Genomic DNA, 228711 nt, shown 5'->3' on the forward strand with positions numbered 1-228711 from the left:
AATCCTTTCTCTTCTACCTGCCCCTCGTACATTGGCTCTCTTCCCACAATGGTCCAGTCTCCTGCTCAGTCCTTTCTCTGTTTGAATTTATCCAATAGCTCTGGTTCTGTCTGCCTCACTCCACAGGTATCTCAGGATTGTGGATTGTGCTGCTGTTCTATGTCTCCTGCTGACAAAGCGCTTTCCACACCGGTGCTTTTGTCAGTGTAAGTTATGTCAGTCAGGCGTGTGGTTTTTTCCACACCCCTGAGAGACATAAGTTTTACCAACAAAAGTGCTAATGTAGACATAGTCCTAGTGTCTAGCACAGAGGTGAGTAAACTTTTTTTGGCCCAAGGGCCACATTGGGCGTTGTGAAACTATATGGTGGCCCGGGTAGGGAAGACTGTGCCCCCCCCCAAACAGCCTGGCCCCCACCCCCTATCCTCCCCCTATCTGCCCCCTGACTGCCCCCCTCAGAACCCCCGACCCATCCAACCCCCCCTGCTCCTTGTCCCCTAACTACCCCCTTCTGGGACCCCCAACCCTAACCACACTCTCAAGACCCCACCACCATCCAACCCCCCCTGCTCCCTGTCCGCTGATTGCCCCGACCCCTATGCACACCCCTGCCCCCTGACAGGCCTCGTTCCCCCCCCCCCCCCCCCGGGCTTCCACGCCTATCCAATCGCTCCCTGTTGCTTGACTGCCCCCCAGGGCCTCCTGCCCCTTATCCAACCCCCCCACCCTTACCATGCCGCTCAGAGCGGCAGGAGCCCGCAGCCGCGTGGCCCAGCCAGAGCCAGCCATGCCAGCCAGAGCACTGGCGGCGCGGTGAGGTGAGGTGAGGCTGCGGGGGGAGGCGGTGGGAGCTAGCCTCCCCGGCCGGGAGCTCAGGGGCTGGGCAGGATGATCCCACAGGCTGGATGTGGCCCGTGGGCTGTAGTTTGCCCACCTCTGGTCTAGCACAATAGAGCCCCATTCTTGGTTTGCCATAAGCACTACCATAATAAATAATGAATGCTCCCCAATTGTTTTTGGATAGAGAAGAGAGAAAGGAGGAAGTCTTGATTATTCCTCAGGAGTTGCTAAGGGAGGGAAGAACGGAAGGGGAAATATTGATCTCTGCCTGTAGCCCTGGAATTAAAGATACTTCATTTGGCCTGAGTGAGCATGATAGCAGAGCCAAATGTGTGGCTGTCACTCCAGATGAGTGACACTTGGCAGGGGTGCAGACGGTGAAAACTGAAAGTTAAAGGACACGTCTGCATTGGGAATTTTCAGCACTTTTCATCCCACTGGTCTAGCTTTGCCGATGGTGGCAACGGGGAAGTGCTAGTATAGACAAAGATACAGTTTAGGGTATAGTTGTTAAAATACCTGTACCCTGCCTACACTAGCACTCCCCCTCACTACCACCAATAGAACTGCACTTGTGCTAGGTAGTGGTTTTCAATCTGTGGTCCAACCCGCGCGGATCTGCAGATTACGTCTAAGATTTCCAAAGGGGTCTGCACCTCCATTTGAAATTTTTTAGGGGTCTGCAATTTCAAGTGAAAGAAGTTGAAACCCACTGTGCTAGACTAACGGTGGGGAAATTGTTAGTGTAGACAAGAACAAGGGCCAGACTTATAAAATTATATGCGGAGACGCCTAAAAATGCAGCTAGGCACCTAGTGGGATTTACAAATCCGAAAGCAGGTTAGGAACCTAACGACCATTAAAGTCTAAATGCCTTTATAAATATGGCCCATGGAAACTTTTCAGAAGAAACTATACTCATGGTATGTCTACACCACAGTCACAGATGTGACTGTAGCTGAGGTACGCATACCGGTGCTAGCTTTAATCTAGCTAGTGCTACTAAAAATAGCACTGAAGATGCGTGCCGTGGCTCCCGTGGGGGAACGTACAAATCTGATCAGAATCCTAGGAATGTACTTGTGTTGCTCGTCTGTGCTGGGGCCATTGCTGCCACATCTTCACTGCTATTTTAACTGTGCTAGGTAGATTAAAGCTAGCGCAGATATGCGTATCTGAACTGCAATCACATTTCCAACTTCAGTGTAAACATACCCTTAGAGGCCCAACTTATTCCCATGGGAGAGAGAACACCTCAAGTCATGATGGGGCTCTAGAAGAAATTTCTGTGAGGACTCGCTTGAGGAAAACCTCCCTGCATCATCCTCTTTGCTCCTCATAGCAAAGCCTATCAAGCCTGCTGTTTTCCAAACCTGGCAGATCCCCAGGGATCTGTGTGGGCCTCCAGAAGCTATAACCATCCATCTAGTGGCTCTGGCAGGCCTCTTACCCTCACACTTTCAGGGACTTCTCTGACTATAGCCCCCAGGAACCCTGGCGTGGACAGGGCTGGATTAACCTTTTTTGGGCCCAGTGCCAAACATATTTATGGGCCCCCACAAGGGCAATGGGGCATGGCGCGGGGGTCAGGAGCGGTCAGTCCCTGGAGCGAGGCACCAGTCAGGGGAAGTGAGACATAGCACGACGGGGATGGCACTGCTCTGCCCAGCCCAGAGTGAGGGCACACTTTAGAAACCAGCAGCCGCCAGACATACACTGCATCACTCATAGACTCATAGATATTAAGGTCAGAAGGGACCATTATGATCATCTAGTCTGACCTCTTCCACAATGCAGGCCACAGAATCTCACCCACCCACTCCTGCAATAAACATCTCACCTATGTCTGAGCTATTGAAGTCCTCAAATCATGGCTTAAAGACTTCAAGGTACAGAGAATCCTCCAGCAAGTGACCCGTGCCCCATGCTACAGAGGAAGGCGAAAAACCCCCAGGGCCTCTGCCAATCTGCCCTGGAGGAAAATTCCTTCCCAACCCCAAATATGGCGATCAGCTGAACCCTGAGCATATGGGCAAGATTCACCAGCAAGATACCCAGGAAAGAATTCTCTGTAGTAACTCAGATCCCACTCTATTTAACATCCCATCACAGGCCATTGGGCCTATTTACCATGAATATTTAAAGATCAATTAATTGCCAAAATCATGTTATCCCATCATACCATCTCCTCCATAAACTTATCGGGTTTAATCTTGAAACCAGATAGGTCTTTTGCCCCCCCTGCTTCCCTTGGAAGGCTATTCCAGAACTTCACTCCTCTGATGGTTAGAAACCTTCATCTAATTTCAAGTCTAAACTTCCCGATGGCCAGTTTATATCCATTTGTTCTTGTGTCCACATTGGTACTGAGCTTAAATAATTCCTCTCCCTCTCTGGTATTTATTCGTCTGATATATTTATAGAGAGCAATCATATCTCCCCTCAACCTTCTTTTGGTTAGGCTAAACAAGCCAAGCTTCTTGAGTCTCCTTTCATAAAACAGATTTTCCATTCCTCAGATCATCCTAGTAGCCCTTCTCTGTACCTGATCCAGTTTGAATTCATCCTTCTTAAACATGGGAGACCAGAACTGCACACAGTATTCCATATGAGGTCTCACTAGTACCATTATACAGGGCACTGACGCCTCCATATCTCTGTTGGAAGTACCTCTCCTGATGCATCCCAAGACTGCATTAGCTTTTTTTACGGCCATATCACATTGGCGGCTCATAGTCATCCTATGATCAACCAATACTCCAAGGTCCTTCTCCGTTACTTCAAATTGATGCATCCCCAGCTTATAACTAAAATTCTTGTTATTAATCCCTAAATGCATGACCGTACACTTCTCACTATTAAATTTCATCCTATTAAAACTCCAGTTTACAAGGTCATCCAGATCCTCCTGTATGATATCCTGGTCCTTCTCTAAATTGGCAATACCTCCCAGCTTTGTATCATCCACAAACTTTATTAGAACACTCCCACTTTTTGTGCCGAGGTCAGTAATAAAAAGATTAAATAAGATTGGTCCCAAAACCGATCCCTGAGGAACTCCACTGGCAACCTCAAGCCTGACAGTTTACCTTTCAGTATGACCTGCTGTAGTCTCCCTTTTAACCAATTCCTTATCCACCTTTCAATTTTCATAGTGATCCCCATCTTTTCCAATTTAACTAATAATTCCCCATGTGGCACCATATCAAATGCCTTACTGAAATCTAGGTAAATTAGATCCACTGCATTTCCTTTGTCTAAAAAATCTGTTACTTTCTCAAAGAAGGAGATCAGGTTGGTGGCATGATCTACCTTTTGTAAAACTATGTTGTATTTTGTCCCATTTACCATTGACCTCAATGTCCTTAACTACTTTCTCCTTCAAAATTTTTTCCAAGCCCTTGCATACTACAGATGTCAAACTAACAGGCCTGTAGTTACCTGGATCACTTTTTGCCCCTTTCTTAAAAATAGGAACTGTGTTAGCAATTCTCCAGTCATACAGTACAACCCCTGAGTTTACAGATTCATTAAAAAGTCTTGCTAATGGGCTTGCAATTTCATGTGCCAATTCCTTTAATATTCTTGGATGAAGATTATCCAGGCCCACAGATTTAGTCCCATTAAGCTGTTCGAGTTTCACTTCTACCTCAGATATGGTAATATCTACCTCCATATCCTCATTCCCATTTGTCATGTTACCATTATCCCTAAGATCCTCATTAAAGACTGAGGCAAAGTATTTGTTTAGATATTAGGCCATGCCTAGATTATCCTTAACCTCCACTCCATCTTTAGTGTTTAACGGTCCCACTTCTTCTTTCTTTGTTTTCTTCTTATTTATATGGCTATAGAACCTTTTACTATTGGTTTTAATTCCCTTTGCAAGGTCCAGCTCTACTTGACTTTTAGCCTTTCTCACTTTATCCCTGCATGTTCTGACCTCAATAAGGTAGCTTTCCTTGCTGATCCCTCCCATCTTCCACTCCCTGTGTGCTTTCTGCTTTTTCTTAATCACCTCTCTGAGATGCTTGCTCGTCCAGCTTGGTCTACAACTCCTGCCAATGAATTTTTTCCCCTTTCTTGGGTTGCAGGCTTCTGATAGCTTCTGCAGCTTGACTTGAAGTAATCCTGGGCCTCCTCTGCCTCTAGATCCTTAAATTCTTCAATCCAGTCCACTTCCCTAACTAATTTCCTTAATTTTTGAAAGTCAGCCCTTCTGAAATCAAAAACCCTAGTCGCAGATTTATTTTTGTTTATCCTTCTGTTCAGTTTGAACTGAATTAGCTCATGATCACTTGAACCCAGGTTGTCCCATACAGCTATTTCTTCTATGAGGTCCTCACTACTCACCAAATCAAATCTAAAATGGCATCCCCTCTTGTCGGTTCAGCAACTTCTTGATGAAGGAATCCATTAGCTATCGCATCTAGGAAAATCTGGGCCCTATTATTATTACTAGCACTTGTTCTCCAGTGTATATCTGGAAAGTTAGTCTCCCATGATCACACAGTTTCCATCAGTATTTACTTTATTAAAAACATTAAGAGGGCTCTATCCATATCCAAATTAGATGCCGGCGGTCTATAGCACACCCCAAGCACTATCACAGGGGAGACTCTAGTAGTTTTCTTCCCCAATGTGATTTTTGCCCAGACGGACTCTGTCTTATCCATTCCATTGCTTCTTATTTCTTTACATTCTACCTCATCATTGATATACAGTACTACTCCACCACCTTTTACCTTTATTTCTGTCTTTCCTAAACAGCACATACCCTTCAATACCTGTAGTCCAGTCATGACTACTATTCCACCATGTTTGTTATCCCTATAATATCTGGTTTCACTTCCTGCACCAGTAGCTCCATTTCGTTACCTAGGCTCCTCGCATTGGTGTGCAAAAATAATGCATCGGGGGAGGTCAGGGAGAATAAAATGTATTTCCGATGTTTCAGTTTTTAATGAATGATTAATAGAATTGGTAGAGATGCTCAGTTGACCACCAGAGGGAGATTATTCAACTCAACAAATAAAAACACTGAAATTGACAAAATCTGGATGAATACATGCCATATTTGACTTTTTAATTTAAAAAAATTATTGTGACTTCATAAAAAAAAAAGTTAAAAAAATCATGGTGTTTATTACCAATAGAATTACTTCATGCAAATGAAGTTGGATTTAGGCATGGGAAGTTGACTGGTTGATATACCAGAGATATTGCAATTCCCCCCTCCCAGTAATGGCCAGGTCTCACAACTCTGTGCAGGTGTACCCCTCTGTTGAATCCCCTTGACTTCAGAATGGTTCTGTACAGGTGCAGTGGTCCACCTAATCAGAACAAGTAGAGCCAATGACAGGGGAGTAAAAGGAGAAGAACAGAGCAGAGCAGTACCTATCCTACCAGACTTGGGGCTGGTTATCAGGTAGGTGTTGTGATAACTAGACATAGATGAGTAGATGAATATTTTATATTTCTTCTCATAGGTATCATATTGTGGATCCATTGGGTATCTGGGTCTGCCATTTATAATGATGTCACTACAGACAATACTGGTCCTCTTTGCTGTTTCTGGCCATGCCATCACCACCACACCTGTTACTCAGCATTGTATGAATCTGTAATGTTTCTCTCAGGCGTATGTCTTTTTAAGAGATTTATGTGCTTCCATTGGATTTAGAATGGTGATAAAGAATTAAAAGATTGATCAAGTTAGTCACTCTACTAGAGTTTAAATAGAGAAAGCTCCTCTCAAACTGCAAAGGGAATTTTAATGTCTGACTGCATGTCTTGTGAAGCAATATTAACCTATTTTTTGTAATAGAGATCACATATTTTTCATCCGTGATTTCTAATGCTGTTGATTTGTGATAAGATTTGACGTAATGGACCAAACCGTTGATCCATCAAGTTTCATATCCTTGTGGTCTGCTAATGCCCGATCATTATTAATCAACTATGCCATAGTGTTTTCATGGAAGGGGAAAAGTTTCTTCCTGTTCCATGTTGCAGTGTATGTATGCCCTGGCATACGATATTGGATATTCTCATTTCAGAATTCATGACTAAAATGTTGATTTGTCTTAATGTTACCCAGCCAGTAGCAATAAGTAGCTTAACTTCATGCATGAAATTGCATCCTATTTCCCATGTAAAAAAGAGGTTTAATATTTTCCATTTCTGAACACAGTTCATGTATCTGACCCCTTTCCACAAACAAATTTATTTTTGAATGATTGGCTCTCTATACCATGAATAGATAGTTTTAAAGCAGTCTTTTTCACCTCATAAAATGAAGTCTAAATACAGGTTGGAGATGTGGGAAAATGGTTGCAGTTGGATAAAACTAGATTGTTTTCTTCTTAGCAGGTTTCAGAGTCTGTATTCCCCCCCAAAAAAAAGAGTACTAGTGGCACCTTAGAGACTAACCAATTTATTTGAGCATAAGCTTTCATGAGCTACAGCATCCATTGAAGTGAGCTGTAGCTCACGAAAGCTTATGCTCAAATAAATTGGTTAGTCTCTAAGGTGCCACTAGTACTCCTTTTCTTTCTTCTTAGCAGTCACCCAAAAAGCAATCCACACCAGTCTTCCAGCTGACTGAAACAAAAGGCAGCCCTTGAGGGGCCCAGTTATGACTCATGCCTTTCCTTTTCTGAATGTGTTTACCCTTGACAATAACAATGCCTTTCAGACAAGATTGACTCCTCTTAGCACCCTGTGGATATAGTCTGTCTCATTCAAATTTAATTTTTGTAGGCAGCATTAACTGTCTGCTAACTACTTCGTTACTATCTCATATGCAATAGCCTGTAAAGTTAACAATGCTGTGGAAAATGTAACAAACAAGTAACTGTGAATGTTCCACAGTAGTTGACACTTCCACCCTCCATATAAATAGTTGAATGCTGTACATAATTGGATAATCATGAAGCCGTATCTAGTTAGCTAGTGTATAGTTGATTTTAAACAAAAGTTTTAGAAGTGATCAGCCTCATATAATTATAATTTAATGTTAGGTGCTTTACTACTGGAGAATATGCATCTATGCCAAGCTTTAGGAGAAAGGAGTGCATGTCTGATTAATGTTGTGACCTGTCCAAAACTAGACATCTCTATAAAAATGCTACATAGTTTCATTCAGAACAAGAGGCATTTATGCCTTTGACCTAGAGATAAAGTACTAATAAATTATCTTTGATAATTATTTCCCTAGGAAAGCAAAGAACAGTTAGGAATAGGAAAAAGGAAATATGACCTAGGTGTTCACGGTTAAATTCACAGTTCTGTAGAGGAAACTGCCTGTCAGCCTTTGAAGTCAAATGTGGGAGGGAAGGCGCAAAAGCCAGTTTATTTCAAGCTGGAGGAAAGGCTACACCTTTTAAAAATGCAGAGTGAAGTAAAAGCGACAGCTATGTTAGTGGTTCCTCCCTTTTTGAATATTTATTGTCAAAGATGGAATCAACATTGGCTGCTAGCCAAGCATGTCTGCATGACAAACACTATTGTCTGACCAAGGCTAAATCTTTTCTAAATAGACTCTACACCTAAAGCCATAAGCCTCTGGTATCTCTGCCCTCTAATAAATACTAAATTTTTCCTCATCTGTACTTGGCACTGGAGAGAGAGAAACTATTCGAGTTTTACCACTGAGCTATTCATTTCACCAAACTGTTTACAGCAACATGTTTGTGTATTTTTAAATGTTAAGCTTTACGATAGGGCCTTTTCTGTTCAGTTGGGTGCAGAACCATATGTGCAACTAATCTCCTTAACTATGCCCTGTGAGAGAGAAATTGTTCTTGGATAACATTTTTTTTTTTTTAAAAAATTGCTGTTTGTCCAGCAGCACTTTATAAATGCAGAGACTTCATATGACTCAGATATTACAGCAACTATAAATACTGCATGTATGTATAGATTTGTATTCTGATAGTGTTACCTTTGTATGTAAAGCAGTATTTACAGTCTACTATTGGCCATAGTCCCTAGGTACTGATATCTAATGTGTATAAAATAAATTATTTTAGATTATATACTGTAGCTATTAAAGAGTTCTTAATTTATTTTTGTAATTATGCAAATATATACAATATCCAGATTCATTATGATGCCATAGTACACCTTTCAGTCTTGCACATGAAAACATTGACTCTACTACTCTGAAATTCTTTCCTCTTGCTTCAAACGGTTTAGTGGTGTATTTAATGAAGGGATTTTTTTGTATTAAATCCTATATAAAATATTTGTCACATTTGTATAATACTATTCATGGGGCTGCTTTGAATTTTGCTAGTGTATTACTACTAATTGTCAGGTTTCAGAGTAGCAGCCCTGTTAGTCTATATTCGCAAAAAGAAAAGGAGTACTTGTGGCACCTTAGAGACTAAATTTGTTAGTCTCTAAGGTGCCACAAGTACTCCTTTTCTTACTACTAATTGTAGCTCACTTTTGACACCTTCCACTATCCTGTTTGATTTAAGTACACAGACTTTTACCTGGCATTGTTCCTTTCTCTGTCTCATGGAGTGACACAAAATAGCTCTCTTCATCAGGCTTATCTGACTTTATTTATGTTAAGGGCCTCTTCAAAATGGTCAGAAACTTATTAAATTCTGGCCCAGTGGGCTGACTTCATTGTTACGGGCAAGTTTTCAGATGATTGTTAAGGAAGGCGGCCTCCCATATTCCGAGAGTGGTGTGCTGGAATGAAAAGGGAAGTTTACACAGGCGTTTTAAAATGTTTGCTTCAGTGCTTGTAGAACTGATTGGGCTCCCTGGAGCTCATGAAATGGAAGATAAGGGATTTCTCAAGTAACACTTGTAGTTTGTAGTAACTTGTAGTTTATATAGGATCACAGATGACTGACAGTTCCTGGAAGTGGACAGTCTAACGATTAATGTTGGAGGAATTATAGACTGAACAGAGGTCAGATCTTAGTACACTCTAATGTATAGGCAGGAAGGCTTTCCACACAATGGGGGGTGTGGTGGGAGATCTATTACAAGCACAAATAGCATTAGGGAAGCAAAGGGGGGGGGGGATAATATATGTACTCAGTACTGTGACTTAAGCTTTTATTACTTCTAAAAATATTCAGTCCCTGGAGTAGATAGTTGGCTGAGGGAACCTTTTTGCCTTGTACAGGTTCCTTCCCAAAATGAACGTGCATCTTCTTAGCCAGCGGTAGGAATGAAAGGGAAGGATGATTCTGAGCACTGCCTGCCAAAAAAAGAAGAGGCCCTTGTTCTGGTGCCTTCTGCCTCCTCCAACAGCTGTAGGCTTGATGCTGTATTGGTAAGGGCTGGTTCCTCCTCCCGATGCGCTGTGCACCACTGAAGTGGGGGGTTAATGAGAACATCTCTGTGTGCGGGGAGGGGGTATGCGGTCTAGGGGGACTGCTGACGGGAGCTAGTGTTTATGTTGGAGGATGTTGTAAACAGCCTCCGGGAGGAGTAAGGAGCTTCTTGAGGTGGGTGTGTTGGGGAGGCGGGCGGTTAGGGGCTGTGTGTGTGTGTGTTGGGCGGGGGGGTGGCTGGTGGACTGTAAGGAAGCCGGGGGTCTTTGAGGAGGCTGGGGGGCTCTGTGTGTTGGGGGAGACTGGGCTGTGTGGCTGCCTGTGGGGGGGGAGTGGGGGCTCTGAGGAAGCTGCCTGAGGAGGAGGCTGAGGGCTCCAGGGAGCTGGGGGGAGGCGGACTCGGGGGGCTCTGAGGAAGCTGCCTGAGGGCTGGGGGCTCCAGGGAGCTGGGGGGAGGCTGACTTGAGGGATGTGCGGGGAGGCTGGGGGGAGGCTGACTGAGGGCTGTGTTTAAGAACTACCAGCGCATTTGGGGAGGGGCAGGGCTTGTGCTCGGGAGGCTGCTCTGTCCTGTCTCTGCAACCTGGCGGGAGGGGAGGGGAGGGGAGGGGGTGCCCGCCCGGCCGCCCGTGTCGCCTCAGGCGGAGGGAGGCGCAGGTAGTGTGCGGGCGGCGCTGCCGGGCACTGCAGGCCTGCTGAGGTGGGGAAAGCAGCAGCGCGAGGCTGGGGGACGCTGTCCGGGCTGCACTGGCCGCTGTCCCAGCCCTGCCCGTAGAGCCCGGGGCCGCCCGCCGGGTGGGAGTCGAAGGTAAGGAGCCTGCAGGTCGGCGCGGCGGCTTCTCCGCCCGGCTGCGGGGATGCTCTGGCAGCCGCGGGACGCGCAGCCCCTGGGGCGGGGGCGATTCTCCCGAGGGACCCCCCAGTTTCCATTGCCCCGCGATGGGACAAGGGAGCCGCTCTCCCCGGGGACAGCAGGGCACCGCGCTCCGTCTCCCCAGGGCCCGACGGCGCGGGAGCCCCCAAGAGCCTGCTTCTGGCTCACAAGCCCGGCTGGGAGCCGCGACCCCAGCGCCCGTCCCCGGGCTGCAGTCCCCAGCACCTCGCTCCCCGGCACGCTAGGGCTGGGCGCTCGCTCTGCCCTGGCCGGCGGCACGGGAGCTGGCGGCCCCAGCCTGGGGGAGGGATAGCTCAGTGGTTTGAGCATTGGCCTCTAAACCCAGGGTTGTGAGTTCAATCCTTGAGGGGGCCATTTAGGGACCTGGGGCAAAAATTGGGGATTGGTCCTGCTTTGAGCAGGGGGTTGGACTAGATGACCTCCTGAGGTCCCTTCCAACCCGATAGTCTATGATTCGATGGGCCGTCGCGGCTGCCGTTTGCGATCTGCCGGCTACTGTGTCCTGTTTCTTGGCGTTTGAAGCAGTGGAGGGTGGGAGTGGCGGAAGGGGACTTAGTTTAAAATAGCAATTGCAAGTGGCCAGGGGAAGCAGCGAGCGCCGAGTCTGCAGGGGTCGGAGCTGGGGAGCTTCGCCTCCCGCTGCAGCTTGCGCCAGGGCTCCCCTTTTAAAATAGGTAACGTGCCGCTTGTTGTAGCCACTTAACCGTTAGGGCTTGGCTGCAAGGGAGGTTAATTGGATGTTGATACCTTATTACTGCTGCTGTGAGCTAAGAAAGCCAGGTCTGTTTGAGCTGCGTTTGCTCTAACTGTTCACAGACGTCTCCTGTGCTACTTGACATACGAGATGGCATCACATTTGATCCTATTCACTCAACAAACCTCCCACTGGTGAGTAGTTACATGTGCACTTTTGTTGTCAGCTGGCCCTGGGACACAAGGCCTGCCTGAAATGCAGGTGGTCTCTCTAAGATTAAAATGATCGTTTTAAACTAGTCTCCACAATGACTTGGCCTTGAAATAATAGGTTTAAGAGAGGATTTCTTTTGGCAGTGTGTCTGGTATTTAGAGTTGAGTATTGAGAGGGGTCTTGCCTCTTGTTTGCTATACATGCTTGTTGCCATGAAATGCAAGTACACTCATGGTTTTAGCCTGCAATTGTTAATCCCCTTTTTCGTTTTTAAAAAACATGATAATGTGCAGGAACAATCAATGTCAGTTCTTCAGAATTCTTCTTCAGCTGATTTCTTCTTCAGAACACTTGACAGATAAGATGACTTTTTAAAAATGTGCATGTATGTATATTTAAATTTTCCTCATTAATCTGTGTCAGAATAAACTGGGCTATGTGTGGAATTTTGTTTTTACAACTTGTGACTTCTTGAACACTTTCTTGAAGTATTTTCTCTGGAAACTTGTTTCCAATGAGTGCTGTAAGCTTTAACAAAGAACAGTGTTGTTCAGGAGCCAACAGGTGATGGGGTGAAACCTGAGTATATGTGTACATTGGAGTAAAGTCTGGCTGCTGTTTCCTACAGTCGTTTAAAATAGAAATTTTAAAAAAAATCAATAGACTGTAAAGGGCTAGATTTCTTTCTCTCACTTTTAAAATTTATGTACCCCATTATGGAAAATAAAGATCTTATTAGAACAGTGCTTCCTAAACTATTGATTCTTGTATAACCACAGCATGCAGTTTGTTTTTATATGGAGCCAAATAAAATAACCCAAATCAGACATTTTGGCAAGGACAATGCTTTATAGTGTTTCCTCCTTTTGTTAAATTTAAGCAGTCTGTCTTTGCAATTTCAGAAGGCATTATTTATGAAAATAAAACAGTCTGAAATCATGAAAGAAAGTAATGCCAAATTTCCAGTGTGAAAAATTCTTTATTTTGGCATGTGTGTCAGTATGTGTGTGTGGTAATTACTCAACTCTGCTGTTGGTTGGTGTACATACTTAGATTAGGCATTATTTAGAAAATGTAGAAAACACATCAGCTTGATTTACTCTAAGGCCAATCAATATGTAATTAGCAATAAATACACTGTAGCAGTCTTTGAATTTTGCTGTATATCTTTAATAAAGTACAGTACTGTTTCTTTGATAGTTCACTAGATATTCTGTATATGTAAGTAAGTTAAACCTCTGAAGCAGCTGCGGCTAAGTCCTGATAACGCCTAACACTTAAGTTGTAATATTTGGAACTGGGTCCAAATTTCTTTTACTGGGTGCCAAATCTGGTATCAAACATTTTGCTAGATTTCAAAAATTAAGTTATTTTTAATGGGGAAGCAGGAAAACAAATTACTCTAGTTGCAGCAGTAAAGTGGGTTTTTCTGGTAATGCTTATACCGTTATTGGAATGTTTTTTGGTTGTATTTCTACTACAGACTCTGCTCCTCTTTAGGGTGAATTATCATATGAGGTAGAAAGAAAAGGAGTACCAGTGGCACCATAGAGACCAACCAATTTATTTGAGCATAAGTTTTCGTGAGCTACAGCTCACTTCATCGGATGCATAAAGTACAGTACATAATCCCATTCACTTGCTTATTTAACGCCTAGTCTTAACCCTTTGGGCTGCAATTGCAGTATATTGTGAATGGATGCATGTGATATGCATCTTGTGTTCCCTATAGCCTTGTTAACAAGCAGTTTAACAAAAAAGTTGTTAAACAATTTGCCCTGCAGGACAGAGTTAAACAGCAGGGGTTGGGAAAGGAAATATGTGTCTTACTGGGCTCACAAATCATGACCTCTTCTATCTGATCAGCGGTGACCATAGAACTTACTCAGTGAGCTGGAAATCCTAACATAAGGATTAGTTTCACACTTGGATTTAACAATTCTCTAATATCCTTTCTCTAGGATGTGAATTTTAATATTTTATGTAACAATGGATTTATAATTAGGATATGGACTCTTCACTCCTAAGAACTCTTCCTATTATTAAGTGACCGTAGATGACAATAAGTTTCACTAGTGTATATCTGTCTAACTTTTTTAATCACATTTTTCTTTTACATGGCTAAGAATTATGAAGCCACTAGTGAAAGATTTTTCTCTTTGTAGATTGTGAAGCTTTATTAATGAGGGAGTGCTTGTAAATCTTAAAAACAAACTTGCTTTATTCTGTAGATGTCATGTAGTATCCTTTCTCAAAGTTTCAACAAGCTCATCTTAAGATATGTAACCATTTTGAAGCCTGTTACTTTAAAGAATGAGTACAACTGCAAAAATGTTTTAGCTCTAATCTGTTGCAGTTTTAATTCGCAAACCAATTTACGGACTCTTAGGAGGGTTGGGAAAATAATAATTTATAAACACATAATAGCTAAAATAGTTCTACAAGTACTGATTGTATTTTTAGTTTTCAGATACTTCAGTTTAACATCAAACATTCAGAAACATAATGGTCACAATCTGGTTCAATTTATGAATAATGTTTTTGGTATCTGGAATGCATCTCCTCCATGTTAATTATCCCAACCTTCCAATGAATGTAGGTTTAAATGGTAATTTATATCTATGTGGGCATGTGAGGTTTGTGGTGCTTCTTCCTTGCCCTTCCTAAAACTAACATACTGATAGCAACCCTGCCCTTTTCTTTTAGTTTTTCAGTTTCAATTTGCCAGCTAAGGGAAGAACCTCTCTTTCCTTCACTCTCTCCCAAGAGCTGTTTCAACCTACTTCTTACCCATAAAGGAACTGGAGGTAGAGGGTGTAAGCTTTGAAGTGAATGTATTAGTTTTTTTAAAAAATTCCAATGCATAGAAAAATGAGTAGAACTGGAGCTGTTCCCCCAAGTACTTTGGTCTGAAAGGAAAACAAGGCTCTGCTACTTTCCTCCCCCCCTAAAGCCTTGTCCTCTTTTTGGAATTATATAACTCTGGCATTTATTGGTGCACTTTGTAAGTCTTAACGTTATCAAGGACAGCAGTTACCTACATAGAAATAGCACTTGACACTTATAATGCTATCTGCAAAGGGCTTTGTAAAATTAACTAGTCCACATAACCTTGTGAAATGAGTGAGTTTATCTTCTGCATTTTGCGGATGGAACAACTAAGCAAGAGAGGTTGACTTTTTCTGAGGCCACAGGGTATCAGTGTGGTCTTGACTTTCCCAGATAAATAGTTCAAAATGGAGTTTAAACAACTAGTACATGATCAGTTCAGTATCATTCAGGAAGTCATGGGTATATGGTATTGGGCACAAAGTTTCTTATTACTGACAGTGCTGAACACAACCTCGTCCTTGTCTACAGTGGCCAGTTGTGTGAAACAGTGCTGACCACAAGTAATGGGATTGTGAATTCATATTTTAACATGACTTATCTTCACTATCATCAGTCACACTTCAAATGTGATTTCTCTTTCTGGTGGTCTGGCATTCTTTCTCCAGGCTTAATTTATATTCCAAGATGACTTGTGAGGATAGCATAAAATAAGAGGATGTTAAGGATTTTCTGAATTTATTTTGTGATTTTTTTTTTAAACATTGATTTTTATTAAGAAACAATGCAAAGTACAAAACCATGACCGACTGACTTACAGCTTGTATATCTTTCCAAACAGAGACGATTTTCCATACTGACAGTAGAAGACATAAAATGTCCTACAGGGTTATTTGGAGTGGCCTTCTAGAGGAATCATTGATGAGCATTAGGCAGAGCTCATCTGCGGCACAAAGCAATCATTTCACCCTTTAGAAAACTGACAACCAGTCTAAGAAAATCTACATGGTAGAGTAGATATGTACATTTATCTGTATATCTGATCATTGTATGAGAGCCACTAATATTTTGAGCAGCTATTCATCTTCCCTGGTATATTTCTGAATCAACAGGATTAGTTACAAAGCTGAATATATCCAATTATTGTTCTGGCTTAAGAGTGTGAAGGCTAGACCAAAGATACTGTCTGAACTCTTCAGTATACTTGCTGATGTAGTTACTTCTTTCATATGAAACTTACTTTAGGCTTGCTATTCCATGATGGAGTCCACCATTATCTGCTTAATTAAACTTTTTTTTTTAAAAGGTAGACTCCTTTATTCATGGGGTCACTAAGCAGAATTCAGTTTTGAAAGGTGACAGTTTGACAAACACATTAATGTACATAATAGAGTAACAAGTGAGAAGTAGAAAATTTTAGGTGAGACTTCAAGTAGTTAGTGACACTTTAAAAATATGATCTATGTCATTTCAAATAAACATCTCATTTAATTTCATTAATTCTACAGAAGAATATTCTAAAGTAGTGTATATCTAGTACTTGGATCACCTTCCAAAATGACTTGGACTTTAAGTGTGACTCATAAACATGATACATTGATCTCACAGCTGAGAATTATTTGGACACACGTATAATTGTGGTAGGGGTCAAGATACTCATCACAGTCCTACTACAACCATAATTAACAATAGCATCTTTTAGTAGCTACCAGAACATTGAGTTCCCAGCTTTATCCTAGTCCCTCTTGCCTGTTGCTATATGGGAATAGGAAGAGATCTTGGCTATGTCTACACTACATGATTTACAGTGGCGCAGCTGAACTGTTGTAGTGCTTCTGGTGAAGATACTCTAACATAGGGGTTCTCAAACTGGGGGTCAGGACCCCTTGGGGTCATGAGGTTATGTGTGGGGTCACAAGCTGTCAGCCTCCACCTCAAACCCCACTTTGCCTTCAGTATTTATAATGGTGTTAAATATATTAAAAAGTGGTTTAATTTATAATGGGGGGAGTCGCAGTCAGAGACTTGCTGTGTGAAAGGGGTCACCAGTACAAAAGTTTGAGAATCACTGCTCTAAGACGACAGGACTGTTAGCTTAATAAATTCTGCCTCTGCAAGAGGTGGTAGCTATGTTGGTAGGAGAAGCTCTCCCACCAACATAGCACCATCTACACCAGTGCTTAGGTCAGTATAACCTATGTCCCTCAGGGGTGTGGATTATTCACATCCCCGAGTGACATAAATTATACTGAAGTAATTTATAGTATTGACATAGCCTTAGATCTAAAATGAGATTATTGCTCTTGTTGTACTGGATGATTTTATTTCCACTAACATGATGAGAAAGGAATTTCCTTTGTATCAACAAATTATCTCCTCTGTATCTGCTTTCAAAGGAAATTAGTTTATAGATGTTTATCTATGTATTCTAGATATCCAAAGTGAACTTTAAGAGACCTACCTACTGATCATATTTATAAATTACTTATTGAATAGATGATCACTTCTTTTAGCAACAGTAATATTCAAGACGATATAATATCCACACTAAATTGCTTCAGACTTTCATTAACCCTTCCTAGTAATTGAGGATGGAATGAATGCACTGATGTTCATAAAGCTTTTTTACATAGAAGACATGAATGATCTGCACCTGTTTTAAAATGATGACTTGTTTGGAAGGTCACAAACTCTGAACAGTAGAAGAGGAAATGAGGTCATCTTTACTTTTGTTAAGGGTGAAGTAAAGTCAAATTTATTGGTTGGTTGTGCTAATCTCTGCCTTCTGGCATGCATGCAGTTTAAAATACTGCACAAAATAGCAAATGTAGAGGTTTTCCTTCATGTTAACACTTACCTTTCTTTATAATATGCACTGATAAACTTAATTTTAGTTTTAATTTATTCAGGTTTACTAAGTTTACCACTTCAACAAAAACTGAAATAAAATTTTAGGGATTTATTTAACATCAAACATGCTTTGTGAAAATGTGCAGTTCTTACAGTGGCTTGGATAGGAGATCTACTGTTGTACTTAGAATAATGAGTTATGATGTAAGCAATCTTTAAGAGATGCCAACAGACTATTATTATAGTGCACTGTAATAATGTTTTTTTTTCAGGGTTTATAACTTTATTATTCTAACTAGCAGTGGGCTAAAATTAGTGGATAAATTCTCAAGGCATGTATAAACTTCATTATTCATGATTTTTGTTTTGGAAGCTTTTAGTATTGTAGCAATAGCAAAATGGAATAGTCAGTTTCATCTTTTTTTGTGAGGGTAGGAAGGTATGGACTAGCTCAACAATGGCTTAGGGTAAATGTGTATCTTAAAAAAAGATACATAGTGATTAAATGTTGTCTACTGCCATTTACGTTGAACGTTTGAAGGAGGAAAACTGACATACTGTACCTAAGGCATTGTCTACCTTGAGAAATTTAAGTCTTTCTTCCACCACTGATTTAGCACTGGTACATCTTCATTGATATTGGCAATAGTGGGACTGGCAATGTGTCCAGCCACAGGTATTATACTGCTGTGATGTTTAGACCTGATTTGACAGGGGTTACGTACCATGCTGATAAAATTTTCTATGGATGATCTAGCATCAGTAGAGTTGCATCAGCACTTATGCCAATGATAAGAGAGGTTTCAGAGTAACAGCTGTGTTAGTCTGTATTCGCAAAAAGAAAAGGAGTACTTGTGGCACCTTATACTAACCAATTTATTTGAGCATAAGCTTTCGTGAGCTACAGCTTATGCTCAAATAAATTGGTTAGTCTCTAAGGTGCCACAAGTACTTCTTTTCTTAATGATAAGAGAGCTGCCTAAAATTCTGAATGTAAATGCAGTTTAATCATGCAATGCTATATACTGTTGGAGGAAATGTCTTCTTAATCCCAGGTGGTCAGGATGATTGTCCTGCCAAGACACTAATTAATTTTACTAAAGATCAGTATTTCATGCTATGCATATAATTCAAACCCCAGTGACGTATCAATAAAAGCATGTACCCTTCATGATGTATTTTATAGCAGTCACTTTACCACAATAGTATTTCAAATATTTAACTAGGTTGATGCCCTTCTACGTCCACCCCAAGATCACTTCCATGAGGCTTTTCCTGTTTTGTTAACTCTTTTGTAATCTCATCTTTTCAGAACAGTTTCTTGATGAACTGCAACTGAATAGCTGACACTGCACACTACACTATGCCTTTGGAGATGGAGCCAAAAGTTAACAATCTTACCTTTGGGTGTCAACGAAGCTCAACATCCGATGACGACTCTGGCTGTGCCTTGGAAGAATATACCTGGGTCCCGCCAGGTCTTAGACCAGAACAGGTAGGAACTGAGACTCTTATTTTTAAAATTAATCAAAATAGCCATAATTTCTTACTAAATATCACGTGTTGCCACTGATAAAAGACTTGTTGTTTCGCTTCCTAATAAGACGTAAATTAAGTGTGCTTTAGCAGATTTTTTTTTTTCCCCTAATGACCTATCTTAATGGAGAGAGAGGTTAAACAGCTTTGGTTATTGGGGAGGTTATATTAAAAGAAAATCATCACTGGACACTTTTATAATAGAAATAATAATATACTTTCCAATTATTTATTTTTCTAAATAAGTAAACATTTGACATGTGTGTGAAATGGGATGTTTCTTTAAATAGGATGTATTTAAACTAAACTATTTCTGGCACTGCTTTAAAATTGTTTAACTGAACATATTGCCACTTATTCATGCAGTGATTTCCCTCTTGCATGCTGTCTGGGGTCAACTTTTACTGTTGGAGGGGAGAAGAGTTTAGGACTGTTCCATTTTTTGTTTTGCACGGTTGTTTTTCCTCAACTAAACGGCCTAAAACTGAAAATGAAACCTTTCTAAGTATAATAATGGTAATGGAAATAGGACAGTGACACTACTTGCTGAGGGAGCAAGTTGCTACATTGATCAAATGTTCAAAAATAGGTTCTTAAATAAAATTCTAGTTAAAAAAGATCCAGCAACAGTACTGCAGGATTTGGTATAGATGATTCATAAGGTGTTTGACCAGCACTGAGTTCTGTTACTCCTGTGTACATGGGTAAGGAGACTGTGTAACATGTCAAGGGAGCTGAGCATCTCTAGTTCAGGTGGCCTGCTGATGTATGCAGGAGCAAAAGATCTACTTTTTGTTTTCCAGAGACTTTCTCTTCATGATTAAATTAAGAATAACAAGCCAACAAGAGCCATACATATGATGCACCATCTTTAAGGAAGATCCTTTTATCATACACTAGAGTTAAACAACCTTGAGGGACATGGGGAAGGGGGAACAACTAGCTAACAGCTACTTTAAACTCTTAAGGGAAATGCAGCAGAAATCACTCATTCTAGGTACCATCAGCTTAAAGATATTTTCACACAGATGACAACATCAGTGGCATTTTGATTAGTATTATGAGAAACATGGGCATAGAGCAAACTAACACTAGAAGTTTCCTTCTTACTGCATGTTCTGCTTTGTTCTCTGTAAATAAACTCTGTTGGTTAGTGGACTTAAAAGTAGACTTAATTGAAACTCATTGATGTTCAGTTCTGTGTCAAAACCTTAACAGTGATTTGTACTACTTTTTCCACTTAACTTGATTGAGGAAGTAGTGATTCTTTTTTCATTTGTCTTAACTAAAATACTTAGTCCAAGTGATTGACCAAAGCATCATTTAAATACAGATAGCAGGTAACAGATTGTCTGCAACAATCAGCTCTTATTTACAGCCTCAGGCCTTGTGACAAGCTGGAAACTGCACAGGAAAAATAATAAATCTGTAGCTGCTCCACAAAAATATTTTTTGCCATTGGGCTTTGTCATAGCATTCTTTACAGTTTTCCTGTCCTAAGTTTCTTCTGATAAGATGAAATAAAGACAAGCCTGAGAAGACTTTCAAGAAGGCATAGTGTGTTTTGCTTTCCTGGTCAAACGCAAAAACCCTATGAAAATTTCAAAGTGAACTTGCATCTGGTTGAAATGTGGCTGGATCCAACCTCTTCCTCCCAATAGAGAGATTATTTTAGCTTCTTACCAAAAGCTCACATGGTAGCAATGAAAGCTGATGCTTGTGAAGAACTTGATCAGCAGGAGATTACAAAACAGGTTTTGTCTCAGCAATGTGTAAAATGCACAGAGCAAATTCAATTTGTTTATGTAGTAGTTGTTTTTAGTACAGCTTCACACATTGTGTGGTAAATTGCAGAGGGAAATTTGGAATTTCAACAGGCTTGCTGACCAACCCTAAAGGGGGTGGAAATAATGATAGCATTAAATGTGCATAATTTATGATACCCGTAATTGTCACTGCAAATTGCATTCCAGAAAAGCAATTCAGCAGCTGGGCATTAGTTGTAGCAGAGACAATCCAGTTCTGCTGCGTTAGCTCATCTGGTCCTCATCTTACCTAGAGGAATGCAAATGCTAATGTAGCATATCTTAGTTCCTTTGTAAATGAGACTTAAGATAAGGCACTGGTTGAAAGACATTTACAATGTTTGGGTCATGTGTACCCCTCTGGTCTTAATTCTTAATACCTCCTATTCAGGTACAACTATACTTTGCCTGTTTGCCGGAGGAGAAAGTCCCTTACATTAACAGCCCTGGAGAAAAACATAGAATTAAACAGCTTCTGTACCAGTTGCCACCCCATGATAATGAGGTAACTATGTGGCCATGTATCTATTAACTATATGCTGCTTTTTTAAGGAAGAATTATCTTCTGTGGACATATTACAAGTCTAAAATGTCACATGCAATGGCGTCTAACCCATAAAGATAGCATAGTGTGTACATTGTCAAATCCATTGTTTAGCTGTCCATTTCAGTTGTATTCAGATAACAGCTGGCTAGGAGGTCATTGCTTTCTCTTGTTAAGAAGGTGGGCAGTCAAGTGCAATAAACTGAACACAAGTTGGTTTTATAGTGTTTGCAACCACCCACCAATTACCAGGAACCTACACATTTCTGAGATTTCATTGTAATAGAAAGGATGCTTTGTGGCAGTAAAAGGTTTGAAGCTTAGACGTGAATCTGTGTATTGTAGGATAGAAGTGGAAGTAACAAACACTTTTGTAAAAAGGAGTCAGTGCTTAAGTTCTTGTGTATACTGCAATATACATTGTTTGGTTATGGTCTGTAAATCCAAAAACCATACATCCAAACACATTAACAAATTTCATTTGGCAGCAATTCTATTTTTAGATAGCAATAGTTTAGCACACTATTGATTTGCTTATAATACTTTTACAAAGAATTCACATAAACTTTCTTTTCACGTATCTGGTGTTGTAACATGTGGAGGAGTTACAATATATATTGTAGGAAATATAAAGCATGTGGGAAATCTTAGGAAGGAATTGAACCGGGATGTTGATATTTTATAACATATATTTTAGTTACTACCGAGAAGTAAATAACCAGTAGCTTGGTGTCTAAAGCATGTACTGTCTCTTCTGCTGAAGGTGAGATATTGTCAATCTTTAAGTGAAGAAGAGAAGAAGGAACTACAGATGTTTAGCGCTCAGCGTAAGAAGGAGGCATTGGGACGAGGAACTATTAAACTGCTCTCAAGAGCAGTAATGCATGCAGTTTGTGAACAGGTAACCTTGTGGCAATAGCAATGAAACTAGCTGCACCAACACTGTAGACCTTACATGTTTGTTGATGCTACATATAGGCTCTTGTCTGTCTGCATTTGTACTCAGTAATACTGATAAAATTCCACATCGGAAGAGAGAAGATAATGGTTTATTTTTTAAAAAGTTAGATTTAATTCTTTGGTGTGGATATACCAAACAATTTTCAGAGTAGGCAATAAGTCAAATTGTAGCCAGCTGGCTGTTGTACTAAATCCATACCTATTTAATACACAGAAGATTAAAGTGTTGTAAAAACACCAAGTAAGTGTATATGAGTAAAATTTAGTTCTGCATCAGAATTGTGTACAATCCAGAATTATTCGAATTGCCCCTTTTGCTATATACAATGGAATGAAAACTTTAATACTGTATTGGGCTTGGTGTTTTGGTTTAACTAAAGTAACAACAAAGGCTGGTATTTTTTGCAATGGAAGCGTATTAACTTTTTTTGGTTGTTTCTAGTGTGGTGCAAAGGTAAATGGAGGTGAAATTGCAGTGTTTGCTTCAAGAGCTGGACCTGGAGTGTGCTGGCATCCATCATGTTTTGTGTGCTCTACATGTAATGAGCTTCTTGTTGACCTAATCTACTTCTACCAAGATGGAAAAATTCACTGTGGTAGACACCATGCTGAACTACTCAAACCCCGTTGCTCAGCATGTGATGAGGTAAACAACACTTTTCTACTAAACCCATGCTGCCACAGAACCCACCATTAATAGGATAAAATTGTCATGTCACTTGCTCAATTAAACAAACAACTTTTGAATACTAATATGTCCCCTTTGGCAACAAAGACTGTATCCTAGTATCACATATGTAGATGTGAACAACTTCTCCATTCTCCAAACACATCTTGTAAAATCAGATACTGGACAAGTGTGATGTAGCTGCTTTTACAAGATACACATCTGTGTATCTGAGATTAGAATTGAAACCTAAAGACCGAGTTACAAGAAAAACTTTTACACATTCCAGAATAATGGTTTTCTTATTGCTGACCTTATTAGTCATACCTCAGATACTTGGAAACATCTGTCTTATGCTCTAATTTTAGTTACTTTTATGACAACTGACCTACTTTTTAAAAATGTGTATCCATTTTACTTAGCAAATGTGACAGCCTTCTGTATTAGCTATGCTGCTACAGGTAATCTTGTATTTTTAACTATTGAAACTGATCAGTTAATACTTCAGATTCACAGTACTGCTGAATTAATATGTAGTTCTTTAAATGTAATTGGTGGTCTGTTAACTGTACCCAGGGAATAAGTTCCTTTTTCACGTGCAGTTTTCGTGAATCTAACAAGCATTATTAATGGTTGTCGACAAATTTACTTTTATTTTTTAAGATTATCTTTGCTGATGAGTGCACAGAAGCTGAGGGTCGCCATTGGCATATGAAGCATTTTTGTTGCCTTGAGTGTGAAACTATCCTTGGTGGACAGAGATACATTATGAAGGATGGGCGTCCATTCTGCTGTGGGTGTTTTGAATCTCTCTATGCTGAGTACTGTGAGACCTGTGGGGAACACATAGGTAAATATACCTTCTTAAGTATTAACATTTTACAAAGGTGGTGAGTATTTTATTGAATAAACACGATAATTCACAAGCCAAAAAAGCTTCAGGTTTTGCGTGTGTAACTTTTAACAATTTTAGCCATAAACTAAACAGTCCCTCTTTGACTCTTTACTAGGTGTTGACCATGCTCAGATGACCTATGATGGACAGCACTGGCATGCTACGGAGACTTGCTTTTCTTGTGCTCAGTGCAAAGCCTCTCTGCTGGGTTGTCCTTTTCTTCCCAAGCAAGGACAGATTTACTGTTCAAAAACTTGTAGTTTGGGAGAAGACGTTCATGCCTCTGACTCATCTGATTCTGCATTTCAGTCTGCACGATCAAGAGACTCCAGAAGAAGTGTTCGTATGGGAAAAAGCAGCCGGTCAGCTGACCAGTGCAGACAGTCTCTCCTACTGTCACCAGCACTGAATTACAAATTCCCTGGGCTTTCTAGCAATGCTGATGATACTCTTTCTCGCAAGATGGATGACTTAAGCCTTTCAAGGCAAGGAGCAAGCTTTGCGAATGAAGATTTTTGGAAGGGAAGAGTAGAGCAGGAAATGCCCGAAGACCCTGAAGAGTGGGCTGAGCATGAAGACTACATGACTCAACTCCTCCTAAAATTTGGTGATAAAGGCCTCTTTCAGCAGCCCACTGAAGTAGATGTTACATCAAATGAACACTGGATTTCTGATAATATTATTAAAAGCAAGTCGGATTTGAAAAAAAATAATCAAAGCCTGGCAAGTAAAAAATATCAGGCAGACATGTATTGGGCCCAGTCACAAGATGGTTTAGGTGATTCTGCATATGGCAGCCATCCAGGCCCTGCCAGCAGTAGAAAAATCCAAGAGTTAGATATGGAACATGTGGCTTCCGGATACAAACATGACCAAACACAATGGTATGAAAGTTCATTGGAATGTCTGTCTGATCTGAAACAACAAGAGCAAAGTGTTCGAGATTCAATGGATTCCTTGGCTTTGTCTAACATCACAGGTAATTGATTACAGGGAAAAGTAAGCAATTTCTTAGAAAAACTTTTTTTTTAAAATCCCAAATTAGTAATAATGTATGTGAAGACTTCAGGGAAGAATCTGACCCTTAACTATCTTTTTTTAATTGAAATACACACTTCCAACCTCCCCTGAAGAAAGAGTGCCACATAGGTATCTAAGGGCAGAATCTGGCTATTCTATTTCCTCCTTTATTTACAAGAGAAACACAGAAACCCATACCACTTGAGGTGTTAGAGCTTTCATCAACTTTTGCTGGAGGAACTGTTTTGCACTCTCTACTTAGTAGGTACACAACCTGCCAATTCAAATAATTTTTGTATCAATATTTAACAAATTCATACACTAAAGAAAAATTAAAAAAACTTAACACTTTTCAGTCTATAATGATATATTAAAGGTTAACTGCAAATAATATTTTTAAATTGGATTTATTTCATGTTTTACTTTTATATGTATTTAGAATGGATGGATGGTGGCCTTTTAAAAAAAATGACATTTCTGAATGTTAGTTTTACACTGTAAACACAAGGCCATTCTGCCCCCTCCTCATACCCTGTTTTACCTTAGAAATATCCAGATTGTTACATCTGGTATTCCCTGACTTTGTTGGAGGAATTCCTGGAAACATGGAATGTGTATTGTCAACCCTGAGCAGGTGGTGTGGGATGTTGAATCTTTTAACAGACTTTTTTTTTTTTAAGTGTTTTCTAGGCATTGGAGCTCAATAGATGTTTTGAACAGCCTAATTAAAAATTCCTTTCACTCTTGATATCCTAATGTCGCTAGTTTTCTACTAACCATAGTTAAGACCTGAATTGTTAATGTAAATATACATAAAGGACTTTTCAGGCTGCCTTTATACATCTCAAACAAACAAATGGCACAAGAACATTTTTTTTTACTTTAAAGTTCACCTTTAAGGCAAAGTCACAAGGAATCAGTGATAAGCTATGTTTAGTCCATAAATCTTTATTAGAAGTTTAATACTTTGAGTCAACACGCTTCATTACAACTTCACAGATTACCTTAACCGATTTTTTTTTCCTCCTTAGGGGCCTCAGTGGATGGAGAAAGCAAATCAAGACCATCTTTTTATTCTTTGCAAACTTTCCAGGAGCTGGAGGCAGAGGACTGTGAGAAAATGAGCAATATGGGAACTCTAAATTCTTCAATGCTCCACAGGAGTGCAGAGTCTTTAAAAAGTTTAAGTTCAGAGTTGTGTCAAGAAAAGGTGTTGCCAGAAGAAAAGCCAGCACACATGCCTGTACTTAGAAGATCCAAATCCCAGTCTAGACCACAACAAGTAAAGTTTTCAGATGATGTTATTGACAATGGGGATTATGAGTGTATTGAAATTCGCCAACCTCCAATGAGTGAAAGGACTCGTAGGCGTGTGTTTCATTTTGAAGAACGTGGGAATCGGCACCAGCATCGTCGCAGGAGAAGTAGGAAGTCTCGGTCAGACAATACACTTCATTTAACTACAGAAAGAAGATGTTCTCCAAAAGAGAGACTTCACTTTTACTCGCCTCAGGATTATGGCAAATTTATCCAAAATAAAAGCCCTCATGAGGTTCAAGCATACATTCAAAACACAGAACTCTATGGACAGTATGCCCATGCTACATCTGATTATGCACTGCAGAACCAGGCAGTTGATAAATTTTTTGGACTGTATGGTGAGGAAGAAGACTCATGGTGTTCAACTTCATCATCATCGTCTGATTCTGAAGAGGAAGGATATTTTCTTGGACAGCCAATTCCACAGCCACGATCACTGAGATATCCATACTACACAGATGACCTTTCCAGTCCAAGCACTGCACTGGCCAGTTCTCAGTTTGGGCAAAGGACAACCAAATCAAAGAAGAAAAAAGGACACAAAGGCAAAAACTGTATAATTTCTTAACCCATTAAGTCTAACAGCTGTGAAGACACATTCATATAAACTTTGTAGTTATAGTCTGTAAATGAAAACCCTACTGATGTTTACAGTGTAAAACTAACATTCAGAAATGTCATTTCTCCCAATTATCAGATATTGCCAGGTTTTCATAATATATGTTGTGGTTATCAATATATTGTAGTTTTACTTCCTTACTACAGTTTACAGTCTTTCATACAGACTTTGTGTAGAAATTAACATTCTTTTGGATTTTCATCCCTGTTTAAACATATGAGAGAGGGTGCAATAATAGTGAACTGAAAATAAAAAAATGCTTGTCCTTCACTGTTGCTTTACATAATCGGATAGCCGCAATATCTTTGTTTTTACCTTTAGAAAGGAAAAGGGAGGGTTCTGAGGTGTGTTCCTTCCTTGCAACCTCCCATTTTCATTAGAACAATCACAGCCTGGGTTGCCTTTTTTTACACATCAAACTGGAGTTTTAATCTATAGCTTTTATTTTATTTGAACCCTGATCTGCAGCTTTCACATTCTTCATTTGTGTGTGCCAGCCCTCCAAAGCAACCTCCAGTAAAAAGAGGCAAATCAGAAAATGACATTTCAAATATCTGCAGCCATCATCATATCGTACCGAAGCAGTAAATGGCCAAGACTTCTTTAAAAGATTAAGAATTCCAGGCACCCTTTCAATGCAACATTTTATTAACTAAGGTAATCAAGGTCCAGCTGGTTTAGAACTTGACTGGCATTGTTTCACTGTGGGACATACACATAGCTATAACTGGCATTTTAATACAGAGTATGGTTTTCCTTAAAAAAAAAAAAAAAAAAAGGGGGGGTGGGGGGTGGGGGGCAGAGAATGGTATCCTAACACTGGAAGCCCTTACACATGCAAGTAACTTCTTTTTAGTCAAACTACTTTTTGTAAAGAATACTTGCAAAAGGGTTGAAAGGATTAGGTCCATATTTGTATCTTTTGGAACTCATTAGTCCAGATTTTAAATGTATTATTAGCTGCAATTATAAATTGAAAACACATTGATATTTATAATGTAGTATTCCATAGACTAAAATGTATTCATAATTTAACAGTGAAAATATTAATGTACATATTGTACAGTTAAGATTTAAAAACTGATTATTTTTATATCCCTGAATTCCAAAAAGTTCATTATAATACAAAACTAGATTTATTAGGTGTTTAACAGCAGCATTATGGATGAAAAGATTGTTTGTATTTTAGTCAAAGGTTTACATTTAGAAACATTCAAAATTTTATTACTTAGTGAGCCAAAGCTTAATTTTCTCTTCTAGATATTAAAAGCTCTGTATGCATGGCAGGGCTGTGTAAATGCTCTCTGAACTATGGCCCTTGTAATCTTACAAATGTTTATTTATGGGTCAAGCAAAATGTAAACTGTATAAATGTAAAAAACCACACAAACCTGGAATATATTAGTACAACAAATATGCAACTTCTGTGGATGATTTTTTTATAAGCTTTGTTATTGCCCTACATTAGAGAACAGTTAATATTGGGGTTGTGTATGGAACAGGAATGGCACAAAACTTTAAACAGCTGCTTCTTTCCATCAGTGAATTTTAAATGTACTGTATGTAGGAAGTCTCAATTTCTGCCCTTCAGCTAGCGTGTATATCAAGAGGAATTTTGATTTAGTTATAATAAACATATATACCTCTTACACTGTTGCATGCCTTAACCACAAGTGGAAGTTTTTGTTGTTATATGAGACATAAAGGGTAACAAGAAAACATTCTACAAATACATTAAAAGCAAGACGAAGACCAAGGACAGGGTAGGCCCGTTACTCAATGGGGTGGGGGGAATAACAACAGAAAATGTGGAAATGGCAGAGGTGCTTAATGACTTTTTTGTTTCAGTTTTCACCGAGAAGATCAGTGCTAAATGGACGTCTAACGTAGTGAATGCAAGTGAAAATGAGACAGGATTAGAAGAGGCTAAAATAGGGAAAGAACAAGTTAAAAATTACTTTGACAAGTTAGATGTCTTCAAGGTACCAGGGCCTGATGAAATGCATCCTAGAATACTCAAGGAGCTGACTGAGGAGATATCTGAGCCATTAGCGATTATCTTTGAAAAGTCATAGAAGACGGGAGACATTCCAGAAGACTGGAAAAGGACAAATAGAGTGACAATCTATAAAAAGGGAAATCAGGACAACCTGGGGAATTACAGAAGTCATCTTAACTTCTGTACCCAAAAAGATAATGGAGCAAATAATTAAGCAATCAGTTTGCAAATATCTAGAAGATAGTAAGGTGATAAGTAACAGCATGGATTTGTCAAAAACAAATGGTGTCAAACCAACCTGAGAGCTTTCTTTGAAATGGTAACAACTGGATGTGGGGAAAGCGGTAGACGTGGTATATCTTGATTTTTAGAAAAGCTTTTGGTACTGTTCCACATGACCTTCTCAAACAAACTAGGGAAATGCAACTTAGATGGAGCTACTATAAGGTGGGTGCAAAAATAGTTTGAAAACTGTTTCCATAGTGTCATTATCAGTGGTTCAGAGTCATGCTGGAAGGGGATAACGAGTGGGGTACCACAGGGATCAGTTCTGGGTCCGGTGCTGTTCAGTATCTTCATCGATGATTTAGATAAAGGCATAGAGAGTACAGTTCTAAAGTCTGTGGATGATACCAAGCTGGGAGGGGTTGCTAGGGCTTTGGAGGATAGGATTAAAATTTAAAATGATCTGGACAAACTGGAGAAATGGTCTGAAGTAAATAGGATGAAATGCAATAAGGACAAATGCAAAGTGTTCCTTCCGAAGTGGAGTAATCAGTTGCACACGTACAAGATGAGAAATGACTGCCAAGGACTACTGTGGAAAGGGATTCTAGGGGTCATAGTGGACCACAAGATAAATATGAGTCAACAGTGTAATGCTGTTGCAAAAAAAAAAAAGCAAACCATTCTGGGATATATTAACAGGAGTGTTGTAAGCAAGACAGGGGAAGCAATTCTTCTGCTCTACTCCAGTCTGATTAGGCCTCAACTGGAGTATTGTGTCCAGTTCTGGACACCACATTTCAGGAAGGATGTGGACATATTGGAGAGACTCTAGAGAAGAGCAACAAAAACGATTAAAGGTCTAGAAAACATGACCTATGAGGGAAGATAGAAAAAACTGGGTTTGTTTAGTCTGGAAAAGAGAACACAGAGGGGACAAAACAGTTTTCAAGTATGTAAAAGGTACTTACAAGGAAGAGGAAGAAAAATTGTTTTTCTTAACCTCTGAGGGAAAGACGACAAACAATGGGCTTAAATTTCAGCAAGGGTGGTTTAGGTTGGACATTAGGAAAAACTTCCTGTCAAGGGGGTTAAGCACTGGAATAAATTGCCTAGGGAGGTTGTGGAATCTCCATCATTGGAGTTTTTTCAGAGCAGGTTAGACAAACGCCTATCAGGAATGGTCTAGATAATTAGTCCTGCCACAAGTGGAGGGGACTGGACTACATGACCTCTCAAGGTCCCTTCCAGTTCTATGATTCAATGTGTGAATACTGAAATTTGCTAGCAAAAAAATATAATTAAAAAACATTATACATAAAATGCCAATGCCTGTGGGTTTGACTACCTGACCAAACTTAATTAAATAATAAAATAGGGCAGGTGCTCCTTATACAATATCCCTAAAAATGTGGCATATTGAAAACTAGAACCAGTCTTGCACTTTTTCTGAGGATATGGAAGAACATTGATTTTCAAAAAAGAGTTAAGCAAATTATTTGACGATTAGGAGTACAATGGGGTGGTCATCTAGGCAACCATTTGTGCTGCATGAGTCTGAGACTACCATACTGCAAGCAAATGCATTGCTACTTTAATCAAACAGCTAGAGTCCAAGCAGTGAACATTTTTGGTTTACATCTTTTGCAGACTGAAACAAAAAGACACCTAACAGAGCTACACAATTCATAGGAATGACAGAGTAGGTCACGCTGGTGGGGGAAGTGGCATTATATGTGGAAAAATATAGTTCAATATAGTAAAATTCTTAAATGACTCAAACTACCGTAGAATCTCTATGAAGAGAAACTCCATGCTTTAATATTTAAGAGTATAGCTGTAGGAATGTACTGGCAATTACAGGACAGTAAGCCTAAATTCAGTACTAAGCAAATTTGTTGAAACTACTGTAAAGAACTCTTGTAAAGGGAAATCATGCCTAATCTACTAGAATTCTCTGAACGTGTCAACAAGTGTGTGTACAAGGGTGATCCAGTGGATATAGTGAACCTGGACTTTCAAAAAGCTTTTGCCTTCCTCTCATGGATCAGGAAAAGTAGGAATAAATTATCAGTTTTCACAATGGAATGTGGTAAACAGCAAGGTCCTGCAAGGAGCTGTGCTGTTAATGTTCATAAATGATCTGGAAAGACAGATAAACAGTAAGATAGCAAAGTTTGCAGATGATACTAAATTACTCAATACAGCTGAGTCCAAAGCTAACTGAAGAGTTACAAAGGGATGTCACTAGGTGACAAAAGGGCAGATGAAATTTAATGTTAAGTGCAAAGTAATGCATATTAGAAAACATAATCCCAACTATACATGCTGTTACCAAGTAAGCAATCTTGAAGTCAATAGGCAGCAGTCAAAAAAACCTAACAGAATGTTAGGAACCATTAGGAAAGGGATAGATAAGACAGAAAATATCATAATGCCACTATATAAATTCATGGTATGCCCACACCTTGAATACTGTGTGCAATTCTGGTCACCCAGTCTCAAAAAGCATATATTGGAAAAGGCACAGAGAAGGGCAACAAAAATGCTTAGGAGGGGTATGGAACACCTTCCATTTGAGGAGACATTAAAAAGATGGACTGTTCATCTTAGAGAAGATGACTAATGGGGGGGAGATATGATAGCAGTCTATAAAATCATGAAGGGCATGGAGAAAGTGAATAAGGAATTATTTACCCTTGCCCAAAGTAAGAACAAGGGGTCATCCAATTAAATTAATAGGCATCAGGTTTAAAACAAATGTAAGTACTTCATACAACACCCAGTCAACATGTGAAACTTGTTGCCAAAGGGATGTTGTGAAGGCCAAAACCATAACTGGGTTAAAAAAAGAATTAGATAAGTTCATGAAGGATGGGTCTGTCAATCACAATTAGTCAAAATGGTGAGGGTTGCAATCCCATGCTCTAGGTATCCCTAAACCTCTGACTGCCAGAAGCTAGGACTGGATGACAAGGGATGGCTCACTCAATAATTGCCATGTTCAGGCACTGGCCACTTTTGGAAAACAACTGATGTTATGATATGATAACATACACCATTCAAAGGCTAATTGAGACTATTTTCTAGTCAGTTTGGAAATACTTCAAGGGCAACATGGCTGTTGCAGTGTCACAAGTATTAACAGTTCAGTGTCTGGAGTGCTGTGTTCAAGATAGGTCTTAAATTTTTGCATTTAAACGACTTTTTGCAAAAAAACGACTTTTTGTTCCAGGGCGTAAAATCTTTGTAATATCAGCATTTCTTCTTTCAGGAGTGAAATTGTACTTAGGGCTTGTCATGCTGACAGTGTCCTCTTTGAACAAGTGACTACATAAAAAAAAAATGGAAAGTACATTTTAAAATCTCTGCAATCAGGTTGCTTAGAAAATGGTGTAGACCAAAACTGAGAGAACAATTTTATTTGGTGCAGTATCACTGTGTGCACATATACTTCTCCTGGGGGAATTCTGTGCCACCGCACAATGCAGAATTTGCAAAAAAATTAATGTTCTGTGCAGAATTCCCCCCCTCCCCCCAAAATGGGCTGCAGAGCTGCTGTCCACCACGAGGGGATGCTGGGCCCAGCTCACAAATAGAAGACACTGCCGGGCAGAGGGGGGAAGAAACTGGAGGGTTCTGGGCAGCTGCAGTTCCCAGCATGCCCTGAAGGAAGGAGGCATCATGCAGGAAACTCCACACAAGCCCAGGACCCATTATCAGGCTGTTTCTCCCTCTGGATCCCTAGGCTCTGGAAGGGTAGGGGTTGCGAGTGTCTGAGCTGGGGGTGCCCTGCAGCTGGGCTTTGGGGGTAGTGAGTGGGGGTGTCTGGCTGGGTTTTGGGGGGGATGGAGAAGAGAAACAGGAATTGGGTTGTCAGGAGTTCCTTCAACACTCCTGGAGGAATTTTTTTTTTTTTTTTTACACAGTTACAGATAGATATTTTGATATAAATTACCAAAATAATTGAAACTGGCATGATTATATAGTGTTATTTTGACAAATAAAATATGCAGAATTTTAACATAGTGTACAGAATTTTTAATTTTTTGGCACAAAATTCCCCCAGTAGTAATATACTAATGTAAGACTTCCTAGAGGTCCAAAGCAATATTTGGAGCATAAAGGGATAAAGCCTGTGGAGGATGTTGCAGAAGTTTGCCAAAACTCTCTTCCTCTGTTTTTCAGTAAAGCTAGGGTTTAATTTCTGGAGATTTTGGAGTACTTTCTACTAAATACTATATGTGCTGAGGTCAGCCACTCCATCTGGACAATGACTAAGATCTCTACGTACTCCTACATGGAGACAAGGCCCCAGATCCACAAAGAAACTTGGCATTGCAGCACCTAACTTTTAGGAGCTAGAAAATCACTGGAACAACAATGGCATCCATAAAGCACATGGGAAGAAAAGGTACATACGAATGCAGTCCACAAAAGCACAGTCCACAAAAGTCCCCTCTTCCCTGAGTTAGGTACCTAAGCATGGGCTGCAGAGAGGTGTCTAGCTCTACTTGAGATCCACATCCAGGAACTCCTCTCCTGGAGTCAAGTGGCTTAGTTGTTTCTTGTGAGGATGAGTCACTGATCTCACTCCACACAAAATGGCCAGGATGGGTAGAGAACTCACTTGGGATGTAGGAGTCCTGGCTTCAATTTCCCCCTCTGATGGGGAGGAAAAGGTTGAATAGGGGTCTCCCACCTCTGATTGTTCCAAAGCAAGGCTTCTCAGCCTGAGGGTCAGGACCCAAAATTGGTTCACCAGAATGTTTCAAAGGGTCACGGGGCAGCTCCTTTGGTTCCTGTCCCATGGGACTGCCTGGTCTTGCTTCCCTGCTCCAGGCACTTCAACCTCTTGAGTCCCAGCACCACTCAGGTTTGGCCCAGCTGTCATAATGACAGGAGCTTAGGTAGGCCCAGGAGCTAAGTCACACTCCACTCACAAATCTGGTCCAGTCGGAGGGGGTGGGGCCAAACCCAAGCAGTGCTGCAACCCTGGAGGTTGCAACACCTGGAGTAGAAAGCCAAGCCCAGTCAGCCCCACAGCACAGGAACTGCAGGAGCCGCCACTGTGGGGTGAGTGCCAGGCAGGACCCAACAACCCCTGGAGGCTGGCTCTGGCCGAAACCACCCAGCATCTCCACCCTTAGACTATGACAGGCCCTTAACATTTAAAATGGGTCTTGAGTCCAAAAAGGTTGAGAACCACTGCCCTAAAGGAAAGTTATTTACCTTTAGTAATTGGAGTTCTCGGAGATGTGGTGTTTGCATGTATTCCACTTCTGGCATGCATGCACCGGAGACTGGAATGCTTCACCCAGCAGTATCCATTGGTTGAATCTGCTGCCCTGCTGATCCTGAGCCACAGCCCCCTTGTGCGTGTAAAGGAGGGGGCGGAGCAACCAGCCAACCCTAAATTCCAATACCACTATCAAGGCGAGGCTATTAGACTCAACAGACAGGGGAAAAGAGGGTGGGTCCTAGAATACGTGTAAACAGCACATCTCGAATAACTCCATTTACTAAAGGTAAGCAACTTTCCTTTCTTCAAGTGCTTGTTTACACGTGTTTCACTTCTGGTGAGTCTCAAGTAGTATGTCATGGATGGGGGTTGGTACTGCGAGCCTAATTAAATGAGTGGAACACAACCCTCCCAAACTTGGCACCTGAATGAGATGCCTGAACTAAAGAGTAATGGCTAATGAAAGTATGTATACTAGTCCAAGTAGCGGTCCCACATCTATCAGCTATGGGTATTCCCCTAAGACAGGGGTAGGCAAACTTTTTGGCCTGGGGGCCGCATCTGGGTATAGCAATTGTATGGCGGGCCATGAATGCTCACAAAATTAGGGGTTAGGATTCAGGGGGGCGAGGGCTCCAGCTGGGGAGCGGGCTCTGGGGTGGGACTGGGGATGAGGAGTTTGGGGTACAGGAGCATGCTCCGGGCTGGGTTCGGAGGCCAAGAGGGGGATCAGGGCTGGGGCTGAGGACTCCGGCTGGGGGTGCAGGCTCTGGGGTGGGGTTAGGGATGAAGGGTTTGGAGTGCAGGAGGGTGCTCCAGGTTGGGAGGGGGAACAGGGCTAGGGCAGGAGATTGAGGCGCAGGGGGGTGGGGAAGGCTCAGGGGTGCAGGCTCTGGGCAGCGCTTACCTCAAGCAGCTCCTAGAAGCATCGGCATATCCTTTCTCCAGCTCCTCCGCGGAGGCGCAGCCAGGCGGCTCTGCACACTGCCCCATCTGCAGGTGCTGCCCCCACAGCTCCCGGAAGCAGCAGCATGCCCCTCTCCAGTTCCTACACGGAGGCATGGTGCCGGCCAGGTGGCTCTGCGCACTCCCCCTTGCAAGGGCAGCACCCTTGCAACTCCCATTGGCCACAGTTCCCGGCCAATGGGAGCTGCGGGGGAGATGCTGGGGGGGCAGCATGCGGAGCCCCCTGCCTGTCCCTAGGCATAGGAACCGGAGGAGGCACATGCTGCCACTTCTGGGAGCTGTGCAGAAAGCCCCTGACCCTGCTCCCAAGCGGGAGCTCAAGGGCCAGATTAAATTTCTGATGGGCTGAACGTGGCTCACAGGCCGTAGTCTGCTCACCCCTGCCCAAACAGATACTGCAGAAGTAACCTGTACTCTGGTAGAATTTGATGTGGGAGTTAAATCATAGAGTATTTTTTGAAGAAACTTAGGGTATGGCTAGAGCAAAACTTTATCCCTGTGAAAATCGTACATGGGGGTTTCACCATTGAACCTTCAATTCACAGACCCTGTATGTAACTAGGAATACCATCTTCATAGAGAAATGGAGTAATGAGCATGAGGCTAATGGCTCAAACGGAGGTCCCATCAGACTGATAAGGACCACATTAATATTCCAAGATGGAGGGAGTTGTTTTAGCAAAGGAAAATATCTCGGAAGACTTTTTACAAACTTTTTAACTGAAGGATGAGGAAAAATCTGGATGATCTTGAATTGGTGGATGATGTGCAGAGATAGCAGCCAAATAAACACATTATGAACACAACAACAAACCAACCTTTTAAGGATAAATACTCAAGGATATGAGGAGTGGACTTCTCTTGTGGGAAAAGATTATGTTGGTAAACCCAGGATGAAAAACACTCCATTCTGCATTATACGTTGTCTTTGTGGACGGCAGTCTGCTCTGAATCAATATGCTTTGTACATCAACAGGACAATTCTTCTACAAGTCTGTTAGCCAGCCAGTTTCCAAGCCATGAGATGTAATGGGACTCTGGATGAAATTTTGTTCCATTGTTCTAGGTAATTAAGTCTGGTAGGAAAAGTAGAGATATTGGAACTGTCACTAGAATGACAGGTTTCAGAGTAACAGCCGTGTGTGTGTGGGGGGGTGGAGGGTGAGAAAACCTGGATTTGTGCTGGAAATGGCCTAACCTGACGATTACTTTAGATAAGCTATTACCAGCAGGACAGTGGGGTGGGAGGAGGTATTGTTTCATATTCTCTGTGTATATATAAAGTCTGCTGCAGTTTCCACGGTATGTATCTGATGAAGTGAGCTGTAGCTCACGAAAGCTCATGCTCAAATAAATTGGTTAGTCTCTAAGGTGCCACAAAAACTCCTTTTCTTTTTGTCACTAGAATATTTCTGATTTCTGTATTGCTTGGACCAGTGACTGAGGCTTTGTCCTTTTTGACCTTCCTTAACACACTGGAGATCAGAGGAATGGGAGGACAAGCATGAGTCCAGGGAATTAATATGGCATCTCTGAGAACCTGGTCTTTGTCCTCCCATGAAACAAAATGCTTTGCATTTCTTGATCTGTTGGGTTGCAAACAAATCTATATGGCAAGAAACCCACAGACTGAAAATGAACTGGATCAGCAAATCCTTTAAGGACCATTCGTGATTCTGAGAAAAATGCCTGCTTAGATGGTCTCCCAGCGTGTTGTTTATGCTTGGAAGGTGAACTACAGTTGGTGTATCCAGCACAACATAACACTAATTCCATGGAATTATTGCTTTCGTGCACAAGATCGTTGGCCAGGAGGTCTAAATTGGCCACCTCAAAATGTAACTTTATGCAACGCGACATCCAATTAGAGATTCTTGCTTGACCCTCGGGTCTTGGCAATTGAAATAAATAGCCTAAGGCACTGCCAGGATGGTTTTGCTCTAGATAAGTAAATCACTGAGCTTGGAGAACATGTAAAGTATGTAAGGCAGCTTCACTCTCGGTTGAATGAGGCTTTGGGGAAAAGAAGGTGAGTGGACTGACTTAAATTAAAATCAGAGATTACTTTACCTATACTATAAAGTTGCTGTGATGGGCTCCCCACCCCAATATTGAAGTATTGGTCACTGCTGACCTTGTGGAAAGTGCTAGGAAGAACAGAACTCCCTTGCAGACCTAATGTGGATCTTTTCACCAGTTGAGGGAGTTCAAAACTTCTTGAGGTATGGTATCCGCATGTCTGTCTTGAAAACAGCAGGGTGATATACCATCCGTAAGCACCCCTGAAGACAATGAAGATCCAGTCTGTTAAACAGATCATCAGAGTACATGAACTATGTGACCTAAAACCAGAGACATATCCTTGCTGTAGTACATGGAGTGTTTTGCAGCTGATTGATCAACTCTAATATATTGCCAAATCTGGTCTGCAGCAGATATCTTGAGCCATCATTGAATCAAGTAGATCCCCAACACATGCTATCTTTTTTTGTTGGGTTTAAATGATTTTTTCACGTTTCACACTCAGTCCCAGTCTGGAGAACAGATGTATGAGGTACTGAACACTGTTTAGCACCTGCTCTGGGGACTGTCCTCTTATCAACCAATTGTCAAGATATGGGTAAACTCAAACATTTCTTTCTGAGATGTGCCATTACCACAGCCAGACCTTTTGTGAAAGTCCTTGAAGCCATCAACAATCTAAAAGTCAGCACCCTGTAGTGGTGCATCGCCCTTTACAGAAGACAGATATTTTTCTGCTTGATGGATGGAAATATGCATCTTGTAGATTGAGAGTTGCAAATTAGTCTAGGGGATCTAGGGAAGGAAGCGTGGAGAACAGGGTTACTATTTGAAATCTGAACTCTCAGATCCAATACTAGACACCAGCCTCCCAATTTTTGGGGGACTAGACTATATCGGGAACAGATCCCTTTCAGTGATATTGGGGAGGGAACCTCCTGCATAGCACCAAGAGCCAACAGACCCACAACATCATGTGTGAAGGCGTCTTATGAGAGAGGTCCCTGAAACGGAAGGTAGGAATGTCTTGGAATTGAACAGAATAACTTTATGAATTAGAGTACTTGTGGCACCTTAGAGACTAACAAATTTATTACAGCATAAGTTTTCGTGGGCTACAGCCCATTTCATCGGATGCATAGTACTTATCCACTGCTGCTGACACTACTCCATCACTTCCTGGAAATAATGCAAATGGTCCCCAAAAGGGGTAAGGTAGGAAAAAAGACCCTCCGAGATTGGTTAACAGTCCTCTGTATACACATCAAACAACTTTTTAAAGCCAGTCTTAGCAGCAGACAAAGTTGATGTTGATGAAGGTCTTCCATGAATACATTGTTTCTTCTTTAAAAAAATCCATTGTTCTCTGATAAGGATGATTAAAAGGAGTAGTGACAGGCTGTTTCATGAGAGTATGCTTCTTTTTATATTTTGCAGTGATATTGTAGCTATCTCGTTCCCAGGATATGAGAGAGACAAGGTGGGTAAGATATCTTTTATTGGACTAACTTCCAAATCTTCTCTCTTCCATCAACAGTTGGTCCAATAAAAGATCTCATCCACCTTATCTCTCTTTTTGCATTGGCAGTGTAGATGCCCAATGATATAATATAGTACGAGTGCCTTTCAGTGTAGGTAATGACTCAGTTTTAGAACTGAACTAGATGATTCCCTTCAAAAGGAAGATCTTCCCACATAGTTTGAAACATTAGTCCTTTAGTACTAATCAGAGGAGAAGGAACCAAAAAAGATTTAACTTAAAAAGGGTAGACCAGATAGTTATTACCTTATGTGGGGCAAAGTTACTGAGTATTTTGATAAAGATTTAAATTCCTCTTAAGTCTGACTGAAGTTCATCTATGAATGGTCAGTTAATAGCTAAAACCTTCCTACAAGACACCATTATGCTGCTGAAACTGTAATGAAACTGATTGGAGGCAAAAAGTACTATGCAACGTGCGTGATGGTTCTGGTCTTCTGGAGGTTCAATTTCTCTCGTGTGCTGCTGTTGCTACTGAGGACCCTGGAGAAGGAAGTGTGTAGAAATATTAGAAGCCTGTTGAAAGGACTTGATACCAGTTTTCAACTTTCTTTGCAGTGGGTGGTATAGATGCTGGAGTCTACCATAAAAGCAGGGCTGGCTCTAACAAGCCCTCATTTAAAGGTAGGGCAAGCCTCTCTGGTAGAAATGGATGCAAAATGTCTAGTAACTTATGTCCTTTTTCTTGAGCAGTCTGAACACGGATCTCCAAAGCTTCTGCCATTCAGTGGACCAAGTCTCAAAATGACTTCTTATCTAATAACGATACCTGAGGAGGAGCCATAGCCTCATTCTGTGAAGAAGAGGATGGAATATGCTCTGAAATATATATCAGCAGCAAGTTTCTGAAACTATGTTCACCCAGAGACAGATGTGGAGAAGAGTCTGTATACATTGCTGTGAATACTTTTCCATAATAGGTGCATCCTGGGCTGAAGATGATCTAACCCTGGAAACCAAAGCTGAGAAATGTTTTGATTTAGGATGTGGTCATAGGGCCTGGAAGCCAAGCATTTTGTCTATATGGATAAAATTAATGAGGCCAGGCTCAGTGGTACCAATTAGGGGCTTTTGAACTAACATGCCTATATTTACCCCGTATGTCTGACTTGACTTCCAAATATATACAGGTTATAAAAAATACCCCCAAAGGGTAAGCAGGTGAAACATTCCAACTATCAGAAGAGGATGAAGAATGACACTCATCCTCCTCTTTGGTGGGGGAGGGGGAAGAGAGAGACTGCTTGTGAGGGGGTATGAGAATTACCCACTGAAAGGGGCTTACCACACTAGCCCTATTTGATTGACAAATAAATGATGTTTTGCATGCCTTGCTGAGGGTGGCCAATGCATCATGGTTATTTTAATTTAAAAATTGGTTCGGTTATCTTCCCTCACCCCAACAACAAAAATACTTAGTATCTAATCACTTGTATTTACAGGTCAAGCAAATGGGGACAGTATTCCCTCTTAATATAAACAAGGCTTAAGTAAACTTGTATTGGAGAAAGCGATATTCCTTTAGTTACAACTGGTGCAGACCACCTAATGCAGATAGGCTGCACTGCCACAAAGTGGAGCGTGTACCCTCATCCTAGAGGAGGCGTGGACGTTGAGTCTCCGATAGCGAATGGGATACGTGGTAGGTGCATTCTCTGAGGAAAAATAAGATTAGGCTTGGACAGCAGAGAGAAGGGGCCATATCTTTAAACTGTACACTCTCTGGTGCATTCCATTTCACTGCAGAGGCCATAGATCCATACAAAGAACGAAAATAATCTGCAGTGACATGTTTAATCGTTTAAATTGTAACTCAAAGTTAAAGCTGACCACCCATTGAGATTAACAGGTCAGTTCCTACCCTTTCAAACCTATTGTTTCAGGCTGTCCACACCTTCAGACAGACAGCACTGCATTTACACTGTGCGCCCATATTTTAAGGATATATGCACATTCATGAATGCTAGTAACAAGTTTTGCTTTAACTAGCTCACCTGTTCATGTGCTATGGGGGAAGCCAGAGCAGATCTACACCTTCTCCAGGGCAGATTCCGTCCACTTCCACCAATAATCTCCTTGCCCCGACACCATCTCCCAATTAGTCCCCACCCACCTGTGTCTACAATGCAGATTTCTCAGTGCGGAAGACAACCCTACTGTATTTTCACTATACAAAACTTAAAACAAGTGCGCACACTCCTGTGTATATTTATATCCATAGCAGAAGAAGCCATTTTCTTGCTTTAAATTTACTGGATTTGCGGGGACATTAATTTCTCACTTACATCAACACTGTGAATAGCTAAAGCACACAAAGGGTTTTACACATTAAGACTTGAAACAAGCACAAAACCAGGGGGAAGGGGAGGAAGCAACCTAACATTCAATGTGAAGTTCAGGTTAGCAAACTTTCTAGTAATACCCAATTCTAGAAAAAACACATTAAGTTGTACAATAGGAGCCCTTGTTGCTATCACAGATTTAATCTGATTTGAGAAACAGCTGATTTATGTAAAACAGATTTTCATAAAATAAAGCATGTGCTCACAATATTCTCCACTTTTTAGAGATTATTTGTTGCAAATTAAGCATTAGGAACATATTCCTTAATGAATACTGAAATTAAAGTACAGTAATAACGGACATTCTTGAGAAGAACAGTAAGCATTCCTCATAATTATTAGCAAGATGTATTATTATTCAACACATATTCCTAAATTTTGTTCAGTGCTTATAACCTTAAGAGTTCTAACCATGAGTACAAACTTATGTTTAACACTGATGTTGCTACGAGACTACTCGTAGCTAACAATGACAAAATTTTTCAAAGGCTGAAAACATAGTAGACGTAGGTGCCAACTTTCTCCGGCGCCGGTGGGTGCTTGTGCCCCCCCAAGCCTCTGGCCCCACCCCAACTCCACCCTTTCCCTGCCCCGCCCCCATTCCAACCTCTTCCCCGCAAAGTCCCCACCCCAACTCCACCCCCTCCCTGCCCCTATTGGACCCCTCCCCAAATCCACGCCCTGACCCCGCCTCTTTCCCGAGCGTGCTGCGTTCCCCCTCCTCCCTCCCTGCCGTGCGAAACAGCTGTTTTGCGGTACAAGCACCAGGAGCTGGGGGAAAAAGCAGGCACGCGGCACACTTGGGGAGGAGGCAGAGCGTTGGTGAGCTGGAGCGAGGAGGAGGGGGGCAGGGAGCACCCACGGATTCGGCGCCTATGATAGTAGGTGAGGAAAGACTCAGCCATTTTTCAAAAAGTTTCAGTTTTTGTATGAATAGTGAAGTGCATTGGATAAATTCGTTATCACAGAAGAGTCAGTCTAAAGCAAAGGCACTGACACTAAAACAAACCAGACCCATAGCATGAGTCTGATGTAGACATATTTATTGAATTCCTTTACCAGAAAGGTGCAACCCAGTATGGGAAACCCATTGTGAAGAACGGTAATGGTGTGTATGAGTAGACACCAACTTCTACATACAAAATGATTACCATGCATTTGTTTACTCCCTTGTAAGTAGTCCCAATGAAGTTAATGATAGTACACATGACTATCTGCAGACTGAGGCTCACAGTGTTTCTGTTCGGTGAAGCAGCCTACATGTCATAGAAGTGGTCTGTTTTAAAGTCATTAGCTCTTTTCATTTAGTTTCAAACATGTTATATAATACAGATAGATACAAGGAGCTTAACTCTGCTTCTCCTAACCTCTGTGTAGTATGTCTTAGAAATTTTGTAACTGTCTAAGGTGGAATGTTTCTAATATGTCAATCTCTTTTTAAAAATGAAGATGCAGACTCTTAATTTTAACAAGGTACCACAAACTGATCTTAATCACTTTTCAGAAATTTCACTTATGTCAGAGCTAGCACTCTGTTGCCCAGTGGACCTGCTTTTCTTCCGTCACAATTATTTTTTTCACTTTAAAAAAAACCCTCTAGTTAGCCCTGTACTGCTCTAAGTATCAAACAGAATTGTTAACTAAGTTTGAACCACAGGGAAAATTCTGCCCTCAGTTGCACAGATGTAACTGAAAGCAGAATTCAGCCTACCAAACCAGTTTTATACTGATGATACATGAGACAAAAACAACCCAGCTTGTCTTTAGGATATTAAGTGGAGTTTGCAGGGCTAAAATTAGAAAAAAGACATCACTTCCCTTGTCAAGTGAGTAATTGTTCTGGCAGTCACTGACAAACAAGGAATCCACAGATGTCATTTTTCAGAATGGACCTGAACTTTAAAATCACATGGCAAAAATAAATGATAAACGTTTATGATAACGGTCATAAACAACCTTGCAAGTTTTTCTATAGCATATATAAACAAGAGAACATCCATGTTTTTGAATATAAGCTGAGGAATGAAGAACTGCTTTGTGTTATTTTAATAAAAATACAGTGCTTACTCACACTTCTAAACATTGAAACAAAAGTATACATACATCGAACAAATCTTTTTTTCTAGGTAATTGTGTAAAGGATTTCAAAAATAGTTTATCACTTTACATCATTATTGAAACATGTATCCTTTTCAAAGGAATAAATGTCACAAAACAAATACACATTAGAAGAACACAATTAAATGACCTGGACAATGAACAATCTATAGTCAGCTACTATGAAAGAACATGGGCCTTGGATTCAAATCTCCAGAAAGTATTCCCCTTCTCCACAAAAAGCATATTTATATATTAACGGCATATACAATATGGAAAATCTAAAAGCATATTTTTTTGTTCTTAATATGCACCCTCTTTAAAGGACTCTGCTAACTCTTGATTGGCAGCATCATACTCAGCAATGAAATGTTTAAGTTCTTCAATGCATCGCTCACCTATCTCATGCAAATTTTGTCTCAGGGCAAACTGAATGGACTTTTCTAATGAAGGATCTTTATCGATCAGCATCTTCACTACCATGCCAAAGGTTTCACAGTCTTGTCTGTAAACCTAGAAGCAATACATTTGAGAAACTGATTAAATGCAAGAATATTTACATAAGCAGCAGCATCTCCCCCACCCCACATAAGGTTAAAGTAACATTACACCACCAAAAACAAGCGATGAACAATGAATGATAGATTCAACATACATTTTGTTATGCCTGTTATAAATGTTTACTCCCCTGCAGGCCTGCTGTAAGGTCACAAGGGCAAAGGTAGCTAGTTCAGTACTACTTTAACACAAAAAATAATTCTTAATGAAGGAAATTTCTGAAAAATAGAACTTGGGGAGGAAAATAATTTCTCTTGTGATACAGCAACACCCACCTGGAATAAAATATCTGAATAAAGAGAGATGAGCAAACATTAAATACATTTAGCACTTTTGCTTATAATAAAATCTGGGTTTTACCTCGTCACCTGTGCCCATCTCATTCATTTTTATTTAAAGGTAATGATTAGTTGATCTTCTGATAACACTTTGAAGATGAAACATACTAAATATTGGAGATTTAAAATCACCCATAATGGCAAAGCCAGGTCAATTTCCTGTATAGAGCTTCAAAGGAGCTCTATAGGTTTGATGCTATTGGTAGCTCAACCCAGTACAATGTAACTTCATAAGGGAGAGCTCAGTTTAGAATTGACATCACCCAGAGGTTGCACCTCAGAGGATGCAAAGTAACTGAACCCAAGTGGGAGTGGGGGAAGGGTAAGAAAGAAGAAAATGTTACAACAACGGCTGCAAAGAGCTTAAAGTGGAAATGTGCAGGGCTTCTACATGCAGGAAAAGGGAAACTGTCTGACCGCCTGAAATAACTGATATTTTAACCCCCTTTCTGCTCCCATTCTTTTCACTTGTACTTGCAGCTTCATCTGCTGATTTTTTTTATATTTGAAATCTTATTAAGCCCCTATTATGTATTATTTGCAATGTACCTTGGTACTTAGAACTTTGCCTAGATGCTCAGGTTGAAAAGGGACAACGATATTAATCTCATGCACCCTACCCAAACAGGAATGTGGCAGAGATTCTTCCTCTATCAAGTGGTTAACACTGGTCATTTTCACACACCACTGGCCAATTTCCTTTTATAAAAATGTACTGGGCTTTTATGTGATGAGAGCCTAGTTTTATTTCTCTGCACATTCTTTAGAAGAAAAACAAAACACACACAAGCAATCAGAAGTTGTGATCTTTGTCCAAGGATGATATTTTAAGGCATGAAACCACACCCGTGGTCAGATTTAGTTCTTACTGACATATATACACATTCTTCCTAAATCTGTCTATAAATTGTATACACAATTAACAAAATAAAATAATCCTATACTAGGAAGCACCCATTTTACTGACACCTGGACTACACTTAAAAGTTAGGGTGACATGGTTACAATGCTTCCAGGTGTGAGAAATTGACACCAATGAGCATCACAGTTAGGTCGACTTAACACCTGGTGTAGATGTGGTGAGGCAATGAAAGACTTCTTATGTCAGCGTAGCTACCACAACTCAAGGAGGTGGATTACTTACACTGATGGGGCAAAAATACCCTTCTGTAGTTGTAGAAAGCGTCTACACTAGGACGCTACAGCAGCAATGTAGCTGGGCCGCTTTAGTTCCCATAGTGTAGACATGACCTAGGACAAGTCAAAATGCAGCAAGGAGGACAAAGTCATAACAGCTGTGTCAGAGGTGAGAAAGAAGATCTTTGGGCATTTTGCAAGCCCAGCTGAGGTTCAGAAGTAATATCAGTGATTATAGTACTTTATATAAAGCCAGACAACACAAGAAATATTTTTGATGGTACATTTTAGAATATGCAAAAATGAGATCACCATTTGGGACACTCTTCCTGCAAGAAATGATTCTTTACTTTTATTTTCTCAGAAGATTAACACAGACCTAAACAAAAGAAGACAATGTAGCCCAATCATTTCAAGCAAAATCTCTTTAAAAAAAAATCAGGAAAACAGTGTGCACATGATATTTTCTCAGATAAGGTATAAGTATTTTTTCAGAATACTGCTTTGGGTATTTAAGATGTTCATTGCTCTACAACAGCAGAAGAGTTTAACACTCTCACATTCAGATGATTTTCACAGCCCTAGGATTCTGGGTCTGGCTAAGAGAACTTCAAAGCAGAGCTAACTTTGGCGACTATTTCCTGACAGATTCTTTTCCAAGAAAAGAACCGTTCAGAAAAATAACCCTGTATCTGATTAACCATATGATAGACAGATGGTATTTGGCTTTGGATAACTCCTGCTTTTCAAGTGCTTTCAGGCGGCTTCTATCACTTTTACAGGAACTTTTTTTTCCCCTCCAGTCATTAGGTACTGGGGGAAAATAGCTTCAAACAATTTTTCTTAATCACACTTTTATTTATTCTGTTCCATCATGTTTGAAGTACTCAGACTGGGGATGTGTGAATGAACAGGTAAAATAACCTGGTAATTGATAGTCTTCACAAAGCCTTTTATAACATTGTAGATGTGATTATGTCAGCCAAAGAACTGATGTTAACCACACTAGTAAAGAATACAAAGACATGTTCTTCTGAAAGGCCTTTTGTACTGGACAGCACCAAAAAGAAATATGTGAAACAAAGTAGGTCTAATCTATATGTAATTGGTCTTCCAGAGAACTTCACATTACAGACTTGCAATACCATTTCATTCTAAACCTTATTTTTCCACACACCAAAAAACAAAAACAAACAAACAAAGAAAAACAACAAAAACAAACAAACAAAAAACAAAAAAAAAAGTTTGGGCAGATTTTTGTCATGATAAGAGTCATATTTTCCTTACAAGGCTTCAAGGGAAAAAAATTAAAATGAAACATCAGAATCATTTTTATCACCACCAAGCCTGGAATCTCAGATGTTGCATCACTGACACCATAATCAATAGGATAAATAGGCTCATAGTAGAGATGCATGCTTTTTGGGATATTTACTGTGGCAAACTATTTCAAAAACCATAAACTGTATTAGAACAAACACCAGGTTACTCTACGAACAGAAAACAGTGATGTGGGGAGGGGGTGCAGGCTGGTGCCAACAGGCTGTGAGAACAGAGAGGCACAGTTAAAGCAACTTAAACACAACATTTTGCTCTCAACGAACGGATGAAAAAAAAGAACCCAATCTATTCCTCTTTAGAAAGGTATGCAGAGACCAGACACAGACGAGTTCTGGAGCTCTGCACAGCAACAGACTGCAGTGGTGCTGGCCTGCCTCTCTGAAATTCTTGCAGAAAGACTCAGAGCTCTTTAAAAGACATGATGCTGGCCCTGAATACGAAGACTGACTCTTCAAAAATTCATCTCAGCAGAGAAGAAAGTCAGTTTCTGGGAAATGAGAAGAGAATAGGCCATGTGGAGTCTGAACAAAGGAACTTCAGAAGAGATTCCAAACATGGAAAATCACTTATGAAAAACCATTCTTTGCTGGAGGGAAAATTGGAAGCACTTGAGACCCAACGCAGAGTTAGAAATATCTATATCCTTGGAATTCTGGTTTATATTCATTCTGAGACGAGACCACTGAAAAGATCATCCCTAAACATCTGGAAGTGAACTTTAAAAATGATTCCATATGTGGGGAAAGAAGTTATAGAATCCCTATATTCAAAAACAAGAAAGAATCATAGCAGCAGCAGCATTATACTGTTTGATATACATATCAAGGAATCCTGAAAACAGGTAACGCCACAGGGCGATTATTTACCCAGGCCATAACATATTCTTATTCTCTGATCTGACTATATCACTGGCATAATGAAAAGAATTTGTAGTGTTTTAACAAACATATGAAGGAGGAGTGGAAACAGCTGTACAATTCCTAACAAAATTCTGGGTTATCTAGGAAGAAAGTCTTCTCTTCTCTTCTGGGACACGAATTCAAGTCCTGTTTGAAAAGATCCTTAAAGCCAACACAATCTGCACCCCATGAGTTTTCATAGACCAACTAATACGTTTAATTTTTAATTATTCTCCTCCTTTAGACAATTTAACTCCTTTTCTTATCTTACAGTAAGGTAAGAGGCCCCAACTGTGATTCCCGCCCCTCCCCGACACAAATTGTGTGGTAGGCACTTTTCAAACACTTCAGCCATGTCTAGACTAGGGTTTAAAGATGTAATGTTGGAAGTTGTTAGCTAACACCTTCAGAGCTTGTCTATACACAAAAATTACACTGTTTAATCATACTGGTATTTGAAGTGATACAACCCACTAATTTGGATGCAGTTATATCAGCATAAAGGTGTTTTAATACCAGTCTAGCTATTCCCATACAGGAATGGGAATAATAACCTATACCAGTATAAGGCACCTTTATACTAGTATAACTGAGTCCACACTGGTTGTATTGATATATCTATTTTGATAAAAACTTCACAATTCCAACCAATAGCTATACCTGTATAAACTCTCTGTGTAGACCAGGTTTTAGTGTAGGCAAGACATGCTGCCTTTTAACACGTTTACGTGGTTAAGCTAAAGCCAAGCACAGAGCCTAGGCTTGACCAGCTGAGTATATGTTAAAGTATACACTGCCTTTTCCATACTAGACTTCTCAAACGTGCTACTTAGAATCTGTTAACTAACATGATCTAACATCAAACCTTTAAGTAGTATGTGATCATGCAACTAAAGAATATATCATAATGCATACACACAAGGTGGCCAAATGAATAATGCAGGCAAACATTATTCAGCTATTTCTCAACTTTTGAGAACTTAACTTTGTAGTTGTAATATTCTTTTACTGAAATGTTTTGGGATGTAAGGCAATACATATCGTGCCTACTCTGGCCAGTGTGTAGAAGGTGATTGGGGTATACAGGCAAGTCAAGGTTAGCATCAGAACAAGAAAAAGTTACTCTAAAAAGTTAAAAGGGAAGTAAGGAGAACATAAGGTTCTTATTCAGCCTTTTATGAAATGATAAGAAAGTAACAAGTGTCTACAAGTTTAAAGGAGAAGAATGGGCAAAGCCACTAATAACTAGAGATAGGGACTTGGCCAGAGGGTGGATACAACTCAGTGGGTACTGAAGAGCTGATAGTGGATGGAGCTGTGAACTATTATACGAGTTCAGTTTTCTAGAATCCAGTAACTTCTGGAAGGTGGGCAGGGCATCTGATAATGTGATTCTATATTAAATGTCCCAAAACTTCATTAACACAGAGTTAAGGTTGCCCAGTGGTGCCTCATGCCCTTCCAGAATGCGGAGAGCAGCTCACAATCTAAACTCAGCCCACTATAGCTGACAATAGCCGCTTGGAATGGTTCTGTAAGGAGGGTGCCATAATGAGTAGCCATGAGGAAGAATGTGCCATTGGTTTGCACTGTGCTACACAGATATGAATTTCAGCATTTATCAGCATCTGCTCCAGCTGTGTCGAAGGTAGAGCAATTAGTTTGAGCAGCTTGGCAGAGCTGTTACTGTGATAAGACAAAAGGTGCCCACGTACTTTCAAGGATCAAATATGCCTCATTTCAGTGCTGAGCTCAGTAGGTTGTGTGAGCAGTGGTGCACAGAGATCGTCTTGTCACGTGGATTTTCAGCAGTATGGTCACATATATGACAGCGGTCTCTGGAGCTTGGAGTGAGGGCTTGTCTTCATGTATAGTGCTGCAGTGCTTTAGTGAAGACGCTCCTATGCCAGTGGGAGAGCTTCTCCAATCGGTGTGGTTAATCTACCTCCCCGAGAGGCAGGCGTTATGTCAACAGGAGAAGCTCTCCCATTGACATAGTTATACCTGCCTAACCCCCGTGTAGACAGCACTATGTCACTCGGGGTATGGATTTTTCACACCCCGAAGCAACACACTTAAACAGATATAGGTCTGCAATGTAGACCTGGCCTCAGTGAAAGCAATGTCACAGAAGGACTCCCCAGGGCAAGGGTGAAGGGGAAGTAACATTTAGCAAATGTGAGGTGGTCTGTGTAGACTGAGCCCTGGTCTACACTGAAAATATAGAATGATCTAGCTACATTGTTCAGGCGTATGAGAAAATTCACACCACTGAGCACCGTAGTTAAGCTAATGTAACCCATGGTACTGATGCAGCTAACTACTGTTGCTTGGGGAAGTGGAGTTCCCACATCCATGGAAAAAACCCTTCCCCATTGCTGTAGTTGCAATTCTATAGCTGTGCCACTGTAGGGCCCATAATGTAAACATGTCCTCACAGTTTAAAAGCTTGCCTCTCTCACCAACAGAAGTTGGTCCAATATAAGCTATAAGCTACTTGTTTCTCTAATATCCTGGGATCAACACAGCTACAACTACACTGTGTACAGTATGTGTAATTGTCATGATGAGGCATCATTTCAAGAAGGCAGAGATAAGGTTATTAAGAAGGGGTGGCGTTTACTTTAATTTTGTATTTCCCGGTTTTCAGAGGTTTAAATTAGCTACTCTCCACATTCTGGAAGAACCTGGGGCACCACTAGGCAACCTTAATTCAGAGTTAAAGTGTTTGGGCATTTAATTTCCTTAGCTTAAAAAAAACAACAACAAAAAAACTTATCACCCCGATGTACCACAGCCCAGCTCTCCCTCTCCACTGCCTTTGGCTCCTTGGCAATGATTCCTCCAGCCACAGAATGCACTGGGTGCATGTTGGTACCTTCACTGCCTCTGCATCTCTTGTCTCTGTTTGTCCACCACAGCCTGGTTCTACCTCCTCAATCCTCCTTCCCACAGAGAGACAAGTACTGGCAGGAGACCTGTGGGCTAAGGAGCTGAGGAAAGAATGAACGATCAGTGTGGGGACCAGCCTGGACTCAGTAAGGATAATTTTTGAAGAGAGTGACAGATGTGGGGGGAAGAGGGGAGTACGATGAAAGGTTGATGCAGTGGTTAGGACATGGAACTTGGGAGACCTGGGTTCAGTTCCCTGCCCCACCACAAAGTACCTGCGTGATCCTGGACAAGTTCCTCAGTCACTATGTTCCCCACCTATAGAAAGTGGATAGTATTTCCCTACCTCACAGGGCTGTTGTGAGGATAAACACAATACTTTCTGCGAGGCACTCCAATACTACAATGATAGGTGGCAGATAAGTACCGATCATTCACTGACTGATGGATGAGGGGCTTTTGGAAGACAGAACTGAAGTTCCCCAACATCCCCCCTGAACAGCTCTGACCTCCTCCTTTCCACACCATTCTTCCCTGCACAGTTCTAACAGAAGCCTGCATTGCGCCAAACCTCTGATATTCTCCCCAATCACTCATTTCCTCCTTCCACTGCTCTAATTCCTCCAACAAGCCCATTGCTCGAAACACCCCGTGCCTCACTGGTTCCACCCTCCTCCTTGCCACTCCATGCCCCTAGGAAGTTTGGAGGGCCATGGGGAGGTGGAAAGGTGGCGAGCTATGAGGAGTGCAAGTACAAGCTGGAGGCAGGAAGTGGCAGGAAAGTGGAGATGCAGAGTCCCTACCTTAGTGGGTGGTGAAGGGATTCTACACATTCATCTGCAGTATGGGAGGCTCAGAGAGGTATGAAGTCTCAGCTAATGACAACACCCCATGGAGATGAATACAGCCTAAAATAATAGTGCTAAGATATGAGAACTGCTCCATTCATCTCCATGGGTGTTTTCATTCCCTCTCCCCAGTGTCGGTCTTTGTGAGCCTGTGCCATGCACCAAGCATGTCTGCTCTCAGCTGTCCACCCACAGGGGATTCCAGCTCACAAGTCAAAGGCCGTGTTTGTGTGTGTGTATACTTTCAAACCCCCCCAGACCCCCAGGGTCAAGGACCTCCCACCTCTCCCCAATCCTGGCTCACACAGAAGTTGCAAGATACCCAGAAATCATTTCCACAAACGTGCATACAGTATGTATCCAGTGTTGTTGTAACCATGTTGGTCCCCAGGATATGAGAGATACAAGGAGGGTCTGGTAATATTTTTTATTGGATCAATTTCTGTTGGTGAGAGAGACAAGCTTTCAAGCTACACCAAGCTCTTCTTCAGGTCTGGGAATGGTACTAAGAGTGTCTCAGCTAAATACAAAATTGAACAGATAGTTTGGCATAACTGGTTAGCACATTCTAACTTGAATGGTCCCTTTATGGGCTAACTCCTTATGTTGGTCCAATAAAAGGTATCACCTCAGCCACCTAGTCTCATACAGTATGTGTAATTTTATTACCCTTGAGAAAATAGCCAGAGCCCCTTCTAAAGTAGCTGTACTACTCAGGGCACATTTACCAAAAGTATAAAAGGATCGATGAATGAGGTTTGTTTTTAAAAGAGTGGTATCTCCTAAAGGGGAACCCCTTCCACAAATGGTCCCAAATTTGGACCACTAACACTACTTAGCACCCCCTCCCCTACGAAGCACAGCAAATCTCAAGACTATCTGAGCATGCAGATTTTAGAGCACTTAGGACACATCTACACTGCAATTTAAGTTTAGTTGTAGTGTGGGTAAGCATACCCATGCTAGCTTTAATCTAGCTAGCACCAATGATAACAGCAGTGGACATGGTAGCATGGGCTTCAGTGCAGGTTAGCTGCCCAAGTACAAGTCCACTGGGGACTTTTGGTACATACTCAGGTGGCTAGCCCACGTGGGGTCCATGTCGCCATGTCCTCATTGGTACTGTTACTCACACTAGCTAGATTTAAGCTAGCGTGGGTATGGCTTCCTGCGCTACTGTCACACCTTAAACGTACCCTTACAGTCAACTGTTAAACCCAACGCAGTGCTCAACCTTAACTATAATAGAGTGGATGCTCTGCCAGAATAAAGCTGACCAGCTCATTTTATGTTTCACTGTGAGACGGACACCTAGAAAAAAAGTGACCAGATTTTCAGAGACCAGATTTTCCACAACTCTCTACAAACCAGACAGCTGGTTTTGGTATCTAACTTTAGGTACTCACATCTGAAAATGTTAACCTTTATTCACAGTCCTGACTCCTACTTTATAATTGCAAATTTAAATGCTAACAAAACAGGCAACTATTTATTCATTTACATTAAAATACAATGTTTTTAGTACCAAACAGTTTTTCAATGTGATGTTCATGTAAATACCTCAGTGATATAGAAATTCAAAATGTGTATCAAACCATCCTTCCAATCCACATTTCCGCCCCTGATCCTCCCCCAGACTTTTCACAGCCCTGCAAAACACAACATTAACCTAATTTAAATTGACCCAGATAGCTCACCTGGAATGGACTACTTAGTATATTCCTTCTTGCAAGAGAAAAAAACATAGAAATTCCCATTAGAACAGATGCCATTTAATTATCATTTCACCCACAGAAACTGTATTTTCATGTTCATGTGTAAAATATTTAATTTAGAGATCCACACTGGAAAAAGAACAAGCAATATGTTTAGAATTACCATAATACTATATGCATGCAATTCAAATGATCAACTACACTTTGACATTGTTTTTCTACCTAAAATGAATTCCTTTTCCTGGTTCTAAAAAGCTAGATTAATAAACACACAACACTTGTGCACTATACCATCTACAAAATTTTAAATTAAACAATAACCACATACTATATTCCCTTTCTTTAATATGTACTAACAATTTTGCTTTGGATCTGTATGGTAATTTTCATACCCATTAATCAATGTGTTTATAGAGCAATTACACATTCATTGAAATGCAAACAGAGAAACAAATGATCTAATCTGCTGTATAATATCTAATTATTTAATGTTTCAGAGTAGCAGCCGTGTTACTCATATCCGCAAAAAGAAAAGGAGTACTTGTGGCACCTTAGAGACTAACAAATTTATTTGAGCATAAGTTTTTGTGAGCTACAGCTCACTTCATTGGATGCATGCAGTGGAAAATACAGTGGGGAGATTTTATATACACAGAGAACATGAAACAATGGGTGTTATCATATACACGGTAACAAGAGTGATCAGGTAAGGTGAGCTATTACCAGCAGGAGAAAAAAAAACCTTTTATAGTGATAATCAAGGTGGGCCATTTCCAGCAGTTGACAAGAACGTGTAAGGAGCAGTGTGTGTGTGTGTGTGGCAAACACCTACAAGATATCTATCAAGCGTTCTTACAATTACAGTACCCACCTGCTGAAGTGAAGAAACAGATTGATAGAGCCAGAGGAGTACCCAGAAGTCACCTACTACAGGACAGGCCCAGCAAAGAAAATAACGCCACTAACCGTCACCTTCAGTCCCCAACTAAAACCTGTCCATCGCATCATCAAGGATATACAACCTATCCTGAAGGACGACGCATCATTCTCTCAGATCTTGGGAGACAGGCCAGTCCTTGCTTACAGACAGCCCCCCAACCTGAAGCAAATACTCACCAGCAACCACACACCACACAACAAAAACACTAACCCAGGAAACTATCCCTGCAACAAAGCCCATTGCCAACTGTGTCCACATATCTATTCAGGGGACACCATCATGGGGCCTAATCACATCAGCCACACTATCAGAGGCTCGTTCACCTGCACATCTACCAATGTGATATATGCCATCGTGTGCCAGCAATGCCCCTCTGCCATATACAGTGGCCAAATCGGACAGTCTCTACATACAAGAATAAATGGACACAAATCAGAGGTCAAGAATTATAACATTCAAAAACCAGTTGGAGAACACTTCAATCTCTCTGGTCACTCGATTACAGACCTAAAAGTCGCAATTCTCCAACAAAAAAACTTCAAAAAACAGACTCCAATGAAAGACTGCTGAATTGGAATTAATTTGCAAACTGGACACCATTAAATTAGGCTTGAATAAAGACTGGGAGTGGATGTGTCATTACACAAAGTAAAACTATTTCCCCATGTTTATTCCCCCCCCCACACACACACACACACACACACACTGTTCCTTACACGTTCTTGTCAACTGCTGGAAATGGCCCACCTTGATTATCACTATAAAAGGTTTTTTTTTTTCTCCTGCTGGTAATAGCTCACCTTACCTGATCACTCTTGTTACCGTGTGTATGATAACACCCATTGTTTCATGTTCTCTGTGTATATAAAATCTCCCCACTGTATTTTCCACTGCATGCATCCGACAAAGTGAGCTGTAGTTAACAAAAGCTCATGCTCAAATAAATTTGTTAGTCTCCAAGGTGCCACAAGTACTTCTTTTAATTATTTTATGTTAATCTCTGCTTTTCTTATTGAAGAAATGTAAAAGAAGAATGTTAGTTGCACGCAATTACAATTCTAGTCCCCTTTTATTTAATTTAATGAAACATTTGTAGATATCTGGTGTTAGAGATTTTCTAAAATGTAATAATTATTTTTAAAAATGTATAATGCTTGGCATTTAGATACTCAAGGTGACAACACTTTAGAAATTGCTTAGAGTCAGTTGTTTTGCTTGGAATATACTCCATGATAAAAATAAAAATAAAAATGTTAATTACAGTCCCAAACCGTGCCTTCATCTGCCAGACCCTGTTTAATAAGTATGGTTCTACTCTGAAAAGTGACTCTCTAAAAGTGTCACGTTTGGGTTTCCATGCTTATTGTCTCTCAGTGATTTCGGTGCTCAGTTTACAGGTTTGTTTATTTACACATATATACACACACATATATAATTTTAAACTGGAAGACCTGCACACTCAGCATGGACCGTGAGAGTCAAGCTGGATTCTTTCTTTTTTTGTGTACCATCATCAGTAAGAAAGGATATGCAGATCAAACCATGCATTCAGTTGCAGTCATGCAACACCATTATATTCAGATTAGGCTCTCAATTGCATCTGGACAGTATGTTTTAAAATTATGTTTTGGTGGCACCCTGTGCAGTTCTAGTGAATTCACTGGGTTTGCATAAGTGGAGCTGATCAGAAGCCAGGACCAGATTATGACTCACTCTCGTAACTGTGCACTGGTGGATGGGAGCCCACAGTAAGCCTCCTCACCTTTGCAAACCATGCAAAGGCTGTCACAGTGATAGTCCCTGTTCTGGGAGTAGCACAGACTTGTTCCTGCATGGTCTAACATAGTGAATGCCAGTGAAAATGAGGTACGATTAGAGTGTAAAATAGGGAAAGAACAAGTCAAAAATTACTTAGATGTCTCCAAATCACCAGGGTCTTATGAAATGCATCCTAGAATACTCAAGGAGCTGACTGAGGAAATATCTGAGCCATTAGCAGTTATCTTTGAAAAGTCATGGAAGACGGGAGACATTCCAGAAGACTGGAAAAGGACAAATAGAGTGCCAATCTATAAAAAGGGAAATAAGGACAACCCGGGGAATTACAAACTAGTCAGCTTAACTTCTGTACCCGGAAAGATAATGGAGCAAATAATTAAGAAATTAATTTGCAAACACCTAGAAGATAATGAGGTGATAAGTAACAGTCAGCATGGATTTGTGAAGAACAAATTGTGTCAAACCAGTCTGAGAGCTTTCTTTGACAGGGTAACAAGCCTTGTGGATATTGGGGGGGGCGGGGGAAGTGGTAGATATGGTATATCTTTGACTTTAGTAAGGCTTTTGATACTGTGTTGCATGACCTTCTCATAAACAAATTAGGGAAATACAACCTAGACGGAGCTACTATAATGTAGGTGCATAACTGGCTGGAAAATGGTTCCTACAGAATACTTATCAGTGGTTCAGAGTCATGCTGGAAGGGGAGGGGTCTCACAGTGATCGGTTCTAGGTCCTGTTCTTTTCAATATCTTCATCAATGATTTAGATAATGGCATACAGAGTATACTTATAAAGTTTGCGGACGATATCAAGCTTGGAGGGGTTGCAAGTGCTTTGGAGCATAGGATTAAAATTTAAAATGATCTGAATAACCTGGAGAAATGGTCTGAAGGAAATAGGATGAAATGCAATAAGGACAAATGCAAAGTACTCCACTTAGGAAGGAACAATCAGTTGCACACATCCTAAATGAGAAATGACTGCCCAGGAAGGAGTACTGTGGAAAGGACTCTGGGGGGTCATAATGGATCAGAAACTAAATATGAGTCAACAGTGGAACACTGTTGCAAAAAAAGCAAACATCATTCTGGAATGTATTAGCAGGAGTATTGTAAGCAAGACACGATAAGTAATTCTTCCACTCTACTCCATGCAGATTTTTAGGCCTCAACTGGAGTACTGTGTCCAGTTCTGGTTGCCTCATTTTCAGGAAAAATGTGGGCAAATTGGAGAAAGTCCAGAGAAGAGCAACAAAAATGATTAAAGGTCTAGAAAACATGACCTATGAGGGAAGATTGAAAAAAATGGGTTTGTTTAGTCTGGAGAACAGAAGACTCAGAGAGGACATGATAACAGTGTTCAAGTACATAAAAGGTTGTTACAAGGAGAAGGGAGAAAAATTGTTCTTTTTAACCTCCAAGGATGGGACTTTTAGGTTGGCCATTAGGAAAAACCTCCTGTCAGAGTGGTTAAGCACTGGAATAAATTGCCCAGGGAGGCTGTGGAATCTCCATCATTAAGGATTTTTAAGAGCAGGTTGGATAAACACCTGTCAGGGATGGTACAGATAATATTTAATCCTGCCTTGAGTGCAGGGGACTGGACTAGATGACCTCTCGAGGTCCCTTCCAGTTCTATGAGTCTATTATCTCTGGGGCCACATATTGCCCAAAGAAGGTGGGGAGGAGGTAGGGTCTTGTTCGATATAACCTTTTATAGCCGCCCATGGAGCAGGCCCGTCACACTGCAGGAGAAGGCAGTACCTCCAAAGATGACTCTACAGCTCTCTCAGCTTTAGGGAAAGATTAAGAATGAGCTCTCAAAAATGGATACTCTCATAAAAAACCAACCTTCCACACAAACTTCCTCGTGGCTGGATTTTACTGAAACTAGACAAGCCATTTACAACGCACACTTTGCTTCTCTACAAAAGAAAAAGGACACTAAACTTTCTAAACTACTACATGCTACAAGGGGCCACAGCAATGGTTCCCTCAACCCACCTAGCAATATTGTTAACCTATCCAACTATACTCTCAGCCCAGCAGAAGCAGCTGTTCTATCTCGGAGCCTCTCCTTCTGCCCCTCCACCCCCACGAACATGATACAGTTCTGTGGTGATCTAGAATCCTATTTTCGACGTCTCCGACTCAAGGAATATTTCCAAAATACCTCTGAACAACATACTAATCCACAGAGGTCTCCCTACCAACACTACAGAAAGAAGGATTCTAGGTGGACTCCTCCTGAAGGTCGAAACAGCAGACTGGACTTCTACATAGAGTGCTTCCGCCGACGTGCACGGGCTGAAATTGTGGAAAAGCAGCATCACTTGCCCCATAACCTCAGCCATGCGGAACGCAATGCCATCCACAGCCTCAGAAACAACTCTGACATCATAATCAAAAAGGCTGACAAAGGAGGTGCTGTTGTCATCATGAATAGGTCGGAATATGAACAAGAGGCTGCTCGGCAGCTCTCCAACACGAGTTTCTACAAGCCATTACCCTATGATCCCACTGAGAGTTACCAAAAGCAACTACAGCATTTGCTCAAGAAACTTCCTGAAAAAGCACAAGATCAAATCCGCACAGACACACCCCTGGAACCCCGACCTGGGATATTCTATCTACTACCCAAGATCCATAAACCTGGAAATCCTGGGCGCCCCATCATCTCAGGCATTGGCACCCTGACAGCAGGATTGTCTGGCTATGTAGACTCCCTCCTCAGGCCCTACGCTACCAGCACTCCCAGCTACCTTCGAGACACCACTGACTTCCTGAGGAAACTTCAATCCATCGGTGATCTTCCTGATAACACCATCCTGGCCACTATGGATGTAGAAGCCCTCTACACCAACATTCCACACAAAGATGGACTACAAGCCGTCAGGAACACTATCCCCGATAATGTCACGGCTAACCTGGTGGCTGAACTTTGTGACTTTGTCCTTACCCATAACTATTTCACATTTGGGGACAATGTATACCTTCAGATCAGCGGCACTGCTATGGGTACCCGCATGGCCCCACAGTATGCCAACATTTTTATGGCTGATTTAGAACAACGCTTCCTCAGCTCTCGTCCCCTAAAGCCCCTACTCTACTTGCGCTATATTGATGACATCTTCATCATCTGGACCCATGGAAAAGAAGCCCTTGAGGAATTCCACCATGATTTCAACAATTTCCATCCCACCACCAACCTCAGCCTGGTCCAGTCCACACAAGAGATCCACTTCCTGGACACTACAGTGCTAATAAACAATGGTCACATAAACACCACCCTATACCGGAAACCTACTGACCGCTATTCCTACCTGCATGCCTCCAGCTTTCACCCTGACCACACCACATGATCCATCGTCTACAGCCAAGCTCTGCGATACAACCGCATTTGCTCCAACCCCTCAGACAGAGACAAACACCTACAAGATCTCTGTCAAGCTTTCTTACAACTACAATACCCACCTGCGGAAGTAAAGAAACAGATTGATAGAGCCAGAAGAGTTCCCAGAAGTTACCTACTACAGGACAGGCCTAACAAAGAAAATAACAGAACGCCACTAGCCGTCACCTTCAGCCCCCAACTAAAACCCCTCCAACGCATTATTAAGGATCTACAACCTATCCTAAAGGATGACCCAACACTCTCACAAATCTTGGGAGACAGGCCAGTCCTTGCCTACAGACAGCCCCGCAACCTGAAGCAAATACTCACCAACAACCACATACCACACAACAGAACCACTAACCCAGGAACTTATCCTTGCAACAAAGCCCGTTGCCAATTGTGCCCACATATCTATTCAGGGGACACCATCACAGGGCCTAATAACATCAGCCACACTATCAGAGGCTCGTTCACCTGCACATCCACCAATGTGATTTATGCCATCATGTGCCAGCAATGCCCCTCTGCCATGTACATTGGTCAAACTGGACAGTCTCTACGTAAAAGAATAAATGGACACAAATCAGATGTCAAGAATTATAACATTCATAAACCAGTCGGAGAACACTTCAATCTCTCTGGTCACGTAATCACAGACATGAAGGTCACTATCTTAAAACAAAAAAACTTCAAATCCAGACTCCAGCGAGAAACTGCTGAATTGGAATTCATTTGCAAATTGGATACTATTAATTTAGGCTTAAATAGAGACTGGGAGTGGCTAAGTCATTATGCAAGGTAGCCTATTTCCTCTTGTTTTTTCCTACCGCCCCCCCTCAGATGTTCTGGTTTAACTTGGATTTAAACTTGGAGAGTGGTCAGTTTGGATGAGCTATTACCAGCAGGAGAGTTTGTGTGTGTATGGGGGTGGGTTTTTGGAGGGGGGTGAGGGAGTGAGAGAACCTGGATTTGTGCAGGAAATGGCCCAACTTGATTATCATGCACATTGTGTAAAGAGTTGTCACTTTGGATGGGCTATCACCAGCAGGAGAGTGAATTTGTGTGGGGGGGTGGAGGGTGAGAAAACCTGGATTTGTGCTGGAAATGGCCTAACCTGATGATCACTTTAGATAAGCTATTACCAGCAGGACAGTGGGGTGGGAGGAGGTATTGTTTCATATTCTCTGTGTATATATAAAGTCTGCTGCAGTTTCCACGGTATGCATCCGATGAAGTGAGCTGTAGCTCACGAAAGCTCATGCTCAAATAAATTGGTTAGTCTCTAAGGTGCCACAAGTACTCCTTTTCTTTTAGCTTTAGCTGTGTTGGTTCTACAGGGCCAACAGCAATAAAAAGCAGCAAAACCAATCCTCAGTTTTGTCACTGAAATAAGCAGTTATGACTCTGGACAGATCAGGGGCAGATCTGTTGAGTAAGGTAATGTTATTTTTAACAGTCACTTTTCAGAATAGAATTGCCCTTTATTTATGTGATTTTATGTGAACTGTAAGCTCCCTCAACTCTCACTGAAGTCAATGGGAGTCGGGAAAGCACAGCACCATTCTGGAAGTAGCCAGCATATTGAAGGATATAGGCATATTACTAAGGATCTAATTTGCCTTGCACTGCTACAGAATAATTCTGAATACTTAGAAAGCCCAACAACAAAATCCTACTCAGGGAACCTTGTGTTCCATTTTCTGAATACCTCTCTGTAAAAATCATAATAAAACTAGTTTCCATTAACAGTGATAGAACATACTTAATTAAAATGTATTGCTAGGATATCAGTGTAATTTATTTTTTAGACATTCATCAGCTGAACAGTTTAAGTTGCTGTTTAAATGAACAAGAGTTGATATCTAACACTAATAAACCAATTTTCTGACAGCATACAATTCACACAATGTTACTTTTTGGCAACACAATAAACTTCATTATTACTTCTTTAAGAAACATCTTACTCAAGTCAAGCAAAAGTAGTCCCCATGTGGGAGAGTGAGGACTATTATGTTACAAGGTTTTACTGGAGATAATTCCTTACTAAACCAATCAGACCACATAACAGCATTCTAACACCAACTACAGGCCCTTGGAGACCAGTTTGTGTGTGGCCTAAATTTCATAGGCTTCTTTACAACAGATGTGTTGGATGAGGGTAATGTTACTTCATATATTAACCTGTGTGTTCCCTAATCTAATACTGCTGTTTTACCTACATTCTACCTCTTTCTATATCCTTCTGACAGAAATCATGTTTTTGTTTTTGTTTTGAATCTAAAATAAATCTGAACTAAAATGACATGTTTTACAACAGAAGATTATCACATGTTAGTTTTTTTATTCTGATATTTGTTTTATATTCTGATTTTTTTTTATTCTGATATTTTAAGTGAAATCACTTAACCAGGAATTTTTGCAATGCATGAAAAACAAACTTCTTTTATTATACCTTTTTAACCAATGAGACAATTTATATTCAAATCTAAACAAATGCTTTACTGTATCATTTCAAAAGGTAGCAATTTAAATATTCATTCGTCTCTATTTTGTCTACAGTAATTTTCTGATTAACCTTTGTATAGTCCATGAAACTGATTTTTACATGATTTCAAGGCAGACAGAACTACTGAAGAGTTCAACAAAACAAAAACTCTAAACTACAGTTTAATATTGAAAAAAGCTTCTTAAAATGCGCTAGTTCAGGATTAAACAGGAAATAATCAGCTTTATGCTAAAGGAAGGACCTCGCCCAGCAACATTTTATTTATAAAGTACAGAACTGATGGAGAGCTATTTCCTAAATCTGTTCCACAGTAAACTTATTGCTCCATCCAAAACAGGAAGGGTGCAGTTTATCTACAAAAGATTGTTTGCTTATGTTAATTCTCTAGCTAGAAATGCATTAATAATGTTCAGATTTTAATGTTTCTAGGACACACAGGAAGGAATTTTTCATTTATGCTGTACCAGAACAGGGGCGTGTGTGAGAGAGAGAGAGGGATTTAATTGGCATAGAAATGCAAAAACCAAACCACCACCCCATGTTTTAGTAGGGGACAAAGTCTGTAAATTGCTATTTAAAATCCCGGCATTAATTCCACAGAGAGCTGTTTGTTGGTGAGCTAGGTTCTACCAATAAGGTGCTGTAATAAATACAGGTAAGTAATAACAAATGCAGTGCTGTTTCTCTCAGGACCTGATGATGAGCACCCACAACTCTCTTAGGATCATGCCCTAAATGGATATCTAGCAAAAGATTAAAAAAAAAAAGTGTTTTCCTCCTCCAGCTAACAATAGCTAGTCTGTAAAGATATAAAGGGCTTACTTTTCTCCTCAATACACTGCCAAGTACACTGATAATTTAACTAAAAACTACTGGATCTTTGAGTCTGAGAACCACCCTTTTTATGAGAATGCTCATTCACATCAGTGGCTAAAGAGGAACTCCAAACTTTCTATAAGGAAAAGCTCAAATATGTTTTAATTTGCATGCCACAGGATTTGAGTGTTTTTTGTTTTGTTTTTTTACAGTTATACATGTAGCATAAGGAAAATACTACACACCTAATAAATATTAAGTACTGAACTGTATGTAACAGATAGCTTTTTAAAGTCCATAAAGTAAAACTAACAGCTGCAAGTAGAGAAAGTCATTACTTAGATTATCCCTTTTTATTACTTAGTTGATGTTAAATCTTAGAGTTTTTAAAAGTTTAAAATTACTTAATGTATGATAGTAGCCTCACAAATCAGTTACTAGAGGCCCATTTCTGAATCAAAGATTTTTGTATGTCTAAATTGTCACTCTCAACCCTATCCTCTACGATTGTTAAAACACTCACAATACTGAATTCCATTACTCAAATTAAACATAGAGCTAAAAAATGCAAACTAAGTGTCTGAGTGCAAAAAGCTTTAGTGAAGTGAGAGAACTACTTACTAATGCAAGGTAATCCCCTGAAGTCATTTTGAACTATTCGTGGAAGTACTTTCACATGAACAAAAGTGTGCGGGATCACAGCCAAATAAACTGTATTCAATTTTCTTTACAAATGTATGTCTTCAGTTCAGCCAGATGTGCAAAAGTATTAAGAGAAGTACCACATAAAGCTCTTGTATTTAGTAATAGCTTGAAATTGAAATATTGTGGTCTAATATAAAAGGGATTTTTAATATATGATATGGCATTATATTCCACTTCTCCATAACACAGTGTAACCCAGTTTGTGGTGGTAGTGGGAGTTCAGGGGTAAAGTAGAACAGTGGAGTTTAAGACATATGACCCTGGATTTAATATCCTTGCTCCTTATTGCAAATATTTTCCTGCTGCTGTTGCTAAAGCAGTTAGTGGCTCACTGGAAGCCACCTCCCCTCCATACTTGCTCCCACAAATCTTGCTGCTTCCATGCAAACTAACAGGGTAAATGTGTTCCATGGGTAGCAAACTGGAAGATAAACCCCACACAAAGGAAAGGATCGGCCTTCTGAAGTCACTCAGTAAATTCACTTGCCTTAAGGGACTGTTAACATTTCTCATAGTCAAATATGATGGTTATCTATTTTTCCATTTTTAGATATGCCTGTATTTTGCATCTATGAAGGTTTTTGAGTTGTAGGATATTCACCTTCCACTTTTTTCTGTCATAGCAGTAACTGATAATGAGACAGGTTGAGCGACATTGAAGCATTTCAGCACAAGAACTGTTACCTATCAAACTCATTAAAGGAATTTCTGTGTGGCTCAATCCAGTGTCACTGAACATTTACCAGGAGTTGTCTGGGAGGGTGAGCTGACAGAACAGATTTGGAATGAACATGGAAAGATATGTGACAACACCCATGACTTTTTGAGATCCGCGCTTGTCTTCAGATTCTAGCAATTACTAAACTGCTTTGATTCTAAGTCTGGTTCGTGTCTGTCCTTACTGAGAGTAATATAACATATATAAGATATTAAAATCATTAACATGTTTCTTTGTTTACTTTCTAGATTTATTTCTATGTTCTTCAGAATGCTTATAGCAGCCTCTTGTGCTGTTTGACTCCATAAACCATTTTGAGAACCTCATGATGCAAACAACTAATCAAGGGCTAGTCTACACTAGTGGCGCAGCTGCATCAGTGCATCACTCGCGCATCTGGTGAAGACGCTCTACGCTGACAGAAGAGAGCTCTCCCGTCAGCTTAATAAAACCACTTCTGCAAGAGGCACTTGCTGTGGTCAGCAGGAAAAGCTCTTCTGCAGACACCGGCACTTAGGGGGGTGTAACTTATGTCGCCTCAAGAGGGTGGTTTATTCAAACCCCAGAGAAACACAAGTTATACCAACATAAACGGTAGTGTAGACAAGCCCCAAGTTGATAAAACCAGGTCTACACTACAGACCTATATTGTCATAGCTATGTCTCTCAGGGGTGTGAAAAATCCACACCCCGAACGACGTAGTTATACCAACCTAAGCCCCCGTGTTGATGGTGCTAGGTTGACGGGAGAGCTTCTCCTGCCTACATAGATACCACCTCTCAGGGAGGTGGATTAACAAAGCTGACAGGAGCAGGACTCCCACTGGAGTAGGAGTATCTATCCGTACAGCACTGTAGCTACGTCACTGTAGCACTGTACGTGAAAACAAACCCTAAATATGTGAGATATTTTCCTCTAATATTTGGGAGACAGCATTCACACAGAAGTGGCGACATTAGGGACCTGGATTCTCTTCCCAGCTCTGTCAGAACTAGATTCATACAACCTTGCACTTACTCCTTCTGTAACATGGAGAGACTGATACTTGCTCTCCTTCATGAGGCCTTGCTCTACATTAAGGGTTGTAAAGTACATGGGATTATTAACACTAGACTAGTCAGTAGAAGAAGTTAGTAGAGAAATAATGGTCTCCTGGCCCCTAACACAGTGCAATTTCCTCTAAACCAATGAATAATTTGTTGGGTGGTGTCAGCCAGAAGCATTCTTTTTGTCTGTGTCCCATTACAACTTCTGGTCTGTGTGACCACTTCAGAATGATGCAGTAGGCTCAGTGAGTCTGTGCAATATTCTGTGGTTTATAACTTGGTCAAATCTGAATAATCTATACATAAAGACAGCAAAAGCTATCATTTTTGACCCCACAACTATCTAGTTTTGGGAAATAGTAAACTCGCTGAAAAAAATGCAGTTTTGGGGCAACCAAAACTATTTGTAAATTCAGGCAGAAGTTGGCTAACAGTTTCAACCAAATAAAACATGAGGAAACATTTTTCAAAAAACCTGAAATGTTTTCTTTTGAATATATCCATTAGAATCAATCTGTTTCATTTAGAAAATGTCAATTTGAATGAACATTTCCTTTCAAAATGCCATTAAGTTCTACGCAAACGCTTTTTTTTTTTTTTTCCCTTCCAGTTTTTCATTTCAGTGAGAAAAAAATCTGGTCTGGTTCAAAACTAATCCCCAACCTCCCACTTCTGTTCAGACACTGAACCAAATAAATAAACAAACAAATAAAAATGCTCAGCTCTACAACTAATCCCTTGCCAAAAGCCACATTCCCAGAGATGACTGCACCATTTTTGCTGAAACTTTTCAAAATAATTCAACTTGACACAGAGACAAAGCACCGAAAATTTCAACCCAAACAGTTAAAGTTTGGCAAACGTATAAGCATTTGAAAGCAACGGGCAATAATGAAAAGTGTTAGGCAACATTTATGTAGCGGTTGCTACCAACTCCTCCATAATATAATTAAACACATGAGGAATCCTATGACATTGGTATTTAATATTTCTCTTTGCAACAAAGAAAATAGTTTGGTGGTAGCAGAAGTATGAGATGTAATATACCAAACTAATTCATATGAATTGGCCAGTACAAAGAAAGTTTTGCTGGAGAATTTCTGGAAATATAACTATTCCATTAACTCAGATGAAAAATGTAACCTTATTTCAAAAATTAAATTAGATTAGATAATTGATATAGTTTAGATCTTTGAGATGAAATCAAACCTTTTCTGTTTCTCAACCTTCTTAATCAGTATAACAATTTTAAACATCTATATAAGCCCAGAATCCTTCCGTTTTGACCAACAACTAAGAATAGTAGGACTTTTTTTTTATTTTTTTGGTGGTGGTGGTGCAATACGGAAATGCTCATTGTACTGAGTAGTAGTAGTATGAAAGGAAGGAAGCGGCATGTCTAAAAGGCATAGACTGGATAATGAGACAAATTGCTGGAAAGCATGGAATTGCATATGAAAGCATTTACTGGATAAAAAGGCTTACTTTTGTAGTTTAAATACTAGTTTTTAAAAGTTGTACTTATTTTACACTTATAACTTTCTTGCTGGTTAACTCCACTGATGCTAGAATGATACAGTATATTTTGAATAAGAGCAGCATGGAAAGAAAGCAATGAAATCCTCTTTTGATAAGCAGAACTAAACAGGTTACTGCCTACGATAAAAATAGGTTTCAAAAGGTCAAGCACTTTATTGCAACAGCCAAAAGAAACAGTAGCATGCAATTTACCTTTTAACCTTACTTCATACAAGATTACCATGTGCTCTCAAAGATACAGAGTAGATAGAGGTTATTCCTGCAAACATATCCTGAAAAATAAAATAAAGCATTCCTCCCGTCGTGCTAGCTTCCAGCATTTTATTACAAAAACAAGCAGTGTCAGTCAAGATCTGCCTGCAATATGTTGGTTGGAAACAGACTACTAATGAGGAAGAAAAAGAGTAATAATTTAGAATAAAGCAAGTCAAGTTCATACATGAACAAAAGACATGAATAGGGATGACACTTGCCCAAATTTGACTCAGATTTAAGAATTCAGATGTTTAGATAAGTATGAAAAATTTGTACATATATTTTAAATTTCTTACTTGGTGAGGGACACTTCCCCAACTGAAGGAATACCGTAGCTATAGAATGAATTTACTTTCTAACCAAAGGACAATTTATTCTATTTTCTTTAACGTAGTCCATTAGAAACATACCATTAGGTGTGTAATATTACAATAGTAATTATTTCTTCAAAAAAATAATAGCAATACAGAACATGCTGCCTTCCATAGTTTAAGGTGGAGTGGATTAAAAAAAAAAGATTTAATTAAAAAAATAAAAAAAAATGGATTTTATAAAATCTTTTCATTTTAATTAAATACAAGTTTATTTTTTAAAATAAATTTGAAATTAATTTATGTTATGGCCTCAGTTTATTATAATCTATTACGGTCAGTTAATTCAAACAAAAAAATCATATTAAGCAGTTCATTTTTTCTGCCAAGTTTTAAAGAAAGACAAACCACTAACCGGTGGAAATTACTGGCTAAGCACCTGGAACCAGAGTCTGCTGAGGACCTACTTCTGCAGGTTCAGAGAGAATATTTTCTTTATTTCAGTTTATTCAACTAATTCAGTTCAATGACTGACTAGAAACCAATAAAGTTGAAAAAGCAGGAAAGCTTTTTTTCCCTCTTCCAATCTATGAATAAACACTAAATGTGAGGATAAGATTTACTAGTTCTAAAATCTTGAAGTACATTGTGACCAGAAACAACCAGTTCAATTCATTAACTACAGATAATACACCCTTTGTTTAATAAATCAGTTTTAAATGCAAGAATATGTTTTGACAAACTTTTTGAGAAACGTTTTTCCCTGATGTTTCCATAACATTTAATGTTTTATTTAATTGAAATGCTTTTTTGATGTGTGTTTTAATTGAATTGGATTTTTTAATCCAAGTAGACACAAATCAAGTTGAAAAACAAACAAAATATGTGCCATTCACCATTTTCTAACACAACAAACAATGTTAAAATTAAGAATCTGAACAAATCATAAGAAAAGCTATATTATTGCTTATATAAATAAGTATAGATATAGTATATCCTCCTTTTTAGACGAAGCATAAATTCAGCGCAAATACTATGTTAACATTTACTGTAGCACTACAGTTAATGTTAATTTAGTTGTAAATCAACATGTTTTAGTGGTTAGCAACCAATCAGAACAACCTTTCTTTAGGAAAATAGCTAAAACGTATCAACGCAAAACACAATTAAAACTGATTATTTAAATCAAGGTTTCCTGATTGCTGATTTAAATCATGACTAAAATTTGCAATTGAATTCACTTTGATTTAAATCAATTGACTCTGGCCTAAGGTGGCCTGAAGTGCTGCAGGCAAGTTATTCTCTCATTCCAGCAAGTGAGACAATTATCTACTATCACATTCACTGGCTTCCAATGCACCTGAAACCACTTCTTGTAACAGTTGTCTAGTTTTAAAATATTCCATGGTCTCACTCTGTCTCATCTTAGACTCCATACTCGCCTCTTCCTCAACTATTCACGTTATTCCTCCTCCTCCCCACTCACTTTTTCTTATTTCTACAGTGCCCACAATTAAACTAGGCATATAGTAGAATCTCAGAGTTACAAACTGACCAGTCAATCACACACCTCATTTGGAACCAGATGTACGCAATCAGGCAGCAGCAGAGACCAAGATGGTTAAAAGCAGCATTTTTTTCCTGCATAGTAAAGTTTCAAAGCTGTATTAAGTCAATGTTCAGTTGTAAACTTTTGAAAGAACAATCATAACGTTTTATTCAGCATTACGAACAACCTCAATTCCTGAAGTGTTCATAACTCTTGAAATTCTACTTATGTTATAGACAAATCAAAAACTGTCTCTTCTCCAAAGACCTTGCACCTAGCTACACGTAGATATGATGAAACAAGAATAATGGCTCTCATCCACTTCTGCCATCAGGCTTCACATCACATCATCTGGACCTATTCCCCGCTAAGCCACTTCTCAAAATCTCACTTTAAAACCTTTGTTTTCTCTTTAACTTATGACTGATTTCCTGAAACTATTTATTTATATATATAATGTTCATTACTATATCTGAACATCTTTGCAGTAACTTGTAGCATATGATGCAAAAAGCTGAAGATGTAATTCCAATTATTTGTTCTGCCCCGAAAAGCAAAATAAAATTAATCATTTTCTGACCTTGTAATATTAGACAAAAGTGGAATATTACATATTTCTTTATTAAGCACCTGACAAGCTTTCCATAACCAACTGGGCACCATGTTATTTCAAGTACAAAAATGAAGTATGCCATTAACACTGCATACTATTCATACAGGAAATATGATCCATATAGTGTAAATGTTTACTTCATTTCAGGTGTTTTCATTTTAAATCAAACAAAAACCAATGAAAAAAGACACCTTAACGTTAATCATACATTCTGACCGATTCATATTGAAATGGAGTCCAAATTATTTTTTTCTTTGGGCCTGGCTAATTTTAGGTCAATATACTTTTGAAATCTTGTAATCTTATACTTGCAAAACCTTGTTCAAGTCATAAGATGCTCTGAGTAATCAGAATCAGTTAAGCTGTTATGATTTAGAAGTATCACCCACCTTTAAAATTTCAGATGATTCACAACACAGATGTAGACAATCTCAGCACTTGATCCCTAACAAACCTTCTCCATATCAAGTTATCAACTTATGGCTGACGAAATATATTATATATAAGTTTGAGATATGTCTTTAAGTCATATGTTGCTAAATTTATCTTTCAACTATTGATATGCTGTCAATATAGAAAACTTTCAGTTAATTTAAAACAGAAGCAAGTGGAAGAGCAATTGAAAGGTTACGAAATAAAATTTTTGATAAAGAAATTGAGCCCTGGATTCTGTTATTGTAAAGCAAAATAAACTTCTGCTAAGGCATTAGGTTTCCAGAAGTACTTGCCTGAGTAGTAGTACAGTTTTTGAAAGAACTGTGAAAGGGTCAGAAGTGATCAAAGTGTATCTTATAGAAGATAGAAAAGACCGTTTTCATGAGAGTTGCCAAGGATTAGAGATGAACAAACTGATCTATACCCAGGAGAAAGATAACACTGAGAAATAGGAAAGAGTTGCAAACCAGAAAGTCAGAAGACAGTGTTAAATTTTTGCAAGTCCAAAAACAATAGCTATGAACTTCAGATAACCTGAAGAACTGGTACCTCCTAGGAAAAATCATAAAGAGTTATCCAGCATTTTCACTGGACTCTTGCTTTAAAAAACAAAACAAACACATGACAAAACAAGAACACGACAAAAATTTTGCTTTCTATATTGATTCAGAAAGGATTTTTTATGGGTGGATAACACAAGTGGGGCATACTCTTTAATTCTGAATAAAAGTCCCTCTCTGGCCCTAAATCTTTGCCTGCTTTCCTTAAGCTGAAAAACACCTGGACAGATCAAGAGAATATGGAGCCATCGCACTGGAATGAAATCCTCCTCTATTGATAGCAATAAAACCTGTTGAAAAACAATAACATCCTTCAACTGTCTCTCCTTCAGTCAACGAAGGCAGAAGTCCCATCTGGGTTACCAGAAAAGATTATAATCAGGATGCCATCTTAAAATGAATGAAAATTTTACTTATTTCTCAAGACCCCCAAATAGAAACTGCCAACAGAAGTGGAGAAGTCATATGTTGCTGAAGAATGCATACCTAACAGTGGTTTTAATTTGATATGTGCCAAAACCTTCATCTATATACTGTTAGCCAAGTGATAAACCAGTAATTTTAAACTATTCAGAAAGAACACCTGAGCTACAGAAAGTATGTAAATGACTTAATGCCACACCATTTAACTGTATGTTTATTTGCATTAAAATAATAGGTATCACATTAGGAATAAAGAAATAATTTTCAATCCTTAAATAATTTTTAAGAGTACCCAAGACCTTAAGCTTGTTACATGCAGTGTTAAACACTTCTCATACTAATTAAGCACAGTTCATTGATTATTGGTTAAAAAGGAAGCTGTAAGTTACATCCAAAGTAACAGCTAAGGAGTACAAGGCAACACACAGCTCAAAGAGTTAAACATTTAAGTGATCTGATACCATCAGAAGCTATCAGAAGCTCAAAAGAAAGAGAAGCAATAACTTGACTTAATGATTTAAGGATTAGACTCTTAAAGAGTTACCTTTGTTACTGGCATTGGGTAAACTATACAAGCATTGTAAAGTGGAATGAAAAGGTTAATTAACGTTATCTGTGGATATATACCGAATACCAAATTTCAGAAAAAAGGAGAAAGCAATTTAAAAATGATTCTGGGCATATACCTGGATTTTACAATTTCATATCTAAATCCATGCATAAATATGCAAAAATTTGCTTTAAACTATCATTTAAATAAAATAATTGTTCACATAATTTGAAATTTTAACTGAAGAATTAATTTTTTTTATATCTGTCACTAACAATCATAACTACTGAATGGCATAATCTTGACTGACCTTAGAAAGTATCTTGTGCTGTCTTCCCCAAAGAGAAGAACAGTTACCTAAGATCACTATTTTGCAGTACCAGTTAGATTTATATGCATTACACATTTGTATATTGTTCTGGACACCTCAATATTCAGAAGCAGGAGACACATTTGAGCAATTTCAGAAAAAAATAGTAACAGTTATTAAAGAACGAAAAAGGATTAAAATAATTCATTTCTATTTTCAAAACTATCTTTATTGTAGATGTTCCTTGCCACAAAAAAAGATAGTATAAAAATCAGATTCCCAATTGTTTGTTAAAGAAAAGCTTAGGTCAGTAAAAAAAACAAAAACAACCCCAAAAAGCACACCAACGTTTTTTGTTTAAATTGCACATCTAGATAGAGATTACTTAGGTAACCTAGACTAAAAATGGAATACTATAAATGCCTACAAGCATATGAAGGGTGGTGACTTGTCTGGCGGGATGGGGGGAAAGGATGTCATGGAGCTGAATGTAAGGCCTTTCTTCACTCAGGCTTGGTCTACACTTGACAGTTAAGTTGGCATAGCTACTTTGGTCAGAAGTGTGAAAAACACCACACCCCCTGACCAACACAGCTCTATCAACAAAACCCCCAGTGTAGACACAGCCGTGTCAACAGAAGAGAGCTTCTGTCAATGTAGCTAATGTTGTTCAGGGGGGGAGACGGTATAATTCCTACACCAATGGAAAAATGTCTTCTTTTGGTGTAACTTGAAGGCTCATCTACATTGAAAAGTTGCATCAGCATAGTTACATCTCTCAGGATGTGAAAAATCCACACTACTGAGGGCAAGCCTACACTTAAAATGCTGCATCGACGCAGCTGCACTGACGCAGCTGTGCTGCTGTTGTACTTTAATGAAGACACGCTACACTGATGGGAGAGGGCTCTTCTGTTGGCATAGTTAATCCACCTCCCCAAGAGGCGGTAACTATGTTGCCACGAGAAGCTCTCCCGCTGACATTTCGCTGTCTACCGATGGGTTTGGTCAGTATAACTATGTCAGTCGGGGTGTGGATTTTTCACACCCTGAGCAACGTAGCTATACCAATATAGGTCTCAAGTGTAGATCAGACCTGAGAGATGTAATTAAGATGACCTAAACCCCAGCGTAGACAGTGCTAGGTCGACAGAAGAACTCTTCCATCAACCTAACTACCACCTCTTGGGGAGGTGGACAGACTACAGCAATGGGATAATCCCTACTGATGCTATAATGACTGCCTATACGAAAGCATTACAGCACTGCACCTGTGCCACTGCAGCATTTTAAGTGCAGATATGGCCTCAATCTACCCTAGGGGGCCAGACCACCCTTACTCAACTATGGGACCTGAAAATCAGTATCCGAAGTTTTAGTCATCCACCCTCTCCTCTGCCATCAGAACAATCCAGTAGTAACCAGAACACACTGTCAAAATCATCTCAGTCCACCATCTTCCTACAGTTTTTAGAGTAACAGCTGTGTTAGTCTGTATTCGCAAAAAGAAAAGGAGTACTTGTGGCACCTTAGAGACTAACAGAATCATAGAGACTAATAAGTTTATCTGGGCATAAGCTTCCGTGGGCTAAAACCCATTTCATCAGATACATCTGATGAAGTGGGTTTAAGCCCACAAAAGCTTATGTCCAAATGAATTTGTTAGTCTCTAAGGTGCCACAAGTACTCCTCTGTTTTTTTGCTGATACAGACTAACACGGTTACCACTCTGAAACCATAGAATCATAGACATGTAGGGCTGGAAGGGACCTCAAGAAGTCATGAAGTCCAGGCACTGCTCTGAGGCAGGACCAAGTAAATCTTAACCTTGCTTGACAGGTGATTGTCTAACCTGTTCTTAGAATCATAGAAGATTAGTGTTTGAAGAGACCTCAGGAGGTCATCTAGTCCAACCCCCTGGTCAAAGCAGGACCAACACCAACTAAAGCATCCCAGCTGGGGTTTTGTCAAGCCAGGCCTTAAAAACCTCTAAGGATGGAGATTCCATCACCTCCTTAGGAATCCCATTCCAGTGCTTCACCACCCTTCCAGTGAAATAGTTTTTCCTAATATCCAACCTCTACCTCCCCCACTGCAACTTGAGACCATTGCTCCTTGTTCTGTCATCTGCTACCGCTGAGAACAGCCAAGTTCCACCTGCTTTAGGAAATCCCTCCCCCCACTCTTCTCTTCTGCAGACTAAATAAGCCCAGTTCCCTCAGCCTTTCTTCATAAGTCATGTGCCTCAGCCCCCTAATAATTTTTGTTGCCCTCTGCTGGACTCTCTCCAATTTGTCCATATCCTTTCTGTCGTGGGGGCCCCAAAACTGGACGCAATACTCCAGATGTGGCCTCACCAGTGCCGAATAGAGGAGAATAATCAATTCCCTTGATCTGCTGGCAATGCTCCTACTAATGCAGCCCAATATGCCATTAGCGTTCCTGGCAACAAGGGCACAATGTTGACTCATATCCAGCTTCTCGTCCACTGTAATCCCCAGGTCCTTTTCTGCAGAACTGCCGCTTAGCCAGCCTGTAGCAGTGCATGGGATTCTTCCATCCATACTTCTTTAACTTGCTGGCAAGAATACTGTGGGAGACTGTATCAAAAGCTTTGCTAAAGTCAAGGTATATCACGTCCATGTAAACTTTGCACTTGTCTTTATTGAATTTCATCTTGGTGATATCAGACAAATACCTCATTTTGTCAAGGTCACTTTGAATCCTAATTCTGTCCTCCAAAGTGCTTGCAACTCTTTCCAGCGTGGTGCCATCCACAAATGTTATAAAGCACTCTCTCCACTCCATTATCCTTGTCATTAATGAAATTCTTGAACAGTGTCAGACCCAGGACTCACCCCCTATGGAACCCTGCTAGATACATCCTCACAGCTTGACAGTGAACCACTGATAACTACTCAGAGTGCAGTATTTCAACCAGTTGCACACTCACCGTATAGTAATTTCATCTGGACCACATTTTGTTAGTTTGCTTATGAGAATGTGGGAGTGTAAAAACCCTTACTAAAACATCAACACATATCATGTCTACTGTTTCCCCGAACCATCCACTAGGCAAATAACCCTGTCAAAGAAGGAAATTAGGTTGGTTTGGCATGGTTTGTTATTAAGAAATACATGATAGGCATTCCTTACAATGCTATTATTCTCTAGGTGCTTAGAAACTGATAGTTTGATACCTGGAAAGATACCTGGGACAAATTATTAAAGTTAGGCTGACTGGTCTATAATTCCCTGGGTCATCTTTGTTCCCATTTTTTAAACATAGGTACTATGTCTGCCCGTCTCCAGTCCTCTGGGACCACATTCATCCTCAATGAGTTTTCAAAGATAATGGTTCCAAACAGAGGCGCCAGCTTCATCAGTTCCTGGGGGGAGCTCAACTCCCGCTCTGTCCCAGGCCTTGCCCCAACTCTACCCCACCCTCAAGCCCCCAGCTCGCCTCTTCGAGCCCTCGCCCCGCCCCTGCTTCTTACTGCCCCTGCTCCCCCTCTCCCGCAGTTCTTCCTGCACACCATTGAACAGCTGATTGCAGTGGGTGGGAAGTGCTGGGAGGGAGGGGGAAGAGCTGATTGGTGGGGCCCACTGGCAGGCGGGAGGGCGAGGGGCTGCCAGTGGATGCTGAGCACCCACTACTTTTTTTCTGTGGGTGCTCCAGCCTCGGAGCACCCATGGAGTCGGCGCTTATGTTCCAAGGTTGCTTCCGCTAGTTCCTTAGGTACCCAAGGATGAATGTATTCATACATCTTCTACACACATTCATACATCTAAGTTACCTAAATATTCTTTGACCTCTTCTTTCCTTATTTTGGCTTGCATTCCTTTTCTCTCATTATTAATATTAATTGTGTTGAGTCTCTGGCCACACTATTAGACTATTGTCCTTAAAGTTTACCCTCATCCTCCAGTTAAACTATCCTTCTTATTGTCCAATCCAGTCACCTCCTCATTCTTCCATCTCCTTCTTCTATCCTCTAACTTGAATTTAAATGTATTAAAAAATAGTGCATATAACTTGTTTACAATATTTCTCAAAACTGTTCATTTTCTTTTTTCCTTCTAGCTTTCAGATTGGGAATTTCAATGTATATTTTGCTGACGCCTCCAAACAACCTGGCCTCTACATTTTTTTTTTAAAAAAAATATAATCTCTGTCATAATCAATTCCAATACACTTCAGGGCTCCCAAATCTTTGACTTAATCATATTAATCTCTTCTCTTCCTCATGCCATCTCCAACCCTGCCTATAGTCATTATCCCTTCAAATTAGACTTTGCTCTTCCCATACTAATCCATTTTAGTTAGTAAGCAATTTTCCCTCGTATTGTAATTCATATGGATATCTTATTCTGCAATAATTTCTTTATAAGCAAAATGATCATTGCCAGGAGCAGATGCAGAAATACAATTTTAATGAATAAGCCCTTAGATTTTCAAATACATCTCACTTTTAGTCATAGCAAGAAGCGGTTCTTATCTTTCAGACTTTGGAGCAGATAACCTGCAACAAAACTACTTATTTTAGTCCACATAGCAGTCAAACAGCGTTTTCTTCAAATAATAGACTATATCCATTCTTTCAGGAATATATACTTTCCCAGAAAATTATTGACAAATTGTAATCTAAGAAAACAATTCATTATCACTGGCTGAAGACCTGGGAATTCTGAACACAGCTACCTGACCTGAAACAATATTCCAACAACATCAAAAAGCAAATTAGCGACCAGAAGCACAACCAAGTAGTCCCCAGGATCCGGTAATTTCATCTAGGTAGTGTTCACCATCTATTTACATGACTGCTGTCAAACCTGAAGGAAAGGTTTAACTCCTCATGATGGGGCAGATAACCCCCTTGTTGCCAAGCGTGGGGCCTAAGGAGGCAAACAGGCTCCACACTGACAATGAGAAGAACCTGTGGACCTAGTCGACCCTGCCGTGCCACACCAGCAGTCAGTATCAGGAACAGAGAGGGGAGTTAAAAGAAGGAGACCTATCCCAGTTCGCTTTTTAGACTGCCACTGTACACTGAGTGGATGTTTTCAGAGAACAATCCACAATGACTCCAAGATCTCTTTCTTGAGTGGCAACAGCTAATTTACACCCCATCATTTTATATGTACAATCGGAATTATGTTTTCCAATGTGCATTACTTTGCATTTATCAACACTGAATTTCATCTGCCATTTTGTTGCCCAGTCACCCAGTTTTGAGAGATCCTTTTGTAGCTCTTTGCAATCTGCCTGGGACTTAACTATCTTGAGTAGTTTTGTATCATGTGCAAATTTTGCCACCTCACTGTTTATCACTTTTTCCAGATCATTTATGAATATGTTGAATAAGACTGGTCCCAGTACAGATCCTGTGGGACACCACTATTTACCTCTCTCCATTCTGAAAACTCACCATTTATTCCTACCCTTTGTTTCCGATCTTTTAACCAGTTACCTGGTTTTAACCAGTTACCTTCCCTCTTATCCCATGACAGCCTACTTTGATTAAAAACCTTTGGTGAGGGACCTTGTCAAAGGCTTTCTGAAAATTTAAGTATACTATATCCCCTGGATCCCCCTTGTCCACATGCGTGTTGACCCCCTCAAAGAATTCTAGGAGATTGGTGAGGCATGATTTCCCTTTGCAAAACCCATGTTGACTCTTCCCCAACAAATTATGTTCATCTGTGTGTCTGGCAATTTTGTTCTTTCCATCAGTTTGCCCGGTACCGAAGTCAAGCTTACTGGCCTGTAATTGCCGATGTCACCTCTGGAGCTCTTTTTAAAAATTTTAAAAATTCACAGTGGGGTGAATCTTGCTCTAATGGACCACAAAGAGGCTCCACTTGAACAATCCAGTTACACTCCTTCATGAAAAACACACAACTTAATAAAAAAAATACTTTACAATATCTGAAAGGGAGCAGCTTCATTCTTGTCAACTGATTTTGGAGCTGAGCATTAGGAGATATGAGTCTATTCCCAACCCTTACGCGGACTCAAAGCGTGTTCATTAGCAAATCATTCAAGCTGCAATTCATGCAAGGTATTATAGGGATCAATTTAAACTGTTGTCGGTGCACATGCAAATTGCTGGTGTAAGTTCTGCTAAAGTACTGATCTGGAAGTTTGTTCTTTCTCTTTCTCTCTATTTCAGAACATGAAAAGTATTTAAAAATCACTATTCACCTGTAAACAATAAAATGTATGAGCATCAATTTTTAAGAAAATAATCTGTGCTATCCCACTGATCTCATCTGGGTCCACAGCATTTCCTCCCGAGTATCTAAATAGTTGAGGTACTTTGCTTCAATTCAGTTATATGAACCACACAAAGTATTTTGGTAAGCTGGGCATGAAGTTGTTTATTACGAAGTGTGTGTGTGTGTATGTGTGTGTGTGTGTATCTACATAAGATATATATAAAGTTATGGACATGATCTGCCATTAAGCATGTTAGACAGAGTGTGTGTGTACAACCGTATATATCTGAAAGTCATGGTCATGATCTGCCGTTAAGTGTGCTAGGCAGGATGATACAAAAGGATCAAAATGCTTAAATATTTGGAAAGTTGGTGTGGGTGGGAGAAAAAAGCAATACAAAAATAACGGGACAGTCTTTCAACTGCACAGCAAGTATACTAACACAGTGAAAAATAGAGCAAAGGAGGACTGGAGAAGCAATACATAAGTAAGACAAGGTAGCTGGAGTGCAAGCAGCAGCTACAGTTAAGGTAGTTGAAACATTTTATAAACCCCAGTTTTCGGTCGCTCATAACATTCTAAATTTTTCATCTCTTAAACTAAAATGTTTATGATCTGGTGTCCACCTAAATTTATACCTATATATAAAACTGAACAAAAATTATTCAGTAATTTTTAATTAAGAGTAGAATGAAAAAAATACTTTCCCTATTATACAAAATAATAATTGCAATCTTTTTTCAACAGCTCTGCAGCTAAAAAAATCTGGCAGTAAAAAGATGAAATGCAGCAGGGAAACATATCTAAAATACTTTTCAATAATGCTAAGTGAAAACTAGCTGAGTTATGAGCATTTTGCATAGGGAGAGGGAGATTAAATCATGTTGTAAGCATGTTGTGAACACTACAGTGTATTCTTAATAATCCACCAGTGTCCAGGAGGAGGGTAGAGTGTACTGCGCATGAGGGCATGGCTAACTCAGCCACAAAGCTAAATGAGGCAGAGTTCCATACTCTAACTTCTAAACCATGCTAGGTCACTTTTAAAAGAAGGAAAGAGGTTAAAGCCTTCCATATCCCATTGTCAATTTCCTGAACCATCCTCCAGTCCCCTGCCTTATTAAATCTCTACATTTCACGTAGATAATCTTAGAGGCTCTGAGGATACTATTCAAAAGTATTTACAGTAAAAAAAAGGAGCATAAACAAGAAGGGGAAATGCAGATTTCTGATATACACCACCTCTGAATTTCTGAATAATCTACACCCCTAAACAACAAATGTTATACCGACCTCAGCACTGGTGTGCACAGCACTATGTCAGCGGGAGAGCTTCTCCTGCCGACATAGCTACTGCCTCCCGTGAGGCAGGAGTTATTAAGCCGACGAGAGAGCTCTCTCCCAGTGGCTTAGAGCATCTTCAGCAGAAGCACTGTAGAAGTTGCTGTAGTAGTAGTCTAAAAAGGTTCAAAAAATTTGCAAAAGTCAAAATCAACAAGGAAGAAAGGAAGGATTGCCCAAGATCTAATACAAGCCATAAAATCATTTGTCTGATCTGTGAGGAAGGAGGCAATGATATGAGAAGCTATTTAACTACAAAAGGAGGAAACAAAAACACATGAAGAGAATATAACTGCAAAACAGAGGAATTATTTTCACTATTCCTGGGAAGCCCCAAAGTAAGATACCAGATATTGAAATAATGTTTCCAGGTTAGACTAATGGAAGCCTAGAGGCAATAAAAAAAAATCACACCAAAACACACCTTAAAAATATCTTTTTAAAAAAAAAGCCTCAGAGGAAGCATATCATACACCTGAGAATATTAAAAGAGACAGATGGTGAGCTGTAATTAACAAAATTGGTTTAAACCAATAATTATATGAAATAAAGTTTATCTGACAGATGCTACAATGATGCCAAAGAAATGTGTGTCACTGTAATTTATAATAACTCAAGTAGGTATTATCAAAACAGAAAAGGAATTACAAGTAGGGTTCAAAGATAATCAGTTTTCTAAAAAACATTTACTGTACTTGAGATTTGATACTTTACACTTATGTAATAATAATACTTAGCTAACAATGTCTTTCTTTGAGATAAAGAGATCAAAAGTGAGTAGGCATGATTTCAGTTTTAGACATGGTGAATTAAGGAGGAAAAAGTACTTGGCCAAGGTACGACTGCAAGTTCCTGAGGTGGAACTAGAACTCAAGGCTCATGATACTCAGCTCCCTAGTCCAATTACTGAAAACCATACTGCTTCCCAATTAAAATCTCATGGGGGGGGGGGGGGAGGGGAAGCAGCGGGTAGGAGGAGAGAAGCAATTCAGTACATCAATACAAACTAAGCAAAATTTAGCATAACAATTTACTCTTTAATAAATGGAAAACTTACAAGACCATCATCATATAATGACATATGCTGATCTGCACTGACTAAATATTGATTTACTGATTGAATTTAAGGTCCTTGTCTTGATCTATACAGCCCTAAAATGAATTGGGACTTGAGACCCACCTCTCTCCTCACACCCACGCTGCCATTTTGATCAGCAGAGGCACTCAAAGCTGGATGTCCCTCAATTTAAAAGGAGGAGGAGCAGCTCTGGGGTAGGGTATTCTTTGTGAGGGGCCCTTAGCTCTTGTACAGGCTTCCTCTTGCAGGTATGAAATAGCTCCGTCTACTGACATTCAGGCTACACTACAAGATGCTTCTACTTACTGGGAGATGGGCCTCAGAGAAATCATACATGGGGGAGATAGAAGTTTGGCTCTCTACAAGTGATCTGACTTTGTTTTTGTAGTTTACATCGGGGCACCTAGAGTATTAGATAAATGAGTTGGGGTTGTTGTTTTTTGTATAAATCTAATAATAAAATAATAATAATAATGCTTTTTTCCTTACTCCTTCCTAAAACATTCCCCAATCAAGCTGACTTTTTGAAAGGAAAGATCAAAAGATCTGACATGAGCTCTCTTCCCTCCTTCTAATACCCTCTTTATTTTCTCATGACTGACAGAGATTTCTTGTTTGTCCTTTACTCTAACCCCTTCAGCTGCCCCTCAATGCTACTAGTCTCCATCATCATCTCAACTTTTCACTCTCTTCTGGCATATTCCCTTTGGGATATAAGCACGCCTTTTTTATATAATAAAAAAAACATTACTTTTGACTTCAACCTGCCACTCCAACTACTGCTCTAGTTCCTCTCCCATCTTCATTCCTTCTCCCTAACTTCATCCCAAATCCTCTTCAGTTTGATTTTTACTCTCTTTACTGCACCAGAACTGCTCTCAAAGGTTTTAAATTGACTTCTTCCTGGCCAAAAGCTAGAAGCTCCACTCACATCTTTAACCTCTTCAGTCCCTCCACTATTACTAATACTGTCAATCACACTCCTTCAATTCTTTTCCTCTCATGTCTTTTGTAACTTCAACCTCTCATACCTCTCTGATCAACCATTTGTATGTCTACTAGCAGTTGGTCCTCCTCTCTTTTCTCATTACTGAAGGATGTCTACAGTGCTAAATCCTTGGCCTCTCTCTGTGTGATGTCATCAGCCCAACTTGTCTCATCAACAACACAGGTTATTGAGAGTACATCATCTCCTTGGTGCTCTGCTCTCTCCATCAACTCCTCTTGCACGACATTTATCCTAAGGCCTTATTTTTTTGAAGTACTACACATCCTGGGATCACAAAAACCACTTCACCTCACTGCCATCCTGGGTCCTCAACTGTCCTTGACACTCCACTCCTCAGGAATAATGGAATGGTTGACCACAAAGAACTCATTGCACCAAATGATGTACAAACACAAAGGAAGAGACAGTTCCTAGAGTATTCACAATTTAAGGGTCCAGTCGTACAAACACTGACTTTAAAGGGACAACTCAGTCTATAAGAATTTGCAGGACTCCAGCCTAAGGTGACAAAAAACAAGGGAGTAAGATAAAAATGTGCAAGCAAAATGGACAGGGTGAAGGTAACCATTTCTTGCTCCATTTTTTCCTTAAATTGGTGACATACAAAGAGTGAGGGAGAGGGATAACAAAATATGCTTCTGTAATACTATATATATTCTAATGATCTTTAAAGCTAACAGCCCATCATTATCAACTGGCCAATGCTAACAGGCATCACAGATGAAGTCAGTCTTCGGGAGGAATTTGAAGGGTAGGACTTTGCACACTGGTTTAGGAAATGCATTCCATGCATAAGGAGAAAAACGTAAAAAAATGTGCATGGATTGTAGGAAGAAGCAGCAAGTGGGCAGACAAGGATAGCATCTTTGGTACAGAAGGTTGAAGAATGTTATAAATGACAAGAGCAGATAAGCAGGATGGGGCAGAGCCAGGAGCAACAGAAGGTCCCTGAAAGTGTGGGTGGGGGCCCCACCAGCACCCAAACCGATGTTTCTTTCCCCCTCCCCGAGACCCCACCCTCGCGCCTCCCATTCCCCTCAGGCCCTGCCCCCAAACCACCCCTTCCTCCCCAAGACCCTGCCCTCTGCTCGCTCTCCTCCACCGCTGTCGCTTCAAGATGCTTGAACTGAAGAATACCATTTTAACAGATGCATCTAAACAGGCTGATTTACTACACAAAAAACTAGATACAGCAGTCGGTTCATTACTCTTCTGGTTTTATATTAAATAAGGCCAGTCCTTTTCCACATGATTTTCTTAGTCAAACACTAGGAGCTGAAAGTTTCATTCTATTGAACAGAACGCTGTCAATATTTCAAATTACATTACAATAGCCCCTAGTTGCCCCAACTGTGTCCGTACAGCACTTTAGCACATAGAAGACAGACCCTGCCCTGAAGATCGTAACATGAAAACAGACAAGTGTCAAAAAAAGGAAGTGCATGTTGTAGATGGAGATCTGAGGAACACAAAGATTAAGTGACTTGACAAGGTGACACAGGAAATCTATGGCAGAGCTGGAAATAGAAATCTGATATCCTGAGTGCCAGCCTAGTGTCAAACACATAACCATCCTACCTATTCTACATATAATATACCACATCTGTGAAATTTCAAATATAAGCGTTTGAGAACCTATGAATTTCAAAAGGTTGCAATATAAAGAAAACTAAGTTTAACAATAAGTTTACTGTTGGGTTTTTAAAAACTAAATTAATTTAGATAGTCAATTAAATGAATCCCTGTATACATTTAAAAAAAAAAACAAAACCCAAACTTATTTTGCTGAAAACGTTCAGTCCATAGTAAATTGCTTGAACTAGTGGTAAGCAGAAATTCCATTCAAACTAATACATTAACTGTTATGCTTCCTTCTTGGATGCCAGAGAGATTTCTGCAGTAACAGAAGGACTAAGGTCTGACTGTCAAGTCTTATTCGGAAACTTAAAATTTTGCCAAAGTAAATGCAGGTACTTGGCTCATTTGGCACCATTTGTTTACAGAGATAACTGTGGGTAGGTATTTTATTAAAATTGTACATGTAAAGTTTAGGGAACTGACTCATAACAATGGACTAGTTAGTACAGTGGCACAGACCTGATGTCTAGACAAGATAAAATAGTAGAACTGCACTTATAAAAACAAAAACAAAATAACTTATGTAAGACTGGCAGTGAAATGCTCCGATCATGAACATAACACTATGCAGATATATATCATCAGTTTGGAAAACAATCACTTCAGTGTAATACATTATGTGCTAAAAGCAGAAAGTTGATCCTTTTTTACCATATTCTTATATATATATATATACACACATATATATATATATATATACACATATATATATATATACACACATATATATATATATACACACATATATATATATATACACACACACACACACCATATTCTTATATATATAACCCATATCAGCAATCTGCAAACATTTATAAAGTGCCATGTCAGTACAGGATTGTCTGCTACAGTGTATTTTCTAGTGCCTTAACTAGTCTAATTTTAAATGCCAAGTCATGACCGCCTCTATTACCTCACTATGGAATGTAGCTCAGGGCTGGAAATTTCAACTATGTTACAGGGAGAGATTTTCAAAACCATAAAGATCAGCTAGATGCCCAACTTCCATTGAAATTCAATGGAAGTTGAGTTCTTAACTTCCATATGTGTCTGTGAAAATCACCCTCCGTACTTTTTGTATCACAGTAGTACCTCAAACCCTCGATCCAAGATCTGGACCCTACTGTGCTCATCACATAGTAAGAGACAATCCCTGCTCTCCAGAGTTTACAAAGAAAGACAGGGGTGGGAGAAAAGAAAGATTTATCTCCATTTTACAGATGGGATCTGAGGCACAGTGAGATTGAGGCCCTGATTCAGCAAGGTTCTTAAGCACAAGTAACTTTAAGCATATGGATAGTCCCACTGAAGTCAACGGGACCCCACCCGCGCATGCTTAAAGTTAAGCATGTGCTTTAAAGCTTTGCTGGATTGGGGCCTGAAGGGTCTTGCCAAAAGTAATGTAGAAAGTCTGTGGCAGAGCCTGGAATAGAATCCACGTCTCCTGAGTCCTGGTCAAATTATTATTACATTTTTTGCCCCTAATATTTCACCTAAATTTACCTTTTCTAAGCACTGAGACCCTCAGATGGAAGATGCTACAAAAGTGCAAAGTGTTATTCCATATCATTACTTATTTAACACTTTGTCCCACCATAAACAATAACACTAGTTACCTTTTGATAGCTACATTTTTTCTTCAGGTCATGAATTAAATGCCTGCAGTAAATCTCTCCATCACACAAATACACTGTGATACACAAACATTTTGCTGATGAGTGATAATGATGATTTATTGTGATTTAAATAGTTCAATTCCATTTTCAACATTTGAAATTCTGTGATTGCTCAATTATAAATGTTCTCGGCCGTGATGATGGGAAAACATGTTTTTAAAATGACTAAAATATTGGCAGACACATACACTGGTTGAATTACTTAAACAAAATACCTGTAAGAATATTTCATTTGACTACTTAACTTTCTTTTTTTTTTATTTTATTTTAAGAAATAATGGTTTTAGTGTTTACCACTATGCTCGCTTGTGGGCACCAGGTTGCCTGTTGCCCTGCTGTGTAGTACTGAATTTACTCACTGCCATACATAGTGCAAGCTGTCACTCAATACAGTTCTGCACTGGGTCTGGCCAAAACAGCACCATGCAAAGAATTAAAAATAAATATTTTGAAAATTCTGCTCTTTTTCTTGGTTGCAGCCTGTGAGGTAAGTGAGAAGGGATTTGTCAGTACTTTGGTAGATGAAGAAGAGGGAAAGTTGGGGAATGGGAATGATTTTAGAGAGCGGGGACTTGGACTGGATCTGGGCTTCCAGGAGAAATAAGTCAAGGGAACAAGAGTTTAGGGGTAAGCAGCAGAAAGGCCAGGAAGATCAAGTCTTCTGATCAGATATCACTCTGTCAGGAGCAAAGAGAAATACCTCAAGCATAATGGCACATCACACTAATCCTACTCTGCAAATCAGATTCAGTTTACATTTCCATGATTGTCCATGGTTATTCATCTTCAAAATTAACACTTTATGAGTACCCCTTTGCAGAAGAATTAAAGTTTTTTTCCATAAATTTTGTGGCACTGTGCTCTCCAATGACTGCTGTACTGTAATAATCCCTGCCTAGTAAGACACACTGTAATAAAATGTCAAGTATTCCAGATATAATTCACTAAAATGTGGTATTCAAATTATTTTCATACTAGATTAAGAAGACATGTTTTATGTAACTGTGAAGACTGTCAAATCCATGGATTAATAAGCAACTCCTTTTTAAGTCAATATTCACCATAACAAATGAAATATTTTAACTGCTATTCATGTTAGAGACTGAACTAACCCAAAACAAAACATATGTAACCCAATAGCTTTTAAAAGCTTCCTGATAAATACCCAATGTAACCTGATTAGCAAATCAATTTTTCCTTTTCCTAAAGTGTACTTCATTTCAATGCTTTACTTTTAAAATGTAAATATTTTAGCTAAATAGAATCAATTTTGCGTAAATAGGTACATTAAAACTGCCCATTAAGGAATATATTTTTATTCTGCAAAAACAAAGATATGCATTTAGTTCAACAGTAATGTCAGCAGAGTATAATTTATAATAAGGAATGTACCCAAAGTAAACTATTAACAAGTAGTTCAACACAGAGATTGAAAAATTTAGTTTTTATAGCCCGGAGCGGGGTGGGGAAGGATGTCAGTATTTATGCAGACATTAAATAGAAAGAGCAAGGTTTGAAAATCAATTTTTTTAGATAACTGAAGTCTAGAAATCAATGAACCAGTGTTTATATAAATATATATTTTGAAATATTGATAATTTTAATCTCCAGTCCATAATATCCACAAATATAATTAAGTAAAATGTAAGCACATCATAGAATTTAATTTTTTTGAATTAAAAAGTATTTGAAGTAGCTACTAATCAGACTTAACTCCCTCATCTGAATTATGGCTGAAATTCTCTTCAGGTCATTTTACAACATACATTTTTACACAGAACATGCATGTTTATGATTCAAACTTAATTAAATTAAGCCATATTTTGCTAACTCTAAACTCTTTCACAGTACCTAATTTAAAAACCACCAATAAAGATTTTATTCAATAGAATAAAAACATATCCCACCTATAAAACAATATTTTAGTAGAATACTAAAACTATCTTAAATGAGATTTATTTCTAAGAAATTGGACAGCTCTAAGATCCAAAGCAATTTAAAAAGAAATGATTTTTTTCCCCAGTCAAAAAGTCTAAGCTATTCTCAGACCACTCTGAACTAAGATCCTGAAAATAATTTAATTTATTTAAATACAGTGAGAGCAACATTAGATTTTACTGAACATAGCATAAGTTTTTAGGCCCAAAATTTTTATCAACCTTGATAATCGTATTTATAAAGTCAAGAGGCAGATAGATCCTCAGCTGGGGGGGAGGGATAGCTCAGTGGTTTGAGCATTGGCCTGCTAAACCCAGGGTTGTGAGTTCAATCCCTCAGGGGGCCATTTAGGGATCTGGGGCAAAAATTGGGGATTGGTCCTGCTTTGAGCAGGGGGTTGGACTAGATGACCTCCTGAGGTCCCTTCCAACCCTAACCTTCTATGATTCTTCTATGATTCTATGGTGTAAATTGTCAAAGATCCACTGACTTGAGTGCAGCTGTGACTGCCATGTACTTCTTTGTACACGGTAGGTTGCAGGAGTGCTGCCCAGGCTTCTGCACCAGATATGGACCGGCCATAGAGCTTACTTTTCAGAAAGATACACACCATATGTGTTCACTGTAATATCCTTCAATGCTCTGCCAGGTGTGGCTGAGGTTAGCTTAAACAAAGTATGTTACACATAGTGCCACCTACTGGCTGAACAGTATAATACAATTTTACATCTCCCCTTTCAGTTTTACATTTCTAACATTTGCAAAATGTACACTATTCATACTATCTTTGAAGTACCAGTCTAAGTGTCTCTGAATTGTATTGGCTTTTCTAATTACACAACCTGAACAGGTAAACAAATTGGTATGCTGTCTGTCCATTAGATGCAAACACTGGCTGCAGTCACTTTGGAATTCTTGAGTTATCATCTTCTTGTTCTGCATGCGCCATCTGTAGAGTTTGCTCTGTTGATTGTTCTTTCTGAAGAACAAAGAGCAGATGCTGACGGTTTCTACTGAATTCTTCACGGACAGTCTCAATCACATATGATCTAGGTGCGGAATTTTTTTTTTCTTTTTTTTTTTTTTTTACAACAGCTATAAGTTGTCCATAGTTTTTCTCTATCCAGTTTGACACAAACACAGTCACCAGGTTCTAGATCTGGCAGTTTTCTGAGTGACACCTGATGTAAAAGTGTTCTTAAGCTATTTTCGTCTTTTTATCTGATTAGGCTACCCTCTTTATGTCTGGCCACGCTGGAGATCGGTGTTTTCCCAAAGCTAGAAAAATAGTTCTGAGTTGCTGTCCCCTCAGAAGTTGTGTTGTCTATTTCCAGTATCTGCTAAGTATCTGTAGCTCAGAAGAGCAAGAATTGAATCATTCTGCTGCAGGATTTTCTTGGCACTCTGTCCAGCTCTCACAGCCTCTCTACTCGCTTGTGGGTAATGTGGGCTGCTAGTAATATGATCAAAATCATATTTGGTTTGGAATGACAAATTCTGCTGCAGTGAACTGGGGGTCTTTGTCCATCGTGAGTTGTTCTGGAATACGGAAATGAGCAAAAGTGCACTTCAGTTTCTTGATAACACTGCACCATGTAATTATTATTTTATATATAACAGTTTCTATATACCTGGAAAAACAGTCCTCTGCAACCAGGTACTGATGTCCTCTGAATTTGCATAAATCTGCAGCTAGTCTCTTCCAAGGTCTGTCTGGTAGAGATGATGTTATTAAGCATTCTTTGTGTTGCATTAGTCTGTTAGTTCTTCAACGTTCACATGTAGATACTTCATTGTTTATGTCCTTGCTGATGCTTGACCACCACAGTAACTGGTGGCTTGTCCACAGCATTTTGTTAATCCTTGATGAACTTCATAGATGAGGTTTAGGATTCCTCCTCTCATTTCATCTGGAATTACAATGTGGATAAATTGGAGAGAGTCCAGCGAAGGGCAACAAAAATGATTAGGGGTCTGGAACACACGACTTATGAGGAGAGGCTGAGGGAACTGGGATTGTTTAGTCTGCAGAAGAGAAGAATGAGGGGGGATTTGATAGCTGCTTTCAACTACCTGAGAGGTGGTTCCAGAGAGGATGGTTCTAGACTATTCTCAGTGGTAGAAGAGGACAGGACAAGGAGTAATAGTCTCAAGTTGCAGTGGGGGAGGTTTAGGTTGGATATTAGGAAAAACTTTTTCACTAGGAGGGTGGTGAAACACTGGAATGCGTTACCTAGGGAGGTGGTAGAATCTCCTTCCTTAGAAGTTTTTAAGGTCAGGCTTGACAAAGCCCTGGCTGGGATGATTTAATTAGGGATTGGTCCTGCTTTGAGCAGGGGGTTGGACTAGATGACCTCCTGAGGTCCCTTCCAACCCTGATATTTTATGATTCTATGATACAATGCAATTGCCTTTAATCATGAGTCTATTAGACTCGCTTACTTGTCCATGTACCACAGAGAAGCCTTTTATCACTTCCTTAAGGTATGTCTACACAGCAATTAAACATCCATGGCTGGCCAGGGTCAGCTGACGCAGGCTTGCGGGGCTGTAAAATTGCTGTGTAGACATTTGGGCTCAGGCTGAAGCCTGAGCTGTGGGATCCGGCAATGGGGGAGGGTCCCAGAGCCACCCATATGTCTACACAGCAATTTTACAGCCCCGCAGCCCAAGGCCCACAATCCTGAGTCAGATGACCAGGGCTAGCCACAACCATGCGTGAATCTTTTATTCCAGTATAGACATTCCCTTAGTGTCCTTCAGATACTTGGGCCAGACTGCCCTAATGCAACTTAGAACTTCTCGAAGTTGCATGTCTATCCAGATTGCTTTTTGTAACAAGTGTAGTCTTTTTTCACTTTGGGGAGTAAGTCATCCAATGCTGGGATGATGTATTTTTCTCTCACAACTACTTCATTAAGTTTTTTAAGATTTAGCACTTTTCCACTGTTCTTTATAATCAGCACTATTGGGGCCCACTAGCTGTTGGCTCAGAGATTTTCTCTATTATGCCAACCTGTTTCATTCTCTAACTCAGTTTCCACTTTATGAAGTAATGGTATAGGAATCCTGCGAGGTGTATGAACGCTGTCTGGTTCAGCATTGTGTCTATAGCCCATCAAGTTCTTCCATCATTCTCGCTAGGCCCATCATGGCTGCCACGTTGCAGCTGAGAAGGCTATTGGTCTGTGGTCCTTTGATCACATACTAAGACAAAAGCTATACATTTAGAGTACAAGTTGTTTCTCTGGTGAACTGGCCCATGCAGTTCAGAGTACCTCCAGGGCTAGTCAGAGCTGTCTCAGATGAGTTCATCCCTGGAAGGGGCTGAAGGTTATCCTTAGTCCCTTCTGAGATGACTGTGACGAGTGTTCCTGAGTCCATTTTAAACTCAGTAGTCTTGCCATGAATATTCAGTTTCACTCTGTAGGTAGGTTCTGTGTCATCACAGCCATGAACAATGGCTCTTGATTTGTCTCTAATATTAGTCAATTCACTGACTGCTTTGCTGTGGCAAACAGCTGCAGAATGTCCACATTTTGTGCATTTATTACACCTTGAACCTTTGGCAAAACACACAGCTGGTGGGCCATAAAATTTTCCACATCTTGTGCACGTAGGCTGAAAGGTTTTGGTGGAATTTGTACCTATTAGCCTGGGAGCTCCCTCCTTACCTCAGGGGTTTTATAATGATGACTTTTAGCCTTCATGCTGTTTGCAGCTTCTAAGCTAGTTTCAGGTTTTTCATGTTGCTCCTGCTTCTGCTGCTGTTTGACTAATTCTGACTGCTTTTCTACCTGAATAGTTGTGGGTAGGGTTAAGATGGTTTTTAATTGTAGCTGCTGTGAAAGATATTTTAATCTATTAAACCAGTAACCAGCTGGTCTCTGATATTTTCATATTTTACAGTTCCAAAAATCAGAGTTTTCAGCCAATGCAATCAAAAAGCTCTTATAAAACATTCAACACTTTCCCCTGATCCTTGAATTCTCAGGCGAAAAAATGCTCTTTCATAAACCATATTTTTCTAAGGTATAAAGAATCCATGAAACATAGCCAGAACCCTTTCATATTCATCTTTATGATTGTCTTCAGTGAAGTCAAAGGATTTAAAGCTATGCTCTGCCTGCTTCCACATAGCATAAATTAAAGAGCATACCTATAGATCATCAATTTTCTTCTAGAGTTTTGTAGCAATTTGATACCCTGCAAAACACTGCTTGTAGTCTGTCCACTGTGAAGGTCTGCCAAAGCTGAAGTTCTCTGAGGCGTTCAGAAGTACCACATTGATGAGATATTGCAACCTTTGTTGCTCTCATCCTTCTACTTCTGTTCTCCTCTGGAACTAGGTTACTTCTGACACCATGTCATGTACTTCTTGTAAATGGTAACTTGCAGAGCTGCTACTAGCCGGTCAGTCTTCTGACCAGATATGGACTGGCTACAGAGCTTACTTCTCAGAGAGATACATGCCAGATGTGTTCGCTGTAAGATCCTTTAATGCTCTGCCAAGTATGACTGAGGTTAGTTTAAATAAGGTCTGACTTAGTGGCTGAACAGAATAATACAGTTTTACATTACAACTGCTTACACAAAAAACGGTTACTTACCTTCTCGTAACTTGTTCTTCGAGAGGTGTTGTTCACGTCCATTCCACATTAGGTGTGTGCGTGCCGCGTGCACAAGCGTCAGAAACTTTTTCCCTTAGTGACTCCCATTGGGCTGGCGGGGAGCTCCCTGAGTGGTGCCACTGCGCCGTGCATATATACCCCTTCCACCCGATCCCCTCTAGGTCCTTTTTGCCAGCGACTCCGACAGAGGGGTAGGAGGGTGGGTGGTGGAATGGACGTGAACAACACATCTCGAAGAACAACAGTTACGAGAAGGTAAGTAACCATTTTTCCTTCTTCGAGTGCTTATTCACCTCCATTCCACATTAGGTGAAACACAAGCTTACTTGACTTATGAGGAGAGGCTGAGGGAACTGGGATTGTTTAGTCTGCGGAAGAGAAGAATGAGGGGGGATTTGATAGCTGCTTTCAACTACCTGAGAGGTGGTTCCAGAGAGGATGGTTCTAGACTATTCTCAGTGGTGGAAGAGGACAGGACAAGGAGTAATGGTCTCAAGTTGCAGTGGGGGAGGTTTAGGTTGGATATTAGAAAAAACCTTTTTCACTAGGAGGGTGGTGAAACACTGGAATGCGTTGCCTAGGGAGGTGGTGGAATCTCCTTCCTTAGAAGTTTTTAAGGTCAGGCTTGACAAAGCCCTGGCTGGGATGATTTAGTTGGGGATGGGTCCTGCTTTTGAGCAGGGGGTTGGACTAGATGACCTCCTGAGGTCCCTTCCAACCCTGATATTCTATGATTCTATGACCTCTGGAGGAGGGTAGGAGTCACGGAACAACTGATTGGAGGACCGCTCTGCCAACTGCCACATCCTCTCTGGCCTGCTGGTTGACCACTTAGTGGGTCATCAAGGTGTGCACTGAGGACCAGGTGGCTGCTCTGCAGATCTCCTGGATTGGGACCTGTGCCAGAAAAGCTGTGGAAGTCTCTTGCGTTCTGGTCGAGTGGGCAGTGACCACCAAGGCCGGAACACCTGGGAGCTCATAGCATGCCTGGATGCATCTTGTAATCCAAGACGAGATCCGCTGTGCCGAGATCCGGGAGGCCTTTCATCCTCTCGGCTACGGCCACGAACAGCTGCGCAGATTTACGGAAGGGCTTGGTGCGCTCCACATAGAATGCCAGCGCTCGACGGACGTAGGCTGCGGTGACTCAGGTCCATATGGGGTTTTGGAAAAAACACCAGCAGACAAATGTCCTGGCCCAAATGGAATTGCGAGATCACCTTAGGGAGGAACTTGGGGTGCTGTCGGAGCTGCACCTTATCCTTGCACTGTATACGGTGGCTCAGAGGTGAGAGCCCTCGGCTCAGACACCGTTCTGGCCGAGGTAATGGCCACCAGAAATGCCACCTTCCAGGAAAGGTGGAGGAGGGAGCAGGTAGCGAGGGGCTCGAAAGCGGGTCCCATCAGCTCAGAGAGGACCAAGTTAAGGTTCCAAGGAGGGCCTGGGGGGCATGAGTACGGAAACATCCTCTCCAATCTTTTAAGGAACCATCCCACCACTTGGTAGGAAAACACCAAGCGCCCCGAAAACCCTGGATGGAAGGCGGAGATGGCCGCCAGGTGCACTCTGAATGAGGACGGGGCTGGCCCCTGCTGCTTGAGGTGTAGGAGGTACTCTAGGATGGCTTGCACCGGGTCCTGGCATGGCTGCACCTGTCGGGGCTCACACCAACACGAGAATCTTTCCTACTTGGCCATATAGGTAGCCCTGGTAGAGGGCTTCCTACTGCCAAGAAGAATCTGCTGCACAGGAAGGGAGCACTGGCTCTCCAAGGCGTTTAGCCACAGAGCTTCCACACCCTCAGGTGTAGTAATTGCAGGTCGGGGTGAGGAAGCCGCCCACCGTCCTGTGTGATGAGGTCCCAGTCCAGGGACAGGACTACCGGGGCGTCCACCGACAGCTCTAGGAGCGTTGTGTACCAGTGCTGGTGGGGCCACGCTGGGGCGATGAGGACCACTGCCGCCCTGTCCCTGCGTACCTTGAACAGGACCTTGTGTACCAAGGGGAGCGGGAGAAAGACATACATTAAGCCCCCTCCCCACGGGATCACAACTGAGCCCAGGCTGTGGCCCTGGAACAAGCAGAACCGCGGGCACTGGGAGTTAACCCTGGTGGCAAACAGGTCTACCTGGGGAAACCCCTACCAGCGGAAGAGCAAAAGTATGACGTCCGCTCTGAGCGTCCACTTGTGCATGCGATACGACCTGCTGAGGTAATCCGCCAGCTCGTTTCACACCCCCGGGAGATGCGACGCCTTGAGGTGAATAGCGTGGGCTATATAAAAGTCCCAGAGGAGAAGAGCTTCGTGACAGAGCAGCGAGGAACAGGCCCCGGCCTGGTTGTTTATATAAAACATGGCAGTAGTGTTGTCTGTCAGAACTGTCAGGCTGTGACCACTCAGAGTGGCGTGAAAGGTCTGGCAGGCTAGACGAACCGCCCTGAGCTCCTTCACATTGATATGGAGTGACCGCTCTACTCCGGACCACAAGCCCTTAGGTCCCCCAGGTGCCCCCATCTGCAGTCTGACATGTCCGTCACCAGTGTCAGGTCCGGTTGTGGGGCGGCAAAGGGGATGCCTTCGCAAACCACAGGCTGGGACTGCCACCACAGCAGAGAGTCCAGCACGTCCCTTAGGGCTGTCACTACCAAGTCCAGGGGGTCCCTGCCTGGGCAGTACACCCGAGCGAGCCACGCCTGCAGAGTCCTGAGTCTCAGTCTGGCATGCCTGACCATGTTGCCATGTGACCCAGCAGCCGCAGGCAGCACCTGGCCGTTGTTGTTGGAAACTGGCGCAGGGAGGCCACCGCTTGCTGGATAGCCCTGAATCGGGATACTGGAAGGCTTCCCCTGGCCTACACCATGTCCAGGACAACCCCTATGAATTCCACTCCCTGCGTGGGCATGAGAGTGGACTTGGGGACGTTGACCAGGAGCCCCAGCTCGCAGAACAATCTCAGGGCCACCTCCACATGGCACCACACTTCCATTTTGGATCCACCCATCAGGAGCCAGTCGTCGATGTACGGGTAAACCCAGATCCTCTGCCTCCATAAGAAGGCCACCACCACCACCATGCATTTCATGAACACCCGTGGGGCTGCGGCTAGACCGAACGGGAGAACCGCAAACTGGTAATGTTCTTGGCCCATAGTGAAATGCAGGAACCGCCGATGTGCTGGGTGGATGGTGATATGAAAGTACGTGTCCTTCATGTCGAGGGCAGCCTACCAGCCCCCCGGATCCGGGGAAGGGATGATGGTGCCCAGAGAGACCATGCGGAACCGGGCCATGACCATGAACTTGTTGAGCCCATGCAGGTCTAAAATGGGATGAAGGCCCCCTTTGGCCTTGGGGATGAGGAAGTACCGGGAGTAGAAACCTTTCCCCTTTAGGCCGTGCGGCACCACCTATACCACCCCCGCCTCTAGCAGCGAGCGAAGCTCCTTTTCTAGGAGATGCTCATGAGACGGGTCCCTGAAGAAAGATGGGGAAAGGGGGTGGGAGGGAAGAATCACAGAATATCAGGGTTGGAAGGGACCTCAGGAGGTCATCTAGTCCAACCCCCTGCTCAAAGCAGGACCAATCCCCAACTAAAGCATCCCAGCCAGGGCTTTGTCAAGCCTGACCTTAAAAACTTCTAAGGAAGGAGATTCCACCACCTCCCTAGGTAACACATTCCAGTGCTTCACCACCCTCCTACTGAAAAAGTTTTTCCTAATATCCAACCTAAACCTCCCCCACTGCAACTTGAGACCATTACTCCTTGTTCTGTCATCTGCTACCACTGAGAACAGTTTAGATCCATCCTCTTTGGAACCCCCTTTCAGGTAGTTGAAAGCAGCTATCAAATACCCCCTCATTCTTCTCTTCTGCAGACTAAACAATCCCAGTTCCCTCAGCCTCTCCTCTTAAGTTGTGTGTTCCAGTCCCCTAATCATTTTTGTTGCCCTCCGCGGGACTCTTTCCAATTTCTCCACATCCTTCTTGCAGTGTGGGGCCCAAAACTCGACACAGTACTCCAGATGAGGCCTCACCAATTTCAAATAGAGGGGAGTGATCATGTCCCTCGATCTGCTGGCAATGCCCCTACTTATACAGCCCAAAATGCCATTGGCCTTCTTGGCAACAATGGCACACTGTTGACTCATATCCAACTTCTTGTCCACTGTAAGGTCCCCTAGGTCCTTTTCTGCAGAACTGCTGCCTAGCCATTCGGTCCCTAGTCTGTAGCGGTGCATGGGATTCTTCCGTCCTAAGTGCAGGACTCTGCACTTGTCCTTGTTGAACCTCATCAGATTTCTTTTGGCCCAATCCTCTAATTTGTCTAGGGCTCTCTGTATCCTATCCCTATCCTCCAGCGTATCTACCTCTCCTCCCAGTTTAGTGCCATCTGCAAACTTGTTGAGGGTGCAATCCATACCATCCTCTAGATCGTTAATGAAGATATTGAACAAAACTGGCCCCAGAACCAACCCCTGGGGCACTCCACTTGATACTGGCTGCCAACTAGACATGGAGCCATTGATCACTACCCGTTGAGCCCAACAATCTAGCCAGCTTTCTGTCCACCTTATCGTCCATTCATCCAGCCCATACTTCTTTAACTTGCTGGCAAGAATACTGTGGGAGGCTGTGTCGAAAGCTTTGCTAAAGTCAAGGAATAGCACGTCCACTGCTTTCCCCTCATCCACAGAGCCAGTTATCTCGTCATAGAAGGCAATTAGATTAGTCAGGCATGACTTCCCCTTGGTGAATCCATGCTGACTGTTCCTGATCACTTTCCTCTCCTCTAAGTGCTTCAGAATTGACTTCTTGACTCCATGATTTTTCCAGGGACTGAGGTGAGGCTGACTGGCCTGTACTTCCCCAGATCCTCTTCCTTCCCTTTTTTAAAGATGGGCACTACATTAACCTTTTTCCAGTAGTCCGGGACCTCCCCCGATCGCCATGAGTTTTCAAAGATAATGGCCAATGGCTCTGCAATTACATTCGCCAACTCCTTTAGCACTCTCGGATGCAGCGCATCTGGCCCCATAGACTTGTGCTCGTCCAGCTTTTCTAAATAGTCCCGAACCACTTCTTTCTTCACAGAGGGCTGGTCACCTCCTCCCCATGCTGTGCTGCCCAGTGCAGCAGTCTGGGAGCTGACCTTGTTCCTGAAGACAGAGGCAAAAAAAGCATTGAGTACATTAGCTTTTTCCACATCCTCTGTCACTAGGTTGCCTCCCTCATTCAGTAAGGGGCCCACACTTTCCTTGACTTTCTTCTTGTTGGGAACATACCTGAAGAAACCCTTCGTTACTCTTAACATCGCTTGCTAACTGCAACTCCAGGTGTGATTTGGCCTTCCTGATTTCACTCCTGCATGCACGAGCAATGTTTTTATACTCTTCCCTGGTCATTTGTCCAATCTTCCATTTCTTGTAAGCTTCTTTTTTGTGTTTAAGATCAGCAAGGATTTCACTGTTAAGCCAAGCTGGTCGCCTGCCATATTTACTATTCTTTCTACACATCGGGGTGGTTTGTTCCTGTAACCTAAATAAGGATTCTTTAAAATACAGCCAGCTCTCCTGGACTCCTTTCCTCCTCATGTTATTCTCCCAGGGGATCCTACCCATCAGTTCCCTGAGGTTGTCAAAATCTGCTTTTCTGAAGTCCAGGGTCCATATTCCGCTGCTCTCCTTTCTTCCCTGTGTCAGGATCCTGAACTCTACCATCTTATGGTTACTGCCTCCCAGGTTCCCATCCACTTTTGCTTTCCCTGCTAATTCTTCCCGGTTTGTGAGCAGCAGGTCAAGAAGAGCTCTGCCCCTAGTTGGTTCCTCCAGCATTTGCACCAGGAAATTGTCCCCTATACTTTCCAGAAACTTCCTGGATTGTCTGTGCACCACTGTATTGCTCTCCCAGCAGGTTTTTCTACAGTTTCATACTGGAGCTCTGAGCAGTCCTACTGCTCTCTTACATACAATGCAACTCCCCCACCTTTTCTGCCCTGCCTGTCCTTCCTGAACAGTTTATATCTATCCATGACAGTACTCCAGTCATGTGAGTTATCTATCCCACCAAGTCTCTCTTATTCCTATCACATCATAATTCCTTGACTGTGCCAGGACTTCCAGTTCTCCCTGCTTGTTTCCAAGGCTTCTTGCATCTGTGTATAGGCACTTGAGATAACTTGCTGTTTGTCCTGCTTTCTTAGTATGAGGCAGGAGCCCTCCCCTTTCGCGTTCTCCTGCTCATGCTTCCTCCCGGTATCCCACGTCCCCACTTACCTCAGGGCTTTGGTCTCCTTCCCCCAGTGAACCTATTTTAAAGCCCTCCTCACTAGATTAGCCAGCCTACTTCCAAAGATGCTCTTCCCTCTCTTCGTTAGGTGGAGCCCGTCTCTGCCTAGCACTCCTCCTTCTTGGAACATCATCCCATGGTCAAAAAATCCAAAGCCTTCTCTCCAACACCACCTGCGTAGCCATTCATTGACTTCCACAATTTGACGGTCTCTACCCAGGCCTTTTCCTTCTACGGGGAGGATGGACGAAAACACCACTTGCGCCTCAAACTCCTTTATCCTTCTTCCCAGAGCCACATAGTCCGCAGTGATCAGCTCAAGGTCATTCTTGGCAGTATCATTGGTGCCCACGTGGAGAAGCAGGAAGGGGTAGCGATCCGAGGGCTTGATAAGTCTCGGCAGTCTCTCCGTCACATTGTGAATCCTAGCTCCTGGCAAGCAGCAGACTTCTCGGTTTTCCCGGTCAGGGTGGCAGATAGATGACTCAGTGCCCCTGAGGAGAGAGTCCCCGACCACCACCACCCACCTCCTCCTCTTAGGGATGGGGGTTCCACGACCACCACTCCAAGGACAGTACATCTCATGCCTTCCAATCGGCAGAGTCTCCTTCTGTTCCCTTCCCTCAGATGTATCATCTAGTCCACTCTCCCTTAGTACATGTGGAGAGAATATGAAAACGGTTGCTTACCTGTATCTGCGCTGCTGGTACATGGACACTCCCCTTTCTTCTACTGGAGGTCACATGCTGCCAAATTTCTTCACCGTCCCCCTGTTCCTGCTGCGCAGCCTGCTCTGAATCTTCAGAACATTGTGCCCGTAGAAGCATATCCTGATGTCTGTCCAGGAAATCTTCAGTTTCTCTTATGCAACGCAGGGTCGATATTTGTTTCTCCAGACCTTGAACCTTCTCTTCCAATATGGAGACCAGCTTGCACTTTGTACCAACAAAGAGAATTGCAGCGAGTACCCGTTCCATAACGTGCATAAGACCCAACGGTCCGACGTAAAGCTGGACCATGCACGGGAGAAATGGGACAGGTGGTTCAGGAAACAAAGGGACGGACCCGGTGACTGGTCAGGTACGCTGTCCCCGAGCACAAGTTCAAAGCATGGCATAGTGCCCGGCTGGGATTTGTGCTGACCTTGGATCTGACCTGGCAGATTATTGCTATTATTGCACTTTCGCCTGTTATTCCTGCCTCGCCTACTGTAAGGCTCATGCCTATGACGAGGCTGGTACTGGTGCTGAGGGGGAGGCTGCGGCTTAAAGGGCTTCCTCTGCGTCACCGGGTTTGCATACCCAGCCACTTAAGTATAGCCCTTGAGTCTATGCAATCTCGCATCTGTCTGGTCCGAAAAGAGCCTGGACCCTTCAAAGGGGAGGTCCTGAATTGTATTCTGGATCTCAGGCGGCAGGCCTGACTCCTGAAGCCATGCTGAGTGCCTCATGACCACCCCGATGCGATTGTTCTGGCCACCGCATCTGCTGAATCCAGGGAAGCCTAGAGAGCTACTGCCTTGCCCTCGTCCACCAGGGCCGTAAACTCCTGTTGGGAACCTTGCGGGAGGTTGTCCTTAAACTTCCCCACCGCTGCTCAGGAGTTAAAATTATGCCAGTTGAGGATGGCATGCTGGTTTGCAATCCTCAACTGAAGGCCCCCTGATGAGTACACTTTTCTGCCAAAAAGATCCAGGCGTTTTGCCTCCTTGGCCTTAGGGGCCGGGGCCTGTTGTCCATGGCGCTCCCTTTCGTTCACCGCCGAGACCACCAGGGAGCATGGACTTGGGTGGCAGAACAAGAATTCGTAGCCCTTTGATGGGGCAAAGTATTTGCGCTCCAGACCTTTGGCCGTTGGAGTGCTGGAGGCCAGGGTCTGCTGGATAGTCTTATAATTCGATTGGACGGTCTTAATGAGCGGGAGCGCTATTCTAGATGGACCTTCAGGGCTCAAAATGTCCACCATGGGGTCCTCCTGTTCAACCATCTCCTCGGCCTGCAACCCCAAGTTCCCGGTGACCCTACGCAGTAGCTCCTGGTGGGCTCTGTGGTCTATGGGTGGAGGGCTGTACCTGCCACCGCCTCATCCGGGGATGAGGAGGAGGTTAGCAGCTGCTCAACCCCTTTTGGCTGGTCCTCCTGCTCCCCTTCTTCTATGGGAGGGGCCTCTGGCTCAGGCCAGGCCGGGAGACCTTGGGGCAGCACCGGACTTGGTGCTGGTCTCTCCGGTTTATCCTAGGGGGGATGCTGGAGGCTTGGATACTGTAGCTTCCGGTGCCGTTGGGCATTGGTGCGGGGACCGGGACTGCTGCACCAAGTAGCTCACCCTGGACGGGGCCCCTTGGAGCTGCTGATAGGCCCAAGGAGTCCAGAAGGGCCAATGACTTGGCGGCCCCCATTGGGGGTGCCAACCCGTCTTGAGGGTCCATGCTGTCCGGAGCATGGTGCGAGTAACTGTAAAGGCCGGAGTCGTCACTGGACTGCGGTGATGCCGACTGTGAAGGCCATGGTGGTGCCGACAATCTGTGCCGGCGGGAGATCGACAAGCACTCCTAACTGAACGGGAGTGGGACTGGTACTGTTATCCCCGGGACCAAGACCGGGATCAGTGCCGGCGTTCCCAGGACCAGGATCCGAGTCTGCAGGAGTTCTCCAGTGAGGGCCGTCTCGACTCCTCCCGGTGCCAGCCTCTAAGTGGTGCCGGAGAGCATCGTGCCCTTTCCGTTACTTCCTCACACCAACCCACTACTGGAACCACAACTTCCTTCTGAGCCACGGGTAACTGGGAGTCCACAGACGCGGAGCTCAACCGGGTCCAACTCCGGGAGTGATGCCGGGACGGTGTCCTCAAACGGCACACCATTGCCGGCTTACCCCTCAACGGCACCCATGGCATGGGTGCCAGAGGTTCTCCCTGTACCGGAGGAGGCTCATCGCCGACACCTCAATGAGGTCCTTCGCCACCTCAAAGGTGCCAGGTGTGGAGGGCTGATCCATTATGTCCTCGAGCCCATCGTCCACACTGAGCTCACTTAGGCCTGGCCTCGGTGGGACTCGCGGTGCTGAAGCCACCGGTGCCAGCACCGGTACAGCGGCCTTCCCAGGGCTGACAGCTTTTGGTGTTTATCCGGTGCCGGGACTCTTGACAGCTCCGGGGCACTACGCACCGAGGAAGCCGGAGCCGACGTCGGGTGCTCCGGGCCCGATGGCTGCAATGCGGCCTCCATCAACAACTGCTTCAAACGAAAGTCTCTTTCTTCCTTTGTTCTTGGCTTGAAAGCCTGGCAAATCTTACACCGCTCAGTTTGATGCTCTTCCCCCAGGCAATGTAGACAAGAGTCGTAGGGGTCACGAACTGGCATAGGCTTGCGGCACGTGGCACAAGCCTTAAACCCATGGGCCTGTGGCATGCCCCGTGGCCTGGGACGGGTGCTGGAAGCCTCCAAGCACCTAATCACTTAAGCGTCCACAACAAAGGTATGCTAACTAACTGATAATAGCTATCTAACTCTGAGAAAGGGTAAGAAACTGCTCTCATACAAAAGAGAGAGAGAGGTTGTTCCAATGCCACCATGGATGGTAAGAAGGATCTCGAGGGGGTCGAGGGGCAGGGGTATGTATGCACGGCGCAGTGGCGCCACTCATGGGGCCCCCCACCAGCCCGAAGGGAGCTGCTACGGGAAAAAGTTTCCGAAGCTCGTGCATGCGGCACACGCACACCTAATGTGGAATGGACGTGAACAAGCACTTGAAGAACCTGAGAATCTGTTGTCTGACCTTTAGTTACTTGGATTTCTTTTTAGTTTATTTTTTATTTAAAGTGAGAACTAATTATTTTACAATATGTTTGGTAGCAGTTGCATCATCGTTCATGTAACCATGCCTGATTTTAAAAAATTCAGATGGATATTACTTGTATTGTAGTAGCACAAAGAAGCCCTAATCATTAATTACTGTCCCACTGCGTTACTCTCTGTACAAACACAGAATCAAAAAACAGTCCTTACACAAAAAAGGGTTTATAATCTATCATTTTATTCTAAATGCAAATGTAAACACTGACAGATTGTTTCAACCAGGGAGAAACTGCAGAGTGTCATGTGACATTCCGGAAGCCTTTTCAAACAGTATGGATCCACTCCGCCTATACACATCAAAACTGTCTGCCTGCGTGCATTTCCAGAATTCAATACATTCACTCATCAAGAAGTTCTGGACAGCCTAGAAGAGTCTCAACCCACTTGTGAATCAGACCCATAACTTTCTCTTTCACAAGCCAGAAGAGGTATGAACAACTGGTGCCACTATTCTATTCTATATAAGTTTTTATACTGCACTCAACATATATTTGAGCACCTTCCAGCAGTACATTAAGCAACATGACTACATGTCTGTCACATGCTTGTTCTCTCGTCCTCTCCCCAAAGGGAGAAGCGTATGCTGTTGAGCGTTTTGGTTTGACAGGGGATTTTTAACTTAGTAGTAGTAGTAGTTAAATATTCCTGTGTTTATATTAGAGAAGGCCAGGTCAAAGAAATGTGCCTTGCACTTGAAGTGTAAACTGGTGAGATTTCTGGTACAGTTCTCAGGGGAGTTCATCTCTCAGTCCCATTTCCTCTCCCACACTGAGCTTTACTCTTATTGTTGAGAGTTCCGGTGTGCCAGAGGAGTAAAGTTATCGATCACGGTCTTTGTTTTGGAACTTTAGATGGTCTTTTAGATATCCTGGGCCCAGGTCACACAGAGCTTTGAACTTGATTCAAAATTCTATGGAAAGCCAGTGCAGAGAGTGGAGAGCAGGTATGATGTACTCAAGGTAGCCTGTGTTGCTAAGGAGATGCACTGCAGAGTTTCTTACTAGTGTGAGTTTCTTAAGTGTTGACGGTTTCATGCCTTGGTATATCACATAGCTGTTGCCCAGCCAAAATGAAGGCAAGAATAACTGAAGCCAGGTCTTCATCCACCAGGAAGGGATGGAGTCTTCTAGTCACCAGGAGATGGTAGAAAGCCCTGCTCACAGCCAATAGTGACCAAAATAGCTAATGCCTCAGTCAGAGAAGGAATCTTCCCTACTTCTATCAAATGTGCAACAGTATGACCAACACTGAAGAAACCCACCCTCTACTCTTCCATTCTAGCCAACTGTTGCCCACTGTCAAACCTCCCATTCATGAGCAAGCTGACAGAGAAAATGCCAACTACAAGCTCATCTAACTGAAGCTAACATTATAGACCCAACACTATCTGAATTTAAGACAGAACAAAGAACCAAAACTGCCGTAGTGGCACTGTTGTGTGATTTCTTCCTGTCAAAGGAGGAGAGGGCAGACATCCATTCTTATCCTTCTTGACCTCTCTGCAGAATTTGACACTGTTGACCATGAGAGTCTGCTGATTCACAGGAAAGAGATATCAGGGGTTCAGCATAATGCACTAAAATGGTTTGAATCCTTCCTAAAGGAATGCATCCAATGAGTAGAGATGGAAAAGTGCATCTCCATCATCAAACCTTCACTTGTGGAGTTCCACAAGGATCAATTATCTCTTCAGTCCTTTTCAACGTCTACTTGCAACCACTAACTTAACTGGTCAGAAAACATGGATTCAGGTGCCAGCAATATGCAAATGACACAGTTCTGCCTATCCTTCACTGCATATGACCACTTCACTACCACCAAGATAGCACAGTGCTTGGATGAGATCAGCTCATGGATGAAGAACAGCTGCTGAAGCTGGACTCAAGGAAAACAAAGATGATGCTGGTGGGCAGAGGAAAATATTCTGAACAGCTTTCAACCACTGAGTAGTCTCCATTGGCTGAAGATACACACCCACAATTCATCATTTCAGTCCAGAGTGCAGAAGGGATGTTGGATTGCTTACGGACGCTCAGCTCTCACATAGAAAGCACTAATCAAGGATGCTGCTACCAGCTTGGCTAGGAAATTTCATCTGTTCCTGGTGGACAAAGACGTGGATTCAGTTATTCATATCTTTGTCACCTCTCAGCTGGACTACAGTAGTGCAATATATCTGGGCACAAAGCCTTCAGCACTTAGAAAACTCAAACTACAACAGAACGTGCAGCATGTCTCCCCAGTTAGCACAGGTTATATGAACACATCAGATCCGTCCTCTGCTCTCTACAGTGGCTTCCCATAGACTTTTTAATGAAGTTCAAGATCTCAGTCCTTATCTTCTAAGTGCTCCATGGCCTGGGCCAGGATATCTAAAAGATAATCTCAAGCTCCAGGGTGAAGACTGTTGTCACCAACTGTGCTCCTCTGGTGCAATGGAACTCTCAACAATAATAGTAAAGCTCCTCTATGTGGGAGACAGAACTTTCCCCAGGGTAGTCCTAGACTATGGGGAAATTCCTCCAAGAAATAAGGACCTTCACAAACCTCATCACTTACCACTCCAAGTGCAAGGCACATTTCTGGTCTTCTCTAATATAAACACAAAGCCACAGGTTGGCATATAATACAAACCAAAACAAAACCACATACTACCGAACTAAGACTCTCCACTGCACATGCTTTGCCCTCTAGGGTGAAGATGAGAGAAAAAACAACAGGACAGATACATAGTCATGCTGCTTAATGCGGTTCTGAAAGGCACTCAGGTACTACGGTGTTGAGCACGGTAGAACAGAACAGAACAGAATAGAATAGAGACTTATTGAGATTCACCATAAAAATAGCACACATTCACACTATAGGAGATAGAAGATTAGAATTTTGGGGTCTAAAAATCAAATTCTCCTCTTAAAGAGAGTGAAGTAATTTTTCATCAAGACTACAGATCAAATGATATTTTCTACACCAGATTTCTTGTTATCAAAAGGGCCAGATGAATTTGTAGTAGTAGAGTGGCATAGCTCGGTATATGCTTTTGACACTGAGTAATGGAACCATCACACTCCCTTGAGGGCTGGGAGGTTACAGCCCACTTAAGTCAGGTGCAAAAAAAGATGAAAAAACATTCCTGACTCAGTACAGGAAAATAAATCTCCTTCCTTTGGCCACAGGTCCAAATACAAAAACACAAATGCACAGCTCCTTCCTTCCACCTAGTCCAACTGCTCACAAACCACACAGGGCTGTTTCTTTCAGCCAAGAATTCACTTTGGAAAAACAAAAAACAGTTTTTACTGTGATTACAGTCTCTGGGTCTCAGCACAGTCCTCTTTCGTACAAGCCAGGCAGTTTCTCCTTTGCTTAGCTGGACTTTGGCTCAGAATCTGCTAGGCTAGGAGCAGCCCCAAGAGAAGCTCCTCTGCCTTCACAGCAGCACTTTCTTTCACTCCCCGCACCACTAGATGTATCTGATTCTTTTTTATGATTCCCCCCAGTCCAGAGAAACAATTAGTTCCATCTTGCAACAGCTGAACTAGCCATAGCTACCAGCTCTTCTCTCCAGGTCTGGCTGCTCAGGTAACCTTTAAGAACACAGAACCCGTCACAGTGACTGCACCTGTTTACAGCAAATGAAGCAGGAAAATATGCTAGCTAACTTCTTTAACCACCAAGCCTGAGGAAACATAGGTAATGTTCCACCAAAAGTGGAACAGACTGACTGAGAGTGAAGATATTGGTCCTTTGTGTGACAATTCAGTAGAGGCAAAGTGTACTAACACCAACTTAGTAGGCCAAACAATAAGACAGTAATAAGATGAAGCCTACTTGAAATCCAGGTGGAAAATGATGACTTAACTATGCTCTTTAAAGGCCTGGGGAAAAGATCAGCGGGATGTTTTACACTGTTACCAATTTGGCACTGTGAGAAGGATTGTTTGTCCATCCTTTCTATCCCTCACAGGGAGACTATGCCAGCACTCTAAAGCAGAGCAAATCTGAAGTAGACCCAAAATTCTAAAGAACTGACTGTAGCTCTCTAATTTGGGCATAAATACTTAAATTCAGCTGTACTAGAAACTCTTGCATTAACATTAACGGAGATACGGAAATACTAGCACTTCATCTAACCTTTCAAGACAAATGAAAACTGATGGGCTGATCTGCATCTTTTCCTCAACAAGGAAGTGGCTGAGCATCATAAGCAATGAGTAGAACAAGGACTACCCATCTCTGCTACGAGAAGGAGTTAGTAGTGGAAACATTTCTTTGTACTAACTCAATGCACATTGTAAAATATTCAACAGAGAAAGCAAGAATGTGACTTTAGAGCAAAACAATATGTCTTGATAGACATTTTTCTCCCCCATCCAGCTATAAAATATTGCAGCCAAAGCAAAATCTAAACCTATTAACACTTAGTTATCTTCAGATGAAGACAAATCTGCTTTGAGATTCAAATGTAATATTTTTAAAAAGAGAAACAATTGTCAGCAGTTGAAACTCAAATTTTTAAACATTAAATCTTATAGAAAACAACAATGAAAAAATAGTTTCTGATCACTTGATGTAATGTAAACCTATGATTAAATTAGTAATAATATATTAAATGCTTTGAATATATAACATCTGAATATGAAATAACTCATCAGGAAGCAGCCATTTTTCTTAACTTCATATTTTTTTTATTGAGAAAGGAAGTCAAAAGCTGTGTGTAAAGATATGGGAAAGGACAGAAATGTTCTGTGTTTTTAAGGTAGGTCTTGGGGTTTTTTCAGGGAAATATGTTATATGGATATAGATACGAACAGTTCCTTCCACTTCCAAAAGAATCTGAATAAATATTTTTTGTAACTATGTAAAGAAATATTAAAATCACTGAAGTTTTCTATTAAGAAATAAGGGGAACTATTTGGCAAAAATGTAATATTATGCCTTAAGGGGTGGAGGGGGGAAATGCTATATATTTCTAGCCAGCTACAAAAAGTCTCAACAAACCATCATACATGCATTATATTGCCAGCAAGAAAGCTAAAATGCTCACCTGTTCAATTTCTTTGGTTTTTGTTGCAATTGCTTTTGAGCGGCCAAGAAGCTGGTTGTCTTCATACAATTCTGTACTGTCTGTTATATTTGTCTCTGTTTCTTCTGTCCGTTCAACATATAATGGAGCTGAGGACCCCGCCTTAAAAAACATAAGTAATATTTACATTTTTGCTCTAGATGCATTAAGTTCTACTTGATACTATTACTCAAATACCATTTCACTCTTTTTCAGAAATTGATCAGTGCAAAATTTTTACCACAGAAATTTGAAAATTACACATAAAGATAGAAAAAATTGATTTTTTGACATTGAACACTTATGGATATGACATCAACAGATAGTTAATTTATGAAAATTTACACTTTTAGTGAAATTCAAAAATGCTCTGTGAATCAGTAGTCCCTTGATCATGTTGGACATCCCTATAAGAATCATTTACTTGCCCTTTTTCTGAGAAGTTGGAAAGATGATGCTGGTATTGCCAGCAATGTCAAAACTAGAAATCAACAATGAGGGGTGTGATGAATCTGCTACAGGCCACCAGGCAGGATTACAGGATTGAAAACTTCATGGAAGAACTCTTGTGGCATTCAAATGTACAGGATAAATATTGACACGGGGATTTAACTACCTAGATATTTGTTGAGTAACAAATAAAAACATGCATCAAGAGGATTCCTAAATTAATTAGAAGATGATTTTTGAAAGTACTAACAATGTGCATGGAGCTGTCTAAGACAGAAAATATGTTCATGACCTATGGAGTTTAGACTCCAACTAGAAAAAGCCATCTAAATTTACTCTGTACTGATAGGAAGGAAATGACTGAGAATGTGAGGATAACAGGGAACTGAGAAATAATGACTAAAAATTATTTGAATGCACCATCATATAGAAATGGGTTCACAGAACAGTATCGTTAAAGGGTGATTAGATTTTATAAATGCAAAATTGATGAAGAAATCTAGTAAGGCTTGACAGAAGTATTCTCCATTGTGGAAGATGACTAATAAATAACGACTAATGAATAATAAAACATCATAATTAAGAGGAAGAACACAAGAAAAAGAAACAGCTAGCATAGTCCTGAGGGCCTGTTTAAAACTCGAGACAATATAGATAATTTAAAAACCACAGTAAGTATTGTCACTGTACTAAATCTTGTAATGTTGTCTCCCATTCATTTGAAAGGGAGTTAAGCATGCTAAAAAACGTTAATTCAAATAAAAATAGTTCAAACAACATTAAGAACCAGACCAAAAAAAAAATCGGTATTAGAAAAATCTAAAGCAGCCATTATGTTCTTAGCTCATTTTGTTGAGCCGAGGTACTGTGGCACAAGATGTTAACCAGTATTTTGATATAGGAACAAACACACCCCTGGCTTGGAAAATTTCTTTAATACTTCATAGTCAGAGAACTAAATTTTTAAGCCCTGGTGAAAAATACCCATACTGTAATACCTCCCCTCAAAGCCTCAGCTCAAACCCCCCATCTATTTAACTTGCATTCTCACATTTTCATTTCCCAAACCAATAAATCAGCTCTGTCTCCTGCAAAATTAACAAAATATCCTAAGTAAAACAAATTCCTGGCTCTTCCCACATCCCGATTCTCTCTCTTTCTGCTTTACACAGCTGATGCATAGAAAGCTCTGGGCTTCTCAGCAGTTCTCCAATGTGCCACTCTGTTTCTTCTTCTCTCACTCTTCCCTCCCTTCCTCTTAAAAAATTTCATTCTGTTTCCCTCCTCCTTTAAGAATGGCAGCTTCTGCTGGTCTGTTCCCTGAGTCCCCTCTTGTTGAAAGAGCAGTGACCACTCTGCTGCTTCTTTCCTGGAGGGAAACCATGGCTCACATACATGACTCAACCCACTTGCCCAGTTAAAATTTTCAACCTCCCAAGGTGAAGTGTACATATTGCACAATATGCAAATGATCATATACTATAGTGCTGGGCATGGCTGTAAACCCTAGACAGATGTAAACTTTGACTCAATCAGCTGAGTTTTTGAGACATTATATTTGACTTATAGTATTGTACTACATGTTTTCATGGATCATTATTAAAGGAAATTTTATCTTCAGAATAAACGTGCACAACAACGTTAGGAACAAGAAACTTCCATCCAGGCCAACATGACCAACAGTAGCTCAGCATTAACTGATTTATCTGGAGGCCTAGATTAATTCTGTGATGGGGCATTATATTTGGTATGGGGGGCAAGGGCCAGGGGGCTAGAAGAACTAGCATGAACTAGGTGCACAACAGGAGATAAGGCCTTCAGTCCCAAGAAGTGCTGGGGAGATGGGAGAGCAGAGGCAAACGAGCAGCACAGTTTGGGGCCCCAACATATTTCAATCTGCCAAATAGGCTTAGTTCCGGCGCTAGTAGGTATTGTGATGTAACTTCTCCTGCCCAGGAAACATAAATACACACACAAGCACCCTCTTTACAACCTTTCTGAACACTGCTATTTCACTAAAGTAGTACTAGGTAAGAGAGGCAGAACTGTGGCTCCGTTCTTCCTGGAGATGCACTGAGTTAGCTTCAGGATCTGCTATGTCTTCCACATGGTCCAGTACACAACATCCACAATTTTACAAACAACATTCTAAATAATAAATATAAAACACAGACACACACACACTTAATACAGTAATCATTTCTGTGTAAGAAGAAAGTTATTGTCATTATTATGATGTACTTAATCTACAAGAGAAAAGGATTATTCCTTCAGTCTAATTCTTTTTAATGAGGAAGTATGAGAACCACAAGAAGAGAATTTCAATAAATAATACACAGACTATTTTTGTTATTTTCCAAATTATTTACACATACATGTAACACACACATATACTAACTATATATTTACACAAAAGGACTCGTCTGAATTTAACATTCTGAGCAGATGTTTCCTATGCAGGAAAGAACCAAATTATATGTAGGAGTTTATATAAACAGTAACAGTAAGTGCTACTTTATTTTTCTCTAAAATGAATAACTGTAGAATCTAATTAATTCATATTAATTACTAGAAGACCTACTACAAATTACCAAATTTTGCCTCTCAAAATTCCCTTGCAAATTTAGACCCAATCATGCAAGGAGCTCATATGAGAGAACAGGGGTCTGCCAGCACAGGACTTCCTGCAGGTTTGGAGTCTTATTGTATTCATTTTAGTTCAGTGTTAATTCATACTATGCTAACAAACTATGTGAATTTTTCAAAAATAATTAAATCTCAGAAACAGAAGATCTCTCTACAGCATTCTCCTATTAAATATTTTCTGAAAGGTGGAGCTCTACTATCAACTCTTTGCTGAATTGCATATTTTATAAATTATTTTATAAATCATAAAATGCAGGTAACCAAAATGTTACTCTTACAATATTTTTAAATAAATATGAGAATATATCAGTCTTACATCATATTCAGTAATATCAGGTAAATTGCTTTCATCGGCCTTCTCTGATTTTTCAGCTGCCCATTTGCTTGCAGCCTCTGCAAGTTCCTTTTCAGACAGCCTGCTGCTTTTATCCAAGACCTGTACAAAAAAATGAATGTTATAGGTTAGATTTAATATAAAAATACCTTGAAAAGTTCAAAGAAGCAATTATTCAGAATCAGAAACAATATTTTCAAAATGGGAAATAAACCAGGGAAGTCATGTTTGTCTACTGGACTAAGAATTAGAAAAATCCCCAAACCAAAGAATACGCATTTTACTATACTAAGAAAAAGGGCAAACTTTTCAGACTTATTTTTATTAAGCTCAAGTGAAACTAGACAAGGTTATGTAGCAGAGAAAATGGAAAAGTGATGATTTAGGACTTTAGAATTAAATTAAAAAGATAAAGAGATCAATAGGAAGCAATGTATAAATATGCAAAAAGGAGAAGTTAGACCACAAAGGTAAGATTTGTTTAATAACGCTGTCTGGTTTGCAAGGATAAAAGGCTATAACAAATCTAAATACAAATAAAGGATAAGTATTGTGTACAATACACAAAGGAATCTAAGTTAGTTTGTCTTTTTCACGAACTGAGCATGCTCAGTAACATCTGCTGAAGCCAGCAGTGGGAGACCCAGGCAGCAGCCCAGCCTCCGTGGGGGACCCCTGCAACTGACTGGCTGCCAGCATGGGCGGGGACCCCGAGCTCCCCAGCTGCCACCGCTGGCAGGTCCCCCTCTTGCATGCTCAGCTGCCACAAGCAGCTGGTCCCTGCAGCTCCCAGCTGCTACAGGCGGAGGAGGGGTAGGGCCCTGGACCCTCCTCCCTCTCCATTTTGTCAGGAATGTTTTTAGTAAAGGTAGGGACAGATCACAGCTTCAGTGATTTTTTGTTTCTTGCTGGTGACCTGTCCATGATTTTCACTAAAAATATCCAGGACAAAATCGTAGCCTTAATTATAAGTCAATAAATGTAGATATAAAGAAATCTCCAGTATACTAAGTATAACATAAAAGTAAAAAGATCCAAGGAGGATTAAGTTACAGTGAACTAAATTTAAAACCACTTTCCTTCGGATTGAAAGCATCCGCACAGGGTTTAATATGCTATAACTTATACATATTGACTAATCACCTTTAATTGAACCACCTTAACTGTCCAAATAACTTTCTGCATGCAGAAAAGCCCTCAGTGCAAGTTGCATTTAATTGATACTTTCCCAACATAAGTCAAGTTTGATAATAAAAACAGGAGTTAGATAGTATTTTATAATTAGAAAACAATGTAAAGCACAAATCTTCAAAGTTCTTATAAGAAGTTCTAATTCAAGAGCTGTGAATATTGCCAAACTTTTTTTTCAGTATGCAAAATAAAGCTCCGATGTCATTTCTCCAACAGGCTGCATAATTTAAAAAGAACAAGTTTGGTTACATGAATAGATTTCACGGCCTAGTTCCTCTAGACTTGTTTTAAGAGGAAGGCAAAAGCAAGTGTAAACAACGCCCTATTCCACAGTCCCAACTAATCAGATAATCATAGAATATTAGGGTTAGAAGAGACCTCAGGAGGTCATCTAGTCCAATCCCCTCCTCAAAGCAGGACCAACGCCAGCTAAATCATCCCAGCCAAGGCTTTGTCAAGCCGGCCCTTAAAAACCTCTAAGGATGGAGATTCCACCACCTCCCTAACCCATTCCAGTGCTTCACCACCCTCCCAGTGAAATAGTGTTTCCTAATATCCAACCTAGACCTCCCCCACTGCAACTTGAGACCATTGCTTCTTGTTTTGTCATCTGCCACCACTGAGAACAGCCTAGCTCCATTCTCTTTGGAATCCCCTTTCAGGTAACTGAGAACTGCTATCAAATCCCCCCTCATTCTTCTCTTCTGCAGACTAAATAATCCCAGTTCCCTCAGCCGCTCCTCATAAGTCATGTGCCCCAGCCCCCTAATCATTTTCATTGCTCTCCACTGGATCTCTCCAACTTATCCGCATCCCTTCTCTGGTGGGGGGACCAAAACTGGACGCAATACTCCAGGTGTGGCCTCACCAGTGCCGAAGAGAGGGGAATAATCACTTCTCTCGATCTGCTGGCAATGCTCTTACTAATACAGCCCAATATGCCATTGGCCTTCTTGGCAACAAGGGCACACTGATGACTCATATCCAGCTTCTCGTCCACTGTAATCCCTAGGTCCTTTTCTGCAGAACTGCCGCTTAGCCAGTCGGTCTCCAGCCTGTAGTGGTGCATGGGAGTCTTCCTTCCTAAGTGCCAAACTCTGTACTTCTCCTTGTTAAACCTCATTGGATTTCTTTTGGCCCAATCCTCCAATTTGTCTAAGTTACTCTGGACCCTATCCCTACCCTCCAATGTATCTACCTCTCCCCCGAGCTTAGTGTCATCTGCGAACTACCTGGTCAGCCCGACAATCTAGCCAGCTTTCTATCCACCTTATAGTCCATTCATCCAATCCATACTTTTTTAACTTGCTGGCAAGAATACTGTGGGAGACCATATCAAAAGCTTTGCTAAAGTCAAGATATATCACTTCCATCACTTTCCCCATATCCACAGAGCCAGTTATCTCGTCATAGAAGGCAATCAGGTTGGTCAGGCATGACTTGCCCTTGGTGAATCCATGCTGACTGTTCCTGATCACCTTCCTCTCCTCCAAGTGCTTCAAAATAGATTTCTTGAGGACCTGCTCCACGATTTTGCTGGCGACTGAAGTGGGCTGACAGGTCCGTAGTTCCCCGGGTTCTCTTTTTTCCCTTTTTAAAATATGGGCACTATATTTGCCTTTTTCCAATCATCTAGGACCTCCCCCGACCGCTCCAAATTTTCAAAGATAATGGCCAACGGCTCTGCAATCATATCAGCCAACTCCCCCAGCACCTTTGGATGCATTAGATCTGGACCCATGGACTTGTACATGTCAAGCTTTTTTAAATAGTTCTTAACCTGTTTTTCCACCACTGAGGGCTGCTCACCTACTCCCCATGCTGTGTTGCCCAGTGCAGCAGTCTGGGAGCTGCCCTTGACCGTGAAGACTGAGGTAATAAAAGCATTGAGTACTTCAGCTTTTTCCAAATCATCTGTCACTAGGTTGCCTCCCCATTCAGTAGGGGTTCCACACTTTCCCTGACCACCTTCTTGTTGTTAACACCTGTAGAATACCTTCTTGTTACTCTTCACATCCGCCACGAGCTGCAACTCCAATTGTGCCTTGGTCTTCCTGATTACACCCCTGCACACTCTAGCAATAATTTTATACTTCTCCCTAGTCATCTGTCCAAATTTCCACTTCTTATAAGTTCCTTTTTGAGTTTAAGTTCACCAAAGATTTTACTGTTAAGCTGAGCTGGTTGCCTGCAATTATTTGCTATTCTTTCTGCACTTTGGGATGGTTTGTTCCTGCACCCTCAATAAGGCTTCTTTAAAATACAGCCAGCTCTCCTGGACTCCTTGCCCCTTCATATTAGCCTCCAATGAAGTAAAAGACTTAGCTTTTGAATTATTTTCCATTTGTTGTTTTATACCACAATTTTAACTTTTAACAGAATTTTGCATTTAACTGTTTGTAACTGCATCAAGCTAAATTTATACAAGATTTAAACCAATTAGTGTGTCCATAAAACAAATTAAAAAAACTGATTTTAGCTAAACCTGTGCAAATTTGGGGTGTCAAAAAGTCTATCTCAGTTTCCACATCTATAAAGTTACGAGACTAAGGCTATGTCTACACTGGCAATTGAACAACAGAAATTTTGTCTTTCAGAGATGTTAAAGCCCCCCATGAAAGACAAAAGTTTTGCCACGACAAGTGCCAGTGTGAACAGTGTGTTGTCAGCAAGAGCGCTCTCCTGCTGACAATGCAAACGTCGCTCGTTAGGGGTAGAAGATTTTTGTCGGCAGGAGAGCCGACAAACAGCGGCTACACTGTGTGACTTTTAGCAGCATGGCTGTAGCGATAGTCCTGTTGCTAAAAGCTGTGTAGTGTAGACGTGGCCTATCACTCACATATCCTGGAGGGGTGTTGAGAATTAGTTAATGTTAGCACACCAGTTTGAAAATCATGAAGAACTGCGTAAGCGTGAAGTACTCGGAATGGCAAAGCACTGCAGAACTCTGATCAGTCCTTTCAAATAACTGTTTCTGCCTTTCACACCTTTTTCAAAAACACTAGTTAGTCTTTCGCTCAGGATTTCCATGGTTTTTAGTATTTCAAGGGAAAGTTTTCTTAATTGTTGTCTAAAAAGTGAACTCAGAACCTATGCTGGTACACTGAACTACCTGTGGGGGATGCCATTTTCTTTAAGATCCTGTTCACACATGTCCACATTTCTCCTTACTCCAGGGGAAGCTGTTGAATATAATAAAACACTCATCTTGCTTAGTGGCGAAACACACTGCCACTGACTGTCAAACAAGAAGCTAGGAATCTGAATTTAACTTGTATCCTCTCATGGGAAGTACCACTATTAAAAACAAGAACAAAAACAACGGAAACATAGTTCACCTTTGAAGAGGATACTGCTGTGGAACCTGATGGGGATGTATCTCTTGACGTTTTCAGTGACTGAGCAGAAGGTCTCTCTTTACCTATAAAAAAGACAGTTAGAAGTTGTGTTCTCTCTCTCACACACACACAGGAGAGTGAGTGCCTTGCAAAACTGTAATGAAAATTTACCAGCCCATGCACAAAACCTATCTCCTCATCCTTTGATGATGATAATAATCTAATGCTATTCTACTTGCTTATCAAAAATAAAATTGTCTCTGGCTAAGAAGATGAAGAGTAGCTTTTTATAAGGCTGACATTTAGAAAGACTATTTTTCTTATTTCCATTATTTAACTGGAAGAATATTTCAGTTTAAGATTGTTGGATATTGTTCTATATTCCTGTAAGAAGTGAAATGAGAAATTCTACATCTTTTCAGTGTTAAACATCGTGTTCAGTCACCAGTCATAGGACCAAAACCAAAGCTTGGGAAACTGGGTATTCACAAGGGTAGGGTTAGCAGTAGAATAGGAAATCCTGCAAAGCAATAAACCCAAAAAGTCCCAATGACAAGTGGGGATCCCTTTGTAGTACCAGGGTCTTACTTCTCAATGTTCATGCCAACAAAATTAAAACAGGAACAACTAGCAGCTTCTGTTCAAAATGCAGTCATGAATAATCTTGCCAAATGTCCGTTATGAGAAGCCTGCAGCAGCAGAATACTTGGCAAAAGCATAGACTAATACTTGGCATATATTTAATTAGAAAGAGAAATAAATTGAAAGTAACCTTAATTTATTAAATATTTTTAAAAACCCTGAAATGAATTACTTTAACAAAACTAATGACAAACTAAATACGTTTGTAATTGAAGCACCCAAGTAATGATATGTAGCACGAGTCATTTCTAGTGAGCTATTTACTTTGTATGTTGCAAGATGATGTAAATTAAGAATGCACCCACCACTGTGCATTTTTAAATATCAATATCTGAAAGAATTAAGAATTTGAAATGTAAATAGATATATATTTTAAATAGATCTGGAATGTTAAAAAAAAAAAACATTTATGAGTTGCCCCTTTTCTCTCTCCACAGATTTTCAGGATACTCTGGCTACAAAGGATAGAATTTAACACCAACCTAACTGGGTGAGGAAAAAGGAAGACCAAACAAGCAAGTGACAGCTGCTCCCCAACTGCAACAAGATACAAAAAGCAGCTGCCTTAGCAGTTTCATATTTTATCTGATGTTTCAGTATAACCCTTCAAGATACCCTCCATACTTGGCCATACAGTAGAAATTGTTTATCTTGTCTGTACTATCTTACTCTCACGACAATGGCCATCACCTCTTTTTGCTAATGTAACTACTTTATTGCTTTTCTTACGTCAAAACAATAAGCCTATTGTACCCCTCAACTATACCTAATTGCAAGAAGTAATTTTTTTATATATATATTTAACTTTGTTCTACAGAAAGGCCCTGATCCTGCAAGCTGCTCCAGGTGGAGTAGCCCCCTTTACCCATGTGTAGACCCACTAAAGTGAACAGGGCAATGTGAGTACAGGTGCCCACCCACGTGGAGAGCCTTGCGGGGGGCGGGGGCACCCACATTGGTGCAGTCTATTACTGTAAATTATGGACATTATAAGTGAGGACCATGACATTTTACCTACCAAGCTCCTCAAGGCAGAGTATCTTTGCAGAACACATCACCAGTGCTAAAATAATAAACAATCCCCCACCTCACAATAAGCTCCCCCCACCCTGTGTTTGTTTTGTCCCTCATTTGAGGGAGGGGTTGCTCATATTTGAAATATAAGGCAGTCACATCTAGCCATCTCTAGTCACATCTGACTAGAGAGCTATCCAAACTACATCTTTGACAAAGATTTAGATCTTTCTAGTTCTTGTCATAATATATCACTAGTCTTTTCTTTCTTTGTTTGGCCATGACTCTCTTCAGGTCTAAATGACAAATTTATGTTTTATTATATTTACATACAGAAGTCAAACGTGCTTTTCATTATCTGCTTCCAGAGGCATTCAGAGCACACAACTAGCTGGCCCTTTAGACCACCCAGAATATTAACTTTATTTGATATCATACCTTTCATGTTAATGAATCAAAAATGTTTTACAGATTTCACAATGGTTCCAAAAATATATATATTATTGAGGGACTGGGCAGAAAAATTATGCAAGTTAGAATGAAAGAGCTGAAGAGTCAATGAGGATGAGTCGTAAAACAGCTAATAAAGACAGGTATAGCAAAGGAAACTGTTCTCACACCAAACGGCAAGTCTGTGGACCAAACTGAAAGGAGGCAAGCACTAGATGAATGGAAGGAGAAGGAAGTGTAGGAGGGAGGATGATATTATGGTGGTCTTGAACAGGTGTGTGAGGAATTAAAGACAAGGAGGGCAGTTTTAATGCTACCCTGAAAAGGACAGACAAGCCCTAAACAATTAAAGGTAAAAAGATAAAGTAAAATACACCTCTGAACAGTGCTGTTCAAGTAGGTTGCAGACCCGCTGATGGACAATTCAACTGAGCCCCATATAGTCATTCGATTTCTCTCACTGTAGATGAAGTCAGGGAAAGGAAGAAGATGAACCACAGTAACTAAGGAGATTCTGGAGTTGTTGCCCCAGCCAGGGAGGGGACAAGAGGCAGTGTTAGCCGCAGGGATACCCTGGAGATATTGTACGAACCAAGAGTAGCTAATAGTAAAGCAAGAGAAGAAAGAAGACCCTCAGCTTAATCAAAGACTGCGTTGCCAACTTGGATTTATTTTGATTTTATTGTGAATTTTTCAACATTTTATTGCCAGTTTCATTATATTTGTTTTTTCTTAAAGCCCCAGCTTCTGGACTCATGTGACACTAGTGGGCAGAAGTAATTCAAGAAATACACAGATTCTAAATCAATGTATTTGGCAGGTCTTCATAAATAAAAGCAGAAATCCAAAGGCAAATACACACAAAATTAACAAACAGATGCAACAACTTTGTGATTCAATTGTGGAAATATGTAACATATTAAAAAGACTATATACTGTATTAACCTCATAAATGATAGCGGTTTTAGGTCTAACTTGACACGAGTAACTGGACGTAAGACAGACCTCATTTCTCAGTGGGCACAATTGAGAAAGTGAATGGAAAATTAGGTTGTAAATAAGGGTATAACAAGCATTAGGCTAGAATCAGTGTAGCGAAGATAAGTAGGAACACTCTGGTACAAGGGACAATGGACAAGGTAAAACTGGAATGTAGAGATCTGGTTATACATGAACAGCACATGGAGAGAGCATTCTGAAAAGTATCCAAGCCAATCATTAAGCACATGATGCACCTTATAGTTATCGTAATACAGGAGCTAGTAATAATAATGAATAATAACTTAATAATAACTAATAATAATAATGTGCTTACTAGTCATTCATTTCCCCCCACTGAAGCACCTTGAAAACTGTTGAACAAATTTTAAATATAAAATAAACAGAAGGAAGTATATAAAGAAAAGTTTTGCTGTGTAACTTCGGATTTGTGATGTACCCTGCATCCACTCCACCACATTTGAGCCCGGCCAGCTTGGGCATAGCGGTGCTATACACCAAATAAAGCCACCTAGCGTGACAAATTCTGGAGTCAACTGAGTTTTGGAGAATCAAGTGGAAGAGATCCCCACAGTGATATGAAACTTGTAAATAATTCAGATAATTAGAGAGCTAACAAAAATTAAATTTAGGAATTGTAGTGATCCCAACCATAGCAAATGCTGTAAAACTCTTGATAACTCAGAGGGCAAAATATCTACAAAAAGACATTATGGTATATTAGTTAAATATACACACACCCCAAAATCCACAATATAAGCAGACATGATAATAACATGGATGTATTAAACAACATCATCATCATCACCATTATGGGCTGTAAAGCTACTATAAAATTGAATTTTCCAAAGAAAAACTCAGCAATTTTAAATCTTTCACACACAAACCCCACCACCACCACCAAAGCTTAGTATGTACAACTTGCAGATAACTACTAAAATTTTGTAATCATATAAAGCTGATGTCTTCAATTGATATTCCCAACAACAAATGCTCTGTATTTTGGCTATTTCATATACTGCTATGGTGCTTCAAGAACTGTCTGAATTTTATTTATATCTTGATTGAACTATAACTCTGCTAGGGTTCTGTTTATTGTATATTTAAAATTTGTTCAACAGCATCCAAGGTGTTTCAATGGGGAGAAATGAATAACTTACAAGCACAATTATTATTCATTTTATATGAAAGATGCTTCCTTTAAGGTGTGTTATGGAGGTACTGCGCTTAACCCCATCATCTGATGTTCTGTCACTATACCTGCCACAAAGAGCACTGTTGGCTTCAGATGCTGAAGCAACCTCTTTCCTGCATCCACACCTGTCAGACAAAAATGTGGTGCAACACATCGAGTGAAAACTAATGAGGAACAGGAGGTCCAGGAATAGCTGAACTTTCAATGCAGAGTGAAGCAAGACGTGGCTGTTTATCAACAGAGTCCAAAGTACAATTCTGCTCTGAAAAGCGACCTTGTGAAAAACAACACCTTAATATTCAGGTGCCAGCATGTCATATCTGCTCACTTCAGTTACATAAATACATTTTTACTTCTTATTATTCCTGTGAGCTGGGTGAACACATCAAAAAGTGAGAATACGCACTGGAGTCTATTCCTTCTCGTGCATGATCAGAAGTAGTAAGTACTAACTCTCAGTTACAGGGCCAAACAGTTACACCTGTGTCAACCTTACCAGAGGCAAGGTTGCTGCACGTGTCACTGAGGGCTTCATCTGGCCTACAGAACCTTTTAACTGATGGTGACACTCAAGAAGGAAAAAATATGGTTTGGCTTTTACCTGTTATGTCAAATCTGTGCAGCTGGTAATTAAAAGAGAACATGTTTTTACTTGTAAACTGAGCCTATCTGGCATGACACCATGATAGAAACAAACAATGAAATCCTAGAATGCCCCCAACAGATGAAAATTTTCAGAGTAAATCTGCACCGTAAGCCTTGGTTCAATCTAATATAGGTAAAGACAGCACATGGAGAAAGTAAATCTTTCCAATGGTGGTGGAAACTACTATGGACTACCTTTACTGAAAACATTCAAGCTAATCAAATGAATGCACAACAAAAACTTAGTTGTGAAAAGTTAAAGTTGCTATACATGGCATACTTAACAAAACTGAAAAAGCAAAGAAATGAAAAGTTTATATATTGCTGCATGGCTTATCTTTATTGCACCACCATCACCCACAAGCACACACTTTACTACCACCGTAACTACTATGCATCCTACACCAAAACTTTAATTCTGCAGCAGGGATGGCAGCCTTCCAGCACCCCTTTACAAAATTACCCCCCTGTAAACTCACCAAATGACCCCTGAATCTTTCCATCTGCACATCCCCTTCACCACATTACACCCTCTAAACACCATCAGCTGGGTGTTCAGTGAAACTGGATGGGAACGTTTGGTAAAGGGGATGCTAGAAAAACAATAAATCACTTTTTCAAAATGCCTGCCTTCTGATTTTTGAGGCTTTAGGAAAGCTACCCACCCTGAATGTGACAGGCAGCATTACAGATTCAAAATTCAACCTTAAATGCATAGACAAACGTGAGCATTTCTCCAATGTCTTCGAGGAGACTCCACTTACTGTCTCCTATCCTCTAAGATGAAGGAGCTGTCATTCTATTTTTCTCCTAATACCTGGGAGAGGAAAACCATTCTATTTCTCTCCATCCTCTCCCACCATAGTACTATCCTAATTCCCTATTGATGGCCCTACGCCACACACTCTCTACATTTCCATCTTTGTGCCATTCACTTTTCTGCTCCACTCACTTTCTCCCTTCCTGTTCGACCTTCGCCTGTGTTTCATTTGGCCTTTCAGATTTGTCCTCCTTTACCCCTCAACTTCCCATACCTCATATTCCCCTGCCCTTCAGGCTCTCTCCTGCATCCCTCCAATTCACCAGATCTACTCAACATTACTATCTCTACCAAATTCTGTGCAGACAGAAAATGTTGTTTTAACAGATACATGTTGACAATAAAACATTTCAGAACAAGATTTCAGAAAGGGCCCAAATTTAAATAGATCCTATTAAAAATATATACAAAAATGATGAAATCTTCATAGTAAATTAAAAGAACAAAACAACTAACACCATGTGAAGTATTACATTGAAAAGCTACTTAGACAGAAAAACAAATTATGCCTCATTTTAAGCCTATTTCAGAACCTAATTTTAACTATGGAGTCACAACCAGCAATGTAATAGATAAACATAGCAGCTATAAATAGATGTGTAGTTTAGCAGATTAATATCACTTTCTTGGCAGACAATAATTCATTAGAAGTAAAAATCAATCAGAAGGTCAGAAATCCCTTACCCTGAATTATCTATAAAGAGTTTCAAATCAAGTGACCCTGTCATTTACAACAACATGCAGGAAATGTGTATTTTTTGTATCTTCAATTTGCATCAATATAGCTGGAGATGGAGGACTGGAACAGGACATTCCCCCCAAAACCATTTATAGGAAGACATTCATGTTCCAGACCAGGTTTCTAGGATTGAGTGGGTAAGACCGGCATTCAGAGGTCATTGCCAGGTATATACATATTAAACAAAACATGTGGACCATGTACCCAGGCTCATGTCATAGAAGCACTGTGGAACAGATTCAACTTTATAGGGAGCAAGAATAGGGAAAGCCTCATGTTACTGCTGTTGGTTGGTCTTTTTCTTGTAGATGCCCATCTACAGACCCTGCCAGGTTTTGGTTCTTTAAATATTTCAAAATACAATAAAGATAACAGGATGGGCTTTTTCTTACATGTTCTTCAAAGCAAAGATTTCCTGTCAAACTATATTCAAACACTATTCTAACAAACAACTGAAGCCCTCTCCACTCCGTAAGTAAACTATTTTATCTCGGTCATCAAAACAAACACTTTCAGAACTACCAATTTTTAGAGTGCAAGCCATTTTTAAGAAAAAGTACCATGGTGCAAACAAAGTTGCTTTCTTAAAAACAGTTTAATGGAGATAGACAAGACATCATTTAACTCTGGAGTAAAAGACAGCTCAGACGTTCAGTGTGGATATCCCACTTTGACTAATATAGCTGCTGCTCTGGGAAGTTCTTTGCCAGATTACATCTGAAGTGTGTTGTTAAAGAGACAATAACACTACATCATCCAACCTGACATCTCTGAACAAACATGCAGTTAGTGACTAACACAATGTATTACAAAAAAAGTACAAAACCCCCTGCAAATTGGGAACATTTCTCTCAAAATGTGCAATTTTCTATTAGCCCAGACAGCAGGTTTTTCCATTAGACTTCAATATATGAGTGGCTATGTTAACATGCTGCAGAAGTGCCAAAAAATGTGCTTAACTGTAGAAAATTCCCAATCCCCACAACATTCCCCAAGTTTTAGACAATCTTCTCCTGTCCCTGATAATTATATTCTACTTACTTAAATCCCTATTGCAGTTTCAGGAGGGTGTCATATTCTTTACTTTCTGTTCCAAACTTTTGTGTAGCCCTGTTGCAATTGTTAAAAGCCTGAGAGGTAGTCTGTATTTCAGTAGCGAGTGAAGAAACTCCTCTGTGTTTATGCACAGTTAGTTAAATGCTTTGGGATGTTTTGGGGTGAAAGGTGATATAACTGCCTGGTATGGGCACCCTGGAAAATCCAGGGTAAATGTCATATAACAACAAGTAAATCTGGATTTAAAATTAGAAGAAACAAAAAGAACACTGCTGCCAAAGTGGACAACAGATTTTACACAATTTCATTAGTATTTGTAAAGAGTACGAACAGAAATCCATAATCCACCTCATCTGCACAAAAAAATCATAGCAATAAGCACCTCAATGGGAAAGAAAACATACTTCCACTTTTGTTTGCATGTTTTTCATACATGGAGGTTTTGGATTCTTTTTAAACAGACATGGATCACCTTTCTGGGAAAAATGAACTTTCAACCCTTTGGAATCCAGGCCATACATTGGATTGCCTAGCTTTAGACAAAGATTTTGCATTGATTTGAGGGTTGCAAGATATGAGAGAATTAGAGTGAGAGAGTTAAATTGCTAAAAGAACCAATATGCATTGTTAGTACAATTCTATGAAATATCATGTTCTTGAAAATGTAAGGATCTTTACTTTTTATTCGGCTTCCCCGCCAGAATTTCTTTTCTTCTCAACTGTGGGGAAAAAAAGCCCTCACCTACTTGCTCATGGCAAAGCTACCTGTAAAGGGATCCATCACAGCAGCAAAGGGAGAAAGAAACAGAAGAATTTGATACTAAAGGAAAATAAACTACTGTACACAGAAAAGTCATGCAGCTGATGGAACTGCAGTCAGCCTAGAGAGGCTGTTGAAAAACACCTGCAAGCTCCCTCAAGAGACCTTTACATATATTCATAAAGGAATAAAGAGCTCCCTGAAACATTTAATAAGGCAGGCAAAACATAATCAGAACAAAAAGTCTAATGTCTTCATTATATAAAGAGAAAGATCTTATATAATGAGAATTAATTTCACCTCACTAATCAGTTTTCATCATTAATCCAGCATTACCTTGCTGAGAAATATTTCTTTTATGTAAAGATGACATACTTCTGCTATGCTGGGACTGGTGGAAAGAATAGGCTTTGCTTCTTTCAGGGGAGTAGCTCCTGCTGCTGACACTGGAGCCGGATCTGCTGTGTGGAGAATCCCTTCGGCTCACAGGCGATTCTCTGAAGAAAGGAGAGTCCCTCTTATGAGGGGATCTCTCTCTCAAATAATGAGAAGGATAGAAGCTTTTTCTTCTGAGGCCATCTCTGATGTCCCTTTGAAGGTAGCAGAAAAGATAAAATTAATCATTTCTCCTTACTCTGTTTACAGAAATTACAGAAATCTAAAAGTGCATAACTTGTAACAAAAGAGCAACTTTCTATCTCTGTAGTAAGTAGAAATAGGTCAGTGATTCTCTACACAGTAAATCTAAGACCTCCAGTATCATTACGTACTAAGTAATTCTTGGACCAACTTAAATTGGTCAAATAAAAATTGTTAATCATACATCAAACGTAAGGAGATTTCTTCAGGTTTTCGTTCAGTTCAATGGATTTTAGATCCTTTTCCAATGCCTCCTCATCAGATCCTCCAACTTTTACTAGTTGGTAATTTACATAAACTACTGAAGATATATTAATAAAGTAGTATATAGCTGAAGGGGGAAGCAGATATTCACACAAAATGCAACTGGATGCACCTTTGGCATTTTACATTTTTTTCTCCTGTACAGTCATTCCACTCTCTTTTTGGACACTATCCATGTTTTAATATGAAATTAATTAAAAACAAAAACAAACCAAAAGAGGAATCAGTAAGATGCATATGTAAGTACTGCTCACAATCTTTCACTGTTGTAACCCTCACTAACGCACAACTCTGGCCTGCCCTTTTGTTTATTGTTGTCCCTTGTTGTATTAAGTCTCATGTAGGCTTTGATCCTACACCCATTAAAGTCAATAGCTAGATCATCAGCTGGTGTAAATCAGCATAGCTTTACTGACCTCAGTGGAGTATGACGATTTACACTAGCTAAGGATCTGACCCTTAATATTTAACTTCTTTGGGGTACTTGTCATTTTGTGTGTAAAGTGCCATGAACATAAATGATGCTGTATACAATAATTCTGATTTCAAACTGTAATAACTGCAAAATTATAATTAGGGCTGCAAATCTGACATGACATTTTTTAATCAAAAATCACGGAGCAGTCATGGTAAATTTACTATAAGTCATGGGTTTAGTTCTTGCTCCATGATTTTGATTAAAAAATGCCCTGACAAATAAAGGGGTCACCCACCACCTGGAACAGCACACTTTACCCCAGGACCACAACCCTACTCCCACCCCATTGAGGGGAGGAGACCCTTGGGGGTGGAGGTGGGGGCCAGAGAGTGAGCCTGCCCCACATTCACTGCAGCATTGGCAGCTCCTATGTACCCTGGGGCTGGGCCTGAGGGTTGAGTGAGCCTGTCCCACACTCACCTTGGACACGGGCAGCAGTGGCTGCCTTGGCTCCCTGCTCCAGGTGTCGCAACCTGGCACATAAGTTCCCAGTGCCACTTGCTCAGGCTTGACCCTGCCGCCCCTCCATCACGATATGGGGGAGGCAACATGACGGCCAGATTTGAGTGAGTGGTTCGGTAATTCCGTGTCCCAGATCACAATGCTTGAAACAGGTAGCCAGGCCCATCCCCATGGGACACAGGAGCAACTGTTGCAGGGTGAGTGCAGGATGAGCTCACTCACCAGCAGCCCGCTGCTCCCTCCCAGAGCCTCCCATCCAAACCAGGCCAGCAACCCACCTAGAGCCTTCCTACAGGAAGTTATGGACAAATAGAAAAATCATGGTACCTCTGACTTTTTCTGTAACATGGCAAAACTGCAGCCCTAATTATAATAAACCAAAGCTTGCCAATAGCCAGGAATAGAACATTATATTCTGGAGCTTAAACAAAGCACAATGGTTATGTACAAGTTCTACGAAAATATATAAGCGAAAGTTCAAAAATAAAAACAATCAATCATGCAAAACGTCATAAAGTTAACAAGTGTGGAAACAAACACCAACTAAATCTAGAGTAGGAATGTCCGTCAGAAGTTAATCTTCTCTGACCTTCAGTGAGCAGTCTATTCCCATGTAATAAAAGAAAACATATTTTTAACATTTAAAGTAAGCTGAATGCATGCAGCCTATTTTATTGTTTTCCTCCTCTCCCTCTTGTTTTAGGTCTACAATTTAATTGCATGAGTCATGAAGATCAGCGGAGAACCAATGTTTTGGTTTAGCACAGCATAGTAACAACCCATCTTCCACTGTGGGAGAAAAGAAAGAGAGCCCTCTAGCGTACAGTTACTGTAGGATGCTAGAGGTATACATTTGTGATTAATTAGGGCTTGTCTAGGTTAGATTTTGTTTTGGTCTGTTTGTTTTTGTTTTTTGCACCGCTGCAACTACACTGATGTTGCTGCACTGGTGCAAACCCATAATATAGACATGTTAGCCAGAAGTAAAATGTGACTTGCCCTAGTGTGGCTTATTAAATGCAAGTTGCTTCTAACAACGTCAGCATTGGTGCAAAAAACCCAAAGCAGGCAAACCTTGAGGTTTACTGCTGCAAAACTGTCCGAAAAAAATCACACTTCAGTACAAGATACAGAAGCATTTACATAAAACAGCATAAAACTAGCCATTCTTTCAACTGATTGCTCAAAGAACTTGTATTTCAAATATCATAGCAGACAGAACAAATATCAAGGAAATAAAATGTATCTGTATTTGAAGTATTTTAATAAGAAACAAAAGTCAGGGTCAATCAAAGTGGTTCTATCATCTCTAGTTTCCTTCAGACACTAAGGCAATAGTCAGGCAAAGACGCGCCTTAAAAGTTAAGTAACTCCTGTACTGCTGACAAACTACGCAAGTGTATCACTAGCAGTTTGTAATACAGTATCCATTCCAGGTAGATAAAATTACAGAAAAGCATAATTTCTAGACGTATCTTTAGTTTTTAGCATGAACGTAGCAGAGAATTGTGTTTAAACAAACTTAAGGGTCTGACAAATGCAGCAACATTTAGAGCTGTAATCTCATTCCATTGTGCCCAAGCAGCAATGCTGATTTCCACATTGCATGCTGTATGGCAATATTTGTATTAAAGCTAATCTTTAATTTTCCCTCTGAAACTTCTTGTGTTTTATTGGATGTCAGACTTCTAATGTTGCTGCGTTAAGTAATTGTTATTTCTGGTGGCTTAATTTAAAAAGAAATACATTTGAAAAAAGAAGAGCTGTGTACATGAGAACAATTAAATACACAATAACCACCATTATTAATATTACCATAGCACTTAGGAACCCTAGTCATGATCACCATGTAGATGCCTGAATGTATGTGAACTTAATAATTACACATATTAGTTAAGTGATAAATACTTGGGAATTATTGTCTATTTTACCAATTTTTAACAAGCATAGTATTTGAAAAACTTTAACAGCTCCAGATACAATCTAGCATGAAATCTCTCATTTCCATAGTTCCAAGTTCTGCATAATTTACCTGAGTTTTCCGTAAAGGAGCTGTTAGGATTCAGAATAATATGAAGCAATTATTTATAATGACATGCATATAAGAAATATGAAGAAAACAGCTGCTAAGTCACATTCTGAGATTTAAACTGGGTGTTTAAAATTTCTATAGTGTACAAACACAGACTTTTGATTTTTCTTAAACAAAACACAAGCTTTCAGACAGACTGGTACACCATGTTTCTGCCCAAAGCACATTTTTATGAGCAAGTTATCAAACCCCTGTGAACAGAGGACTTTATTATGGAAACGTTTACAGAACCCCAAATATTGCACACCTGTAATAAACACACTAATATTCATTCAAGCATTTACAAAATACTTTCTAAACAAACCTTCATTAGATCAGAGAGCAAAAAATGATGGGGGGGAAAAAAATCAATGACAGCAAGAGTGTGATGGATCAAAACCGAAACATTTTGAATTTAATTTTTATTCGTGCTTTTATCATTCTTCATTTACATTGTTCATCTAGCCTTACTGAACTATAATAATACAAGCAACTAAATAAAAGACAACTTCTGAACCATACAACAATAACTTCACACTTCTGATCACATTATTAATGCAACTGAATTTGTTAAACTGAACAGAACCACTCAAGTTTTTATTTATTTATTTCCAAACATATATTCCTTCCCCAATGTGAATACACTGGAATACGCCTGCAGCTCAGCAATTAAGACACCATTTCAGCAAAGCACATCCTTGATATTTCAGCATGTGCTTAAATGGTCTGCCGAATAGGGATGGATTTAATCATCAATTCTCTGCTGAATTGGGAGTTTAATGCAGGACTAAAATCCCTTTAACGATTGAATTTAATCTCCACATTTTACACAAATAACTTCAGCGTACATAGAATTAATTTTCTATGTAATATTTTAAGACCATGTATTGACATTTTCATCTCTACACACACACACACACACAGAAAGGAAGGGTGGTAGGTAGCATCAGGGGAGGTCTTCAAGTGCCAATAGTGCCGAGCCACTGGGCTTTCACACAGAGCCCCATACGTTCCACATCTAGACCCACCACCACCGCCATACACCCTTTCCTTAAATCATCCACTCCATATCTCCAATCACACCATTCTTCTCCACCATGCCTGCTCATGCCCTCACTCCTGATGTTGGTTCACCCAGCGCATCGTGCAGCATCTTTGTTGGGAACTAAGGGGCTGTAAGCAGCCTTCTAGATAGGTTCGGGAGGTGAAAGGAGATGTGGAAGTGAGAAATCAGTTTGGAAGGGAGTAGAGAGCTCAGCTATGACAAACCACCAAATCACCTGAATACCTAGAAACAAAGCTGCATGTTAGTGGTCCAGTATAAGGGTGAAGATCTGTGTGGTGGAAGGCAGATAACAGAGGCCGACGAGGAACTGGTGAGTGGAATATAGAGGGGCTGCTGTATCATATAAATGCTTTTTTCTTTGCTTGTTAAGGGTTTCATTGGTGAGTTACACAGCCTAACAACCTTAACTCAAAGTTAAAGACATGAACAAGTATGTGTGATAGATCACAAACTTCCTTTTCCATCCTGAACAAATAAATACAGGGATGTGACTATACAAATGTTTATTGCTTTACTAGGCCTCACTATACTGTCCAACTTTCACACAAATGTGACACAAGCCATCAATATGTGTAACAAGTGACCAAAATGTGGAGTACTTCTTGGTTTTTTGTATGTCATGTCAGAATGGACAGCGTTTTTTTTAACTGCAACACCTGTTTTAAAAAGATATTTTTGCAGTGTGTGAACTAAAATCAATGGGGTTTTATTTATTTTTTTAATAAAGAAAACAGGGGTACTCAAGGTAAGATTACAAGGCTTTCCTCAATATTAAGGCTATAACATGCACATAAATATAAGTAGCCAAGAGTGTCAGAGGTGAGATTTATAACTCAGTCTCCTGGTTCCTGGCCATGAGCACTTTCTCCAAGATTAAGAGGTTTTCTGATGGGAAGATGGGTCTCTCATCCATAGAACATTGCCTGAATTAGCAGTGAAGCATAACACGGAGCTTGACTCAGATGAAATGCAAAACATCCCATAAAATCCATTACACCTCATAAGTCTGAGCTTCCCAATACACATAGTAATCATTCTCTAGTTTAAACACCCACACAAAAAGTTCAAGAATCAAGAACACCTCCTCCTCCAACATTCTGCAAGTCTGAGAAAAATGAAATCAGAACATAAAGGAGAGGGATCCAGATATGTTAGTATTTCTCCCAGAACTCAGTAAATCTTCCTGTTAACGAAGTGTGCAGATCAATATGTATACTGAAGTAAATCACCACTGCAGTTTACTTATTATAATCCTTTGTTTTTTCCTAAGAGCTTAATCAATTCCATACTGATTTATCTTCTACTATACTGTACACAATATTATACTATTCTAGGAAGAAATAAAATGCATCTGGACCCAGTGACCTTTATTTGAACTCTCAACATATTACAAACAATGACAGACTTTTCATATCAATTGGCCCCGCAACGTTTTATAGCTAAGCAACTTTTTACAGTATTTAAATTAGGGATGCTTAGCTCAGTGTTAGCTCAAATAAAATTCATGTAATAGATCCTGTTAGTTTAATCCTACCAATATCTTTAGAGTTGTTTCCCTAATTCACATGAAGAGGGCTGCAAACAAGTAATTTGATTATGGGCCATAGAGATTAGTTTTACTGAGATAAGAGTTTCTCTGTGTAATCAGTATGCACTGCTCTAGTGGACTGCACATGAGTAAATTACACTTTAATTCTAATTTCCATGTTGTACAAGCCATTGTACACTGTGCAGGTAACTGTACCAAGCCCAAAATTTGCCATTGTGTATACCAAAACCTAGTAGAAAGTCTGCCAGACCTGCTAGTATTTTTCTGACGCCATCACAATTTGAAGGGAATATGGATGACTAGGAAAACATGAGGAGGATTTGGAAATCCTTTTTCTAGGACTGTATAACTGGATCAAGTGCACACTTAACACTCAGTTGGAAACCATGTTATTCCTGTTTGTACTTAGCAGTAGTAAAGACATCCTCTCCCTTTTCTAGGCTCTGTCAGTGAGGTAGCTTGGTAGCTATCCCACCAGCTAGAAACAGCAAAGTGAGGAGGAGTCTGAGATGGCAAATAATAAAGGGATGTTGTAACTCAAAAGTTCATGTTTTCTGTCTCCATCTGCTGACAGAAGAATCTACTGACTTATCTCTATGGCCCATAATCAAATTACTTGTTTGCAGCCCTCTACATGGTCTTAAAATATTACATAGAAAATGTGGGGTGGTATAGAAGAACAACAAATAAGAAATACACAGCCCAGATATAGGGTTGCCAGGTGTCCAGTTTTTGACCGGAACGCCTGGTCAAAAAGGGATCCTGCTGGCTCCAGTTGACACTACTGACCAGACTGTTAGAAGTCCAGTCACCAGTGAAGCAATGGCCCAGGGCTAAGGCAGGCTCCACGCCTGCCCTAGCTCCACGCAGCTCCCAGAAGCGGCCGCCAGGTCCTTGCGGCTCCTAGGCACATGGGCAGCCAGGGAGGCTCTTTGCACTGCCTGCGCCCTGAATGCTGGCTCCAGGGCTCCCACTGGCTGGTAACTGTGACCAATGGGAGCTGCATGGGTGGTGCCTGTGGGCATCAAGGCCATGTGCAGAGCCTCCCTGGCCCTCCATGCACCTAGGCCGCAGGGACCGGGGGGCCACTTCCTGGGGGCCGCAGTAAGCACTGCCAGGACCCCACACCTTCTCCCGGACCCCAACCCCCTGCCCCAGCCTGGAGCCCCCTCCTGCACCTCAAACCCTTCATCCCCAGCCCCACCCAGAGCCTGCACCCCAAGCCGTAGTCCTTACCCACCCCTGCACCCCAACCCCCTGCCCCAGCCCGGAGCACTCTCCTGCACCCTGAACCCCTCATTTCTGGCCCCACCCAGAGCCCACACCCCCAGCCCAGAGCCCATACCCTCCCACACCCCAACCCCCTGCCCCAGCCTGGAGCCCTCTCCCACAACCCAAACCCCTCATCCCTGGCCCCACCCCAGAGCCCACACCCACAGCCGGAGTCCTCACCCCCTTCCTACACCCCTGCCACAGCCCGGTGAAAGTGAGTGAGGCGGGAGAGAGAGAGTGACAGAGGGAGGGGCAATGGAATGAGCAGGGCCTCAGAAGGGGTGGGGCATGGGCGGGGCCTAAGGGTAGGGGACAAGGCAGAGATGCTCAGTTTTGTGCCATTAGAAAGTTGGCAACCCTATCTGAGGGTTTGATTTTCTAAATGGCAGAAGCCCAGGGCTTTGTGAAATTGTATACCTAATTTACACCCACACACTCATGATACCTAAGCAAACAAATTAGGTGCACAATTGCATTCACATTTGTATATAGCTCTGGGCTTCTGCTCTTTTTGAAAATTAGGCTTGGTAAGTCCTCAGCAGTGGGGGGGAAACCTGGAGAGGTGTGAATGCAATTGTGCACCTAATTTGTTTGCTTAGTTATCATGCGTGTAAATTAGGTATACAATTGCATATATATATATACACACACACACAGATATATATAAAAATAAAAACCCTCTCCAGGTTTTCTGAGGACTTATAAAGCCTAATTTTCAAAACACACACACGGGACGGGGGGGAGAGGGGGACGGCATTTCTGATCTTCATTGAAATGCCAGTTGATAATCCGGTTGGCACAGGGTCGGAAGGGGGTTGTGGCGCAGGAGGCGGTGTGGAGCATGGGCTCTGGGAGGGAGTTTGGGTGCGGAAGGGGGCTTGGGGCATGGGAAGGGTGCAAGGTGCCCTAGGCGGAGACACAGCAGGCAGCTCTGTGCGCTGCTCCTCACCCTGCGCACTAGCTCTGCGGCTCCCATTTGCTGGAAACTGCAGCCAATGGAAGCTGCGGGGGCGACACCTGCAGGTGGAGGCAGCTGGGACAGGTCACCGCTTGCGGAGAGCTGCCCAAGGTGAGCACCCCCCAGATCCGACACCCCAATACTCTCCCCAACCCATTGCCCTGAGTCCCCTCCAACACCCAAACTTCCTCCCAGAACCCGGGCCCTACACCTCCTCCCGCACCCAAACTCCCTCTCTCTTAGTTAACCGGCATTTTTCAATTGCCGGCACCCCCCATTCTCCAACATGCAGAATAAAACAGCTTTTACTGTATCGTGTTCACAAGAGCAAATCAAAATTAATTTCCAACAATTCCAGTAATTTCAAAATCCCAGAATGAGATTCAACTATTGAAGTTCATTAATGCCGAGCCATTTAGAATTTCTAGTACTTTGGTATTCTACAGCACTGATTTTCCATAACAACAGGGTAGGTTTGCTCTAAGCACAGCTGAAAAGCCATATTCTGACATCTTGACTACATTACTACCTGTGAGTAGTTGAGATCAGTTATACTGTTTGTAGAGTAAGGTACTACTCAATACAAGAATGACAGAACTGAATACTAAAAAAATGCAAAGTGAAGGCAATTTCAAGTTTCTGATCCTCATATATAGAGTCTACAGAATATTCCAGTTTTAAATTAACATACATAAGGCACCAAATTTTGCCTCCAGCCTATTGCCCATAGTGATAACATGCTAGAAAAATAGTTTTTTCTTCTCTCTTTTCCAGAGAGCTTAGTCAGCAGATCAGACTGCTCTAAACCTGATGCAGAGTGCGAGGGAGAAAGCACATCTGGTGAGGGACTCCCAGTTCTTACTCCTGACTCACCCAATGCCCCAAAGCCAGACTTGAAAGAATCTAGAGGAAGCCATACTTGAAAGAATCTAGAGGAAGTTGCTTTATGATACCATTTTTTCAAGTTATTTTACAAGTTATTACAAGTTACAAATTGTTTTATTTTTATCAGGTGGGGAGGGGAAAGGGAGCCAATGTATATATAGGAATCTAGCACCATGAACAGAGAGCAAGCTTTAGTGGACAGCAGAACACCATAAGATATGAAGTGTGCAAGTGAAAGTAACCCTCAGGAAATTACGTTTTTGAGTAACTGATTTGGGAAACGGCAAGAGATTGGGAAGAAAAGAAGTATCCTCTCAAGCCATCCACCATGTACTGCCGTATTTCTATACACAGTGAGTTTTTACAGCTGAGCTTTCTACAGTTCTCCTGAAAAGAATAGTGTTGAAAAGGAAATGCTGACAGACCATTAATTACACAGTCACTGCTTGCCATGTTATTAAAATTCAATCAATCTAATCAATGTAAATGTTATTCTTACAAGAATATATACTAACCAGCTGAAAGACAGAAGAAGAGAAAGAACTTAATAGAATGTGTTGATTTACCCACCTCAGCTCCTGTGGCTGACTTATCTAATTTGGTCAATAAAAAGGTTCAAAGGCAAATGTTAAATTACAGAATGTGCTTGTAAGACAAATTATTTTGACAGACTCAAATCTTACCATTATAGTTAGTTTTATCTCTTTCCTTATTTCCTAATGGACTTTTTATAAATTAAAAAAAAAAACACTTTCATTTCATATACTTTTTGGCACCCAGCAGTCCGATGTTATACAGGACCACACCGGGCTGAAGTGGGACAGTTGGTCCAAAAATAAAGGAGAAGCAGGATATGAAGTGGGAACTGGTATAGCGCTCTCAGGCACACCTTCAAAAGGCCTGCTGGGGCCCACCAGAATACCTACATGACCCCTGCTGGGAGGTTGAGGTGGACGGAAGCAGCTGACGGCGCTTGTAACCTCTCCCATCTCTCTTATAGGAATTCTGTCTTAGAGGCAAAGCCAAGAAGCATGGCAGCTGCTGAGGCCTGAAGTGCTTCCTTAAAGTGGATGGAGCATAGAGGTCCAGGGACCTGATAGTAGCCTTTGAATCCTTCAGGCTGTGTAGTCTGGTATCCATGTGCTCTGAAAATAGTAAGGAGCCTTCAAAAGGGAGGCCCTGGATAGACATAGAGCTCCAAGGATTGCAGTCAAGAGCATCGTTTATGATGACAGCAAAGGCCATTGTCCTGGCCACCGCATCTGCTGCCTCCAGTGCCACCTGGAGAGAGGCTCTGGCAACATTCTTTCCCTCTTCTAAGAGGGCTGAGAATTCCTGCCTTAAGTCTTGGGCCATGGGGTCCTTAAATTTGGATAAGAAATCCCACAAACTGTAGTCGTAACTCCCCAGTAAGGCTTGCTGGTTTGAGATACGTAATTGTAGACCATGTGTTGAATAAACTTTCCTCCCAAACAGATCAAGTTTCTTTGTGTCCTTCTGTCTGGGGGTAGCGCTCAACTGGCCCTGTCGGTCTCTTTCATTAGCACCAATACGAGGGATCCCAGAGTGGGGGCTGAGAATACAGATACTCAGACCCACTGACTGGGCACATAATATATATTCTCTACCCTCTTCGAAGAGGAGGGCAGAGAAGATAGGGTCTCCCACAGGGCTCTGACTGGACCCATTACTGCCTCATTAATGGGTAAGGCCACTTTTGATGGAGCTGCTGCAGCCAGAACGTCAATGAGGCTGTGAGATGATTCCTTGAACTCTTCAGTACGAAACCCCACGTTAGCTGCTATCCGCTTCAGAAGCTCTTGATGAGCCCTAAAGCCATCTTGAGGAAGTGAGCTGCTCAGCCCCAAGATGGCTTCGTCTGGGGAGGAGGAGGAGGAAGAGGCCTGTACTGGAGGAGGGACTTCTTCCTCTTCTCCAGCTTCAATAACCTCAATAGGGGTTATGTCCTGTAAATTGGCACTGAGGTTGTTACCGGAATCGGGGTCCACTGTCAAACTTGGAGGAGTGGGAACCCACCTCTTGGAAGCAACCAACCATGAATGGTCACTGCATAAGCCACTGTCCTCCTGGCTAGGTATCATTGGGGAGGACTTGCACCAAGGTCTGGCGACATGTAGGATGGATACCTGTGGCCCTTAGGTTGACCATAGGGCTCCACATCAGACTCAGATGAAGAATCCTCCCTACGCAACCACTGGGGCAGCAGTACCTCTCACTACCTCTGATCAGTGCCAACGGTCTGGTAAACGGTGGTGGTCTTGGGATGACCTCGCAGAGGATAGATGAGTCAGCTTGCCTCTGAGTGGGCCTGGTGCCAGGAAGAAGCTTGAAGCATCACGCTCTCTCCTGCTCGAGGAAGACAAAGCAGTCAGCTGACCTAACATGGTCAGTGGGACCAGGGGCAACAATAAGTTTCTGGTGACTACGAAGTCCTCCATAGGTGAAGACACTGCAATGCCACTGGCACTACAATGACTTCCTGGCGTCAGCAGAGGGTCCCACACCGGAATCAATGGTCTCAGTATGTCGACAGTATCGCCATCAGACTGAGGGTGGAGAAGTGGCCCAACACGGGTGGCACTCCACTGCCTTCCCTTTGCATGTCTTTCTTTGACACCAGCAATCACCCTCTGTTGGTGTGCTGCTTTTTGTGCTTCTTCCTCAGCATCAGGAATGGAGAGCGGTGCTAGCATGCACACAGTATTGGAGGAGTGCTTCACACTGAGGCTGAAGTGCTCAATCTGGGTGGCTTGGATTAGGACAGCCTTAAGTCTGATTGCTCTGTCCTCCTTTGTGCAAGGATTAAAGTCCTGACAAGTTTAGCAGAGGTCTTTCACATAAGATTCTCTTCGACGCTTCAGACAACTGGAGGGTGGGTTGCTCACAAACATAACCTTACCACAGGAGGCACAAGGTTTGAAACCCAGAGACTGGAGCATGCCCAGCCCCAGGAGCGAAGGAGCCCCTTAACAATAAGTAGGGGGGGTATTAACTACCTACAAAAAAGGATTTACAATATATACACTAAAACTATACTATAGACTACACTATGAACAGAGAGAAACCACTGATAATTGCCTTACCGAAGCAAGAGGAGACATTCACAGCAACCATCACGGGTGGTAAGAAGGAACTGAGACAGTGCGGGGCCGGCAGCGCACCTTATACCAAAGGGTGCTAGAGAGACAACCCAACAGACACAACTGAGGGAAAAATCTCTGGTAACAGTGCACGTGGCGTGTGCACACCTAATGTGGAATGGACATGAACAATTCCTCGAAGAATAAGTCTCACAATGCCCACTTGAACTTGGGGATCAGGAAATATCGTGAATAGAACCCCTTTCCCTGATGCTGCAGTTCCCGAAACACATAGAGTCTGGATCTGTTGAAGGAGCAGACACTTGTGAGAGGGGTCCCAGAAAAGGGGGACAAAAAAGGGGAACTGGATGGCTGTTTCAGAATGCACCCCTGTATTCACATCCTCTACACTACTGTAATAATCTTTGTACAAAATATACCTTGTGAGGTATCATTTGAACATTAATATTAAATTTTAATATAAATATAGACATTAAAATTAATAACTCACTGGTCAATAATATCATGATGACTTGCTTATAGTAAAATTATACATAAAATTATAAACAAAAGCTGAAATCATGACCGAAGAGTGTTTACCAGACAAGTCTGGGGAAGGGGTAAATTAGTTTCTCAAAGACAAAGGACAAGCTGATGCCTCTAGCCAAGTGTCCAAGTTGATGGGCAACCACCTATCAAGTAGGTATTCATTGGCAAGGAAGAGGGGGCAGGAACAAACAGAACTACATGTTACCTAACGGCAGCATGAAACCTCTTTCACCGTGAGACTCCAAAATTCCAGCCTCACAGCAGGAATAAACTTTATCTAAGGATAACCCTCAGGAAAACACATTTCAAAGGCGTACTGGACTATAATATGAAGGGTCCCAATTTATCTCTCCCTAGTCAACTCTTTTTAACCTAAGATGACAAAAGAAACAGCTGTTAGACTTTGGGAGCAGATCCTGGCCTGAGAATTTGGTCAGCAATGTTACTGGGAACATGTGATAAAGGACTTCACCGTGAACCAAGTCTAGTTTGTTGCGTTTTAGCACCGGAAAGCATTTTATCTTTATTTCTCTTCTAACCATTTCTAACTATAATGCCTTATAGTTATACTCTCTTAAAACCTCTCTCCTTGTAGTTAAATAAACTTGTCTTTAATCACTCTTTAATCAAAACTAATTCAATGTCATGAATTGTGTGGGTGACTCCATTTAAGGGTAGCAAACTGTTGTGTATTGGTCCTCTTGTAGGGGCAATGGACTTAATATATCTGAACTGTCCAGAAGAGGGCTAGACAGTGTGGAACACACATTTTGGAGGAAAATCCAGGAGTGTGAGTGTTTTGGGGTCACCCTGCAAGTGGTAACCAATTATTGTGGAGGCTGGAGTGTAACGCATGTGTGACTGGCAGGCTGTGGCTATATACAGCTGTTCAGGGTGTTATCTGCATGAAGGAAGGCTGTTTGTGTTGCTCTGATCTTGCCTTTGTACCAGAGAGCAGATAGACGGCCCTGCTCCATCTTGGGCACTTGAAGAGCCATGAGGAAGAATCCATCTGAGTCCTGGAATGGCTCTGATTAGTCCTATGAGTTCTTTTCCTAAGGGGACCAAAGGAAGGGGAACAGTCACTTTTTCTCAAAGAAGAGTCTGAAACCAGCTCTGACAACTGATGAGAAGGCCCCAGGCCTGAATCTGTCCTAATGGCTTCTTCCAGGAGATGTGGTTTCAAATGCAGATCCCAAGCAACCTGTTTCCTTTTCTTAAAGGAATGACAGTTTGAGCATTTGTCCTTAATTGCCCCTCTCCGTAGACACAACAAAAAAAAACGAACGCAGGGGTCATTACTCAGAATAGCTACCCTGCAAGAAGGGCAGTGGTTGAAACCTGGTGAGGACATAGCATCAGGTAATACTAATAAACCGCAACTATTAAGCTAATTAAATAACTACAAGGGTATTATTGCTAACTAAACTATTTACAAAGTCCACAAAAATCTCTTTGTTGCATAAACTGTGAGGAAAATGCAGCCCAGAAAGCTCTGACTCACACCATGGGTGGTGAGAAGAAACTGAGGGGGTACAGAATGCTACCATCCTGATACAGCCATGGGAGGGGCCAGAGGGTGCAAGTGCTACCCTGATAGGTACTGCTAAGCAAATTTCTCCAGCTTCAGTGTGCTGGGCGCCTGCACACCTGAGTGGAATACATGTCTGCAACCACTCAAAGAAGAACTAGAACTAGTTCAATTCCCAGCAAGGCTGTATTCAACCATTCACTCTTTTAAAGTAGATGAATTGAATTCCATGCAGTATTTTCTACAGAGTTACTTTGAATGAGGTCCTGTCTCTTCTGTATGTATTTTAAAGATCCTATAGTATATTTCCTTAAAGTGTTGTTTCCTCCAGTGTCCTTGGTCAAAATGTTTCCTCAACATTGTCATTCGATGTGTTCAGTGCTATTTGGTTGCTACCTTGCCACCCCAGTTTGCTGCATTTCAGTGATATTCTCTCTGTGTGCACGTGCATGTACATATACCTCCCTAAATATATAGTTTTTAAGTGCTCTGGGTTCCTCAGGATGAAGAGTGTTACATAAATGTAAAATATGATTGCTTTCTGATAAGTGAAGAGTTCTTTTCCTATTTGATTTGGTCTATACTTCTAATGCAACTTGAAATTAAATATATTTTGTGTGGTATTCAATGTTGTCTGTCTGTGAGTAACGATGTTATATCATGCTGCATAACTAGCACAGGAAGTACATTGCTCAACAAGATAGAAGATTATAACGATTATCAGCTACATAGTCAGAAACTAAGAGTTAGGACAGAAACCAAATCTTTAAAGCACATACCTGTGCAATGAGTGAATTTAGGAGTAGCTTCATTTTTAAAATTTCCTAGCTCGTTTCAGTTTGATAAGATTTTCATCACCACTATAAAATATGTAAACATCTTCTGTGATTTTAGGCTATTTACATTGCACTGGACACAGTATTTGCTTGAACACATTTGTTGGCAGAAAGCGGTTAACATAGTTTATCTAGCTAGGGTAGACAGGACCTAACTATTATAAAACATCTTTACAAATCCTGTCAGGGTCTGAGTGCCTTTAACTCCTAATGACATGTGGGGAGGGGTCATGGAAATAGAGCATTCAAGAAAGGTTTTATACAACTAATTTAACAAAATAACACTGCCAATAAGATTTGAGAGAGACCAAAACAGTTCTTAAAAGTGATTTTAACATTTGCACAAAGCCCATACCTTAATAAAACGTACAAAATTTATGTTGTGACTAAAGTATGTACATTCACAGGTAATGACAGACTTCCTTTAAAGAAAGCTCTGTCTAGAATACAGTGAATGAGTTTCTCCACAACCTTAGCCCACAGACCAGCCACTGTTGACTTCTACACCCCCATTAATGCAATCCTAGGCCTTACTTGGGCATTAACTGTGCCAAATTTAATCAAAAATTACATGGTGGTTCTCTAATGTAATAAACCAACAAAACTCATTTTGATTTACTATCCCGTTCCCTTGCCTCCCAAAAATATCTGCAGATTGCTTTTAAAGTTAGTTGAACACCTCAGGAAAGAAGCTTGTAACAGCAAGCTGATGACTAAGTACAACAATGTTAATAGCACAGCTATACATTGTGGATTCAATATGCAGTTGCACTTTAACAAAAAACATCTGCTATCCTCTCACGTACACTAAAATTATCAAACCCTATCTGCAACAAAAAGGAACCTACTGGTTACCACAGCAGATATACACAGGAGCTGAAAATAGGGGTACTAGGGGTGCCACAGCAACCCCTGGCTTGAAATGGTTTCGATCACATACAGAGTTTACAGTTCGGTTCAATTCCTCAATTTAAAAAAAAAAAACCACACTGGAGAGGCAAATCTGCCTCCTTAGAAAACTGAGAGTGTAATTATAACTTCTTAAGAACTACTAATTCATCATGGAGCTTTTGGTCACCCATGTAAGTATAGCAGTGCTGTGAGCTAGGATTGACACACTTTTTTATAGTGTTAAAACAAAGAACACTGCCTGGGATAGTATTAGATAAGCAGCTTATAAGTAACTTCCATTACTTATGAAAATAAACTCCCATGAGACAACTCACCCTCATGTGATGACCACTACTGTTCCTCTCCAATTCCTACTGACTGGACATTGAGACAGTTTAAAATTATCTGCCAAATTCAGCAACAGTCATCTGGTCTTCAACACTGCAGCAAGTGGACTTTTGCTGCCTGCCTTATATATAACTGTTTTCCCCACAGGTTCACTCAGAAGTTTCCCCAATATAATCAGGCTCCAACTCATGGGAGTTCCTCTTGTAAAACTTCCTGCCATTATTTCCTGCAGGAGTACTAACTTGCTGGGGTCAGACCATATGCCTCCAGACTACACTAACAGCTAAGAAACTGGGCCCAGATGAGTTTGCTTTTTTAAAAAACTCTTTGAAATAGAATATTAGTTGTGGTGTTACATTGTATAGTATATAAATTATTTTCAAGGATAGCACTTGAAAGTGTACTAAAAGAAAATAAAGAATGTTCTTGAAGTTGTATATATTATGTATGTATAATTCCAGTAAAAAAACACAAAACAAAAATCTGAAAAGAGCTTTTAAACATAGAGAGTAATTATAAATTGTTCAAAATAGTGATTGATTTACTTAAGATATCAAGCGGACATATGGAAAAATATATGTAGCAATAAATTAATTTCATACTCATAAAATTAGCAATTTTTAAAAATATATAAAAGTTCATGTTCTCTTTTATATGCAGATATGAGATAATACACAAATTGTGGTTGCATAAGAAAAACTATGTGCATACAAACATTTATTGGGGCCACCAGCTATCGCTCATTAAAACTTGACATTACCTTGGATAAAAATCAAGTTTACATATCAGTTACAATAACTGAGTGTTGCCGAGGAGGGAAGATTTCTATTTTCATTTGTAACAGAAGAATTGGTTTCTCTCTTCCTTAATCTTCCTCCTTTTGAATGGTACATTGTCTTGCTATTCAGATGGTTTACCATTAGCAGGACCTCCATGTGTGACAGGAAACAATTTTGGTTTAGATGGATTTACCAGAATATATTTTAATGGACAGCCAAAATGTTTTTAAAAAGTCACAATTTACTACCTTTATCTTTATACATAAAGGATTTTTTATAAATTGTATTGCATTCATAATTTTATACAACAGAAAGTCTGTCAAATTACAATTAGCACAAAATTATATTACTCCAATCTTTCAGTGATTCACTACACAAAGAAATCCCTGACAATACTGCAGATGTGTGCTGAGGGAAAAAGTGGTCAAGATACAATGATTAATATGACACTGACTCATCACTTACTTGTAATTATGCTTTTCTGAAGATACCAGCCTGCTGAATTTTTTACTCCTGGGTCTTAGCTCCTAACTGCAAAACTAACTGATATGCACATTCAGAACTCTCCTAACTCTTACATATTTTTGACTTTTGAGGGCACAGGCAGCAAGAGATGACACAAGCCAGATTCCCTACTCATGGCTGTTCCACTCAGCCCCCTACTTGTTATAAACATTGTCATCTGCACCTTCCATGCAATTCCTTCAATTGTGCAACCAACAAAGTTCCCCAAAAGGAAAAGCCAATTCAAGATGATCAACTTAGAACAAAAATATGGCTTGGAGGAAGGAGGTGCAAGAGGAATCTCCAAACTCTGAGAGGAAGCATTTGGATGAATGAGAATTCTGCAAGATCTCCTCAGAGAAGCAGAAGTAATTATATGTTCTCTAGAGAGAACATGTTTGCAGGATTTTTGCTCCAGGTAAGAAAAAAGTTCAAGGGCTGTCCCAAAAGAAAATGAAAATAAAGCTGCAATGAGAAGCAACAACAAGTCAATCCATGCCAGGTGAAGACAAAGTTTTTAGGAGGAAGGGTGGGAGATTTTGACTTCGCTTACCTTAAAAAAATTATGGAACATAGAGTATCCAAAATGGAATTCCTTTGGTGATAAGTCCAAGCAATATGTTTTGTAAAGGTGTGGAAATGGGATTTGCAGATGTCTGCTATGGAAATATTCCTGAGACAAAATGGGGCTTGCCTCACCATGAATCAACGAAGTCTTGTCATAGCCTTCTAGTTTCAGGCCAGCCAGGACACATCAAAGTGAAATGCAATCACACATCCATTTTGACACCATCTTCTTAACAACAACAATACCTAATGAACTGGTGTCAACAGGAACAAAAAAGTTGGGTGGATTTTCTATGGACTTTAGTTTGCTCCAAATAAAACTCCAAGGAGTTTTAAAATTAAGCATATGGGAAATGACCTCACCAGAATAATGTAATTAGTTTATCTCGCCTTATACTTTCTGACCCTGTCCATAAGGGTTTAAGATTCCTAAATAATTCTTCCCTGGAAGACACACTGCATTTTAAAGCTACTCTATTCAAAAGACCTAAAGAGCCACATCTGTGGCTGAAGTTTTGAGTTCCAAAACCTACCCCAGCTAAGGACACATGGGCCAAAATGGCTTACAACACTGGGGGAAAGAGTTTAAAGAAAAGTAGCTTTTGATCAAGTAGAAAACAAATTTTTAATCCTGGGCCTTTCAAATTCTCAAACTAAAAATCTCACCCTAGTTTAAGTATCCCACACAAACAAGCCAATCTCTCAAAAATGTTTGTTTTGAGTAAGGGAGGGGGTCCTGAAAAGAAACCCAATAATGAAAGTTCAGACTCAGGCTTAACTATGGAGTCACTACCTATGTCTTTGCAGCACACAGTGCAATGTAATTTAAGGGGTAAACTATGACCTAAATCTTTTTCAAGCAAGTTTATACTGAAAGTCTATCAGTACTTATTCGTGCCCCAATCCTGCAAACACTTAATTCACATGATTAACTTTATAACTTGACTTCAAAAGGGATACTGACTATGTAAAATTAAGCACAAGCATAAGCCTTTGCAGGATTGGAGACTTAAATAAGAAATTCAGTTAGATTTCAATCTTTGGAGAAGAAATAGTATGATATTTCATTTTATCATATTAAAAACTAAATCTCCCAAGAAAAGAAATCAGAGATACGTCACCTAGATCATTCCTAACAAAATATGTCTCGTGAACTAAAGAGAGAACTCTATACTTTTCAGACAAGGACTTGTCTTTATACACACCTAATGCATCTAGCAGAGTGGTATTATACAAGGAAACTAAAATTTTAAATATAAGCTTATACACTATTATTCTTAATTGTTCTCACTGCATGAATAATAGAAAGGTTTCTTTTTCCACATTTTTATCAAGGAAACTTTTTTGAGGGGAAAATGTAAAAACCACTTTTCAAGTTCACGAGTAAGTTTGTCGCTTTATTTTTTTCTGGCCTGATGCATACGGCTGGAACTACACTTTTAAATATCTGTCAAAGATATATTATTTTCTTTGGGCAAATGACTTATTGATATTATATATGTATATTTTTTTTTAAGAAAGCGGTTCTTGTGCGGTGTCCCTTAAGACTTGCCAAAAAACGGCAACAGAACACAGCAGACCTATGCACATTTTAGTACCATTCTATAAATCCCCCTGGCTAAGTTTCTCCCCTATAATATGACGATCAGTTTATACTGGAAGGAAAATCAAAATCCAAAACTTGAAGACTCTGCAACATTACATTTTGTGTTTTAAATTAATATGAAAAAACAAATAAATTATAAAAATAATTGATGCACACAAATTCATTTTAAAAAACTGGAGCTGAAAATGCTGAAAGTCAAATAAATGCAATATTACTCTCTTGTTATGTTAGATTTTAACAGACAGGGGTACATTATATAAAGTATGTTAGTTTAGCTACAAGACTTCATTTAAAGTCAGTGGGAGCCCACAGCTAAATCTGTAAACTGTAACACTTTAAAATTACCCCATTTAGTTAAATGCTGGTAGTACAGTAATTGTGTAGATAAAGATGACTATGGCCTATGAAGTGTCTGGAAATAGCTCAAATATAATCCTGGATATTAAGAGTATGTTTTATTGAGAGAAAAACTTCATGGGATCTTTACCTTTCATCTGGACTGCTGTCTGACTCTCTCACCAGGGGCTTCTTTTTAATACATCACCCTCCTCCAAAGAGCAACTTTTATTAATGCAATATAATTAGATCACTCCTTTGGTACTTCATATTATTATATATAGCACAAGCATGTGATGTGTCATTAAACAGAATATTAGACTGCGTTTATAGCAGTTAGCACAAGAGTCTGGTAGCCAGAATTCCTGGATTCCTATTCCATGCTCTGGCACTGATTTGCTCTGTAATCTTGGGCAAATCCTTTACCCTCTCTGTCACAATTTATCCATATGTAAAATGGGGATAATGACACTTTATTATCCACAGAGACTTGGAAGCTTAATGTGTGTAAAGCCATATAAGATATTCAGAGGAAAGATAGTATTTCTGTGTAGCATTTAACAAACAGAATAATGAATATAAATATAGGACTGATTGGAGAACTTCTGTTGCTTTCAGACTATTCACTACTTCATTCAAAATGAAGTTTTAGCGTTTTCCCAATTAATAATTTTTGTTTTGCCTTCAATACACAGGTCTTTTTATTTCCCATTACCAAAATTTCCTTTGTACTTCCGAGAAATTGGTGGATTTGTTTACATGCACAAAAATACATGACTGCTAAGAACTGAACTGAGACCACTTGTTCATTTCACACACACCACCAAAAAGCCACCAGATAGCAATGACTTTCCTAAACAGTACCTAACAGATTAGCTGCATTCAACCCAGCAACCTAGAGAGGAAATGATCTAAAACTTTTACTCTAATAATACTTTTTAGAAGTCTAAAGACTTTCTAGAGTGTATAGTGAGTCAAAAGATAATTCATATAGTATATTATCCACGGATATGACATACCATATAAAAATAGTAAATGTCTGATATTCTAATTGTATCAATTATATGTAAAATTAATTTAAATACCTTTTATATCTGTACATTTGACAATCTGCAATTTCTCTTTGTAGGCTATAAAAAGATGGAATACCACATTTTGCCAAGTACTATCACATATGACTTTCATGTGTGTGATTTCTAATGCACTGAATTCAGTTTGGCTACAAATAAGAATGAAGTAATGCTTTGCAAATCCTCAAGAATTAAAATCCAGTGTGGCTAATCTGAACAACAGCCAAGAATATTTAAGTATTTCACATGGAAATAATTTCTCCAACTACATAATTACAAACTAGCTCCCCTGGCCCCCCTCCCCCCCCCCCCCACTCACTTATACCTTTGGAGAACTTCAACGCACATGACCAGTATTTCCCTACCCCTTCCAGAAATCTTAAGTTTCATGAAACAGAATCCAATTGAATGTGCTTTGAATAAAGTGAGTTTGGTATACTATTCAATACTGAATACAATATATCTTTAGATCTTTATACAAAAGACCACTCATCATTGAGCTATTCCCTCCCTTCCATGTCAATTTTTTAAATTTCACTTCTCTGCACATCATCAGGGGCCAGACATATATAAAAACCAGAAATCAGGTGTGAAGTTAATTCTCTGTTGACAAAACACATGCAATTGTACATGTGTTGAATCTGTTCATGAGTTAGTTAAACCAAATCAAAGGTACAATCTATAAATCTTATATATGAAGCTCTGGAACAAAATCAACATGTGATTTGAGTTATCCCATGCTCACATCAGTTCTGAAAGTTTTATAACTTAAGAGTAATTTATATTAACAACAGGAGATGAAAAAAGAAAAGGAGGACTTGTGGCACCTTAGAGACAAACAAATTTATTTGAGCATAAGCTTTCATGAGCACAGGAGATGAGGAGTGCTAGGGACAATTCTGAGTTCTATTCCCACCATTTCCTTTGAATACATTTAATTTTACATGGAAAATTTAACAAATGTGAATAATTAAGTATTGGATCAATGAGATATTCTCATAGTGCACAAAGATGCAACTGGTAACTTTACAAAATATGTAAAAGACAAGATCTTTTCACTAACAAAATATTCTTCTCCAAACCAAGATTTTTTCAACTCAAAATCAATATAATTGTAAAGCCAGTGACATGATATGCATCATTGCTTCTGAAGTGACTTTTTAAGTCCAAATTTTATGAGGTTCTCATTTGTGAAAGCAGGTATAGTGAGTGGTAAGCAAAACTAGTTTTGTTTGTTTTTTAATGAAAAATGGCTTCTTGGATTGTACATTTTCAAGAAAAATTTCCATGACATTCAATTTTTTCTGATTTTCCAACAAAACAAGGAAACTAATTTGGGTTTTTGGTTTGAACAGAATGGTATCAACATGAATATTTTTCCAGTTTGGGGTTTTTTTCTCCCACCCTTTCTTTCTTAATCCCCAAAAGAGAGAAAGTAGAGAAACCCCTCCCCCCCACGCAAAAGAAAACAAAAAAAGTTTGTTTTTGATTCCATTTGATTTGAAACTACACATTTTTTTTGTCAGAAATAGATTTGCAAAAAGAAAATCAAAGAAATCTGTGAAACACTTTGATCAAAATGAAAAATTTTCATTTCACTCCAAGTTTTTCACAATAAATAATTTCCAGTCTTTATGCAGCCCTAATGATTAATTATTTACAGATTTGGAAAAGAGCTAATGAGAGCTCTGGGAAGGAAACAAATGACAATAAAGAAAGGATACATGTATTAAGTCTTTTCTGTGAATTTGAAAATTGGTGTAATTGTCAAAGAAGTCAGCTGTCCGTCCCTCATAATTTTGAGCAAATCAAGACTGAATAAAATGAAAATCTAGTACTGACCAGAATTACATATTTCTTGTAAAGTTAAATTTCTTCTTTGAACTGCCACATTACTACAATTTAAAATTTTGCCTTTAACATTACATTTAGAATTGACTCCACTTTCCCCAGAAACACTACCGTGAAAATCAGCAAACTGCTCTCCACAATATATTCTGACCTGAATAGCTACTCTGGTGATAGAGACATAACAGCAATCAGGAAACCCTAGCAACCAGGAAAATGGCATTACCCATCCAAAAGAAACTGAGTATCATGACTGCTGCTCCATCCATTCATCTAGTGCTGCCTACTCAGTTTTTAAAACAAACGGAAAAGATTCTTGAGTGTTTTATATTAATCTCATTTCCATTTAGGAAAAATATCTTTAGTAGGTATAATAAATTAAAAAATCTTATTAAATATACAAAAAGTGCTGAATATCTTTATGTTATACTTTATCATGTTTCACATAGTTACAGTGGCTTCTATTTCACTTTAACTACTTTTCATAGAATCGTAGGACTAGAAGGGACCTTGAGAGTCTTCTGTTCCCAGTCCCCTGCACTCAAGGCAGGACTAAGTATTATCTAGACCATCCCTGAGGGTTGTTGGTCTAACCTGCTTTTATTTAAAAGTTAAAGTTAATCAACTTTATATATCTTTTATATAACTCAAAGAAGACGACTCTAGTGCATCTTCCTACATACGTGTACAGTCAATGTTTTCTACAATGTAATCCTCCACAATGTCTTTATGCTCTAGATATATTTTTAGAACAGGAAAGGAAATAAAAGGAAGATACATTTTAAATACTTTTCATTTTGATTTTCCCTGTTGAATGACACTACAAAGTTCATTACTGAATGAGATGCAAAAAGTTACTAATACTTTAAAGGCTTGGAAAAGATGTTACTGTGTGTAGCAGGATGATCACAATATTTCACGTACAACTTTTCAAAATTTCCCTATATTCCTCTCCACAAACATATCTTAGTGTGTACAAAAACAGTCAAACTTCTGATCAGTAGGAGTTCTGTCAATGTATAAAATGCATTTCCCCCTAATAAACTGAACATCACTATATGCAGTGCTACACTAGGGCAATTAAATCCCCCAAACATTTATCAAAATAAATGGAACTATTAAACAAAAAAAAAAAACAGACAATCCCGAGTTCACATTTTGCCCTACATCTTTTAACATAAAAGAGAGGAAATATTAAAAAACATAGAAAGCAAACACTTCCTTTAGTAGATCTTTCTCACCACTGGGTGCCACTCTTGCTCTGTATAAAACAAGATGCCTAACATTAAGTCAATCTCTTTTTGCAGCTTTAAACAATTAGAGTTCTTTTAAAATAGCAGAGAAAGTAAAGACAGTGAAGTGCCAACAAAATATTTCATAATCAGTTTTCTAAGCAATGCCTTACTATCTTCAGCGAAGACTTTCCAAAGCCTTCTTCCTGGTGCTACTACTAGTGGAGTTGCAGTAGGGATAGCAATGGTAGGAAATTTTAGGGGAAAAAATTGAATGTAGTGCAGAAAAAAATTATTTTATGATGTAATTAATCAGACAATGTCTAAGTCTTAATATTCAAAGAAATACACATCTATCTTATGTACTTAGATGGTATTATAATGGAGGACATATAAGCACCTCACAATCTTTTAAAATGTATTTATCCTCACAACACCCCTCAGATATACGGAAGTACTATTATCCCCTTTTTACAGAGGGGGATTGGAGTCACATAGTCTCAGTGCCTTGTCCAAGGTCCACAGAAAGTCCGTGGCAGAGAAGGGAACTAACCCTAGGTCTCCTGAGTCCCAGGCTAACACCACTGCACTGCTACTGGACTAACCTTCCTTCCATTATTATTTAATTCTTTCAAAATGTTCATTTTAACTGTACTGATGGTCTCAAAAACTTGTCACTTGTGTTATTGTTTGTTACAGTGTAACAAGCAAACATCTCAATGGGTGCCTGTTACTTTCCACATACATTTTACTAGCTTCTACTTCTCATACTCCAGTCTATTAGAATAAAAATATTTACTGCACTTCTCTATGAACTAAGCTGTTATCAAAACACATGACAGACAAATTGAATCTATTTCCCCATGTTAAGTATCCTCACACCTTCTTGTCAACTGTCTAAATGGGCCATCTTGATTATCACTACAAAAGTTTTTTTCTCCTGCTGATAATAGCTCATTTTAATTAATTAGCCTCTTACTCCACCTTTTCATGTTGCGTTTGTGTGTGTGTGTGTATATATCTCTCTCTTCTTACTATATGTTCCATTCTATGCATCCCATGAAGTGGGCTGTAGCCCACAAAAGCTTATAATCAAATAAATTTGTTCGTCTCTAAGGTGCCACAAGTACTCCTGTTCTTTTTGCAAATACAGACTAACATGGCTGCTACTCTGAAACCTGTCATTGTGAATATTAGCATTTAACATCTGTCAAGAGAGTCTTATTCCTAGTAAGTGTTAGAATGAAGCATTTGAAAAACTGAAGAAGAAGATTCTTTTCAAAGACACTTCTCAGACATAAGTCAGTCAGACTACAGACCAAGAAGTTTGTACAATAGGAACATTTCTCCCTGTTTCTGTGTCCCAAGCACACATGCACATATTCATGCAGTAACCTGATTGTGATAAATGAAGTGGGGGGGGGGGTAGTTCCCTTTTATGGACATCCAGCCAACCAGTTAGCTATAAAATCCCTCTTGGTGGCTGTTCTCTGCTTGCTTTTCCTACAAAGGATTAAAAAGTCTCCTTGGTTTGGTAACAGAAAGGGAGTGGGCATCTGACCTAAAGATCCAATGGGAGGGCTAGAACTTTTTAAAATTGGGGAAAAAACTTTCCCTTTGTCTGGTTGTTGTTGTTCTCCGGAGAACGGAGACACAGAGCAGCAATGCTGTAAGCAGCTTTAAAACCAGGTATGAAAAAGCATCAATTCATACCTCAACCCTACTTATCGGAAACCCCAAATATGTAAGTGATCAGGGAATGTCTAGGAAGATGCGATTAGGGTTATTTATTTTATTTCTTATTGGCTTGTGGAGTCCTCCGTGCTAACCCCAGATGCTTTTGTTTTGGCTTGTAGCCTTTAAGCTGAACCTCAAGAGAGCTATCTTGAAGCTTCATTTTTGTAATTGTTTCTTTTAAGATCTAGCAAAAAGCCTAAGTTCCAAAGTATTTCCTTTCTTTTTGGGTTTAATAAAATTTACCTTTTTTAAGAATAGGATTGGATTTTTGTGTCCCTAATTGGTTTGTGTATATGTTGTTAAATTAGCTGGTGGCAACAGCTGATTTCCTTTGTTTTTCTTTCTCAGTTCTTCCCCGGAGGGGGCGGTGAAAGGGCTTGAGGGTACCCCACAGGAAGGGATTCCCAAGTGCGCCTTTCTGGCTTCAAAGGGATTTTGCATTTGCGTGGTGGCAGCATCCACCCATCCAAGGTCAGAGAGAAACTGTAACCTTGGGAGTTTAATACAATCCTGAAGTGGTCAGTATTAATTTTTTAGAACCCTTGCGGGCCCCTACCTTCTGCAGTCGAAGTTCCAGAGTGGGGAATCAGCTTTGACACTTATGAATTCAAAAGAGACGGGAGGTCAGAACATATATGTGATTGGGAGCAAATTCTTCTGACCCGATCAACACAAGAGAAACTCAAAAGGAATTTGAAATATAATTCGGACATAAAACTCTAACAGTTTAAGTCAGCTGAATTGATAATGCTCATTTAACTTTTCTATAGTCTGCTGTAGCATTTAGATGCAACTTTTATAACAACACGTCTACATAAACACACACATCCCTAATTACACAAACTGCTTTTATTTTATATATAAATATAAATTTTTATATATATATATATAAAAATTGTGTAAAGCTTTTATTTTCATTTTATTGTGTAAAGCTTTATATGTATGTATAAAAATAAAAGGTATATATATAAATCTAAAGAACAAGGAATGGGACAATAAACTGGGGAAGAATCTTCTCACACTGTTTTAGCAAATGAAAAGACAGGAAACATGGACAGTTAGAGGGGTAGAGATCTTAACAAGGCAATTGATGGAACATTCAGATTTGAAGTTGAGATACAAACAAACCCCAAAAGTTTACTGCTTGCAATAGATTGGCAGCTCAAGCAGCATAGCTTGCTATTCCTACAGTGAAGATCTGCAGAGAATTGCATGAGGGAGAATTTATGCAATACTGCCCAAATTAAGAAGCAATTATTATTCTTTACTATCTTTAGACTAATGTTTCCTAGCTATTTCTTGGGAAATGTCCCAGTTCAGTGTGACTCTATTGAGTATACATCTTTAAAAAAGTTGGCACTGAATGCAAAAAGGGATTCATTTTATAAAATTACATTAATACCTGTACTCAGGCTGTCGACTTATGGAATAGTCTTCCTTTGGCCATCTGTATCCTGGGTCCTCCTACAACATATGAAAAAGAGTTGGTTATATGAAGTTTAACATACTGGGTCAGACCAAAGGTCCATCTAGCCCAGTATCCTGGCTTCTTACAGTCGCCAGTGCCAGGTGCCCCAGAGGGAATGAACAGAATAGGAAATCATCAAGTGATCCATCCTCTGTCGCTCACTCCCAGCTTCTGGCAAACAGAGGCTAGGGACACCATTCCTGCCCATCCTGGCTCAGAGCCATTGATGGACCTATCCTCCAGGAATTTATCTAGTTCTTTTTTTGAACCCTATTATGGTCTTGGCCTTCACAACATCCTCTGGCAAGAAGTTCCACAGGTTCACTGTGCATTGTGTGAAGACTTCCTTTTGTTTGTTTTAAATCTGCTGCCTATTAATTTCATTGGGTGACCCCTGGTTCTTGTGTTATGAGAAGTAGCAAACAACACTTCCTTATCTACTTTCTCTATACAAGTCATGATTTTATAGACCTCAATCATTTCCCCTTAGCCGTCTCTTTTCCTAGCTGAAAAGTCCCAGTCTTATCATACGGAAGCCTCTCCTCATACGGAAGCCATTCCATACCCCTAATAATTTTTGTTGCCTTTTTCTGAACCTTTGCCAATTCCAATATATCTTTTTTGAGATGGGGCGACCACATCTGCACACAGTATTCAAGATATGGGCATACTACGGATTTATATAGAGGCAACATGATATTTTCTGTCCTATTATCTATCTACCTCAATTATTCCCAGCATTCTGTTCACTTTTTTGAATGCCGCTGCACATTGAGTGGATGTTTCCAGAGAACTATCCACAATGACTCCAAGATCTCTTTCTTGAGTAGTAACAGCTAATTTAGACCCCATCATTTTATATGTATAGTTGAGATTATGCTTTCCAATATGCATTACTTTGCATTTATCAACATTAAATTTCATCTGCCATTTTGTTGCCCAGTCACCCAATTTTGAGAGATCCTTTTGTAGCTCTTTGCAGTCTGCCTGGGTCTTAATGTTGGATCATATTAAAGAAGTTCTGTATTAAAATCACAAATGAGTTTGATCCCCCATAGTTTAAATTCCAGGGTATTACTATTACCAGGGTTTTTGGTACTGTTTCTCTCCCTCTCTGTGTGAAACTTGCAAGCTGCTAATTGTGGTAGTACATTCTAAGACAGAGTCTGTTCTCAAAGCAATTCTTTGTAACAACAACTACTCACACAGAGAGAGACTCAAAGCAATACTCTCTAACAACATGTTTAAGGAGGATGAATTCAAACTGGAACAGGTACAGAGAAGGGCTACTAGGATGATCCGAGGAATGGAAAACTTGTCTTATGAAAGGAGACTCAAGGAGCTTGGCTTGTTTAGCCTAACTAAAAGAAGGTTGAGGGGAGATATGATTGCTCTCTATAACTATATCAGAGGGATAAATACCGGAGAGGGAGAGGAATTATTTAAGCTCAGTACCAATGTGGACACAAGAACAAATGGATATAAACTGGCCACCAGGAAATTTAGACTAGAAATTAGACGAAGGTTTCTAACCATCAGAGGAGTGAAGTTTTGGAACAGCCTTCCAAGGGAAGCAGTGAGGGCAAATGATCTATCTGGCTTTAAGATTAAACTCGATAAGTTTATGGAGGAGATGGTATGATGGGATAACATGGTTTTGGTAATTAAATATTCATGGTAAATAGGCCCAATGGCCTGTGATGGGATATTAGATGGGGTGGAATCTGAGTTACCCAGGAAAGAATTTTCTGTAGTATCTGGCTCATGAATCTTGCCCGTATGCTCAGGGTTTAGCTGATCACCATATTTGGGGTCAGGAAGGAATTTTCCTCCAGGGCAGATTGGAAGAGGCCTGGAGGTTTTTCGCCTTCCTCTGTAGCATGGGGCATGGGTCACTTGCTGGAGGATTCTCTGCTCCTTGAAGTCTTTAAACCACGATTTGAGGACTTCAATAGCACAGACATTGGTGAGAGGTTTTTTGCAGGAGTGGTGGGTGAAATTCTGTGGCCTGCATTGTGCAGGTGGTCAGACTAGATGATCATAAGGTCCCTTCTGACCTAGATATCTATGAAAAAAAAAAAAACCAGAAACAGCACCCAGAGACTCCCCGCCCTGTTGTTGTATTCATCTCGCTTTGTTAACAATTGTGATTAAAATAGAGATAGAGGATGCATGTGGATGGATGCCTGGTGTGGATAATAACTGAATGATCAGGGAGGTGCCAGCCTAAGAATCCAGTGTCCACCGGCTGAAGAAGGTGTCAAGTGGAAATAACCAGAGGCCCCCCGGAGGGCAGACTGGAATTCACCCAACAGCCTCAAGAATGGGAGAACCAAAGAACAAAATAACATCTGGCAGCACGGAGCCATCAGGAATGTGCCATCTGCAGATTGATTCAGCAACAGCATGATGAAGCAATTCCCATAGACTGGCATAGGAAGAAATTCCTATAAAAAATGGACTCTAGAAAATGAGAACTTTGAAGTCTGATTCTGTAAACCAACTTCCAGGAGCATCAGATGAGCATCTGACAAGGCCCTGCTCCCTCCTCGTGTCCAGGCCACCTGGCCAGTGGTTTGGCATGAGCAATTCTAAGGCTGGTAATTATGATAACAACCTTGCAGAACCTGTGTGTGTGTGTGTATGAATGAATGTGTGAATAAATATGAAATTGAATGGAATGTTATAGCCATAACTAACTGCTTACTATGATTCTTTCTGTATTCACAAAAAATGTGGCATTTTGCCTTTTCCCCTTTAATAGGATCCTGCTGGTTTTTATTTTATTGGTATAACATTAACTATCTTTAGTAATTTTGTATCATCTGCAAATTTTGCTACCTCACTGCTATTCCTTTTTCCAGATCATTTATGAATATGTTGATAGGACTTGTCCCAGAACAGACCCCTGAGGGACACCACTATTTTCCTGTCTCCATTCTGAAAACTGATCATTTAATACCTACCCTTTGTTTCCTATCTTTTAACCAGTTACCAATCCATGAGAGCACCTTCCTTCGTATCCCGTGGCTGCTTACTTTGCGTAAGAGCCTTTGGTGAGGGACCTTGTCAAAGGCTTTCTGAAAATCTAAGTACATTATATCCACCGGATCCCCCGGGTCCACATGCTTGTTGACCCTCTCAAAGATTCTAGTAGATTGGTGAGGCATGATTTCCCTTTACTAAAACCATGTTGACTCTTCCTCAACAAATTATGTTAATCTATATATCTGACAATACTGTTCTTTATTATAGTTTCAACCAGTTTGCCTGGTACTGAAGTCAGGCTTACAGGCCTATAATTGCCAGGATCACCTCTGGAGCCCTTTTTAAAAATTGGCGTCACATTAGCTATCCTCCAGTCATCTGGTACAGAAGCTGATTTAAATGATAGGTTACAGACTACAGTTAGTAGTTCTGCAATTTCACATTTGAGTTCCTTCAGAACTCTTGGGTGAATACTATCTGGTCGTCATGATTTACTGCTGTTTAATTTATCAATTTGTTCCAAAACCTCCTCTAATGATACCTCAACAATATAGATGTAAAATACAATTAGGAATAAATAAAGCTTGGTTACTATCTACCATGTTACAAAAGTATTTAATAGATTTATAGGATGGAATTTTTTTTTAATCTTTCAGGGAGATTTTCTCCCACTATTTGTCCATTTCTCCCCACCCCCCACACTTTGTTCAAGAGCATCCATACACACACATTCTTTTCTCTTCACACCAAAAAATTTTAGTATTATATACTGTGAAAAGTAACAATCTTAAATCCAAATCAGGACTGAGTCTCAACAATAAGTAATCTCTATTGTGCCCTCTTAGCAATAATGGGAAAACTGCTCATTTGAAATGTATATATTTCAAATATTTGAATAAGACAGGGAGGTACCCGATTTTCAGAAATGACCACTGATTTTGTATCCACAAGTAAGAGCAGGCACAAATTATTATGACCCATATTACAGCATTCAACTATCTATTATTGCCCTTGCAAATCAGGAGGATAGATGTACAAGTGCCAGAAAATGAACTGTATTTATTTGAGCCATTAACTTGCACATGCAAGCATCTGGAATGTGTGGAAGAACTCTCTAAACCACTTATCAGCTCTGCACCTCAAACCCATGTAGGAGAATGGGCGAGGAAAAGGAAAGACAGACAAGACTTCTGGCCACATATGTTCTACCCAAACAGACAGGGATACGGCACGGCTGTTCACTCCCGGAGTAGCTGCTGAAGTGCAGGCACATGAAAATGTAGTGTCGTTATCCTGCAATCATGACAGACTTACAAGCTAAAATGACAGCACACAAAGTACTGTCAAAAGCAAATAAATAAGTAAATTTAAAAATTGTTTTTTTCCTTTAACCTTTCAGTTTATTTACAATAATACTGAAAAATGTTCAGGGAGAAATTATTTTTGAGATGACAGTGTCTCTTTAATTGTGCACATAGATTCAAACATGAATGAAAACATAAGCAATATGTTCATGGGAGAAAAATCAAGTTACGTACCCCTCTATGTGGTGGGCCACTTCTTCGTTCATGGGCAAAACTTCGGCCCTCCTCATAGTCTCTGTAGTCAACATGACTATAGTCATCATATCTACTGTAACTTCCTTCTGCAGGTCTATCTAGTAGTGGTGGTTTCTTGGGTGCAACATTAACTACTCTATGGTAGTCATCCTAAAAATACAAAACAAATATAAAACACACTACGTTTTACTTTCACAACAGACTTCCAGTAGTAAAACACAAAAGTTTAAAAAAAAGGGGGGCGGTGGTGTACATGAACGTGGTTATTCCCAAAAAAAATATTGAACGGCAACATTCTTAAAAAGGCTACATACTTAAGTGTGGAGAAAACATGCAAGAAAAACAGCAAGCAAGTCAGATGATGGATAACACATTACATTTATATGGTGTCTAATCTGATGTAGCATCCCAGCCATCTTGTGTTTATAGTGAAATGTCACAAAAGCAGTCTGTGAGTTAGCTTTGAAAGCCTAAAAATCAGGTCTCATTTTTTTTTAAAAAATTACTCCAGTTTAAATTTTTCTTATATGCTTTGACACCAATTTCAGAAATGATGGCGATAAAGAAAATTATCTTCAGCAACGCCTCATAAATAAGGGCCTGTCGATAAATGTAATTTATTATTTGAATGTCAATAGTGTACTCAAAATACATAAACATAGAGGAGGTAGTGGTTGCTCAAAAGAAATCAATCTGAATAGAGAAGTAATACAATTCTGACACAATGCAGTAGATCACCAGAGGATGCATTCAAACGAGTGTTTTAATGCTTGCATTTTTGTTTTATTTTTTCTAAATAAGTGTTGCAACACTGACAATGGATTTAACGTGTCTCATCTCTGGTTTTTTCGAATGTATAATTCTTCCAGTACAGTTCCTTCAGAATGAAACTTAATATACCAGTTATCTATTCAAGAAATGTCCACCCCACAAGTTTGGTTTAGACTGGCTGGAACACTTTGTTCCCCTTAGGTTAAACAATTTTTTTTTTTTTTTTTGTTGTGTCATGATGCATGGATCTTGAATCCAGGCCCTCAAAGTCTCTAAGAGCAGCCATGCTCCAACCTTCCACCCAGCAGCCTGCTGGCAATATAGCTTGCCTGAAATCCATGAAGCCCAGCACCATTGTGAGGCTCTGCCCTTGTGTGCCAATTGGCAGAGTCCCAGAGTGGTTGACTGCCCCTACTTAAGCCAGCAGTAGGAAAGAGGAAGCTGCCCAAACAACTGGGCTCCTCCCTGCTCTGGACAGCGTGTCTTTTACTTCCTGGCCCTGCTACCCATTGGCACTGACTATGGGGAAAAAATAGGGGGTGCTCAGCACCCACAGGGCCAAATTAAACTTTTGTGGGCCCGGCCCCACTCAGCCTCTTCCCCGAGGCCCCACCCACCACTCAGCCTCTTCCAGAGGCCCACCTGCAACTCCTTCCCGTCCCCACTCGACCTCTTCCCCCCTGAGGCCCCACCCCCGCTTGGCCTCTTTCCCCTGAAGCCCCACCTGTGCTCCGCCCCCAGGCCCTGCCCCTGCTTGGCTTCTTTCCCCTGAGACTCTGCCCCCTGCTCACATGGGGGAGGAGCAGGTGGAGAGGAGCAAGCACCCACTGGCAAAAACAAAAGTCAGCACCTGTGCGGCTACCCATTCCTGCTCCCCGCTCCTGCATGCACAGCTTAATTTCCTGGCATTCCAACCCAGCTTGACTCCTGGCATCTGACTTCTTGTTCTCAACCTCCAGTTTGTCACCTGACTCGGTTCCCGACTCGTGGCTCTGATCTACAGTTTGTTTCCTGCTTCTGACCTCCCAGTATCCCAACACAGAGAATTCTTGACTTCTGTCTAGTGACTGTGGACTCTAGCTCTGACAAGTAGGTCTGGCCACCCGTGACCTGGCCGTGATAGCTTATTATTGAGGAGGGGTGTGTGTGTGTGGCAGGGTATTACTTAATCCCCATCTCATGTCAATGTGCCATATCCTGTCACACTCTTAAGAAGTGAATTTTATGCAGTATTTCCCCCTTTGTGATTGGCCCCCACTATCACTATGGAGCACAAAGGTCACATATGGGAGATAAAGTAGTCAGCTAGCTCCATGCTCCAACATGTTTCCATGGTTTTGACATCACCAGTACACAAAGATCCTTAGTTTGGTTACTGAGGGCATCCGGCACATATTGCTGAAGATGCAAATGTAGCTTTCTAGAAGTTGAACATATTCTATGAACTGTTGGTACGTAAAAAAAGTAAGTGAAATCCTGAGAGCCAGCCCTTAACTTTTAAATTTCCTTCCTTTACCAATTTAAATCAAACCCCAAGAGCTAAACTTTCAGTGGTCTTTTTTTAGGAATGCCCCAATACAGAGGCAGAGCCTGGCATTTGCACATGCAACCTCGAGGGGGAAAAATAAACATGAAAAACAACCCTTTTTCAAGTTGTAGTCACAATCTAATGCTTTGAAACTTTCAGCAGGAAGAGGTATATTAGGGTCACAGACTGTTAATACATTATAAATAAACTTGCTGACAGCCCAGCAAGTTTACTAAAGGGCAATCAATTACAGACACCTAATGAAAAAAAATAAAATCTCACTCCATAGACTAGATACAATGTAGAGGCCACACGTATACAAAATATCACAGGGCTTGATGAACCATTGAAGGCAAGCTATCTCATGGAATACCATTCCTAACATATACATTAGGCTTATGATTTGGTGGCCCTGAAAGAACATATGGTCTGAAGCTATATTAGAAGTACTCACCTCTCTCAATCCACCCTAAAGATTACATCACAAAACTGTAACAATGACATATAGAAAACACAATTTTAAAGTGTTCCAACAGTAAGAATATTGTAAAGGTGTGAACAATATTGTGTAGAGTATGGGCAACTCTGCAAAATCCTATTGTCTGGCATTTTATCATTTGCCAGCAACTGAGATCTCAGTCTACAATAGACTTTATTTTGATATGTTACATTCAGTTTCAGGACCAAGCTTAAGGCTCTTGTTCTCTTGAATAGTAGAGACAAGACACACACAGATACACCAGTCATTAAAAATTGACATAAAATATTCCAGCCCAGGAACAACATTCATATCCTTGTCATCTGCCATGAAGACTGATAATTATGAATGTGCTAATGATATTTTACATGACCATCCAAAAACAAAATTAAAAAAACTCCTTGCCCTGAGCAAGTAGAATTTTGCAAGTCTGGATGTAACACTCAGTGGTGATGAAGGAAATTGCCTTGCAGTAGCTACCTCAAAGCAACAGAGCAGAACCAGAAAAAGCCACATATCCTAGCTTCATAGTATAATAAACTGAGATTGGCAAACCAAAGTTTTGCCATTAATTTTTTTGGGAGGTATATCAGTAGACTCTACTGGTCATGCCACTCTATTGGGATGTTATTTGGAATATAAACCTACAGTTGGGGTATTTGTTTCAGTCTCTCCTGTATGATAATATTATTATACCTCCTCAATGCTCAGAGATTTTTCCTTTATAGCTAAACTTACGCATAAACCTCTGTAATGTGTGTGCTATACTTGTTTCCTAGAGAGTTTGAAAGACTAATAGAATTTAAGAATTTTATTGCTGTAATGGTTACATTAAGTTAGCAAATTGTTAGACAAACCAAATGTTACTTTGTTTAAAAAAAAATCTAATATCTGTAAAAGTCCATCTGCCGTTCCTTTTGTTCTATTGCTGGTAAGACTACTCGAGGAGTAACTGAGTATCTGACTAAATACCCTGTTCAAACTTATCTGGTTTCCAGTTTGTTGAAAATGGAGAAATTTTGCTGACCCCTGTAAAGTTAAAACATCACACAACAGCCAAAACACCAATACACTGATCAACAGAAAGAGAGAGCCACATACACCTTGTGACACTAGTTACCAATACCAGTAAGTTACAAAAAGTGCAGGCTGAGAATATGTGATGGGAGAGTGAAATAAGACAAAAGGTAGCCCAGGTCAATTGAACAACCACTAATCTCCAAGATTCACTAAGAAGAGGGGAAGGACACAAAGTAGACAGCAGAAACTGATACCTGAGGTTTTATGTTGCCAAATACATACTGTGTACCCTGTAATCAGAAATAATTTAGAAAATGTTCTTTAAATTCTATTTAACTGCAACAGCTCAAAAGCTAAATTTAAGAGTGATTTTGATTTCTCTCTTCTCCAGATATTCAGCTATAGAAGAAAACAGTTTACCTACTTTGTTCTTTTTTATAGCTTTGTAAATGTTTGTGTTTACTTTTAAAGACCTAAAATAGGTAGCTGAAATTCTAATTTTACAACTGAGAACAAAATAAGTTTTATAAACAGACTGCATATCATTAACTATACTGCAAAAAGAAAAGGAGTACTTGTGGCACCTTAGAGACTAACCAATTTATTTGAGCATAAGCTTTTGTGAGCTACAGCTCACTTCATCGGATGCATACTGTGGAAAATACAGAAGACGTTTTTATACACACAAACCATGAAAAAATGGGTGATTATCACTACAAAAGGTTTTCTCTCCCCCACCCCACTCTCCTGCTGGTAACAGCTTATGTAAAGTGATCACTCTCCTTATAATGTGTACTGTTTCCTTTGTAATTAATGTCCCAATAAGTATCTAATAGGCAGCTGCTGCTAACTTGTATTTTCAATACTTAAGGTTTAAACTTTTGCTTAAATCTTTGCATACACCAACAGCATTGTTTCTTACTGCTCTACGTAAGACCCTGAGTTCACAATCTCACCACCTTAGTCCAGTTTTAAAATTTGATAGAGAAAGCCAAAAAAAAAATCTTTCCAGCAAATTGCATAGCCTCAGTAAAACTGGGAAGAACCTGAATGGCCCATGTTTAACTGCACACAAAATATATTGAACACTTATGTACAGAAGATTATCTACTTGAAGTACTTCCCAGTGAACATCAACCTGATTCTATACAAAGAGCAATGTGGGCAGATCCTATCATCCATGTGGAGTCCAGTTAACTTCATGAGACTCACAAATTCACCAGGTCTGCCCAGGCAGATCCATTTGCAAGATCAGTGCCTTAAATGTTAGTCACAATATGATCTCCGAAAATGGAATTAAATGATAAGAAAAAAAATTAATGAAAAGATTCAGCTCTAATAAGTACTATTTTTTTAAAAAAAGGACAAGCCCAATATTTAGACAATATAGCGTATACAGTACTTACGTCAGAATGAATTCTTGGTGGGAGTCGTTCTCTTGGAAGTCTTTCATACTCATATCGTCCTTCAGACCACATTTCATCTCTTCTATATGCCACTAAAGATAAAAATTCAAGCAGAGAAAAATATACGTATTATGCACAGGTAAGAAGCAAGAAGTGTCAAAATAAGAAGTCTCCTACTTGTCCTAATATAACATACTATGCACAGGAAAAAAAAGCAATACGTTCTTTTTGAAAGGGCTTAATTAACACTGGACACTGTCCAGCTAAAAAATGGAAAAGGAGTATTGTCTATTGTTTCCTTAAAAAGTATTAGACTGGAAATCTGATGACAGCGTTGCTCTAAGCCTCCAAAATACGAGACTATAAACTATTTCGAAAACTTGGTAAATATGAACATAGTCATAAAAGTCTGATATACCAGCCTGTTAAAAACCCAATTATTTATTATTCTGACAACCATTTACTTTCTCCATACCTGAACTGTGAATGTTGCAATTTGGAACGAAAATAGTCTTTATTGAGACTAAGGCTTTTGCTAGGATGAAAAAAATCTTGGTTTGACTTTTTAAAAAGTTCTGCATTGTGCAGTTCAAAAAAGACCCATTGCATGTGTAGCAACAATTAGGAAAGTGAGTACATGTTGATGATAGGGCTTATTCATGTGATGCACAGGATAGCAGTACTAGGGTGGCCAACTTTCTAATGTCTGAAAAACGGACCTCCTGCCCCACCTCTTGCCCCGAGGCCTCGCCCACGGCTCCACCTCTTCACACAAGGCCCCCCCCCGTCACTCACTGCTCTCCCCCCTCAACTCCAGTGTGAGCAGCCCAAAGGGACTTGCAAACCACAGCTGCAGCAGCAGGCCACCTGGAAGTGAAGGTCAGAAGCGCGCTGTGGCTGCCCAGGAGCAGCCAGGTAGCCCCGCGCCTCCCTCTGCGCTGCCTGCCCAGCAGCCCCCTTCCCTACCTTCTCAAGCCCTCCCCACTCCAGAGCTGCCTGAGAGTGCAGCTAGGGGAAGCACTGGCTGGCGGGGCAGTTTGCATACTTTCCTTCCTGGGGAACATTCCATGCCCACTGAGAGCCCCTTACACCACTCGCCATGGGTCCCCGCACTCTGTCTTCCACCGCAGCCCTGCAAACTGCGCTCCTCAGAGGGGCAGCCTGCGGCCCAAGCAAGTGCATGTATGCTGCTGCGGGAGCTTCCACTTCAGGCCCAGGCAACAGGCTTCCACTCCCACTCCCGCCCACGGTAACCAGACTTTTAGACACTGCCAGGTTCCCTGTTCAACCAGACTTTCCAGTCAAAGACCGGACACCTGTGAACCTGAAGCAGCACCAGTCCACAATCTCCACTTGTACAAAAGCCCTTCCCCACCAACCCTGCATACAAATGTTACTGCAACGTTAAGATTGCACAGTTAAAATCAGTCAGGAAATGCAAAAAAAAAGTAATTCACTCCACTTTCTAATAAGGTTGAACAATTCCAAAATATTACATTTCATTTTCCATTTAGCCTTTCCATGGATCAGTTTAGTCATCTGTAAAATTACAAAAGCATGATACAGAACTCAGAAGAGAGCTGGGAAGCTTAGCATGTTTAATGTGTTTTTAAATCAGATGAAAGGTACTCTATATATACAAAATATTTGTAAAAATTATGGTCTCTGACAGAATGAAAAATCTCTTTTTCTTGGAATTAAATTAATTAGAATTTCTATTCTTAAATAATCTGTATAAAGTGTATCCAGGTTTGAGTACAACCATTACTGTAATAAGAAAACCTCACAATCCAGCATGTAACATAATTCACCAAACTGAAGAGATCTAGTAGGAAGTGGCAAAAAATTACGAAAACTGAAAACCCCAATCTGAAATGTATTTTGGGATGGATATAGAAATACAGAAGAAAAACACATCAATTAAATAAGAGTTTGCTAAAATTACATTTAAATTTTTTTCCTCTTGGGTAAAACTATTCCATTTTCCAAAACTATTGGGGAAAACTATAGGGTTCCAACTATTAAAACTGAATGGTCCATAGAGAGGAAAAAACAGCCATAGGAGACGACAGCCGACCTATAAGTCCCACAGTACAGACCCTGTACAAAGTTTTTAATGAGGAAAGTCTTTAATAAAAAAAATAAGGAGCAGGACATGCCAGAAAGAGACAACCCACCGACATTCCGAAGGTGAGGACCTATGAAACTTTCTGGTGTAACCTCATACCAGGAAAAACACCAAACAAAAACAAACCCAGAAAACAACTGTACTCAGGATTTTTTAAAAAGAGTAACCACAAAAATCTGGTAAGAAATAGTGCAATAAATAAGCTTAACTGTTACCACAAGTAGTACTAGTTTAGCTATATATATTTTGCAAAAGAACACAAACAAAAACTTTGTATCTGTACCACTTACTTTTGCGTCTATTTTATCAACCAGTATTTGAAGTCCCATTCAATTAGTTCCTATGAAATTAAAAACAAAAATACATTAGCAAAAAACAAAAAAAACCCACCAAAATACAAAACAAAAAACCACCAACCCTACACATTTAAAATACAATAATTTTGCTTTCTCGCTATTAGTTTTCACCATGAAAATTAATCAGTTGTGGTTTTTTTAATCCAAATTCTAAATGATGAGCTAGAAGAGATCCAGTGTCACTTTCTTCCATCTCCCTGAACTAGTGCAGAATGGTCCACTATCCTAAACCAATGAGATGTAGCCAGTCAATTCAAAAATATCTAATTTCAATGTCTCAACCTTCCACAGCCAATTATTCTAGTCACTTGACCTATCTGCAATATTTAATGTATTTTGGCTGTTTTAATCTGATTAGAAAGACAGAAATAAGAACCAGCAACATGTGACCAACCAGCACTCCAGACTACCAGTGGCCCACGACACACAGTTTAAGAACCATTAGTCCAATGGTGGTTCTCAATCTTTGGAGTCATCAAGGCTGGCATTAGACTTGTTCAGGCTCAGGGTTGAAGCCTGAGAGCAACCAGCCCTTCAGCCCTGGGCAGTGCGGCTCAGGCTTTGGCTTCAGCTCTGGATGGCAGGCCTCAGGATACAGGCCCCTCCACCCCATCTGGGGCTGAAGACTTCAGGCTTGGGCTCAAGTTTCAATCCCCCTTCTAGGGGTCATGTAATAATCTTTGTTGTCAGAAGTGGTCGCAGTGCAATGAAGTTTGAGAACCCAATATAAATTTTACCTTTGATAATTTTAAACTAACTCCCTAGGAGATAGCACTTTCCCTAGCTATATGAAGTATCTGTACATAATTATAGTTTCCACCATTAGAGCCTGTCTACATTATAATTACAAATAAGTCAGGGGACCTATTTACAACTTGGTTCCATTTTAGAACATAGATGGGATTTTAACCAAGTTCCATAATTCGGACACGTCCAAAAATTTGGCCCAGTTACAGAACTTAGTTAAGAGCCTGTCTACCCTACTAAATAGCACTGTGTTGTAACTAGATCTACTCTGATTGGTTGACCTAGTTACAACACAGGTCAACCTCCAATAGGCCCTTTGTCATCCTCTCTCTAAATTTTTCATATTAAGTACCGATTTTTGTTAGGTGCTTAGCACCCTTATCACTCTTTGAAATCACTGGATTCCCAGATATCCTCTCTGTTGTAGTGGTTAACATTAGAGTGTTGCACACTTTGTTGTTTCTATAGGCTGAGTGCATTACACCCACTAGAGCCTCTTACATTCCTCCCTTCCTCTCCACAAGCTCCCTGTGTTACACCATCCTATTCCTGCTATTTCAGGGACTCCTTGCAACCCCACCCCTCCCCTCATGCCAGTGACTCCATGTGTCCCCCATGTCTACCTTTCAATTTTTCCAATTTTCACCAGAATCCATAAGGTTCTGGCCATTGATGCCTAAACCATTTCCTGAAATTTTGGAACTGATCGGACGTAGCATTCAAAAGTTGGAAACAAACGCCGCCAAATTGAGCGTAAGGCCTTCCTTTGCTTGATCATTTAAGCCACTTCTGGCACTCTGAGGTTTGTGGTTGGCAGTAAGCAAAAATTCCACTCGCCCAAAGTCTTATCAGTTTTCACTGCTGCTGCTCCAAACACTGTGGGCAGTAGTGAAAATGGCAAGAATCATCATAAATATTCTGCTGCTGTTTAAGAATGCTTTGAGTAGAAGCTATCCACAGCACAGCAGCCCTCAAAAAGAGAAGCCAAGAAAGGGATAGAGAAAGAGGCACCCACTGTGAGCAACCAGGTTGAATGAATGATAGAATGCAGATACACACATATGTGATGCCCATCACATCAGTGAGGAAACTTGGGGAGAGAACGAGTAACAGGTATACCTTCCACCGACTCTCACGAGAGTGAGGAGGCTCTGCAAGTGAATTGGGGAAATGGAGAGAATGCTTCCTCTGTCACGCAGCAACAGAGGGGGCTAAGTACAGACACATACTAGACAGAGTCTACTCTGAAAAATGGAACCTGCAAGCAATCTGGGGCAATATCCTCTTCTTTCCACTCACAGAGGAAAGTATGAGAGAACATTGCCTTTTCACCTAAGCATTGTCCCTGTACAGTGGGGCCCCTATTCCTGTCTCTGCATAGTAGGTTTAATCCTCCATCTTTTAAGTATCTGGTGAAATTTCCACATCTTAGACTATCTGCGACTGCACAGGAATGAGTAGGCAGATAAATAAACTGATGAGATAAGACAGAATAGGGAAATGCAGTATAGACAAAGAAATAAGGACAAAAGAGAGAAGGAGAGGAAGTAGTGAATACACTGCAGAAAAAAAACAGAAAAAAGGATGAGTCACTTAAGACAACTCAAGAAAAATACACTATGATCTACTATAGGGAAGAAGAGGAAGAAAATGTGAAATGAAGTCAGGATGAGAAAGATACTATACTTCTCTTGCTTTTGATGTTGCAAGTTATATTATTACAAAATCATTAAACAGAAATTTCACTTGCAACATGACACTACTGAATACACACAACTGTTTTATTCCTTTAAACAGTTACAGCTTGAGGCAGAGACAAAGAAGAATTTACCATTTAAGGGGACTGACTTTGAAGGGAGCATTACCCTAATATCTTTCCTATAGTCACTGACAGAATTAATGATTAAATATATTGTCATCTTTTTATTTCCTCCACCAGCTTCATTGGATTCATGTCTCATTTTCAAATAAGAATTGCTTGTAAACTGTAGTGTTCTTGTCCTTGAAAATTCTGTTGCACAAGCTGAAGTCCTATCAGCATTTATAAAGTGCTTATCAATGTGGTATCTATTGGCTGTACGTGCATTAAAAAAGATGCCAAGAATCATCATTAAAATATACTCATGGTTGAGAATGTTATGAAGTAAATTGATTTAATTGGGCTGATAAAGATACACAAAGTGGTGTTAGACACTTCATAAAAATTTCAAAACAGAACTATTTTAAATTTTCATAAAAAAGCTACTAAATTTATTCAACAATTTATACATACAACCATAAAATTAAATAGCGTAATTTATTTTGAGTTACAAAGAAAATGAAATAAAACTTCTATTGACTTCAGAGGAAGTAAAATTGAGTCTTTATTCTCCTTTGTAATTGAAATATCTTGTATTTATATTGAAGTTTTCCTTTAAATGAAATATTCTGTTCCAAGCAGCTTCAGCTGTAGAAGAGACCACAGGTCTGTGTGTCTAAGTATTTCTAATGCACCAATTACTGTGATATCTGAATGATAAGTAGGATAAAGTTTACACAACAGTGATTAACTGAAAGTCTAACTTGCTTTACCTTTTGCTGATTCAGCATAAAAAGTAATTCTATGTAGTCCACCATCCCAGTCAATTTTAAGTGTAATGTCTTTTAAAGCTCTAGCACAAAAACTGTGTTGTATGAGCATTATTAAGGAAAAACCAAATTTGGATTAAAAGGATTTAATAGTTTTATTACAAAAGAAATATGGGCTTCCTGAGGGTTATTTAAAGCATTCATGTGCTGAGGTGATGTGCATGAATATACATTTGTAAATAAACAGCTGAAGACCAACATTTTCAAATAAGAGCTAACTAAGTTACCATGTGTGGGATTTTTTAGTGACTCAAGGTGGTCAATCTATTTTGTTTATCAAAAAGAAGGTCAAAGAGTGACTTGATCACATTCTAAGTACCTACATGGGGAACAGAAATTTGATAACAGATGGCTCTTGAATTTAGCAGAAAAAGATATATCAAGATCCAATGGCTGAAGCTGAAGCTAGACAAATTCAAACTAGAAATGAGGCACAATTTTTTTTTAAACCACGAGGGTAATTAACCATTAAAGCAACTTACCAAGGGTTGTGGTGCATTCTCCATCACTGATCATTTTAAAATCAAGACTGTATGTTATCATAAAAGATATTTTCTAAGTCAAACACAGCTATTGGACTTGGAGCATGAATTAATTCAAGGAAGTCCTTTGATCTGTGTTATAAAGGTGTTCAGACTATGATCACCATGATCCTTTCTGGCTTTAAATCTATGACTGAACAAAGATTTAAGAAGATGAAATGAGATTTTCAAAAATACACAAGAACATAGGCATTTAAGAAAATAATTAACTATCTAAATACAGACAGGCTCCAATTTTTAAAAATTTAGCCAAAAACTTCATTCATATGAAGGCTGATCATACATTTTTTAGTCATCTGCACAAATATCATCTGTCGATATTTGGAAAGTTTCCAAACACCACATATTGGATTGGCCTATTTTGAATCCTGCTTTAACACATGCAATCATGAAATTCTCCAAATCAGTGGGATTACTCACATTAGTAAGGATTTACTGGATCAGACCCTAACATTGTAATACTATATTCAGAATTAACTGCCCTCTCAGTACAATAAAATTTCTCTCAAAGTTGGATACTGTATATTTTGTCTTGTATCCAAACATATGTGATAGATATTGACTGTACTGCATTTACTTATAGAGAACTTTGACCTCCATAATTTTTCTAATACAGTATACTCTTGGATTTCTAAAACCTTATTATCAGAATCCCATTATTTCTGGATAACACTGAGGTTCAGATAATAGAGCAGAGACCCCCCTGCCCGGGGAGGCCATCCTGCTGCTGAATGGCTCCTGTGGCAGTGCAGGGAATGCTCTACAGTTCTGCTATCCATGGGAGTGAATGACTGGGGCCATGACAGCAGAGCTGAAGAGGACTCCCTGAACTGCCTCTGGGCCGGTGATACCTGATCTCTTCAGGTGCAAGGTGTAGAGAAGGCTAGTGTCCTGACCAGGGATCTCTGCTCTGCCCCACCAAGACCGCAGCCTCCCCCCTGCCCCTTGCGCGTGCAGTAATGCAGGGAGGGTGTACATGTAGCATGTATTGAGATGATGTTTGCTTATTTTCTACAGTAATGTAACATAAGTAGGCCCAAAAATCTATTTCCTAAAAACAGGTTTGACAATAGTCAAGAGAGGCATGGTAAAGTACGAATAAAGTGAAGTGAGACAATTCAGAGATGAATTAGGGCATAACCCCAGTTCATGTTGTAAACACGTTTTAGTCCTAACTGGTTTTTACAAATGTTTTAAATAAAATGTTAATGTTTTGGAAAATGCTATCTATATTGATGGTTACCGGTCGGGCATTGAAGCAGATGTTAAGATAATGCTTAATGTTAAACAGCCAATGAAAATGTAGAAAATATTTAATTACAGTTACGGAAATACAGGTATGGTAAAAGGAGGATTTAATGTTCATTAATTAAGTGGCATTATTATAGTTGATTATAAAAAGGGTAGTAGGTCGGTTTTAGATAGGCACGCCAATCCCGCATCAAGGTACTGTTAAAGAAAGGATTATATCCACACTCCTTAACCAGAGGCAGAACAGCTATGCATTCATCTTTTCACCTTAGAATGTGAGTAGAAATGCAGTGCATGATCATACTGTAATGCATGATGCTTGAACTATTTTATATTAAATAAAATCCTTAATTTTAATCATTCACTGTGTCATTCACTGTCCTCCACTAAATTAAATTATCTGTAACTTCCCTGGAGGTGCAAACCTTAAGGAATTCAGTTTGGTTTTATTCCTTATGTTTAAACTACTAATTGGAAACACATAAATCAAAGGTTACAAGTGGCAACGCAGGGAGCCCTCTGCAGCCCCACTGTTATGGGACTGAGTAGGGCTATGACAGCAGAGCTGAAGGGAGCTCCCAATTATATGCCCTCTCAATTATATGAACTCCCAATTATCCAAATAAAATCCATTCTATTCAGATAATTGGGAGTATACTCTACTGTGCTACTTAGGCCTGGTCTACTCCTAAAATTGAGATCAACCTAACTACATTAATCACAGCTGTGAAAAATTTCACACCCTCTGGGATGTAATTATATTGACCTAACTGCCATTGTAGATGCAGCTAGGTCAAAAGAAAAATTCTTTCATTGACCTACTTACTGGCTCTTGGAGAGGAGCATTACCTACTTTAATGGGAAAACTCCGATCAATGTAGAAAACATCTACATTACAGTGCTACAGTAGTATAGACACACCCTTATTTATTTACTGTATCAGTTTATATTGCCTCTGGGTCAGTGGTGATTGTTTTTATTGAAGTATTCTCTCAGCTAATGGTGTTTCACCATATGTGGGAGACTTATTCTATTAATACTGTAAACACAAGCTGCCCCTTTGTGGCTTGCTGCCAAGAATCAGAGCAAGGAGATTATCACAGCAATAGGCCTTGCTTTGTGCTAGTGCAACAGACCTAATAAAAATTATTTCCTTCTCCACAAAATAGACTAGGATTATGTGGCTCACTTGAAAGTTTTAGGTTTTTACTTAATTTTTATTCCAGCTTTTTCCTCTTCTCAGTAACATGAATAAGATGGAGGGGGTTGAGATACATGAGTGACAGCCATCAACAACTTTTGCAATAGCAATCTTTTCTCTGTGGGTTTCTTGTTGAAGGACAGCACCTCAGGAGGAACCCTAGAATTCTCCTTTTTATGGCACAAGGTGGGGAGTTACCTTCTCACCAGAGTGATGTCACTTGCCATTTTGTCACCCTCTCCTCCTTTTGTATTAGTCTTTAGCTGGTAGGTTTAGTCCTCTACCTATTATGTGCATTTGGTAAAAATTTTAAATATGAGTACTATATGTTTGTAAGGAGGTGGTTGGGGGAGAGAGAGATTGGGTAAATTTTGAAAAGAGAAGTATGTTGCTGAAGGAAAGAGATTTGGAAATAAGTAGAAGAAAGGAGAGGGGAAATCGCAACCTCCTCCCCTGCATAAGAATGTAGGGAAGGAGATGAGGGAGTAGAAAAGAGAAGAAAGAGGAAACAAACAATGAAAATAATTCATGGAAAGATACATCATGATTAAGGATTTGATTTTGGCATGGGTATTTTTATTAAATAGACAGGAGGCAATAAGTCAATAAATCACAGAAATATACACAGGGCAGCATTAGGGGCTAGCAAATGGGGTAATTGCCCAGAACCCCACACCATGGGGGCCCTGCAAAGCTAAGTTATGGGCAGCAGGGCTTGGGCTTTGGCTTCAGTCCAAGCCCCACCTGGCGAGGCTGAAGCCTGAGCCGAAGAAGTGGACATCTGTTAAAGTCACAGAATCCGTGATCTCCCTGCCCAAATCATATCCTTGATCATAATCAAATACAGGAAAGAAAGGGAAAGCATGGAGTGGAGGTAGAAAGATAAAAATATAGAAAAAGGGAGAAAAATTACATTTTTAAAGATGTATTAAATAGAAAACTGATTGACAACGTTACAGTTAAATACTGTAAACAATACAAAACTGTTTTATTCCTTCATCTTACAGAAGATATGATCTGGAGTGAGTGGCTTGGGTGTATGGCAGCACATTTATTTTTTCACCTGGCTATCGAGCATTGGGTAAATTTTTCAATTCCTGATGTTTATTCTGGTAAACAGGCAGCCCTCTGTCTTTTGACAACTACAAGCAGTGTGATAAAGAGGAAAAATAAATTACGCTACCTCATCTATTCCATGGAGACTAAACCATCCATCACAGTTATGACTTTTCCACGTTCTTGTACAAAAACCAAACAGTTTTGCCCACAATATATGGATAATTTTGGGAGGATATCCCCATCTGGGATTTCATTCACTGCTCTCTAATCCAGAAACTGAATGGAGGCATTACCCCAGATTACTGAGACATTCTCATCCTGGTACCCCTTCTCAAGTTCTGTGGCCGCTGAAAATATCAGTGGGACGGCAGTGCTGCTGTACTAGAAGGATCCCCCCATCAAACTCTCTGCACTTCCTTGCTTGTAAAATAATGGGTAGATATTACATCTGAACAAATTCATGACACTTCAGACCCTCATACCTGATGCAAACTCTCCATCATGAACTTTAAGTTCCTTGAAAGTAGTTTTCTTTGCATTTCTCTCCAACCTAGAGTGAATGATTGGGTATGTCAATTTGGGAAACCCACACACAACATGATTCACTGGCAAAGAACTTTGTTAACTCCAAAGTAAGGTTGTATATGGTGCCCTTGCAGAACATCAAGTTCAGCAAAACTCAAAGCTTCTGAAAACCAGGAAATACAGAGTTAAGATACATTCCCACACAACCTTAACTCTGGAGCTGGCAACAGACACTTGGAATTATCTGCATGCACTGCAGCTGCATGCACTGTGATAGGTGTAAGTATTGAACAGTGGAGAAATTAGAAGGAGCAGCTTGGAAGAGCTGTGACTGTGATATGAGGTGACCTGAGGAGGATGCAACCCTCTGTGGAAGTGTGTGATCAAAGGGAATAGGTACACAAGTATCTTGGAATATCCAGTATATAGCTCATTTCAGCACTACTGTGTGTAGCCTGTCCCAATAGCAGGCACAGTGGTCTTCTGGCCATGGGACTGTCAACAGTTAGGTGGGAGATGAGCATGGTCTATGAGTTTAACGGAACGTAAGCGCAAGTATGGTGTTAGATGGCATTGTGTGCATAAGGGTGAAGAGGTCATAAAATTTAGCCAAAGTGTTCTTTCTGTCTACACTACAGTGAGTGCTGCAGCTGTGCCACTGCAATGCTGTAGTATAGACACTTACTATGCAGACAGAAGGGATTTTTCCATTGATGTAGGTAATCCACCTCTACAAGTAGCAGTAGCTGCATCTACAACACAGGTTGCGCCAACCTAACCACAGCACTTGAAGTGAAATTTTTCAAAGCCCTGAGCATTGTAGCTAGGTCAATTTAAATGTACACCAGGCCTAAGTGTTTGAGTGTAGGACAGATGTACGTAGTTCCTTTTCAATGTAGTATAAAGGCAGTGTGGGTGTATATATTATGGGTATGGGGGCATCACTCTCAGAGGACACAATTAAGGCTGAGTATTGCCTGGTTTTAGAAATGTGAATTTGAAATACCTTAACTCATTCCTGGTTTTCACAAGTCTGAATTTTACTGAACTCAGCATTCTGGAAGGACATGATATACCTTAACTCTGCATTAAGTAAGTTTATTTATCAGTGAATTTTCTAGGGTGGTGTTTTTTTAATCAGGGCTTTGGAGCGGAGCCCTCAGCTGGAGAGCAGAGCAGTGGAGCCGCAGGTTTTTGCCCAGAGCTGGAGCGGAGCCGGAACACAGAAAATCTTGACTGCTCCAGGCATTTTTTTTTCATTTTCAATCCAAAATGAATTATATTTAGCAAGAAAAACCTAAAGGTGCCAAAAAGTTTCAGATTCTATAACAATTGATATTAACATCTACTTTACCACTTTACGTAATATGTCACAGTTATTCTCATTGCAGCCGAAATCAAGATTTAATGTACAGATACAAAATTACAAAGTTTTTTGGAGAGATGCTTTATTAAAGAATCAGGTAATTATCAGACATCCAGCAACACTGCAGACTGCTCCCACCCTTGTGCCAAGGTTAGATGAGTACGCACTCACATCGATTAATTAGATAAGTATGTGTTGATACTTCTTTTGTAAGGGTTGATCAACGAGACGCGCTGAGTGCTGTGATTACGGAAAAGGGTGCCGCAAATGCAACATTTAAGATATCACAAACAGATATATTGCAAAAAAAATAATGTTTTTGTTTACTGATATATTAAGATATCGCAAGAGATATTAACCACTTAAGCTCATTTCTCACATGGGCTCCCGTTACTGGTACATTTGTACATGCTCCCTTATCACTCCGGTGGACTTATTTTATAGGTCATCTGTTCAACGGTCTTTTGGTAGCATTGTTTGTCGTTTTAAACTTACTGAAAAAGTCGCGTGCAGCAGGCAGAAAAATATACAGTAAACATTTTTGCATAAATTAGGAGTGATTTTTTTGATATATCCAGAGTGATTGGAAAATGTCCAACACAACTTTGGGGGTGAATCCTTAGGTCATTTTAAGAAAAAAACGTTTCTGTGAACACGTGTCCTAAAATTCTTCCTAAGAGAGCTACAGTCCCTTCAAGGAGGTGATGAAAAGTTAATTTCCGATTAATATCTCAAAAACACTTTAATATAAAGTAATAAAATTATGTCTGTATCTTAGCGTTAGTATGTGCTACCATATTACATTATCCAAAATTATTTAAACCATAGGTGTCCCAAACTGGCGGTTGGTCATTTCATATTTCAAGAAACGCTTGTCGTCAACTGCCGCTAGCTAGGAATGGTAATATTATGTTCCATAATAAGTTAATAATTTTTGGTTATTATTATTACGTTTAAAATGTATGGTTCCAAAGTTGAAAAATAAGTAATAAGTAAAATTGTTTGTATCACTCTAAGCATCTAAGCAGATTAAAATTTTTAAACCGTTTTCTCGGAAATGGTTAATTATACAAAATAAATTCAGAGTACCATTTTAATATATGTTTTAGCATTAAATCATATTCCAGGGTCGTACCTGTTAAATAGTCGAAGATTTAAAATTTATTAAATAAAATTGGCCCAGTCCCTCCAGTTCACGACGCCTGTAGTTTAAATAATTTTATTTAAATGATGTTGTGTGATAGAACATTGGAAATAAACTTTAACAGGAAAGCGGATTCAAATTGCAAGCACAGTCCTTTTAGTAAAGAGAGCAAATTTTCAGAAATGTGTTTTTCCTTCATCAGGCTGGAAACGTTATACAAGATAGAGCAAATAACAGGTCCTATCTTGTATAATCTATTCAGGCTGATGAAGCAAAAACATATTTCCAAAAATTTGCTCTCTTTACTAAAAGGACTGTGCTTGCAATTTGAATCCGCTTTCCTGTTAAAGTTTATTTTCAACCTTGTAGCGTGAAGCCTCGTTAATTCCCAACAATTAATATTGTAGAACAACAATAGCACATACTAACGTTAAGGCACATACCAAATTTCATTGATTTATCTATATTAAAGCGTTTGAGATATTAATTAAAAAACTTGGAAAATATTTCGAATATTTTTACAGCAAAATTTCATAAGAAAAACTAACTTGCAGTTTATAAATAAAAATTTATATTATGTATATTAAAAATACTTCTTACTTCATTAAAACTGCAAGAAACATGTTAAAATATTAAAATATACTTTAATAATAATTTTGTGTAAAAAGAAAATGCGATTATTTTTGTTCAGAAAATCCAAAATAAATTTGAAGTACCTTAAGTGGTTAAGATATCACAAGCAGGTACATTATAAAAAAAATAATGCTTTTGTTCATTGCTTTTCAAAGATCTTAACAAGAAACATTTGTATGCGGTAGCAGCACACGAAGTTTTAGCCATGGCGTCAACAAAAACAATCAAATCTGCCCCCCCATGATTGATAGCCTATTTACGGGAAAGGATCTCAACAACGTCTTTACTTTTGAATTTGAAAAGCCCAAATTTTGGCTTTTGGGAAAAGCAAAGAAGAAATCAGCAACGTGCAAGTTGGAAAAGGAAGTGAATGGCGACCTCAAACCAAGTAACTTCAAGACAAGTGAAGCAAGTGCCATGAAAAGTTTCAACCTATATAAAACATAACCATCTTGAAAACTCTGGTTACAAAAAAGGACCAGGAAGATAAGGCAAAACAGAAAGCTGACGCAACTAAACGATGTTCATCTGGCTCTTTGAAAACTTCTGGAGAAAAGATTTTTTGTGGAGCTTCATCTGAAAAGAAACCCAAAATTGAGCAAACAAAACTTAACTCATATTTGAAGTCCTCAAAGGTTACAGTCACCATCGATGCCAATACTTTCCGTGAAGGGCTGATGGAAATGGTTTGCTTGAGTTCATCACGGCTCACGACCTTCAAGCTAAAGAACAAAGGATTCCAAAAAATTGCAGATGAAATGAGTCAGCAGCTTGGTGTTTCGACAGGGCACGATGCAATTCATCGTTTAGTTGTCAGCATAGCTGAGTCTGGTCGCGAAGAGCTCAAGAAAGCTTTGGAGCAAAAATTGTGTTACCTGAAAATGGATGCGGCAACCCGTGGAAACAGAAATTTCCTTGAAATCAATGCTCAGTACTAGGAAGAAAAAGAAAAGATAAAAGTGTGGTAAAAACCTTAGACATAATCAATACTGAAGGGCATCACAATTCTTTGTACATGGAAAGTCAAGTAAAAGCTATTTTAGAAAAATTTGGGATCAGTGAAATGCAAATGCTCAGCATCTGCATTGACAATTCAGAAAACACAACGTGTGCCGTCAAAAATTTCAATGAGGACAATGAAACCATTTCTACCTCTGAGAACAGGGATGTGGAAAGAACAAGCTATTTTGCCTGATGAAGGAACTAAAGGAATGGATGAAATCAAACTCAACTGCTGCTGGATGCTGCTGCGCAATGGGTTAATGACCCTAGCCTCATACTTCCAACATGGCTTCATGAGGACAACTCAAAAGTCCAACTGATGATGTGTGGTATTCACACTCTTCAGTTGGCAATCTGGGATGAACTGAACAAAGAACATGCGAAGAAATTTCTGGCAAAAATTCGACAAGTCGTCATCAAACTACGAACACCAAGTAACTCAATCACTGGATACTGTGACTCGCTAGGGTTCAACATTTGCGATGATTGATCGGCTTCTTGTTTTTCAATCTTACTGTGAACAAGTGCCTGCCTCTGGAACAAGAGAACTCAAGTTAACAAAAGCTGAATGGGACAAAGTGAAGAACCTGCAAGACCTCTTGGCAAAGCCAAACCAAACAACCGTGACTCTTCAAGCTGTTGATGTAACCCCAGGAGTTTTAATGAAGGAATAGCGAAAACTGTCAAAATTCTTGCAAGAAAACGGTGGACAAATTGCAGAAGGAATTCTATCCTCCATGCAGAAATGCGAAGAGAAGCTTTTTGACAATATTCATTTCCTTGCTGGAGTTTATGTTGACCCATGGTATCGGATTCTTCTTACCTTAAGGGAAATACCAAAGGCAAAGGAATGGCTCCTTGATATTGCTCAACAACTCAAAAAAAAAATCTATTGTTACATTTGACCTCAGCAAAAGAGGTTGAAGAAAACGAAACAACAAAAGGAGTCAACAATCAAATCTGCGGTTTCGGAAAGTTCACATCCTTCAGAAATAGCAGGCTGTTCTCAAACTTCTGTCTCCGCTCTGAACTTGTTCAAGCGTCCATCCCTGAGATGTCTTCAACCATCAGAGGGAAATGGAGATAATTCAAGCACCAATTCTTCAGAAGATGATGCCTTCGAAAAGGAATTGGATAAACAAGAAAGACATCAGCGAGTTTCTGCGATTCATAATTGTAATGAAGCATTATTAGAGAGAAACTTTCGGGAAGATTGTGAGGTGATGGAGTCTATTGGTAGGCTAAAAGTTAAGTCTGTTTTTGAGGCCATTCACAGCTACCCACACCGCATTCAGGCTGCCTGTAGAATTGTTTCAAGCATGCCAACAACTCAAGCTCGTGTAGAGCAACCGTTTTCGGCTTTAAAGTTAATTTTAAATGATTTGCGGCAGGCTATGAAAGACAACTTGATTGCTGCAATAATTTTTTACAGAATGAATTATGAATTATTCTAGTTTATATCATTGTTGATGACATTTAAATTGTTTTAAAAGTATGAATAAAAATAATGTTTTTTCAAAATTACAGTATGCATTTTTTTATTTAGTTAAAAATTAATTTGAGTAGGAGCGTGGAGCGGAGTCGGAGCGGAGCTGGAGCAGTCATTATTGGTGCCAGAGCAGAGCTGGAGCAGAGCAATTCAAAAATTTGATTGCTCCAAATCCCTGGTTTTATTTATTATTAATATAAACAGAAAGGTTGTTGGTAGGTGTTAGTAATTAGTAGAACTTAGGCAGTTCTAATTATAACATTCTTGTGCAGCGGAGACACTGCTCTGGCCAGGTAACAATAATAATACCTGAGACACAAGATGGGTGAGGTAATATCTTTTATTGGATCAACTTCTGCTGATGAGACAGACAAGCTTTTGAGCTTATACAGAGCTCTTCTTCATGTCGGGGAAACATACTCGGGGCAAGTCTACACCACAAAATTAAGCTGACCTAAGTTACACCGACGCATAACCACTGCAGTTTTATCAGCTTTACACATACACACTATGGTCCTTGTGTCGGCGATATGCATCCTCACCAAGAGTGCTTGCACCGATTTAACGGATAGTGTGGGGAATTGCGGGATGGTTCTGAAAGGCAGCAACAGTCAATGTAAGCAACACACTGGGCTTCGCGACACTTGCGAGTTAGAGCGCATTAAAGCAGCCCCAGGCACCCTACTTCACTACCCGCCCATGCTGGCAAGGCACACAGAGCACTCTGACTCCACAGCTAGAGTGCTCCTGGTACTCCACCTCGGCGAGAAGATTAACATTTGTTGCGCCTTGGCTGAAACGCCCACGCGTCAGTGTGAACAAGGTGTTGCATTACTGTGCTCTGATCAGCCTCTGGAAACGTCCCATAATCCCCTTAAGTCAAGTGGCCACTCTTCTCATGGTTTGGAATCGCGCCAGGAACACAGATATGCCCTTTGAAAGCTCCATTTCTGACAGCCGGCATGCTTATCTGCTCCGAGACAAAGCAACCGTTACTGTGGAATGCTGTGTGTGAGAGAGAGAGGGGCGAGGGAGAGGGAGTCTGCTGCTGTCTGAACTTACAAGACAGCATGCTGACATGTTCTCAGCCCCCTCAAAAACCCACTCTCTCTCCCCCCACATACACACAACAAACTGCCTGTCACACTCCACCCCACCCCACCCCCATTTGAAAAGCACATTGCAGCCACTTGCATGCAGGGATAGCTACCACAATGCACTGCTCTCTGTGGAGGTTGCAAGAGCTGCTAATGTGGCCACACCAGTGCGCTTGTGGCTGTCAGTGTGGACAGATTGTAGCGCTTTCCCTACTGCGCTCTACGAAGGCTGGTTTAACTCAAAGCGCTCTACATCTGCAAGTGTAGCCATGCCTATTATCTGCACTGAGGGCTAGTCTATACTAGAAGTGGTACAGCGGCACCGCTGTAGCATATCTGGTGAAAACGCTCTCTGCCAACATGAGAGAGCTCTCCTGTTGACATAGCTCTGCCCACACTGGCACTTAGGTCAGTGTAACTTACATCACTCATGGGGTGGTTTATTCACATCCCTGAACGATATAAGTTATACCGACATAACCTGTAGTGTAGGGAAGCCCTGACACTGCATCGACCTAACTATGTCAACTTAAGCGCTACGCCTCTCGCGGAGGTGGAGTTATTAAGTTGGTGTAGTGGGTAAGTGAGTTGCATCTGTGGAAGCTACATTTTAGTGGAGAGGCTTACAGAGTTAGGTCAGCATAAGCTGCCTTATGTTGACCTAACTTAGTAGTATAGACCAGACTTCAGAGTGTCACACCTAAAATACAAGGTGGAACATCTTATTTAGCATAAGTAATTAACACATATTTCAAGGGACCATTCAGGGTAAAGTGGCCCATTAACACCCCTCCAATCATAAGGGGGAAAAGGAGGGAAGAATGGGAGGTGGGGGGTGTCAGTGTCTTAGAGATTACTGTAATAACACATAAATCCAGTGTGTCTATTTAGTCTATGATTTTTAGTGTCTAGTAAAGTTATGAATTTAAGCTCCCTGGCTTGTCCTTTGAAAGTGTCATGAAGGATTCCTTTGAGGATGAGGACTGATAAGTCAGATATAATCACTTAGTGATCACGGCCACACCACCACTGCATGAGATACCACAAACAACCTCTTATGTAGCACATTTCATCAGTAGATCTCAAGGACAGAAACATTATTCCCATTATACACCTGGGGAAACAGAGGCAGAGAGAGGTGAAATGACTTAGGCAAAGTCACCCAGCAGGCCAGTCAAAAAGTCAGGACTAGGGCCGAGGTATTCTTAGCCCTGGTCCACACTGCGGGGGGTCGACCTAAGATATGCAACTTCAGCTACACGAATAGCGTACCTGAAGTTGGCGTATCTTAGGTCGACTTACCTGGCCACGAGGACAGCAGCGAGTCGACGGGGAGCGTGTTCGGGGAATCAATCACTACCCGCCGATCCGGCGGGTAGTGAAGACCTGCCCTGAGTCTCAGTCTACTGTTCACTACACCAGTCCACACAGCTGCTTTGTGATTTCCAAGCGTCACCACACTAGCCCCGCACACTGTGTTATAGTGGAATGGGGATAATGGACATGCTTTGTAACGTTTGGAGTATGTAGCCGCTAATAAGACTAGTGAGAGAAAATTCAGATATGGTCTACATCCCAAGAACTTGACAGTTTTATTACAAAGTGGGTACAGTAACTAAGTATGTGAAAGAAGCCTGGGATATGTCTGTCTCCTCCCTCATAACATATACAACCCCACCCCATCACTGCCAGTTCACCTTCCCCTTCCCATCCCATATAGCCACTAGCACTTTAGAAGCCAGGGGTGTACAAAAAAAACATTAATAGAATCTGTAAACTTCAAGAAAAGTGGTTTTTTAGGGTTTTTTTGGTTTGTTTTTTTTTTTTTTGGAGGGAGAGAGCTGTATCTCAGGAACCTTTTACTCAAATGACTCGAAATTTGGTTCACTAAACCTATCCCGCTCCCCCAATGAGACATATCAAATTTCCAAGACAACCTGTACCCTTATACAGAATTTAGAGCACTAGAAGAATCCTCTTTTAAACAGAAAAAACTTCCTAATCTTAACATAGTAGACCTGGTGCTCCACTACAATACTGTATGATATTAATCATCAGTAAGGCTACAATTTTGTGACAGAGTTCGCAGAAGTCACTAGTAATCTCAGTGGGTATTTCCATCCTTACCCCCCAGTGCTTGGGAAACATGTGACGTGCATCAAGTATGCTTGTTCTCAACTGCCCGGCCTCAGCTGTGTGGTTTTGATGCAAATGACCCTAAATCTGGATCACTAATATTACCCTCCTCCCTTGTGAGTAAGGCTACAAATCTGTCATGGAGGAAACAGATTCCATGATTTTACAAGACTTCCATGACTTCTTGAAAACTCCAATAATTCAGCCCCAGGCAGCGGGGCTGGGGCTTCGGCTTCACTAAATCCATGATTTATCATTCATTGCCCATGTCCTGTCTGTGAATATTAATAAAAATACCTGTGCCAAAACCATAGCCTTACCCATGAGGCACACCAAATTTCAAGGCAATCCAAGTAACAGTACAGATTTTAGAGCACCCAGAAGAGTCAAGCTTTAAACAGAAAGTTGGCCTTAGCCTTAACTCTAAGTTCTGTTTTCTTTGTTTTATTGACACTGTTTATTTTAGTCTCCATATCAATACAGAGTACAACCATGGCACTTTAGAGCATAGACCACATTGATGGCAGTGACAGACTTCAGCTTGGCATGCACCGTGTATGTGGCAGCATCTTGGATCACATTCTCAAAAAATACCTTCAGGACCACCCCCACCCGAGTCTCTTCGTATATGAAGCCCGAGATGCACTTCACACCTCCACAATGAGCCAAGTGGTGAACAGCTGGCTTCATAATGCCCTAAATGTTATCGCTCAGTACCTTTCCATTAAACTCAGCAACTCCTTTTCCAAGCCCCTTGCCTCTTTGGCCACACCCAAATACGTCCACTAAGTTTACAGACAAAGCGTTAACTATAGCATACCTGGCAGTTCAGTATAATATTGCAAGCTGTCAGTCAAGTTAAAGATTCTCTGAGTCTTACATGAAAGTGATCCAAAAGCAAAACAGACAGAATTTCTGAGAACATTTTATGAAAGATAAACGAAAGAGCAAAACTTGGTGATACCACAATACCCAGCGTTTTCAGAATGGTCAGTGATACCATCTGACTTTGTTTTACTTTTTTACATCATGATCCACAGGACTTGCCATACGGGATCAGATCCACAGCAATCTAGTCCACTATTCTCTCTCTGACTGACAATGGTCAGCACCAGAAGAAAGAAAAATCAGTTACCAAGAAATACCACAGAAATACCAAAGTAGGAAGATGAGGGGTAATCTGCCCCATCAAAGGTTTTTATCCTCATCTCTAATAGTTTGAGATTGGCTTATACCCAAAAGCCTGAGGTTTTATACCCCTTCCAATTTATAACAACTCTTGATATTCTTGTTATCCATATAAAAGTCTAACTCCTCTTTGAAACTTGCTAAATACTAAGGGTATGTCTACACTGGCAGAGCTACATCGCTGTAGCATACAGTTCTGCTCAGAGAGCACTGAAGGGAAACCGCTGTAGCATGTTCATACTGTCAGCTGCTTGCGCAATAGTGTTCACATTTGCGGCACTTGTAGCGATACTTGGAGCAGTGCACTCTGGGAAGCTAACCCACAGAGCATCTCTTCCGCCACTAAGAGTTGTGGGAAGGCGTAGGGGGCCGCGGGGCATCCTGGGTCCTGTCCCAATGCCCCCAGATGCATTGCTTTGCACCCCAGCAACCTCTGTGCTTCAGTCCACATTTGGTGCCATCTTTCAATGGTTTGTGTACTTCGTGCTCTGCTCTGCCTCCTTGGTCTGCAGGAATGGATCCCGCCCTGTTGACCAATATGCTGCTCGCTCTCACTAACACATCACAAAAAAGTGGCAGTGGAGTTATTCCTTAAACTACATATGCAAGAGCAGTTCAACATTGATCTTGCCATGCGTAGTAGCTACGACACGAGATTGCTTGTTGCATTCACGGAGGTGACCAACCACAGTGAAATGCCACTTATGGGCTCGGGAAACAAGCACTGAGTGGTGGGATCACATCATCATGCATGTCTGGGATGAGTAGCAGTGGCTGCAGAACTTTCGCATGAGGAAAGCACATTCATTCGACTGTGTGATGAGGTCGGCCCAGCCCTGAGGTGCAAGGACACAAGAATGAGAGCTGCACTGTCGCTGGAGAACCGCGTGGTGATTGCACTGTGGAAGCTGGCTACTTCAGACTGCTACTGATTGGTTGCTAACCAGTTCAGAGTGGGAGAGTCGACTGTTGGACTCGTGTTGACGGAAGTGTACAGGGCCATTAATCGCATCCTGCTCCAAAAGACTGACTCTGGGCAATGTGTGTGACATTGTGGATGGCTTTGCACAAATGGGTTTCCCTAACTGCAGAGGGGCAATAGATGGCACACACATTCCAATTCTGGCACCAGACCACCTAGCCCCTGAGTACATTAATCGGAAGAGATATTTCTCAATGGTTCTCCAGGCGCTTGTGGATCACCCTGTCTGTTTCACAGACATTAACACAGGCTGGTCCGGAAAGGTGCATGAGACACACATCTTTTGGAACATTGGCCTGTTCAGGAAACTGCAAGCAAGGACTTTCTTCATAGACCAAAAGATCATTGTAGGGGAAGTTGATATGCCCATCATTATCCAGGGAGACCCTGCCTACCCTTAAATGCTGTGGCTTATGAAGCCATACACAGGGCACCCTGACAGAAGCAAGGAGTGGTTCAACAACAGGCTGAACAAGTGCAGAATGACTGTTGAGTGTGCTTTTAGCCATTTAAAAGCCAGCTGGCGCTGCCTCTGTGATTTAACAGATTTGTTAAAAAGTCCTGATCCTACAGTGCACCCAACATGAAAACGCACTAAAAGAGTATGTGCAGGGGTATGAGTGCACAGAGAAGTTTGTGGGTTTGGAGCCTTAGCTTCATCCTTATTCATTTTTAGTTATGACTTAATTGGAAAAAGTCATCTACACAAAGCCTGCTAAGGGTGAAGGTATATAACCAATAACCATGACAAAGGGAGCTGAAAATCTCGATACCTCTTTTGTCACATATCAGTTTTACATTCTTTTAGTTTACTAGTCAGAGATTACAAGGACAGAAGGGACCTTGGTAACCATCTAGTCCAGTGGTCCCCAAACATTGTACCTCGCCCTACCCATTACCCATGTCTGCACTTCTCATCCCTGGAGCCAGGGCCCCATTGTTACTCCAAGGCCTCAATACAGCTCAAAATTCTTTGCGAGTTCTCCCCAACCTGGCAAAGGTCCAGCCCCCTCTCACCCTTCTCTCTACAAAGCTCCAGTTCTTTTGCATTTTTCAAATATTACTCAACAGCTCTTTAAGATAAAGAAATATCATTCATTTTACATATAGAAGTATGTAACACAGAAAAATCAAGGACAAAATTTGTGTCCACCTCCAAAAATTGTAGTTTAAGTCATCTGTACATAGGATGCCTGATGGCAGGCCAGAGTTAGAAACCAGTTGTTCTGGGCCCCAGTCTGCTGCCTTAACCACAGATTAGCTATTTTCCTTCATGCAACATCCTTTCACATTCAGTAATTTCATCGTATTTAAATTATTTGCTAGACATATTAATGTGTATGTCCCACAGCACATTGCAGAGATGACTTTCTGATGGATTTTAGAAAAAATGTAAATTCAGTTTAAAACAAGACTTAGCTGCAATATTAGACAAGACAAGAAATGCCATCACTTAGTTCCATAATTAGCCCTCCAAAGATCAGCAGCAAAGTTTGAACACGAGACCTTCAGACCACCACAGACCTCTATCACCTGGGGTTCTGGAACAATTTGTATAGAGGAGGGTGTAGAGAGCTATTAAACCAATCTGTAAATACCGTATATGACAGAAACCACTTCAAACCAGGGGGTACTGCCGCACCCCTAGTTCCAGCACCTATGTCTACCATTTGAGCTAGCAAATACTTCGCAAGTGGTTTCCCCAGCTGTTTGGTACCAACAGGAAGGCAGCGCTGGGAACACAGGTGCCTGGTCCTCTTTCCAGCTCTGGGGCAGAAGCAGGGGCTAGTGGTTAGAGCAGCGGTTACAGTCTGCCAAGCACCGCGCCTGGGTACCGACGCCTCAGGAGGCAGCGTGGTTACACGAAGGGTCTAACGTATGAGGCCTGGGTTCAGTCTCAGCTCTGCCCAAAGTGACCATCATCCGCCGCAGCCACATTATCCGTGGAACAGGCGTTGGGAGGCGCGGCCGCCCCGCGCTGGGGAGCGCGGTCAAGGGTGGGCCGCACTGACACCCCGGCCCTCAGGAGAGGAGAGGAGAGGGGAGCTCGTGCGCTGCCTGCTCGGCGTGCTGTGAGCAAGCGGCTGCCGCGCTCCGGCCATCACAAGGGCAACGCAGGCTCGTCGGGAGCCGGGGCAGCTCTGGGTCGGAGCGGGGGCTCAAGCGGCTGCCGTTCGCCCTGGGGCGTGGGTCCCTCACAGGGCTGTGCACGCGGGACCAGAAAAACCGGAAACTACCCACTCAACCGACCGTAGCACCGCCTCGCGCACTTACCCCCCACGCGCCGGCTCGTGGTGTTTCTCCCCTGAAGCGACAGCGGGCCCGGTTCGTGGTCCTAGGCCACTTCCGGCGCTTTTCGTAACGTAACCGGCAATACCCGCCTGCCGGCTAGCATTCGCTCGCCCGTTATTGGTTGCAGAATGTGTTTATTTCGTGCGTTCCCGGAAGGGCGCCGCAGGAGGAGCGGGGACGATGAGCCCGCTCTCAGCGCGCCCGGCGAAAGGAGGAAACGGCTAGGAGTAATGTCTTCCCACCCCGCCTGAGCTGCTTCACCGGCAGCTCCGCGTGAGGTGGGTGCGGGGGTTGCGCGCGAATCCCGCCCCGGGCTGACGGCGGCGTTTTGGTTTGCCCTCGTCTGGCGGAGATGGGGGGGGCGGGGCTGCGTCTCACTCCTACCCTCTCCAAGGGACTTGAATGACTTCCCCCCCCCCCCCAACCCGTCCCTGAGGGGCCAGACCCGAGGTCCCAGCCCTGCTGATCAGAGCTCCTATTGCCAGTGACTTCCAAGGGAACCAGATCGGGCCCCGGGGTTGTAGCGCTGTAATGGTGTAGCCCCGAGCGGTACAGCCTTGCGTTATATCAGCATAACGACGCTTTAGATCGGTGTAGCTAGGAAGGGGAACAAGCAATATTAGTATAACTCTGTACTGGTGGAACTGTGTCCATGCTAAGGCTCTTACTGGTATGGCTAATTTACTTTGGTTAGGGATTTGGGTTTCCTTATTGAAATAATCACATTGGTAAAACATTCAAGTCCTAAGGGCCTTGAGCCAGGATAGCAGTTCATTTAAAGGCAGGAACTACAACGTTATGGGTTAGGGTAGGAGCTATTCATGCAGCATGTGAGTTTCTGAGAGGGTTGTAAAGACTAGAGGATGTTTGGTTTATAGTTCAGACACAGAAAGAAACCCCCTACATCAGGGATGTACCTGCAGTAGGGAAATGTTGAACTTGTAATTCATTTCCTCTGTTGATAGAAGCTGTAGTGCAGAGAGAACTATGATGCTTTTACCACCCTCAGAGTTAGCCCTTCCCAGAGTGTGGTTAATGACACTGTGGTAACCTGAGACCCATCTGCTATAGTCTCCACTGTGGTAACCTGAGACCCATCTGCTAGAGCTGAGTCCATGGGCAACTAAGGGTTCCTGGCTGTGAATTGCAAGCAGATATAGACATCTCCCTATAGTCTGGATTTAGGCACCTGAGTGTGAGGGGGACAGAGTGTAGGATACTTAACTCAGGCTTTGCAGATCCCAGTCTTGTTCCAGAGATTTTCTGGGTGCCTTCTAGTTAGGCATTGCAACACCTAAAAGTCCCTTTGTGTATCCGGGCCTTAGATGCTTTGTGCCTGAGTTCCCCATCTTTAACATGGATGTTATGAGGATAAATACATTTAAAGACCGTGAGTTGCTCAGATGTTGTTATGGTAATGGGGACCATATAAGTATCTTAGATAGATATGTGTAAATAACTACATCAGGTGCAAAAAGAAAAGGAGTACTTGTGGCACCTTAGAGACTAACCAATTTATTTGAGCATGAGCTTTCGTGAGCTACAGCTCACTTCATCGGATGCATACCGTGGAAACTGCAGCAGACTTTATATATACACAGAGAATATGAAACAATACCTCCTCCCACCCCACTGTCCTGCTGGTAATAGCTTATCTAAAGTGATCATCAGGTTAGGCCATTTCCAGCACAAATCCAGGTTTTCTCACCCTCCACCCCCCCACACAAATTCACTCTCCTGCTGGTGATAGCCCATCCAAAGTGACAACTCTTTACACAATTTGCATAATAATCAAGTTGGGCCATTTCCTGCACAAATCCAGGTTCTCTCACTCCCTCACCCCCCTCCAAAAACCCACCCCCATACACACACAAACTCTCTCTCCTGCTGGTAATAGCTCATCCAAACTGACCACTCTCCAAGTTTAAATCCAAGTTAAACCAGAACATCGGGGGGGAGGGGGGGTAGGAAAAAACAAGAGGAAATAGGCTACCTTGCATAATGACTTAGCCACTCCCAGTCTCTATTTAAGCCTAAATTAATAGTATCCAATTCTGCTGAATTGGAATTCATTTGCAAATTGGATACTATTAATTTAGGCTTAAATAGAGACTGGGAGTGGCTAAGTCATTATGCAAGGTAGCCTATTTCCTCTTGTTTTTTCCTACCCCCCCCCCCGATGTTCTGGTTTAACTTGGATTTAAACTTGGAGAGTGGTCAGTTTGGATGAGCTATTACCAGCAGGAGAGTGAGTTTGTGTGTGTATGGGGGTGGGTTTTTGGAGGGGGGTGAGGGAGTGAGAGAACCTGGATTTGTGCAGGAAATGGCCCAACTTGATTATTATGCACATTGTGTAAAGAGTTGTCACTTTGGATGGGCTATCACCAGCAGGAGAGTGAATTTGTGTGGGGGGGTGGAGGGTGAGAGAACCTGGATTTGTGCTGGAAATGGCCTAACCTGATGATCACTTTAGATAAGCTATTACCAGCAGGACAGTGGGGTGGGAGGAGGTATTGTTTCATATTCTCTGTGTATATATAAAGTCTGCTGCAGTTTCCACAGTATGCATCCGCTGAAGTGAGCTGTAGCTCACGAAAGCTCATGCTCAAATAAATTGGTTAGTCTCTAAGGTGCCACAAGTACTCCTTTTCTTTTTGCGAATACAGACTAACAAGGCTGTTACTCTGCAATACATTAGGTGCAGAGAGACTATGTGGGTGAGGTAATATCTTTTATTGGACCAACTTTTGTTGGTGAGAGAGACAACTAACTCAGTTTCCCAGATCTGAAGAGAGCTCTGTAAGCTCAAAAGCTTCTCTCTCTCACCGACAGAAGTTGGTCCAATAAAAGATATTACCTCACCCACCTTCTCTCTCTAATATCCTGGGACCAACGTGGCTAAAACAACACTGGATACATCAGGTGCAACATTCCAGGTTCCAGTTTTGATGATTTGGCGGAGATCCAAGCTATGGCTGAATACATTCTCATGGTATACTGTAGACGCACCTGCCAACATCGGGGATGCACTTCCACAAGGGGGCTTTGACACAAGCCCGTCACAAGTACACTGGGGGAAGATGGCATCAGCAGGGCATTTGCAGCTGAGAGTAGAACAGGTGCTTTAACCCTGGTGCTGAGCACTGTTATTTACTCATGTTGCTCAAAAGCAAGAGCAAACAATTGTCCCAAAGACTACGTCGTCCCACTGGGATGAGACGGAGATGCAATAATGCAAACCTTTTCCTGATCTACCAGTACTGGCTTCACACTATGCAACTTGAGCCGTTGAGTCTTGCTTGATAACTTCCTTCACCTCAGTTAGCTAAGCACAACTGCTGCCCTGCATCTTCACTGCCTGTGTTAGCCATCATTTTCAGGGTTCTCGTTGGACATGTCCACCTTGCATAATGTCCAAAGCGATGTTTTGGACCAGCCTTTATCCCTGATGGCATAATTCCAACGAGCAATCCCCTACTTCAGATGTTACATCCCTCCACCATCATGGGGTACAGGTCAGACTCTGTGGGGAGCTCAATGATAAGCGCACCCATAATCAGCTGAAGCGAAAGTTCAATGCCCTGGCATTTCGTGATCATGAGGCATATTATAGCCAAGTGGTGGATGATGATGAACTTGGTTTAGCCAGGGAGACTTAAAGCCAGCATTCCATACAATCCACAATCTCAGCCGTCAAGAGTTAGTTGTGAATGTCATCTTGAACTACAGCCAAGGCCATCCATGTAAAATAGGTGACGATATCCTCTCACGCTGGCTTGAACGTTATTACAGCGCCCTGAACCACCGTCCAGATGCTGCTTGCTCAGAGCTGGATGATTTGGCAGCCACTGTGATATAAGACCCAGACACTTGTACTGACTCACCAACATTGGATGAAGTGAAATGTGCCATCTGCAAACTGAAAAACAGATGCACAGCCAGTGCTGATGGCATTCCCCCAGAGCTGCTAAAATGCACTATTGACCCAGTAGCAGAATTATTTCTGGCCATCTTTCACCTGGTGTGGAGAACTGAAACCTTGCCAACTGCCTGGGAAGGACAATATTGTGATCTCACTTTATAAGGGCAAGGGACTGTGCACTGAATGTAAGAGCTACATGCTGATCACCTTTTTGTCTGTGCCAGGGAAGGTGTTTGCACAAGTTCTGCTGGCGCATTTGGAGCCCCTGCTACATCAGAAATGTTGCCCCTAACTTTTAGGCTTTATGAGGAACAGGTTCACATTAGATGCTGTTTTGGCCCTCTGCTTGTTGTCAGAGATACATCACGAGTTCAAGAATCCCTTGCACGTGCTGTATGTCGATCTTAAGGCTGCATTTGATTCAGCTGACCGAATCACACTATGGAAAGCCTTAAAGGGCAGAGGTGCCCTAACCACTCTGCTGGACTTGATTAGCGAGCTGCATAAAGGAACCACTGCTCATATACATCTTGGGAATTAGATATTGGCATCTTTTAAATCAGTATCTGGTGTCAGACAGGGCTGTTCCCTGGCCCTGCACACTTGTCAGGCAATGAATTTCATAATGCAGTGTTCCATCAAATCCATAGCCATTAAGACAGGTGATCTTTCACTCTTAGACAGTAGTGGGCAACCTGCATCCCACAGGCTGCAAGACAATTTTGTTTACTTTGACCATCTGCAGGCATGGCCACCTGCAGCTCCCATTGGCCAGGAACGGTGAACCACAGCCTCTGGGAGCTGCAGGTGGCCATGCCTGCGGACGGTCAATGTAAACAAACTGTCTCACAGCCCACCATAATATTCTATGATTCAGCATATTAACCTGATGGGCCACAGGTTTCCCACCACTGCTCTTAGACCTTGACTATGCAGATGATGCTGTTCTTCTAGTACAGAGCCCTGTCAGGTTTCGCAAGGCACTCCAGCAAATGGAGGAGGCATTGGCTAAGGATGGCCTCCATGTTAAGTGGTCAAAGACAAATCTGCAAAATCTAGGGTCAAATCCACCCACAACCCTACTCTCTTTGAATAATGACTGTTGAAGCGCTTTCTAGCTTTTGCTATTTGGGTTCTATACTCATCAGTTCCTCCAGCTCTCACGTGGAGATTCTCCTCTGGATGGGCACTGCAGTGTCTGTCCTGGGTCATTTACAACAAATATGGAATCAACATCATCTCAGCACAACAACCAAGTTCAGGATCTGTTTGAACTGTTTCCTCACCATACGGTTGCGAAACATGGACACTATGCTGCTCAGACTGGGCAAAGCTGGGGGCTTTGCCAATGTTGTATATTTGGCGTAAAGTGGAATGGCTTTATCTGTAATGCAAATGTTTATGGTTGCTCCAATCTACAGACTCCTGGGGCCATTGTCTGCAGATGGTGTCTTACACTTTTCTGACATGTTGCGAGAATGCCACTAGACATTCCAATGAATGCCACTAGACATTCCAATGAATGCTAGGATAAAATTCCACTAACCGAGGAATGGAGGCAGCCCAGAGGCAGACCCCCTATTATGTGGGTGCATCAAGTCTGTTCCGACATTAGACTCTCAGCCCATCAAGCTCTTGTGACTGCACAGGAACGGACCAAATGGCGTACGATCACTGCTGCCGATGGTTTGGCTAAGCATTGAAGAAGAGGATATACTGGGTGCAGACAGATCCAGAAGGCAGGATGGTTGATGGTATCACAAAGCAAATAAAATACAGAAGGGGAATCAAGGCAGAAGAACTCGTATCCAAAATTGGTTGGCCTGAACATAGATTAGTTCAGCAGTGAATGTGGGTTGTTTAAACTGGTCATAGGCCAAGTGTAAAAAAGTTAGGTTGTGACTCAACAAATCGGTCAGAACCTTGACCTTATTATTCTGCATCTCAGTAAGGCTTTATCCCTAACTTGAAAAAGTCAAACTTATACTGAAAGACATTTTCAAATTTTGCTTCTAAGTCACAAAAGGTAATAGCAAATTCAAGCTTTTGCAGATGCCTTGGAGGCATCCATGAACTATTTTGGTGGTATCTACAGTGTATCCTGGGACAGAGTACTGAACTCAGTGAATTAAATTTAGCGTTTGGCTGTCACCCATTTGAAGTATATTGCAAAAAACTGAGTTAGGCCTAATATTAAGGAGATCAGCCATAGGCACATTTGTGTGCACATTATATTTCAAAATTGACTCCACTGGTGGAAGTCTCTGTCTTTGAGAAGGGCCTCTTCTAATTTGAGGTTTTGCAAAAACTAGAAGGTGCAATCCTGGAAGGCACAGTAATGAAAGACAATCCTGTCCCTGATGTCCAAAAGCTAATCCTTCAGGGATGAGAAATATGAAAGGGTTGATGTCACAGAGTGATTGGCTGTTTAAGGAAGTTGGGCTTAGCCCCACCTGTGACTAATCATCAGTCTCCCAGCTCAGGCTGAGACAAGTGTTCAGAGGATAACTTGATCATCACCTGCTCCTCGTAAAAGCCAGCAGGTAGGTCAGTTGAGCTTGAGAGCTGCAGGGAACAGGTAGGTTCTTGGAGGAGAAAGAGCCTAGTTCATGTGATTCTCTGGCAGATAGACTGCAGAGTGTTATCTTGAAAGGAGTAGATTAACACCTGCAGAAGACCCCAGGTCACGGGGAAAGGATGTGATTGATATGTTGAACTTGTGTTTAAATAGTTTTATTATGAAAAAATAAAACTGACTACCTGAAGAAAAAAAGATTGGAGTCCTAATCAAAATCTAGGCTAGTCGTCTTCTGTATGAGAGGATTTAAACTGCTAGCCAGGTGGACATAAACCATAATAATACTTGGGTGTTAAAATGTTTACTTAGCTTTGAAATAAATTTGAATATTAGCTCTGACTGTCTTAGTGTGGTGGTGGGAGTGGCATTTTAGTTTTTAGTAAAGCAAGAACAAAACTAACCATATAAGCCCAAATGAACCAGGCACACTTGAAACAAGAGGAAAAACCCCAAAGGCCCTGGCACACTCGTCCTCAACAGCAGAAGGCTGAGAAATACCTTTGGACAGCAACAAAATTTAATGAACTTGAAAAAGTGAGAACAGAACCCAAAATCTGGGACAGCTGAGTTTTGTTGGATGGCTATGTTTGAAGTCCTAGCTGCCTGTAGACAAGACATATGAAAAAGATTTTCTAGCTTGCTATTGTTAAAAATATTGTGTTCTATAACATGCAGTTGCTGTCCTTCGTGTGAAATGTATAACAATTGCCTATGAATAATTAGTACACTAAGACAAGAAAAAAGTAAAATACATAGATTGTTGCACAGGTTCTGCACCTCGAGCTTGCCAAGTGGTTGTCGCCCAATCAAGCTGTCTAATGTTTGTCAGCCTGCAGACCATTGTTCTGCTCACTAAAATGAGACCTGCTGGGAGGAGTCACAAGTTGTAGGAGAGTTTAGCTTATGGTTTTCTCTCCATCCATGGAACAAACTTTACACATTCTTCTCCCTGCCCCCCATATGGCAGAGATACATAATGCAAAATCAGGATAGCTTTTAACATTTCCTTTGAATACAGCACTGGATGTGTCTGGATAACCACATCTTATGGCCATCTATTTGGAAGGCATGGTGCCAGGTCAGATTGGTTAGTCTGGACTTAGGACATTTAATGCCAGGCAACAAGGAAGTATAGGATTATGTGGGCAGCCTACATAGCACCACAAGTAACATCTGTCCTTCATTGTGAACCTCTTCTGTGTTTTTATTTGCATAACCTTTGTCACCTCATATACTTGTGCCAAAAGAAATACAGTCCCTATACAGGGAAGGGAAGGAAAGGAAAACTCAAAGCTCAGTCAGTAGCTGCCACCCATACAGGTTGCATTGCAGCAAGCACGTAGGAAATGAAGGGAAAAGCACTTGGGAAATCAATGTGTTATAGGAATTTACTCTCCACAAGTTGTTGAAGCAGAGTGCTAGAAAACATCCATTAAAAAGAAAAGGAGTACTTGTGGCACCTTAGAGACTAACCAATTTATTAGAGCATAAGCTTTCGTGAGCTACAGCTCACTTCATCGGATACAGACTAACATGGCTGCTACTCTGAAACCAGAAAATATCCAGGGTTTGATTATGGTGTGGCAATAGTCATTCCTTAGTTAAGGGTGAAACTAGCTTCCTTTTATAAATCTGTATTTATTTTTTAAGATGTTCTCCTGGCAACATCTGCAAAAAGAAACCAATCTCCCTTAAATATCACTAATTGTATAGATAGTACAGGGTAGATATTTGCTGGGAAATTCTGAGGGAAAAATCAGAAACAGTAAGTTTTTCAAAATTTGTCATTGATTTTTTAAAATTTTTTCTCCATAAATCTTTTTGACTTGTATTTCATTGACCTACAAACTCCATTTTTTTAAATTGTCCTGGGGAAGTCATTGATTTATAATAAATGCTACAGTAAGGTAGACAAGAAAGGAATTAACTGGGGTTTCATTAGAGAAGGTTTATGGCACAGAAAGGCTGGGAGAGAAGGGCCTGAGGCAGGCATGCCAAACCCACCAAAGAAAAAAAAATGCAGAAATTGGACTCATATTTGGCTTAATTGGCTTGTGAGTTGTTTGTCGGCTAGTTTTTGGTTTGTTACTTTTAACTTGGGTTTGTTTTTTTTTTTGATAGGCTCCTGACGGGGGGAAACGATAAACAGGAGCAAGGAGGGGAGAGAGTCGAGCTGCACAGTGGGCTCACCACAGTCCCAGACTGCATGCCAGGGGGGATCTAGTCACATAGAGTGTTAAGGTTCTTAGGGATTGGCTTGTTTTGGCCTTGTTTTGAAATGGGATTAGCTTGATTTTTGTCTTATTGTGAAAGTTGGGGTGCTTATTTACCGTGTGAAAGTTGGCAACTATGGCCTGAGGGGAACAGGGAAGTGTTCTCCCTTTCTCTCTTCTTCCTCCCCCCCCCAGCCAAAGAAGCAAGGAGGAACTAGGAAACTGTCCGTCTATCTTGCTCTAGTGTTTAAAGGACACTTTGTTAATTACGGACTGTCAAGGTTCCTCCCCCACTCTGAACTCTAGGGTACAGATGTGGGGACCTGCATGAAAAACCTCCTAAGCTTATCTTTACCAGCTTAGGTCAAAACTTCCCCAAGGTACAAAGTATTCCACCCGTGGTCCTTGGAATGGCCGCTACCACCACCAAACTAATACTGGTTACTGGGGAAGAGCTGTTTGGACGCGTCTTTCCCCCCAAAATACTTCCCAAAACCCTGCACCCCACTTCCTGGACAAGGTTTGGTAAAAAGCCTCACCAATTTGCCTAGGTGACTACAGACCCAGACCCTTGGATCTTAAGAACAATGAACAATCCTCCCAACACTTGCACCCCCCCCTTTCCTGGGAAATGTTGGATAAAAAGCCTCACCAATTTGCATAGGTGACCACAGACCCAAACCCTTGGATCTGAGAACAATGAAAAAACATTCAGTTTTTTACAAGAAGACTTTTAATAGAAAATAGAAGTAAATAGAAATGAAGAAATCCCCCCTGTAAAATCAGGATGGTAGATATCTTACAGGGTAATTAGATTCAAAAACATAGAGAACCCCTCTAGGCAAAACCTTAAGTTACAAAAAAGATACACAGACAGAAATAGTTATTCTATTCAGCACAATTCTTTTCTCAGCCATTTAAAGAAATCATAATCTAACACATACCTAGCTAGATTACTTACTAAAAGTTCTAAGACTCCATTCCTGGTCTATCCCTGGCCAAGCACAGCATACAGACAGACACAGACCCTTTGTTTCTCTCCCTCCTCCCAGCTTTTGAAAGTATCTTGTCCCCTCATTGGTCATTTTGGTCAGGTGCCAGCGAGGTTACCTTTAGCTTCTTAACCCTTTACAGGTGAGAGGAGCTTTCCCCTGGCCAGGAGGGATTTCAAAGGGGTTTACCCTTCCCTTTATATTTATGACACGGACAGTTTGCCATTTTGGTATTCTTTATTTACTATTTTGTTCTGGATTTTGAATCAAGCCAAGACTGTACAAAAATGAGCCAGAAACAAGAAATGTTCTATGCAGAGTTGTGTGCCCCTTAAATGTCAGGATGGAGTGATTTGGTTGGTTTTTTTTCCCCCTTTTCCTGTTACCTCCAACTACAACCTGGCCCACGCTCACACAGAGAGCTGTTTCCACGTGTGCATATGCAGTTTTAAAAATAATTTATATTTTATAAACAACATAAAAATATAAATATGGTTGAGGGCAGAGAGAGAGGGAAAGGAATGGTAGAAGTGGTGATTGACCAAGAGAGATGGGACAGGACTGGGTTGCAAGAAGCTGTGCTACCTAGTCTCCTACCTCCAGAGCCTCCTGTGTGGAGAAGGGAGTGTATGTAGGAGAGATGCAGATCCCTAAAGAAATGGGGGAAGGGAAAATACTGAGTTCCAGGGAGATGTAGATGCAGGGATATAGGAGTGTCAGTTACAAGGAGGTGAAAGAAAAGCATAACTGTTTGTTTGGTACTATAAATAAGTGTGCTAATTTTTAAAGTTAATGAATTAATAATTGGGGAAAAAAACCAATAAGGTATTGGCTTGAAGAGATTTGTTGTTTATCTTATCAGTATGGATTTCTAATGTTGAACTCGGTTGACCTACATTTTGCATCCAGAGAGGCAAATCATCCAGTCCTTATTCAAACAATACTTTTATTAACTTCAGGACATGACCAAAATGTCTAATGATAAATGGAATAGTACCTGTTTTGTTTTAGCATGAAAGCTGAATTTATTTCACAAGTCATTCAAGGTTCATTTTAGTAATGCATAGCTTGTGCCAACTTTACTGAGTTTGTCCTGTCCTAGTTAATTTGTAAGTCATGAGCAGTAATACTGTTTTGATTTTTCCTTTACACTGTGGAACATGAAAGTGAACATTGATTTAATGTAAAACTGTGTAGGGAAATCGAAGCCACATTACTACCCACAGTTTTAACATATGACTGTCCAATATATATTTGGAACAGCTCATCTTTTTATTTAAATTGAGATCACTTTATTGAACACAACTAGTTAATTTCTCTCTCTCTCCATTCCCAGAAAAATGAGTGGTGGGTTAGCACCAAGTAAAAGCACAGTTTATGTGTCCAACTTGCCCTTCTCTCTGACCAACAATGACTTATACAGGGTAAGCACATCTACATGTAAAAGAAGTTTCATTATTTAGATTAAAATAAATAATTATGTAGTTAATGCATTACGTAAAACGCATCATCTGTGCCATGTATATTTTAAACATTTGTGAACTATGTCATTTTGTTACAGTGTTTGATTTAACAACAGACTGCTAAACCTATATGTTACGCTCTTTGTTTCAGATTTTTTCCAAGTATGGGAAAGTTGTTAAGTAAGTATAAACATGGTCTGGCATGTTGTTTTTCTTCAAGTTTGTGTCCAATGTTTAGTGCTCTATGTACTTTATGCACTTAAAATTTATTTTAAGAATGAAGTAGGGAACTGTATTGTGTATTTTTCCATATTTAATACAGGGTAAGTTTAATTGCCCTCTTGTAACAGTTGGGAGTTTCTTGCAGTCACACTCATGATATAAGTATACATCAGAGACTGATAGTGCTCTGAAAGTCAATTCTCTGGAGCAAGCAGGATATTGTTATGTACTAGGATGCTTCTCACTGAAGTGCTTTAAATAAGACTTTTCTTTTACTAACCTTCCTCCTCACAAGTGTGGACATAAGACAGTGCATTGTACAGTACATGCATCCATGAAGTATGAGTGGTAGAAACAAATGCTGCAGTAAGTTGTGAGATCCTGGATCTTGAAAATCACATCACTCTGATTGCTATAAATTCTCACTCCTTTCTCTTCTCCGTCATCAAATTTCCAGCCTGTCATGATTTTTTGCAGCACTTGTAATATCTCAAGAATTCTTAGAGCTAGAACCAATACTATCAAAAAGCTTGGAATTGTGCTTTCAAATGACAGAGTAACAGCTTTTAAAAAAGTAGCTGCTCAAAGCATTTTAGAGGTGAAGTGTTTGGGGGTGTGGAAAATCAGGATAAGAATAACAACATGAGTTCAGGGTCCAATATTTTACCACATGTCGTGGCTAGAAACACACTATATGACTTTAGACATTTTAAAAATGAGTAGACACTTCTCAGTACTAGCCCTGGGCCAGTGATAAGGCATTTAAAAATGAGATTGATCTCACTAGGATCATAGCAAAATGCAGCCAGCTGGTATTAGCTCTTAGTCTCAAAATAGACTCTGAGGCATTGAAGAAAGAGAGTTGTAGCTTCAAGTCTCCAGCCCCTTATCAGGAAGATAAACTTACCAATACTTTAAAATGTAAACCATAATAAAATACATTTTCAGTATACCTTCACAATCAGTAGGAAATGCCCCTCAAACCACAGGCAGTAGAAAAAATAACTTCTAATTTATTAGAAGTTAGTGGGAAACCTTAACTGGGTATGCTTAGTATAAAAAGGAGCCCATTTCTTTCTTTCTCAAAATGGAGGCTCCTGCTTCATCTCAGGACATAAGGAAACACTGAACTGTCTCTCTTTGTCACTTGAAGATTATAAAGTCCCAAGCAGCCCTTTTTCCTTAGGAAAAAAATTAGAAAAATTAAAGGGGTGAAAATGGTACAGACTGAACCAGGGACAAAATAAGTAAGAAGCCCAGTGGAGCATGCGTTGGCTGCTTCTCCTATTTGTATCTTTCTGATCAACACCAAAATGACTGATCTGACACGTGGGGGCCTTAAGTTGGAAGCTCACCATTCAGAAATGGGTTCCACAAACTGTTAAGCCCAGATAGTAATTAGTCTTCAAGCTTTATTATTCAATGTGATTCAATTCACTCTTTATAATGCAATTTTTTAATACCACAAGAGTGCTTTTCATTGTCCGGCCCTGTCAGAGAAAATCTGTGTGCTTTTTATATCTGCTATTAGAAGCACATCCACATTTTATCTGTACCTCTCCTTAAAAAGTGTGTGTGTGTTTTGCTGCTCACAGCTATGTTCCCTCTAAGCTGCACGGCTGCCCAAGAGTCGATCAAGTGCTGTGCACATCTGGCAACGTGTGTTCAAGTACCCCTCCCCCACTGCTCTGCAGCTGCATTGCTCCTGCCCTCTGCCTTGGAGCCCCTGGCCAGCTGCTCCTGGGACCCTCCTGCTTCCTGTGCAGAGCGAAGGGGAGGGGAGGGCACTGATGTCAGGGCGTCCTCCTCCCCCCTGCCCATGTACCCCATCTCCACAGAATGTGGGATGGGGGACAAGGCTCAGGAGCAGGACAGCTGCTGCGGTCTGAATGAGCTTTCTGGTGAGGGCCTCTCTGCTTAAAGAGACAGCTCACGGTCTGTCATACACTTCCCCAGCAGCCAGCACACAGACACTGTCTCTGTGTCTCACACATACAAGTGTGTACACACACACACAGACACACACACACTCTGTCTCTGAATCACATACACTGTCACACATGCACACGCAGTCTCAGTCAGTCTCTCTCTCTTTCTCTCACAGACACACACACACACACTTTGTCTCTCACACACACATCCCAACACGTACTTGTAGTGGTGGTGTTGTTACTTCTTGGTACTTCCTGCAATGCACATATATTCTCTGTAATTTTATTCTTTCAAAGTGCTGCTGTTTAAATTTTTTCACTGGTCTATGCATTTCATAATTTTATTTCTCTCTTATGCCTAAATTTAATTTTTTGAGTAGTGAGTTCTCAAATGCCTAACCTGTCCTAGCTGGAGTAATTATCCCTCTGGTAACTTTTTAAAAAATATATATTATATCTAGGTTTTTTTGTTTCTATTGGTGGTGCACATCCGCACATTATCTCGATATTGGTGCAAATAACAAAATTCATTCTGCACATGGATGGAAAAAATTACAGGGAACATTGGCTCACTGTGTAACTAACAATTATATTTAATATAAAGCGGAGACTTGTGGGTATTTATAAGTAATGAAAAATGGCTTGATAAGATTTTTCCCCTATTGGGTAACTTTGTTATATGTTTATTTTCAGAGTTACTATTATGAAGGACAAAGACACCAGGAAGAGTAAAGGAGTTGCATTTATTTTGTTTTTGGATAAAGAATCGGCACAAAACTGTTCTCGGGCGCTTAACAACAAACAAGTAAGCTACAGAAAAATGCCATAGCAAAATAGGGAGAGTTCAGATTTCTCAAATATGGACTCAGGTTTTTTTCCTTTTTGGTTTAGTTATTTGGAAGAGTGATAAAAGCAAGTATTGCTATTGACAATGGAAGAGCAGCAGAATTCATCCGTAGACGTAACTACTTCGATAAATCTAAATGTTATGAATGTGGGGTGAGTAAATTACACGATGGATCTAATATAAATGTTTCCATCTTTGTTCTTGGTTTATGTTGTCACTAGTCTTGCCCCACATATATCACATCATTCCCTGTGGTAGCATCATGAAGCTCACATCTATATTTTCTCCACTTCAGCAATGATTCTAGCCTGGACTTCTCTGGATATTTGAGCCTTCCAGAAATATGACTACCTGGTAACTATAAACATATGTGCTGATGTGCAATCAGCACTGTAATATTATAATCAATACATCTAATGCTGTATTACAAACAAAAGTATCTATTTTTTTGTTTCATAACAACTGTGCTTTCTTCTACACCTCTGAAACTTCTTGATGCATTTGGAGAGGAGAAATGTAAATTATACAAACCAGCCTGTGTAACCTTTATTTTAAACTGAATTAATTGATAGTTCTGTGGTAAATTACAGTGAGACCAGCTCCTGATGCTACAGTTTAAAGATAAATAGGGTGGAGATTTGGAGGCTCTAAGAACACACAAAGAATGAAGACAGTAACCACAAATACCTTACCAGTAAAAATTATAAGATTTACACAGTCTGAGAGAGAACATGCACTGGGCCAATGCCATATCCATACTCACGTACCCAAAGATTCCATAGAGTAGGGTAGATCTCTCAACAGATGGTCATCGAGACGGGTGGTTCCTGCTCGGGTCGTCCCAATGAAGTCTTCCTTGGGTTTTCCCTTGGGGTCTTCCCAGCTGTACCCAACCAGAGAACCTCTTTTATATTGTTGTCCTGACCACACCTAACACTTTATGCATATGCATGAAGGTTTCAACTCTCTTTTCTTTATCTGTATTTCCACATACCATGAATATTGGGGTGCCCTGTTTTTCATAGGTTGTCTTACTTCATCTTTTTCTCATTAGCATCTATGCACAATGTTTCCTGCAGTCAAAGCAGGACATCCCATGACGTTCTAATCAGGCATCTATACAGCTACATGATAACATATTGACCGTAACATCACTTATTGGCCCATTCTTTCCAGCCATCTTGTAACCTTACTGGCATAGGGTTATGTCAAGGTTCCTTCCCCACTCTGAACGCTAGGGTACAGATGTGGGGACCTGCATGAAAAACCTCCTAAGCTTATCTTTACCAGCTTAGGTCAAAACTTCCCCAAGGTACAAAATATTCCACCCTTTGGCCTTGGATTGGCCGCTACCACCACCAAACAAATACTGGTTACTGGGGAAGAGCTGTTTGGAAACGTCTTTCCCCCCAAAATACTTCCCAAAATCTTGCACTCCACTTCCTGGACAAGGTTTGGTAAAAAGCCTCACCAGTTTGCCTAGGTGACTAAGATCCAAGGGTCTGGGTCTGTAAGAACAATGCACAATCCTCCCAACACTTGCACCCCCCCTTTCCTGGGAAATGTTGAATAAAAAGCCTCACCAATTTGCATAGGTGACTACAGACCCAAACCCTTGGATCTGAGAACAATGAAAAAGCATTCAGTTTTCTTACAAGAAGACTTTTAATAGAAGTAAATAGAAGTAAAGAAGTCACCTCTGTAAAATCAGGATGGTAGATACCTTACAGGGTAATTAGATTCAAAACATAGAGAACCCCTCTAGGCAAAACCTTAAGTTACAAAAAAGATACACAGACGGAAATAGTTATTCTATTCAGCACAATTCTTTTCTCAGCCATTTAAAGAAATCATAATCTAACACATACCTAGCTAGATTACTTACTACAAGTTCTAAGACTCCATTCCTGGTCTATCCCCGGCAGAAACAGCATATAGACAGACAGAGACCCTTTGTTTCTCTCCCTCCTCCCAGCTTTTGAAAGTATCTTGTCTCCTCATTGGTCATTTTGGTCAGGTGCCAGCGAGGTTACCTTTAGCTTCTTAACCCTTTACAGGTGAGAGGAGCTTTCCCCTGGCCAGGAGGGATTTCAAAGGGGTTTACCCTTCCCTTTATATTTATGGCAGGTTATTCTTAGGTTACTCACTCATGTCAAGCATTCAGAAGCCTACAGCCTAGTATGGCTAAGCTAAACTCTTTCAGGCCTCAGCCTGTAGGCTTTGCATTCGAGCCATGCTTTACTTATGTACCTCCTAAATACTCATCAAGCATATACTTTTATAATTCTACAATTTAAATCTATTTAGCACACTGATTATGTATGAAATAGCCTATGAGTTGACCATAACACCAAATAACACAATGATAAATGGATGATAAAATTAACTAATTGGATACAAGCATGTGAGGGAGAGGATAATTTTTTCTATGTATAACACCTATTTTCTATGGATTTAATTACATCTAAGTACTTCAGATTAAGCTAAGATTTTAAAAACTGAGTTTTGGATCATATTAATAATAGTTAATTAAATACCCATTCTTACCATCTGAAAACCAGAAATGTCATTGCTATCATGGTTCTCTGAGCTCAGATACTGAGTACCATGTATGATCTTGAGTGTAGGTTACTCGTAAAAGCTGAATACACTAGCAACAGCCAAATAAAACTTTGTTGTTTTTCTTTATAGTTGATTTCAAAGCATAACTTGTGGCTAGCGTACAATATCACTGCTAACTTTTCCCATTTCCAGGGTGAATCTGCAAGGAAGAATTTATTTTATTTGCATTCTACATACCAGTGCAAAATTCCTCTTCTTTTATTAAAACTGCTGCCATTTTGAACTGTTTAATGTTAATTTTCCTAAGGATATACTTAGTGCCATGTTTTTAATTGCTTCTATTTACCTATGTTTCTTTTTCTCTAAGGAAACAGGACACTTAAGTTATGCTTGTCCTAAAAATATGCTAGGAGAGCGTGAGCCTCCAAAAAAGAAAGAAAAGAAGAAAAGGAAGAAAATAGTTGAACAGGAAGAAGAACTGTATGGGCACCTACATTTAAATATCAACACTCTTTACTCTTATTGTACTGTCTTTTTAGAATGAAGTGCATCTATTTTATATTTTTACTTTTTATACTATTTAGTGAGGAAGAGGAAGAAAGTGAAGATGAGGGTGAAGATCCTGCCCTGGATAGCCTCAGCCAGGCCATAGCTTTTCAGGTACTAAATTGAATTACGCTATGTATCTTTGTTTCTAAATAATTTTTAAAGCAACTTCAAATAAAAATTACAAGCATCTAGACTATACTACACAGCAAAGAACTCTGTATCTATACTGCAACCCTCCTTTCTGTGGTATTCTGGAAAGTCATCCTCACCATTTTCTAATCTGTCCAAAACATGGTGAACATTGTTTTTTTTAATGCTGCAACCATGTCTAGCCCTTCCTAAAATCACTCCACTAGTTTGCTGTTGCCACCCATGTCAGATCCAGACTCCTCATTCTTACCTTCAAGGTTCTTCACAACTTTAGCTATCTCGACGTAGTCACTTCTGCTCCCCCAGCCCCTCTTGACTCCAGACATCCTATTTGCTTAGCTCAATCTGGATGCCTCTTAAGAAGCCCTTTTTCAAGACTCCCTTATCAGTGTAACTTTATAGGATTTTTAAAAATCTAATCCATCATGAGGCACATACTAGATTCACAGACTTTTTTATTTAAGTTTATTCTGCTGTGAGGTTTAGTTCCATTATAGAGCCTGCATTGAAATTTGGATCTGTGTTCAGATTAAAAAATTCAGACACAAGTTCAGGGAGGTTCAGCCCTGTAATTATTAATTATTATTACGGTAATTCATAGATCTTAAGACCAGAAGTGACCATTAGATCATCTAGTCTGAAGTACATAAAATCCGCACCCGCGACCCACCTCCTCAAAAAAGCCCTTCACTAATGGAAAATAGCAGTCGAGAATGTAAACACCAAAGAGTCAGTAAATACTTCAGTACCCATGTGAGGTATGTATAATAATTGGGATGAGGGACTAGTCCCGCTAAAATCAGAACCAGCAAAACCTTCAGCCTTTACTTGAACAAAAGAACCTTTATTTTGGGAATGGACTGGTTTGTTCGTTCTTTCAGTGACAAAATCTCAGTTCCTTCTTGTTTCCAAGGCTTCTCTACTAATGTCAACCTACAATACAAAGAATACTTGGCTTCAAAGTTCGCATGTTCTAGGGTTTTCAACGTGTACTGTAGTCTTAAGGGTCATCTATGTTTGCAAGTAGGTCAGTTCCTTACAGTGGTTATTGGCAGTGGGTCTTCCTGCAGTGGTGCTGAAGACTGTTTACCCACTAGCATACAAGGGACAACATTGTTTTCAGTGTCATTTCAGAATTCATTCTGCCTTAGGTAATCAGTCCATTTAAAAATGCTAATGAACCCTAAAATATTTTTATTTAATTGTTATTCCAAGAGTCTAATGCAACTACTACTTGGTGTAATATTTAACGTGTGTGTATTACTGCATTTAATGGATTGCATAGTACCTATTACTTTTTATCAAAATAATAGCTATATTTTCCATTTTTAAATTGCATTGTAGCAAGCCAAAATTGAAGAAGAGCAGCAAAGATGGAAACAGACTGCAGGGGAACCTTCAACGTCTGACGATTCGAGAAGACCACGGATTAAAAAAAGTGCATATTTCAGTGATGAGGAAGAATTTAGCGACTGATTTATATATACATATATATGAGAGAGAGAGTGTACATTTGTACAGTATTACAGAGCTGTCTGGAATATAGCTTTGTTTTAGAGCTAAATAAAGTTGCTGCTAAAACTTCTGCTATTATAAATTAAACAAAATACTATAAATTACATAAATTAAACAAAAATACTAATTTCTAATAATATTTCTAATACAATGTCTGATTTCAGATATCATGTTTCTGAATTTTTAATTTTGGTTTAGCATCCTGAGTTAGACCTGGATCCTTGAGCATGTAACACTGAGGCCTTAATGTGAAATTTCAGCCCTGGGTAGAGGCTTGTGCACCACTTACGTTCTGTTAAGGCCTATCTGCAAGTGGAGCTTCAGTGATGTATAGGCCTTGCTTTGGTCCCTCCTCATGGGGCTGAATTTCACCCTTAGTGACCATTATTCGAAAGTGTAGGGTGTTGTAATAGGATAACTGCAAAATAGAATCTAAATTGCCAACTGCTATGTTATAACTTTAGTCAGTGTTTGTGAAACAATTTAGCAAGTTGCTGTTATTCAAGAGGAACATTAAAAGGCTTTATTCTGTTTTTGTTCTGGATCTATGTACAGCTTTAGTAATTAATTATTCCATGTCATAAACCTATCACTGAAAATACAAACTTTCTGGGAATCACAAAAGTTAAGTGAGATGTGGTGTTTATGAATGTTTACTGAAAATCTCCATGAGCATTTTTTTAAGATTGCTGGAAATTTTATTGGTGTTGCATTAGAGGAATACATGTATTTTTAATGAATATGCTTTCTTTTTTAAATAAATATTTGAAGACTCTCAGTGGGATGAGGGCTTGCTGCTGCACTGTTGTTCAAATGTAGAGACATAGTATGACTTAATTACTAATTGTTTACAATGTCAGATCAAGGCTAGGTGACAGTACATGTGTTTCATGCTGGCAGTTCTCTATCTTGGTATTTATATTGTCCTCATCATTATGATCCCAGAATGCTAATAATATATAGTGCTTTTTTTAGAGCTTTATGTTCAAAGCACTTTACAAACACTATAACTTTTACAATATAACTGGGAGGGAGGTAAGTATTATCCCCAATTTACAGATGTGGAAACTGAATAGAGAGAGCAAGTCCTTTGCCAAAGGCTACAAAGCAAGCCAGTGACAGAGCTTGAATTAGAAATCGGGACTTCTGTCTTGCTGCTGTAATTTCTTCAGACTACATTGCCTTGAAGGTATTTCATTAGTGAAAATTCTTCCCAGTTTAGTATGATGTCACTGCACTATGTATACTTTCTAATAAATATACAGACCAAATTGATTGGCACCTTTTTAAGAATCAAAACATACTGGCTCATAAAGTGTACTGAGGGTTCAGCAAGCTTGTTTTGTCACACAGCCCTAGTGACTTTTGCAGTAAGCTTGTACACTCACATGTGATCTCCCCTCCCCCGTTCAGTTGATGACTTTGGATTCAGACACTTAGTTGAAATGTACCTGCAGGAGATGATCAATCTGGAAAGAATTTCTGTCTGTCTGTCCACACACATCAGCTGCCCCTTCAACATCACCAGGATTTCAGTCATCCATTTTTAACAGTTTTGCAAAAATATAGCTTTCATTCTTACATGCCTGGAGAAGAGACCAACTGACCAGTGTGGCTCCTGCTATGCCTGAGGACTGTCCCCGACAAACTGGAAGAAGAGAACTCTTTAGAAGGCTGCAGAAGACAAATATGGACCTCCCTGGGCAGAGATCCTTCTTTAAATTTTCAATCTTAAATTTTAATTAAAGCTCAAATATGTATTTTTAACTATCTCTTTTCTGGAGCTATTTTGGATTGCCTTAAGAGATAAAGTAATAAGTTTGCTGGCTTCCCCTCTTCCCATCTGCACAAAGGTTTAGAAAATGGCAGTGACAGGAGAAAGTAAAAGAGGAAATCATAGAATATCAGGGTTGGAAGGGACCTCAGGAGGTCACCTAGTCCAAACCCCTGCTCAAAGCAGGACCAATCCAAAACTAAATCACCCCAGGCAGGGCTTTGTCAAGCCTGATCTTGAAAACTTCAAAGGAAGGAAAGTCCACCACCTCCCTAGGTAACACATTCCAGTGCTTCACCACCCTCCTAGTGAAAAAGGTTTTCCTAATACCCAACCTAAACCTCCCCAACTGCAACTTGAGACCATTACTCCTCGTTCTGTCATCTGCTATCACTGAGAACAGTCTAGATCCATCCTCTTTGGAACCCCCTTTCAGGTAGTTGAAAGCAGCTATCAAATCCCCCCACATTCTTCTCTTCCGTAGACTAAACAATCCCAGTTTCCCTCAGCCTCTCCTCGTAAGTCATGTGTTCCAGGCCCCTAATCATTTTTGTTGCCCTCCGCTGGACTCTTTCCAATTTTTCCACATCCTTCTTGTAGTGTGGGGCCCAAAACTCGACACAGTACTCCAGATGAGGCCTCACCAATGTCAAATAGAGGGGAACGATCACGTCCCTCTATCTTCCGGCCCCTACTTATACAACCAAACTGCCATTGGTCTTCTGGGCAACATGGGCACACTGTTGACTCATATCCACCTTCTCATCCACTGTAGCCCCTAGGGCCTTTTCTGCAGAACTGCTGCCAAGCCATTCGGTCCCTAATCTGTAGCGGTGCATGGGATTCTTCCGTCCTAAGTGGAGGACTCTGCACTTGTCCTTGTCGAACCTCATCAGATTTCTTTTGGCCCAATCCTCTAATTTATCTAGGTCCCTCTGTATCCTATCCCTACCCTCCAGCGTATCTACCACTCCTCCCAGTTTAGTCTCATCTGCAAACTTGCCGAGGGTGCAATCCACACCATCCTCCAGATCATTAATGAAGATATTGAACAAAACCGGCCCCAGGACCAACCCTTGCAGCACTCCACTTGACATGGAGCCATTGATCACTACCCGTTGAGCCCGACAGTCTAGCCAGCTTTCTATCCACCTTGTAGTCCATTCATCCAGCCCATACTTCTTTAACTTGCTGGCAAGAATACAGTGGGAGACTGTGTCAAAAGCTTTGCTAAAGTCAAGAAATAACACGTCCACTGCTTTCCCTTCATCCACAGAGCCAGTTATCTCATCATGGAAGGCAATTAGATTAGTCAGGTATGACTTGCCCTTGGTGAATCCGTGCTGACTGTTCCTGATCACTTTCCTCTCCTCTAAGTGCTTCAGAATTGATTCTTTGAGGACCTGCTTCATGATTTTTCCAGGGACTGAAGTGAGGCTGACTGGCCTGTAGTTCCCCAGATCCTCCTCCTCCCCTTTTTTAAAGATGTGCACTACATTAGCCTTTTTCCAGTCGTCCGGGACCTCCCCCGATCGCCATGAGTTTTCAAAGATAATGGCCAATGGCTCTGCAATCACAGCCGCCAACTGCTTTAGCACTCTCAGATGCAGCGCATCCGGCACCGTGGACTTGTGCTCGTCCAGCTTTTCTAAATAGTCCCGAACGACTTCTTTCTCCACAGAGGGCTGGTCACTTTCTCCCCATGCTGTGCTGCCCAGTGCAGTAGTCTGGGAGCTGACCTTGTTCGTGAAGACACAGGCAAAAAAAAGCATTGAGTACATTAGCTTTTTCCGCATCCTTTGTCACTAGGTTGCCTTCCTCATTCAGTAAGGGGCCCACACTTTCCTTGACTGACTTCTTGTTGCTAACATACCTGAAGAAACCCTTCTTGTTACTCTTAATATCTCTTGCTAGCTGCAACTCCAAGTGTGACTTGGCCTTCCTGATTTCACTCCTGCATGCCTGAGCAATATTTTTATACTCCTCCCTGTCATTTGTCCAATCTTCCACTTCTTGTAAGCTTCTTTTTTTGTTTAAGATCAGCAAGGATTTCACTGTTAAGCCAAGCTGTTTGCCTGCCATATTTACTATTCTTTCTACACATTGGGATGGTTTGTCCCTGTAACCTCACTAAGGATTCTTTAAAATACAGCCAGCTCTCCTGGACTCCTTTCCCCCTCATGTTATTCTCCCAGGGGATCCTGCCCATCAGTTCCCTGAGGGAGTCAAAGTCTGCTTTTCTGAAGTACAGGGTCCGTATTCTGCAGCTCTCCTTCCTTCCTTCCGATCCTGAACTCGACCTTCTCATGGTCACTGCCTCCCAGGTTCCCATCCACTTTTGTTTCCCCTACTAATTCTTCCCGGTTTGTGAGCAAAGATGCACACTGTTTCTGCTCCAGTCCTGTGCAGAGGAGACACAAAATGCTTGTTCTACTCAAGAGCCATCATCAAAGCTCCATGTGACCGTCCTCTTGTGTGTGGTCAGGCTAGTTGTCTGTGAGGCTCACCCCAGTGCTTCCTGCTGGCCACCAAATGAGTTTCCTACAAAGCAGTTAGAGCAGGTTGATGGATTTTCTACTCCTGCTGCTTTTTGCCTCACAATCCTCTGCCTTGTATTTACTTCTGTTAGTATACAGTAGCAATTCAGTATAAATCATCTCAGCTGAGCAGGTGATACTTCTACAAGAGGAGTATTAAAAGGACCTGGAATTACAGGTTGTGTGGGTAGAGGAAGAGCTAAAATCAAATCTGTTTCTGCTCAGAATTGGCATCCAGGACATAACTGATTTTCTGCCTCCTTCTTCTTCCCTTAATATCTCCAATTTCCCTGCTTTCCACAGAAATCTTCTTCTCAGGTGTTGGAGAGAGTTTTTTATTTTATTGGCAGCACTTTATAGCCTTCCTGGTTAACCTATCCAGGTATTACTTCATATCTAATTCTCTTGCCACCTTCATACCTACATCTGACCTCTTCTTATAATCAACACCCATCCTCTAAGCCGGTGTTCTCAACCTTTCCAGACCACTGTACCCCTTTTCTTGCATACCCTGAGTTTCACCTCACTTAAAAACTACTTGCTTACCAAATCAGACATAAAAATACACTTACTTATTACTGAAAAATTGCTTTCTCATTTTTACTATATAAAATAAATCAATGGGAATATAAATATGTTCTTACATTTCAGTGTATAGCAGCAGTTCTCAAGCAGTGGTTTTCTCCACGAGTAGTTTTTAAGGGGTCTGCCAAGTAGGGCCAGTGTTAGACTTGCTGGGGCCCAGAGCAGAAAGCTGAAGTCCCACCATGTGGGGCAGAAGCCTAGGGGCCTGAGTCCCACCCACCGGGGCTGAAGCCAAAGCCTGAGCAACTTCGCTTCATGGGGCCCCTGGTGGCGTGGGGCCCCAGGCAATTGCTCTGCTTGGTAACCCCTAACGTCAGCCCAGGATTTCATATGCAGAAAAACAGGTGGGCCGTGGAGTTTTTATAGCCTGTTCAGAAAGAAAAAGGTTGAGAACCCCTGTTGTATGGTTTATAGAGCAGTACAAAGTCATTTTATGACATTTTAGTTTGTACTGACTTTGCTAGTGCTTTTTATGTAGCCTGTTACAAAACTAGGCAAATATCTAGATGAGTTGACGTACCGCCTGGAAGACATCTTCATACCCCCAGGGGTTTGCATACCCCTGATTGAGAACCACTGCTCTAAACCCCTGCCAGAACAGACCATGCACAAGAGGGAGGAATTAACAGGCTAACATAAAAGTACTAGAACAAGAATGTTTTATCTGATAACTCTCAAGGCAAAACAGCAGAAAAACAAAGATCAAAACCAAGGGAGCTTCAAAATTGAAGCCAGAAAGTAAAGATAATAAGTTGCTGTACTAAGACTTTCAAGAAGCCTTTTCCTGGGGGATGCAAAAAGGAATTTTGCCTGTTTTTACACTAGACATTTGATGAGGTAATTAAAGCAGAAAGGGAACACTAGAGTAACCCTTCTAAAGTAGATGCAGCAATAGTCCCCTTGTAATAGATGCAGTGATTCCCACCAAAGGATTTCCCTCCCAAAGAGTCTGCAGACATGAAAGAGAAATCTTTCCTAAACTATGACTTACACAGACTTGGCATTAGCTCTGAAAGCTTTAGATGTGTTGCTCTGGCCGAGAGGGATGAGCTCGTAGTAAGCACTCCCTCAAGGGGAAAAGAATCAAAAGCCAGACTATAAAAGACCTCTCTACCATTGTTGCTCAAGGCAGATGAATCTCCTGATTCCCTCAGATCCCTAGCTTGGTCCATGTCCTCGAATGCTGGTTTCAGGAGATGCACATGACTGTGATCATGGAAGGCTGACGCAGGTAAGACTTGAAGAGTTGGACAAATTTCTTTTGCTTGAGGAGACTATCGGGTTTTTTTGATCTTTCTCTAAAGGCAGCCAACACTTAAGTTACCTCCCCTCTTATTTTTAAAGGGGAGCTTCAGATGTCGGAGAGAGGAAATTTTCCAAGAAGACTGTCAGAACAAACATTCTGTTGACCACAAGACCTCTTCATGCTGGTTCAGCCTGTTGAGAAGTGCCTGACTCTCAAGACCCAACCGCGCAGCAAGTGCACTTGTGAATTTTGTAACCCGACAGAGACATGGTTAAGTTAACCAATTGTAAATTATATAGTTCAGTCTGTGCCCACATGGTACTTTATCTGCCATCACCACTGTGTTTTTGTATCTACATCTACCAGGCTTCCATTATGTTCTTAGGAGTGCATCCAGGCCACTACCGCATAGTGCCTCAGTAAAGTACTAGTAGAGGTGGTAGATGTGGTTAAATGGCAGTAGACAAAGTACAACGATCTGGACAGTGGTGTGAGAGTTATGTCCAGCAAAGCAAATTACAAGCAGTTGAAGGCCATTTGTGGTTTCTGGGTGACAAAGCCCTCTGGGATCACTGAGAGTTTGGATAGACTCCTCAGAGGTCAGGCACACAGTGGCAAATTTACTGCACAGGAAGGTGCATTGTGTGCTGTTTTAGCTGCACAGGTAGGTGTGTGTGTGGCGGGGGGGGTATATTTACCATTTGTTCGCTATATAAATATCTATATATGGTGGTTTGTATGCACAAAAAGGTTCAATTACCCACTGTCTGTAAAGGGTATTAGCCTTAAAATGGCAGCTGCCAGTGTTCACATAGTTGGCCAGTTCATATGAGTGGAGACTTCAAAACTTTTGTAGTATTGTTAAAACATGTGCTTATAACTTATTTGTTTGACTAGTATGCTCTAATTAAGTGATTTTTTTTCTGTAGTCATCTAAGAAAATCCTATAAATTACTGCAATATTCCTTTAAAGAAATGGGCACAGTGGGAAAGGTCTCAGCTTAAACAAATGCAGATGAGCTACAGAGAACAGTCACCAATCTCACAGAACTGAACAGGCTAATCTAGAAAATACGGGTAGAGAAGAGTCTGGATGTACGATAGAGCAAGACTATGTCAAGCTTAACAGCTGCACAAGTATTAAGTATAGTGTGGACACACTCTTAACATGAAGCATTACATTACATGAAATTGCATTATATTACATGAAATTGGAAGCCCATTAGCAAGAATTTTTAATGAATTTGTAAACTCAGGGGTTCTACCATATGACTGGAGAATTGCTAACATAGTGCCTATTTTTAAGAAAGGGGAAAAAAGTGATCAGGGTAACTACAGGCCTATTAGTTTGACATCTGTAGTATGCAAGGTCTTGGAAAAAAATTTGAAGGAGAAAGTAGTTAAGGACATTGAGGTCAATGGTAATTGGGACAAAAAATAACATGCTTTTACAAAAGGTAGATCGTGCCAAACCAACTGATCTCCTTCTTTGAGAAGATAACAGATTTTTTAGACAAAGGAAACGCAGTGGATCTAATTTACCCCCATTTCAGTAAGGCATTTGATATGGTTCCACATGGGGAATTATTAGCTAAATTGGAAAACAGGGGGATTAATATGAAAATTGAAAGGTGGATAAGGAACTGGTTAAAGGGGAGACTACAATGAGTCGTACTGAAAGGTGAACTGTCAGGCTGGAAGGAGGTTACTAGTGGTGTTCCTCAGGGATCAATCTTATTTAATCTTTTTATTACTGAGATAAGGAGGTGTTAGTACTGTTATACAGGGCACTGGTGAGACCTCATCTGGAATACTGTGTGCAGTTCTGGTCTCCCATGTTTAAGAAGGATGAATTCAAACTGGATCAGGTACAGAGAAGGGCTACTAGATGATCCGAGAAATGGAAAACCTGTCTTATGAAAAAAGAAAAGGAGTACTTGTGGCACCTTAGAGACTAACCAATTTATTTGAGCATAAGCTTTCGTGAGCTACAGCTCACTTCATCAGATGCATCGGATGCAAATAAATTGGTTAGTCTCTAAGGTGCCACAAGTACTCATTTTCTTTTTGTGAATACAGACTAACACGGCTGTTACTCTGAAACCTGTCTTATGAAAGGAGACTCAAGGAGCTTGGCTTGTTTAGCCTGACCAAAAGAAGGCTGAGGGGAGATATGATTGCTCTCTAAAAATATATCAGAGGGATAAATACCAGGGAGGGAGAGGAATTATTTAAGCTCAGTACCAATGTGGACACAAGAACAAATGGATATAAACTGGCCATCAGGAAGTTTAGACTTGAAATTAGACGAAGGTTTCTAACCATCGGAGGAGTGAAGTTCTAGAACAGCCTTCCAAGGGGAGCAGTGGGGGCAAAAGACATATCTGGCTTCAAGACTAAGCTTGATAAGTTTATGGAGGGGATGGGATAGCCTAATTTTGGCAATTAATTGATCTTTGACTATTAGCGGTAATATGCCCAATGGCCTGTGATGGGATGCTAGATGTGGTGAGATCTGAGTTACTACAGAGAATTCTTTCCTGGGTGTCTGGCTGGTGAGTCTTGCCCACATGTTCAGGGTTTAGCTGATCGCCATATTTGGGGTCAGGAAGGAATTCTCCTCCAGGGCAGATTGGCAGAGGCCCTGGGGTTTTTTTGCTTTCCACTGCAGTGTGGGACACGGGTCACTTGCTGGAGGATTCGCTGCACCTTGAAATCTTTAAACCATGATTTGAAGACTTCAGTAGCTCAGATATAGGTTAGCGGTTTGTTACAGGAGCGGGTGGGTGAGATTCTGTGGCCTGCGTTGTGCAGGAGGTCGACTAGACGATCATAATGGTCTCTTCGGACCTTAAAGTCTATGATTCTGTGATTTTTAGAGATAGTATTCAAAGCAGAGTAGAACTGGCTTCCAGCACCTCATATTAAAGGCAGAGACTGCCTTTATTAATATGAAAATCATCAACCTTTTGGTGGTAAGATTTGTGACGGTATGCTAATGCATGAGGACAAATTGATAGGAACTAAACAAGGATATAATCCCAGAAAAGAGCCCACTTGGACTGCTCTAGCCTCTGTGGCATCTGCCCTGTGTGGATTTGATTAGTTGGCAGAGAGCCATCTGCTCAGGATGCCTGGGGCCATGAGTGCAAACAAAAACTGACATGACTGCTGGTGGCATATGGCAGTTAGGAAAGATGAGAACATGCTGTAGATGGTGGTGGTGGTTTTGCGTTAATGAATGATGTATCTGGTAAAATGAATTATTGCAACCTCTGTTGAAGTTATGTTTATTACAAAGGTATGTTATTGAAAATATAACATAAAGATTTATTTTGATCATCTCTAGCATATCTTCTTTGATCAGAGAGGTATTTGCTGTGGGAAGCTTTCCAGTTGATAGTCCATCTCAGAAAAAACATTACAGACCCAATTTATTTAATTTGAGTTTAGAGCACAGCAAAGGGTGGATTCTGGACCAGATTCACTGCCTGTGGAATCACAGAAAACATAGGGGCTCCAGTGCAATATTCACGTTCATACTTAATTGATCTGAGGCTGTGGCAGAATTTCCAGCCTGTGGCACTGAAGTGCTGCAGAATCCAGGCCTGCACAATTTAGGTCAAGCTTGCCGTGGAGTACATGGGACCCTGGGGATAGATCACATGATACATTTCCTGATTTTGTTCATTCCCTTTGAAACATCTGGCCCCAGGCACTGTCAGAAGACAGGATACTGGGCTAGATATCTAGATATACTGGGCTAGACCCAGTCTGGCCATTGTTATGTTCTTAAATTTAAGATGAAGCAGCCTCCACTCATCATTTCACTTATGTTATATCCTTCTGTTATTTGCTTTTTCTGCTAGGTTATATATGTTTTGCATGCCTATTTAATACCAAAATGGTGCAAGTTACAACACATTACCACTGACACCAAATTGTCACTGATTAATTTACCCCAGTATTTTTGTTCAGACTGTTCTGCAGATGAACTCACGATAATTTCTGTATTTGAAAATTGGATAAAGTTTGGGGGTAGGAGGCATTTTGCATGAGGCAGTAACCCACTGCACCTGGGTCTTCCTAGTCCTGCAGGGAATTGGGAGTCAGCTACCAATTCAGCAGCATTCCCCGCCCCCCGTTCGACCCTGCAGAGGGCACTTAAATGTTCTGGGGTCCAGAGGTGGAGGGAGCAGAAATGGGCAAGCCGGGGCAGAGCCAGAGTGATATATGTTCCCAGATATCTTTTTCTATAGAGCCCCACACCTAAAAACCCTTTCCATGAGGATTTGTTAGAATTAAAACTGATGAAGCATCAAAGCCTGTGGATGTTATGTCCAAACTTCAAATGCCAAAGAGTCAGTTTCACAATCTTTACTTCCATAGGTTTTGTAAATGCTAATATACTGTAGAACAGTTTGCTTTGTTTTTTCACCAGGGCAAATGGGCCTGGCTGCGTATTTATGGCAGCACTCAAGTCCCTAAAAAAGAAGTGCTGGAATTCATGATTTTGACAATAAGAATAACAATATTTTTTTTTCTTGCACACCTGAAAGATTATACAGATATACCTATATAGCTATAGATATAGATAGATAGATATGCACACCACATTCTCCATTGTCTATGCAAATATATCCCAAATATATTGGTTTGCTCCTTGTGCTGTCTCTTCAGGTATCCACTTCTATGATTTTGTGTCATCTGCTGATGAAAGCCACCTCTTCACATACAGTACTAGGTTGAAAGAATACACAGGAAGTCCAAGGAAGCTAATGAACGTCAATAATGCAAGCTGAGGTACTTTGAAATAGTTGCTTAAGGGGTGCAGATATTGTTCAGCATGCTGAACCCTCTTTTGGCATCAGCTGATGTCATGGAAATCATTTAAATAGCAAACACTAGAAGTCTGAGATCACTGAGGACCTCTTTGCCTTCACAGTAGATGTAGTCTCACAAGCTTTCTTAAATCAGTTGAAAACTCAGATGTAACTTTTCACATAATTTCTTCACTTCTTCTTACTCTCATACCAGGGAATCTCTGTATCTAGTGGCCAGTTACTCATACCTAAGACTTGTATCTGATTGATCAGCTCACTGAAGTTGGAGACATTCTGTTGATTATGCCTGCCAGGAAGGCTAGAGCAATTTGAGACCACAGTGGTAAGTAAAAGAGATCTAAGATTGTTGGCCTACCTAAGGCAAAAATGTTGCTGGCTGGTTGTAGATGGATGCATTTTTCAACAGTGGTATTGACTTGAAAACCTGTTCAGCAACAGCTTGCTATGTTTTTGGATATATATGGGGGAGCTTCTTGTTTCATCTTCCCAATTGCCTAAAAAGTTCTACTGACCACTGGATACACTCAAGCTAAAGTAGGTGTTCTGCCACGTTAGTTACATCCTCTGGAGTATCCATCAAAAGTCCCAATTTTAAAACAAACTCTTCAGAGGGCGATGACCTTGTAAGCCCCTGAAAAGTCTCTTGGGTCTTGGCATCACATGATTGATCTTCAGACACAAACGTGAAGTGTGTGTGACGAGCTGTATAATTTTTCCACGCAACCACTACCGCTCTAAACGTAGAAGCCACCCAACATACCCTCCAAATTTTTCTGACTTTAAGTTGTACCGCAAGTTTGGAGGCACAAGCACTAAGTTCCCATTGTTTTTTGAGAGACTGGCTATAAACCGGGTGCACCGAGTCCATTACAATTTTGAAGTGATTTATTCATCCAACTTCCTCAATGGTATTCCCAATGCTAAGTTCATTTCTGTGACACAGACAGTACCACTGGATAAGATTGGCTGTTCTTGGTTAAACTAGTCAGCACTTCACTTTATGCCTCAACCTTGACACTAGCACCATCACTACGTACACTGATAAAGTTCCTAATCAAATATTCATTGCAGAAACCATGTTTCACTAAACAAGTGTTGATTGCCATAACAATCATCCCTGCATCACTTCCGTCTCATTCCATTAAGTAAAATAATAATAATAATAATAATGAAACAGCCTTGGAATGAATAACTGTATGTGTATAGAAAATCAACATCAATTTTGAAGCTACAGTTGTCGATTCATCTTTGAATACAGAAATGTTTGCTTCTGAAGCAGTAACTTCATTATAAGGTTTTTTTCACATTTCCTGTCCAATAAGGTCTGCAATTTCATGGGCTGACCACTCAGAATGCAAAATAACATCCATATCTAAACTATTGCTTCATTGCAAATCCCCTAACTCAGGAAGATCATTCAATGGTCAGACTTTTTTGCCTGTAAGTAAACACCGTGGAATACTCTACCTGTAGATTCATACAGATGTCTTTTTTGTTCACCAACTGCATTCTCTGGAAAATTTTTCTTTGCATGAAGTACAATCCGAGAGGCTGCAGCATGTGTTGCATTTTTCCCATGTAAAAACATTTTCTTTCTCAGTGATGTGTGCTGTAACCTAGTTATATCACCATAAAATCCAACACTACACCTGCTCCACTCATTTGAAGTCTGACAAACATTCTGTCTTGTGCTTGCTCCTTAGCCTCCAACCTCTTGGCAAACCCAGCAACCAAGTTGCCCACCAGAAAAAAAAAGGCACAGATTAGCCTTTAAAAAAATAACTGGCCTGCTTTTCACTCCAGTAAGAAGGAAATTCTGCTTTCAGTGGTGATAAGCATTCATGCAGAGCTGAATGCAAATTCAATTCCACATTTTTTTTTCTTCTGTTGGTTGACTGGAACTCAAACAAGAGGCAGGGTTGGAAATTGGTGAAGGCAGTAGGCAATTGCCAAAGCTGCAAGTGCCAGGGTCACAGAAGAGTTGCAGAGGATGTTTCTCACAATGCTGAACAGAATGGGGGTGATGCTGCTGAAACTTACAAGTTTGAAAACAGTTCACACCAATTTTAGTTCAAAATCTGATGATGAGACAAATCAAATGATATGCAAGATGCTCCCACTAGAGCTACTGTCCTATCTCTCCTTTAGGACTATGTAGCCAAGGAAAGACAGATCTGCAGAAGACAAAAATGGGTGGGATTGACATTACTCAATGAAATGAATCAAATTATATGTAATACCACCCCTAGCCCCCTCAAAGTAGTTTCAAACTTTCCCCACTTTCAACTCCCCAGGGCTTTTCCTCTTGCCTTCTACCCAAACCTCCATTAGTGGCAAGCCACTTTTCATCTTGATACAACAAATTGTTCATGAGAATAAGCTGTTAACAGGAAAGTTTACACAAAAATAAATGTAACCCTTCTGCCCGTCAGAGTTGGCAGCAACAAGGGCCGGGTTCAATATCTAGGGGATCCATTCCAATAACACAATGCAAACCGGCTCGAGCCCCCACCCAGTGACCTGGGACAAATATATACCACCCCCGCTGGGCGCCTCCAAGAGGCAATACTTCCCCTCTCGCAAGCACATAGCCTGAGTGTAGCAAAAGCCTTTTAATAACAGAGAGAAACAATGTGGCATTATGTTGGGGAAACACCACCAACAGGATTCATAACACAACCCATGAGCAAAAAAAAAACCCACCCCAGGCAAATTGGGGCATGCCCTTTTCCCTTTGGTTCTTGAGTCCAGCAACCCCAAATCACCCAAAGTCCCAAAAGTCCAATGCCCCAAAAGTCTCTGTCCCTGGTCAGGGCAGCCCCAGAGTTCGAAAGTTTATCTGCGGAGCTTTACCTCCCAACCTGGGTGGAAATGGGACGGGGGTAAGAGGCACCTTACATGATCTGAAGCTGACCGCCCCATAGCTCCATAGCGGCGCTCCGCTCCGCCAGCCGCCCCACAAACTCCTTCGCTCCGCTGCGCTCCGCTCCGCCAGCCACCCCACGAACTCCTTCGCTCAGCTGCGCTCCGCTCCGCCAGCTGCCCCACGAACTCCTTCGCTCAGCTGCGCTCCGCTCCGCCAGCTGCCCCACGAACTCCTTCGCTCAGCTCCACGACCCACAAGCAGCTCCTGCCATCCACGCACTGCTCCGCGTCGAACTGCTTCACCAGCCGTGCCGCAAACTGCTCCACAATATATCTTCAGGCTCCCCCACTACTTAACACAACACTCAGTGATTTCAGCTCTTAGGTGAATTCAGCTTGTAGTAGGGGAGCCCCAGTGCTGGTGCACTGTCAGCCCAAAGTGAGCTCAGCAGCCTATAACTAGACTTCTAATGAAATCAAAATTAGCTCTGATATTCCACAGTGGAGAGAGGAGGAAGTGCAATTAGCATGGAAGGCCCTCACCAAGGGGCCCATGCCACCAAGTATTAATACTTGTCCCCAGCCTCTCTCTATTCACACAGTTTTGGAACCCATGACCCTTGCCTAGCGAGTGCTACTTAGTTGATGGTGAATCCCTCCATCATAACAAAAGGCCACGTACAGTTCCAAGCACAGTTCCCATAATCAGGGTAATAACAATTTATTCTTCCTGCCCCAATAACAGAGACGCTGGGGATCCCACAGCAGCCAAAGTGACCATTTGAGCAGCTATGGTCTCATTCTAGGCGTGGTGGGTGTGCCTATGCAAATGACATCGGCCCCTGAAGTTCTTTTCCACAACTTGCCACACCTCACCACCAGATGTCAGGGTGGAGCTCATCCTGACACTGCTTACATCAATAAATAGAACCTGACCAAAATGCATCAAATTTACCTTTGAATGTCACTTTTCTGTTTCTTGCAAGCAAGAGAAGAATATGACAAAATCCCTGTGCACTTTTTAATCACTTATAATGTCTTCTTTACCTACAGAAACAAAATATCAGTTGCTCATGCACACGCCAATCAGACTGACAGGTCATTAAGTCATTGACCATGGAAGTGCCAGCCACACATACCACAATTCAGGGGCATCATCTCCATAACAAACCTGCACAGACAGACCTGTTTCTTTCCACTGTTTGGGGTAAATCATTCCTCCCACAACCCCAGGCCATCTCCTGTTCTTCCCTGGAGCCCTGCTGATCTTAGTCAGGGTCAACTCACTCATGGGCAGCAAAAGAAGAGGGTGGTTCACTCTTGCCAGGACCCATCAGTCTATGCAGCAGTAAAGGGCTTTCCCTTGCCCGCCTTGCGGGGAAGAAGGGGTGCTAGTGGCACTGACCATAGAGGAGGCAGGGACACGGGGGACACTAACTCTGGGCTGCATTCACTATTTAGTGGGGAGGTTAAGGGAGACACTGACCATGAGGAAGCAGAGACATGGGGGATCCACTGCCTCCTCCATAGCTTCTGCTTCCAGGCCTGCTCCTGGACTGTTCAGGTTACCAAGCCACCATCTCATCTCCTGCAGCAGGGAGCTGGGTCAGGATGCTCTGAGTGCGCCTGTCTGCTGCAAGGTAAAGAGAGAGCCAAACGGCGACATCACACAATTACCTGAAGTACTGGAAGACCATTCCCCAAAGAACGGTCCTAGAATGCTGTTCTGGAGCGTTCTGGCACCACTTGAGCACTGATTCATAGGAAATTATCTTCATGATCCTAGCTGGCTTGTCCTGAGGAGCAGGGGCACTTGTCCGTTGCTAGAAATATTTGTTATAAACTAATTTCTGCTATAATCATAGATTTGGGAAAAAATCAGCAAAGGCTAATTTACAACAGGTATTTCCAGTTCTGCATTAGCTGCCATGCAGAAACTAGATAGCACATCTGAAAAAATAGGTTTATTCTATTAAAATTGGTTAAAATAGGGCAGGGAACTATGGTTTTTTTAAAAAATTGTTTTCCTTGAGTTTTCATAAAAATTCAAAATCAATTTTTTTAAAAAAATTTGGAATGTATAAAACTTTGATCACAATTGGTCAAAAGGGGGCAATAGGGTTGCATTTTAAAATATCATAATTTTTTTCCTTAAGGGCTTTTTAAAATCAAAATTTGAAATTTTTCGACTAGCCCTATTATCTAGTTCTTTCTTTCCAGCAGCATTCATGATGTGCAAGGAGTTCCCAGATATTCAAGAAGGGATGGTCCCTCCCTGAGGTGCTCACCTTTTAAAGACAGAGAAATAGTCAGAAGTTGGTGAAAGACAAAAATAATCATTTTACGTACAAATCAGCTAGATTCACTGTGAGCACATCTTTAGGAGTGACTTAAATGCAGACAGGCTAGTGGCTTTGTGGACTATCTCCAGGGAGGTTGTAGCATGCATACAGTTCCATGTAGGAGTACAAATGAGTGTGTGAGAAGCTGAAAAAAAGGAGCCAGATGAGACTGGGAACTTTGGCAAAGCAGAGACCACTGTGGGAATTGGGGGGGGGGGGCAGGGAGTGAAGCACAAACACAATGGAAATTGAAAAGTGATTTACATAAGTGTTTTTAAAATTAATGTTATGGCAATACAAATAGGGACTTACAAGGAGATACAAGAGTTTTAGAACATTTATCTTAGGGAAGGTTTGATCTCCACATCCACATTCCACTCTCAAATCGATGGTCAGATTTTCAGAGGGGCCGAGCATCAAAGCAATAAGTCAATGGCAGCTGCAGTGAGCAGCATCTTTGAAAAATCAGCCAAGAATGACTCCCAGAGCATATCCTCTAGGTGTCTCTGCTTATTGTTCAAGAGCTTTCTAGCCAACAAATATCTTTCCAGGCATAATGATGCTTCATGAAGCAGACTGACTGATAACTCTTGAGTTCATCTCTGTCTTCCTGTCCATTCTTCTTCGGTGGGATTATTTCTGCCTGAGGCCTTCTTTAGTTCTTCAAACTGTCTGGATGACAGAGTCCCCTATCTATATGCACTTCACTGATGATTCCACTTATGCCTCAGGGTTTTCTTCTGTTCATGACTTGCTGTTTGTTCTACCTTCTACAATGCTGATTTCCTCCCCAGCTTTCTTGTCCTCTCCAGTTCAGCAGTTTTCCTGTCAGATATGTCTATTTTTTTATTTTGATACAAGTCATCCACAGACCATGTACAAGATATGTCCCATCTTAAAATGTCTTGAAACCACTGCAGCATACCCTACCTGCAAGATGTTTTCCTTGTTGCATTCTTGTTTTCCAATTTTGTCAGTCATTCACATATTTTGACCCAATTGATTTTCCACCAAGCTAATTTATCATCCTAAATTAGGACCCAATTTTACAACCCGAGTAGTCTTTATTCATGTAAATCCTATTCACTTTCCATAAACTGCTATTGAATAAGATGAAATTCAGTTGCCAGGTTTGTCAATTTGTCACCTTTTGCTATCACTACATTTTTTTAAAATGTAGAAAATGTTGTAGGATTAATGTAATTTAATATCTAATACCTGGCTATTTACAAGGGATTTTTTAATAAGGAAAATTCATCTTAAGTTTTGTTCTCATATTTTCAATAATAATAATGAAGAAGAAATAAGAAAGCCATGGTCCCTTCTGGCCTTGGAATTCATGAATCTACGAGTCTATGAATTTGCTGAGAGTTCACTTGCTTCAAAACTTTCCTCAGCCATCTCTGTGTATCTCTCTCCCTGAAATATAATTGTTGCAGCTTCTTGACATAAAATGAATGACTAAACTGAATTGACTAAGGTGGTAAAACATACACCGTCGGCATTAATTGAATTATAATGAAAACTGAGTGATGAATCACAGAAGATAATGCACACTGCCATGTTTGATGACAGATGCACAGTACTCAGTCTTCAGCTGATGAGAGGGGCCATTGAACTATGTTTCAAATGTCTAGACATACTCCTTTGGAAAAAACCCAACTATGAATTTTCATACTTGCTTCCAGCCAAAATAAGTGTGTTTGTCAACACCTGTTTTTAAAAGATCTATTGTGTTTCTATATTTTGACATTACAGTTGTGCAGTATATTTTGCTGCTACTATTTAAAAGGTTTATCAACCTTTTCATTGTTATTCTCTTCTCTCCCCTCCCTTTTTTCTCTCCTAACTCCAGGATTTAAGAGTAAAATACATACTCCTTTCAGGCTAGGACCTGGCAGAATCATCATTGTTTCAGAATCATCCTGATCATAAGTAAATAAATAAGTTTTGTTTGGAGCACTAACCAAATGTATCTGGACAATACAGATACATTTAGACTGTATGGAGGGTCCAACTGGAATTCTACAAACTAAGGAGTGTTATTCACTCCAGGGAGCGGATGAAGGGAGATGATGCTCTCCTACCCACTTCTTCTCTTCCATACATAATATATGTTACTTATGACAACATAGCAAAGGGAAAAAAGATCTGAATATCCACTTCTAAGAGATGGATGCCCTGGAGCTAGAGAAGCACAAAGTAACTCCCACAGGAGAAGAAGAATGGGACTAATGAGGAGAATAATTTTTGATTGTTTTATAATGACCTCTGGTATGATTTTCTGGGTCAGAGGGTAAAAAAAAAACTGTTTGCTGTGCTTAGGGACTGTGTAAAATACACTTCATGCTAAAAGGCAAGCGAGCAGAGAATGAATGACTTAGAAGTGATAGGATGATTATGGAATGAGTGTTTGTGTGAGTTTCTTCTCATGTTTTAGTGGTGATTTGAAGACCAACTCTGAGTTTGTAGGGATGTGGATTGATTATTATTATTTTTATTTACATAGTTCCCAAGGTGTAAAAGCCACTTTATAGAACAAACAAAAAGACTTGGTGGCTGCCCGGAAGAGTTTTCAAGTTAATTAGAGACATAGCAAGCAAATGCAAAACAGCCAAAAGAAGTGGAGGGTAACAGGAATCAAGGCTGTGGGTACAAGAACAAGACCACGGCTGAGCTATGACAATTTACACCGGCTGAGGATCTGACCCCACATGTTTGCACTAGATGATCACAGATAGACCTTAATGAGTTCTATGGGATTTTGGTTATTGATTAAAAAAACCTCAACAGTTATTTTCCTGAAGTGCCCAAAAGTGAGCTTAGTGTTTCATAAACACATGCCCCAAAGCATTTACAGTCTAAATAAGACAAGATGCACCAAGGAAGAGTCACAAACAACTGGAGATGGCTTGGGAAATAGTCGGAAGGGAAGGGTACAATAATAAGCTTTATTGAGAGGCAAAACCCAGACACCCTTTAACAATAAATAGGAAGAAAAAATCAAACTTACATTCTCACAATCAAGTTCCCTCTGATTCATCTATTTGTTCTTCTGCTCTGACAATTATGAAGCTAAGATGGTGCTTGCTGTGATCATTGAGGCTGCGGTCTTCTCAGTTACTGCTGCTGCTGGCAGTTTGCTGCTGGCTAGACTGCTCAGGAAGCTGTTGCCGTGGTGACCTTAGAATGTTGCTGCTGCTGCTACTTCTGCTGCTGCTTCTCCTCAGGTAGCTTCTTCTTTGCAGGGTTCTATTGCTGTTGTCACTGCTTCTTCTCAGCTAGCTTCTTCATAGGTGTCTCGCAGCTTCTGCTGTCCTTCAAGGTCCAGATCCCACTACATCTTCAGCCTGTTGGCTGTCGCCTTTATATGCTGGTTGGTATCCCAGGCTCAGCCAATCAGCTTCCATTTTTCTGCTGGCTCCGCCCCTCCCCCAACCCCACCCAGTCACGTGTACCTATATGTGCCTGGTAGCTCCTCCCAGTCACATACACCTCTATGGGACTGACAGCTGTCAACCAAAGTTAGGGCTTTCTGCTGAGTCATTTTCTACAGGAAGTGAAATTATTACATCACAGGAAAATGGAATTACTATGTCACCCTAGTTTTCTCAGAGATGGAATCTTCCACTACATCATCCCTATATCCGCCATTTTGGTCAGCCAAAATTTTCTAAATATAAACTATTATTCATTTCTATTTAATCAAAGTTTTAATTCTAAAATTAATTACTGTTTTATGAACTCCAAAGTGTCCTGATCCTACCACCTCTCTTTAACTGTCCAATGAAGAGAGTTATAATTTTTCCAATTTTTAAACCCCTTCCGAGGTTTTTCTGCAAGCCTTTATTTAAGGTGCTGTAAGATATTTCAGACAGCTAAAGGCAAATTCTCTCATTATAAAGGGTATCATGAGGTATTTGAAGTTCTCATAGTGGGAACAGAACCCCATCTTCCATTTTTATCCTGACCGGCTACTGACCAGGCTGTAGGCCCCATAGAGGTCCAGCTTGATAAAAATCCCTGCAGAACGAAGTCCCTCAAAAAATTCATTGAGTGGCAAAGGGTACCTGTTTCAGGAGACGCCCATGTTCAGAGCCTGATAGTCCACGCAAGGGCACAAGGAGCCATCCTTCTTAGCCACAAAGAAAATCGGGGCTCCTGCTGGGGATGTGGGTGGGTGGATAAATCCCTTTTTCAGGTTCTTTCTAACATACTCTTAGAGCACCTCCAATTCAAGCTCTGAGAGGAAGTCAATATGGCCAAATGGAATCTTGGCCCCTGGCTAGAGGACTAAGAGGCAGTTGGAGCAACGGTACAGGGAGGGGGTGGGGTGAGTATATCTGCCCTCCCCTTGTCAAAAATGTGTGCAAGGTCCTGGTATTTCACCAGCATTGTTTGGATAGCCCTTTTCTGGGGTCTCATGGAGTTCACCCCCGCTGTTGTGGGGTCCTCAGAAGGGCAGTGCATCCTTGGGGCTGAACTGTAAATAGCTTCTGATTTGAAGTTCATGGAAGCTGTATTGTTGGCGGAACAATGAATAGAACCTCACCAGCTTTCCAGAGAATACATGGGTCAGGAGTAGTAAGCCAGGTGATCCTGAGGATGACTAGAGAATATGGGGAATGCATCAGACTGAACTGCAGGGTCTCACAGTGTCCATGCAGGGTGGTGACTTGTAAGGGTGCTGTCTAATGCACAACGGGACCCAAGGAGAGGAGTGCCCCATCAATGGATTAGACCAGGTTGGGGACAGCCTTGCACTGGGTCAGAATTCCATAAGCTGAAGCAAAATCTGAGTCCATAAAACAGCTGGAAGCACCAGAGTCTGTTAGTGTTGTCATGCTAACCTGCTACCATGGCAGAATGTCGCAGACAAAGCAGAAGCAGAAGGTGCATTAGATGTTGATGGACTGCTGCTAGGGTACTGGTGGACAGGTGTGGAGGCCATATGCATGCAGTCTTGAGGGGAAAATGTCAGCCAAAATGGTTAAAGTTTGATAATGTTATAAGCAGCAGAAAAGAGGATTTCATAATAGGAAGTGTCTGAAAATCTTAAGTGTAGGCAACCGCAACCAACTCCACCTATAACTATGAGAAAGTCAAAAGAAAAAGTTCACCTTATTAAATATGCTTCATGCAAACCCACTGTGCATCTCCTCTCCCCGCTGGTGAGATACTGTAATGAACCTGGTGGCTTGTTACTGGGCTGTGTGTTTTAACCCCTAGTTCAACACCTAGCCAGCAGAGAGCTCCATAACCTCCACAGTACAGGAAACAGGAGCGCAAACAAAGCTCGTAAGAGACCTTGCTCAGGAGAGGGCTGGGGGCTAGAAGCTGGGTGGAGAGGGAAGGCTGGAAAGCAAGAAGCCTGAAAGGGGGTCTAGAGGGCCAGAGGCTAGCCAGTGACATACCCTGTGCTGTTAGGGGGAAAGCAGTAGTTGCCAGAGGAGCACACAGGGCTGCAGCATTCAGGCAAGAGGACAGTGAGAACAGATCACAATAAGTCCAGTTTACTGTTATACTCTTCTACTGGACTGCCGTTAGGGCTGAATTATGAATGGCTGGGTTGATCTTTTGCTTGTAAATGTTAAAGAAGTTGTGCCCAAAATTTTCTACACCTTTTATTTCTGGCTGCCCTAGAAAGGATTCTGCAGGGGTGGTGCTTGGGGCGGGGGCAGCATGTGGAGCCCCCTGGCAGTCCCTATGCATAGGAGCCAGAGGGGGGACATGTCGCTGCTTCTGGGAGCAGTGCAGGTTGGGGCAAGCCCCCGACCCTGCTCCCCGGCTGGAGCGCCGGAGCGGGGCAAGCCCCAGACCCCATTCCCCAGCGGGAGTTTGAGGGCTGGATTAAAACATCTGATGAGCCCAACAGGGCCTGCAGGCCATAGTTTGCCCACCCCTGGCTAAGACCTAAAAAGCCTAGTGCTTGGGGCATCTACAGCATTTCCCTCCAAGCTCATAGTATATCTAATGTACTACCAGACATTTAGGGGATTGCTGTACCACAACACTCACTGCAAATCCCGCAGTGGGGTCAGGTTCAATACAACATCCCCACTTGTGAACCAGTGAGAGTCTCACTTCCATGCGGCATATTTTCTGTACATGGGTGCCATGTTTGTGAGGCCTTGTCTAGATGTGTCAGCTAACATGTAAGCTAACATGATTTTTAAAACAAACCCTTTTTTCCCCTAGTCTAAACAAAGCCTAAAAGTGAAATTGGCTTAGAATTTGAACAGTAAATTAGAAAAGATTTCTCTATAGATATTTATATGCTGACAGGGGGAGGAGGTGTGTGAGAATAGAGTGTCATGGAAGGGGCAACATTCTGAGGGCTTTTGTCAATGGGAAACCATCATATTTCTTCTATTCTGAGAATATAAGAAGCGGGGTTACACATCTTCTAGCAATCCTAGTGTCTGAGTCAACTTTCCACCTAGGAAACTGAAGCTATGTGACATTTTAACCAAGAAATACCAAATTGTTTCCTTATTTGCTGCTTTTCACATAGTGGCAGATGATGAACTATGGAAGATGGATGCAGCTTAAAATGTCTTGCTGAATAATTGATCATAATCCCTCCAGGCTACATCAATGGATGAATGGATGTGTCAGTTATGAAGACTGTGTCCCCAGCTAATGCTCTTAATTGGCAAACAATTTATCTGAATTAAAAATAGTAGATTTTTAAAATATCCTGTTTATGCCAAATAGGATTGCACAGTTTGCAAGTCATTTTTTTCTGTTTAACATTTGTTCAGCATTTGTCCATTTCTATTATTATGGCTTGATGCCTTTATAAAAATGATGGATGAAATCCTGGCTACATTGAAGTCAGGGGCAAAACTCCTCCTGACCTCACGGTAGCCAACCAACCTGTGTTATTTCCAAAATGTAACATTTCTCTCACTTTTCAATGTGAAGGGAGGTATATGGAACGAACTCAGAGGCTCCAGATACCAGGGTGGGCCCTGAATCTCCTCCCACAAGGGCAAACCATCCTTCACCTAATGGAACAATTAGGAGGAATGCCACAAGGGCATTTCTCACCCTTAGCTCCCTCCTGCTGATTATACTGGCCTAGATTGAGCACTACGGGAATGTAACTAATGTTACTGAATGGAGCTCAGACAACTTAATTTTGAATCCGAAAAATGTGCTTGAAATTTTATTATTAAACATTACTTATGTAACCAAATGTAAGTAAAATAATGGGGAAACGTGCTGAAATATTCACCCCAGATTTCTGGAAGGAAAGAACACCGAAAAGATAAAGAGATATGGAAACAGCCAGAATTTGCATGAAACTGTATAATTGTGTGATGAGTGTCAATTTACTAATATTGGTGCCCTTGGCCTGAGTGGTTAGCCAACATGTATGTAAGCAGAGTCTGAATGAGATCTCCCCTGACATCTAGCAATAAGCTGAGGAAAAAGACTTCAGGAGCAGACCGTGTTTGCATAGACATGCCAACTGTGCCTAGGTGTGCAGCAGATGGAGCTGCTTTGCCAAAGTGATCAATTTGGGCTGGCTTTGGGTTACAAATCTCTCTCGTATTTGAATGCAGGAGTAATGAAATGTTGTTATCCTTAATGTATAAGTAAAGGGCGGCAGAACTATGCTTAGCATGCCTGGATCGAGGGGAGTCACCCTAAACCAGAGGTGGGTAAATTACAGCCCATGGGCCACATCCGGCCACGCGACCGTCCTGCCCGGCCCTTGAGTTCCCGGCCAGGGAGGCTAGCCCCCGGCCCCTCCCCTGCTGTCCACCCTCCCCGCAGCCTCACTCGCCATGCCACCAGCTCCGTCAGGGAGTGGAGGGGGGTTGAATAGTGGATGGGGTCCCAGGGATGCTGGTTATGGGTTGGGGGTTCTGAGGGGGGCAGTCAGGGGGCAGGCAGTGGGAAGGGGCAGATAGGGGGCAGGGGGCAGGCTGTTTTGGGAGGCTCCGCCTTCCCTACCTAGCCGTCCATACAGTTTCAGAACCCCAATGTGGCCCTCAGGTCAAAAAGTTTGCCCACCTCTGCCCTAAACTGAACCTCACCTGGATAACAAATACCAGTGGAGATGAACATGGGTAGGGACAGGTGTTTCTAGCTGGTGGGATGGAGTCTGCCTAAAGAGTCTTAGGGCACATCTACACTGGCAATGTTATAGTGCTGGCAGTTACAGCACCACTCAGAAAGCGCAGAAGAAAAACCGCTGTTGTGTGTTCACACTGACAGCTGCCTGCACAATAGCATGTTCACACTTGCAGCATTTGCAGTGCTATTTGGAGTGGTGCACTCTGGGCAGCTATCCCACAGAGCACCTCTTTCTTTTTTGCCACTAAGACTTGTGGGAAGGCAGAGGTGGTCGCGAGGCAACCTGGGTCCAGTCCCGATGCTCCATGATGCATTGCTTTGCATGCCAGCAATCCCTGTGCTTCCATCTGCATTTGGTGCCATCTTTCAACCGTTTGGGTACTGCGCACCCTGCCTCTTTTGGGCTGCAAGAATGGATCCCGAACTGCTGACCAGATGCTGCTCACTCTGACTAACACATCACAAGTGGCAGTGGAGTTATTTCTTAAACTACAAAGCAAGAGGAATGTGACATTGATCTCGCCACATGTAGTAGCTACGGAATGCTTGTGGCATTCACGGAGGTGCTGACCACAGTGTAACGCCACTTTTGGGCTCGGAAAACAAGCACTGAGTGGTGGGATCACATCGTCATGCATGTCTGGGATGACTAGCAGTGGCTGCAGAACTTTCGGATGAGGAAAGCCACATTCATGGGACTGTGTGATGAGCTCGGCCCAGGCCTGAGGTGCAAGGACACAAGAATGAGAGCTGCACTGTCGCTGGAGAACCGCGTGGTGATTGCACTGTGGAAGCTGGCTACTCCAGACTGCTACTGATCGGTTGTTAACCAGTTCAGAGTGGGAAAGCTGACCACTGGAGTCGTGTTGATGGAAATGTGCATGGCCATTAATCGCATCCTGCTCCTAAAGACTGTGACTCTGGGCAACGTGTGTGACATTGTGGATGGCTTTGCACAAATGGGCTTCCCTAACTGCAGAGGGGTGTTAGATGGCACACACATTCCAATTTTGGCACCAGACCACCTAGCCACAGAGTACATTAATTGGAAGGGGTATTTCTTTATGGTTCTCCAGGTGCTTGTGGATCACCGTGGGCATTTCACAGACATTAATGCAGGCTGGTCTGGAAAGGTCATGATGCACGCATCTTTTGGAACACTGGCCTGTTCAGGAAGCTGCAAGTAGGGACTTTCTTCCCAGACCAGAAGATCACTGTAGGGGAAGTTGAAGTGCCCACTGTGATCCTGGGAGACCCCCCCGCCACCCCTTAATGCCATGGCTTATGAAGCCATACACAGG

At 41.0% G+C, this 228711-nt stretch overlaps 3 protein-coding genes and 1 pseudogene across 8 annotated transcripts; 2 read left to right on the plus strand and 2 right to left on the minus strand.

Moving 5' to 3' along the window:
• Positions 1-18986: 18986 nt before the first annotated feature.
• PRICKLE1 (prickle planar cell polarity protein 1) lies at positions 18987-27117 on the plus strand. Its single transcript, XM_077807771.1, has 7 exons — positions 18987-19118; positions 21356-21469; positions 22272-22409; positions 22911-23114; positions 23799-23985; positions 24146-25009; positions 26082-27117. Exons 1-7 carry the CDS (start codon positions 18987-18989, stop codon positions 26936-26938), a joined length of 2496 nt encoding a protein of 831 aa, XP_077663897.1. The 3' UTR covers positions 26939-27117.
• A 16082-nt stretch (positions 27118-43199) lies between these two features.
• PPHLN1 (periphilin 1) lies at positions 43200-184342 on the minus strand. 4 transcript variants are annotated; one of them, XM_077833980.1, is made up of 11 exons: positions 184168-184211; positions 170814-170881; positions 162838-162887; positions 160420-160511; positions 155196-155366; positions 150604-150665; positions 122959-123212; positions 114303-114385; positions 109756-109875; positions 106326-106466; positions 43200-43935 (listed from the first exon to the last, which is right to left on the minus strand). In XM_077833980.1, coding segments are annotated over exons 3-11 (1134 nt in total). In that variant the 5' UTR covers positions 162839-162887; positions 170814-170881; positions 184168-184211; the 3' UTR covers positions 43200-43725. The 4 variants fall into 4 exon arrangements, with proteins under 4 accessions (XP_077690106.1, XP_077690121.1, XP_077690102.1 ...); XM_077833995.1 differs by lacking the exon at positions 170814-170881 and having other exon boundaries at positions 122998-123212; positions 184168-184342; XM_077833976.1 differs by lacking the exon at positions 170814-170881 and having other exon boundaries at positions 184168-184342.
• On the minus strand, positions 180186-189576 carry LOC144279614 (histone H4-like; annotated as a pseudogene).
• Positions 184324-203907, plus strand: ZCRB1 (zinc finger CCHC-type and RNA binding motif containing 1). 3 transcript variants are annotated; one of them, XR_013347973.1, is made up of 9 exons: positions 184328-184463; positions 195227-195314; positions 195505-195533; positions 198200-198311; positions 198398-198505; positions 201283-201395; positions 201500-201575; positions 202216-202372; positions 202959-203091. XR_013347973.1 is itself a non-coding variant. In XM_077834005.1 (8 exons), exons 2-8 carry the CDS (start codon positions 195231-195233, stop codon positions 203088-203090), a joined length of 654 nt encoding a protein of 217 aa, XP_077690131.1. In that variant the 5' UTR covers positions 184324-184463; positions 195227-195230; the 3' UTR covers positions 203091-203907. The 3 variants fall into 3 exon arrangements, 2 of the variants coding, with proteins under 2 accessions (XP_077690131.1, XP_077690142.1); XM_077834005.1 differs by lacking the exon at positions 202216-202372 and having other exon boundaries at positions 184324-184463; positions 202959-203907; XM_077834016.1 differs by lacking the exons at positions 195227-195314; positions 202216-202372 and having other exon boundaries at positions 184334-184463; positions 202959-203907.
• Positions 203908-228711: the final 24804 nt, after the last annotated feature.

This window comes from Eretmochelys imbricata, chromosome 1 (assembly GCF_965152235.1).
Source record: "Eretmochelys imbricata isolate rEreImb1 chromosome 1, rEreImb1.hap1, whole genome shotgun sequence".
Taxonomy (NCBI): Eukaryota; Metazoa; Chordata; order Testudines; family Cheloniidae; genus Eretmochelys; species Eretmochelys imbricata.

What these genes read in the sequence shown, in the direction of transcription:
- PRICKLE1 (XM_077807771.1), top strand. Translation starts at nt 18,987, where the DNA reads ATGCCTTTGGAGATGGAGCCAAAAGTTAACAATCTTACCTTTGGGTGT. An exon ending in TGCCACCCCATGATAATGAG is followed by an intron (nt 21,470 to 22,271) that starts GTAACTATGTGG and finishes CTTCTGCTGAAG; the next exon opens with GTGAGATATTGTCAATCTTT. An exon ending in GACCTGTGGGGAACACATAG is followed by an intron (nt 23,986 to 24,145) that starts GTAAATATACCT and finishes ACTCTTTACTAG; the next exon opens with GTGTTGACCATGCTCAGATG.
- PPHLN1 (XM_077833976.1), bottom strand. An exon ending in AAGAAATATTTCTCAGCAAG is followed by an intron (nt 114,386 to 122,958) that starts GTAATGCTGGAT and finishes TCTTTTTTATAG; the next exon opens with GTAAAGAGAGACCTTCTGCT. An exon ending in CTGATATTACTGAATATGAT is followed by an intron (nt 106,467 to 109,755) that starts GTAAGACTGATA and finishes ATGTTTTTTAAG; the next exon opens with GCGGGGTCCTCAGCTCCATT.
- ZCRB1 (XM_077834005.1), top strand. Translation starts at nt 195,231, where the DNA reads ATGAGTGGTGGGTTAGCACCAAGTAAAAGCACAGTTTATGTGTCCAAC. An exon ending in AAGTATGGGAAAGTTGTTAA is followed by an intron (nt 195,534 to 198,199) that starts GTAAGTATAAAC and finishes GTTTATTTTCAG; the next exon opens with AGTTACTATTATGAAGGACA. An exon ending in GTTGAACAGGAAGAAGAACT is followed by an intron (nt 201,396 to 201,499) that starts GTATGGGCACCT and finishes TATACTATTTAG; the next exon opens with TGAGGAAGAGGAAGAAAGTG.